At 36.3% G+C, this 243,793-nt stretch overlaps 2 protein-coding genes and 1 non-coding gene across 7 annotated transcripts; 2 read left to right on the top strand and 1 right to left on the bottom strand.

Moving 5' to 3' along the window:
- The first annotated feature begins 7,432 nt into the window (after window positions 1-7,432).
- Window positions 7,433-108,446, top strand: VPS54 (VPS54 subunit of GARP complex). 4 transcript variants are annotated; one of them, XM_053924786.1, is made up of 23 exons: window positions 7,433-7,926; window positions 33,727-33,882; window positions 35,727-35,932; window positions 40,742-40,820; window positions 43,492-43,526; window positions 44,670-44,801; window positions 48,047-48,432; window positions 58,445-58,571; window positions 59,524-59,631; window positions 63,129-63,184; window positions 65,085-65,181; window positions 72,845-73,182; window positions 76,197-76,326; window positions 76,953-77,134; window positions 77,702-77,814; window positions 83,359-83,422; window positions 88,708-88,813; window positions 89,709-89,796; window positions 90,352-90,473; window positions 90,587-90,667; window positions 101,929-102,036; window positions 103,559-103,653; window positions 107,058-108,446. In XM_053924786.1, the coding sequence occupies exons 2-23, from the start codon at window positions 33,747-33,749 to the stop codon at window positions 107,161-107,163; spliced, it is 2,895 nt and encodes a 964-aa protein (XP_053780761.1). In that variant the 5' UTR covers window positions 7,433-7,926; window positions 33,727-33,746; the 3' UTR covers window positions 107,164-108,446. The 4 variants fall into 4 exon arrangements, 3 of the variants coding, with proteins under 3 accessions (XP_053780761.1, XP_053780760.1, XP_053780762.1); XM_053924785.1 differs by having other exon boundaries at window positions 35,691-35,932; XM_053924787.1 differs by lacking the exon at window positions 7,433-7,926 and having other exon boundaries at window positions 33,730-33,882; window positions 35,888-35,932.
- On the top strand, window positions 38,016-38,221 carry LOC112298227 (small nucleolar RNA SNORA73 family). Its single transcript, XR_002974132.1, has one exon. It is a non-coding gene; the product is annotated as a small nucleolar RNA SNORA73 family (small nucleolar RNA).
- On the bottom strand, window positions 108,444-164,896 carry UGP2 (UDP-glucose pyrophosphorylase 2). 2 transcript variants are annotated; one of them, XM_024552734.4, is made up of 10 exons: window positions 164,650-164,896; window positions 149,334-149,461; window positions 148,395-148,502; window positions 119,017-119,202; window positions 117,621-117,754; window positions 116,185-116,482; window positions 114,458-114,655; window positions 113,767-114,009; window positions 110,999-111,103; window positions 108,444-109,506 (listed from the first exon to the last, which is right to left on the bottom strand). In XM_024552734.4, the coding sequence occupies exons 2-10, from the start codon at window positions 149,445-149,447 to the stop codon at window positions 109,399-109,401; spliced, it is 1,494 nt and encodes a 497-aa protein (XP_024408502.1). In that variant the 5' UTR covers window positions 149,448-149,461; window positions 164,650-164,896; the 3' UTR covers window positions 108,444-109,398. The 2 variants fall into 2 exon arrangements, with proteins under 2 accessions (XP_024408502.1, XP_024408500.1); XM_024552732.4 differs by lacking the exon at window positions 164,650-164,896 and adding an exon at window positions 163,658-164,280.
- Between the last annotated feature and the right edge of the window lie 78,897 nt (window positions 164,897-243,793).

Here is a 243,793-nt window from a genome sequence, read left to right as displayed (position 1 = left end):
ACCTCAGTTTTTTGATCCACTCGTCTACTGATGGGCACTTGGACTGTTGCCAGCATTTGGCTATTGTGAATAGTACTGCTATGAACATAGGGGTATGTAAGTTCCTCTGAATTGATGTTTCAGGATTCTTAGGGTGTATTCCCAGCAGTGGAATCGCTGGGTCAAAAGACAGTTCCATTTTTAATTTTTTGAGGAAATTCCATACTGTTTTCCACAGTGACTGTACCGGTCTGCATTCCCACCAGCAGTGCACTAGGGGTCCCTTTTCTCCAGTGCTTGTTGTTTGTTGATTTATTAATAATTGCCATTCTGACAGGTGTGAGGTGATATCTCATTGTGGTTTTAACTTGCATTTCTCCAAAGGCTAGTGATGTGGAGCATCTATTCATATGTCTATGGGCCATCTCTATATCCTCCCTGGAGAAGTGTCTGTTCAGGTCTTTTGCCCATTTTTTAATTGGATTGTTTGTCTTCCTGGTGTTGAGTCATATAAGTACTTTATATATTCTGGAGATTAAACTCTTTTCTGGTGTATCATTGGCAAATATGTTTTCCCATATAGTTGGTTCCCTTTTTATTCTGATTATGGTTTCTTTAGCCGTGCAGAAGCTATTTAATTTGATGTAGTCCCATTTGTTTATTTTTTCCTTTATTTCCCTTGCCCTAGGAGATTATATTGGCAAAAATATTGCTACATGAGATATCTGAAATTTTACTGCCTATGTTTTCTGTTATGACTTTTATGGTATCATGACATATATTTAAGTCTTTTTATCCATTTTGAGTTTATTCTGGTGTATGGGGCAAGTTGGCGGTCTAGTTTCATCTTTTGGCATGTACCAGGCCAGTTCTCCCAACACTATTTATTGAAGAGACTATTTTTACTCCATTGTATGCTCCTGCCCCCTTTGTCAAATATATGGATTGAAAGAATTAGCATCATTAAAATGTCCATACTGCCCAAAGCAGTCTATGGAGTCAATGCAATTCCTATTAAAACACCAATTGCATATTTAACTGATCTAGAACAAATACTTCAAGAATTTGTATGCAACCAAAAAAACCCAAATAGACTCAGCAATCTTGAGGGGGGTGGCTTCTCATCTTTCTCAGCAATCTTGAGAAAGATAAATAAATATGAATATCACAATACCTGATATAAAACTATACTACAAGTCCACTGTAATCAAAACAGCCTGGTACTGGCATAAGAACAGACACATAGATCGATGGAACAGAATAGAGAGCCCAGAAATAAACCCAAGTCCCTATGATCAATTAATATTTGACAAAGGGGGCATGAGCATACAAGAGTAAAAATACTTTCTTCAATAAATGATGTAAAGATATTTTAAAAAGTACAATATCAGCAACAACAGAAAATCCTGCCCTGGAAATATTTATAACATAGTTTGTTACACAAAGCCTCCATAGATAAAAGAACCAAATGAAACAATAAAAGAACTAAATACTGTATAAAGCAATATAAGAAAAATATGATAATGAGACTAATAAAATGGTGTGTGTGTATACACACACACACACAGACCTACCTCTAGGAAAATGGCCCAATTTGAAAATAATTTTACATTTGTCAGGATATGCCCATATTTCTGATTGTTGTACTCCTCTAATTTATTCACCAATTTATTCACTAGTTTCTAATACTAACATGCCTAGTGTGTTTCCTATTTAAAATGCTGGGCTAGATAAGCTCTATGATTGACTCCTGTTCCAGTATGAAGTATATGAAGGCTTCATGTCTGAGGGAGGAATTGTTTAATGTGCTCTTCTGTCACTGATGCCTTAGGTTGCATTCCTCACAGTCTGGTTGAGAATTCACAATATTACCTTGTCTCCTAGTTCCTATTTGCCCAGTTTCTGACTTGTGACTCTTCCTACTTTCTGACCACTTATCTTATTTGCAGCCTTTGGCTTATGAGGACTTTTAAGAATTTGTGGCTTCTCATCTCACCCAACTCATTCATAGCCATGCCTTGCCACTTCCTGTTCTGTGGTTTTCATTAACACAACTTTCCTAATAATAATGAGATAGTGAAGACTATAATGATGAGTTTGATAGCCAACGTTTGTTTTTGAGTACTGTCTGTGAGCTAGGCACTAAACTATGTTATTTTAGCACGCTTTAAATGTTATCCTTACAGTACATCTATGAAGTGGGCACTATCTTTATTGCCACAGAGAACTGAAATTTAGAGAGCTTAATAGGTCTGAGGTTACTCAGCTAGCAAACAGCAGGGCTGGAATGCAAACCCAGAACCTATGAATAGTATGATGCCATAACTTGTCCTTTTGTATCACATGCATAAACATGATTCAGAGGGAAAATAGCGTCAACAATAAAAAAAAATCCAAACAAACTTCTCTAAACTCTGAAAGCCTCCACGTGTAATAATTGTGTTTCTAATGTTATGAATTTATCATTTGTTAACTTTTCCTAGTTTGGGTTTGAGATAACATTTGCAATACAGTTCTGTTGTTAGAGGTATTGACATTAGAGTTGGTTTTGCATGGCCCTAGATACAGGTCCACACACACATATATATACACAGTCTGGTCACAGACTAGAGAAGTAGCAGTTAAAGGTAGAAATGCAGAGGGGGATTTCTATCAGACAAAGATCAACATTAAAAAGAGAGAAAAGGAAGAAAACTAATAAGTGTTTATTGAGCTTTTCTTGTTATCAGTTTTTATGTTAAAAATGATCATTTAATCCCGACAATTCTATTATTATCGTCATTTTACCTATGAGAAAAATGAAGTGTGAAAGAGGTTAGTACTCTTATTTGGCAGATAAAGAAACAAAGGTTTAGAAAATGAGATGAAAATCACACCACTGAAGTGTCATAGCTGAGTTAAAAAACCAGGGTTAGCTAAATTCCCAAACCTGTGGGACTTAATTGCTGCAGGTGGTAGACAGGCTCTAGAGCAGCCGCCATGATTCCCACCTCCTGGTGTTCACAACTTTGTGCAGTTCCCCTCTCCTTGAGTGGGAACAAAACTTGTGACTTACTTCTAAACCATAGAACATGGCGAAAAATGATAGACTATCACAGGCTTACTAGCTGACTCACTGTAGAGAGTTTAGAGACACTCCTTACTAGTTATACAAAGTAAGCAGCCATTTGGGGAAAACCTACATAGTAAGGAACTACAGGTGTCTAGGAGGCAGGGGCAACCTCCAGCCTCCAGCTGGGGGCTGTCAGTTGTATAACAGGAAGATCTTGGAACAACTGGAGTGATCTTGGAAGCAGATTTGTCCTTAGTCTCCAGTGAGAACACAGGCTGATGAATACAGCCTTATGAGATAAGACCCTGAGCAGAAGACCACGCTAAGCTGTGCATGGACTCCTGCCTCGCAGAAACTGTAACATAATAAATTCATTATTTGAAATTGCCAAGTTTGTGGTAATTTGTACACGGCAATAGAAAACTAATGCAACACACTACCTTGGTTTTCCTTGTGCTTGGAGCACAGTAAATTCTTAGCAAATGATTGTTGCTATTAGTATGATAATCAAAGTGGAAGTTTAGAATATCAGAGTCAAAGAGAAATGGAAAAGAGAAATTTAACAATGAAATAATTGCTTCTAAAGTAAAGAGCAGCTAATTTAGAAGACAAAGAATTGATGACATATGAAAAACTTGTATATTACAAACTCCCACCAATTATTGAGTATATTATTATCACATTAAATATACAATTTCTAGTGGTGCTTATACCCACATCTCATTTAATGTCTTACATCATACTCAAATTATGAAATTTTCCAACGTTAAGATAGTCTACATTAGCCCTGGCTGGTGTGGCTCAATGGATTGAGTGCCAGCCTGCAAATTGAAAGGTCACCCGTTCAATTCCAAGTTGGGGCACATGCGTGGGTTGAGGACCAGATCCCCAGTTGGGGGCATGTGAGAGGCAATTGATTGATGTAGCTCTCGAACATTGATGTTTCTCTCCCTCTCTTTCTCCTTCTCTTCCCCTCTTTCTAAAAATCAATAAATAAAATCTTTAAAAAAAAGATAGTCTATATTAAGTATGAAGAAATATTAAAACATTCAGACTCCAATCATAATGTTATAACTTGTGATTTTTAAGCATTTTAACATCTTTCAATAGCTTACATATGATGGATAAAATAATTCAGGGCATTGGATCAAAAAACCAAACCCAGATGAAACCACTATCAGCGTAATAGTTTTAGTTCATGAGTGCACATGAATTTTGCTTACTGAAGATAATTTACACTAAACACACAATGTAATTATATAGGAGGCCTGTCCAGAAAGTATCCAGCTATATACTATGAAAAATAAAGACATTTATTGAAGAAGATGCAACATACAAGAAACTGTACATAGGACAATGATGCCTCTGTCCCCTTCAAAGCAGACACCTTGGCACCTCACACAGTTCTTCCAGTCGCCATCATCTACCCCATCATATTTTCCTGAATCTCATTAATGGTCTAAAAATCTCTTTCCTTTTAAAGGTGATTTTAATTTTGGGAAAAGGCAGAAGTTTCAGGGTGCCAAATCTTGGCTGTAGCGGGGCTAAGTCATCTGAGTGATGTGATGTTTCACCAAAAGACTCTGCACGAGATGTGATTTATGAGCATGTGCATTGTCATGATGAAGCTGCCAATCACCAGTTGCCCACAGCTGTGGCCTTCTGAATCATCTGAATAGTTTCCACAGAGGAATGTTCAAGCTTAAGGCAACTTTGGTGCAGATTCATTGCTCTAATCACTCAGTCATTCTGAATGCATGGGCTACACAGTACACATGCTCACTCAACGGTGTCTGCTGCCCCCACTGACTAGTACAGTGAGGTTGTCATTATTCACTCATGCACGTTCCAGTCCACTCTCCTTGGCTGCCAGGTTATATCAGTGTCAGTTATATTAACAATGGCTGACTTCTACCACGCAGACCTCGTATATTTAGCTATACAGTAGGTAAGAGAACTTGAATGGGTTTCCATTTTATACATTTAAGGTTTGCTATTGTAGAAAAAAGAGGGGCTAGTGCTCATGTCTAACTAAAGTGCAAAATAATTTTTCCAATTGTTTCTTCTACCAGTGTTCCCTTTCCCTCTGAATTTATATTGGCATGTAAATGTATAGTTTCTGTCAAACAGTCATTTAGAGTGGTGTTTATTGATTGAGTTGACATGTAAACCTCACTACTGTCACACAAATATGCACTGAAAACATAGTAAACATAAAAATAGGCCTTTTATAGGTGTTCCAGAATTTAAAAATTTGTCCATTCTTCCTCTGATGAGAATATATGGCCCTGATAATTATCACCATTCATAATCTTAACAGTTATAATAAACATTATGCCAAATACAATGATAGGAATCTGGTAGCTAAATATTTTCTTCTTTTTTAGGGCCATGAGGATTTCTACCAGTCTTTCTTAATTTTCTGTTATCTGTGCTTCTGGAAATGAACACTAATAATTTGAATATATTTGTGATTTGCCTTTTCTTTCTAATACTGAAACAATTTCAGTAATAATAAATGAAAATATTAATTAATTTGAAATTGATCCACCTAAATTAAATTACTTGTCCAGTTAATAGTTTGTTGTTTTGTTTTGTTTTTGGAAAATCTGATCAACAGCATTTACTTCTCTGTTTAGTTCATGATTATGATTTGTTTTGTGGAAGAACTAAGCACAATACCCAGTGTTTATTTTCTCCCTATGGCATGTTATCTACAGTTGGCTAATGAGTACAACAAACCAGTCTGTCTTGTTCTAGTGTTTATGAAATACTTCAAGGCTGTTCTTTAATCCAATTGCCCACATATAGAGCCACTTGGAATCTTTTTTGGAACAAGGTGGAGTATAAATGCAAATAGTTTTTGAAGGAGATTTGACTTGGGGTGGTGAACACACAATACAATATACAAATGATATGTTATAGAATTGTACACCTGAGACCTATATAATTTTAGTAACCAATGTCATCCCAATAAATTCAATTAAAAGGAAAAAAACAAACAAACAACCCCCCCCCCCTGTTTTTAAAAGGCCAACCCACCAGTTTTAAGGCAGCTTTTGAACTCTTGATTTCTTGGTGCAGGGTCAAAATATAGGAACTTGCTAAATCCATTTCTTAGTAAAATGTATGAACTGATTCTAGACTTACAGTGAAATTTATTTTCCTTTCTGGCCTTAGATGTAATTTCGGGGACCTTTGCTTAATATTTTCATAATATAAACTCACTTTTTTTATGAGATCATGGATTTAGGTGGGTTTCTCTATCATTTTATAGTTAAATTTATTTCATGTTGGGAATTGATATTCTCACTCTCCCTTGTTACAAAATTGTGGAGAATTGAAACAAGAAAAACATAATGTAAAAATTACCACTCAAATATTTTTGTTTCTTCTGTTTTGTCCTTCCCTTCCCCCAACTGTAGCTCTTTAGTGGGTAAAATATTACTTCACAGAGTTGTGTTTGCAGTTTTTAAAGTGACTTAGAAGTGAAACTTGCATGGATGTCTTTTTTCGGTTCCCAACTATAAAAGTTACATTTCACTTTTGATTTGTCTAAACACACCAAGTGCCCTTTAAATGCCTGAAACCTTGATATTTTTATTCAAAGAAATAGTTTCAAAATTGAAGGAAATCTTCCGAAAATTAAGACATTGGGACTCAAATGAATAAGGAACCTTTTTTTCCTCTAAAAATCTAATACATTCCGTTTCTTCCGGATTGTACTTTATTGGATTAAGATTGTAGGCCCTCTGAAACCAGGCTGAATTGGATTACCGTTAAAAATCACAATGGGGAGGTATTAATAACTCACACAGACTTCAAGTATCTCCATTGACTTCAGTGCCAGAGAAGTGTGATAGGTTTCTGGGAGGAAGGCCTGAACCAGGGAAAAAGAGGGCTCGGTGGGGGAGGGCCTCCAATTGAGACCACGTACTGGGTTTTCAGGGTCCGGGAGGTTGTTGGGGAGGAGGTGACCTTTAACTTTTCAAAGGAAATTTATTTGGGAAACTCTGAACAGCGTTCACCTTGAGGGGGTGACAGGAGAGGTGGAAAGTCGTGCGAGCGTGTACTTTAATAAGTAGTGGTGATTTAGGGACTTCCGGAGCCGGTGGGTCTGGGGAGTAGGCGAGGGCTCAGTCCCAGGGACGGCGGAAAGCGGCACCTGAGTGCTCCCGAGAACAACTCCGGGTGGGGGAAGGGTCGTGGGGAAAAGTAGAGTTCAGCGTGGATTTCTGTCTTCGCAAGCAGGACTATGAGATGCGGTGCAAAGGGACCGCGCGGGGTATTTTCCGCTGCGGGGGCGCGCCGGCTGTGCAGCCGCCGCAGCCCCTCTCCCGAGGCGGCGAGCGCTCCCCCCGGCCCGGGCCGCGGCCCTCCCGCCCCAGCGGAGCCGCGCGGTGGATTGTGGGCTGGGGGGCTGCGGCGGCCTCGCAGCGGCCTCCGGCGCTGTCTCCCCGGACTCAGCCGGGCCGACGGGGTCGGAGGGGTGAGGGGAGGCGGTCAGCAGGGAGCAGACGCGCTAAGAGTAGTGGTCGCGGCGCGGCGGCGGCTCCCCTGCAGGCTGGGAATGTGGGAGAGGCGGTGGCAGCAGCGGCGGAGGCGGCGCTGCGGACCCGGGGGAAACTGCTGGCTGACAGGACACCCGGGAGAGACGTGAGGGAGCCGCCGCTGCCGCTTCTCATCCCCGAGCGGAGTTGGGCTCAAGAGGGCGGCCCTGTGCTCGCTGGGCTGTCGGGCTAAGGCGGCGCGGGGCTGGGGCGAGAAGCCGGGCTCGGGCCCGGCCGGGCTCCGGGCGGTGGCGGCCGCGGAGCAGCAGTCTCGGCGCGACGTGAAGGGCTGGAGGCGGCGACGATGCACTAGGCCTCGCTGGGGCGGCTGCCCGAGACCCGCAGGTAAGGAGTCGGGCCGGCCCCGCTCGGTCCCCTGCGCTTCGCGGCCCACCCTCCTCCCGACCTCCTCCGTGAAGTGTGGGACCCAGACCCCACCCCCCTGTCTCCTCCCCGTCTCCTAGCCGACCGAGTTTCGGTCGTAACCGATCGGCGCTGAAGCTCCAGTCTCGTCTCCGCCACCTCCTCCTCTTTTCACTCGGTCCCGAGCTCGGGCCGGCGGCGGTGCTCAGCACCTCCAGCCCCTGGCCGTGAACGCCGTCCTCGCCCCTCTCCCGGATCCGGGCTCCGGGAACTTCCCCCACCCTCCTTAGATGCTGCCCCCAAACTTTCTTTCTACAGCCGGGCCCTTAGGCCCACTTCTGATGCTACTGGAATAATTTAAATTTAAAAATTCATTTTTCTTTCTGGGGAAGGCTAACCCAAAGACTAACTCGGTCTTTTGCAGTTTGGCAATTTAGCTCGCAGTATTTTGTTCATTAATTATGTTCTTCAGTTCTACTTCTTTCTGTCTCTGCTTTGGTACAAAGGCAGGCCTTCCCCGGCGTTGACTGGGGAACTTTTGCCTGCCCGTTAAAATTGACCACTAGGGCTGTCCATGTGCTGAGCTCAGAATGGTATTTTTAGAATTTTGGCTTAGCTGGGTAGCATTTTTAAGAAATTCCCCTTTAACCAGTTTTATTTTTTGTTTTCATTGAGGCTTTCCTTACTTTCGAAGAATTAAAATGCTTGGAGTGTTTTTGTTTTTAATTGGTCCTATTTCTGATTTACCAAACCCCAGGGAAATCTTAATAGTAAATGCTTACAAGGCAAGTGGTATTATGATAGTATACTGAGAAGTGTGTTGTTGAGAAAATTGCAGATTTTGACGGACATTCAGGTTGACTTTTATACATCTATAGAGAATTCTAATTGGAAAAGTTCTTCGAGAGCCTTAATCATTTCTAAGTATTTATTATAGAACACAAGGAATGATGGGATTTGTTTGTTTGACTCTTTTTATATTGTAGTTAGAATCTGATTTCCTAGCAATAGTTGTTACTTGATGGTTCATAGTGATCATCATTGTTCATGATAGGTTTGGGTAAAAATGATCAATATGTGCAGATTTTGATTTGGGGGATTAGATGTTTGCAGTTTAATGCGATTTGGTTATTTTTAAATTATGCTCTTGTAACTTCAGAATTATTACATTACCAGGACAGACATTATAGTCTGAGACTCACTTTTAAAAGAAATTTAAAATGTTTTAATGATTTTCTTTATAAAGAATGTATCACAACAAAACTGTAAAGACTGTCCATGTTTTATTGTCGTTGACTATATTTATACACAGGGTGCGGCAGAAGTAATGCCTACTTGAGTGTGGTTGGTAGGGTAGTAATATGGGTGTAACTTACAGTTTTAATTCAAACATTTCAGCTAAAATGTCATATGGTGTGCTTGAGTGTGATATTGTTATGTGACAGAATTACATGATAATGATTTTGTAATAAAAAAGGCATTATTTGTGCTGGACCCCTGTATTTTTTTCTTGTGGAGGTACTGTTACTGTAGCATTTGGTTTTCTGAAATGTTTTTCATAGCTTCTGAATCATGCAATGTTTACTAGGAAAATATGATTAATTTTGCAGTTTTTTGGAGGGAAAAAGTTAAAATTTATTTCTGGGCAGGTATTGTTTTAATTTTATTTTTTTACTTTTTACTGAATTTATTGGGATGACTCTGGTTAACAAAATTATTCAGGCTTCAGTTGCACAATTCTACAACATACCATCTATTCGCTGTATTGTATGTTCACCGCCCCAAGTCTAGTCTCAAGTCTCTCACCATTTATCCCCCTATACTCTCCTCTACCTCCTCTCCTCCCCACCCCACCCCTCAGAAATCACCACACTGTTGTCTGTGTCCATGAGTTCTTTCTCTTTTCTTTTTTCTTTTTGTTCACTCCCTCCCCTATCTACTAACAGCTGTCCAGGTATTCTGAATAGGTATTAAGTTTTTCATAATTTTGGAACTAAAATCAAATCTTACAACTATGAAATGGCAAAATTTGCAGAATTTATTCTTAATCACATTTTCGTATCAATAAAGGTTGATAAACTTATTTTCCTGCTTTTAGCTTTTTACAGACAACTTTATTGAGTAAAAGTACACTCGTTAAAGTGTAAAATCAGTGATGTTTACTATACAAAGTTGTACAAACATCATCATAATCAATTTTAGAATATTTCCATCACCTCCAAAAGAAAACTGCTCATTAGCAGTTACTCTCCATTCTCCCACCTTACTTCAGACCTAGGCAACTACTGATCTACTTTTCATCTCAATATTTGCCTCTGTGGTTCATTCATATAAATGAATAGCTTGGAAAGTTTTTGTTGTAAAATCAATTAACATGTTTAAAATATTTTGAGTCAGAATAAGGAACTGATCATTGATATTAAGTGATGCTTTAAACACCTGACATTCTTTTTAATTGTATTCAGCATAGGTTAATATAACAAGTGCAGAAAGAAAAAAGCATGAATGACCCCAGTGACCTTAAGAGGTGGTCTGGTCAACTGCAAGTCAATAAGTAAAAGCTGAAAGAGTATTTTTGTCAATAAATAAAAGCTGAGAGTATTAGGATAGTAAGGTAGGAAAAGACCTTAAAGGTCATCAGCTTATTTCCTGCTTGCTACACAAATAGTTGGCAGGAACCAGATGAGGAAATCTGCACAGTGGAAGCTTGAATCTCTAGGATGCATGGTTCAAGAACCGCAACGTGGCCGTGAAGGGCAAGAAATGGGGATTTGTCCATTAGAATTGTTTAGGTTCTCTTATGCATGTATGCATGTATGTATGCATGTACATACTGTATTTAACATTTTACTAGCAGAGGAAGGGGAGACCTGGATATTTCCCCAGTGGGGAAGGACTAATGTTTCCACACATTAGTGAAACTCATGTTACAAAATCCTCTAAAAATGCTTTAAAGAGGATGGCGTATGTAATATATTATTTAGTCTGTGTGTACTGTTACTATCTTATTTTTAAAAACAGTTAATTTTCTCAAATTATAATTAACACGGCTGGTTGGAGGCCTCCTTTTTCAAAGACCCAGAGCCTTAATATCTAACCAATGGTTCTCAAGCAGGGGTGATTTTTACCTCCAAGGGACTTTTGGCAGTGTCTGAAAGCCTTCTTCATTATCACAAATGAAGGGGGCAGGGTGCTTTTGGCATCTAGCCAAGGGATGGTGATAAACATTCTACAGTGAACAGGATATATCCTACCCCTTACCCCCACCCCTCAAAAACAGAGAATTAAAGAATTATCTGATCCAAAATGTCAGTAGTATTGTTCTGAACCTATGTTTTTCATAATTGTGATAAGGGCCTGAGGTAGTGGGAAAATACTCTCTGGACACTGGTGGGTCAGATTAACGCTTTAGGTTCTCAAGCAACTTTCTTTGTATGGGTAGGGAGGTGGGTTTGGCTAGGAGGGGAGTGGTGAGAGGTAAACGCAGACAACTAATTGAATAATAAAATAATTTTTAAAAAAACCCTAATTTTGAGACTCTAAAAAAAAGAAAAGAAAAAGAGAAGTAGGCTAAGTGTTTTAGTTAATTAGTTAATAGTATATTAACTAATGTCCAAAAATTTTCAAAGCTTATGCATGAATGTCATTTTTTTTTTCTTATAGGACCCAGTTTTGATTCTTTAATTTGTTTTTAACAACTCAGTTTGGTGATGAAAGAAGATTGACCATTGGGATCATTTTTGCTATTTACTTGCCTTATGACCTTAGATAAATTATTCAATCTTTCTGAGCCTCAATTTTCTCTTCTATAAAACAAGAATAGTGATGATTCTTGTATTATATGGTAATTATGTTAAGGTAACTGTGTTAAGGCGCTATATCAACTATAAAATACTATGTGAGTTAGTTAATACACCTGAAACAATTGTTACATCAATTATACCTCAATTAAAAAAAGAGTTAGTTACTTGTTTCAGAAGAATCAAATTAGAATGGAGAGAGAGGGTGCTAAAGACGGGAATATAGATAGCAAGGCAGAGAACAGTGACTGCTGACAGCCTCTCTAAGAAAAGAGAAATTCTAAAAGTATATGGATAACAAACTAGCAAAAGAACTAGTAGTATTACCATAATTAGAAGCTCTTTAATATAGGGGCAAACTGACTTCCTTCAATAGCTTATGAGAATATCACTATTATAGAACAGTATAAAACTGATTATTAAAATGGTAAAATCAACTTATCAAGAAAAGGTTACCTTGTTTTCAAGATATGTTATTTGAAAAGTCATGAAAACACATTATTAACTTCAGAATTAAATTTTGTAGAAGTTACTTATTTGTACAAAAAGTTTTAGCCTGTTTTGAGAGTAAGCTACAGTTATCTGGATTAATTCCCTTGTTGGGAAAAATTCTTTGTCTTCATTTACTATTCATGCTTCCTTTATAGTTGAAGAGTTTTTCTACCATTGGTAAGTATTCTTCAAATGTGATAATTTACCTGAAGAAATAAGGGTTTTAAACCTACCCACTATTTGTAAAATCTCTTTCTAGCTTTGTTTCTTTTTCTATTATTTTTTAACATCTTTTTACACAAAAAGAGACACTTCGATTCTGTTTGACATATCCAGTGTCCATAGTTTGTTCTGTAGCATTTAAAGTTGAATTAACTAAAATACATAGAATGAATGGGGAAAAACCTCTTACAGTTTTGTTGACTGCTCAGCTTTCACAATCCTACAAAAGTAAGACTTCAGGTAAACAGCTGAAGCTATTTAGTGAGATTTTTTCCGGCGTAGCAGGAGGGTAAAATAGTTTGAGACAGTATTCAGAATAAGTCATGTGGTGGTATTGGTAGGTGTTTTTGTTTTGTTTTTAATATGGTGAACTTAGAAAGTTCGATTTTAGAAAGTAGGGGATGTTTTCAGGGCAAAAAAGTGCTGCCAATGCCCTGACTGGGTGGCTGAGTTGGTTGGAGCTTTGTCCTGTACACCAAAAGGTTGTGGGTTCAATTTCTGGTGAGGGCATATACCTAGGCTTTGGGCTCGATTCCCAGTTAGGGCGTGTATAGGAGGCAACTGAATGATGTTTTCTTTCTTCCTTCCTCTCTCTCTACAAATCAATGAACATATTCTTGGGTGAGGATTTTTTTAAAAAGCCACCAATTTGGAGAATTTTATATTCAAATGGTTGGTATTTTGACTGAAAGGAAGTGCAGAGGGTAGGTGTTGTGTGTATGAATATTGTGGTGATATATGATATTTTATGACGTTTCTTTCCTATGGCATGGATAAAATACATTTGGAAATCAAAATAATTATGTCAAGAAAGTTTATGCCCTGTTTTTTTTGTTTTTTGTTTTGTTCTCTTTGAATTTGACTAAACTGAGGGATAGATTGGGCTCAGGCTGTAAAGTTTTTAGACTTGATAGACTTGATATATACCACTATCAAAGAATACTTAAAAGAGAGTGACCTAATCAGATCTCAATTTTAGAAAGATGATTCTGAAGTTGAGTGAGGTTAGGACTAAAGAAGGATTTTTGGTAGGAGACTCTCACCATAATCTAATCTGCAAATAAAATCCCGAATTAGAGCAATGGCAGTTGGAATGGGGAGCAAGACATGGATTTGTAATAAATTTTGGAGGTAGAATCCATTGGGCAGCCCAACTTGCTACAGAAATTGAAGAATGTAGAGAGGTTAGGGAGTCTAGAGGCTCTAGGGTTTCCAGCTTGGGAAACTACATAAATTGATGTTGCCATTCACTGAGTTAGAGAAGGAATAAAGTTTTGGCAGGTGAAAGAGAGGAGTAAAGGTGGTAGATCAGTTTAAAGTTTTGGATGTATTGAATTTTAGGTGTCTTGTGAGACTTGGAAGACATCTAGTAGGCAGTTATAAATTTGGGTGTGGGACAATGAAAAGAGATTAGGACTGCAGAAAGATCTGAAATCTATGTAATATTCTCCATCTCCTCTACCATTATCTGAATTTGAGTTCAGGCTACACTCATCTCTCACGTAGATTATTGCAAGTTTGCTGTCTGGTATCTTCTAGTCTTAGACTTTTCTAATCCCATTTTCTGCTATAATCAGTGATCTTTCTAAAGGACAATTATTTCTGTGACTTTTATTCTTAAGACAAAATCCCTATTCCTTTAATAGATTCATAAATTCATTTGTTATTTTCTCAACTTACCTCTCTAGCCTAATAAAATCCTCCACAACTCCCTCGTTCTCCCAAATATATAACTTACTCAGAAATAATGACTTAACTTGTAGTTTCTGGCAGTACGCTCTCTCTTCCCTCCAAGCCTTTGCACACACTGCTTCCTGTTCCTGAAGTGTTCTTGTCATTCTCTTCTTCCCCTCCATTTGTCTGTCTCATTTCTACTTATCTTCAGTTCTTGGTAAACTTTAATTGGTTTATTACTATCATTGTTGAAAAACTTTAAACCCACAGAAAAATCAAAAGGAATGTAGAGTGAAGACCTATACACACGCACACACAGTTTCTTTTTGCCAAACCTGAAGACAGGTTGTAGATATCATGATACTTCACCCCTAAATACATAAGTATGCATCTTCCAACTACAGGGACATTTTCTTACCCAACCACAATACCACATGGCATCAAAGAATAATACCAGTCGATCAATGTTATTCAACATATAGTCCATACTTAAATTTCCTCATTTATCCCCAAATTCTTTATAGCTCTCCCCCTTCTCCCCCCGCCCCCCCGCCCAAGTTGCGTAAGATTCAATCAAGGATTGTATATTTGGGTTGGAATGTTTCTTTAGTCTCCCTCAATCTGGACTAGTCCCATTGCCTCCCTCTCTTCTTTGGTTTATCTTTTGAAAAGTAAGGACATTTGTCCTCAAGTATATTCCATATTCTGATTTAGTCTGTTTCTTCATGATTAGATTCAGGTCAAATATTTTTGGCAAGAATATCCCACAGATGATTTGTGTACGTACTACTTTATCATGTCAATAGGCATATAAGTCTGTTCCCCTGTTGGTGTGATTCCAGCTTGGTCACTTGGTAAGGTGGGAACTGATAGATCTCTTAACTGTTAAATTAACTGTTTAATTAAATAATCAATTTTGTGGCCATGTAAATATCCTGTTCTTAACAACCTTTTAAACCAGTGGTTTTAGTATCCACTAATGATACTTGCTTGAGTCATTCATTGTACTGGATGATTACAAATGGTGATTTTTTATAATTCTTTCATTCTGTCTACATTTATTATTTTCATTGACTTTTTTGATGTCAGTGAGGTCAAGTTAGATGAAGACTGAATATAAGCAATTGAATTTAAAAATCAGGTTATTCTTTACCTTTTTCATAGCCAGGTGAGTGTTGGAGATGGAAGACATTGCTAAGGAGGTAGAACAAAGAGAGAATAAAAGTTTACCAATAAAGGGGAGGTAAGAAGAAGTAGCTGAAAGAGATAAGGTTGAGCGAAATAACTTTAATTTAGTACTTGACTTTTTTTGATGGGCGATGAGACAAAACATAGGAGTTAGGGAATAATTAATAAAACAAGGTCTCAGATGAAGTGGGAAGAAGTGAGATCAAGAACAGCTAGCTGGTTGGGGAATTAATGCTGGAAAAGAGTAGACACTTAATACTGTATCAGACAGGAGTTGTGTGTAGGTGAGAATTAGGTATATCTGGATATGCAAGGAGGAAGTCATATCTGAGGAGTTTATTTGGGGGAGGTGTATAAAGTAAAAGTTTACGTTTTAAGCATGGGCTTGATGAAGGTATGCTAGGGGACATGAGAGTGCTGAAAGTTTGTTACAAGTACTGTGGGGTCTAGGAAAGAGAAGGGTTTCACAATAATAAGTGAAAGGACTGCTGAGCAGGGCTTCATCTGAGATTGGAACTTAAAAAATTTATATTTTTCATGTTTTACATAAGTTTTATCTGGCAGTGTTCTGCAAGCCAGGAACAATGCAAAGGCATTGTATTGAAGATAGATGAGGGAGGAGTTAATTGAAGATATAAGGGAGACTGTTGAAATAATTAACCATAGGATGCAAGCTAAGTAGAGAAGCTAGTAAGGCAGAACTGGGCTAAGAGACCCAAATAGTGGGGAGGCAGGAGTGTAGAGGTAATGTCAATCAGTGATTATCTTAAATGCTAATTTATTGTTGGTTTGGGATTATAGTAATAATGAACTTTATACCTTATTAAGATAACATTTAATATTTTCATTTCTGAATCACTTCCTGACTCACTGAAGATGAGTTTCTAGCTTTTTGCTTTATTTTCTCTAAAAAGAAAACTCCTTGAAAGCATTGTCTTTATTGTTACTTAACATTCATAGAGTAATATTTGTTTAGATTATTTGAAAACCCTTCCCTTTAGGGGACCTAGGTATAAAATATATTTTATTGACAAAGATAGACTGTTAACACTAGATTATTTCTACTCTGAAAAGAAACAAAGCAGGGATAACCCAAAATAGTGGATAATCCAGCCCTGGCTTGAGTGGCTCAGTTGGTTGGAGCATTGTCCTGTAAACTGAAAAGTCACAGGTTCCATTCCTGGTCAGGACACATGCCTGGGTTGCAGATTCTCAGCCTATTGATACTTCTCTCCTTCTCTCTTTCCCTCCCTTTTCTCTCTAAAGTCAATAAGCATGTCCTCAGGGTGAGGATAATTTAAAAAGTAGATAATCCATTTTTTATTTTTGTTCTTATGAATATATTAATATACAGTTTCTTGTAACTATTTTTGTGGTAGGGTCGATTATACCGATTTTATTTTAAATTTACTCTTCTTGTAGGCATTTTAATGTGTCTAATGGTTTACATATTTAAGATATATGTGTCCTCCAGTTACTGTGAATGAGAGATTTTAGGGTTTATTTGCTAATCTTTGACCGAGACACGAAAAACAGAATACCAATGTTCTAATCTGATTCAGTTTGACAAAAATGTAATAAGTAATATAGTAATATTAATGGCACAAAGGAGTAAAATAAAGCATCCAAGTTATATTTGGTTTTCATTGAATTTTTTACATGCTAGAGACAGATTTTTATCACAGTACAAATTTATTTATCAATTCTAGGCCTGTGACTTAATTTCAGTGGCTGCTCTATTATATTATTTTAGTGTTTTAAGTCTGATGAATGCTTGGGAAAAAAACCATTGCTTTTATTTCAAATAATATCTAGATTTAAAATTCACACATATATTGTTTTTGAGGGTATTTATGAAAATTTATTTCTGATAAGGATGTCACACATGAAATATTACTTATTTTGTAGCCATTTAATATAATTTAAATTTAAAATTACAAATAGTTGTACTTTTTGTCCTTCTAGTGAAGATTAGCTCTACTTTGTCACTAAATCAAAGTAAATGGGAACTTCATGAAATAGGTATTCAGAGTTTACCACAAGGCATAGGGTCTCATAAATGTCAAATGAAAATGTAAGGAAAAGCAAATTAGATTAGTACAACTTTGTTCTTATTTTCTGGGTTCCTTTAGCTTCTTCCATACTCTTTTAATGCCAAAAAGACTAGACAAGTACTTATTTGTATGACAGCCTTAATAGGTTAGCATTTTTGAAAGCCCAGATACTTATGTTTAAATTTTAGCTTTATCATTGAGATTGTGACCAATAATGTATATAATACATGATTTAAAAAGTTTTTTAATTTAAGATTTTATTTATTCATTTTTAGACAGAGGGGAAAGGAGGGAGAAAGAGAGGGAGAGAAACATCAATGTGTGGTTGCCTCTTGCACACCCCCAACTTGGGACTGGGCCTGCAGCCCAGGCATGTGCCCTGACTGGGAATTGAACTGGCAAGTCTTTGGTTCACAGGCCAGCACTCAATCCACTGAAATACACCAGCTAGGGCAATTTAAAAATTTTTTTAAAGTACTTTTAGAAATTGTGGTTAAACTAGATTCTTGTCAGATGCTAAACCTTATACCTAAGTAGTGTATGAGTTTATTGTCACTATGCCAAATGAAAGAACGTTAATTATACCACTTTCCAGAATGTGGCTCTTAAAATTCCAAAAGTGTTGTGGAAAGTGCTTCTTAGAATATGAGATATTCGAGATATTTAAATTCCTATGATTAAAAAAAATAATCTCCACTGATTTCTATCAAATCAGTCATTAGTAGGACATTACATTTTTTTTCCTTTTGTATAATATCAATACTTCTAAATTTGGGGAATTCAAGTTTGCCATTTTTTGTTTGCTTTTAAAAAAAATAGCATTGAGTATTGAATTTTTCTTTTTTACTAAACTTAAATCCATTGTATCAAAAAATGCTATCTCTGTTCAGCTCCAGTGTAAAAATATTTTCTACTTTATCCATATCTTTTCAAAATACAATTAGACATTATAAAGTTCATTAATAGGTCAATTATTTGAAATTCAGAACACATTTCCTTTTGAGAGTGCTAAAATGATGGTCCATAGTAGCATATTTATTCCACGTTGCAGCTTAAGAATTATCTCATTGCCAAGAAAATACTGTATATTAAATTATACTGATGAAAATGTATAGTGTCTCTTTACTTGAAGAACAATTTTCTAGCAGTCCTAATTTTATAAAAATCTTTGAACCGAAAAAGAGAAAGTCTCAAAAAATTTATACCACAATCAAATGTTATTTATTTATTCCCACCTGAGGATATGTTGACTGATTTTTTAGAGAGAGAGAGAGAGAAACATTGATGTGAGAGAGAAATATCCATGTGAAAGAGAAACATTGGTTGGTCACGTCCTATAAGCGTCCTGACTGGGGATGGAACCCAAAACCTAGGTACGTACCCCGACTAGGGATCAAACCTGCAACCTTTTGGTGTACAGGACGATGCTCCAACCAACTGAGCCACCTGGCCAGGGCTACTATCATTTGTTTTTAACATAAAATAGACATCAATGGTAATTATTTATTAGTGTAAATAAAGTGCTGGGTGCCTGAAATGTATGGGAGGCAGTAGTAAAATAACTTAGTTTTTTTTTTTTTTTTTTTTTTTTTTTTTGAGAGGCAGTTTGGAATAGGAGACAGAGGCATGGAATTTAGAATCAGAAGATCTAAATGCAAATACTATCTTCACAGTTAACTAAATGGTCTTGAAACCAATTACTTGAACCTTACATTCATCCACATAATGAGGATCATTGATTCATTCATTATGAATCAGTGGATTCATTTAGAAATGTGTTTCTTACTAGGTTGTTAGGAAGACCAATAAAATAAGCTGAATGAAAGCAAGCAGTTATGAACTGTATAAGTATTTAGTCAAATATTAGTGATGACATAAATCTTCTTACTGTCTTTCCATTGGTTCCCTCTCCCCTGCCATCCTTCCTTCTTTAATGATAACATGTTTTCAACGCACTCTGGATCTAAGGACATTATAGCAATTTTAGAACTAGTACCGGAGTGAGGGAATCCAGGTTTGCCCAAATCCCATCTGATTCCCCTCATCCCCAAAATAAGGGCATTAGGCAGGGTCGTAGGGTGGAAGTCAACTTTCCTGGATTATCTTGCCCATTTTCTCACTGTTGCCTGAGAAAGTCCTGTCTTTCTCAAGTTGGGGCATAGCCTAAGGCGCTTCATAGTTCCTGGGTATGATTGATTAGTCTCTGTCTTTCTCTCTATTCCCGTGTATATGTAAAGTTTTCCTCTACCCCATTTCCTTTCTCCGCCACTTTTTCTTGTTCCTTTTAAATTTCATCCTTTGGTTGGTTTCTTGCTGTTTGCCTACAAATATGCTCAGGTTTCCCATGTCCTAAAATATTCTTGCTCAACTCTTAGTCTGTTTTCTTTCACCATCAAAAAGATGTTGATCTTGTTGCCTTTATTACTTCATCACTTAGTTAACCACAAGTGGTATGGCTTCTGTCCCAACCACTGTCCTAAATTTGTTCTAATCCAGTATTTTTAAAGTTAGCAACTTCCTTGACTGTTCTCTCTGCAGCATGTTGACACTACTGTTCACCCTTTCCCTCTGTATACTTTTCTTTTGGCTCCTTTAAGGATGGTATTTCTGGTTGGTTGCTTCCTTCGCTCTTAAATATATTTGCCCTACCTCGAGCTCTGAGCTCTCATTAGCCTGTTTTCCCCTCACTTTCTCCCTCTGTTTGTAATATTATTTTCCTGTGACTAAAATTATTTACTCTGTCATTTCTGTAATGTAATTGAACAGAGGCAGGTTTCTGTTCACTACAAGAAATAATTTTTTCCCTAAAGCAATTATAGTTACTTTATAGCAATAATCTGCTTTTGAAGTAGTCAATTCTCCATTATTGAAGAAGGCTTTCAATTGGAGGCAGAAAGACCCCTGGTGGAAAGGATTCATATATTAGGTAGAAAGTTGAGCCAGATTAAGTTCCGTCCAACTCAGAGATTTTAATTTTTATCTCATCCAGGCCACTCCCAAGGATTCAACTTTGACTGTTATTTAAATGTCTCCCGAAGCATTATTTCCAGCCCCTCTTCCTCCTCCTCCTTTTCTCCTGCAAGCATGGTTTATGTCATAAAAGTTGTTTCTGTTCTAGACCCCTGTTTTTTCTATTTTTATCATCATTTTCTAGGACTCTGTTTTTCTTTCCTTTTACTGGTATGGATTTGAGGACCACTGTCTTACGCTGACTACTTTTCTGATGTTACATTATATCTGCCCATGTTGGTTTGCTGTCTCTCCACCAGTCTCTCCAAACTAGGGGCACTCAAGCAAAGAACACCAGTAGAGGAGGCTCAGGATCCTAAAGCTGAAATTGATTTAAAAGTTTGTATGACATAGTGCCAATGTTGATACTTAAGATGTTTATAATAAGAAATAGTAGTAATTGCAATTATTTATTGAATGTCTATTATGTGCCAAGTATTGTGTCATGAACTTATATAGGTTATGTAAGTTATATTTAATTTAAATCTTCCAAGATTCCTATGAGGAAGATACTGTTGTTGTCCCATTTTACATATGAGAAAACTGAGATTTAGAAGGGTTAAGAAAATTTTGGAGGTAACACAAATAATAAGTCACCGAGATCTAACTCATTTTATGGCTAGTTTTCTTAACCATTATATTATACTGTCTCACATGAAAGGTAAAGTCTAGAATCAAGTTCTAGAAAGTCAGATGATATTATACAAATAAGCAATTCATGTATTTTTGACTTGGGTTTTAAGATTGTTTTGAATGTACATGAACCTATATGAGACATTGTTAATGGCTTGTATGTGTTTACTTCTTTTTCCATGATAGTCATTCATTTATTCATTCATTCATTGAACATTCTGAAAGTTTACCGAGTGCTGACTCTGTGCTGGGTGTGGTACAGGAAGGTGAATGAAACAAACATAAGTTTACTATATAGTGGGGGAGACAGGAAATAAGCAGGTAAATAAACAATCAGTTATAATTTGAAAAAGTGCTACAAAGATCACAAATTATAACGCTAGTGGTGAAGAATAACAAGATGTGTGTGTTGCACGTGGAAAAAGATAAAGGGGAGGAGTTGCTTAGATACAAAGGTGAGGAAAGGCCACTAAGCAAAAATGTTAAATTTTTGTTGTGTACCTTTTTGTACATTATATATAGCTATATGAATTTTGTTTTGTATCTCATATTGAGTCTCTTGAAACAATAGGTTCTGTTTTTTAATTTCCTCATCTTCTATTTCACCTCAACTTCTGCAGCAGTCACACTTCCACCACCACTATTGGACATGACATTGTTTTCTGATGTGAGTGGTCACTTCTTAATTGCCAAATCTAAAAGAGGTTATTTTTCCTAATTATTTTATTTGCAAACTCTGAGCTGATATTTCTGTCCTGTTTTCCCCCCATTTTCTAGGATATTCCTTCTTGTCTTTATCACAGTCTTTCTTTATATCTTTTCTTTTCTGTCTTCAGAAATGTTGAAGTTGCCTTAGGTTCTGTACTTGGCCCTCCTTACTAATACTCTCCAAGAGTGATATATTCAACTCCAGTGTCTTCAAGTCTGTAGTGACTCATCACAGTCTTAAATGGCTTAAGTCCAAACTCCTTGGTAAAGTTCCACCCAGCTTAAGAAATAATTCATTTTTTTTTGAATTTACAGAAGAAAGAAATGCATGTTTACTAATATTTATTATAAGACTTGATAGCCAGCACCTTCAGTCAGTCCATATGTTCATTTGTCAGATGGTCATGTTTTAAATAAATGAACAAGCACATGAGATTAATAGTTGTGTCCTTCACTTAGTTAATCTTTGTGATATAATTTACACGAGTAGTTGAGTTTGTAGATTGTTATCTAGTTTTAACTAAATCAACTCTCACAAAATGTCCAATTAACTTAAAATGATTCCTGTAGAGAAATCACATCTTAGATAAAAGATAATACTAATAATGGCACTACAAGTTAACAACAAAGCGCAGAGCTGAATTCTACTACTCTCACTAATACAAATTCTTCCATAGCCATACATAACAGTATTCAAAGAGTTGTCAAATTTTAAGAATTATTATGTGTTTAAAAAAAAAAAGAAAAAGCCTTCCAAATTTGCTAATCTTTTCAGAGATTAGCATGTGATTGACAGTAATATTTAACCAAACATATTTACACACACACTCACACACACATTCAGACTCTCTTAATCTGTTGCTGAAGGGTGCTTTTCTTTTTAAATAATGAGCAAGAAAATAGTTTATTTTCTAGAAACACTCAGGCTATGGTCAATGTAGTTTGAAAATGGATGTTTGAAATATTCCATCATATGTGATTTTGTTAAATGATGAACTCTATAAAAACTCAATGGAGTTTTCTAACTTGTTTTAAAAACCTCAAAACAGAGAGTTCAGAAAGTATAATCAGTGATGCAGTAATGCTGTTTCTTCCATTTGGTACTACATACATTTGTGATATGTCTCTTTTTTTTTTCCTGTTAACAGGCATTTAAAGCCAGGTATAAAAATAAATTTAGAGACAAGAATTTGAAGCACCATTTAATAAAGTGTTAAATCAATATTTTTTATCCTCATCTGAGGACATTTTTTTATTGCTTTTAGAGAGAGAGAAAGAAAGAGAGAAAAACATTGGTGTGTGGTTGCCTTCTCGTATGTACCCTGACCAGGGATTAAACCTGTAGTTTGGGTATGTGCCCCTGTTGGGAATTGAACCCATGACTTTTTGGTCTACAGGACAACACTCCAACCAACCAACATCAGCCAGGGCTAAATCAAGATTTTTAATAATAATGAAACATAATCATTTTGCTATCAGTTGAAAATAGAGTGAAAAGGTAATTTGCCATTAATTAGTAAAATAGATTAAAAGTCTTTCCTGTTTATTACATCTTTAAAAAATTTCATTTAGCATGGTTTTATGTTATACTTATTAATAGAGTAGTACCTTATATAATTTGTAAATGATTGTTTAAAAATTTTTAACCGATGGAATACAGGATGAAAAATTTGTAGATTGTTGATATAGATAGTAAGCATCAAAGGCAGGGTAGTTTTCTGTGGGTTATCCTATAGTAAAGATTCATAGTGAAGGTAGATATAAGGCTAAAGCTGAACTTCTGCAGTTTAGCAATAACATTCCTGATTAACAAAGGGTCATGGTTAACTTTATGTGACAACTTGGCCAGGCTAAAGAATGCCCATATAGTTGATAAAACATTATTTGTAGGTGTATCTTTGAGGGTGTTTCTGGAAGAAATTAGCAATGATTCAGTAGACTGAATTAAGAGATCTACCCTCACCAATGTGGGCAGGCACCATTGTCATTCAATCATTTGAAGGGCCGAATAAAACAAAAGGGCAAAGGAAGGGAGAATTCACTCTCTCTTCTTGAGCTGGGACATCTTTGGAATCCCAGACTTAACACCAGTGGCCCCCTGGTTCTCAGGCCTTTGGCCTTGGGCTAAATTATAAATTATATCATTGACTTTCCTGGTTCTCCAGCTTGCAGAAAGCAAATAGTGGGACTTCTTGGCCTCCATAACTGCATGAAAGAATTTCCTTAGTAAGTTTCCTCTTATATATTATATATCATATTGGTTCTGTTTCTCTGGAGAACCTAATACACACAAAATAATTAGTTTTTATAGGAGAACATTTAGAAAGTTTAAAAAAGAACAAATTTTTGGGGGGGGGTGGGGTCATTTGGAGCTAACCATTGTTAAGATTGTTAAATCTTCCTAATTTTAACTCCCTGCAGAGTTGTTTTTCGTTTTGTTTTTTTGCCAGTATGCATGCTTATTTTAAATTAGGAAGTCAGGATCATATTGTACATAATGTTTTGAAAACTGTATATGTCAATATACAGTTTAACAATATATGTCAAACATTTTTATGTCATTAAATATTCTGCAATCGTCTTAACAAATTTTAAAATAGTGATAAAATGCTTATAACGTAAAATTTACCATCTAAATTGTTTTTAAGTATTCAGTTCAGTAGTGTTAAGTATATTCACATTGTTGTGCAGCCAATCTCTAGAACTTTTTCATCTTGCAAAACTGAAACACTATACCCATTCAATAACTCCCTATTTTTTTCTCCCCCGAACCTCTGGCAACCACCATTCTACTTTCCGTCTCTGTGAATTTGACTATACGCATACCTCATTTTACTGCCCTTTGCTTTATTGTGATTTACAGATGTTGTGTTTTTTGTAAATTGAAGGTAAGTCCCTCCACCAGCAAAAGGATTTGACTCAACTTCATTGCAACATTTGCTTTATTTTAGTAGTCTTGAACTGAACTCGATATCTCTGAGTATGCCTGTACTTAAATAAAATACCTCATGTAAGTGCAATCGTATATTTGTCTTTTTGTGATTGGCTTCACTTATCACAATGTCCTCAACTTTCATCCATGTTGTAGCATATGTCAGTATTTCCTTTTTAAGGCTTAATAATAATATTCCATCGTGTGTATATACCACATTTGTTTATCCATTCAATGGTCAATGGATACTTAAAGTTTTTTCCACCTTTTGTATGTTTGGAATAATGTTGCTATGACATGAGGTACAAGTATCTCCTCAAGACCTTGCTTTCAGTTCTTTTGGGTATATACCCAGAAGTGGAATTGCTGTATCATGTACTAATTATATTTTTACTTTTTTTGAGGAACTGCTATATTGTTTTCCATAATGGCAGTACCATTTTGCATTCCCACCAACAGAGCATAAATGTTGTAGTTTCTCCACATTATTGCCAATATTTGTTATTTTCTGATTTTTTTTTTGATAGTAGCCTTCCTGATGGGTGTGAGGTCTGTAATTTTTTTAAAAAAGTTTATTTATTTTTAGAGAGAAGGGAAGGAGAAGAGGAGAGAAACATTTAATGTGTGGTTGCTTCTCACACGCCTCCAGCTGGGGGCCTGGCCTGCAACCCAGACATGTGCCCTGACTGGGAATTGAACCAGCGACCCTTTGGTTCACAGGCCAGCACTCAATCCACTGGGCCACACCAGCCAGGGCTGCAGTTCTATTTTTAATGGCAGTATAACCCATTGTTTGGTTGTAAGCTATAGCTTATTAACCAACTTCTTATTTCAGACTGTGGTTCTTTTTTCACTCTTAAAAATAATGCTGAGATTTTTTTTTAATCTTCACCCAAGGATATGTTTATTGATTTTAGAGAGAGGGGAAGTGGTGATCGGGGTGGGGTGGGGGAGAGGGAGAGAGAGAGAGAGAGAGAGAGAGAGAGAAAGAAAGAAAGAATGAACAAACATCAATGTGGGAGAGAAACATCGATTAGTTGCCTCTCATACCTGCCCCAACCGGAGACTGAACCTACAGTTTAGGTATGTGCCCTGACTAGGAGTCAAATCCACAGCCTTTTGGTATATAGGATGATGCTCCAACCAGCTGAGCCAGATACTTGGCCAGGGCAATGCTGGAATTATTTTTGTTAATGTTTTGGAGTGTGTGTATATTTGTTTTCTTAGGATATATAATCTAGAAATGAAATTTAAAGTAACTTTTGAAGGGAAGCAAGGCATTAGAGGTAAGTAGAAAGATTGTATGATTATTAAGGAGGCCTTGATAGCATGATGGATTAGAGGCACAATTAGATCACCCTGTCTGGAGTTGACATTATCTGTGGCTAATAGGAAATAAGGCTAGAAGGGAAGATAAGCATCAGATTGTGGAAAGTCTTGATCACCAGCCTGTAAAGCTTGACATTTGTCTGAAAGTTAAAAAATTTTGAGCTGAAGTATAACAGAATTAAAACTTCCTAGGTTTAATCCTAAAGCAACATGCAGGATGGTTTAGACTGGAGATAGACCAGTTAGAGGACCATAGTGTGACAGAAGAGTGATAGAGGTCAGGCAAGTTTAGATTTTATAAAGTAGGGTGTTTTTAAAGTAGGATATCACTTTTGAAAAAAACAGGAAAAGGGAAATAAATGATTAGTTATTAACCACTCTGCTAAAGTGTTTTGTATACTTCGAAATAGTAGAGGAAAACTAAAAAGATTTGCTGTTACCTTACCTATAATAGGCAATTTCACGGATAGTTCAGAGTTGACTGTAAATGACATTGTAATTCCAGTATTCTCTGTTAAATAGTTACTATATCAGTGTAGAAGCAAGGGAAGAAATTTTGCATAGTCTTGGGTAATGCTTGTGGTAAATATTTCTCTGTCTCAGCTGCCTTCTCTTTCAACTTTTATGGAATTCCAGTTTCAATATATAATATTATTCTCCCACAACATTAAAATTTCATTGAAATATATTGATTTCTTCTATATTTCAAGTTGGACAATAATGCCATCTTCAGTTACAAATTGAATGTTTTTCTCTCTGATATCCACATTTTGCATTATTTATCTATTTAACATTTGCCAATTATGTAAAGTTTCTTCTTCCCAACATTTTATTGTGAAAATTTTAAACCATAGAGAAAAGAGTAGAACATGTTGCACTCATATATACGTCCCTTAGAGAAACATTTTTAAATGTTGTTATATTTGTTTTATCTGTGTATTTTTTGTCAAATCACTCCTAAATACTTAAGTATTCATGTCCTAAGTATAAAGACATTTCCCCCAATCTCAATACCATTAATACACCTAAGAAAACTAATTAAAAATCCATATTCAAAATTTCCCAGTTGTTTTAAGAATGTATTAGAGCTATTTTTTTCTTTTTGAACCAGGACTCAGTCAAGGCTCACATACAGCTTTTAGTTGTTGTCTGTTTATTTCAGTATAGAATGGCTTCCACCTTTTAAAAATGACATTGATCTAAGTGTCCAGACCAGCTTTCTTCTATAAGGTCTCATATTCTCAACTTGTTTGATTGTTTCTCCATGTTGTGGTTTAACCTGACAATCCTATTTCTGACTGTTTCCTGTAGACTGGAAAGTAGGTCTAGAGTAGGGATACTTAATCTTGGGTTCACAGACTCCATAGGGTCTGTGAATAGAATTCAGGGAGTCTGTGAACTTTGGATGGGGAAAAAAATTACATCTTTAACTCTGTGGTTCTCAACTGGGGTGATTTTGTTCCTTTTTTTTTTTTTTTTACCATCCCCTGGCATGTTTGACTTTGTCTAGAGATATTTTGGTTGTTACAACCAGGTGGGTGAGTGCTATCGGCATCAAATTGACAGAAGCCAGAGATATATCTAAAGATCCTACTGTGTACAGAGGGAGAACCCCAAACAACAAAGAATTATCCAGCTCAAAATGTCAATAGTGCCATGGTTGAGAAATCATGCTTAACTGGATTTTAGCATTTCCTTTGATTATGAATTTAGGTAGCTCTTCACAGGGGTATTAGCATTACCTGTAACTTTGTCACCAACAGAAATTTCACATTATATTGCTGCAGGTATCTCAAAATATTTATACTCATTGTTTAGAAAGATTTGCATTCACTGAGAAGCAAAAATATTACCATATTACAATGTAAAAAGATAGGTTGATAGCTATGTTTCCATATAATTGTCCTTTGCAATTTTATGTATTTTGTTCATTATAAACATTATTCTGGGAAGGGGTCTGTATACTTCACCAGACTGCCAAAGGAATCCCCACGACCAAAAAGCTTAGCACCTGGTCTGGAGGCTTGTTTAGGTTGAAGTAAACATTTTTGGTGCAAATGTTTCATAGATGATATTTATTTTATATTGCCTTTTCATGAGTCACACAGTACCAAGTTGTTTTACTATTTTTAGTAATACCAAGTTTGATGACTTAGTTAAGGTAGTGACAGCCAGATCTTTCCATTTTATTTATTTATTTTTTATCCTTACCCAAGGACATTTTTTCTCATTGCTTTTGGAGAGGGAGTTGGGGACAGAAAAAACACTGATGTGAGAGAGAAATACTGACTGGTTGCCTCCTGTATGCACCTGTATTGGGGATTATATGCACCCAGGCTGGGGTTTGAAACTGCAATCTAGATGTGTTCCCTGACTGGGAATTGAACCTATGACCTTTCAGTTATGGGACAATGCTCCTACCAACTGAGCCACACCAGCCAGGGCAGATCTTTCCATTTTAAAGATACATTTTTCCCTTTGCATTGCTAAGTAATCTTTGGGATAATACTCTGATACCAGGTGAGTTTTCTGTTTCTGAACAACCTTTCACCTAATGGCTTTAGCATACGTTGATAATTTTTGCTTGAATCAGATTTTACATATGGGGGTTACAAAATGGTGACTTTCTAATTCAGTTATTTTCTTCCTACATTTATTACTGGCATTCTTCTGTAAAGAAGAATTTTCCTTTCCCCACCTCAGCCCACCTCCTTCCACCCCCATTTCCTCATCTATTCTACTCAAGTATCACTCTGGATTCATTAATTTTTATTTATTTAATATGTTACACTCAATTGTTTTTTTCTTTCTTCTTTCCCTTCCTCTTTCCCTTCTCTTCCCTTGTCCTTCCTTTTCCCTTCCCTCCCTTTCTCCTTCCTTCCTTCCTTCCCTCCCTCCCTCTGTTCCTCCCTTTTTTCTTGAGTGCTCAAATTCTCTCAAATGTGACTAGTGGAGCCCCTTTAGTTTGGTCCTTTGTCCTTTTGATTTACCCTACTGGTCTGTGGGCATTTCCTTGCTTTCTGACACAGTAAGAGTTCCCAGGATCATCTTGTTCTTTCTATGCTCTAGATTTGGAGTCAGATCTCAAAGGACTGTGATTTCTTTGTGGAAAATGGTATTTAGAGACCAAGGTCTGAGCAGTTGGTGTGTTCATTGATTCTGGAGTGACATTCCTTCTAGGCCCTTTTAATAGAAGCTTTTAACTAAACTTTTATTATTTTTAAAATGTATTTATTTTAACCCTCATCTGAGGCTATGTCTATTGATTTTAGAGAGAGAGGAAGGGACAGAGAAAAAGAGAGAGAAACATCAGTCATTTGCCTCTAGTATACACCTCAACCAGGGATTAAACCCACAATCTAGGTATGTGCCCTGACCAGGAATCGAACCCAAGACCTTTTGGTTACTGGACGATGCTCTGACCAACTAAGCCACCCAGACAAGGCTAAACTTTTATTTTATTTATTTATGGATTTTTATCCTCACCAGAGGACATTTTCATTTGCTTTTTTAGAGAGCGAGAGGAAGGGAGAGAGGAAGGAAAAGAGAGAAACATCGATGCAAGAGAAGCATTGACCAGCTGCCTTCCTGCACTCACAGACTGGGGATCTATGCCAGGATCAGGGATTCTATGTGTCTGGCCCCGGGGTTGCATGTATTCACACCAGTACCCGCTCCTGGACCAGGAATGAACCCACAACCTAGGCATTTGCCCCAACCAGGAACTGAAACTGTAACCCTTTGGTTATGGGATGGTGCTCCAAACACTGAGCCACACTGGCCAGGGCTAAACTTTTAACATAAAAAGATATTTTGAACTACAAGAAAGAAAATATTTCCTGATTTACTCATCCTTGTAAATTCTTTGTTTTGGAATTAATGAGTCTGTTTATCATTCCTTTTCTTAACAGCTCAGGCTCATGCTCTTACGTATTCACTTGAGCATTATTAGTAGCTATCTAATGTGTCTCTCTTCTGATCTGTTTTACATGCTACCCATTTATTCATTTATAAAATATTTACTATCATAATTTTCTGTGTTTAATGAGCACTGTTTTGCCCACATTTTTGAGGGAAAAATAAGGATGTGCATTACACATAGGTAGTACTAATTCGGTATCTATATAAATGTTTTTAATTCTTTTATTATGCTTATGAGTTAAAAGTGTAACTCTAGAGAACAATAATGATATCCGTATTCAAAATAATACCCTGGAATATGATAATTGGTTTCGTTTCTAAAAATAAATAAATAAATAAATCATTAAAAATTAAAATGAAAGATTCTTTTCCTGAACGTTTGGGCCAAAAACATGAGTGCATATTATACACAGGTGTGCATTATACATAGCAAAATATGTTACATGCAGTTGCATGCCAGGAACTGTGTTAGGCATGTAGAATACACAGGAGAATTGAAACATCAAGAAGTTCACAGTTTAATAGGGAAGGCTTATATGAAAACCAGAATTTCATTGCGATTGGTGCAAAAATGGAAATTCATGAGTGTGAGAAACTAAAGGCTTCCAGAGAAGATAGTATTTGAGTGTGGCATTGATGTAATTATGATGAGATTACCATGTGAAAGGGAGAGCTATTTATAGGTTTTCATTGTAGGTGACTGCTGATAAAATACCAAATTTATTTCTAGATGGTGGTTAAAAATGGAAGTATTAGAAATCAGGTATCGCCTGCATTTAGTGCTTATAACTTTCCTTCTTCCACTATTCTGTGTTTTCTTTTTTTTATTTTTGCTAATTTTTTTGCCTAAGTAGACAAACTATTCTTTGGTTTGCAAAACAAAGCCCAATCTACTGAGCCACACCAGTCAGGGCCTGTTCTTTATTTACACTGAAACTTTTTACTAAGATCCCTCATTTCTGTTCCTTAGCTTTTCATTGAAAGATGATTTTTTTTTCTGAAATTGGTTTAGAGGCCATGTAAATTTGCTGTATTTGTTTATACATCCGTGTCTTAAGAATAAATCCATTTTTTTAACCAGTGATCGCACTTACCAAGTATCTACAGCATACTTGTTATGTTGTCATTAATACAAACTTGGTTCTTACTGTGGGAAGATCTTAATAAATGCAGGACAGTGAAGGGAATTGGAAATTAGGGCTCACCTATGTAGGCAGCCCCCTAATTTTACATAATCCTTTTATGGCTGGAGTTGTCCTTTTTATAAGAAGAATTAGGAGAGGTTTAAGAAAAAAAATAGAAAATCTGCATGTTTTCTAATTCAGAATCTTTAATGAGTAAATAAAGTGTTCCCCCCGCCCCCCGCCAGATACAGAAATAACTTCTAGGAGTCTAAAAATGTTTTTCTACAAGTTCACATCTCCCCAAGTATTTCTAGCCTTCTAATGGCACTTAGGATTTCTTTTGCTGTAAAAAGAACATGGTAGTGAAAAGAATAAATTGAAATTGTAATGTGCTATTATTGGAATCAGTATTTATCAGGCATCAAGCAATGGGATTTCAATATAAATACATTTCCTATTTATAGGGTCTGGCACAAATAACTCCCCTTTTGTATTACAAAATATTTTTATTATAGAATCATAAGCGTGTAATTCTGTAACATAACAATATCACACTCAATATGATGTTTTAGGTGAAATATTCAAATTGCCATCCATCTCCTGTGAGACATTCACATACCTTACCAACCACACTAAAGCAAGCCTTATTCTGTCGGACCCTGTATTTGTAGCTTATCAGTTAAAGTATCAAAATGTGCTTATTTTAGCCATTTTATTTGATGAAATTAACAAAAAAGTTAAACATATTTAATGCATAACTTAGAATTGTCTTCACCAAATGCTTAATATATAGTATTCTGTGGCATACAGTGTTTCCTATCCTTTAGATGCTTTTTCTCTCTTAAATATCCAAATGATTTTATACAGAAATAACCATACATTTAATGTGTATGGATATAAATGCAGCAAGCCAATGATGCCTTTCAAACCAAGGCCCTGACTTATTTTCCAAGATATTTTCATGATAGTATTCCTTTGTACCATAGAATTCACCAAACTGCCAAAGAAGTCCACAGGACAAAAAAAATGCTTATGGTTCCTTATTGCTTAGAGAACCAACTATAGTCTGGCTATACTATGGATGTGTATGTGCTTTATTTGTCACTTCCCAGTGCAAACATTCCACGCTAGCCAGATCAGTTTGCACAGTCTTATGATTCCATGTCCCTTACCCTTTATTCATGCTGTTGTTTGCTTTCTGTTTAGGTACCTTGAAGAAGTTATTTATCTTTGTTTATTTTCTTAGTAGCTTGTTTATTATGTTCTCAGTGAATGGCTTAATTGAAATGTCTCCTTTGCATTAGAAGGACTGGGACAGACATGCAAGGAAGTCTGGGAAATGTAATTTTTAGCTTTCCACCATTCTAGAGGGAAATTAGAGTGGATGAACTTTTTGTCACTGGTTCTGACCTTATGTCTTTGCTCTTTATTTCTTCTTCTTAATTTTCTATTTAATTTTCTATTTCTATTTCCTAAGTCAGTTTTTTTTTTTGTACACTTGTTAAACCATATATATCTTTGTAAACCACTTAGTCTTTCCAGGCCTTTCTATACTTGCCTCCAGTATGAGGGGAACTTAGGCGAGGTGATCTTTTCTTTTTTTCCCAGGTAGGGGCTAGGTGATCTTTAAATTTCCTTTCAGCTGTAAGCTTTTGTTTATATCCACTAATTTATTCCTTTGTTAAAACTCTTGAGTGCCTGCTATTTGATAGATATATTCAGCAATAAAAGATTATCTACTCTTTAATAATAAAGTACTGCATGTTTTTCAGTATCCAGTTTATGTACTGCTTCATTTGTAAAGTTTTACCCAACACTGTAATCTATATTATGTTGCCCACAAATTCTTTCTAAAAAATGTAGACATGGGTTAACTGATATTTTGCTTATTAGTGTTTTGATGACTTAATTTAATTGCAGGCAGATTGAAGAATTATACTTTTATAATCATTTAATATAGTGACAGCAATATAGTAATAATAAATATAATAACATTTATGAACACAGACTTGAGGCAGGCATTGTTTTAAATGCTTTACGTGTATCTATTCCTTTGTTACAACATGTTTATGAGATGATATCTCTTTTCATCCCCATTTTTACAGATGAGGTAAAGCACACAAAAGCTAAGTACATTTCCTCAAGGTTATACTGCTGGTACGTGAAGCTGGGATATGAACCCAGGGAGTCACATTTCAAAAAACCATGCACTTATCCATTTTGCCATAATGTATAATTACTGTGTACTTGTTGAATGAATGGAATGTTTTCCTTTTTAGTAGATGTTGGTTACAGCTTTGATTTCTATTTGCACTTTGGATAAAAGATTAAGGATAGGTCACTTTGGGGAGAATACTTTTTAAACAAGGACAAATAACTTTCTTAGCAAACTAAATAAATATTGAGTGACTCTCAATAGTGAGTATTCAAACTGTGTACTTGGGGATTTTGCGTAATGTGTGTGTTTTTGAAAGAAAGTTTGTGACATGCATAATACTTATACGGGGTGGGGAAAAAGTAGGTTTACAGTTGTGAGTACACAAAACACAGAGTTAACAAAGCTATTGTAATAACCATAACCTGCATGTCTTTTTTCCATAACAAACAACTGTAAACCTACTTTTGACCCACCCTGCAGATGAATTTTGATTTATATTAAGGATCTTGATTATTATTTGTTTCTTACTCATTTTCAGTTGAGTGGTGATTTTATGCAATGGCTTCAAGCCACAGTTCTTCACCAGTGCCTCAAGGAAGCAGCAGTGATGTTTTCTTTAAAAAAGAGGTAGATCCAACTAAACACATTCGACCTGTGCAGTCACTGCCAGATGTGTGTCCCAAGGAACCCACAGGTAACGCTTTTATTTTTTGAGGATTTGTATTATCTTTAAATGAGTAGACAGATTTCATATACTTATCTTAAAATAGTAAATTTTATGATGTTAAAATTTAAGAGATACAAATAATTTGGAAATAAGTACATTAGGAAATTGGAATATAGTTCTTTTCATGCATTTTCATAAAGTAAGTTATGTACATAAACTTAAAAAATGTTTTGAAAATGTAGGTATAGATTGAGAGCTCTTTAGTTAAACACAATACAGTCAACCCTGGCTGATATGGCTCAGTGGATTGAGTGCCGGCCTGTGAACCAAAGGGTCACTGGTTCGATTCCCAGTCAGGTTACATTCGGGGTTGCAGCCCAGGTCCCCAGTAGGGAGTGCAAGAGAGACAACCACACATTGATGTTTTTCTCCCTCTCTTTCTGCCCCCCCAAAATAAATAAATAAAATCTTAAAAAAAAAAGACATAAGTCAGTTCTCATTATTTGGTGTTTTCATATTTGCAAACTTGCCTACTCCTTAAAACTTATTTGTAACCCCCAAATCAATATTTTGGCACATTTGTGGTTATTTGCAGACATTCACAGAGGAGTGAAAAATTTAAATCATCTGATGTACACATTCCTACCTGAGGTTGAACAAGGCAACACTCTGCCTTCTTGTTTCAGCTGTCATGCTGTAAATAGGTGTCCTCTTTGTGGTCTATTTAGTACCATGTTTTTTGCATTTTTATGCTTTTTGTTGGTGATTTTGCTTTGTAAAATGTTCCCAAATGTAGTACTTAAGTGCTTTCTAGTGTTAATAAGCACAAGAAGGCTGTAATGTGCCTTATGAAGAAAATATGCATGTTATGCTTTCGCTGGTATGGCTCAGTGGATTGAGTGCCAGCCTGCAAACCAAAGGATTGCAGGTTTGATTCTCAGTCAAGGTACGTGCCTGGGTTGCAGGCCAGGTCCCCAGTAGGGGGTGCATGAGAGGCAATCACACATTGATGTTTTTCTCCCTCTCTTTCTCCCTTCCCCTCTCTAAAAATGAATAAAAATCTTAAAAACAAAATATGCATGTTATATAAGCTTCATTCAGGTTTGAGTTATAGTTGTGTTAGCCATGAGTTCAATGTTGGTAAATTAACAATATATATTACATAAGGTGTCTTTAAATAGACATGCATAAGATTCTGTATTAATAAATTGATGAAAATATTGTGACCAGAGACTTGCAGGAATCTAACCCTGTATTTCCACTAGGAGCAGTGTTTCAGTATTTGCTAATTAATTGTTCAGTGATTTTCTAGAACAGAACTGTGAATAACAAGAATCAACTGTATATTTTCCTTTCCTCTGTGGTTAATGTCGCAGCAGCATTTATGTTATCTAGTAATAAGCCAAATAAAGAATTTTGGGACCAGACCTGTCTACCATGGTACAATGGAAGAAAGGCTTACCTGTGGGGGAAAAACACTGGAATATTAAAGGATGGAAGGTATTCAGTAGAAGGTAGAAGAATTTTGATGTTGAAAGAAGATAAATTGTACAGTAAGGAAAGTAATTAATAGAAGACTTTCTTTACCACCTAACCCACCCTGTAACTATAAGCCTCAAAATTTGCATATCTCTTATCTTGTACATGTTTTTTCCTCCTGTGGCAATTGATGCTGAAAGTTCAAGTTTATTTAACCAAATTGATTTTTATTAAAACATTTGCTATAGAAGAGTTATTGCTTTGTATAATGTAGAATTTAAGCATTTTTATTTTTCTAGGACATACTTTCAAACATAGAACTTACTTTACATAGTTCTTTTGTTTACTTTTTGCAGGTGATTCAAATAGTATATGTGTTGCCCCATCTCTAGTTACAGATCAACATAGATGGACTGTATATCATTCCAAAGTAAATCTCCCAGCAGCATTAAATGATCCTAGATTAGCAAAAAGAGAATCTGACTTCTTCACAAAAACATGGGGATTGGACTTTGTGGACACTGAAGTCATACCTTCATTCTACCTCCCACAGATCAGCAAGGAACATTTTACAGTATATCAACAGGAAATCTCTCAGGTAATACCTAATCTGGAAGTTAGTTGTAGTGAGGTCAAAAATAATAAAAATACTTTTAGTTTGATTTATAATGGATTTTGACCAGTAGTCTTTGAGGAACATACTGTATTCTTTTTTGTTCATATACATTCTGTACTGGGTTGTATCTAATTCTTTGCTTAGATTTATGTAAATATATTTCTCTTACTATAGTGATTTTTCAGAATGATATATTCCTAATATGAAAAGAGGAGCAATTTTAAATGAAAATAAACAGAAGAAAGAAATAAACACCAAAGCCAAAAATCAATGAAATAGAAAATAGAGAAACAATACAGAAAATCACTGAAACCCAAAGCTGGGTTATTTATGAGAAGATCAATAAAAATGACAAACCTCTAGCAATACGGATCAGGAACAAAAGAAAGAAGACACATCACCAATAACAAGAATGAGAGTGGTACATCACTACAGATTCTGCAGGGATTAAAAGGCTGATAATTAAATATGAACAACTTTATGCCAGTAAATTTAACAACTTAGATGAACTTACAAATTCCTTGAATGACAAAAATTACCAGAGCTCTATCAGAAGAAATGGATAACCCAAATAGCCTTACCTTTATTGAAGAAATTGATGTGTAGTTAAATACCTTTTCACAAAGATAACTCAGGTCCAAATGGCTTCTCCATTGAATTCTACCAAACATTTAAGAAAAAACTACCAAGTCTGCACATACTTTTTCACATTTTAGTGAACATGTGGAGGACAAGGCCAGTACTAGGATGAGGCAAGTGAGGTGTAAAATGTGAATGGGGCAGCGGAATCTGAAAATAGGTGCCTCCTTAAATACTGCACCCATTGCTCCTTGCTTGTCTCATCCTATTGCCAGCCCTGGTGTAGTAACTGGAACTCTCATGTACTATTGGTGGGAATTTAAAATGGTAAACTCTTTTGGAAAGCAGTTTGGAAATCTCTTAAAAAGCTAAAAATGTTTCCAGTTCAGCATGTAAGGAAGTTGGAAGTTTTTACTTTAGTCCTCACAAAGAGAAAAAATCTGAACAAACTTAAAATCAACAACTGAGAAGCTATTTGAAAGTCACAGTCCAGGGGCACAGACTCACTTAAAGACTGAGACCTAATCAAAAGACTATGGAATGCTTCCCCTTCTCCCATACCTTACCACCATATCAACAGGGAACCTGTATAATAATAGTGAAGTACAATGGGAATGCTTGCATGTCTCAGACTTTATTTAAGAAGTCTCTGAAGACAGCAAGGAAGACCAAAACAAGGACACCATAGGAAATTTTAGCCTCTGACACCTGTAGCTATAGCAAACAGTAAAAACAGCTTACTTCCTAGCCAAGTAAACATAAGACCATGCAAAAAAGGCCTATTTACCTCAGTTCTTTTTATCCAGTACATCATATGTGGCTTTCAAGAAAAAAAATTACAATGTATAATAAAGACAACACACACACATGGTTTAAAGAGACAGAAATACCAGTATAAAATACAGATATGGCAGCAATGTTGGAATTATTGGACTGGGAATTTAAACAACTATAGTTAATATGCTGAGGGTTCTAATGGAAAATGTGGACAACATGTAAGAATAAATGGGTAATGTAAGCAGAGAGATGCAAACTCTAAGAAAGAATCAAAAGAAAATACTTCAAGTTAAAACACTAACAAATGAATAATGCCTTTGATGGATTTCTTAATAGACTTGGAATGTAGAAGAAAGAATCAGTGAACTTAAGGAAATGTTGATAAAAACTTATCAAAATGTGTGGGTTGAAGTGAAAGCAGGGCTTAGAAGGAAATTTTAACAGCATTGAATGCATTTATTAGGGAGGAAGGAAGATCTAAAATGAATAATCAAGCATTCCTACCTTAGGAAACCAGAAAAATAAGAGCAAATTAAATTTAAGGTAAGCAGAAGAAAAGAAATAATAAAAATTAAAAACAGAAATAATAAAAATAAATCAGTGAAATTGCAAACAGGAACTCAGTAGACAAAATCAAAACCAAAAGCTGGTTCTTTGAAAAGATGAATAAATTTGATAAACCTCTAACCAACTTAAAAAAAGAGAGAATCCAACATGGATACTCTCGGGAGGTCACTCTCCCCAGGGCTCTGTCCAGGTGGTGTAGTGGAGCGTAGGGCTCTGTCCCATGATGGACAGTCCCTTTTCACAGTGTTAGAGAGAAAGCTGGGCCTTGAGTCTGCACCTGCATATTTCTACAGCTTCTCAGAGTTCTGTGGACAATGACTGAGGAGACATGCCATGAAGGAAACATCTTGAACAAAAAAATAAAAGAAAAACAGAAGACATAAATTACTAATGATCCCATGAACATTAAAAGGATAATAAAAGAATGTTATGAAAAATTCTGTACCCACAAATTTAATAATCTACATGAAATGTACCAATTCCTTGAAAGACACAATCTATCATAACTTACATGTGAAAAAATAGATAATCTGAATAGGCCTATACTTAAAGAAATTAGATTAATAATAACCTCTCAAAACAATTTTTTTGTATTCTATTCCAGAAGAATAGAATCAAAGGGGATACTCTCTAATTTATTATTCTATGAGGCTAGTGTTAACCTTATACTAAAATTAGACTTTTTTAAATGTATTTTATTGATTATGCTATGATGAGAACAACAAAATTCTTATGAAATCAAAGAAGGTCTGAATAAATGATGAGGGATTCCCTGTATACATGGATAGGAGAACTCAATATTGTCAACAAGTCTGTTTTCCCAACTTGCTCAATGGAATCCCAATTCCCAGCTATTTATTTGTTAGATATTAAGAAGCTGATTCCAAAGTACATATAGAAAGGGAAAGGAGAATATCTAACACATTACTGAAGGGGAAGAACAAATTTGGAAGGCCAATACTACCTGACTTTAGGACTTACTATAAAGCCATAGTAAGACAGACAGTGTGGTATTGGTAAAAAAAACCCCAAAAAACCAAAAAAACCCCAGACTGTATAAATAAGAGAAATAGTATAGACAGCTCAGAAATAGACCTACACAAATGGCCAAATGATTTTTGACAAAGGCGCAAAGGCAGTCCAACCAGGAAAGGAGAGACTTTTGAATAAATACCTTTCAAAGAAATTACAGCAAAAGGGGTCATATACCTAAGTATAAAATACAAAACTGTAAAACTTCTGGAAGATAACATAGGAGAAAATTTATGACCTTGAGTTTGGTGGTGATTTTTTAAATATGGCATCAAAAGCACAATCAATGAAAGAAAAAATTGTCTTGTTGACTTTGTAAAAGTTAAAAACTTGCACTATTAAGAGAAGGAAGACAAGTCAGGGACTGTCCCTTTTTTTGCATCTATATTGGATGTTTATCCAAAATACAGAAAGTGCTCTTAAAACTCAATAAGAAAACAACCCAATTTAAAAAATGGGCAAAGGACTTATTTCTTTAGAAGGAGGTATACAAATGACCAATAAGAACATGAAAAGATGGTCAACATCACTATTGGTTTTAAATGGTAAATTTTATGTTACATAATTTTAACACACACACAAGCAAAAGATCTGAACAAATGTCTCACCAAAGATGGTAAATAATGTATCAAAAAATGCTCATCATCATATGTTATCAGGGGATTGCAAATTAAAACATGAGATGCCACTAGACACATATTGGAATGGCAAAAATCTGTTCTGGCCAAATAGCTCAGCTGGTTAAAGCATTGTCCGTATAAGTAAAGGTGTGGGTTCAATCCTAGGTCAGGGTACCTATAAGAATCAACCAATGAATACATAAATAAGTGGAACAGCCCTGGCTGGGTGGCTCAGTTGATTGGAGCGTCGTCCCATATACCAAAAGGTTGCAGGTTTGATTCCTGATCAGGGTACATACCTAGGTACCAGGTTTGATCCCTGATGGGGCATGTACAGGAGGCAACCAGTCAATGTTTCTTTTTCATATCAATGATTCTCTCTCTCTCTCTCTCTCTCCCCCCCTCCCCCTCCATTCTTCTCTCTCTAAAAATCAATAAACATCTTCAGGTGAGGATTAAAAAAAATAAGTGGAACAACAAATTGATGTTTCGCTCTCTCTCTTTAATTTCTTCTCTCTCTAAAATCAATTAAAACAAATTTAGAATGGCAAAAATCCAAAACCCTGACAACACCAAATGCTGGCAAGAATTTGTACTGATAGGAATTCTCATTCATTTTGATTAGGGATGCAAACTGGTGCAGCCAGTTTGAAAGATAGTTCTGTATAGTTTCTGACCAAACTATCAGAACTCTGAACACTACTAGCCCAGTGTTTTTCCATTAACACACTGCACTTTCCCATGTGTCCTATTTATGATATTGCAAAAAAGATGACAATGTCGTTAGTGTTTATTTCATCTGAAATCATAGCAGAATATATCTTTTTTGACTCAAAATGTCAACTAATTATTTATTTTAGCTATATTGATTTTCATTTCAAGTTTTCTTTTAAAAATTATTTTGTTACTTGATTTTTGTTAATATAAGTAAGGGTTTTTCATTTGCTTTCCCACTTCATTCCAAATTTGTGGAGATTTTACTAATTATGTAAAATGGATGAGCATAAGTATAGAGGTGTTCATACATCTCAGTGATAATTTAGTTTATTAAGCATACTTATTATTTAAGTTCAAGAGGCTAGTGATTTAATATTTAAAAATCATAGAAGTAGTTTGGTATGTCTGATATTCTGTTGTGAAACATGTTGATGCTTTGAATATACAATACATATTGCCACAGAGCATTGATCACATTATTTAATTGTCCTTTCATCAGAGAGAGAAGATTCACGAGAGATGCAAGAATATTTGTCCTCCTAAAGATACCTTTGACAGGACTCTCTTACATACTCATGGTATGAATATGTGCTATTTGTAGATAATATATAAATGAATATGTGCTGTTTGTAGCATTGCATAAATATTAATGAACAAAATTTTCATTTTTGGAACTTGTTGGCTGTCCTACCTATAATTTTTATTTCTAATGAAACTTTTATACCTTACAATTACAATCTTTTCTAAAAGCTTTTAGAGAAAAATCTTGGGTCTGATGGTAGTATTGTCTTCAACAAATACTTATTTAATATCTGGATACTTGGTACTGTGCTTGTTACTTAAAAATACATAAATAAGGAATAGTCCCTATCCTCAAGAAGTTGATGATCTCCTCAGTAAGGTTAAGAAAAAAATAACCCCAAAATCACAGCACTGTGTATCAAGCAGTAAGTTCAGTGTAATAAAATTGTATAGAGCTCTTACCTTTAGCCTTAGAAAATTCCTCAGAGTTGATGATGATTGCCTGTATTTTAAACTAGCTATTGAGAAAGATTTATGTGGGAAAAGGCATTACAGGAAAAGGAAACAGTTTGTACAAAGTTACAGAGTTAAGAGATAAGTTAGCATGTTCAAGGTACTGCAAGAGTTCAGTATATCGGCTCTAATGGGAGCAAGAAAAGAAGCTGGAGAAATAGGCGGGAGTCAGATCAAGAGCCTTGTATGCCATGCTAAGGAATATTTCTTTTCTTAAAGCAGTATAGAGCTTCAAAATCTTTTAACCAGACATAATCAGGTTTATGGTTATACATTTCACTGTGGAAACAGTTCAGGATAATAAATTTTTGAACGATGATAAAACTGGAAGCAAGGAGACAGTTGGAGGGTATTACATTAACACAAGTGAGAAATCATGTGGCCCCAAATAGCAGTTATAACTAAGATGGAGAGGAAGCTAGGTCTTTGAAAGATCGAGGCACAGGTTTTGGTGGTCACTTAGCTGGTGATGGAACAAGTTGATTCAAGGATGACTCCCAGGTTTCTTGCTTGGGCAGCTGGTACAATTCAGTGAGAAGGCAATATAAGAGGAAGGATTTTGGAGGAGATGGAGACTGGTTTAATTGTACAATACTTTTGCAAAGAAGATACATGGTATGCAACCTGGAGCTCAGGAAGGAGATCTGGGCTGGAGATGCAGGTATAGTAGACATTATAATAGACAATATGCTAGATAATATCATGGTAGTTGAATCCAAGGGCATGGATGGGATCATCCAGGAAGGATGTGAATAGTGAGAGGAAAAGAACTAATAATAGAACACTAAGGAGCTGCCACATTTAAGGGGCAGAAAGAAAATGAAGTACTTGTGAAGGAGACTATAAAGAAGTAGTAAGAGAGATAGAGTTAACAAAGAGAGAGTTCCACTATTGAAATGAAAGGTAGTGAGAATTTCAAAGAAGGGAGAATGGGGATGGCTGGGGTTGGAGGTAGTGGTGGTGGTGGTGGGGAAATGGAGACAACATTTGAATAACAATAAAAAACGTGAGAATGATTATTCTACAATGTCAGAATACTTCAGTTTGTACACTGAGAAGTCTTTGTGGATTTGGCAATTTAGGAGCTCTTAGGGGAGAGAGAATTTAGACTGGAGTGGTGGTTACAGAAACGTCAATACTAAGTATTAAGGTGTGAGTTCAAGAGAAAGAAATGGAGACTACCAGTGTGGATGTAACTTGAAAATCTGAGATACAGGGTATTGACTACAGAGGGAACAGAGTGGAAGAATGTTTTTGCATGGTCCGGAATAGATGAGGCAGGAGAGGCTTTTGCATAATCCTGAAAGTGAGTGCTTTCTTTAATTTTACAGTCTTGCCTCAATCTAGTCTGGGACCTAGATCCATCCTTCCTTCCTTCTCTCTCTTTCTTTCCTCCCTTCCTCCCTTCCTTATTTCTTTCCTTCTTTCCTTCCCTTTCCCTCCCTCCCTTCCTCCTTTCTTCCCTTCTTCCCTTCCCTTCTTTCTCTTTATTTTTTTAATACGGGAGAGTGGAACATGTTTATGTGCAGAGAGGAAAATGATCTCAGAAAGAGGAAGAGGTTGAAGATGGAGAGGCAGGGTAATTGATTATGCAAGCTCACCGAAGAGGCTGGAGGGGATGGATTACTTTTGGGAAGGAGGGTACCTTGTCTGAGATCTTAATGGTGAGGTGAAGATAAAGTAGGTTCAATTGCAGATAAGTTTGTATGTGATACAGACTAAAATGTAAAAGAAAATTAATATATTTAAAAATGTTTAAAAAAGATCTTTGATCAAAAGAAATTCTGGAAGGGATGATGGATGTTTTGAACAATTAAAAAAAACAGTATTTCTATTTTAGAATTTAATTCATTTTTAAAAACTATATAGCATGCCAAACTTAATCTCACCAACAAATAAGATAGCATCAGGTTTTCTGTGTAGCCAATCACTGTAGACTAACTTACTGTAGACTAATCATTCTCACTTAAAATGTATTTAGTTGTTTTATTGCTACTATATAATTGATTAAAATTATTTGACCATATGCCTTACAGTGCTTTGCATACTACTAGGGATATAGGAGGTGCTTGATGGATTCATGTTGAACAAAGAAAGTTAAGTGGCTATTTGGTTGTGACCTAGTACAGTATTAAATCTTGTCAAAGTATATTTTATGGAAGTGAAATGAAAATAAGTTTTAAAAATCATTTTCCCTTTTCCTTTTTTTCATAGATAAATCCAGGACAGATCTGGAGCAAGTACCTAAGGTACTTATGGGGGTACAAAGAATAAGCCAAAAATCCAATCTTACAGGAACATATTCCAGGGGGAGATATACATATTAAGTAAATAATTTTTGTTAAGTATGAGATAGATAAGTGTACATGGTATATTTGTATTCAGAGATGAGGTGATTAATCTTTGTGTCAAACACAGAGACATGTTTGCCCCTTTGATTGGGTTGAATTGGAAGATAAGCAAGGGCATTCTAGGCCAGAAACATGTATGAAGATACTTAAGCATAAGAGGGTATGGAAGATAATTGAGTCCTGCTCAAATTTAACTTGTAAAGTGGGGGAATCACAAGATAAAAAGAGGTAAGTGGGTCCAAAAAAACGAAGGGTTCTCAATGCCTTTCTAATGAGTTTGGTCTGTGGGTCATGGGAATCCATTGAGAGATTTAAACAGAGAAGTTAATTCAGTTATACTTACATTTTAAAGGGCTGTCTGACAGCAATATAGTGGATAGATTGGGGAAGGACATCATTAAGTGTCCATTTACTGTAATCCAGAGATAATGAACAGCTGCTCTGATGAAATGCTATGGAGGTAGCTGAGGGAGGGAATTCAAACAATATTTAGGAAATACAATGAGTAGGGCTTAGTACCCAGTTGGATGTGCTATATACAAGACAAAGAGTAGGCTTTTCATAAAATTGAATTTGTTTTGGTTTTAAAATTTAGTGTACTTCTAACCTAAAAAACCACTTTTGAAAGAATTTTGAGCAGGAGAACATAAGTATAGAGAAACTGATATCTGACGTTAAAAAAAGCCCCCACTATTTGTGGGAAATAATATGGAAATTTTAAGAAAGTATGGTATCTCCCTTTGGTATATGACCAGTGGGACTGCTTTAGTGCATTTGATCAAGTTGCAATGGAATGATCATCTCCATTGGTAAAGGCAAAAAAACAGTTTTCTATCTTTCATGAGCATGTGTGGCTTGATGAGACTTTGCTTCTACATTTTTCTAAAGATTTTTATGTAAATAACTCAACCTTGTTATTACTTGCTTTTGCTATTTATATTGAGATCCAAATTAATTATTGTTTATTGGTCTTATGATATTAGAAGGGATAATGGATGTAAAGATGTTTTTCTAATGCAGGGAAATGCATTTTTTTAATAGATTTTTATGAAACCAGATTTTGCCTTGGACGATTCTTTAACTTTTAATTCAGTTTTACCATGGTCTCATTTTAATACTGCTGGTGGAAAAGGAAATCGTGATGCAGCTTCCTCAAAGTTGCTACAAGAAAAGGTATTTTCTTTTTTACTTTTTCCATGTAGAAAAAGTTTTTGTAGTTAAGTGGTGCTAGTTGGTGTGGACTTGGATTTAGTTGTTTGATAAGCACTACTTTTTAAATTTCATTTTGTTTTTACTGATAGTAACAAGCCTTCAAATCTTACTGATAAAGTAATAGTGTTTTGTTTCAGTGGAATACAAGTAGTGCTAGTAAAAAGGAAAAGCTTATTATTTGAGTACTGATTCATCTGAAACAACAGTTGGTAGAATTTCAATTGAAAGTATATATTAGAGTTATCTAATTATATGAAATTATAATTGCTTTACATTTATCCCAAACTATGTATTGGCCAATTTTGTATTCTTTATGATTTAAAACACAGAAAATCTATTTATCCTGAGGCACTGTTTATCCCCATTTTAAAGCAGATTTTACCAATATTCCTATTGTATTTTTAGTTTTGCAAAGCCAAGTCTTTTGCATGTTATTAGTCAGCAGTTTTAAAATTTCTCACAGTGTTCTATATTTTATAAATCAACATCTCGAACATTATTTGATATGTAGAACTTTAGGATATCTTAATTGACATATCAAGGATCTTTTAAAATTTCAACAGGAAGTAAAGACCTTTGATCTCTGGTTCCCTCCACCCCACCCCCGCACTCAGTTTAGAGCTTCTCTAAAACTGACTGTGGTTTTTAAACTGAAAAAGCATTTTGTTGTAGTCTACTGACATCTCTTGGCAATATGAAAGCTCGTATCAGGAAGACAATTCAATAAATTAGGTCCAGTCCTCCTCAGTAACTGAAGAAAGGACTGGTTTGGGGAGGATAGGAGAAGAAATGTAGGAAAAGAATCCTGAGTATTCCTTTTCTTACATATATCAGGATGATCACTTAGAAAGTTATGTAATGTCTAATCACTGGGGTGTACACCTGAAACTAATAGAATAATGTATGTCAACTGTAATTGAAAAATAAAAGTGATTTAAAAATGAAAATGAATTCACTTTTTTCCTTTGGCAACATTTTCACTTAAAAAGATTTTCCTTAAGTGAGAACAAATTAATAAATCTGATGAAAAAGATGAGTTTATGGACATAGGCTTACTCCCAGACCACTTTTTCACATTCCAAGTATGTACCCTGGTAGAATAATACCTCAAAAGAGAAAAACAACAAAAGCCAATAAAAATCTAATGGATCTGTATAGATACTTTTAGGAATACTTTAAAAATTGTTTCCTTTATAGAATTTTAATAAATGATTTATGAAAATATGCCTTTGAAAAGAATAGATCAATGGAATATTGATAAGTTGCTGACATCTTTAAAATTCAAATGAAACAATTTTCTCTTGCTAAATGTTTAAAGTGACTAAAATAATACAGGCTTTTTGGGGTTTTTTTTGGTAAGTTGCAGAATCAGGTTTGTTATGTTTACATTCTGGCTCCTTCTCATTCTACTCTGTTCTTAGAAAAGTAATGGAAGACAGATTCTAAGAGAGTAGTTTCAAACTTATTCTGTGATTGATACCAGCTGTTTTATCTTGCCAGCTTTAGAAAAAGGAGATGTTACAACCAGGATCAGAGAAATTTGTATGCCCTAGAAATTTGTAGTGCTACCCAGAGTGCTGGCCTGTGATGAGATAAGGAGTTTGCACTAGAATGTAAATCATAGCATTGCTTTCTTTTAAGAAAGTCTTGTTATGAAAAACAGTGCACTGGGCTTAGTGATGTAGTTGATTTACTTTCCAGAAAAGTTCCGAACTTTATCATGGACCTGCTAAACAATTCACACACTGGCAGCAGCATGTAAAGTGCATTTGAATAGCACTGTCCTAAAGGAGTTCCTCATTCCCAATTTACTGTTCAGAAAATTGAGTCCATTTTAACTTGCAATGTACCCTAGTACTTTTGTGCCCGTATTACTTTTCAGGTAAATAAATGAGCAGCTGTATTGAAGATAAAAAGAACAACAGCAGAGGGGTATAAATGCCAAGAGATTTAAACTGTGGGAAAATGCCTTGTTTGTGATTTATTTTATATTATAATAGATTACTGAAGGAGCCTTACCGAAGATACTATGCCCATCATGATTTTAAGGAAACATGCTAGGTGACCAAATCATCTCTTCCAGTCTTCCGAGTCCTAAATGTTGACAGTCCATTAACCCTTTAACACTGTGAATTCTCCTAAGATGTTCAGAAATAATGCCTAAATTTTGAGCTATTGGTTGAAGAATCTACAAGTAAAGTGGGAAAGATATGGAAAGGCATATGCAGTTAGAAAGGAAAAAAAGACAACTCAAGTTTTAGAAGTCCATATTTGAAGTTAACATTTTTAATATACGTTACTCTAGGAATTAATCTTGGTAGCATTACAAAAATATATATGAACTAATTGTTTAAGGTATTTGCCAACCTTTTCAGAGCAAAATTCATTGGAAATTAACTGAGTTTTACAAATTAACAAAAGAATAATTTTTGAAATGTAAAATAAGCAGCCTTAAAAAAAGATGCAAATTAATTTTAGTACTTTTTGTAATTTGTGACTGGGCTACCAATCTGTCTTTTGTGAATTCTTTGATATTTTGAGGCAGCATGGTATAGTAGAAACAACTTAAGCTTTTGAGTCAGCCACACCTGGGTTCAAATTTTAGTTTTGCCACTTACCACAAGACTTTATTCAAGTGATTTAATGTCTCTGAGCCTCAGTTTCCTCATCTGTAAAATGAGAATAATAATAATTACCTATATTCCAAGATTGCTCAAGTTAGAAAATGATGTATATAAAATATCAGTTCCTGGTCCATAGAAGGAGAAGGTCAATGAATAGTAGCTATAATCATCTTTTAGTCAGATCAGTTGTGTGTGGTGTTGGTGACGGCAATGATCTCTGAGGGTAAAGAGATCATTCTCTCTCAGATTTTAGAATTTGTGACTAGATTAAAATCTGAGATGACTGTGGGGTACTCTTACTTTGTAGAAAGTGGTTGGTGTTTAGAGGGCAGTAATGGCAGGGGTAGCAGAAAAAGGTAAATCACCTTCTACTCTGTTGTCTAACATTTATTAGTCTTTGGGCTATACCTTTTACCTGCCTTCCATTTTGTTATGTCCAATATCAAGGATCCCATAATCACACTGTTCAGACAATGGGATTTAAAACACCTGTAGAAATCTTGTATCATTTTCAGAAAGTATTTGGATAGTCAAGGAAGGTATACTTATAATACTCCATGATTTTTTTCCTTCCCTCTTAAGCTGAGCCATTATCTGGATATTGTGGAAGTAAACATTGCTCACCAGATTTCTCTACGTTCAGAAGCATTTTTTCATGCAATGACCTCTCAACACGAGTTGCAGGACTACCTCAAGAAAACTTCCCAGGCTGTAAAAATGCTTCGAGATAAAATTGCACAGATTGATAAAGTAATGTGTGAAGGATCACTACATATTTTAAGACTGGCACTTACCAGAAATAATTGTGTTAAAGTATACAATAAACTGAAGTTAATGGCCACTGTACACCAGACTCAACCTACAGTACAGGTGTTGTTATCTACTTCTGAATTTGTTGGAGCTTTGGACTTAATAGCAACAACACAAGAGGTTCTACAGCAGGAACTTCAGGGCATTCACAGCTTCCGGTATGTCAATTAAGTAAACCATTAGAAATAATGTTAGAAATTTTTTAAAGGATAAAGTTTAGTGTGTAATGTTAGCTGAAGAAATGTGACTATATTTAAAGTTACATGGTTATTTTTCTTCCAGGTTGATCTGTTTAGTAATGTTATCATTCTGATATTTTAGTCTTAGTTGAACAAAACCCATAAGGACCAATGTTTACAGGGACATTTGGATGGAGAAGCAAAATTAAATTTTCTAGTAGATGAAATCAATGAAATCACAACTTTGAAAATGTTGAAATGGTTTTTTGTCAAGATAGTAGATCAAGGTAGAGGAAGGAATACCAGTATATCTAAAATTAAGTTCATTTTAAAAGCTCTTGAATAGGTTTTAAATTTAATAATTATTAAATTTTATTTCTGATTTTCAGTCTGTTTATCACATTACAAAACAATTCCACATGGTAATGGAAAAGACTCAATTTCCCCTAAGTTCTTATTTTGAAAATACCTTTAAGTTAGGGTTTTAGTTATTTTATGTGAGATCATGACAAAATGTTTAATTTATAGATAGACCAGTTGCAAGCCATCAAAATTTCATTCAGGTAGTAGACTTGCAGTGTCCTTGTAAAAACATTTCTATTTGCTGGGAAACCCATCCAAATCTTACACTGCTGAGGAACTATAAAGAAGTTTAATAGAAGATATATGCTTTGTAACTTAAAAGGTATTTAATATATTCTGGAAAACTTTGCTTCAAAATAAGCTTATTTTAATTGAGTTATAAATTATTGTTGACTGTTACATATGGATATGTAATTGGAACATTTATTTATGAAGCATTTTTAAAAACTTATCCCCACTTTAATTACAGAAATAATTGATTCATTCATTGAAAAAATGTTTTTTTATCACCTATTACTTGTCAGACACAAGACAATACTAGAAATGTAGCCATAAACAAAGCAGAGATGTTCTCTGCTCTCATTGTTTCTATAATTTATTTGGCAGGAGATGGGAGACAAATTACTGGGTAGTCATGATACACTGTAATACATTAAGATGATGAAGGTACAGATTGCTATGGAGCTCTAACCTTAGTGGAGGAAACTAATCAGGCTTGGATGTTTATACAAAAAGTTTCAGTCACAAACCTCTTTGAGAATCTATTGAAAGCTGTGCTTGGACTTTCTTATTATAAAAATAACCCTGTACATAAAATTTTACAAGCAATTTTGGTTGGTTCATAGTACTTTGAAACCTACTTTGGATTTTCCAGCGTGGGACCCAGGATGACTAAATGATTTTTAGTTTCCTTTTTACCTCTGATAGTTTAAATATTTCTCTTATGAATGAATATGAAATATATTTTTAAAATAAATAATATTAATTTTTGTCACTACTTTAGAAAAATGGACTTCTGTAATTATAGAAGCTGTGTTTTTCAAGTATCACTACTATATAATATGAATGTTAATGAATATTGGAGATCCAGTTCTACAGAGTAAAGTGCTTTATCCTCTGAATAGGACAGTGCTGAGAATAGAATCAAAGATCAAATGCTTGCCTGCTAAACACAAATTCTAAAATTGTTCTAACTTTTACCCTAAAGGTCATGTAATTTTTAAAATTTTATTTCCCTTAACTCAAATTTATGCCCAATAATATTGATAAAATGTATAGTTATCCAAAGCTATCTAGTAAATATTTAAAAACTGGGTTGATATTTATTCCCAGTATGTCTTATTAGAAGACAGAGTTTAAATTTCACAATCTTTTATTTATTTTGAGTCAAGGAAGAGTATACCTGTATTTTCAGCTTTACTTCTTTTTGTTTGTACCTTAACTCAAATGAAAAAATGTTCTTCATAAAAAGGTGTACTGTAAGCCCTCACTTAATGTCATTGATGGGTTCTTGGAAACTGACGTTCAGAAAGATGATGTATAATGAAACCGGTTTTGATTAAATGAACTAGAGTTAATTCCTATGGCATATTTTTCTGGTCACAGAAACATCACCAAACTTAGACCCCAAAACACTTCTAATAGTAAACATTGAAATAAATGTGAGCTGTGAATACATTTAAGAAGATTAATACAAACAAGTCAGATAATTATTTTCCAACCTGCTATTCCAGTTCAGGGCATTTCAGTTGGTTGGAGCCTCTCGTAGCAGCTCAGGGTGCAAGGTAGGAACCAACTCTGAACAAGACATTCTTGCACCTGAGTCACATTAACACCCATTCCCACACTCAGGCTGGGACAGTTTAGATATGCCGTGTCACTTCACATGCACATCTTCGGGATGTGGAAGGAAATTGGAGTACCCAGACAAAACACACACAGACTTGGAGAGGACCTGCAAAAATTACTCAGGCATTGGCCCCTGCTGGGAATTTTTTTTTTTCCTTCTTAACATTATAATGAAAGGATGTGAAATGAATGTTATTCAGGGACCTGCTGTAAATGATTTTTAAAAGAACTTTCAAGTATTCTGATGATTCATATTTTGCTCAAATATCTTTTTACTGTTATTAGAACCTACACATGTGTAAAGAATGTTTATTCTTCATATAAAACATTTCTGTAAAGTTGTCTATCAAATGTCAGTTCCAGTATGGTTATCACTGTATAAAATTTTGGTATCAGACCTGTGTTGAGTTTCTGACTTCTGAAAAATATCTTTAAATGCACATAATTTTCAAACATAGAAGTATTGTAAAAGAAAATGATTTTCTAGTGAAGAAAACAGTCTCCAAGTTGAGATAGTTTAAGGCTGACATATTACAAAACAGTTTTGTTTAAGTACTGTTTTGTTTAAATCCTATCTGATGATTTACTTTCTCTATCATTCCTTTTGCTATAAAGCTGTTAAATATCAACATTTTTAACTTTCTTTTCTAGATTCACAGATATTTTAGGGCCATTTAGCTTTATTTGGAAGCTTAAGAATAGTTCAGATTCTGTATTTGATCACTTAGGATAACATGTACTTAAGGTCTCTTGTTTACTATACGCATTAGTGGTGTAAGGTGTGTTCTTAGTTTATTAACATGATTACTCTTTCCCACTAGAATATGAGATATTGTACTTGAATTTCACACACTTTCCTCCTGTTTTTTCATACTAGAGAACAAATTTTAGTCATTTTTGTGGGGCATACCTTAGAAAAAAGCATAGGGTTTTATTTAAAATAAGAAATCTGTTTTTAAAATATTTATTAGGGAGAGAGAGACACACACATACACAGAGACATCAGTTTGTTGTTCTACTAATTTATGCATTCATTGGTTGATTCTAGTATGTGCCCTGACTGAAGATCGAATCGGCAACCTTGGTGTATCCAGGTGATTCTTTAACAAACTGAGTTACAGTCAGGGTCAAAAGAAGGAAGCTTTCAGTAGAACCAAGGATTCTGTTGGATTAATTTGTTAGTAATCTTTCCATTTGATAGATCTTAGTCCAGGTTTGCTTTCAGCTATGTTTTTTTCCTAACACTTTTAAAGGGAATTTTGACATCAATATCTTCCAATAGTCAAATTACTAGAATTACAAATCTCTATTTAAAAAGAATTTGAATGTTTTATTTGTGTACAATTTTTCTGAAAATATCATATATTTTCTAGTCAGTGGTAGTAAAAAATACCTATGTATTTTTTCTTATTCTTTCTATATTTTTGACCTTGATATTTTTTGTATATATTTTTGTGACTTCTGAACCTCCAGGACATTTTGCTTATATGATAATGAAATTTAATAACATTTTTCCATATTTTGTTATTTGTGATTTTTTTTAAAACAAGAATTTTTCTACTGGGCCCTAAGTGTCTTGGGCAAAAGCTATGTCATGTACATCTTACTATGTATTTATGGAATCTGAATGATCCAGAGTATTACCTAATGTATATTGACTCTTGGTATCATTTTCGTATTCTTTTTTCCTTTCTTTCACTTTTCGTAATCACTGTTCCTAGTTAACCATTTATAGTTTATGTATGACTGTAGCTCTTAATCCTGGCTGCATATTAAAACTCTCAGAGGAGCTTTATACAATAAAAAGCATGCCACACCCTATCCAAACTAATTAAGTTAGATTTTCTAGAAGGTGAGGCCTTCACAGCTGCCTTTTTTTAGTGCCTCCTTTGGAGACTCTAAAATGCACTAGAATTGAGAAGCCTGGTTTTAAATTACCATTGGGTACTCTACTTTTTCAGGATTTGGAATTAAAGTGGTAACATCTTCTTACATAATTTTATTCTTTTTAAAAACAAAAATTTCATCTAAAACGTCTTTCTGTCTCTATTCAAAGAGGGCTCTACTAATGTGTTAGGGGTACAATGTTATCAGTGTAAAAATCCCAGTTTGATTTCCTCTTCTGAACGTGGACAGTAATTTACACAGCGGGAAATTTGGCTCATTTAGTAATTCATAATTATTAAAATGGATCTTTTGTACAGTTGTTGATTTTTGTTATTTAAAAATTTTTTAAATGATTTTACTGCCTCAATTGTTGAAAATTGGGCACTTTGAATTATTAGGACATAAAATATTTTTAACCACTACTCATGGAACGAAAGTTTGCTATTAGCAGTAAAAAATTTCTGGTAATCAGTCTAACAAAATACATCATTTGTCATCTGTACTACTTTTAACTAAAAGTGTTGCTGCGGTTAATGACATTGAATTGTTTGTTAAGCAGTTGTAATACAGAAAAGTCATTATAAGCTTGGGAATATATTTGAACTTTGATATCTTGCAGGTTTTGACATAGAAAAACTTTAGTTACCTTGAAAACTGAGGATGCAGTGTTGTTATTCGCTCTTATTGTAAAGATTTGTGTAGAAACTGTGTTTTCACCATTGTTAACTTTTTTCCTTGCTACTTAATACCACAATTACTCTATTATTACCACTACTATAAAACCCAAGAATATTTTAAAAATTCTTTGGTACTCTGTACCAGGTACTGTGCTAAGAATATATTGCATGTATTATTTTATTCCTCCTCCCACTCCCCCCACCCACCCTGCTAAAAACCCCTGAGAGATCAGTAATCTTACCCCAATCTAATATGGACACTGAGGCATAGAAAGGCTTACATAACTTGTTCCAAGTCATGCAGCAAGTTATAAGACAGTAGAGTCGAGATTCAACCTAGGTCTCATCTGAACCAAGAGCTATGTATGCTTTTTAATATATTTGAGGATTTATAGGACCACAAATAGATCACTTGGAATATCAGTGCTAATTTTATAGTGTGATAGAGGTAAAACAATGGGCAATTAAGTTACAAGTTTGCTGAGCCAGGACCTACCATGGTAATTGATTTTAGGATAAAAATTAATGAAACCAGCTTTTTTCCTAGTCATAAACCTTTTTTTCTAAAAAAAAGAAAAGGTAGAAAACATTCAGTTAATTGTATGTCCCAGTTTATTGTGTTTTCATTGATCTGAGGTCACCTTGGAATTCCATTTAAGGGATTTTTATTATTGGAAGTATCAAAGGTACATAAAAAAGTCTTTGATCCTGATATAATCTATAACTTAGGTCTTCAAAACATTGTAGTAAGAAAGCATTCAAGTTGTATGCTCTAGGGTGAAGCCAAAAACCAGACTTTATGCTATTTGATAAAACTAATATTACTGTAGAGTTTATTGATATATGTTTCTCTGATAAAAGCAGCACAAAGGTCATTGTAGTGAACATACAGTTTAGTAGAAGATCCGAATTAATGTACAAATTGAGGCATGTCAAAGTAGAAAGTATTGGAATTGTTCCAGTTTTTTTAGCATATAAGGCAGTGAGTATTTTCAGAAAGTGTTATTTTAGTTATTTACTGTTTCAGTAGATTTCTTTTACCATCCTAAGTTACTGCATGTGATTATTAGGATACATACTTTAAAAGTGAGCTGTTAACAGCTTTATTAAATGTTTTCGATAATGTTAATAATGTACGGATCATTATTATTATATGTCGTCAAAGTAGTCAAGAATAGAAAAGCAGTTAGAGCAAGGATGAATAGGTGAATTTTGTAGAACATTTTAATCCTGGAAGTTTTGTTTAAAGATTTTTTTAGACATATCTTTGTGTGTATATTATATACCTGTGATTATGAAATACTATTTGATATTAGTATTGAATTCATATCTGTTCTTTTTAATTATATTTACTAGACTTTAAAAGTAGTTAAAGAATGCATAAGAATAAAGGTTCTCAGTTATTTAAGACAATATTGGGATCAAATAGAAGAAGTTACTATGCTGAAATTACACCTGGGAGTTAACAAACTGATGGCCAACTTTGTTTTCTTTGTGCCCCTCCCCTCACTTTGGATTGGAAACAAATTCAAAACATTATTTCATTTTATTCATAAATATTTCATTATGTATCTTGAAAGAAAAATAGCTTTAAAAACATAACTAATATTTATATTTTCACATAGCTAGTGAGTTTTCAGATTTTCCTGTTTGTCTCAAAATTCTTTTTTATAGTGTTGAAATCAGGATCCAAATAATATGTATATATTGCAATTGGTTGATATATCAAGTATCTTGATATATAGTTCTCCATTCTTGTGTATTCTCCCTTTCAAAATATTTATTGAAGAAATCGAATTATTTGTCTTGTAGAGCCTTCTCACAGTCTGGATATTGCCACATCCCCATGTTTATCATGTTTTTCTTTTGCCCATATTTTCTATAAACTGGTAGTTACATTTAAAGGCTTGATCAGATTTAAGTTTTACTTTTCGTCAAGAGCACCTAATAGGTAGTGGTGTGTATTTCAGTCAAGAAGCATATATCTGGTTGTCTTTCCTTTTTGTGCTATTAACAGACATTTAATGATCATTGCCTAGATTATCATCTCATTTAGGGTTCCAAATCATGGTATTCTAATTCTGTACTTCATTATTCATTTACCAACTGGAATATTTCCTTAAAGCTGTATTTCTACATAATAATTATTTGGTAACTCTGAAGTACATATTTTACAAGTGTAGGCAGGATAAATTCTAGAATCTTCACTTATTTAGAACTTTTTTAAAAAAAATGATTTGAAAATCTAGCATCTTCTAAAGGTGACTGATGAGTTTTTTGAAAATATTTGTATAAACACGTGAATTTATATATATTTGAAGTGTTTAAATTCTTTGCTGTTTTTATTTTTATCGGTGTTCAAATTTTTCTGTCTTTTGGAATTCCCTCCTCCAATTCATTCTTGAGTCCTTTTAACATGATTCCATGAGTAGTCATTGATTGTTTTTTTACTTTGTGTTATGACAAGATATTCATATATTTTCTGTCCCAGACTTGTAATCTCCCACTTTTCTAAGGAGCTCGAGTTTCTTTTAGTAGGAAATGGTATTTAAAAATTACAATCTGGGAACCAGAGGTAATTTGTAGTAGACACAGCTAGAAAATAATTTTCCCTTTATAAAGAAAAGAAATCTGAGTTTCTATTGATAGTTTCAACTTAAATTCAGGATTATAGAATTCAGTCTTACCTATATATCCTTTTGAACAGGCTGAAAACTGTGGTTCCTAATGATGATAACATAAATTTGTTTCATCTCCCAATATCAATAGAATGCTCTCAGAACTAACATGATTACTACAAATACAGGATTTTTTTTCCTTAAGGATATATCCTTTGTTGAATGAATTGATAAATTACCATGTTTTAATGTCCATTGAAATAATTCCTCTTTGGGTAGATTTTCCACTAGATATACAGTTAAGTTCATTTGTTTCATTTGCTTTTGATATGTAAGGATTGATCTTTCAAGATGTAATGTTGTTTTATAACAATGTTAAGTAGTTTCATGGTTCCAAAGTCAAATCTGTGAAACAAAGGATATTCAGAGAAATTTAACTTCTGTCCAGGTCCCCTTTCTCCCTACTTACCTCTGTAGGTCACCATTTTAAAAAGTTTTAATTAATATTTTTCCATCCATTCATTCCCTCCCTTCATCCATCCATCCATCCTTCCATTCATCCATGTGTTCCTCATCTAAGATAAGCATTAGCATACTGTACATTTTTTTTGACCTTGCTGTTTTTACCTTACCGTATACCCTGGAGATGACTCTACAGTATATGTTCTCAGTGGGGGTCAAGGATATTACCCCATAGGGGCAAATTGGTTCTTGAAGGGTGAAAAAATCGTGGATGTTACAATGGTTTGTGGCCCTCCAAAGGACTACAGTATGTACCCAGATATATAGTACATCTGTGATACTAAAAATTTCATTGGGGGGGTTGTTGATTAGGGAGGCAATAGTGAAAAGAGGTTGAGAAACTGCTCTGTAGCAGTGTACAGTATATTATCTGGTATTCTTCAATTCTTTTAAAAGTGCATAGTGTCTCTTATGATATATTCAGATAACCCCTATTGGTTAACTTTTGGCTTGTTTATATTCCTTTGCAGTTAATGGTGCTGCAATGAATGTATATTCTTTTGTACTTTTACCAGTGTATCTCTGAGACAGATTCCAAGAAGTGAGATTCCTAGGTCAAAGACTAATTGCCTATATAATTTTGCTAGACACTGCCAAATTCCCCTTATGGAAGTGTTTTAGTTTGTACTGGTAGATATGTTCTAATAATTATGAGATGTTGGTACTATTTATGAGAACCTTACTAGTCTTCTAATTCGCTATAAGAAATATAATTTTATATTGCAAAATACAAATTTATGTTATTTTAAGTAAATGTGTATGTATGTGCGTATAAATGTTTATTATTTAATTATAGATGTTTAAATTTAACCTTAAATTTAAAGTATTTAAATATGAATTTAAATTAAAAAAATTTAAATATGAATGTTTAAAAATTTCCCGCAAAGATAGAACTTAAATTTTTTTTATCCTGGGGTATAAACAGATTTCCCAATGGTCTATATCACTTAATTTTTGGAATATTTTGGACCAACCAACTAGATTACCTAGGTTTCTTCAACCCATTGTTTTTATAAAGCTATTAACCCTGTCTGGTATGGCTCAGTTGGTGGGGTGTCATCCCACAAGACAAAAGGTCGCAGATTTGATTCCTGGTCAGGGCACATGCCTGGGTTGTTGGTTTGGTTCCTCACTGGGGTGCATGCAGGAGGCCACCGATCATTGTTTCTCTCCCTCCCATCCCCTCTCTCTAAAATTAAGTAAGTAAATAAATAAATAAAGCTATTAGATTGTGTAGCAAATACTCCTTTGTAGATGAAGGTACTCATCCGCAGTGCCCTGCAGAGCCGGGAGTACATGGGACCATTCTTGTCATTTGGACAGTGCATGCTTTTTCTAAAGGTTACGAATAGTGATACTTGCCTTTACCATTCCCACAACTCTGCCCAGATTAGAGTCCTTTTCACTTTAATCCTAGCTAAGATATGCAAATATTAGGATATATGAAAAAGAAACATTTTATGATAAAAAGTTTCATGTGTAGATTGTAGTTCAGTATTTTTGTATTTTTAGTCTTGTGTTCTGATGACTTTCAGTTTACTGACCTGAGGGATATTGCAAGTAACTGAAACTGATGATGCCAGAGATTGAAGTGTGTCAATCTGTCCCTCTGGTTAGTCCTTCAGATATATGCACCCAGAGCAGGATCTGGCACATAGTAGGTACTTTTATTTGTTGAATAAATGGCTTGGGAGCTACTGGCATTGATATTCAGTAAATGGTTAATGAAGAAAGGACTCTACTCCCTTCTGTCTCTCTCTCAAATCAATTTTTTTTTTTAAAAAGGAAAGGACTTAGAATATCTGAATATTTTATCTGTAAAAGTAAATAAGCAGTCATGAAATTTCTAGAGCCAGGTTTCCTATAACACATCTGTATATTAAAGATAAAAATAGAATTTGGGAAGTGATGTGAAATTATTGCAGTTATTTTTGTTAAGTTAAAGGACTCCATTTTACTAAAACATCACATTATTGTACAAGTACTGTTAGAGAAGTTTTGCCTACTAGTTCCCTTAATTGTAGAGTGAATTTGGATTTTTAATGATTGTATATAACATTTCTTCTTCCTTTGTAGGCATTTGGGATCACAGCTTTGTGAATTAGAAAAACTGATAGATAAAATGATGGTTGCAGAATTTTCTACTTATTCCCATAGTGACTTAAATAGACCACTGGAAGATGACTGTCAAATTTTAGAAGAGGTATGTATTTTGAACTGTGGAATGCAGTTTATGTCATTGCCTAGTGCTAGTTCCTAACTTCCTTAGTTTAGAACACATTCTCAGTTTTTAGTGAAAAAAATTACATTAAATTTCAGCTTCTATTTGACTTATGAAGTCCTTCACTACATGACTTTATTAAGTACCGTATTTGTTTATTATTCTGTGAAATTAAAGAATAAAATAATTTCATAGCCTAATTAGAAATTAGAGTTAAAATGAGGTCTTTATTTAGCTTGCAAACCTAAAATGTAAATGTAGGAAAAATTAACATATATCCATGTGTATGCATGCATTGGAATATATCTTTTAAAAAAGTGATCATTATTATATGGTAACTCACCAGTCATTCTCTAGTCATTCACTGAATGTATATTATGAACATGTTTTATGTATATGCATATACAAATATATCATATCCAGGCTTTACTCATCTGGTAACTTTTCAGTGCTGATTACTGCCAAGAACTCATAAGGAATCCAGAAAGCCCTGATAGCAGTCTAAGTAGTTAAGAGATATTTTTATCTGTTTGCAGTTCCACAGATAGTCCAAGTCATCATTCTAGTCTTCTAGACCACTAAGTGGAAAGCACATGGATCACAGACTATTTATTGGTTATCAGGGTCTGCAAAGGATACTTTCTAGGTACTTGAAACTAGGCCAAAATATACTCTTATAAGATTGTTTTGCCTCCAAACCAGCTTCATTTGATCCACTGCTGTGGAATAGGATTTACCTGTTTTGGAACACTGACTCCAAAAATCTGATGACAAGATTGTTGTAGAAGGGGTTTTTTTAGGCTTCTAGAAAATACCATGTAAAGACAGAGTTCTGAGCATCAAAATATAAAACCCTTGATATTTAATATTTCTACCTGTGAGATTATTTGATATTTAAAGTGTGAAGTTACATACTCTTCTTTTATTTTGATAGGAAAGACTAGTGTCTCTTGTATTTGGACTTTTAAAACAAAGAAAACTTAATTTTTTAGAAATCTATAGTGAAGAAATGATTATTACGGCAAAGAATATCATTAAACAGGTAATTGTACATTTTTTATATTTGATCTAATTTGGTCTAGAGTCTTTTGTGAAGTTTATTTTTACATGATCCGAAAAATAATATACAGGGTCCAGCACAAATAATGCCCCTTTTTAATTTCAAAATCATAAGCATGTCATTCTGTAACATAACAATATCACACTGAAGTACACCGTATGACATTTCAGGTAAAATGTTCAAATTAAAACTATAAATTATTACACTCATATTATTACCCTACCAACCATACTCAAGCAGGCCTTACTTCTGTTGGACTCTGTAGTATAATAGTAATATTTTCTCATTTGTTAAAAAATTTAAAATGTAGAAAAGTAGAAAAAAACACAACCCTATCAGCCAAAAGATTATCATCTAAGAATACTTCGTGGAAATTGTTACTAATGTTTTTCATTGTTGCTATCATACTGTATATAGTATTTTGATTTGTACCTGTATTTCAGTTAGGAACACAAGCATATTCTCATTATGTAAGCCTTCATAAACATTATTTTTAGTGATTGTATAAATTTTCAACAACACTATGTTAGTTAAACTTACTTAACCAATTCTTTAATCTGTATATTTAAGTTGCTTTCAGTTTGGTACTATGAAGAACATTGTGACAAATGTCTGTGGTATAAAGTTTTGTTTGTTTCTTTTCATAAGACTATTTCCTTATAACTGATTTCTAAAAGTGGAATTATTGGTGAGAGTGTCCAATGTTTAAATTGTTAGAAATTACCAATATATATATACTGTCACTAGCAATAGATAAACGTCCATTTCATCTTACCCTGATCTCTCAGAAATCATAATTGTAAACTCAAATCTCTTTTTTCAGTCTTCCCTGATATTTGTTTTGACATTTTTTTACTAAGATAAATCTTGTTCACTTAACTTTAGTTTTTGTGTATATGAAAAAGAACAATTTAAAATGTATTTACGAGGCTTAGTTGATCGTCAGTAAGTTGAATGTACATTACTGAGTTTTTAATGTTTAAATAAAACAGACCAAATGAAAGATTACAATCACCCCATCTTTTAACTCTTTCAAACACTAAAACGCTATTTTAAAATTGTTGATACCACTTTCAAAAATTGTTGGCAATATCTACTAGTACTAAATATACACTATTCTGACTTACCATTTCTGCTCCAGAGTACTACCTGACAGAAATGCATACGTAAGTTCACCAAAGACTTTTGGGGGCAGCACTATTTGTATTAAAAACTAGAAAAAAAAATATCAGTAAAAATAAATAGAATTGTGATATATTTATGCAGCTGAATAGTATACACCAATGAGAATGAATAAATTACATGGAACAGTATGGATGAATGTCACATACATAATGTGGAGCCAAAGAAACCAGACACAAAGGAATATACACTGTATGCTTCCACTTATGTGAATTTCAAACACTGGCCAAATTAATCTGTTGTATTAGAAATTAGGATAGTAGTGACTTTTGGGAGGAAGTAGTTACTAGGAGGGGAGCAGGAGAGTAGCTTATTGGCAGTATTCAGTTTCATGATCTGAGTTCTGGTTACACAGGTATACCCCGTTGTGAAAAATTATTGAGTTATAAAAATAATTTGTACAATTTTCTGTATGCATATTATACTTTTAAACAAGTGTTTTTTTAAAACTGGTGTTTTAATTCCTAGACTTTTCATGAAATCTAAGCATTTTTTTAAACTTTAAACTGTTGCGTGTATTGTAAGGAAACATAACTTCCAAAATAAATTTCTTTTGGAATTAAAACAATTTTTGAAATTTAAGTCTAGTTGGTATACAATATTACATTGGTTATATTAGTTTCCAGTATACAATGTAGTGATTCGAAATTACTGTGCCTTATAATGTGATCAGTCCACTAATTATAGTAATCATCTGTCCCTGTGCAAACTTATCACAATATTATCAACTATGTTCCTCTATCTCTTTTCACTCATTTCCTCACTCCCTCTCTTCTGGTAATCATCCCTTTAGTCTCTGTTTCTGTGAGTCTATTTGTGTTTTGTTTGTTCATTTGTTTTGTTTATTTTTCGATTCCACACATAAGTGCGACCATATAGTATTTGTCTTTTTCTGCCTGACTTATTTCACTTAGCATAATACCCTTTAGATTTATCCATGTTCTTACACATGACAAAATTTCATTCTTCTTATTGCTGCATAATATTCCATTGTACTATATATATATATATATATATATATATATATATATATATACCACATACTCTTTGACCATTCATCTGTGGATATTCATGATGAACAAAATTGTCAATGAAATACTAGCAAACTGAATTCAACAGTGCATTAAAAAGATTATACATCATGATCAAGTGGGATTTATACCAGGGATGAAAGGGTGGGTCAGCGTTCAAAAAACAATGTGATTCATCACATCAACGAAACCAAGGATAAAAATGCTTTGGTTACCTCAATAGAGGCGGAAAAAGCATTTGACAAAATTCAACATCCATTTATGATAAAAACTCAGCAAAGTGGGCATAGAAGGAACTTACCTCAACTTGTAAGGGCTATATGTGACAAACTCACAGCTAAGTTCATACTCAGTGGTGAAAAGCTGAATGCTTTTCATCTAAGATCAGGAAAGAACAAGACAAGGACACCCATTCTCACCACTGTTACTCAACATAGTACTAGAAGCCCTAGTCACAGCATGCAGACAAGAAAAAGAAATAAAAGGCATCCAAATCAGAGAGGAAGAAATAAAACTCACTATTTGCAGATGACATGATACTATATGTAGAAAACCCTAAAGAATCCACCAAGGCCCTGACTAGTGTGGCTCAGTTGGTTGAGCTTCATCCTGCAAAGTCAAGTCACTGGTTCAGTTCCTGGTCAGGGCACATGCCTGGGCTGTGGATTCAGTCCCTGGTTGGGGCATGGATAGAAGGTGCAACCAATGGATGTTTCTCTCTCATATCAATGTTTCCCTCTCTTCCTCCCTTCCCCTCTCTCTAAAAGTAAATAAATCTTTAAAAAAAAATAAAGAATCCACCAGAAAGTTAATAGAACTAATAAAAGAATTCAGTAAAGCAGCAGGATACAAACTCAATATACAAAAATTTGTCATATTTTATTTGGAATTTTAACATAGGGCTTATATCTTATTCCTAAGTATTAGAGTTCTGTTCTGTGTTTTGTTTGAACAGTTTTAAATAGTAGAGGATTTTAATTCATACAGTTCAAGCTACTCTGGAATAATTATTTAATAGGATAACAGTAATGCTGAAGTATTTAAAATGCTTTGAGGTATGTAAAAGAGACAAGAGAAATACGGTAAAGCGATTATCAGAGTTATTGAGGCCCTTTTAATTTAATGTATTTTTAGATGTATTTTCAAAATAATACTTTTAATTTTTTTTACTGTCTAGCCCATTGAGACCCTTTTAAATATATAATTGATCATACCATGTAATACTTAGAATTCACATTAATCACATTTTTTTCTTAAATTTTGCAGTGTGTGATTAATAAAATTTCACAAATAGAAGAACTAGACACAGATGCTGTTATGAAGTAAGTATAAATATTAGGTTGTGGTTGATCAGTAGCAGAAGTGATGACATACAAGGGAAGAGGGCAGTTAATAAAATTCAGGAGAAATACATGTATTAGTTGAAAAAAAAAGACATGCAGTAGTTAAAGTGGTCTTCACCGGAAGGAGGCAGTCATCTGGAAGGCAACCCGTCGGGAAGGGGAGATGGAGCTATATGCACCTTTCTTCCTTCCAGTCTTTTGTAAGGGCTCCTCATTGGCCCACCCTAGCAGGTCAGCCTCCAAGGGCAGAGAGAGGATACAGTGTAGATATGGAGGGGGTTAACTGAAGAATCCATTTCAGAGGAATAGCAGTGTTAAATTTAATTATTTGGCTAAATAATTAAAACACAGCTTCTAATTGGCTTTGAGAAGTTTGAGTACAGGATTTTGAATTGCCATGTATGTAATTTTTTTCACCCTTGAAATCCCTATTCTTCCAGGGATAAGGGAATCCCTATCCCTTGAAGAGTGATAAATATTTTATGACCATGAATACCTTATTCATATAGACACATGAACTTTATTAATTGGCCTAAGATATGAATAGCCATATGGACAACTTGTGAAACTTCTTTAGGTTAGACTCATAGAATGAGGATTGTGGAATTTTAATTTCCACACTATTACCTAGTGTAAACTCAGTTTCACAATTAGTTGAAGCAACCCTAATAACTCAGGAAGCACAAGTACAGTAGTTGGAAAAATTAAGTTAGTTGAGACTATTAAAAGGCCTGTACCATCAAGAAGACATAAACATTGTAAATATATATGCACCCAACATAGGAGCACCCAAACACATAAAGAAAACCTTGGAGGACTTCAAGAAAAATATTGACAGCAACACAATTATAGTAGGGGATTTTAACACCCCACTGTCAAAAGCCCTATAGACAGGGAGAGTCAGTTATTTTTAATTTTTTTATTCCCTAGGGAATTTTCTCAAATAGAGAACCTTCTGTATATCAAGTATAGGAGTGTCTTTGGGAAATAAACTATAAGCTGTAGCAGTAGCCATTAAAAATTTAGAGTAATTAGTCATTGTGGTACTATAAAATGTTTTTATGGAACTATTTTACATAAATTTTTTATCTTGAAGTTAATTAATTGGTGTCAGCTATGTAAATTTTGGCTATATGATTATATATTATACTAATATAGTATATATATTAAATCTAGTATATATTACATATATATTGTATACTAATATGATATTGGCTAATTACTTACATAGCACTTTTTTATGCACCATGAACTGTACTGTGTACTTATTAACTCACTTAATATTCAGAGCAACCATATAAGGTAAGTTTTGCTACTTTCCCTATGTTGAGAAAATTAGAGCATGGAGGGGTTAGGTCACTTGACCAGAGTCATACAATTAGTATATGGCTAGGCTGGAACTTGAACCAAGGCAGTGCGGCCCAAGAGCTCATGCTTTTAGCCACCATTCCACATGTGGAAAAATACTTATTTACTTTGTAATTAGAAAAGTAGGTTATTAAGTTTATTAAGGAAGATGTTATATTCCTATTTTTATCTATTTCAGAATATATCTTCTCCACCTTAAACCAAAATTGGTTTACTTTCTCTATGGCTTTTCATCTGGTGGTCACGAATCGTGCTCACATGGAATTATATAAGATTCTTAAGTCAGTATACTTGACTAGACTAGTCTTAGAGATATTTAAACAAGGAGGAGATGTTTGGTAATTGACTTCAACTCAATTTTATGATATTAGTTAGGTATCTAGATAAAATGACCTAATTCTTCTGTTCACTAGATAGTATTTAGTATAGCCTCCTTTAATTAGTAGGTTTTGTTCATATATCATTTTGCCCAAAGACAATCACTATTTTTGTTTGAATTTTTTTTTCCTAGGCTTGCAGATCAGATGAGAATGTTGAATTTTCCTCAGTGGTTTGATTTGCTAAAGGATATTTTCTCTAAGTTTATAGTTTTCCTACAGAGAGTTAAGGTAAGCTTATGTGATTATCAGTTTATCCAGAATATTCCTAAATTAAGTCACCTTTCTAGATTTATAAATATATGTAGAATCAATTGGAATAAAACAATTTCTTTGTTTTTGTAATTTTTCTAAGAAGCTTGGTTTTCAATAAGATTTAAAGTATTTCAGAATATTTTGGTACTTTTTATAATTTAGATGATTTGTTTTGTAGTAAGAAGAAATATGTTTGCTTGGCATTAAATGTTATACAGTAGTATTTTCTCATATGATTTTGTGTTACTTGAATCTCTCTAGACTATCTAGAGGTCAGATGTTGTGAAGCATTAAAAAAAATCTGTACCAAACCAAACCTAAACTAAAATTTTTGAGAAATTTAGTGTTGATAATAATGACTTTTTTAAAAGCATAAGTTCATATTTAAATTGCTTTATTAATTTTTTAATTGCAGGTTTTTATTTCATTTTTCAATCTGGGATCCAGTCAAGGATCATGTATTACATTTAATTGCTTTATCTCCTTAATCAAAACCACTTACTTTTAGGCCACTCAGTATAAGGAAAAGACTACATCACACAGCATTTTTCAGAAGAAAAGATGTCACAGACTCTAATATAGAAGTCTCCAACCTTTTTGGCATCAGGGAACGGTTTCATGAAAGACAGTTTTTCCATGGATGAGGAGGGGATAGTTTTGGGATGATTCAAGCACATTACATTTATTGTGTACTTTATTTCTATTATTATTACATTGTAATGCATAATGAAATAATTATACAACTCAACCATAATGCAGAATCAGAGGGAGCCCTGAGCTTGTTTTCCTGCAACTATCTGGGAGTGATGGGAGACAGTGACACCAGAAGTGTGTTGCTTATGTCCAGTCTACTCCATAATCTCATTTTGGTTGCTATCACTGGAGAAAACCCTGCTTCACAAAGATAGGATGCTGGAAATAGAAGCAGGCTTTTCAGTGCTTTTGTGGCAATCTCAGGCTATTCTGCCTTGACTTTAATCTAGAATGTATGGAGGTTTGAAGTTGTCTCAAACTTTTACTTAAACATATTTTTAAGGCCACTGTCATTTGAGATCTCAAGAAGTTGATCCTCTTCTAACACCGATGAAGTCAGTTTACCTGGCTTATTCACAAATGGATTGGACATTTGTTTTTTACTCATTTTGCTAGGGTTAGCATGTGGGCTTACCAAAACTGTGACTGAGACAAGTGCGCAGTGCGGGAAAGAGGCACGAACAAAGTGGTGAATCAAATAATGGGTGGGCTACATATGGACTTCAGTAAGTGTCGGATTCTGACTTCAAGCCTGCCACCAGGTGCAGCTGTACAATTGAAGTACATCAACTCACTTACCCGATGCATTTTAATTGTCACTTGCCACTTACTGATAGGGTTTTGATATGAGTCTGCAAGCAATTGATTTATTACAGTCTCTGTGCAGTCAAACCGCTCTGCTAATGATAATCTGTACTTGCAGCTGCTCCCAGCATTAGCATCACCACCTCAGCTCCACCTCAGATCATCAGGCATTAGATACTCATTAGGAGCGTGCAACCTAGATTCCTCACATGTGCGGTTCACAGTAGGGTTCATGCTTCTAAGAGAATCTGTTGCCTCCCCTGATCTGACAGGAGGCAGAGCTCAGATGGTAATTTGAGCGATGGGGAGTGGCTGTAAATACAGATGAAGTTTTGCTTACTAGCCTGCCACTCACCTCCTGCTGTGTGGCCTGGTTCCTCACAGCAGGATTTGGGGACCCCTGCTCTAAGACATATTGTTTGGGATTATGTTTTAATAAGAGATCCATGTGGAATTACTGATTATAATAGACTACTTGTGAAATTAGATATTTTTTGAATTATCAGGTATCAGTATTGTGTTATATGCGCTGGTTAATATTTCTGGCATCTCCTGAGTATCATGTTAAAATGGTCTCGGGGACTTTGGTACTTATCTATGACATGGCTTTTTATTATTGACATTTGAGTAATGCTAAGTCACATGCATAAAACTCTGCAATCAGAGTGGGAAAAGTTTTATAAAATGTGATTCACCATACTTAATTTAGACTCCTACCAGAATGTTGATCCCACCTATTGATAATGAGAGATAGCAACCCTTTATCTGTGGATTGCTCAATAACTAGGTCAGGTTTCCACTTTTTCTTGTATTCCTATCACGACATTATCACACACACTTCTATTATTACATGTCTGGATATATAGAACTCCCACATTGCATAATATTGGCCAAATTTTTGTCAGTAACTTTTTAAGGAACTATTTCACTTTTAAGTTCTGTATCAGTTAAACTAAGCCAAATTATTATAGTCTGTCCCTCACCAATTCACAGTTTTGCTTTCCATGGTTTTAGTTACCCATGGTCAATTACAGTCTGAAAATATTAAATGGAAAATTCCAAAAATAAACAGTTTGGTACACAATTCATAAGTTTTAACTTGCTTACTATTCTAAGTACTATGATGAAATCTCATACGGTCCTGCTCCATCCTGCTTGGGGTGTGAATCATATCTTTTTTAGCAGATCCATGCTGTATACACTCCTCACCTGTTAGTCACTGAGTAGCCATGTTGGTCATCAGATTGACAGTTGCACTATCTCAGTGCTGTGTTCAAGTAACCATTGTTTTACTTAATAATGGCTCCAAAGCACAAGAGTAGTGCTGGCAATTTGGTAATGCCAAAGAAAAACCATAAAGTGCTTCTTTTAAGTTCTTGACTTAATAAGGAAAGGAAGAAAAAGTGGGTGCTGAGGTTGCCAAGATCAATGATAAAATTGAATCTTCTATCAGTGAAATTGTGAAGAAGGAAAAAAATGTGTGCTAATTTTGCTGTTGCACTTCAAACTGCAAAAGTTCTGGTGACAATGCATAAGTGCTTAGCTAACATGAAAAAGGCATTAAATTTGAGGGCGGAAGGCATGAACAGAAAATGTGTTCAATGGATGGCAGTGTGTTGTACCAGAAAGCATTGAGCCTATACTAAGACTTCAGCAAGGGATCCCCTAAAACAAGTCATCACACTCACATACTTTTTACTAGAGTATGTTGTTATAATTGTTTTGTTTTATTATTACTGCTGTTAATCTCTTACTCTAATTTATAAATTAAACATAATCATAGGTATGTATGTGTAGGAATAACATAGTATATGCAGGGTTCAGTACTATTTGTAGTTTCAGGCATCTACCGGGGGTCTTGGAATGTACCCCTGAAGAACAGGGGGGATTACTGTTTTTAATGTATGTATGTACAGTGATTTGTCGTAGTTGTAATTTCTCATTTTCATATTTAGGCCACTTAAACTAATACTTCTGTTGACATCTTTGAAGGTGACATATAAACTTTAAATACTACATTATCTTTGATACAAGTTTATGATTTTGTAAAGGTATGATTTCACTGAAAAATGATGTTAATTATAAGCTGTTCATTTTTAATGAATTTAAAAATAACTACAGATTGGAAGAACCCAGATGTCTATCAATAGAGGTGTGGTAAAATAAGTTATACCTGGTATATTCATTACAACAGAATGTCGTGCAGCCAAGGATTTTTAATTATTGAAAATAATTAAACATTATTATAACATTAAGTGAAAAGGCAAGATACAGACCTACTTATACAATATGATTTCAGCTATGTCAAAAAGATTTTTTATCTGCAACTTCATAGAACAAAGAGAAAGCTTGTCTTCTTAATGGTTATCTTTAGGTGATAAGAGTATGCATAATTTAAATTGTTATTCTTTTTGTTTTTCCTAAATTTTCTACAAAGTATTACTTTTATGATTAGAAAAGATTGTTTAGTTTTTAACAGTGTTTACCATGTTATGGGGATAAACTATTTGAAACTTTTATTTAATTTACCAGGGTTATTAATGTACTATCCTACATTCTTATATTTATTTCTCAGAAACAAAAGATATTCTATATATCACTTTAGTGTGAAGTAAAATTATTTTAAAAAAGAAATTAAAACTTAGAATTTCAGCCAGAACATTTAAATAATATTTTTAGTGTAAATAGAGGGGAAAAAATTAAAAGTTGAGGCCTTAAAAATTTTACATTTGAGTGATCATTAATGACTTAAGAATTCATATTGTTGTTAATTGTATTTTTTGAAATTTTTTATTGTGGTAAAGTACTCCTCACATGAAATTTATTATCTTAACCATTTTAATTGTACAGGCTAGTGGCATCCACGTTGTTGTGTTATTATCACCACCATCCATCTACAGAACTCTTTTCATCTCAAAAAACTGAAACTATTAAAACAATAACTTCCCTTTCTCTCCTTTCATCTCCTGGCAACCACCATTTACTTTTTGCCTGTATGAGTTTGACTGCTTTAGGTACCTTGTACAAGTGTAATTATACAGTATTTGTCCTTTTGTGATTGCCTTATTTCATTTAGCTTAATGTTCTCAGTGTTCATTTATTTTGTGTCATGTGTCAGAATTTCGTTCCTTTTTAAGGCCGAATATTCCACTATATGTATATACCACATTTTGTTGATCCCTTCTGTCAGTGGACACTTGAGTTGCTTCTACCTTTTGCTATTGTGAATAATGCTTCCATGAATGTGAGAGTACGAATATCTCAAAGCTGCTTTCAGTTCTTGAGTATATGTTCAGAAGTGGAATTGTTGGATCATATAGTATTTCTGTTTCTAATTTTTTGAGGAAACTCCATATTGTTGTTTATAACAGCTACACTGTTTTATATTCCTAACAATAGTGCACAAGGGTTCTGGTTCCTCCACATCCTTGCCAACACTGATTATTTTTTCCTTTTTTGATAGTAGCCTTGTAATGGGTATAAGGTTGTACTGCCTTTTGGTTTGATTTTCATTTTTCTAATGATTAGTGATGTTGATCTTTTTATGTGCTTATTGGCTATTTTTATATATTATCTGTGGAGAAATATCTTCTTTGCCCATTTTTTTAATCAGGTGGTGTTTTTGAATTGCAGGAGTTCTTTATATATTCTGGCTGTTAACTCTTTATCAGGTATATGACTTGCAAATATTCTCTCCCACTCTGTGGGTTGCTTTTTTTACTCTGTTGATTGTGCCCTTTGGAGCATAGAATTTTTTAATTTTTTAATTTTGGAGTTTATTTTTTTGTTGGTGTTGTTGCCTGTGCTTTTGGTGTTATATATAAGAAATCATCACCAAATTCAACATTGTGAAGTGCTCTCCCTATATTTTCTTATAAAAGCTGATTTTTTTTAGGTCTTATTTTAGATCTTCTATCTATATTGAGTTAACTTTTGCATGCAGTATAAGAAAAGGGCCCTACTTTGTTTTTTGGCGTGTGGGTGTCCAGTTTTCTAAACACCCATTTTTTTCAATCTTCACCCAAAGACATGTTTATTGATTTTACAGAGAGGAGAAGGGAGGGAGAGAAAGGAAGAGAAATATTGATGTGCGAGAGAAACATCAATTGTTTGCCTCTCACACACACCCCACCAGAGACCAAACCCACAATCTAGGCATGTGTCCTGACTGGGAATTGAACCTGTGACCCTTCGGTTTACAGGATGATGCTTCAGCCAACTGAGGCACACCAACCAGGGCACACCATTTGTTGAAGACTCTCCTTTCCCCACTGAATGGTCTTGGTACCCTTGTCAAAAATCATTTGATTATATATGCAAGGGTTTATTTGAATTCTCTATTCTCTCATTGATCTCTATGTCTGTATTTATGCTAGTACTACACTGTTTTGATAACGGTATGGTTTAGTAAGTTTTGACATCAGATTTTCAACTATGAGACCTCCAACTTTTTTCATCTTTTAATTATATTTTGAATATTTATTAAAATTCTTGTTTGTTGTCTCTACCCCGTAGTTTAGGCTGATTTGTATAGCTGGGAAGGGAAAGACCATGCTAACTATCATAGTCTTTTTTAAAACAAAAAGTTAAAAAAGAAAGTCAGCAAGAAGGATAGATAAGGAAGAAGAAAGGCAAAACAAAGATGGGGAGATAAGCACATTAAAATTAAGACAGTAACCCTGGCTTGTGTGACTCAGTGGACTGAGCGCTATCCTGTGAACCAAAAGGTCACAGGTTCAATTCTCAGGGCACATGCCTGGGTTGTGGGCCAGGTTCCCCACATGGGGGTGTGCAAGAGGCAACCAATCGATGTATCTCTCATGCATTGATGTTCCCCTCTCTTTCCCCCTCCCTTCCCCTTTCTCTAAAAAGTAAATAAGTAAATAAAATCTTTAAATAAATAAATCTTTTAAAAAAAAGATTAAGACAGTAGTGGAGATTAAAATCACCAGTGGTAGAGTGTAGCAAGGAGCAAGTTTGTAATAATAGAGAAGTTACTGATCAAAAGAAAGGAAAAAAAAGCAGTATCCATTGGCACTTTGGGAGTGTAGCCCTTGAAGGCACAGAATCTCTGCTGTATATAGTATGGACTATTGTATCTTTCAGAGTGCTCTTAGTTCCAAATAACAGGAAAACATAAGCCAACATGTCTTAAACAGTTAAGGGGGTTTATTTGCTTATATAACTGAAACATATTTACAGGTAGGTCAACTTTCAGTGTTTCATAGAAAAGTTGATGATGTTATCTAGCCTAGATTTTGTTTATCTGCATTTCTCTCAGTTTGTCTTTAATGTATCTTCTTTAGCTTTAAGCTCAGGTCACAGTAGTTCCATGTGCTGCTTGCACTAGCTTAGACTCTTATCCTGTCTTTGAAGACCTTATATTGGAGTCTGCTTCCCTAGAACCATGTAGATCTTGAAAAACAAATCAAGAGTTTTGAGAAAGGGAACAACAAATTATGAGAATGCAACCATGAATATTAAAGTAGGCAAGTAGCCCCTTTCTTCCTAATAGTTCATAAAGATTTAATTTATATACAATTACTCTGAATTCATGTAGCTTTCAATATTTATTAAGTACCTATGTGCTCAGCACTATTCCAGTATCTTTGAGCTAACATTGTAGTGGAGACCTAGAATTAAAAAGTTAAAAAGATAATAAAAACTTATTTTTTAAAAGTGGGTAATGGGATAATGTTGCTGGGAGAAGAGTCAGAAAAGCCCTCTTTGAGGAAGTAACTTTGTGCAAAGAACCTGAGTGATGAGAGGAAACACTTATGCAAAGATCAAGATGAAGAACATTCCAAAAAGAGGAAACAACAAAGCCACTGGGATGGGAACAATATAATTTAGAAGAATAGAAAGAGAATCAGAATGACTGAATAGTGAGAAAAGGCATGAGATGAGGAGAGAGATGGATGTAAGGGTAGGCATAGTAAGAAATACGGATTTTTTTTTTCTTTTAAGCAAGCACATCAATGAATATGATTCTTTGACAGACAAGTTATATTTAGTGTAACTTATCTAAGAGGTTAGAGAAATCTGCAATATATTTAGGGAGATTTATGTTTACAAAATCAATTAAAATACAGGAGTCTACTCCTAAGTTTTAGGGAACCCATTTCTCTTGAGCAGTTCTTTTTCACAAGTCACATTTTATTAAAAGATTGGTAGAAATTCTTACATGCATGACCTTGAGACATTTCTAATATTTCAAAAGTACATATACAGAATTCACTTTGGGGAACTTTAAGTGCAAGCTATTTTAAATCCTTTAAAAATGTATCTTGTTTTCTTGTAGGCAACATTAAATATCATTCACAGTGTTGTTCTCTCAGTTCTTGATAAAAACCAAAGAACCAGAGAATTGGAGATTTCACAACAGAAGAATGCTGCAAAAGATAATTCACTGGACACAGAGGTGGCTTATTTAATCCATGAAGGCTTATTTATAAGTGATGCATTCAGTGAGAGTGAATTAACACCTATAGCAGTTGACACTGCCTCTCAAAGAAATGCATCTCCAAATAGTGAGCCCTGCAGCAGTGATTCAGTATCCGAACCCGAATGCACTACTGATTCTTCATCCAGCAAAGAGCAGATATCATCATCTGTTACTCCAGGAGGTGTGGACATTATGTGAGTATGGTAACTACTGACATCTTAACAAGACTTGGAATCATTAATGATTTCAATAAGATTGATTGTTCAGTTTATTGGAAAATCACGTAAACTTGGTTTTGGAATTTATAACAAAAGTGAATTAATTTTATGAAACATATCTTTTGGAAAATGTATGGAAGGTAGTAAGGAAGTGAGATTTGGAAGTAATTCAGAATTGCAAAATTTTAAGTTTAGAAAGGAATCATTTAATTAAATGCCCTCATTTCAAAGAGTTTAGATAACGTAAAATCATTAGAAGCAGAACTTGTCCTGAAACTCAGGTCGGTATTGCTTTGCTTATTTTTCTTCTACTGTGTCACCTTTGTATTTTGAATATAGTGAAGATCTGTTTGATTTACAATTTTTGATTTTTCAAAGAAATTAATTTCCAAATAGATCACACTGTCTTTTTTAAACATTACTTTTGAAAACTTATTTTGAAATTTCAAATTTACAGAAAAGTTGTTAGAATAGTACAAAACACTGTCATATATCTTTCATGTTGATTCTACATTTGTTAACAGTTTACCACATTGCCCTATTTCTTTTGCTCTTCCTTTTTCTCTCTTCCTCTTCCTTCCTCTGTCTTTCATGTTAATATTTTTTTCTGAATCATTTTGACAATAGGTTGCAGACTTGATGTCCCATTATCTCCAAATACTTCAGTGTATATTTCCTAAATACAATAACACTACCTTAAATAACCACAGTATACCAATTAAAATCAAGGAAACATTGATAACATTGTGGATTATTACCATCTAATCCACAAACCCCAATGGTCCCAATATTCTGTATAGTAAGAATGAAAACAAAACAGAGCCAATAAAGTCTTTCTGGTCAAAGAATATAGTTTGGATTCAATCATCTTAAGAATAATAAGAATTCAATACTTCTGTTCATTTTCACATAAGTCAATTTATGGCCCAGGAGCTTAGAAAGGTTGCATTAACAGCATAAAATCAGCTATAACACCTCCCTTCCCCACCAAAAAGAAAACTCCCCCCAAAAAAAGCCTGAACTATACATCAATAAAACATTTTTTTTCTGTTTGGGCTAATATTTTCACATTTACTGGTTAGGGTACAGTCTAAAACTGCAGTTAAAAGATGCAAAAACCTCTATAGCTTAAACAGCATAGAATTACGGTTCTCTCATGTAACAATTCAGAATCAGGTAGTCCAGAGCTGAGAAGGCAGCTCTTCCATCCTCATTGTGTAGCTTCTATCTTTGTCTAAGGAATCTGCTCCAATTTTTATCTTATCTGCATCCCTAGCAGCAGGAAGGAGAGGGCAAAGGGTTAGTACTGTCCTTTTTTTGTTTTAGCTTTTTAAAAATATATATTTTATTGATTATGCCATTACAGTTGTCCCATTTTCCCCCCTTTATTCCCTTCCGCCCTGCAAACCCCCTCCCACCCATATTCCCCCCCCCTTAGTTCATATCCATGGGTCATACATATATGTTCTTTGGCTTCTACATTTCCTATACTATTCTTACCCTCCCCCTGTCTATTTTGTACCTACCATTTATGCTACTTATTCTCTGTACCTTTCCCCCCTCTCTCCCCTCCTCTCCCCTCTCTCCCCTGCTGATAACCCTCCATGTAATCTCCATTTCTGTAATTCTGCTCCCGTTCTAGTTGTTTGCTTAGTTTATTTTTGGTTTTTCTTTTAGGTTTGGTTGTTAATAGCTGTGAGTTTGTTGTCATTTTACTGTTCATATTTTTGATCTTTCTCTTAGATAAGTCCCTTTAACATTTCATATAATAAGGGCTTGGTGATGATGAACTCCTTTAACTTGACCTTATCTGGGAAGCACTTTATCTGCCCTTCCATTCTAAATGAAAACTTTGTTGGATATAGTAATCTTGTATTGAAATAACACTGGATCATCTACATAGAAGTAAATGCTGGAATAGAGGAAGTTTAGCAGATTAGAAATAACGTTAGACTAATTCTGAATTCTAGTCTCACCCTCTCATCTTGTGACTTTGGGTTGGTCACTTAAATTTCCCAAGATTCAGTGTCCTCGTGTATAAAGTAGCTATTTATGTGCCTGCCTCAGAATGTGAAAACCAAACAAATGACTGTTTCTAAAAGTACTTAAGAATATTAATCCCTCTATTTTTTTAAAGTAAAAGTAAATAAATTTAGTGATGTTATAATTTTGAATGATAGCACGAAATAACTTTTTAATACTTTACTTAACCCAGTTAGAGTAATGGTTTGCCTCAAATTAATATATATCAGAGCCTCTTTATAATATCTTTGAAAATTATGTTAATTCAATTGAAAGAGAGAAAATGATGCTAAGGTATTTAACTTGGTTCATAGTAAATTGAATTGTTGGCATGGAATCAGTGATCTTTATATATGCCCAGGGAGAAATGTATAATAACTTAAAGTCTTACATTTCCTTCTTAAAGCTGGAAAAAAATCATTATATCTTATAAATACTCCTGCTCTATTTTCAGTTCCTTGAGGGAAGTAACCTATTATATATCCCCTTCAGTGTCAGGCATTAAACACAGTAAGTGCTCAGAAGTTAGTTCAGTTAAACTGAATGTTAACAACCTTTTATAATTGTAAGTAAATAGAAGGCCTGTTTGTCATGAAATAACATTCCTTCCTTTTTCCTCCTTCCATTGTGTCATCCTAGACACCTGTGCACAACCTACTATAGCTACCACCTTGTACCTAAGTAGAATGTTTTTGCTGTCGTTCTTGCAAAATTTCCAGAGTCTAAATCTAACTATTAAAAATACTGTAGCAGAAAGAGAAAATTATTCTTATATAAGACTAGGGTAAAATATATTTTCATTATCTTGACACATTTAAGTGATGCTTCACCACAAATAAAAGTATTTGATACATCACTGAATTTTTCCTCAAATGTTTTATTGCATTTTGTTTTTTATTGATATGTGACCTATGTAGAACAATGTGTTCATAACTTTCCCTAACTTAATCTATTTTAATTATTTTCAGGGTGAATGAAGACATGAAATTAACTGACTTAGAACTAGGAAAGCTGGCAAATAATACGCAGGAGTTATTGTATAGCGCCTCAGATATATGCCATGATCGAGCTGTCAAATTTCTCATGTCAAGAGCAAAGGTTAGTTGTTTTGATAAAGCTTTAGATATTTTATGTATAGTGTAATTATTTTGAGAATCTGGAGTCATATCTCTGCTTATGTCCCTATGTTTCCCATAATGCATATTATATTTTTAACACATAATAAGGTTAACAGTACTGGTATGGTCTATTATGGAGATGTTAAAATAAACCAAATAAGAGAGAAATAGGAAAACTTACTCAAGTATTATTTTTAAAAAAGTGATTTAATAAAAGACTTAAATTGAAATATACCTAAATAATTAATTTGAAATTAATAATGCTGTTATATATGTGTGTATAAGTAGTCAATTTATTAATAAAATTCCTTGAATTCCAGTGTTGTAAAGTTTTTATATAATGACGTGAATTTATTTTAGCTAATGTACTTTAAATGGGTCAGAATAAAATTTAGACATCTTACTCTTTTTATGTTCAATTTTTGGGATTAAAGTATTGGAAAAATTTCATTAAATTGATTTTAAAATAATTTTTATGAATATGATTACATTATATATCATTAAAAGTAAGTAATTAATATTAACATTTATTAGACTGAGTGGTTTATAGCATATCCATATTTGGTATTATACTGTCATGATTTTTGTGTTATCTTTAAAATTTAGGATGGTTTTCTTGAGAAGCTAAATTCCACGGAATTCATAACACTTTCTAGATTAATGGAAACATTCATTTTAGACACTGAACAGATATGTGGAAGAAAAAGCATGTCATTACTTGGAGCACTTCAGAGTCAAGCTAGTAAATTTGTAAACAGGTTTCATGAAGAGAGAAAAACCAAGCTCAGGTATCATAACCATGTCCATTCTGTTCTTAATTTTTTTCCTTTTCTTTACAAAACACAATTATATTTTAAAGAAGCAGCTTAATTGATTGGCCAACCAAAACTTCTGACAAATTCTTTTCTTTTTAATTAAAGGCAGATTTGAAATTAAAATCTCACTTCTTGGTTTTTCAATGTGAAATTGGCATGTTAATGTTAATTAAAACATTCATCGGAAAGATTGCCTTTACTTTCCCACTCAGAGTGATGTTAATTATGTTTCGTCACTCTTGGTTAGGTTAGATATTTAAAAAGAGAAATACTTTCTGAAAGTATTTATACTATTTATGAATGATTTGTATTTATTGAGGTGTTCAGCATTTTTAAGTCTTATGTAATAACAATAGCTAACAGCCATTACTGTGTAAAAACTCAGTGCCTTGTATTGAGGAGCTCTACTTAAACTTTATGTATTTGTAGTTTTTATTGTTATTAAAAGATATAAAAGTCTCATGTACTTTCTCAGCTGTTTTTAACCAATGAAAATGGCATAAAATATTATTCAAGTTTATTCTTTTTTCTTTTAAATAGCCTCCTCTTAGACAATGAGCGCTGGAAGCAAGCCGATGTTCCAGCAGAATTTCAGGATCTTGTTGATTCTCTATCAGATGGAAAGATTGCTTTACCTGAAAAAAAATCAGGGGGTATGTGTATATTTTTACACACTCTCTTCCAATTTTATATTGTCTGTTCATTTTATAGAAATGCTTAATATTTCTTTAATTGACAGTGCCTCTTTAAAAGCCTAGAACTAATACTCCCAGCTTTGTTAGTAAGTAGTTGACTGTAAAAGTATCTGTGGTGATTTATAATAATTTCACATATTTATTGATGGTTAATCATATGCCAGACACTGGACCAGCTGCTTTTTAAAACTCCAGTTATTCTTTCAACAATTTGTTATGAAGATCGTATTGTTATATCAACAATGAGAAAGTGGGGAAGTGAGGAAGTATGAAGCTTTTAAGAGTTAAAGAATTTTGTATCAATGTGACAAGCTGGGATTTGAAACCAGCTTTCTATAATTCATAGCTATATTCTTAAGCACCATGCCATATTGTTTAGAGACATGTAACCATTCATTCAGCACTAGTAAGCTTCTTTTTGTCAGATATTAAAACAGGGGTAGCAGTTATAATTCTTTAAAATGGTTAAGTCCAATGAAAAAATATGTATTAGCAATCACATTAGACATAATATATTAGCAGTTAATGTAGTATGATATGATAGAGAAAACCACAGTGTAAAGAACCATAAAAAAAGAAAACTATGGAGTTCCATGACTTAAGAAGGAAGGGCCAGAGAGGTAGGAAGAAACCAGAAGAACATAGAAGTCAAAAAATCAGAATTTCAAGGAGAGAATTGGTATCAAATATCGGTTGAAAGATGAAAATGGCTTAAGTGGAGTTGTCATGTGATAATAATGTAAATTTATATACAACTTAACCTATGTTACCAGATTTGAAGCTATAAAGTCCTTGAATATTTTTAATGGAGGAGGCATTAGCATTTTTACATTTTATGCATTTAATAAATTTAATATTTTTAAATAGAAATATTTTTAAATCATATGCTTCACATTTGCACAAAATATAATGGCACAGCAATAGAAAAACAGTAAAATACAGTGACCACTAGTTTGACATGTAGCTCATTTGTTACTTTAGTAATTAGGTAGAGTGACAGAGTCAGATTGTAGGTCAGTACTAAATAACTCAGAAGGTGAGGAAAGGTAGATGTGTATAGCCTACTTTTTCAAGAAGTTTGTGAAAGGAAAGTGAGTGATGAAATGTATCTAGTGAGCTAGATACATAAGAGAAACTAGAGATGTAACTTTAATCCACTCAGGGAATTGAAAGAAGAGTTCTAAGGTAGGAGAAGCTGAGTTATATTTTTATGCTTAACAGAAAGAGGAGAAGGTTAATTTAGCATAAGAATGATGTAGTGATTGTGTTACCCTGAAATGGAATCCATAGTTCTGGAGAAAGGCTGTCTCTTTTGCCATTGTGATAAGGGGTTAAAGACAGGTGTAAAATAGGTTATTTCATATAGAGCAGAGAGAGGAATGGAAGGAATTAAGTAAATTTCTGTTTTCTAGTGCCTTTTGTTAGTAGATAACAGTGTTGGGTGGTGATCACAACTTTTAAGTGATTTTATGATATTAGCAAAGCAAAAGCATTCAAGTAGCAAAAACTGGAAGAAAAATAAAACACTGATCATTCTTAATCACAAGTTTATTTTTTTTTTCTTAAATGTAATTTTATTGATTGTATTATTACAGTTGTCCCATTTTTTCCTGCCCTTATCCCCCTCCACCTTGTACCCTCCCCTGCCACCATCATTCCCCCACCTTAGTTCATGTCTGTGGGTCATACATATAAGTTCTTTGGCTTCTCCATTTCCCATACTATTCTTAACCTCCCCCTGCCTATTTTGTACTTACAGTTTATGCTTCTTATTCCCTGTGCCTTTTCCTTCATTCTCCCCACTTCCCCTCCCTGCTGACAACCCACCATATAATCTCTATTTCTGTGAATCTGTTCCTGTTCTAGTTGTTTGCTTAGTTGGTTTTGTTTTTTTGTGTGTGTGTTTTTAGGTTCGCTTCTTGATAGTGGTGAGTTTGTTGTCATTTTACTGTTTGTATTTTTTGTCTTAGATAAGTCCCTTTAACATTTCATATAATAAAGGCTTCATGATGATGAACTCCTTTAACTTGACACTATCTGAGAAGCACTTTATCTGCCCTTCCATCCTAAATGAAAACTTTGCTGGATATAGTAATCTTGGGTGTAGGTCCTTGTCTTTCATGACTTGGAATACTTCTTGCCAGCCCCTTCTTGCCTGCAAGGTTTCTTTTGAGAAATCAGCTGACAGTCTTATGGGCACTCATTTGTAGGTAACTGTCTCCTTTCCTCTTGCTGCTTTTAAGATTCTCTCCTTATCTTTAATCTTGGGTAATGTAATTATGATGTGCCTTGGTGTGTGCTTCCTTGAGTCCAACTTCTTTGGGACTCTCTGAGCTTCGTGGAATTCCTGGAAGTTTATTTCTTTGGCAGATTGGGGAAGTTCTCCTTCATTATTTGTTAAAATAAGTATTCTATTCCTTGCTCTTCCTTTTCTCCTTCTGGCACCGCTATGATTCAGATGTTGGAACATTTAAAGTTGTCCCAGAAGTTCCTAAGCCTCTCCTAATGTTTTTGAATTATTGCTTTTTCATTCTGTTCTGGTTGAATGTTTCTTTCTTCCTTCTGCTCCAAACCATTGATTTGATTCCCGATTTCCTTCCCTTCATTGTTGGTTCCCTGTTCCTTTATTTCACTTTGCATAGTCATCACTTCTTCCTCCATTTTTGTGACTATACTCAACCATTTCTGTGAGTATCCTGATTGCCAATGTTTTGAACTCTGCATCTGATAGGTTGGCTATCTCTTCATTGCTTAGTTGTATTTTCTCTGGAGCTTTGATCTGTTCCTTCATTTGGGCCATATTTATTGTGTCTTGACTTGCCTGTTACATAGTAAGGGGCGGAGCCTTAGGTATTTGCCAGGGTGGGGCAACCCAGGTTGTGGCACTGTATGTTGGAGGGGTTTGAAAGGCAACAATGCTGCTTGCTCAGCTCTCGGCCGACTTTTAGTCACTTCGTCTGCTATCCACAAGCAAATTGGGCCCTTCTGGTGCTGATTCCCAGGTGGGTGGTTTTGTATGTCTAGGACCCTGTGGGTCTCTCCAACGAACTCTCCTCTGAGACTGGGAGTTTCTCCTACTGCCACAACACCCAAAGGTATTTTTAGTCAGAAGCTTTGAGGCTTTATTTCCCTGTGCTGGAACCCTAAGTTGTGTTGTCTCTTTTGCTCCCTAGTTGTTCCTCCTGGTTTATCTGCACTAAAATGTGGAAATGTCGGGTCTGCTAGCTGCTGCCTCATCTACCCGGTTCCTCTAGCCACCACCTTGCCACGAGTCCTCTCCGCACAGGCTGCCCATCTCTGTCCCTCCTACCAGTCTAAATGAATGTTTCTTCTCTAACTCTTTGGTTGTCAGACTTCCATACAGATTGATTTTCTGGCAGTTCTGGATATTTTTTTGTTTTTAAGTTTGTTGTTGTCCTTCTTTTGGTTGTGCGAGGAGGCAAAGGGTATCTACCTATGCCTCCATCTTGGCCAGAAGTCCAAAATCACAAATTATCACTCATTTGCTACTCTTTTTAAGCTATGTTTGATTGACTTTCCACTGTGTGAGGTGTACTAGATGACTAAGACATGTTTTCTGTCCCTGAATAGCTCTGTCTTGCAATTCACTGTCATGGAAACATAATGATTTTTTAATTAAAATGATACAGTGTGACTGAATTAACTATATATTTTTCTTGAAAAGTAAACTATTTGTTTTCATTTCCTGTTTGAAGGATACTAACAAAAGTTTCTCTATATACCCTACTTCTTTTCCAGTCTTTTTTTTCTTTTCTCTGAGAGAGAAGAAAGACTATGCTATTAGAAGTCCATTGACATTTTGCTAGTTCTTACCAAGTTGAAATTCTTTGTTATTATTTATCCACCATTCATTTATTGAGTTAATAGCTACTTCGTTAAGCATTGGGGAGATGAAAGTTAAAGGACAGCAGTTAATATTGATGCTACACAGGTTGTTCTAAGCACTTTACATTGTTAATCTTATTTACAGGTCCACTGGATAGTCACTGTTAGTATTCCCAATTAACAAAATGAGAATGGAGGCACAAAGAAGTTAAGTAACTTGCCTAAGGTTACATAGCTAGGAAGTGGTAGAGCTGAGATCCAGATTCAGGCAGATTGACCTTAAGACTGACTTTAGGGCCCTTTCTCTTAACTGCTCTATTATTCCACTTCTCTGCAATGTAGAGAACTAGTTAAGAAACATTTCATGTCCTCAAAAAATTTAATCTGACATACAGAGTGAATTGTGATTAGAAATTATGTCACTTTGACTTTTTTTACTTTAAAGAAATGAGAAAGTAGACATTTAATTTGTGAACATAAGAATGTCCAAACCTTTATAGAGAATTTTTATAAAAGCTTATTTGAGCCAAACTGATGGCATACAGGAAGCAAGATCTCAATTGCTTCAGTAAATGACAGTTTTGCAGTTCTTTTTTTACATTTGGAATTAAGGAGGGAACATAAAGAAAATTATATGAAGGTGGGAGATAGCAAGGTATGGAATAGTTAAGATTATGTGCTCCTTTGAGGGTGGTTATACTTAAGGGATCTGAAAAAACAGGCATTTCAAAGGTGTGTTTACCTACATGCACAAGAACAATGGATACATTTTGCTTAAGGTAAAGATAACCTTTTACTAGGAAAGTTAGAGGCCTGAGGTGTCACTGCCCAGTTTGGATTTTATGATCAGATAACACTATGAGGTTACTTTCTGTCACTGAACTTATGTATAGCTGCTTTTTTATTTACAAATGTATTTGAGCTCAAACAGGGCTTGAAGTTTAGGAAAGCATGATGACTTGTCCATGGTAATCTAACTAATTTGGCTGATTCAGGACACAAATTTCAGTCTACCTTTCTTTTTACCTCAACATGATGAATTTTGTTTTATAGTGATAAAAAGTACCATCTTATGAAAATAAAGTAACTTCTAGATTAAAATTTTGAAAATTAAATATATTCTCTCTGTTGAATATAGGAATTAAATTGTATTTTCAGAATTACAATAAAGAAAAGACAACCACTTGAAATGTTTGTTCTACCTTTTAAAACTAATAACATTTTTTTGCTATACAACTTACTGATCATTTACCATCTGCCAGACCTAGAGGATACACAGTTTGTAATCATTATCTCTATCATTAACAACAAACCTGAAAAACAGATACTGTTACCCATGTTTAATTGATGTATATATTGAGACTCAAATAAGTCAATTAATTTGCCCAACCAAGGTTATGCTATCCAGCAATTGGCAGTTCTAGAACTCAAATCCAAATCCTTCTGATTTCAAACTCAATATACTTTTTGCCAGATATACTTTTTGCCAGATGAGTATCTACTAAGAAGTAGATACTCATTTTTAGAAATGACATAGTTTCAGGTTGTAAACAGGAACTATCTTACTCAGTTTTTTTTCCCTAGTTTAAATTTTTCTTCCATATTTTGTTTCATCTTATACCTGTGTTTTTCTTGTTTATTTGCTTTATTCCTTAGCTACAGAAGAAAGGAAACCAGCTGAAGTTCTCATTGTCGAGGGCCAACAGTATGCTGTTGTTGGGTGAGTGACACATTTTTCTTTATTAATTGAGTCAGTTATGTAAAACATAGGTCTTCTAGCTTCCCCTTGATGTGAATTGGAAATTTCGGATTAACAATTTAAAATCCTTCAAAGAATTTAAAGGAAATTTTGTGGATTCTTTTTTACTTCCTATATTTTGTAGTCTGTATCCATTAGTGATTGCACTGGCTTAACAAAAAAAAAGGGTGTTTTTGTTGATTTTTCTTGTGTAACAAGAAATCTAGTGGTACTTGATACAAGGGTGATATAGTGTCTCCCTAATGTTATTAGAATCTCAAACTCTTTTTTTCTGCAGCTTTTTTAGTGTGTAGTATATAGTATAACAGTTGAATCTGTGGACACGAGAGTCAGACTGCTTACGTTTGAATCCCAGAGTCTGTGTTACACTTTGTGACCTTGGGCAAGTTAGTGTGTCTCAATTCCCTTATCTGTAAAACAAAATATGGAAACTAGTACTATACTAAAAATTACTGCAAAGTAGGTAATTCATGCAAAGCTTTTAGCAGTTTTAGCAGCTAATAAGTTGATAGTTGTTGGTAATTATTTCCATTATCATCATTTTCATTAGATCTTTTACTCTTTTACCAATAACAACAGTATTTCAAATTTAAGTTAACTAAGAAAAATATAAATTCCAGTGTTGTTTGTCTAATATTTCATACCTTTTTATTAAATGAGTAACTAAAATAATATCTGCCTATTCTTTAACAGCACATCACAGTTTAAGTATTTTCCTATATATATATGATCTCATTTGATCTCTACAACTGTTTTGTAAAATAGACAATTCAAGAATAACTGTTTCCTTAACACTTAAGAGAATTGAAGTTTAAAAAGTTAAATGGTTAATATAAAATGACCCAAATAAAGCCAGAATGAGAACTAGTTCCCAATATCTAGACCAAATTTTTTTTTTCACTCTTCTGTTTTGTTTCTTGTCACTGTATAAGTTTTTCCTGAAATACCCACCCCCTTCCAGAAAAATGGATGATTTTCTCCTTGTAACTCTACATTCTTTTATTATGGTACTTCCCGAAGTATATTAGAATTGTTTATTTATGTACATATGTACATATGTCCCTGGTTAGACTCTGAGTTCCTCAAAGGTGGGGAATCATGTCTTACCATTTTTATTGTTCTTGGCACATAATGAGTAGTCAAACCTTTGATGCTTTTTCTCAATCTGATTTATCCAGAACTGTGAAGTACCCTATTATAAGCTAATAACTTTCTCCTCTGGAATTCTTTTCTGTTTTTGGTAGGGCAGAGCCCAGTGGTCTTATCCCTTCCATCTAATTATGATCTCTCTCTTCAACTATCCATTACTTGGTTACTCTTCCCATGCTTGATGGAAATGGTCCCCTCTAGCTATCTGGCTACCTCTTGCTCTTAGGCAAAAAACTAAACTCCCTGGCTGAAGGGGGAATATTAATTCTGCTGAGAGAAAACCACAAAACATAAGCAGTGGACTCCTGTCTAGCAAAACAGACTCTAGAAATATGAGTGGAGAGTAATATATGGCCTGATAATTAATCTGTTATAAAGGCTAGACACTATTGTTACCAGACCAAAAGGGCCTGTGTTTACCTGTGCATATCAAAGCCCAATCAAACACAAGCAGGGGCTTGCTGCAAAGAAAGTAGAGGTTTATTAGTTTAGGACAGTGATTTTCAACCTTTTTCATCTAATGGCACACATAAACTAATTTATTCTGTGGCACAACAAAAATATATTTTTTGCAGATCTGACAAAAAATAGGTGTAATTTTGATTCATTGATAGTGAATGGCTGTTGTGTTGGCTATTGTAATATTTTTCATTTGACAATCTAAGGAAAAAGAGGTCAGTGCCCCTGACTAAATAGTTGGGTGTTGCATGTTTTAAAAATTCTTGCAGCACACCAGCGTGTAATAGCATACCTGTTGAAAATCACTGGTTTAGGAAATGGCACCAAGCCCAGAGTCACAGGAAAGCTACTACTAAAAGACCTGGCTCCCCATGACTTTAGAGGATGGATTATAATGGGGGGAAATCATTAATCATGGGGGCTAAAGGAGTTGGGGTCCTGGGCTCTACTGATTGGTTGGGGCCAGTATAGGGAGTATTTGATCATTGTATCAGGTCCTGATGTCAGCCATGGTGTTGTTCTGTCTGGTTTCCTCTAGGGTTGTTCTGTCTGGTTTCCAGTACAGTTGTTCTGCTTTCCTGGGCCTGTGGCTAAAATACAACCGAAGTCAAGATGTTATCTTTAGCTTGACTAAAACTCTTCCTGTGGTCAATAGACCTGAGGCTTTGTTCTTAACCCTGTAGAGGTTAAGGTCAAAAAAGTACAGCATAGGTTATGTGCATTGGAGAGATAACATTCATTACTAGTAAGTGCTGAAAGCAGAAAAAAATTTAAAAACACTGCAGGTTTGCATTTGTTATATGTATATAATAAAATACATGATTTTTTAAATTTCAGTTACAATCTAGAAATTATTAAAGAAATATAAATTATAAACATTTTTCTTTTCAAATAACAGAAACATGAATATTGCTAAAAAATACAACCAAAAAATCTTTAACATTAATTAATCAGAATCTTCAGTAGTTGGCGTTGCAAAACATTTGTAAGTCATCACAAACACTATTGCTATGCTCAAGGCATAAATACTTTTCACAACACTTGCAAAATATTTTGATAAGCAACTCAAGTAGCATTTGCTGACGTTCTTCAGCATCTCTTGCATTATTGAATTGATATTTTTTTTCAGCCATTTTCAATAGTAAATGAAGAAAAACATAACACTAACTTTGAAGTTTGCAGGAAAAAACACCAACTACACCAACACTGACTTAACAGTTCAAGGTATCTCTCACATACAGTTTTCTATAGAATATCACACACCCTTACAAAACATGTGTAATAACCAAACTGATGGCTTAAATGTTAATGGCTTAACATTAGTCACATACAAACATGCAGTTAGTCATGACCTTGAACCTATGAACCCAATATATGTAATAATATTTAAGAAAAGAATTGGTTTGTATCTCTCAGATCAGCCAGGACCTCCTCTGTCTTAATCCTGATACTGACCCCAGGCACTGATACTGATACTAAGATGTCTGAAGGGTTTAATGATTAAGGAAGTGAGTATACAACGGAAAGGTCAGGTTAAAGAAAATGGATTGTCTGCAGGTTACACTCTTTCTTGATGTACTTCCTGATGTCCTCAGACTTTTCTAAAATACTTTATGTGGATTGTGTACTTCTGAGCATCTTGTTGAATATAGGTGTCCTATAATGAATGGCTATTTTCCCCTTAGTTTCAGTCTTATTTAACCTCTCAGTAGTTCTCTTTTCAATTTCTGATATGTCCTGCTAATAAGCTGTTGACTTCCACATTTTTGGAGAGCTTTTTGTGACTGTCAATGTAAGAGATGTCCAAGCCTATAGAGAATTTTTGTAACAGTTTATTTGAGCCAAACTGATGACATATACCAGGGAGTAAGATCTGAAATGCTCCAGAGAATAACAATTTTGCAGCTTTTTTTATGCTTTTGAAATTAAGGAAGGAAGGGAAGGAAGATTACAAAGAGGTGGGAGAAGGCAAGGCAGGGATTGGGATTATAGGGTAATTAACAAGATTATGTGCTTTCTTGAGGATGGTTAAGTTTATTTCAAAGGTGTGTTAACCTAGGTGCACAGAAACAGTGGAACTTGCTTAAAGCAAAGATAAACCTTTTACTAAAAAGTTATATGCTGGGGGCATGACTACCCACTGTAACCTGTCCAGTTAGGAATTTCTGATCAGATCACCCTGTGAGATTACTTTCCATAGAAACTTTTTTTTTCATTCATGTGATTTACCAATAAACATCTTAGGAGATACATTGTTCTTAGATGCCATAGTTTTTCTCTTTGATCTCACTAAAAAAATCTGGACTGCATTCCTTTCATTAATTCAGTAGTTGTGATTAAGGACCTACTACGTAATCAGAAACAATGTGTAGCCTTTTTGTCCATGTTTCTGAATCTGTTACTGAACAAAAGTGGTGTTTGGCTGCTTGCTGCCATCCATAGGCAAATTCTGGAGGTAGAGGATGGTGAGAAAAGGGAGAAGGTCTTTTATCAAAAGTTGCAAGAACCATTAATATAAAAAATGTGTTGATAATTTTAAAAGTTGCAGCTTCCTGACTTAAAGCCCATCCCCTCCAGAAAACCCAGCCATCCTTTGCCAGACCAGTCCAAGGCTGCACCCAGAGTTCCTTCTCCCATTTAGAAATACTGTCCCTCAGCGTTGCAGGTGGCTGCAGCATGACTATCCAGGTGGCTTAGCTTGTTCATGGTTGCAGTCTGACTTTAGGCTCATTTCTGGGGACTGCATGTGTGGCCTGCACCACCATCGGCCATGTGGCTTCCAGAGTCAGCTGGACCCACAAAAGCACCAGCCAGTATGTGCACGATATGAATCAAAGAGAGAGAGAGACCCTTTCCCCTTTATCCTCAGTTTACATATTCCAGCCCAACTTTCCATGTGCTCCTGGAAGGATCTTGGAGCACATGGATCTTCCACCCCAACCAATCTCATCTTTTTCCCAAGATAGACTGATAGGTCTTTCTCTGGCACAGCACCTTCCCCTGCAGCCATCTTGACCTCTGAGGTACACACAGCTGTGTCCTCTGATCCCACCCCCACCCAGGAATGGAAAGGGAGTAGGAGGGCTCTTCCCTTTGCCAATCACCCTCTCTAACCTTGCACATGCTTGGTGCAAGGCCTCTCCTCACTCCCCGCACCCCCCTCCCTCACTGTGTCTTGCTCCGGAGGTCGGGGAATCTGTCATCATGCACTCTGCTAGTTTGGTTTACTGGGGCAACATGGTGCTGCCCTTGTGGTCCCTCCCCGCTGCTCCCACAGGCACTCCTGGTACTAGCCAGGCTAGCAGTATCAAATTGGCCAAAGAATGGGATACCTACTTTATAGAAGAGACTTACTTATAGTAAGACTACCACACACAGAGTGATATGCCCACAGCACAAAATTGAAGGAAGTACTCATTCTCAGTGTCGTGAAAGTGGTGACCCTGCAATTATATGGCCCTGAAATTGAGTACCTCCTTAATTTTGCACCCTCAGCCTAGTGAGTTCCTACGCTGCTGCACTGGTAGGTAAAACACATAATTTAGCAGTTACCAAGATCACTGTTGATTTTTATATGACAAATCAGTTTGATTTTTCTTGTTTTGACTGCTTCCTGGATCATCCTTCTTTTCTTATAGAACTGTATTGTTATTGATAAGAATTATCCTTGAATATTGCCAGTGTGTGGATAATATCCCATCTGTTACTACTGACATGCTTACTCGTCTGTCAGATTTATTGAAGGTGGGTATGATTTTACTCTGTTATGAAAACATAGTTGGAAAAAGTAATTCTTTAGGGTGTGACTTATCTTCCAACTCTTAAGACATTTCAAGGTTATCTTTAAAACATTAATTTTTGTGACATTAAATTATGGTTAAATCACATGTACCTGGAAGAAGGGTGTCTGCTTCCTTCTCACTCCACATTTAGTGATTCCTCATTACGCCCATAGAGTTGTTAATGACATTGGAGACAGGAGATGATTTGTTCGTTAGGTGCTGAACATGACTGAGGCCACTTAGGTCAAAAAACCTGGACTGGTTTCAAATGTGCATGGAAGGAATTCACTGAACTTTACAAAATTCATCTCACTAAGGTTAGATATTTTTCTTAAATCATTCTTTCAGAACCATTAATATAAAATTAAAATGTGGTAATTTTATTCAGCCATTTCATATTAAGATATTTTTAACTGCTAACATAAAGAAAAGTTTTCATTTTTTTCAAACGTCTAATCTATCCATTATGTTCCCAAACTGAGTTGTCATATTTTGATACAGAAAGATTTTGTTACCCTTTTGAAAATAGGATTTATCCAGTAAGAATGAAGAAAATGACTGAACTAGTTCTGTGATTGAACGTTAAAGGTTAATTTCTGAACAATTGATTGTTAGAATTTCTCAACTTTTTTCCTAGCAGACAGTACATTAAGGAACACCTGTCCCCTCCTTTTTTTCTTTCTTTCTTTTTTTTTGGTCATTGCATAAATAGATCCTAATTGCTCCTACTAGAACATTTACTTGGTCATTGAATGAGAGGAGAGATGATGCATTTTTTAGATCTGTTAACACATTGCCAGCATATGAAGAATAGTTTTTAATAAATTGTTGGCTTTTCTTTCCCCTTCCTTTGTTAGTACTTCAATTCAAGAAGTTGTCAGTTAGTTCTTGGAGCTGGTGCACTGCAAGTTGTTGGACTAAAAACAATAACTACAAAAAATTTGGGTATGGATTCTTTAATTTATGTGCTGAGGTGTTATAATTATGTTACTATATTCATATTTCTTGTATACCTGATGTTTGTTGCTCTAACCAAAGGCTGTAAAAGTGGCAAATGCTACTTCACTCTTATGTATCACCATAATTAAAAAAATTAAAATCTGGGGAAATGCTATGAAGAATTACCACTTCAATAAGTATGTTATTTGGAAGTTGCACTGCTGTGGAAAATGTTAAACTGTTACGTGTGAAGTACTTTGGGGTGAAGGGTATCTGAATGTCAGAAGAGAACCAGTTGTACCGTCAGCTTCCTCAGGCCAGTAATACTCATACCTGAGTCTGCCTGGAAAATCAGTAAATTCATTATAGTATTGAGTACCAAATGATTTTCTTAGACAAACTGAGGTATGTTGTTTTCTGCCACCATATTCTTCATTTATGAAATAAACTGGGGTTTGTATATAATTTATTAATGTTTTTTACTTAATTTGATATGTACTTAAAGTCAGTTAATATCCTTTTTTTGTTTCTCCATGATATATCTACCACTTGGATCTTCAGCTCTTTCTTCACGCTGTTTGCAGTTAATTGTGCACTACATTCCTGTGATCCGGGCTCATTTTGAAGCCCGACTGCAGCCTAAGCAATATAGCATGCTTAGGCATTTTGATCATATCACTAAGGTACTTTTTCATATATTTTATATTGGAGTTTCATAAATTTAATTCCTAAATTGTTAAGTGTTTTTTAGATGTATCCCAGGGACTTTAAAATATAATGCTATTTCTCATTATAGGACTACCATGACCACATAGCTGAAATATCAGCTAAGCTTGTAGCGATAATGGATAGTTTATTTGACAAGCTGTTATCGAAGGTAATTATTTATATAAATTTTTTGACTTTGCTTAAAGGCATTATGACTTTTTCATAGTTGTCTAACAAATCAAATTTTTCAGGGTTTGGGAGAAAACTCAGTAAAATTTTCAGATTGCCCAAATAGTTGATACTCATCTCCTAAGGGATCCAGGGGGGAGGGAGGGATTTTAATATGAAAGAAACGCTATAGAGAAATAATTTATGTTAGCTGCACTGACAAATATATACCTTCTTCAAAAATAGGTTTTACTCTGAAAACTGTCCGGAGACAGAATTGAGAGAACAAAGATCAAAATAGAGGAAAAAAGTAAATAAATTGTTTGTGAAAAAATATGTTATTAAAAATGCATAGTCTGAGGTGTTCTATTGTTTCTCTCGTAGATAATCAGTTTCAATGTTTGTTTCATGTTTGCGTCTCATTCCCTGTAGGTTATTAAAAGAAGCAATGTTCTCCAAAGAATTCTCAATTACACTGGTAGGGTATCTTCAGAAAAATGTCACTTAATCAAACCCAGTCACTTTTGCCCTATCAGTCACCCTTTCCTTTCCTTTTTTCACCACATATCTTAGGGAGAAAGCAGAAATTTTAGAACTTGAAAATTTGAAGGTTTACTTACTTTATATCTTTATCTAAGAGCATGTTTAGAGTAAGCTTGTAAATCGAGGCACTTTGATATGCTTTTCCTCCTACTTGTATTCATCAGATTCTGAGATAGCAGGAGCAACAGCTACATAAAAATCATAAAAGGGCAAAATAAAGTGCTACCCATTCACATACATAGACATACGCCTAAACCTTTGTTGGTGACAGTAAGAAAGGAGTGCTTGGAAAAAAAGATTGCATTTGTTTAATAGTTCTCAAATGTTTTGGCCACAGGACCCCTTTACACACTTAAAAATAATTGAGGACCCTAAGTACAAGCTAAATTCAAAAGCAGTTCTATTCCACCAGTTTCCTTTTTGAAACATGGCATTCTGTATACCAAAAGTCAATAAAAAATGCATTGTGACTACCCTTAACAAGTTTATCATCTAATGTGGCAGGAGACTGTAAACACCTAACAATGTAGAATAAGGGACATGTTAAATAGTAGAACTAGTAAGAAACTGTGGGGTATTATGAAACAAAACCAAAGAAAAGAAGGTCAGTACTCTTACAACCCTGACTTTATTATATTGTAATTGAACCAAAAAAAGGGGAAGGGTGTTGGATGCTTGCTGCCACAAAAGCCAGACTCATAAGGCAGTTGCTGGTGCAAAGGAAAGAGGTTTTATTCATATGCTGCACAATCTGGGAGAATGGTGGACTCTTATTGCAAAGCCCATCTCCTCATCAAGGCGAAGACAAAGTCCAGAGTTCCTGCTCCAAATTAAAGGACAGTCCTTTGGAGCCCATAGTCATCTGCCAAGTGGTCATATCCCCATCCAGGTAGCTTAGCTTGCTCCTGGCTGCTTTTCATTTAATAATTCCTCCAGGAGCCCGCGTGTGGAGGCAGCACAGCCATGGGCCATGCACCTGCTAGAGCTACATGATCATGTGCTCCCAAGAGAAAGAGTGCATGAATTTATCACCAGGTGGGGAAGGCAGAGAGAAAGACAGATTTCTTCCTGGAAGCTATGGGCCACATGGCTACTAAGGCCACATGGCCCATGGAGAGAACAGGCAGTGCACTGTGCAAGTGCAGGTCACAAGCCAGCCAGCCATGAACCAGAGCAAGCCTCTTAGTTCCCCTGGGGTTATATTAGCTTGGGTGTGGGACAGGCCAGGTACTTTCTCAAAATGACCAATCAACTTCTCACACTTTCTCACGCTTTGGGTGGGTCCACTTCCCAACCAACCCCTTCTTTCCCCAGGCTAGACTGACAGGCATCTTTGGTCCAGCACCTTCACATGTACATTTTGAGTTCTGTTGTACATGTGCCTACGTTTTCCTGGTCCCACCCCAATCTAGTACTGGAACAGGGTAGGGAGGACTTTTTCTCTATCCAGTCATCTTGCTAGCTTTTTATGCACTCAGGCCCTATCCACTGGTGTCTCTAGCTTTCCACGTGCTCAGTGTAAGAACTTCCTCCTGCCACCATCTTGGCCAACCGGGGAGATTCCCTGGTGTCCCAAACAGGCTGTCTACCAGTAACACTGTCATTTTGATCATCCAGTTTTTGAACAAGAATTGGGTCTGTGGCTAGACTTTTTCCTGTGACAACTCAATTTATTTAATTTTGGCGAAGAAAAATAAGGACTATTTAATGAGCTTCCCATATACTCATCACCTATATTTAATAGTCATTACCATTTTGTTTTTTTGCTAAAATATTTTATACATTTGAGGCTTTATGATGTTTTACTTAATTATGTATTTCTAAAAACTACGGACACTTTCTTATATAATCACTCTACCATATCATTACCTAACAAAATTAAAAATAATTCCTTCTAATACCTATTTCTATTTGAATCTCATCAATTTTACCAAAATCTCTTCACAATATCTTGCTTGGTCAAAGATTCTACATGGTCTGCATATTGCATGTAGTTATTATGTCTCTTAAGTCTTTTCTGTAAAGATTTTATTTATTTTTAGAGGGAAAGGGAAGGAGAAAGAGAGGAAAAAACATCAGTGTGTGGTTGCCTCTCATGTGCCCCTACTTGGGACCTGGCCTGCAACACAGGCATGTGCCCTAGTCTGGGAATCAAATCAGCACCCTTTGGTTCACAGGTCCATGCTCAATCCACTGAGCTACACCAGCCAGGGCTCTTAAGTCTTTTGGAAACTTCAAATGCCCCCCTCCCCATATTTTATGTCTTCTTTTTAATGTCAAAAGTGTGCCTAGACAATTGCAACTTAGTGTTTTCTCTACCACCTTCCCCACTGATGATTTCTATTACTGTAACATGTTGCACTCTTTCCTTGTTAACAAGTGTCTCTTTGCCACTCCCTGTCAGAATTACTTTTTTTTTCCTAATGGGTTGCCTGGGAGTTTGACCCTGGTTTTTTGTTTGTTTGTTTTTAATCTCCTCACTCGGGAACATTTTTTCATTGCTTTTAGAGAGAGAGGAAGGGGGAGAGATGGAGAGGGAGAGAGAAAGAGAGAGGGAGAGAGAGAGAAACATCAATATGAGAGAGAAATATCAATTGGTTGCCTCTCGTAGGCTCCCCAATCGAACCCACAACATAGGGATGTGCTCTGACCAAGAATCGAATGCACAGTCCGGTGTACAGAACGACACTCCAACCAATTGATGAGCCACACTGTCCAGGGCTGGCCCTATTTTAAATACATACCAACATAACAGACAGTGATTAGTTTGAGTTAGACTCCTACTTTTTAGCTTTTCGTTTTCTTATCTGAAATTTTAATTTGGGGGAAGAAGGATAACACAATAATATAATATAGGCTGATGCTAATAAGTAAGTGTACATTGCTTGGGTAGAGTGAAACATTAACATTTAATTATGCTGTTGGCTAGATTGATGTCCTAGCCATCATTCATTCATTCATTCATTAAGTAAGTTAGATGGTGTTAGATAACAGGGATATACAAGAGTGAAGCCTTCTCTCTTGTCCTCAAATAGTAAGTATTTATAATTTTAGATATTAGGTATTTACCTAGTAGGAAAAGTATAATAACTATAACAAGAGGTAGAATATATGAAGTGTCATAAATAAAGAATCAATTTAGTGCTATTAGAGCTTTTAATGCTTTGGAAGAGATAGTGGCCAGCTAAGGAGGGAGACCTGGGAAAGCTTTATGGGCTAGGTATGGATGTAAGGTTTGCTTTTAATGATAACTATGATTAGGGAGAATGAAGTTGCAGTATAGAGATACTCTCAGGTAACAGTGTGGGCAGACATGTCGGTAGAAATCATAAGAAGGAAATTTAGTGTCAGGGTTTTAGAATCAGGTAGACTTAAAGTTGCATGTTTGTCACATATTAGCCATTGAAGGACCTTGGGCAAATTATGAACCTCCTTAAGCCTCAGTTTCTGTCTCAAAATGGGGGTTATAGTACTGTTCCATAAAATTGTAGTGAAGATTAATGAGATAGAATATGTGAACAACTTTTCTCTTACTGTGTGTCTGACTATAGCAAGTTCTAGTAAATGTTGACTGCTAATGCTTCTGTTGTTAATAACAAAGGTAACCAGTGCCATTTAGGTAATGTGTTAAGGTGGGTGAACACAGGAGTGGGAGGTATGTTGGAAAGATACTGGAGAAGTTTACTAGTGGGAAGTTAAGCAGTTTAAGTCAGGTTTATGGAGATGTAATTTGCATCCAGTAAAATTCACTGTACATGGTTTGATGATTTTAACAAATATGTACAGTAGTAAGAACTACCACTGTCAAGATATAAAATAGTTTCGTCACTGTTAAACATTCATTCCCTTAGCCACTTATGTAGTCAGGCCTTTCCCCCCACCCCAAAACCTTAATAATCACTTATCTGATTTCTCTCTGTATTGTTTTACCTTTTCCAGATGTCCTATAAATGGAATTAGACAAACTATAGCCTCTTTTCCCAGTCTCCGTTCATTTAACATAGTACTTTTGAAATTCATGGATATTATAGCGTGTGTTAGTAGTGTTTGTTCCTCTTTATGATGAAGTAGTATCCATTGTATGGATGTAGCACAATTTGTTTATTCATCAGTTGATAGATTTTTGGTATGTCTCCAGTTTTTATGTGTTAGGAAAAATGCTGCTATAAACATTTGTGTGCACATCTTTGTGTGGGCATTTGTTTTCATTTCTTTTGTGTAAATACTTTGGGATAGATTGATGCAATAGATTGTATAGAAATGTAAAATTTCATAACTGTAAACAATTGCCAAATTATTTTCCAAAGTGACTGACTGTACCATTTTGTCTTCCTTCTTGTGATGTTTAAGAGTTATAGCTGTTCTTTATCTTCACCAGCACTTTTATTGTCTTTTTAAAAAAATGTTAGTCCTGTAGTAGGTCTGTGTGGAGTGATATCTCATTGTGGTTTTAATTTACTTGATGACTAACATGCTGAACATCTTTTCATGTGTCAGTTTGCCATCCATATCTTTTCTTTGGTAAAATGTTAAAATTTTTTGCTCATTAAAAAAAAAAATTGAGGTAGAGGACTCCCTCTGGAGCATGCACATACCTGTCTTCCCTCTTTCTTTCTTAGGCATACTTTTTCTCCCTAAGCTCCAAGGGTCCCCACAAGACTTGCAACCAGGGGAACAAGGGATCGGACTGGAGAAACTTGTCCTGGGCTAACTGCTAAACCTGTCTCCAGGACTCCCTTTTCTCTGACTCTCAGTGAACCAATAGCAGCCCTGCTTATACTCACTTCTTTCCTATAATACTTCTAGAGAGCCAAAGCAGCCCCACCTAGGCTCTTTCCTGTTGCTTCTTCTATCCTAAGCCCTTCCTTATTTCACTATCCTAGCTTTAATAAACATAATGTCAAAATCAAAAAATAAAAAATAAAAATAAATTAAAAATTGGGTTTATAAATCTGGCTGAGTTATATGTCCTGGATAAAAATCCTTTATCAAATATGTTTTGTAAGTATTTTCTCCCAGTCCATGGCTTATCTTTTCATTTTTCTTAACATAGTCTTACAAAGAGCAGTTTTGAATTTTGATGAACTTAAGCTTATCATTTTTTTCTTTTATTGTTTGTGTTTCTTGTGTCCTGTGCTAAGAAATTTTTGTGTATCTCAAGTTACTAAGATACTGTCCAGTGCTTTCTTCTAGAAGTTTTATTGTTTTAGCTTTTAAATATAAATCTGTGTCCATTTCTACTTGATTTTGTATATACAGTTGCCCTTGAACAACATGGGGGTTAATGCATTCCTGTGTTTAGGGTGCACCCATGTTTTTGCCCCAAACTTTCAGGAAAAAAGACTTTCATTTTAATTTTTTTTTTATTTTTTATTTAATTTATATTTAGAAACAAAGCCAATTATCATATTCCAGGGTGTTATTTTGTCATACAGATATTGTTGTTGCTCTCTGGAGTTACCCTTTTAACACATAAGCATAAATAAAAGAATTAAAAACATTTATATAGATACAGAATTAGGACTACCCATGTATAATATACATCCTTATTTTTCCCCAAAAAATTTGTGCAAAAAAGTACATACACATTATTCATGGCAAAATATGGTAACTTTAGACTCTCCTAAATCTTAACTACAGTTGGCCCTTCACATCTGCAGATTCCCAATCCTGGATCAAAAGGGCTGACCTTGAACAAAACAGTATTTTAAAAATTTGTGTGTAAGTAGACGTGCTCAGTTCACACCCATGCTGTTCAAGGGACAACTATAGTGCAAAGTATAAGTCAAAGTTCTTTTTTTTGGACAGTTCTAGCATCTTTTCTTGAAAAGATTATCTTTTTAGCACCTTTGTTGAAAATCACTTGACTTTTTGTGTGGGATTACTATTGGACTGGAACTATATGACTATCTTAACTACTGTAGCATTGTCGTTAAGTCTTGAAATCAGATAATGTGAATCCTTGGATCTGAAGCCTTTTCTTTTCCCACCCCTCCTGCAGTGGTAGCCAAGCCTCTGCTTTCATTGGTGTCGAATCCTAAGCTTAACATGTTTTTCTGCCTTCCCTCTGGAACAGGCATGTTTTGTTTCTACCCCCCACACAGTGATTCCAGGAATGAGTTTTGTGTCTCTTCTCAGAGACTAAAGGTTTTTGCTTTGTATAAGAAGAGGATTTGGGGAAGTGGTTGCTATTTGTTGCTTTTTCCTTGTGGTAGCCTCCTCCTATTTGCACATGCAAATGAATATGATTCTCTGTGGTCTCCTGCCCTGACCCCAGTGTTGCTTGTGAATGCCTGTTGAAGACCCTTGTGAGTGAGTTTGAACTCTCCTGTGGCCAGGGTTCTTATTTACTCTATGCTAGTCCATATTTGGCCTTGGAGATTTGGTTAAAATGTTAGTTGTTTTTTTATTTGCTTCTGTGGTGATCACCTCTTCTTTCTATGCTCTGCCCAAAGTGAGACAGTTCCTATGTCCCGTCTCCTGAGAGGGCCTTGTCAGTCTTTGGAATTAGTTCCCTTGGTTTCCGTGACCTCTGTTCTCTGATGAGTTTAAGAAAAGTTTATTTTTTAAAATTTTTATTTAGTTTTTTAGAGAGGGGGAGAGAGGGAAGGGGGGGAGAGAGAGAGAGAGAGAAGGAGAGAAAGAGAAAGAGAAACAGTGATTTGTTGTTCTTATTTATGCATTCTTTGGTTGATTCTTGTATGTGTCCTGACTGGGGATCAAACCCACAGCCTTGGCATATTGGGACGACACTGTAACCAATTGAACTACCCAGCCAGAGCAAGAAAAGTTTTGGTTTATAAATTACTCCATTTTTTTCTTGTGGTTAGGGTAGTAGCAACATGCTCTTGAAGCTTTCTAAATATTAAACAGAAGCAAAACTCCAAAGTTCTTAAACTAATCAATCACATGATTGTATTTTAGAAGGATTAATCAGATAGTATGTAGAATGGATTTGAGGTATGTACTCAATTTGGAATACTTTCACTTAATTTTTTTAAAGAACTTTAAATTTTATTTTTCAGTTACAGTTTATATTCAATATTATTTTATATTAGTTTTAGGAGCACAGTATAGTGGTTAGGTAATCATATACTTTACAAAGTGTTCCCCCCGATATTTCCAGTACCCACTTGGCACCACTCATAATTATTACAATGTTATATTCCCTATGCAGGGACTATATTCCCTATGCAGTACTTTATATCCCATTGCTATTTCATAACTACCGATGTACTTCTTATCCCCTTCATCTTTTTCATCCAGTCTCCCAAACTCTCTCCCCTCCTGCAACTACCAGTCCTCTCTGTGTCTATGAGTCTATTTCACTTTTACTTAATTTTTTTCCTTTGAAGACTCAGTAGCCCAGGTGTGCTTCTCAGGAAGCCATCTCTGCTACTTCCAACATGCCCTTCACCTGTGTTCTTATATTATGCAATGTCCACTTTCTGGAACACCAGCCACCTTTTAGAGAGCTCCCCAAATGGACTTCTCTGAGTAATCTTTGTATACTCCAGCTAGCAGAGTATCGGACCCATTCATTCAAGTATATACATACATATGTATACACATACACATATATACCTATGTACGTATATACAAACATATGGGTACATACACACATCCAAGAAAATATTTATTCAGAACTTACTATGTGCCAGGTAGTTTTAGTCAATGTTTGTTGAAGTAACACCTGTACTCTTGAAAATGCTACTACATTTTTTCAAGTGAGATGTATTGAAGGCCTCACCTAAGATGGTGTTTCTCAACTGAAACAATTTTGTCCCCCAAAGGGCATTCAGAAATGTTAGGAACATTTTAGATTGTCACAATTTGGGGAGTGGAATGATATGGTAACTACTGAGTAGAGGCCAAGGATGTTGCTGAATATCCTGCAATATGCAGGCAGCCCCTACAACAGTTATCTAGCCTCAAATGTCAGTAGTGTAGAAGTTGAGAAACTCTGACCTAAAGAGCTAACTCATGTGAAAACTAATTTGAACATATTTAGTCACTGATTCATTCAAAACAAAGAAACAAGGAAAGGGAGGGATAAAAACTGAGTTGCAAATTTCTGTCTATGTGAACAGGATTGTAATACCAGCAATAGTAATTGAAACAGGTCAGAAGAGCAGGCTTGGGGAAAATCATGGTAAACTTAGCTATGGAATGGAACACCAGGAAATATGTGACTTAAACTCAATAAGGTGTTTCATGACTAGAGATTTATTAGAAGTCATGAAACTGAATGAGATTGATAGGAGAGAAAAGATGGAAAGAGAAGCGGTGATTAACTTTGAAGAAGCAGGAGACAAAAAGAGGAAAGTTAGGAGGGGAGCAACCAGGAAAGCGTTGTGCTACATGATAGTGTTTCAAGTGTGAGGGTGTGTGAAATACTGTAGAGCAATGAGGAAGGGGAACTAGAAGAGTTAACCAAATTTGGAAGTTAAGACATCTTTATGATTTTTTCCAGAGAGAAATTTCAGAAGATTGTTAATAGTGGGGGAAGGTGGTTTGGGTTATGGCGAGAACCAAATTTTAAGGGTTGAGAATAAAGCTGGTACTGTATCAAGTTTAGCTGACTGAAGAAAAGTGATGATGAAGGTAAGATGGAAAGAATAGTATCTTTAGGGAAAGCAGAGGTGAAGGAAGGTTTTGGGGGTGTTGTAGTTTCCTAGGGTGCCACAACAAATTACCACAGATTGCGTGGCTTAAAACAACAGAAGTTTATTCTTTCATAGTTCTGGAGGCTAGAAGTCCTAAATCAAAGCCTTGCTAAGCCAAGCTCCCTCTGAAGGCTCCATGAAGAATCCTTCCCTACCTCTTTCTAGCTTCTAGTGCTTGCTGTCAATTGTTGGCATTCCTGGGCTCATAGATGCATCACTCCAATTTCTACCTCTATCCTCACATGGCTGTCTTCTCTCTGTGTGTCTCTGTGTCTAAATTTTCCTCTCCTTTCTTTTATGAAGACACCAGTCACTGGATTTGGGGTCCAATTTAATCCACTATGGCCTCACGAGGTTCCAAGTAGATACAAATTTGGGGGAGATAGTATTCAATTCAGTAGAGGGGGTTAGTTAAGATAAGGGGATGTCACTGTAATGAGATGCCACTTCATACCCACTAGGATGGCTAAAATAAAAAAGACTAGTAAGTATTGGTGAGAATATGGAGAAGTTGGAACCCTCATACATTTCTAGGTGGGATTGTAAAGTGGTATAGGCACTTTGGAAAAACATTCTGGCATTTTCTGAAAAGGTTAAACATAGAGTTACGGTATGACCCAGTAGTTTCACTTCTAGGTGTATACCCATGAGAATCGAAAAAACTCATCCTCAGACACAAAAAACCTGTCCATGCGTGTTTATAGCATTATTATTAATAGCCAGGAAGTGGAAATAATCCAAATGCCTACCAATTGATGATTGGATAAATTGTGGTATAGTTATATAATGGAATATCATGCAGCCATAAAAAAGATGAAGTACTGACACATACTACTGCATGAAGGAACTTTGATAGTTTTATGCCAAGGGAAAGAAGCTAGTCATAAGAGCCACATATTGTATGATTCCATTTATTGAGATTAGTGGTTGCCAGGGGCTAAGATTGGGGGCGATAGGGAATGACTGCTAATTATGGGGTTTCTTCTTGGGGTGATGAAAACTGTTCAGAAATTAGTAGTGATGGTTGTATAAGTATGAGTTTGCTAAAAACCAGTTAATTGTACACTGTTAAAGGATAAGTTTTATAGAATGTGAGTTATGTCTTATAGTTGTTATTAATGAAAAAAAGGTAAGGGGATGTTTGATATATTTCTAGGCTGAAGAGAGACAAACCCTTGGGTGGTCACAACTCTGCTTATCAATCACATGGTGACTTAAACATGATTCTGCTACAGCAGTATGTTGGAGCTCATCATTTTAATAAACTATAAGATGAGTACATCTAAAGTATATTCAGCCCAAATATGTCTTATAAATAAAAATGGTATATAATTTAAGCTATGAATTCTAAAACGTGGGCAAAAGATGATTATCTAAATCTTACCAGGTTGTTGTTCCGAGATGTAAGAATAATAAAATGAACTTACCTAAATTTAAATTTTCAGTATAGATTGTTATGGGAAAAGTCTTCCCTTAACCTTAAATATGATTACTATATTGGCCTACCTACTAAAGAAAAAGAACATTTTAATTCTGCTAGAGTTATATTGATTTCAGATATGATTATGATGACACATTCATAAAACCATGTTTTAAAAATAATCTGTTGATTTAGAGGGCCTACTTTAATGATTCATCATTGTATATTGAGCTAGATTAGTAGTTCATTTTTGAGGACTTACTTTGCATCAAGCACTGTTTTGTGTTCTTATGAGCCATCTTTTTCAATCCTCACAGCAAGCCCGTTGAGATACAGGCAAGTGAAGTAACTTCCCAATATTGCATAGCTAAGAACTGGAAGAGCTGGGAACCCAAACAGGCCATATTAAGGAAGACAGCCCAAGTTCTTAGCCACAAGGTTATGCTGACTCCTTCAAAGTAGATTGGGATATTTAATGAAAAGTTCTTGAGATTAGCATGAGTGGCCCAGATCACAGTTGAAGTATGAGCTTGAGCATTATATCAGAGTTGTAGGGGCAGAAAACATTTCTCTGTGGGGACAGTGTGCTATCCAAAGGAAATGAACATAATTCTCATTATTTTTCCCTGCCAGTATGAGGTGAAAGCTCCCGTTCCTTCTGCCTGTTTCAGGAATATTTGTAAGCAAATGGCAAAAATGCATGAAGCTATAATTGATCTCCTTCCAGAAGAGCAAATACAAGTGAGTAGTAGTTCCTAAAACTACTTTTTTTAAATATATAACATATTATATGTGTGTAGAATTAGTGTTTTACATACTTTGGGCACAGTTATGCTTAGTTCATATTCTATTATGATTGCCATTTTTTCCAGTTGTTATATTGACTTAGGTAATATGGATAAAAATTTCTAGTTTCAAAGTGCCCCTTACTCTTGACAGGTCAGAGCAATAATAGCTTTGCTATATGGTGAGCAATTCTAAAAAGCACATTTTCCATTTTTCCATTGAGTATCAGAGATTCTACTTTTATCATTTATTACATTATTACTGTATTTGCCGTGTATAATACGTTCCTGTGCATAATGTGCACCCATGTTTTGGGCCCAAACTTTCAGGAAAAAAACCTTTCATTTTAATTTTTTAATTCAATTTTTTATTTATTTATATTTAAATACTTTTTTGTATTATAAAGGAATTTTAGCATTTATTCTTGAACATATGGTACAAGAAATTTTATGTAACAAATAATTATAAAGCACAAGAACAGATATAAGGTATTTTAGGTGCTTTCCATGATAATGTGCATCCTTATTTTTCCCTCAAAAATTTGGGCAAAAAAGTGCACATTATACACAGCAAAATACCATAGTTTGAAAACCAGAGTTGGCATTTATCAATGAACATAAATTATGTTACTCATGGTGATTATTCCAAATTGGATAGGGGAGGAATTAGTGATAGAGTTATCAATGAGAAGGCACAAAAAGTAGCTCAGTCAATATGCCTTATAATCAGTATTTATTAGATCAGGATGAGTGACCTATAGTAGGCACAAACCAGGAAAAATCAAACGAGTAGTCGTTAGCACCTCTCATCTATGAAATATCCATCCACTACCCCTACAGTCTTCCTCTACAGAAGTATCACAAGAGTTCTCTTCACTTTTCTTTGTGTGGGAGAAAGCTTATTTAGAAAGTCACAGAGGTAGAAGAAATGAGCTGTAGAGGAAGTGGGCTCAGAAACAAGTTACAGAGGCAAAACCCGTTACAGAGGCTTTTCCCTTGGAGTTTAGGAAAAAGAGAGATGCAAGGAAGATAGGCCTGGGGAAGGTGTGGTCCTGAGAGAGAGGGAGAGAGAGAGTGCATGCCTCCCTCTTCACTCTTCAGTGACATTCCTACTTTTTTTCTTTCTCTGTCAAGTTCCTAGTTAATGTATTGCAGAATTATACATTTCTTTTTACCTGTCATGATATATACTGCTTATATATCTCAGAGGACTTTTTCTAAGGGGCAGAAAGGCAGTGATAAGTCATAACACTAAAACAAATAATACTTAAAAGGGGAAAAAGAGCTTTCATCTAACTAAATACAAAAACTATACTGAAATAGCAATAAAATACTTCCAAGGGAGCATTTTAAAGGTACAGTATATGCCAAAACGAAGGTTATTTAAAAATTTTTCTGATTTGATATTGGTGACAGCAGATACTTATGTCTTCTATTTCAGTAAAGCTTTGAGAAACTTAGTTTTATTTCTTTTACAGATGTTATTTTTAAGAATTAATGCAAGTTACAAACTCCACTTAAAAAAGCAATTATCTCATTTAAATGTGATAAATGATGGAGGACCTCAAAATGGGTATGTTTTCAAAATATTTTTACCAAATACTGCCATATCAAATTGATTTGTTGTATTCATTATGCTGTCCTTTTCCACTACAGTCATTCTGGGGCCCCAAAATTATAAAATCAGAAACCTTTTGCTTTTTTTCTCCTCTTTGGGAATGATATGTATCTATGTCTGTCTTTGTTAAAGTGTTTTACAAATGGTCAGTTACTTAACTGACCTTACATGTCCGTTTTGAGGCTGTGTGGGTTAGTAGTACCTTCTTAGGTTACCCAGTAGAGTCCTCCACTATCTAGACAGAAGTCAAAGTCCCACTTTGTACCTGTGTCACCATGAAAAAGCCGATTTATCTCTGTGCCTTATGTGTAAAATCTGCCTACTTCCTTCACAGGGTTATAAAACAGTAAGGGTTAATATGTACATATTTTATAAGCCATTGAACAAATTGTATATATTATTTGTGAAATAAATTATGGAATATATGAGAAAACATAGGACTTAGAATACGAAAACTTGGGTTAAGATCTGCCACTTACTAGCTATGTAACTTTGGGCAGATCACTTACCATCTCTGAAAGATATGGGGAAAGATTATACAAAATGCAATGATTTCCTAAGTGTGCTACCTGTTCCACGGATTTGTAGGAATAAAATATTCCCTATTAAAGGAGTTTCAGGCTTACATATCAAATTTATAGGAACAAATGAAAAATGTGTTCTGAAGTCAGAAGTTGGCCTTGCCCTTAAAAAGAAGTACACTAAACTGATTTTGCAAAAAACTATTTAGAAGTTTCAGACTGCTGAATCTTTCAGCCAGGCTGCAATTAGAAGTTTTACACAAAAATCTGTTTCTCTCTCTTGATTATTAACTGGTTCTTTTTTTTTTTAATTAGTTATTTTCAAAAATTTCAAAGCCCCAGGTCAGAGTTAGTATAATGAACATCAAATATCTCCCAGAGACTATTCAAAAGGAGCTAATATTTTTAACCCCCACCTCCAGCTTCTACTTTAATTCATATAACTAAATCTGTGTTGGTTGGTTTTTCTCAGACCGGTAGTTCTGAAGCATCCAATTAAACTCATTACCAATTATCATCTTTGGTTATATAGCTATTTGAAGGTCAGTACAGTCTCAGAGACCTTCACTGTCATATACTTTTAAAGACACTAATTCTGTATACGTTGATTCGTGTCTTCGAGTAATCCTTTGAAAGAGAATTCCCTGGAAATTAACCCCTAGGTTCTAGCCAAAGACATAATGCACTATCTCCTTAAAAGGAATTTTTGTTGCTATAATGACTGACTCTAAAAATGTATTTTTTTCAAAGTGAAACTCATGTAACATAAAATGAACTGTTTTACAGGTAATTCAGTGGTACTTACACATTCACACAACCATCACTTCTGTACAATCACCATCTGTTCAGTTCCCAGCATTTTTTACTTCCCCATGAGAAATTAAGCAGTTGCTCCCTATTCCTCCTCCCCAGCAATGTACTTTTTCTTTTGAATGTGAATTTTCTCTATTTTAAGATATTTTAATAGTAACAAAGAATATTTATATCCCTGTGACTTAGAATTGATTTTAAAATGTCATTTTCACTTGAAGGAAATTTTGGTTTTTAAAAAAAGGCTTTCATTCCAAATGAAGCTGAAGTATCCCTTGACCCTACCACCAGTCTTACTCGCTTCCCTCCAACCCTTACACAATATTTATAGTAAATCTGGTCTATATCCTTTACATCCTTCTCATGTATTCTATCTTTAAAAAAACGTATTGTTTTATACATTTAATTTGCTTATAATAGTATACTCTGCTTGCTTTTTCCACTTAATGTTGTTACTGACTTATCTATATTTATATAAATTATCCATATTTTGACTGCTTTATTGTATTGTCCCACATGCATCACCTATCTTTAATGTAGCCATTTTCCTCTAGTGATAGGTTTCTAGGTCAGTATTTTTCCATTACAGCCATGCCACAGTGAAGACCTTTATACACATCTACAGGTTTGGCCATTTCTTTAGGTATATCCCTACAAGTGGACTAGAGCACATGTACATTTCCACGGCACCAAGTGTTCCCAGCATGTTTTGCAAAATGACTACCAAGTTTACACTCGCAGTTTCGCCATATCCTGCCAACATTTGCTGTTAAGACTTTTTTTGTTGCCAGTCTGATGGAAGACAATGCTATTTTGATTTACAGTTCCTGTTTATCTTTTTATACATTGATTAGTCATTCAAAGATTCTCATCTGTGACTTTTCCTGTTCATATTCTTTGCCCATTTTTCTCTTGGGTGTTATCTTTTTCTTGTTGATTTTAGATAAATGCCTTCAAACTAATCCTTTGTTGGTTGTATATGTTGCAAATGTCTGGTTTCATGTTCTTTTACAGTTTTTCAGTTTTGATATAAAACATTTTCAATATACTTTCTCATATAGACTGTAAATACAGTGTTCATTAAACACAACTTGATATTTTTAAATGGAGATTTAATTTTAGTTTTAATGTAGGGATTTTGCCCTAGAAAAGCTTTGTTCTGTTTTGAACCACTGCTGTCAGTTGCATTGTACTTACCATATTATCTCATAAGAAGTATGATAATTTAGAATTTTTATAGATTGTAAAGCACGAATTAGATGAATTTCGAACAAAGAATATGGTCCTTAGTAAGTTCTGCCATGTGATAAAAGGTGAAACACTAAATACCTAAGTCCAAAGGTATTTATAAATTATACTGCAGTACAAATATGAAGGGTACTTAAACACCTTTGCCCCAAGGTAGTCCAGCAATCCAGAACTTACATATTTATTAAAATATTAAAGCCAGGCTTCTTTTACAAAGTACTACATCAGGATTTCCTATTTGTTTTTCTGTGGGCCACATCTTTCAAAATATACATTGAATCAGACGTGTCCCTATTTATTTATGCAGATTTGATATTTCTGTTTATCTAAGCATTCTTGCCAGGAGTGTTTCTTTATGTCATAGGCATTAATGTGACAGCTCAGTGTAATTCTCTCTTTTCATCAAGTGTTGCTGTATTATCAGCACTATGATTTTATTAGTCATATACATGTATACTCTAGTGATAACAGATCAAAAAAGTTTAACCTGTTATTTTCTCTACTTTATTTCATTGTTTTAAGATAAATCTATTTTTTGGGGCAGAATTCTGAAACTGAATCCAACCTGCACTGGTTAAAACATTTATTGTTGAAACAGAAGGTTTAAGTGGTCTCACTATATGATAGCCGGAATCCTGCTTATAAATTGACATTTGGTTTCTAGGAAATCTGAATTTTGAGTAACAGTCTAGCAGCTAGGATAGGACTTGACTCTGAGCATTGCTACTTTATTTAAATAGAAAGTATGAGATTAAAAATAACTTTCTCTCCAATGTTTAGGTTGGTCACAGCAGATGTAGCTTTTTACACTGGAAATCTTCAAGCCTTAAAAGGCCTTAAAGATTTGGACCTAAATATGGCCGAGATCTGGGAACAGAAGAGGTGATGACATACTGGAAAACTGGGTAGCCTATCTGACCTTGGGATGTGTATGTTTATAAAGGAAATATGGATGCCTGCGATTCGAGAACTGAAACTGGAACCCAAAGTGAACTGGGGTAGGGGAAGGGGAGAAGGAAAGTATCAGTGTTGGGAAACTGGGATTCAGTGGGATCTACAAGGAATGCCAGTTTCGTGCTTCCTTCAGTGAGGAGTAGCTGATCAGGTGTCTATAACATTTCTCATTCTCTCTGGAAACAGACTCAGGTTTCTTTGGACCAAATCCAAAAAAACACATAGCTGTAACACAGCTGTAGCTGACTAGAATGCTCTGTATACTTTATATTAAAAAATGCTTTGCATTTCTTCCAGTGCAATGAAATTCATATGGTGTCCCACCTTATTTAATGATGGTACAATTTAAAATATTAAAATCTTAGTCAACCTCTGTAGAAATGTTTTCTCTATGAAAGTAAAACTGTTTGAAAAATTATTTTTTTACAGATCTTTCTATAAAAAATAAACAACTTTTGATTGCTTGGATTTAGGAATTTAATTTTTGTGTTAGTGACCAATGTCAAGTTTCAGGCTTTGTATGTCACATATTTAATCCTTCCACCATCACTCTATGTCAACTGGGTGAAGCCTTCCAGAATAGTCTAAATACTTGAAAGGAAGATCAAAAGTAATACAGAATAAGATATTGATGTTTATTTATGCAACTAATTTAAATGCTTTTCAGAAGTGGTATATGAAAGCCTGCAGTTTAATAGTTGTATTTTTATAAAAATATCTATGAAAGGGTTTTGGGTTTTTTGCCTTTTTATTTCTAGCAGAGGTAAGAATATGTCTTTATATATTCTGCCCACTTATGCATTTTCATTTTAACATTTAGATAACATGGAATATGGTTCCCTTGGGTTCTTGTTTTAAGTTACTTTTGATGTGTATAAGAACAAAGACCAGGGAGAAACAGAAAATATAAGCTCCCGTGTTGGGGCCAGAAAATAAGGTGATGAGTAAGTTATTTACAGACTTTTTATAATACCTACCTTCAAAATTAGAATCAGCAGCACTCTACAAATGAAAGTGCCTGTGCCTAACCTCACACCAGGAATCTTGCCTAACCCTGTCGGAGTGCCTAACTTTGTGGTGATTATGTACAATGAAATAGTCTTATTTTGTGCTCTTTGGTTTCCTAAAAGGAAAGCCTGTTTTCTTTCCTTTATCATTATAGAGGTATGTCATTGGCTTTGAAATGTCTGTCTGAAATAAAGCTGTAAACAATTACCAGACTTTAAAAGACAACTTTTTTAATAGTATACAGTAAACTTTAAACAAGCAGCCTACACAAAAAAACAAGTATGGAAGAATTGGAAAACGTAGTTGGTTCTTAGAGAAAAGCCACGAATTATACTACCAGCAGACCTGATTTGAAAGGTTATTCATGAACATTTCTTAGTGACACAAGCAAGCTTCAAGAAATGAAGCTTCAAGGAAAGGGAACTTCTGAAAGTTATACCCACACCCACTGTACTACAGAACAAGGATGTGAAAGAAATGTCCTACCTCTACCCACCCCCTCTCCTCCAGCTGGGAAAAGAAACACCACTTTGTTTTTAAATAAATGGAGAGTCTGTGGAAAGCATGGCAGGCATCCCAGCTTTAGAACTAAATAAAAGGTACTAAATACCTTCAAGTTTAATTCCTATGGAAATGATGTGGTTAAGATTCTTAGAAATGCAAAAACTTAGTTTTTTAAATAACAGGTTGAGTATAACTATTCCAAGAACAAATCTTTGAACTGATACAGTAACTATTTAGCAAAGTAAACCATTTTTCTTCACCATCTCATAAATTTAGCATTGAAAAGTATAAATGTGCACATGTATTGCTTCACAGCTTTATTTTTGAAATCACAAGCAATTCAAAGTGACCATCACTGAGGCCTCTGTTAAGAGATTTTTCCAGCAGAGCTGCCCCGGTTTTCAGATTAAACAGTATTGCACTTTAAGATGACCTTTCAGGATCTTCCAAAAAGAAAAGTATTGCTTCCATCTGTGCTTTTCTTAGGCTAAAAGCATACTCTTAGGCTTAAAGGCAGAAAACTCTACTTTAAAAATTAACACTGCAGGTTACAGTAAAATAGTAATGTACCCGCCTATCTTAGAATCCTAGAGAACATTTCATTATAAGAAACTAGCCCATAATTAGTATAAAGTGTACACAGTATTTTTTCATTTCAGTGGTCCAAAATACGAAGGTTCCCAGATACAATCTTGTTCTCTAATACTGCTCCAGGTGGGATGTCAATTCGGTCACCGTGATTTGCAATGATGATAACAGTTCCCTGAGGGACAGGAAAACAAAAACCAAGAGTGCTTGCAACTGAAGCTGAAATACAATTGGTTTTTCTTATAATCATCAAGTTTATGTAGAACTCGATTTACAATAGAGTATTTGTAAACAACATTAAACATGAAAAACAACATGTTAAGGAAAATTGTAATATGTCCTCTGCAACAGTCCTGGCATTAGTCCTAGATTCCTTGTCTCCTTATCAGAAGTGGTACAGGAAGTGGGAAGAAAACCCAGTGCCACAACGTGACTGGCCCTTTCAAAGAACTACTTGCAGGGCCACCAGAGTTATCTACTTCCATAAATAAACTAACGGGTGCTTAGTTTATATTTACTTACCGGTTTGGGAGTTTTATTAAGAACAGTTTACTCATAAATTTTTCAATTCTTAAGTGAGACTGTTCAGGTAAGGCAGTATAAGTAATAAAATTCAATATATGTGTTTTTTTGTTTTTTGAAGATCTTCATTTAAGTAGCTTTAATAAGATCATTTAAGTAGCTGGAATCTAGGTATGGGATTTTATTTTTTTGTTAACTTTTTAAAAATTTATTGATTCTAGAGAGAGAGGGAAAGAAACATCGATTTGTTCCACTTATTTATTCATTCACTGGTTGATTCTTATATGTATGTACCTTGACCAGGATCAAACCCACAACCTTAGCATGTCAGGACAACCGTCCAGCTGAGCTACCTGGCCAGGGATTTTTAAAAACTACTTGATTAGGAAATATATGTTGTGTCTGGTTCTGAGCTTTAACACTTATACCTATAGTTTTTCCTACTTCTTATGTCAGGCTGGAATGATGATTATAAAAGCACATACTGTATTTTTTGGACTATAAGACACTTTCCCCACCCAAGTTTGGGAGGAAAATGGGGGTGCGTCTTATAGTCTGAATGTAGTGTGGGGAGGGACGTGGTGGTGGAGCAGAGCTCCCCCCCCCCCCCCCCCCCGCAATTTTCCTCCTCTAAAACCTAGGTGGGTCTTATGGTCCAATGCATCTTATAGTCCGAAAAATACGGTAAGTACTACAGAATGTGAATGACTATTGCTTATAATAGTTGACGACAACAAATTACTTTAATAGGAATAGATTATATTCGGTATAAGTGAAGTCATTTTCTCTACTTTCATTTAGTTTCAAATAGTCATCTTTAGTGAGCTAATGCTAAACAGTGATTGTTTTAAAGATTGTCATAGTTCAATAAAATAGTACCAGTTCAATTACATATTAGTGTGTGCTTTCCATTTGAATGCTACATTCCACAAAATGCCCATATACAACAATCATAATTGTATTTTAACTATGTTGTATATCTATGGGAGATGGTATTAATACTAAATATTATAGTAAACTATTTCATTTTTGAACTGTATCTAAACATCTGGTACAGACTACAAGTATTCCTTAAAGGTGAATTTAGGACTAGAAAATAGGACCTGTTTCTTAAAGCTATAGGATCTGTAATTTTCATAACACACCTTCAATGAAACATTCTTGCCAAATGTCACATCTCCTGAAACTGTGAGGTGATCTAATTCAAGCATATCTGGTATACTTTCAAATCTCCTTAGATAATCCTGAACCTGAAAGAAAAATGGAAACATACAAATCGTTTCAAAAATGGGTTAAGGACTAAATTTACAAAATAGTTTACCTGAACTGTAAAAACATTCTGTTTATGGCCAAGTTCAGGCCCTCTGTGGGAAGAACCTATTTGTTAAACACTCACCATATGCTAGATCCTGTGCAGGACAGACCAGGAAATAACATTGTCCATAAAATCAAGCATTTTACAGCGCAGCAGATCAGACATCAGAAAATAAATAATAAAGAGATAACCAACTATTATGCTAAAAGCCAGATGAGTAGTTCAGTTGGGGAGAGATAATCATGGTCTGAAGCACACCAGACTGGAGCTCGGCTTTAGGGTGGGTAGGATTCAGAAGAAATGAAGAGCAACTGCACAGATTATCATTATAAATGATTACTATCTTTTGCCTCTTATTTCCTTATAATGTTACCTTTTTTGCAGAGAAAAATAGAAGCAAATGGAAAACTTCACTGGCTTCTACTACTATTGTTACCACCCTCAACCCCTGCCTTGCCCCCTCACCCATTATTACTCTGTCCCTCCTAGTACTGAGGCTGTACTGTTTCTACTTCAGCTTAAGACCAGCCTTTCTTACGGTCCATTCAAAGAATACTGTCCAGCACTTCTCCTTTCTCCCTCTTCAATGGCTTTCCCCTCTTCATTGCATCACTTTATATCTATAGATGTATAGACATGCTGTGAATTCCCCCATCTTGAGAAAACAAAACAAAACCTCTCAAATCTTACATTCCTTCCTATCTATGGCTATCTATTTTTGTTTTTAAGGTAAAATTCTTGAATAAGTTGTATACATTCATATCTCCAATTTCTCTTCTATTCTGTTTTAAATCCATTCCAATCAGTTCCAAAACCTCTTTACTGATCAGTCTTATGAATTCTCATTCATGTTACTTGATTCAGCAGTAGCACTTGACAAAGATGATCACTCCCTCTTTTCTTCATTTGGCTTTCAGGACATACTCATTCATGGTTTTCTACCCAGTTCCTAACCTGTAACTCCTCAGTCACCTTTGTTGCTGCTTCCATCTTAGCCCCATCGTCTAAGTCTTGGGAGTGCCTGAGGCTGCAGTGCTTGGAGCACCCACCTCCACTCCTTACTCACCATCTAGGTGATCCATTTGTTATGGCTTTAAAACCAGCTATAACCCGACAACTCAAATGTACCTCTCTCTTCTCAATCCCTCTTCTGAGCTCAAGACTTACACACTCGGCTTCCCCATTTGAAGGTCTAATAAACATGGTATCTCCAAAATTTAACTTCCCATGCTACTCCCCCTAAACCTACTCTACCCAAGCCTTCCCTCATCTCAGTAAATGGCAATTCCATGCTTCCAGTTGCACGGGCCAAAAACTTTGGGAGTCATCCTTACTCTTCTCTTTTTTATCCTCTCACCTACGCCAATGGTGAACCCTTATAGATACAACTTTGAAAATATCTTAGAATGTCAACATTTTTCACTATTTCCATTGCTACCACCCTGGTCCAAAGCACCATTTCTCTTTGCCAAGATTCCTGCAACAACGTATTCCCCAGTCTCCTCAATTCACTCCTCAGCCCACAACTCACCAATAGCTTCTCATCCACAAGAAAAACAAAAAACAAACAAAAAACACTCCTAATACTTAATTACAAGGTTCTACATAATCCACCTACTCCCAGTCCTTTACTTGCTCACTCTGCTCCATCCATACTGTGCTCTCCAATGTCCCCAAAACATGTTCTTCCTCAGAGCAACTAACCATTATCCACTCAGCCCCTGTTCTCAAATTGAGGCAGCTAAAGTTCTTATCTCCTGCAGGATATGGAGAGTGGGAGGGACCTGAAGGGAGCCTGAGGCTAGCTGAAATATGGCTGGCAATCCCGTATCAGGATGTGAGAAGATAGTGGGTCCTTGTATCACCAGGATTTTCCCAGTCCAACCAGGCTGATAAAAGGCATCAAATAATGGGGAGACTACTAAGATGCCAGATGACTATCCTGGAATTTCCAGTCCAGCCATAAGACCCACTACACACATACACACCAGGTGGCACTAAACCAAAACCAGAACTAGAATAGTTTGGATGGCATAGCAGGACTCTACAGGTCAGCCACAAAGGCTCACCCTGTCGCTGCATTAACCTCTCAATATTTTAACATGATTGATTTTGGGGGGTTCCACTTACTGTGTCAGGATTGTGTTGACTGGACTTGCTATTCCTCCTGCCTGGAATACTTTCACCCCAGACACGTGCATGGCACAATTTCTCAGTGAGGCTGTCTCTGGCCACCAATGTAAAATGACACCACCACCACCCCACCCACACATTCCTCTTCATGCTATATTTTCTCTATAGCCTTTTCTACCACTTGATATACTATACATTCAACTTATTTGCTTATCTTCCTCACCCTACTATAATATCCATGAAGGTAGGATTTTAGTCTGTTTTATTTACTGCGAAATACCTAGGATGTAGAACACTGCTCAGCAAATGGAAGGGGCTATGTTTGTTAAGCCAGAACTTACACTCTTCTCCTGATAAAAGCAGTAATAGTCTAAAAGAGACAGATTCCAATTCACACGTATATCATCATTATAATTACACATTTAGGAAATACAAATTCATGTGTATAACATCGTAATTACGTACCTTTGTAAAAGAACTGCCTAATTTAACCAAGGGCACTGTAGGAAATTCCCGCTTTTCGCTCATTGTCAAAGATCCTGCATTAAGGCTATAGAGGTTTGACATCACAAGCAAGAGATCTGATGTGGTTTTGACAGGAAGAAAACGGCTTCTAGGAACATTGATACCTAGAGAGTTCTCAAAACTTTTAATGGCAGCCCCTACTGCAGTCTCTAACTGGATGACATTCAGGCCTCCATCCAGAGTCTGTAAGAAAAAGAGAGGGAGGGAGAGAAACAGGTTTGAACAATGTAGTTCCATGTTCATATTTGGGGAGTGGTTTCAGAGATCCATTGAAGGAAACAATTTTGAGAAGTAACATTGATTAAGTACCTACCATAAGCCAGGTGCTTACATGTTATCTTTTTTCAGCCTTGTATCTCTTCCATTCAGTAATATTTCCATTTTATGATACAGAAACACAAGTTCAGAAAGGTGCTCTTGCCACTACCACAGCCCAGGGCCAAGTAAGGGCACCATGGCCCGGCACCCTAAAGGGCTGGATGTAGACTCTGAAAGCCAAGGCCAGGACCTGGAGAGACTTACTAGGCAAAAGGAGTGCCAATGCACTAGACAGGCCAGAGGGAGTGGGGGAGTGGGCCTGTGTGTAGCCTACAATGACCTCAGGAACCAGGGAGCCAGCACTTAGACTTACCTTTGGATTCACAATGATTTCCATGTCAATAGCATTCTGCTCCTGCAGCCTTTTAACTGCTGCAAGAGAGATCCAGAGGTTGTTTGTGTTAAATATTTTGAATTTTGAGACAGACTTGAACTCATCAACATGTGCTTTTGGCACTTGAGCGATTTCCACCAGTCTCAGTTTTCCTTCATATTGAGTGAGTGTCCCACCCTAGAAAAGGCAGAGAAGAGTGCGTGAGTGCTCCATATGCCCCCCAACCACATCCATACCGCACTGTTTATAGCCTGTGAATGTTACAGAAAAGACACTGAGGATAAAACCCTCTAGAAATAAAAAGCATTGGCAGTGATCAGTCTGTGATACAAAGCAACATACGTATGAAGGCAGAACCAAAGAAAATAATTTAGGGTGTCTGTTACTTTACACTGTATACCCACCCTCTTGTCCATGATACAAGCTCTGGGAAGACATCAGTCTCTCTCACCTTCTGAAGATTGGCTACAGGAACAGTCATTCCTTTTATTCCCAACCCACTGCCCATCACAAAATAACCAGACCCTCCACCTCAGACCCTGCTCTGATTAGCTCTAGGATAAGGAGAGAAAAGGGAAGACGGAGAACAAGTGGACAAGAAGCGACCACTGTGTGGCCTTACAGTCATGAGGCCACAGCAGTGTAGGAAGAGGGGAGCATTCACTCATGGGAGGGATGGACGTTTATAAAAGGCATAGAACCCAGCTCGGGAACTGACCATTTTAGTATTCACACACTGCCCACCTTTTTTACTCCCTGTGAGTAATTAGTAAAACCTTGTGTACCATTTCATCAAAGGCCAAGTTTCATCACCACTAAACATGCAAAGTTTGAAAATCAGATTTTTAAATGGTGACGGAAGGAGACTTGACTTGGGAGTGGTGAACACACAATATTCAGGTGATGTGTTATAGAATGGTACACCTGAAATTTTTATTTTTTAGATTTTATTTATTTTCAGAGAGAGGGGAAGGGAGGGAGAAAGAGAGTAAAAGAAACATTGATGTGTGGTTGCCTCTTGCACACCCCCAACCGGAGACCAGACCTGCAACCCAGGTGTGTGCCCTGATTGGGAATTGAACTGGTGACCCTTTGGTTCACAGGCTGGCACTCAATCCACCGAGCCACACCAGCCAGGGCTGAAACCTATATAATTTTATTAGCCAATGTCACCCAATAAATTCAATAAAAGTTAAAAAAAAATTAAATCAAATTTTTGCTTTATGCCAAACAAAACTGCATGTTTTACAATTACAGAGATTACAGTGATCAAACAAAAATACAGAAATACATATTATACTAGAAATAGTAAATTTTCATTAAAGGAACAATGAAATAGAAATCCCTAAGAATCAAACTACAAGAATAAAGGTTTGAGCAAACTTACTGAAAGTGCTTTCACATGTTTCAGATTTCTGTTACAAATATGTGGAACTGTTTTCAGTTAAAATTGCCCACATAGATTACTCAAAAAATAAAGATGATTTTAATACTATTAAATCTGGATTTATATACACATTGTTAAGTCACACAGAGGTTAGGGTACTCTATAGAATGCTATCTCGTTCTGTCTTACAATGATGTTACCAAGTGGATAAATGTGTTCTGCTTCACATGGAAACTTTCCAATAAAAGAAAAGTTTCAACTACATAATCTATGAAATGTGAAGATGTGAATCCCTAAACTGCTTCCTCTCAATATTTACCTTTACATCTGCACGTGTTTTATTTGTGACTTCCATGACAAATTCACAGCGTTTTCCATTGGGTGGATTCATCAGATGATTAAGAATATAAAGATCCACTGTAGCGCCCAGATTATCTATGTTAGACACGAAAATGTACTCTTTGCCTTCTCCTATGAAGATATCGAGTAAGCCAGAGTTGTAGAAACTGGCGTAAATATCTCCATGACCTGGAGGGTACCAAGCTTCTGTATTTTCCCCTGAGTATGACACATCCTTCGCTACAGGCAGTAAAGATTCTTTATTAATCCTTGGGTACCTTAAAAAAAAAAGTGCTTTTATCAATTCTAGAACATTGCAAACCTTCAAGAAAAACAGTGCATTTAATGTTAAATAAAACTTCCCTCCTTTTCACTCTATCATTAGTAATTTAATCATATGTGAATCCATTTAAGAAGAATCTCATTATCTAATGTCCAAAAATCAGTTCCCTCAATAGTTACATTTATTGCAAAAAATTTTTTTCCATGGTCATACAGGTGGGAGGACACCTCATTTTTAAGATAGTATCTTTTATGATTTTGTATCTCCTCAAGAGAGGAGATACAGTAAGTTTTCTCAAACTCATTTGGTCACAGGATTGTTCTTTTCCCTTAAAACCTATTTGGGAAAAGCTGTCCATTGTTATAAACAAAGATTCAGGGGTAGTACTCTTTCTTTCACAGAAAATCAACAGCAGGTTAGTGCCCAGGGAAGTCGACTTCCTGCTCCTAGTGAGAACCTGTGTAGGGGCTGGCAATGCGGGAAGAGGTGCTGGCCCTGTAACAGACTAAAGAGCAACTGGAATATGGAGGCAGAGCACCTGTGACTTAACAAAGAGTCTTTGGGAAAACAGGTTTAGAAGAACACCAAAAAACTAAAGGTACATAGAAATATCCCTTCCGTGCAAGTTTACATAAACCCGTGTCTGTCCTTAGATGGAAGCCTTACTTCCCCAGTTGCCTGGGCTGTATCATACTTCCTTTTTACTTAATCTCCCTTCCCAAGTAGAAGATTTTCCCCAGAATATTAAATTTCCCCCAAGCCTGTATTAGGATGTTAAGGAAATTCCTTCATTAGGAAAGAAGGTTACCAATATTGTGGAATAGAAACATTCCATCTGAAGCCCAAACATGCCCTCAGAAAGCAAAGACCTAAGCTATCCTCAAGTATTCTGGACAGGGAACAGGATCTCAAGCAGGTTCCTTTTAAGAATTGAAGTTACAGAACCAGTGTGATAATAACAATCACATATCTATTCAATGTTCAGCCTCTAAAGGCATCAGACACTTGTAACATTAGCCTTGATCACATGTAGCACATCTTGAGGCTACTCTGTTCAAACAGGACAAAGAAGTCCTTTCCCAGGAGTACCTCCTGCCCTCCCCCCCCCCAGTTATTGTGTTTACTCCTTGTACCTGCTTTGATTGAAAGTGTAGATTTTCACACGGCAATGACTATACTTCTGTAGTATTTTTTTTGTATCTTCATCTGTGTTAAAAGAGTTCATCAGAACAAGAGGAACATCTGTATTGTAGGTTTTGTTCAAATGCTAAGGAGGAAAATAACAATAAGATTATCCAAACTTTTCTTTTGAATAAAGGTATAAAACGAACTCAACTGTTCAATCACAAAATGTCCAAAACATTTTATATAGCCACATATATAGTTTTGAAATAACTACTTAGTATAAGCTATTTTGCTAAGTAAGCAGTTCACCACATACTTGCTCATTAAATCGCAAGTCTTTGAGAAAGAGAAACTATTGTCTACATTTTGTGGATGCTGAGTGAGACCCAGAGCAGGCAGGTCAGCAGCAGAGTAGGGACACCTTCCTCCCAACCAGTCTGACTCGAGCTGTGTGCCCGGCCACCATGCCCTATGGCTTCAGCAAGCTGACTGAGCATTTAGTGTGTCTCCAGGGCACTGTGGGGATTTAATTAAAGTACAAAGTTACGAAGTCATGGCTCCCTATTCTCAGGATTATGTCAAGAGTAGTGAATCACACCCTAACTGAAATCCTTTCAGTCTGTGGAAAGAGCTAAGGCAACACAGGGTGGGAGGAAAGCAGGGCCTTAGAAGTCAAACTACCCTATGTTCTGCACCTACTAACTAGGGAATCTTGGGCAAGTAAATCAACCTCTCTGTGCCTTGGTTTCCTTGTCTCTAAAATGGGGATGACAACAGTACTTATCTTACAGAGTTTTTGAGAAGAACAAATGAGTCAATTCATGTAAAGAGCTCAGGCTAATACGTGGTGTACAGTATGTACTGGATAAATGTTAGCCACTGCTACTCTTAGTGTTGTTATTGTGGTTGCCAGCACCGTATTAGAAACTAGAAATAAAGAGATGAAAAAGACTGGCCATGGCCCCTGAAGAGCTTATGGTCTATGATTAATGACTTCATCATAAGAAAGAAGCCGAGAACAGTTCTTAGCATCCACGGCATCCCACCAGAAACGTGAAATTCTCCCAAGCCCCAAAAGGGGTTAATAAAGCTATAGCATCCCAGCTGTGATAAAGGGTGCCACTAGAAAGAAGGGGGCTGAAGGAGGGGAGATCAAAGGAGAATCCAAAGATGCCCAGAGATTTCAGCCATCACAAATGCTATTTAAAGATGAAAAGTTTTACATCACCCCAAGGATATGCCCTTAGGAACACCAAACCTTTTTATATATTAAAACCTACAAAAGAAAGCAAGCTCCCTGACTAGCTCAAATCCACAACTGTTACTTTATAAGGTAACATTTATTATAATCTAGCAACTAAAAACAATTTTCGTAGCTTGTGAGAAAGGCAGAAGGTTACTCACTTCAATTTGCTGAACGGTCAGGTCCAAAAAGGTATTCTCATTCCTCACGCCAATCAGACTTTTTGGGCCTTTGCAGCCCATGCTGGTTCCCAAACCACCATTGAGTTTTACCACCACCAACTTGTTCAGCACCGAAGATATATTATCAGGTAAGCCCCTGGCCTTTATCTTTTCATAAGGTTGAATCTAAAATTTAAAAAAAGAAAAAGAATTATGCACAATTGAATACTACTCATCCATAAAAAAGAAGACAATTTTACACTTTGAAATGGTATGGATGGACCTGGAGAATGTTATGCGAAGTAAAATAAGCCAAAGAGAGAAAACTACCATATGATTTCACTTATATGTGGGATCTAATGAACAAACTGAACTAACAAGCAAAACAGAGACAGACTCATAGAATACAGGATGACAGCTGGTGGGGGGAGGGTTATGGGGTGGAGGAATTGAGCAAAAAGTAAGAAGGACTCATGGGCATGGACAACAGTGTAGTGATTGCTGGGGGTGGATATAAGGGGAGTAAAAGGTAATGGGTAAAAATACAATAAAGATTAAATCAAAAATCAAAATAAAAAGATTACGGAAGTACTTCCATCAGCTTTACAGAAGGTTAAACTAAACTGATCCCCAGGGTTGTTTCCAGGCTTTCTTACAGAGTTTGCTTTCTTGTGCAAAATTTCAGCTGCATTTCCTATAAATGTCACAGGCCCTCTGGTTCAAAATCAAGTACTCAAAACCGCAGTTCCAGAAGTATATATCTAAGAAAATGCTGCTCTTCAGATACATGTGGAAACAGTGCAGAATGGCCGAACTTGGGTTTCAGATGCTGTTCAACACCTGTGTTCTGAATTTACTAGTATCTCTGAGCAATGTACAACCTGTTGCTTCCAGGCAAAAACTTTACAGAAACATACACAATGTAAAAAGAGATTTCATTGCAGTTAACTGTGGAGTCAGAAGACCAATAGATGGTACCGTCTTCTCTGTCACTCTCTAGACACAGTGCTGCGCTTACGGAAGTGTCTTAAAATTTGTGTTGGCTACATGTGGCTGGCTACTGAGCATTTGAAATGTGGCTGATGCAACTGAGGAACTCAAGTTTTCATTTTATTTAAAATTAATGTAAGTCAACATATGTGGCTAGTGGCATGTGTGGTTCTAAAGAGTCAATTTAAAAAAATGACCCAAGGAATCAGAATTATGTTTTACTTCATTTTAATAAAACTCTGTCAGAATCTTTTGTTCAATATAATCTTTTCACTTTAATAACACAGACATCACAAAACATTCAAACACATAAAAGGACTAGCTAAAACCTGAGTCTTAGCTTCATAAGTCAACATCCCAATTATGTAACAATGCACAGCAGCACACTGATGTAATGCATAGCTTTTACTAAGGATAGATACACTGAGGTCAACTTCTGTCTCAGAATTTCACGAAATAATCTGTATTCAGCTTTAGTCTAAGCCTGAGGAAGACCAAATGCCAACTCTTACCCTCAAACACCTTTTCAGAAATCTCTGAACCCATCCATGATGATGTAGGTATCCTTCATATTTTATCATTAAAACAACACCAGCTTTTCAAACCAGGCACATTGTTGGGATTAACTGGCAGTATCTGAATATTCTACTTCAAATAGAAAACTTCCATAAAACACTTATATTCCACCAAAGTCGTGTAAATGCCTATTATCGAGTAAAAATGCTATGTTAATTATTTTAAAAACTATTAGTTTTGTAAACAATGTTTGCAAATATTTCAGTTAAATTTAAACTGGGAAACAAACTGACAGTAAACACAAAAACTGAATGTGTTAAGATATCTTTAGGGAGAATATAGTTCCCTTTTGACCCCACAAATGTTTATATAAATTTAAATAATAGTATCAAGCAGAGCAATGTAAATTAGATACCTTAATTCTAACCTTTAAAGAACTGTTCGGTGTACTAACATTCATAGCATTAAACAAAGTGAACCAACCATTTTTAGCTATTTAATTATATTTAGATCAAGTCTTCAAGAAAAAGTACTAAAAGGAATTTTTCACTTCCTGAATTAAAAACCAAATGTTGCCCTGACCAGCGTGGTTCAGTTGGTGGGGCATTGTTCCACAAAGTGGGAGGTTGCTGGTTTAATTCCCAGTCAGGGCACATACCAGGGTTGGGGGTTCAGTCCCCAGTCAGGGCACATACGAGAGGCAACGGATCAATGTTTCTCTCTCACATCAGTGTTTCTCTCACTCTCTTTCTCCCTCCCTTCCTCTCTCTCTAAAAATAAATAAAAATCTTTTAAAAAAAGGTCAACCTTGTGCCTTAAAATTTCATCAGAAGAAAAAATATCCTCCAAAATCATGTATATTCATAATAAGTCATCTGTGATCTATATATCATAAAGATACAAAGTTCATGAAAATATTTACAAAGAAATACATTTTGTTTAACTATAAACTTCAAAACATATAACACTTTATTAGAATGCTTTAATAAGATAATCCCTTATGACTGAGTCAATGGAGGCTAAACAAAACCTTTTTCTTGTGTATCCCCAAAACTTATTCTAGGGTGGTAATATAAGATCTCAGCCTCCTAATCATTTTACCATTAGGCCACTTGGCCTTCAGCCAAAAGGTGTATTAAGTATACTTTTAGTTTTAATTAAAATCTCTCTAAGATATGTATCTTAAGAACTTGAGTTTAAATTTTAAATTGAATTCTGAATTACTTTTCAAATTATCTGGTGTGAAATATAATAAACTAATCTAAGCATAATATTAAGCTCCAAAACCCAGTTATAAAAGACTTTTGGGCACAGGCCAAGGCAACTCACAAGCAGAAAGACTTGTTCACCATTCAGTTAGGTGCCCAGAATTCTCTGTGAAGTGCCACATTTAGAATCTTGTACCCCAAGTTAAGTGGGAAAGGAGCTGGCCTACTTCTACAAATGTCATGTGACCATGGTTCTTTATGTGGTGCTTTCAGTAATGCCTACTTGTCTTGCTGTATCTAATCTTTAAAGCAGCTAATTAAATTCAGGCCCCACTGAAAAACTTGACTGTTAACAACAGGATCCTGAGAAGAACTACAGGAGGAAAGAGAAGAGCCACAAGGTAAGTGGTAACAAGGTATGACAAGGGAAGAGATGTCCAGAGTGCTCAGGTTAGTAGTATTGTTAGAAGCCTCCCCTGGAGGTCTTTCACTGATGCTGGGTGACTGACTTACATCCATCCACCCCCAACACACACATGTGCAAAGAAAGGTACCAATTGTCTAATTACGGCAAGCTGGGACACTTTTTGTCTAAAGCTTATTACAGGTTAAATTAGGTGGTAAGCACAACTTTCCATCATGTAAATTACCCCGAATGCAAAAGAAGTTTTCTCTGTTGGTCATGCTGTCCTCACCCTCACCAGAAACCCCAGAGCTCAGTTTAGGTCCACAAGCCAGGGCATCAGTGTTAGAAAGTTGCTTGGCAACAGCTGAAGGTACACTGGACACACCTAGTGACAGAGACATTTTTTGACCTGCTCTCCACTTTTCCCTTCTCAGCTCCCTCAGGAGAATGCACAAAGACATCCACTCAGACAAAGATGGGTGGTGTTTGGAGACAACAGGGAGTACCATGCACTGCCGGATGCAGTTTAAACATTACTCTGACGGAGTCACATTATTCAATTACTAGAGCGATCTTTGTACTTTCAATCCTAATCACCCTGATTCACATTCTCCCAGACACGAATAAAATTCAGTGTTCAAAGAAAAGCTCTAATACAACTAAATATACAGCAGGGCAACCTCTACAGGTAAGGTAGGGCAAACCCCATGGGGCTTCCTGCAACTGTGCAAGGGAGGCTAGGCCACTCTTGTTCTCGTTTCACTGGGATAAAAGAGTTGGTCAAATTCTTCCTGTTGGGAATTAACAAAAAAGTAGTTCGTAAGCTACTAAAGAACAATTTAAACATTCTGCCCTCTAGGACGTCCATCTAGTTTTCCTGCAGAAGCTGATTTTTAAAAAGATCTTTTAAAAATTGCCTACCATGATCTGAATCTTGCCAAGTCCGTTCACAACTTAGTTTCCAGTTAGAAGAAAAGCTGAATTCATCATGCAGTCAGACACACTGTTCCCGTTAGCAGCAGTGTAACCCAGTTTGCGGTAGCGTATTTGTGCTATTCCTGGAGACAGTGCCAAACACCCCAAACAAGCTAACAGTACCTGCCCTGTTACAGTTCACAAGGGTATGATTATGGAAACCTGAACGTTTTTTTCAACAAAAGCAAGTTTGCTGGAAAAAATGATCTGTGTAAACAGAAAAACAAGTTTGGAATGACACTCCATATGTACACAAAGTGTCCCAAGAACATTGCTTATTCACTTAACCCTTCCTGCAGTGTCTGTGTGCCAAGTTCTGTGCTAGACACCTTTACATATTGTCGTCTCATTTCACACTTCTAAAGGTAATGACCAAAATATGAGTCATTTGAAAGCCCCTACAGATTAATTTCATAACAAAATTCATACCTAGACCAGAGATTTTTGTTTTAATTAAAGGAAAGCTGACAAATCTTGTACATTATCACATGGCCCACCAACAAGTTCACCAACACCCTCTTAGCCACCAAGCTAAGCGAAACTCGTATTTCCTAAAGCTAATAAAACCATGACATACAGAATGCCCTCAACTTTCTGCCACCAGATCCTCAGGACCTTCCAGCAACTCCACCTCCGCTTCTTCCTCTCCTTCTGGTTACAAGAGCTGTCTCCCACCCTAAGGCAAATTATCAGTGCACATCTCAAGGACCCCACTTCTTCAATCATCCAATCTCATCTTCAGCCTCTCCCTCTCCATTCCTTTCCATCAGCATGAACACATTCAAATATCTGCCATCTAAGAACCAAAGAAAAGAGTGATCCGTACAATCATTCCTTCCAACACCCTGATGGGTTAAAGAAATATTAAGAATCCTCCCCGTTTATGCCTGTGCTGTGACCTTTTATTGTAAGAATGAAATATAGGTTTGCTGTTTCCCGGGGAGAGCTAGCCCTTCTCCACAGAAGACTAAGCACCATTTTTAACTCAGTACCTGTAAACACTGATCGTTTCCTTGGGTAAGAACTGGCTATTCTCCCAGAGGGAAAGGTTGGTCAATCGACTCACGAAAGACCCTTAAGCACATAGCCACTTTTGTCTAAAACATATTTAACCCAGAGCCCCCAAAGTGAGCCTGGAATCCCACCCAAGGGAAGGATGCTTCTTCGCTCAGAACTTTTCCCAGATGAACCCCAAATGCTCCTATCTCCAGGATTCCCCAGAGTCTGTGTTCGGGTGTTTGTGATTTCCTGTCTGGTGATGTATGCTCTTGACTCTTGCTTTCTCTTTGCTCTTGCTTAATAAATTGCTTAACTATTCACCTTTAACTTGGGGTTTTTATTGTCTGTGAATCTGAACCTCCAAAATAAGTGGCCACGATTTTATACGTGCCCCTTAACGGCATATACCCACATCCTTTTTTTTCTCCATCTTCTTAGAGGCAAAACTTCTTGAAAAAGTTGCTACATTCACCTCTACTTCTTTACCTTCCTTACACTCCTTCACCCAGTGCAATCCAGTCTTCTCCATCATTCAACGAATTGCTCTTAACAGCGTCATCAACATCCTCAGAACTGCTAAATCATATCAGTAACATTAATACTTCTCTTTGTGCTCTCAGCTGCATTTAACACACGGACCACTCTAAATTTTAAAATGCTCTATTCCCCTTGACTTCTGAGACACCACATTCTATTTTCCTCCTCCTATCTGATCCTTTTCAAGCTCACTCTAAGTAAACCTCCTTGTCCCTGGCAATCTGCTCTAATCCCATGGCTTCAATCACTCCCGCTTCGACGGTACCAAGACATCCCCAGCTGCTAAACCAGGAGCCTGTGCACATCTGATCAATGACCAAATCCCCTCAGTCTTGCCATCAGTCAGCACCCTTGCTCACCCCTCACCTGTGTCACGGCAGTGGTCTTTATGGTCTCCTTACCCTCCACCTTGCAGGTGGGCAATCTTTTTAAAAAGTTTGCACATGTTTCTCCCCTTATGACACCCTTCACAAAGAAGACATTGACATGGCAAGGCAGAGTTATTTGCTGCCTACCCCATCATTTTTCCCCTTCCACTTTAGAACCCCAATTTTCAGGTGGGCACACCACCGTTCCAAATAAAAGACTACATTTCCCAGACTCACTGTCGCTATTTGTGCCAAAGTTCTGATCAATGTGATTAACTGGAAGTGAGTTGTAAGAGTTCCAGGAAGTTTTGTGAAAAAGCAGGGGATGTACCCTTTGTCCTCATTCCTGCTGTTTGGACTGGACACGTGATGACCAAAGTTCACTTAGGCAGCCACCTAGGACACCATGAAGAGAGACTCTAGGATGACAGAGTTGTCTGTCTAGATTATTTTGTTATTTTGAGTTTCACTACTGAATGTAGCTGAATATAATCCTAAATGGAAGACACAGTTTTCAAGGTCCTTAATAATTTAGCCCCTTTGCCTTTCACATCTTCCTCTCCTACCCCTGACACACTGTGCCCCGGGAACACGGTTAAGCTAATGTGTCACATCTCGTTTGCAGTCCTCTGCACTTTTCCCCTTCATGCAGCCTCACTTCACCAAGTACCATTTCTTCATCCTCCACATCTCAGGTCAGACCAGGGATTCTGAGGCTTTATAAGTTATCAGGAACTTGTACAAATCAGAAGTTAACAGACACTCTTTCAGGAAACTGCATCCCTACCCCCACCCCCAGAAACAAAACATTCTGCATACAATATTCTTTACTACAGTGGAAATTTCATTCATAGAATATAAAAATCTTTATGAGAGATGCCATTTATTTCCCAGTGAAAGTTAATATGCAAATAAACCAAAAAATAAACTTTGACTCCCTACAATGAATTTCCATGAGAAGGCTTCTGTTTGGTTTGACTAAGAAGTTGACACCATGGTGTAGTTTGAGATGGTTACATGCATGTCATCCTTATTTGCCATTCTATTTGACTTTTCTTTTTAACGATCACCCTGAAAACCTCAACTCTCTCCAAGGCAAGCTCTCACAACTTGCTCTGTCAGCGAATGAAGTCCTGTGCAAGGCACACCAGAATTCTCCAAGACTGTGAGACCTCAAAGCTCATATATTTCCTGTGTCTTCAAAGTCAGTACGGCCATCTTTGGTGAAGTCTGCATCATTCGTGCAGGACCGCACCATCTTCAATGCAGGGCTCACAGATGCAGAAGGGGATGCACTTCCGTGATAAGTGGCACCCACTCTCCTCTGCAGCAGCAAGACCAGGAGTGCTGGCTGGCATCACAGATACTACCTGCGCACTGAGCACCAAGACTTCTCTTCCAGCACAAGTTCTGCTTGGCTTAGAAATTTTTATCATTTTCAAATATTTTCAGAAGAGGTTCATTAGTAATTCTTTGAGGAAACCAGCAGGCACATAAACCAGCAAGATGAAAACCAGTAGTTGGCTGCCCTGAAAAATGTCTGCAACTGCAAGGATATTCTAAGGGGACTGATGTAGTTGCTGCTTCCTCCATGACCTGATTCAAATCACTGAAATAAACTATATCAATTCCAGTGTGGATGATGTCATTTGATGAAAAAGACTGCGCCAAAAATGAATAAGGCAGTACAGTATGAGGCTGAGCACAGGCTTTAATGCCAGCCTGCCTGGGTTTGAATGTTTATTACAGCAAATTATTTACTGCCCTAAACCGTTTTCATTTACTTCATTAATTAGTTATGTGGATAAATGAGGTAATGCATATAAAGTGCTAAGCAAAGTGTGGCCCACAGTAAGACTTCAAATGCTGGTTGGTATTACCACTACATCACTGATTCAACCCCCCTGATTTTAACTGCCACCCCCCCCCATTTTAACATATCTGAAACCAGAATGCATCATACAACCAATGGGATCCTAAAATTAATTGGTTTCACTTTTCTTCTTTAGTGGTATGTAAAAGGTACAACTTATAATCAGTGGCATAAATTTGATAAAATATTGTATTGAATTTCTCTCTCTGCTCTAAGTCACAAGCTTAGTGATCTATCAGGTAGGGGTTTCACCCAAAGTCTCTCTCTAGTCATGTGTAACTTGAGGATACTTTAAGACAGGGATCAATACACTATAGTCTGTGAAACAATCAGGCCCGCCACCTGCTTTCATAAAGTGTTATTAGAACAGACACTCTCATTAGTTTACATGTCATCTGGGGCTGCTTTCATGCTACCACGGCTGAGCTGAGTAATCATGGCAGAGACTACACAGCCTACAAAGCCGAAAACATTTACTACTGGGCCTTTACAGAAAAAGTCTGTCAAACCCTGATTTAAGACTGTCTTCTGAGATGAGAATAATGTAAGTTTTGATAATACGCCTTCCTTTTCAAACTATTCTTCTCCTAAAATGGCTCCATGTGGCCTGACAACCTCACAGGATGGCTGCAGGGAGCACGACCTCCCTTCGGCTATGCTGGCTTCACGCTTCCATGGCAGAACACTGCGGTATTACAATCCCCGGGCTTTGGTATCTCCTCATATTTGTGCAGGGAAGTAAAATGCAACTGGTAGCAGAACTTGAGGAATTTTCAGAACAACAGAAAAAACCCCTAAGATTAAAAAGGTCTTTTATCCACTTTTATGAGGTATCTAGAGGAGTCAAATTCATAGAGACAGGAAAGAACAGTGGCTGCCAGGGTGGGGGGAGGGGGAAACGGGAGTTGCTCCACGGGTATAGAGTTTGGGTTTTACAAAATGAAAAAGTCTGGAGATTGGATGCACAACAATGTGAATATATTTAATAATACTGAAGTGTACACTTAAAAATAGTTTAGATGGTAAATTTCATGTTATCATTTTTAACATAATTACAATTTTTAAAAATATTTAGAAGTCTTTTGTCTGGGTATAAATGTTCAGCCACACATCTATTCTGTCAATGAGTCCAAAAACTACATAGTAAAAACATCATTCCTTTGGAAGCCTTTTGTGGCCCTCATATCACAGAGTGAATCTGGCTCAGCACCCACTTCCTGCTTCAGGTACTACCAGCTTCTATGACAGCAATTATTACAGTGCCTCCAAATTGCTTGTTCAGTGCTCCACATCTCTTACATGACTATAAATTCCATGAGGGCAGAAACTGCCATATTATATTCCACCCACCACATCCATCCCTGGTGGCACTCCCGTATTTGTTGAATAAATGAATGGAAGTAATAGAGTTATTCATAAATGAAATCTATTCTCTGGAAGTTATTTCTTGTCCTACTTTGGATAAAGAATTTATATCTTGTTTCATTAAATACTAAGTTAAAAGCAAAAGTGGTTTCATTACTAATTAGAAACCAAATTAAAAACACCCTTATTTTAATTCAAGAAAAAAATATTGGATTAGCATACATTATATACATGTTTGACAAAGAAAACCTGAATCTAAGGCTTTGCTTTGCAAACAAGGTGTTTACAGGCCATAATATTAATGTAGTAATTATAAACAATCCATCTCTGATAAGTAAATGACTAAAATGAACAATCACATCATGAACACTATAAGCTGGGCCTGGAAAAGTACATTTCCTAAGAAAGTTCTTTTGTCTTCTTCCACTTATAAATTATAAGAACACAAGGCAAAGTATCAAATCAAGTACATATTTCAATTGTGTCAGCTATTAACTCCCACATCTTTGGGTTTTTTAAAAATTAATTTAAATTACTCAACAGTAGTGGAGAGAATCAGCTGTCCCATTCATACACTAAGTCCTCACATGTCCAAAGGCAAGAATTTATGAGAAGAGATAAGTAAACAGGTACTTTCAAAGAACAAGTCAGAAATCTTGGCACAAACACTGTTCTCTAAACAATCACATTCATCAGCACCAACTCAGTAACTAATGCTCAATGTCCTTTAATACAATCTGCTACTTCAGTTACCAAAATCAAATTCTGTTTAAAAAACCTCAGCAAAAACTATTACCAGGAGCCAGAATCATAAAAGTCACTCATTATCATCTCAAGTCTCATATTGCCTCTCTGGGGAGCCAAACTTGAATACTGTACCTTTTTGTTAAACAAAGTTAAGGATCACGGCAATTCAAAGTCCAATACCAATTAATACAAATAAAATAATAATTCTCAATTAAATATTTCAAGCAACAATTAATAGTCAATAAAAATGAAATTTTAAGTATAAATTAAAAATATTCATTTGAACTGATAAGTTATTTTAAAAACAATACTTAATGCTTTAATAAAGGTAGTGAGACTGACAATAAAATAGTTTGTAGGTCTCCATTCAATGTCAACTCAGACCTTTCCTATCTCTGCCTACCCTACTTAAAGTATTACTTCTATTTCCTCATTCTCTAAACCCTGATCCTTTTTATTTATAACCATGTCACTTATCACTACTTGAAATACATTACATTATCTTTGATTATCCACACCTCCACCAGATTGTAAACTAGAAACTAGATGAGGATGGGGTTTTACCAGCACAGTCCTCTAATACACAGTTGGCACTCAAAAAAAAAAAAAAAGGCTGTTGAACCAAAAGTTAATATGGAGGAGAGAACAAACTGATACAGTCTTTCTGGAAAGCAATTTGAAATATGTAACAAGAACTTCCAAGAGTTCATATCCTCTGAACAAAACACCATTTCTGATTATTTATTCTAAGAAATAATTCATATATGCAAAGATTTATGTGTAAGTACATTAATCACAGGGTTTTTATAATAGCAAAAAATCAGAACCAAGCTCCATGTATACTATCGGAGAGTCCCCAGAAGTAACACACACTAATACACTTGCACAAACCCGCAACCCTCCTGTCCCATCAAGTATTTCTACTAATATATTTCCTTCAAGTGATAAGGTGGATTCATTGCCTTGTTTCTTACCATGAAAAAATTAAGGAAAAACATTTGACGTCCAAAGTTTTGCCATGCTCAGTAACAAGTGATCAAAGAACTCATCCTTTAATGATCATCAGCCATCCTTCCTATAATTTCACCTAAGCTTTAATACTGCAATGCCTCCCTAGCTCACTAAACCTTACACCCCACAATGAAAACCCACCAAGCCTTTAAATACCTACAGCTCCCCACAATAAGAATAGGCACCCAATTCTTTTAATAGCTAAAACAGTCCTCTGAGACAAGGCCAACCTTTTACATCTACCTTGAGTTTAGTAGTTTATAAAATCTATGAATATATATGGCGTTGTTGGTTAAAGACAATTCTACATATATCCTAGGGTTTTCACTATGTGGATACCCTCTAATAATACTCACCAAACAGAAATAGTACAGCTAACCATTTTCATGATGCAAGGTATTATGTTGTTTATTCTCACTGACCTGACAGAGTTCAGACCTCCTGTAATACTGAAGGTTTAAGATTTAGCTAAATTGTATCTCTGCAATGAGGAAAATCTGCTGGGATAAATGAGCTTTATCTGTAACAATGAAAACTACAAACTACTAAACACATCTGATACAAGAGAATTACAGGGATGTAAATTATGGTTCTACTTGATGAAATATTTTGCCAAAAATATAAAAACAAAAAGTATCATTCACAATCATCAATGAAATATATATCAAATTAAGTATACTGATAATGAATATATTAAAATATATTTGCCAAAGACAAATAACAGAACATGTAAGTATGAAAGTCACAGTTTTTAAAAGAAATACCATCTATATTCTTAATAAAATTGTATTGTTTCTACTGTGCCCAGGATAGTGCCTGACCTCTAGGAGGAAGTTAATAAATATTTGTTGAATGCATAACAACAATAGTAAACATCTATTGTCTTTACCAGAGTGTCTGGCACAAAGTAAGTGCTTTACATGAATTCTCAATAATCCTCATTAAAATCTTACTTTTATGTCTACTTTTTATGAGTGAGTAAATTGAGGCTTAAAACAGTTAAATAACCTTTCCAATGTTATATGGCTAAGAAGCAATGAAGCTGGGATTTAACTCTGGAGTCTGTGTTGTTGATCTCACTGGCATTACTACTAAACTGGAAAAAAAATGTTAAATATACCAAAGGCAGAATGAATTCAGCATGCCTAAGTAGGTAGTTTTGTATTGGTTGAATATATTATGATTGACACTGAGCATAAAGTAATTTCTCAGATACCTGTTAAACTAATCATAAGATTGAGATTATAGCTCAATCTCATTAAATATTTTAAAACTATAAAGAGTTGCTCAATTTCTATATAATTTCAGTTTTATTTAGGATTTAAGAACTTAAAGCACAGACATTCCTCACCTGCCTCCTAAATACACGTGTATATTCTAATTAGCCTAATGTAAAGCTAAGAACTTCTCATCTCCCATACTTTCCAGTATCTTCTTAGTTCAGCCAAACTGGTTCCTCCTAATTGATAGTAAGTTGCAGACATGGTCCCTACTTACTTTATCTACTATCATCTCCCACTCATTTCCATTCTTATTTTCTAGTAGTACCATAAAACTGTAGTTTTTAGAGCACCTTCTACTCTCTCATGCCTTGGGCTTTTATACAACACATTCTCTTAACCTGAAATGTCCACCTGACTTGTTGGGTAAACTCTTACTTCTACTCAGTTCTAATATCACCTCTTCATCTCTAAGTTTCTCTGGATTTCCCAACTGTCCAGCTGTTCCTTCTGCTGCTACACTTGGTACATATATCAGAAATCTAAGTCTCTAAAACATTCTGGACAGAAGACAGTTAATTTATAAATTAAGTTCAAGCACAGAATAATGAAAAAGTTTTAGGTACATAAACTATTTCAACTGTTTACAAATCAAGGTATATTCATCCACATAGGTCTTTTCCTTAGCTATGGTACGGATCTGTTGACCAGAGCGCTGTGTCATCTTCATAAAGCACACCAATAATACACCGTCTGTGATATCCAGTTTCATTTCTTCAAAGTGGATCAAGAACTTAGTCACCTGTGAAACAATCTACATGCAAAAGAATCACTCTAGACTTACACAAATTTTCTCAGTCTTTCATACTTGTCTCACCCACATCAATGGGGTTTTTTTTGTTTGTTTTTTTATTCATCTTTATCCAATTTTCTCAAAGCATTCAACTAATTTTTCATATAAATAACGTTTTAAAAACCCATTTCATTGGTTTATACAAAAAATTTAACTTTATTTGTCATTATAACAAATATAACTGGCATGAACAGGTTTGGGAACAGAGTTGAGTTCTGGTGAGCAAACCACTCTATTAATGAGAAAAACTTAATAAAGAGCAGACTAAGCATTCAAAAAAAAAAGAATACCAGTTAATCTCTCCAGCATGCATGTTTGGTGGAAAATGACTAGTAAGTGTCTCCAGAACTACCCCCATAGCTATTATCCCATTGTACTATACATATATCTTTACGCAAACATCTTCCACTACATCAAAAATTCAAAACTCGTCTGCTATTATTGCATCCCTGTGCTGTTGATTTCTTTAGCCCTCTAGGCAGCTGGGCAGAGCTTGAAAAAGCAACAGATCCCTCCCAGCTAAAGGGCCTCTTGTATTTACTCCGCTCACTTTTTATGTATGTTACCACACGGGAAAGGTTGGGAAGCACTGTACAAGGTTGTAAGCTCTTTAAGAACAGTGACTGTCTTTATTTTGTACATTCCCAATAATTAAAATAGTGGACACTTGATAAATTCATAGAATAAAAATAATGAATACAGGAGACTTCTGTAGCTTTGTGTAGTTACTACAGGTAAACTAGAAAGAAGAAACTTTAGCCAGGGAGATGTGACTGCTGAGGATAAGCCTGGGCCAGAAGAACAGTAATGGCAAATTAGACTTTAAGAGTCTCTTATTTATTTACACATCCATGTTTTCTCTCTCCCACTAGAATGAAGCTATATTAGTGTTAGGCCTTTGTCTGTCTTTTTCACTTGTATCCCAATGATGGGATAAAAGCCCACCACATAGTAGCTATTCAATAAATATTTGTTAAATCTGTTGCTACAAGAACTTCAAAGTGTGTGAGGGTATTTTAAGCTCTGAGGGAAGGAGTAGAGCCTAGGTAACAGATGGAGAAATGATGGAAAAGCCATGCTTTAACACTTTCAAGTTCCTTTCAAACACTGATGGCATCTGGTGACTCTTCTATAACATATTGTAGTGGTTAAGAGTCTGTGCTTAGGCAGATCTGGGCCTAAATACTGGTTCTACCACTTACTCACTAGATAAGTCATCTCTGTGGACAACTCAATCCCTCTCAGTCTGAGAGTCCTCCATTGTGAAACAGGGATAACAGTGAGCTCCTACAGTTGTTGGAGAAAGACGTAAGGAAATGAAGGTAAAGAGCTGAGAACAATGCTTGGCACATTAGTACTGAATAAGTGTTTGCTGTTATTTCTATTACTAGTATTGTTGGTAAGCACATAAAATACCCCGCATTCTTTGCACTAGAGACAAAGACAGGTTTGTACTCCTTGATGCACTCCATTACTGTTACTAAAGAATACCAAAGAACCAGGTCTTTGGAGCCTGACTACCTAGTTCATATCAAGGCTCTTTCTCTCAGGCAAGTTACTATGAACTTCAGTTTCTTCTTTTGTAAAATGAGCACAATAATAGGACTCATCTTCCAGGTCTGTTGCAAATATTAAATGAGATCGGGAACATAAAGAACTCAGTACAAGATCTGACATACAGGCACCCCAACACTGACAATAAGCATTAACTGTAGATGTAGAGCTTTGCAAACATAACTCTACACATTTTCTTAAAATAAAAGGTGCTTAAAAAGCTTTGTTTTATTAAAAAATAAAAACCTTGGAATGGTGTTTGTTTCTTGCTCTTCTGAAATACCGATATCCCAAGGGCTTTAAGACTAAAGACACTTGTTTTAAACAAGCCCATCTATAAATAGAAACCTTTGTCTAATGGCTGACTTACACCTAGTCACAGGTATCCCTCTGGCATTTCCATGTTTCTTCTCAGCTTTTATTTATTTCCCATTTTAAGTCTGGAAGGAAAATTCTATCAGCATTTTCATTAATTATTTGTGCTTCTATCAACAGAGCAGGAAGTTTAAAAATGGGATATAGGTAACAAAATCAGCTTGGATAGCTATATAATGTTTCTGGTTAAAAACAGAGTATCTTTGCAACTGTTCTATAAAGCAAACCATTTTATAACCAAAATTTACTTTAAAAACATACATTATAAATTGCTTCTCACTTATTCCATTCTTGCAGCATTTTCTTACTCTTGATATTTTTGCCTCTTAAAGTCCCATACCCACTGCCCTTCCATTAAAAACCATAACACTAAAAATGGAACTGCCTTTTGATCCAGCGATTCCACTGCTATGATTATACCCTCAGAATCCTGCAATACCAATTCAAAAGAACCTAAGCACCCCAATGTTCATAGCAGTGTTATTTATAATAGCGAAGTGCTGGAAACAGCCTAAATACCCATCTGTAAATGAGTAGATCAAAAAACTGTGGTACATTTGCAGAATGGAATACTACACAGCAGAAAGAAAGAACTACCCTTCGCAACAGCATGGATGGAACTGGAGAATATTATGCTAAGTGAAATAAGCCAGGCGGTGAAAGACAAATACCATATGATCTCACCTATAAGAGGAACCTCATGAACAAAACAAATGAACAAGCAAAGCAGGACCAGAGGCATGGAAACATAGAAGGGACTGACAGTGACCAGAGAGAGAGGGGAGAGGGATAAAGGAGGATAAGGGGGGAAAGAAGGGGGTTGAGTGTGGAGGGGGGAGCAGGGCAAAGGGGGAAAATTGGGACAACTGTAATAGAACAACAAAATATTCAAAAAAAATCAAAAAGAAAAAAACCTATAGCACCTTCCAAAATGCTGAAGAGATATAAAATTATAATACTCCTAAAAGGACAAAGCCAGCCCCCTTTGCTATTGTGGCACCATTTGCCTAGCAGGCCTATGACCTTATTAAACATGACTGCCAGTTTACTCTTCTGAGCTTGTCCCCAGGACTGGAAATTACTGGAAAGCAAGAACAGAACTAACCACTCCTACAGTCACAGGTGGAAGATAACATTGGAACAAACTATTACAATGCTCCAACAGCCCCTTTCCACCCTTTTTTAACTCAATTATAATCCAATAAAAACTCAAAACCCCCACCCCTCAAGACTGGTGTATCTCTCCACACCATGTCCCTCTCCTTTCTTGGAGAGTGAATAAAAACCATTTTCTACATTTTCTTCTCTTTGTGAATTCTTTCACAGCCTGCATAACCAACCACCTTAACAACTCTTATTACAAGTGTGTACTTTAAACTTGGTAAACTAGTGAAGAGATGACAATAAAAGACTTGGCAGATGACCCAAATGACAAAAACAGGAAATAAACAAAAAGCAGGGTGGTTACAGATGGTAAATGACCATACAAAGCAGAATGTAACTATGAAGAGAAGATGCTAAGTGCTCCCTGAGCCTAACTGTGCGCTCTAGAATTCTTCATAGAAATTCTAGGATGTAAAAAGACTTTTGGGTATGTTTTAACTGCAAAAGGCAAAACAAGTACATACAGATGGTAAAAAATAAATTCAAATACTACAAAAGGTAAACACTCATCATCCTTTTATAGAAGTCAGCTTAACTCATAAAATTAGTCAATCTTGTGAGACATTTGGACCATATCCTTATAAGCTAAGGCTGTAGTTTTCAAAGAACATTCCACTTCCGTATGGATTGGAAAACAAAGGTAAATGACCCAGGGAATTAGAAGAGTTCAAATAGAAGAGATAGGAGGGTCCAAAGGCCAATCTGCTTATGTGACTAGGACTAGTTCTTTACTATAATCGCTTCTTGTATCTCTCCTATAAGCCAACCCTCCTGATAGTCTAGTTATGAACAAAAGATGCTTCAAAATAACTGATACTCCTAAATTCCTCAAAAAATAAAACTGAAGCACTAAATAACCAAGAGTAAAGTACTGTAACAGCACGTTGGAGAAGCTTTGGTAAAATGAAGGTGGGGTAGGAGGGAAAGGCCAGAAGCTATTAAAAAAAAGTTCTATGGAAGGTTAAAAGGCAGACGGAGTGGGGGCAGGGAGGACAGGGCACAGTGTGAACAAAGACTAAGAAAAAGGCTAAGACTAAGGTGACACAGAACTGAGAGTGAAGGCTAGGCTGACCTTTTCCTTTCCAGAAGTCTGAAGGAAAGAAATGGCAGTATTTCAGAAAGATACATATTTTCTTAGCTTGTTTATTTAAGGGAAGAGGGAAGTGGGAACCAGAGCCTTGTTAAGGGTTTAAGAAGCATAACTGAAAACTGACAGAGGACGATGGAAAAGTTCTATATCTGATTGTGATGGTACTTAAACAACTGAATGCATGTGCGGAAACTCATAAAACTGTACACTGAAAAGGGTAAACTTTACTATATGTAAATTATATCTCAATAAACCTGACATTAAAAAATAAAAGCCATGAGCAGCTAAAATGCCAATTAACCTTATAAAGTTTGTTTATCACAATGTAATAAAACAAAAACGAGAATAGGCATTTTTTAACTATTTGGATTCATGTTTTACAAAAACTAACTGTTTGAGGTATGTAATGAAGTATAGTTTTTAAATTCTGGTCCAATCTTCCACCATTAGTGTCTCTCTTAAGTGGAAACTGTAGTTTCTGACATTTTTCCAGCGTAGCCTCAGTGACCAGGAGCTGCAGTGGCAGGCAAAGAGACTCAGTGTCCGTCTCTCTTAGGGCTTTTCTTTTGGCTCTAGACTTGGAGAAGCAGACACATCCACCATATCATCCATAGCTAGAGAACAGCTACATGCTATAAGCATATTATTTCTAGACTCCTACCATTCTTGAAGCTTTTCTTTTCTTTGATTTTCCTCCCATCATCTGAAAAGTCTTGCCTCAAGGTTAACCCCAGGAGTCTACTAATACCAGGAAGTCCTGTGCCAGTTTGATGCTTCCAGAGCACCCCGCAGGCTGCTTATGGTGCTGTTCCATAGTTAGCTGTTTCTGGATCCATTTTCTCTACAAACTTGAGTCCAAAATGCTGAAGAGGGACCAAGACTGATTTTTGTAGCCCCAGCATCCAGCTAGTGCCTTGCAGAGAAGAGGTATGCATTAACTGTTTCTTCAATGAGATTCTAAGATGGTAGTTCTTAACCTTTATGGGTCAGGAACCCCTTTGAGGGAATCTGCTCTGAAGGATATGTACATTTATGCACAGATTTACTTATAATTTCAAGAAATCTATGAAGAACCTACAATTCCTGCAGACCTCCCAGGCTGAGATGCCTGGTATAAACACTCCAGTCTCATCTTGGCTCTACAGTGGGAGAAGCAGAGTCAGCTGTCCATATGTGATCTAAAACAGGAAAAGAATTTAGTAAAATATCCCCCAAAGAATGACAGGGCAGAAAGGATTAGAATTAGAGGTAGACATGGGCTACCCATCTTTTTTATGTAAAAATTCTCTCCGTATCAATCTTATAGGTTCACAGCTATCCTATATTAAATAAAGATCATGGAAATTCCCTAACAGTTGTAATACAGATGAAGATGTGAGATAGGAGAACCTCACACATTTTTGTCATCCACTTATAAGATACAAAATACCTACATAAAAGGCATACATGAAGAGTGTAATACCAAAATAATCTGTAGAACAACATATGAGCCAAGGTCCAGAAATACTGTAGGATGGGGGATGCGGAGGAGAGAATGGTGGTGTGTTCGAAGAGTGGTACTACCACCAATGCCCATGCTATGATTTTCCCAAGGACCTCAACTCTGTGAGACTGGACAGTCTCCTAACAGTGGACACAAAGGCAGTGATTAAAGATCTTGGTCCAGTATTACCTGGGGTCTCACAGTCAGTCTTGGAGCTGACATTAAAGAAGCCATGTATTTACCATTACTATTTATAAAGTGAAATAATGAATAATTAACCAGAATGGAATTAAGAATCACAGACTTGTGGTCAACCTCCTTAGACAAGTCCCCTTCCTGAAGTAAAGGTCCTATATATAAAGGCCTGTGTGAAGAAAGGTAGTCCTGGGGGACACTAAAGACTCTTCAATTCAATGTGGAATCAAAAATCAGGGAATTAGTTAAAAGCAGGTAATATTTACTAAATTAATATTAGTATATTTGCTTAGATTAGTAATTCTACAATTATCATTTTAAAACTTTTATGTCAAGGAAAAGATATGACTCTTATATCCATCAATGTTCTCAGGGCCATTTTCTTTAATGCTATTTATTTCCTTTTTGTAGAAAACTTTTTCATTCAGGATCTCTTTTTATCTTTACGCACATGCAAAACAAGTCTCCAATGGCTTTATCATTAGCAGACTACAGTTTTCACCATGCTTAGCGCAAACCTGTGTAGGAGTAACATCATGTCAGATCCTTGGCCAAACTGCCTCCAGTAAGTCTTTCAAAAAGATGTGAAACCATTAGCTGTACAATACATTATGGTTCATCTGAAAAAAAAAAACTATGTATTTTTACTCTGTGCATATACACTATAACTTCCTCAGAATGCCTTGTCATTTAAACATACACATTTCAATCTTTCTGTACTGATAGACCAGGAGTACAAAAAGCTCTCAGTTACTTTATGAAGCAAAACAAAAAAATCTGTTGAAGCTAAATACCATATTGGTATGATATTCTGTATGTCAATTCTCTGCCTCAGTTAAAAAAAAAAAAGATTTGACTGATGTAACTCCTTCTGAGGACTTTAAAACAAGAACAATGACAATCACAAATCAAATGGGGACAACTTGTGTTCCTAATTAAATGAAAAAAGGCCTTCTTTAGAGAACTTTTTTCATATAAACGAGAATGTACTTTATTTAATTGCCAGAGGTCACTGCCAGCCAAGTAACCACAGGTTTTAAGTTATGGCTTAAAAGAACCTGTTAGTCTCAGTACCATCTACAGCAAGCTGCGTACCTCCTCATCTCTTCTATCATTTTTCATCCTGCCCTATCCCCAACAGGTAAGCTCAAGCATTAAGCTTGGCCAGGAAGAAGACATTCTCACAGCCTCTCTAGAAAACAATGAAGCTGTCCAATGAAGCTGTAGATGCTAACTGGGCCTTCCTAGATCTAGTCTAGAACATTAATCCTAATATATATTTTTTAAATTTGCTTTTATTTATGTAGCTAAATAATCAAGATAATCTTGATGATAACACTCAGTTAACATTTACAAAACTGCGGCAGAACGTTATCCATATCATAACTCCATAAATCAGCTTCTTCTTCACAGCTGTTATTCAATAAAATACGGACTCAAATGGGCTTTTCAAAACGCATGTGCGTGCTCACTGACAGAACTAAAATGAAGTATTCAACACAGTAGGCAAGAGTAAGTAAAACTTGACAACATAAAGTTTCAATACCCATCTCTAGGTATATTCCTCAATCTGGTACTTACGAAAAAATATTTTTGTCTAAAAAGTAATCAACTGAATTGAAAAAGGCATGTGAGGTCAGTTTTCTGGGGGCCAAAGTAGTAAACTACCAAAAATCTTCTGAAAAGAAATACATTAAAATGGGGTCATCAAACACAAGGTCTTTCCAGAAAAAGGCTAACCATTGTTAATATAATGAGAATGGTTTGCACAACATTGATGGAACCTGGAAGCCAAGGAGAGTGGACTAGAATGCACGTACATGAACAATGATGACTTCACTGTACTACTAGTCAGTGGGGGTGATAGACGCTGTTGAGTGAGCATGTGTACTGTGGACCATCACATTCAAAATGACTCAGAGTAGAGCAACTAATCTGCATCAAATTTTGCATTAAGTTTGAACATTCCTCCAGGGAAACTATTCGGATGATTCAGGAGCCTGCAGCTATGGGTAACTGTGATTGGCAGCTTCATCACAACAACATGCCAGCTCATGCATCACATCTTTTGCAGTGTTTTGTGGTGAAAGATCAAATCACCTAGGTGACTCAGCCCCCCTATAGCCCAGATTTGGTACCCTGAGACTTCTGGCTTTTCACAAAACTAAAATCATCTTTGAAAGGGAAGAGATTTCAGATCTTCAGTGAGATTCAGGAAAATACAACAGGACAGCTGATGGCAGTTGGGAGAACTGTGTAAGGTCCCAAGGCACCTATTTTGAAGGAGACTCAGGTGTTATTGTCCTATTTGCAATGTTTCTTGTACCTTGTATCTTCCTCAATAAATGTGTCTATTTTTCATATTGCATGGATGGATACTTTCTGGACAGGCCTCTTATCTTCCATAAAGTCCCAGAAAGAATATAATTTATGGGCCCAGCATGCTTCCGCTGTGCCACTCTGCAGGCTGTAAGAATATAATTTAGATTTTGCAAGCCATGTGGTTTTGATTACAAATATTGAACTCATTGTAGTATTATAGCACTGTAACAGCTATAGACAATATGTAAATGAATGAGTGTGGTTGTTACAATAAAACTTTATTTACAAATTATGTTTCTTTTTTTAAAGAACATGTAGTTTATAATTGTAAATTATTGAAGAACTGAAATACATTTTTCACATAATAGTACTACTAAATAGGAATTATATTTTAAGATTTTCCCACTAGGAAAAAATTGAGGGACTACATTGGTTTATGCCACCGTAGATGGTACATCAATGAATGTGTGCAATTATGTTCCAACAAAATTTACAAAGGCAGTGGGGTAACCTCCAGGTAGTAGTTTGCCAAAAACCTTCTCTAAACAGGTCTGTTTTGAAATCAGTATTAGATTATCTAAGATTACAAGCACATAAAAGATAAACTACATCTAAGTATTCTACTCTATCAAGTCTTTTCTACCTACAGTGAGAAGTGCTGCTAGCAGCAGAGGTCAAATTTGCTGACACAAAAGGAAAGAATGGTCAGCATGTTAATAAAACCTATGCTTAAGAAAATCAGTTCAGCCCTGGTTGGTGCGGCTCAGTGGATTGACTGCCAGCTTGCAAACCAAAGTGTCGCCGGTTCAATTCCCAGTCAGGGCACATACCTGGGTTGTGGGCCAGGTCCTCCGTGCGGGGTGCGTGAGAACCACGCATAGATATTTCTCTCCCTCTCTTTCTCCCTCCCTTCCCCTTTCTCTAAAAATAAATAAATGAAATTTAAAAAAAAGAAAAAACTTGAAGGGAAATATAGTTCATAATATTGTAATTGGCGTGGCAACAGATGATTACTAGAATTAGCATGGTGATTATTGTAAGATATATGAATGTTGAATTACTATATTATACACGGGAAACTGATATAATATTGTATACCAACTATACTTAAATAAAAAATAATAAATGGAGTGATTTTCTATTTTTTTAAGGTTTTTAAATTTTATTTTTAGAGAGAGGGGAAAAGAGGGAGAAAGACAGGGACAGAAACATCAATGTGTGGTTGTCTTTCCCATGCCCCCTTGTCAATCGAGGTTGTCAATATAACTGGTGACCCCTTGATCTGCAGCCCAGCACTCAATCTACTGACCCACACCAGCCAGGGCTCCCTTCAAGTTTTTCATCCATCCATCAATGCCCGTCCCCTGTGGCAACCATCTGTTTGACCTGTGTGAGTCTGTTCTTGTTTTAGATTCCACATATAAGTAAAATCATACAGTATTTGTCTTTCTCTGCTTGACTTATTTCACTTAGCATAATACCCTCTATGTCAATCCTACCTACATACAATTGAGTATTGTCTCAAATTACAAGGTTTCATCCTTTTTATTGCTGTGCAACATTCCATTTTATATACACCACAGCTTCTTTATCAATGTATCTATCAATGAACACCTAGGTTGCTTTCACATCTTGGCTATTGTAAATAATGTTGCAATGAACATAGGAGTGCATCTTTTTGAATTGGTGCTTTTGTGCTGGGTTTTTTTTTTTCAGATAGATACCCAGAAGTGAAATCAATGGGTTGCATGGCAGATCTATTTTTTGTTTTTTGAGGATTCTCCGTACTATTTTCCACAGTAGCTGCACCAATCTACCGTCCCAACAATGGTATACAAGAGTTTCCTTTGCTCCACATTCTCACCAACAAATGTTATTTGTTGACTTTTTGATAACAGCCATTATGATTGGAGTGAAGTGATATCTCATTGTGGTTTTGATTTGCATTTCCCTGATGATTAGTGACACTGAGCATTCTTTTTATGTCTTCTTTGGAGAAATGTCTCTTCATGTCATCTGCTCACTTTTTGATCAGATTATTTTTTTATTACTGAGTTGTCTGAGTTCCTTACATTCTGAATATCAACTGCTTCTCAGATATATCATTTGTAAATATAGTCTCTAAAAAGATATTACTCAGATTCATGTCAAATAGTTTATTATCTGTATTTTCTTCTAGGGATTTTATGATTTCAGGCCTTACATCTAAGTCTTTAATCCATTTTGAGTTTTTGTATATGATGTAAGAGAGTGGTCCAGTTTCATTTCTTTGCATGTATCTGTTCAATTTTCCCAACACGCCTTGTTAAAGAAACTGTCATTTCTCTATTGTATATTCTTGCCTCCTTTGTCATAGATTAATTGACCATATAAGTGAGGGGTCATTTCTGGGCTCTTCATTCTGTTCAGTTGATCTATGTGTCTCTTTTTGAGCCAGTACCATACTGTCTTGATTATTATAGCTTTGTATCACAATCTGAAATCAGCAAGGGTGACATGTAAAACTTTGTTCTTCTTTCTCAATAGTGTTTTGGTTATTTGTGGTCTTTTGGGATTCCATATAAATTTTAGGATTATTTGTTCTAGTTCTGAAAACAATGTCATTGGTATTTTGATAGGGATTGGAGTGAACCTGTAGACTACTTTGGGTAATATGGACATTTTAACAATATTAATCCTTCTATTTCATGAACATGGTATATCCTTCCATTTATTTGTGTCCTTTTCAATTTATTTCTTCAGTGTCTTTAACTTTTTAATTGATTTTGGGGGGGAGAGGAAGAGGGAGAAGGAAAAAGAGAGACAGAGAGAGAGAGATACCAATTTTTTGTGCCATCCACTTATGAACGTATGTGCTATGACCAAGGCTTGAATCCACAACCTTGACGTATCAGAACAATGCTCTAACCAACTGAGCTATCCAGACAGGGCGATTTCTTCAGCGTCTTAATGTTTTCAGAGTACAAGTCTTTCACCATGTTCTTTAAATTTATTCCTAAGTATTTTATTATTTTTGATACAATTACAAATGGGATTATTTTCTTGTTGTGGCTAGGATTTCCAATACCACATTACATAATAGTCATAAGAGTGGGCATCCTTTTCTTGTTCCTCATCACAAATGAAACGCTTTCACCTTCTCACTATTGAGTATGAAGTTAGCTGTGGGCTTGTCATAGACAGCGTTTATCAAGTTAAGTTCCTCTCTACCCACTTTGTGGTGTTTTTATCATAAATCAATGTTGAATTTTGTCAAATGTTTTTTCTGTATCTATTGAGATAATCATAGGATTTCTGTCATTGGTTTTACTGATGTTATTAAGCACATTATTCTGCAGATGTTGAACCACCCTTGCATCCCTGGTATAGATCCCACTTGACCATGACACATAATCCTATTAATGTATTGTTAAATAAGGTTTGCTAGTATTTTGTTGAGAATTTTTACATCTATGTTCATCAGAGATACTGTCTTATAATTTTCTTTTTTTGTAGTGTGTTTGTCTGGTTTGGGTGTCAGAGTAATGCTGGCCTCATAGAATAAGTTCAGAAGCATTCTGTTCTCTTCAATATTTTGAAGTAGTTTAAGGAGAGGTACTAATTCTTCATTAAATCTTTGGTAGAATTCACCTGTAAAGCCATCTGGGCTTTTGTTTGTTGGGAGTTTACTGATTACTACTTCAATATCATTTCTAGTCATTAGTTTGTTCAGATTCTGTTTCTTCCTGGTTTAGTCCTGAAAGGTTATATTTCTAGAAATCTGTCTATTTCTTCTAGATTGTCCAATTTATTGGCATATAATTGTTCCTAGTGTTCTTTAATAGTCCTTTGTATTTCTGTAGTGTTGGTTGTCATCTTCCCTTTTTCATTCTTGATTTTATTTATTTGGGCTCTCTTTTCTTTTTCATGATGGATCTTGCTACATTAGAGGTTTGTCAATTTTTTAACCCTTTCAAAGAACAAGCTCTTAGTTTCATTGATCATTGTGTTTTTCTAAGTGTCTATTTTGTTTATTTCTGCTCTGATCTTTATTTCCGCTCTTTCTATTTATTTTGGGTTTTGTGTTCTCCTTTGTCTAGTTCATTTAGGTATAAAGTTAGGTTGTTTACTTGGGATTATTCCTATTTCTTGAGGTAGGCCTGCACAGCTATGAACTTTCCCCTTATAAGTGCTTTTGCTGCAACCTATAAATTTTGTAAAGTTGTGTTTTAATTTTCATTAGTCTCAAGGTAATACTCTGTTGTTTAATCTCCATGTATTTGTGTTTTTTCCAGTTTTCCTGTTGATAATTTCTAGTTTAATGCCGTAATGGTCAAAAACTATACATGATATAATTTCAATGTTCTTGATTTACCAGTTTGTTTTGTGGCCTAATATGTGGTCTATCCTGGAAAATGTCCCATGTCCACTTACCAAAAATGTAAAATCTGCTGTTTTGGGAAAAAATGTTCTGTTAGTGTCTAATAAGTCAATCTGATCTAATTTGGCATTTAAGGCCATTGTTTCCTTATTGATTTTCTGTCTAGATGATCTATCTATCCATTGAGGTAAGTGTGGTGTGAACATCCACAACTATTATTGTATTGCTATTAATTTCTGCCTTTACATCCATTAATATTTGCTTTATGTACCTGGGTGCTCCTATGTTGGGTGCATATTTACAATTGTTATATCCCTTTCTTGGATTGACCCCTTAATCATTATGTAATATCTTTATTTCTTTTTACATTCTTTGTTTTAAAGTCTATTTTGTCTGATATGAGCATTGCTGCCAGAGCTTTGTTATTGCTTCTATTCGCATGGAGTATCTTTTCCATCCCTTCACTTTGTATGGCTTTCAATCTAAAGTGACTCCCTTGTAGGCAGCATACAGATGAGTCTTGTTTTTTTCCCCATTCTGAAAATGAGTCTTGTTCATTTTCCCCATACCTTATACCTTTTGGTTGGAGCATTTAGTCCATTTACATTTAAAGTAATTATTACAGGTATGTGTTTTTGCCATTTTGTTGTTTTTAGGGTTTTTTATTTTTCTCTTCTCTGTTCCTTTCTTCTTCTCTTGATCTCTTTCCCCTTGATTTGCTGATTTTCCTTAGCTTTTTAATCGGATTCTTTTCTCTTTATTTTTTGTAGGTTTTTGGTTTATGGTTACCGTGAGGCTCATATATATCCATATATTTCTATGAAAGGCCCTCATATGTGACTTGTTTCATTCTTGCTGCCTTCATTCTTGTCTCTTTACTCTTAACTTTTACCATTTTAATTACAATATGTCTCAGTGTGGGCCTCTCTGGATTTATCTTGTTTGGTACTCTCTGTACTTCCTGTACCAGAATGTCTGTTTCATTCCACAGATTAAGAAAGTTTTCTATCATTATTTCTTCACATATACTTTGTCCCTTTCTTCTCCTTCCAGAATCCCTATATTGTGAATGTTAGAGTGCTTTACATTATACCAGAGTTCCCTTATACCATCCTTATTTTTAAAATTCTTTTTTCTCATTTTGTTGTTCAGATTAGGTGATTTCTACAATTCTGTCTTCCAGGTTGCTATTCTGTCCTTGTCTGCTAACTAATCTATTGTCAATTCCTTCTAATGTATTCTTCATTTCAGCTAATGTAGTCTTCATCTATGATTGGTTCTTTACTACATTTTTCATTTCTTGAAGTGCTGAGTTCCTCTATTCTACTCTCAAGTCTGTTGAGCATCCTTACAAATGTTTCTTTGAATTATTTATCAGGTAAATTACTCATCTCCATTTTATTAGTTTTTCTCTAGATATTTTCTTGTTCCTTCATTGGGGCCTATTCTTCTGTCTCCCTATTTTGTCTGACTTTCTGTATTTATCCTAAGACTTAGATGAAATAACTATCTCTTCCAATTTTGCAAAAGTTGCCTCTGAGTAGACTGTGTCAGATGGTTCGGCCAGTTATAGTTAGGATAGGAACCTGTGGTGCCTGATACATTGCCAGGACAGAGAAGTGGGTTCTGGGTAGGGAAACCTGTTATGCTTGAGTTTCCTTGCTCTTCTGATCTGGGCAGCGCTACCCAGTGTGGGGAGAGCTTCCTAGAGTGTACATGGTGTGTCCCGCTGGTTTAATTGTCTGTCTCCTGACCCAGGTCTGGCCAGACTGCTCTGCACATATGCCTCACAATGCCTTCCTAGCTCTGAACTTTCTCCAGACGGGGCAGCCCTGTGGGTGCACACCACTGCACTTTGATAGCTCAGTGCCCTCTCTAGGCAAGGCAGCCCCACGTGTGCACAGCAGTGCCCTGCTATCTCTGCCCTTTCTGTGGATGGACAACCCTGCCTTCAGGTACCACAGTGTTTTGCAATCACCACACTAACTCCAGGTGAGAGAGCCTCATATGCATGTGCAGCACAGTTGGTGCACTCACCAGCACACTGTCATAGCTATTGAATCAATACCTTGGTGGAGGGGCCTCTTGTACGCCTGCTACAGTGTCCTCCTGTTCCTGCTGGATCTAGCTCTGGAAGGGGTGGTTGAGGAGGTGCTACAGCGGCCTTGCAGGTTGGCCAGAGAACCTGGATGGATCTCCTACCTACTATCTATGTGCTGGGAAATATAAATAGTGGGGTTCCTGGATAGTTCCTTCAGCTCCCAAGAACTCTCACAGTTCCCTAACCTTCTCAATGTGGTCTCTCTCTCTCAGAAGTTGTTCAACTGGTTCTTGGTTGTCTCAGAAGAAACTGCTCTAAATGTAGATGTACATTCGATGTGTTCCTGGGAGGGGGCGAGTTCAGCATCCTCCTACGCTACCATCTTGGCCCCTCCTCTAGACAAATACTTCTTTTAAATTACCCATTCAACAAACATTAGATCAAGACACATAGTCCCTTGGCCTTAAAGACTAGTATGAAGACAATACAGGCATATAAGCAACTAATGCTAATTAGGCCAGCTAAGCACACATGATGGCAGAAATAACCACTAACGTCTGCAAAATGCTTTAGAGTTTACGTTTCTTAATAATGCCTTAAACAACCCTGAGAAGGAGCCCTGGCTGGTGTGGCTCAGTGGACTGAGTGCTGACCTGTGAACCAAAGGGTTGCTGGTTTGCCTAGGGCTGAGGCCTGGGTTGCAGGCCAGGGGCCCAGTGGGGGGCACGTGAAAGGCAACCACACAATGATGTTTCTCTGCCTCTCTTTTCCCTCCCATCCACTCTCTAAAAATAAATAAATAAATAAAATCTTTTTTAAAAAAGCAACCCCGAGAAGGAAATAAAGCACTTGGTATTATTCTCATTTACACAAAGCTTATAAGCAGTAGAGCTAAGATTTAAACATCAGATATTACTGCACTATACTTCTTCAGTGCAGCTTTCTGTTAGGGGCTGATGATAGAGGTAGAGGCATTTTATAGGTAGAGACCACAGCATTCCAAAGAAACAACACACAGAGAAGTCTACAACTATAATGTGTGAGAAAGAACTGCTCGGTTGATTTACATAAGGCAGGCAGAGGAAATACGGCTATTTGGGTTGAAAGCATGGGGAGAGCTTTAAGCAGCTGACTTTGTGTCTGTTCATGACCCTACAGACAATAAGAAATCAGATGGCTTGGGAGAGAGAAGGAAGAAAAGAACATAAATGAAGCCTTACTGTGTGTTTGATACTTTTCCAAAGAATTGCCTCATAGCCAGGGATATTAAGTTATGAGGTAGATTTAAAAGGAGATTAGACTTTCATAAGTCTTCTGCAGAAATGGAAAGAGGAAGATGGTAGAAGGCTACCATCTCTGCAGTTTCAGCATGAAGAAACAGTGAATGCAATGCAATATTCTTATGTCTGAATGATGATTTTTACAGGTCCCCAAGACCACAGGTGGCAAACATAAGGCCCGCAGGTCAAATCCAGCCCTCTACCTTGCTTTATCCGGCCTGGCACTTTGTTTCTATCTGGCGGCAACGCCGACCTCATTTCCCCTAGTTAAGGAGTAGTGACATTTATATAGTCCTAAAATTACATTCAGCCCTTTGAAGGCAACCATGAGGCTGATGTGGCCCCCAGTGAAAATGAGTTTGATACCCTGCCCTAGACTATACCCCTCAAATTAAAACAATGTCCTAAATTACCTTTAATTTTCCTACATATTATCTAAAACTTACCGAATCTTCTGGAGGTCTCTGGATTTTTCCCCAATCCACAGAAGGTCCCTTTTCTTGCAAAAATCTATGAAATAGCTTGCGAAATCCATCAAGGTCTTTTTTAGTGTGCTATGAAAACAGAAATTATTGTTACAACTAGCAGAATGCTTAATATTTAATAAAACCAGATAGATATTATACACTTAAAATACATTTCAATGAAACTCTTATACTATTAGAACATGGAATCTTTTTTATACCCCAGCTTAAAACTAAAGAGGAAGAAAGATCTAATAGGAACCACACACTCAAAGAAATACAAGCAAATAATCCTCCCCATCTCCCACCACTATCATGTAATCTGAATACCACTTGGTCCATAGGAATTCCAAATGGTTCTCTATAGTTATTCACCAATATCTTTCTCTGTTTCTTTTCTGTGAAAATTAACCTTCACCAAAAGAACAAAAAGTAACAAAACACAACTAACCTCACAACTAATTTGTTGAGTACAAATTGAAATTTGAAAATGAAAAGGATAATCTATTGATTTATAAATAGAAAAGCAAACACACTGCCTATTATACAATAGCTGACAAGTAGCACAGTTCTATTAGAACTGGCTCTTTAGAAAAGGTCTGCAAGACATACGGTTCATAAACTAACTTTTCACAATTCTAACTAAACATTGATATCCATTTCTCTACCCAATGATACCAAAACACAGAATAAATGAAATGTAATTTTGTTCTGATTGTCTTAGACTTTAGAAACTTCCTAGAAATAAAAAAGAAAAAGACAACGGTTTTACAATGGCCAAATGTTGGAAATCCTTAATTGTTAAGCAATCCTAATTTTTTTATGTTCTCATTACATCTTGTGCTTATTTTAAACTGGATGATCAGCAACAGCAATTCAGCATGCAGAGAATGAAAACAAAAAACATTGTGGAGTCCTTACCTCAAACTCATGTGATGGCGCTGTAATGAGTATTTTTTCTAGTTCCTTCTTCACAGACAATTCTAGCTCTTGTCGAATGACCTCTTGAAACTGCGAAGCGCCATCTTGGGACATTGCTTTGCTAAGATCTTAAAACAAAAATATAAAACCATCAACTGAAAAATCAGATACCCATTCAAACAGCTGACAAGCTATAACTGATTTCTTTCTGGTGTTCCAGAAAATGAAAAGAGTTCAACTCTATAGTCCCATCATCCTCACACAGAATTTCAGTAATGTTAATTAGTTGGGACTATATAATCACATGCGCTCAAATTTGACTATTTGGTACATCTTTATGCTTTACTAGTATATCTAAAACACTAAACCCTTTTGGGAAGATGGGGCAGGTGCAAGTAAAAGGGTTAATCTTCTTTTGAGTACATAATTCCATCTCTACTACCGTTTCCCTCCTAGCCATCAAAGCTGGAGAAAAATCAGAACAATAGGAATAATGTTAATAAGGGTATGTTTTATGGAACATGCCCTTATGGAACTGCTGCATCATAACTGAAGGGATCTAGCAATTTCACAGAAGCAAAAGACTCCTCCCTCCTCCAGGCCAGATGAAAACTTTAAGAAATCCTTTCCATTTTAGAAGGACAGCCACTCCAGTTTCACATTTCTTACTAGAATAACCCCCTGAGAGATAGATAATGGCAACTGCAAGGTGTCTCTACTTCCCTGGCATCAAAATTTTCACTTTAAAACAAGAAGGACACAGGACTAATTCCCCACTCTGGTCCTTAATTTCAGCCAAGACATTTCTGTACTTATTCTTGTCAGACAAGACTATCAGGGCTTTTGGCATAGCTGGGCATCTCTGTGACAGATGGATCTTACTAAAGGTGACAGAAATGGCTTTTAGATGAAAACAAAAATAGAAAAACACACAAAAAAGAAAACATCCCAGGCCCAAGTTCCTTGGGAAAAAAATGCCAACACGGATGTTTTACACTTAAGTATCTAGATCGTAATTACCCTATTTCTTATAAAATAAGGAGCAATAATATTAGTTCACCTTCCCTTTTATCCTCAATACCTACTTAATTCAATCTTACTTTATAAATGTATTTGTGAAGCTTATGTTCAAACATTTTCTTTGATAACTAGTTAGTTCTACAAATACTGGTTAATTTAGCAGAATCATATTTCACATGCCATAAATTCTTTCACTTGTTATCTGGGCAGAAAGGAACATTTATACAGACAGAATTAAAGCCAACATAATAGATATTTTCAAGATACTTCTAAGAGCAGAAATTAGTATATTATGTTAACTCCTGAGGCAATTTATTTAATATAGACAGCCTCTCCCAAATATGTAAAAATGTTAACAAATGAGATATTAACACAGCTCTCCAAAAATACATTATACATTTTTCATCATATTAAAATCCAAGAGAGGAAAAAAGGGTATTTAGTGAGAGCACACAATCTAATCCTAAAATAGCCATTTTCTAACTGTGATCTTTTTACAGGAATAAACCACCACGGGACTAAGTTTATGGACTCCAACAAAACTACCAAAGTGATCAAAACTGTGGTTCATAAATAAGGTCTTTGTGAGAAAAAAAAAAAAAACAAACCCCACCATAAACACACATGTTCCATAAATACCCTAAAGATAGGTTTCAACTAGTAAGTAGCAATTGTAATCTGTAAAAACTGATGATAATGGATGAGCATGTTTGCGTAACTATGACAGATAACTAATAACCTCCACCAGAACATTTTAAACTAGAGTTAGTGTGACATCATCCATAAATGTTCATCCCTTGGCAAATTTAGCTGTAATTTAAAATCTGTCACAGGTTAAGTCCTCTATTCTGCCACCCCACGTATACCTGTGATTTCTCTTCCCCAATCTTTAAGCCAACTCCCGTATTAATGTTTAGAAAATAATTTGGAAGCAAAATCTATAAATATAAAACCTCTAAATTAAAGAACACATGAATTACCATGGTCGGGTAGTTCAGTTGGTTAGAGTATCGCCCTGATACACCAGTGTTACGGGCTCTTATGAAAATCAACCAATGAATGCATAAATAAGTGAAACAACAAATCAATGTCTCTTTCTCTCTCTCTCTCTAAAAATCAATTAAAAAAATAAAAAACAAATGAATTGTTTCTGTGTCACAGATTGATTAAAATAGATCAAGAAGTTACTATATAATGATTTTTTAAATAAAGCATTTTTTGGTTTGTTAGATTCAAAGACATCTACAGACTTGCTGCTTTGTTGTTAAAGTTGGATCCTGAAGGCCAGCATTCAGTCACATTCCTAAAAAATACAGTGATGGAAACATTGAACTTACTTATATTCTGGGCAAATGCCAAAATGAGGTAAAACTAATTTAAAAATAACTCTAAGTAGCTGTTTGAGACTTGTCTATATGAGAACAGTCCAAAAAAAAAAAAAAAATCAAAAGTCCACACCAAATTTTAAAGACTCTCTGCAGAACAATAGCATATCAACGTACATGACTTAAGGTCAAAAGGCACAGAACTCACGCCACTATCCGAGCAAGCCAAGCTAAGAAGGCTGGCTGACAGGCTCACATTTAATATTTCATGTGATCTTTGCCAGCTGTAACAAGCTCAACCTTCAAACACTGATTCAAACAGGGAGAACACAGATTCAAATGTGAGTTTTGACAAATAGCCCTAACTTTTATTCCTCCCGTTTGTTTGACATAGCACCAAATGCAGAAAAACAATTTGTATTCCTTCTACCCCCTCTACAAGTATGAACAGCTTACACAACAAAAGAAAATTACAACACGCCTATCACTTCTTCTACTCTATTCCACAGCTGTTTCCCTCTCCTTTCCCTGAGGAAAGTGTAACTGTGAAGTTCTGTTTTTAAGTGATTAGAGGCTAAGGAAGGGCTTTTAAGGAATAAAGAATACTCCAGAATAAATCAAGAAGACTTATCTTAATCAAGAAGAGTGTCTATCTTGCACAGACCAGGAGGCACAGAGCTAGAAACCATTTCCCTTTGTAGTGACCTCCTTATTCATCCTGATTTTTTAAAGAAAGGTCTGGAATTTCTGGGTAGGAAGAGAAGTACAGATATTAGCTTTCTTGGGCTTTTAACATTCTCAGGTTACACTTCTGGCAATGACAGCTGAGTTTTTAATGGAAGATCAATTAAAGTATCCCCTGAATAATGCAAGATTTCTAACCTAAAATGTTTTTTCCCTCATTTCTTAGCAATAGAGAATTGATTCTCTTTGACTTAGAGAGTGGAACAGAAATCAAACATTTCATTAACTTGGTCAAAAAATCAAAACATTTTTACAGATGAGAAGCATTTAATCTACCCTCATCATTTTACAGATAGGAAAACAAAGTTGAAGAGTTTAAGTGACTTATCCAAGGTCACAGTACAAGCCTTATGGAATTCAGAAACAAATCCAGTTTATGCTGAGGTCCAGTCCTCAGCATACAATGAGGCAAAAATATCTTGCACATTTTTTCCTCCTAGTCTAGCTCTTTAATCATGGCACAAAAATCCCTAAATAACTCCAAAAGCATTTCTATCAGAATGTCTTCTTATACTCAATGGAATAAAAAGGAAACTCCCTACCACATAAAACTGGGCTTACTAGAATTATCTTGGCTGACTTAATTACAACTTAGTCAATTTGGAACAGAACGAGCAGTAAGTTATTTTTACAAATTTTCACCCACCTCAATTTCCTAATTCTTCCTTGTTCATAAGAACTAAGATTTCCACATTGTGGACTTTCATCTATTCAACTGGGGCCAACAACAATAAAAAATAAAAATAAAAAAAAGGAGGAGGAGAAAAAGAAATAAATCAAGAGGTAGAAGACAATCTAACAAGTGATTGCTTTTTCTCTTAATTCAGGTATTTCATTTCATCCATTTCAGTAGCTAAGAAGTGTACATACTACCCTTCCCTAACATCATGATACCGGCACAAACAAAACAACTACACATTCTTAGGCAGAAAGACAGCTTCACAAAGCAAAGGCCATGGTAAGGCTGAAAAAAAGAATAATACCAAGAGCAACAAAGAAGGTGAGTAGCCCTCTCCAGGTCACTTCCCACCATTCATTATTTCTGAAGAATCCCAAACTTCCTTGGAAACCCACACTAAGATGTATTCAAAATCAGAGAATTGGAGAGCTCACTTCATCTTAAACCAGGAAATGGTTTAAAAACTCCAAGAATATAGTAGCAACTGGAAATAATCATGAATAAAGTTCAAGATATATACACTAGATTTATGGCCAGTTAAAGCTAAACATCCTCTTCTGTGGTTATACTACAGTCCTTTAAACTCAGTTATTTGTTAATTTTCTTCCTAGAAAAGCTTTTCTTCTTTGTATTCCATTACTCAATATTATCCCACATCATCTTCTATGTCTCTGTCCAAGCTCTATTTCCATTCTTTTTCTACTCCCTGGATTTCCTAAGATTCTGTCCTCACACCATTTCCCCCTCATTTATTCCTTTACCAATCTCCTTACTAATAACTCCCAAGTATGTGACTCTCATCCTGATTTTTTTTTTCCCATGAGCTACAGGCCACATTCCCTATCGTATTCTAGACCTTTTGCACCTGGATACTCAACTGGGTACCTCAAATTTAACATGTCCAAATCATCTAAATTCATCTCCCTGCCCTCCATGGCACTGACATTCTCCCAGTCACCCCCAGGTGATCTAGAAATCTCAGTTACAATGGACTCTTCCCTCCTTTCTCCTGAATATTACATCCAATCAATATCATATTTAATTCAATTCCATTCACTGCTTTCTATTTCCACTGCTGCTACCTTAACTTCCCTCTTATTTTCACTCTCCTGGTCATAATGAAAACAGCTTCGTAACTGTTCTGCCCATCTGTCACTCTAATCTGGTGGTACCAAGCATAATAGATTGGTTCCCCCTAAATTGCAACCTTAATCATATCACTTCTCTTCCTCATTTGATGGGAAATATATACAATTCCTTAGCTAGGCATGTCTTAAAAACGAAGTTGAAGTACCCCTTTTGAGCAGCCAAAGCTAATGAAGGTGCTAAAGCAGAAGGCCTAAAGGCTGCAATTTCCTCCTTTGTTTGCGACATTTCAATAGTGCTTCTAAAACTTTAATGTGCATACAAATCACCTGGAGGGCTTGTTAAAACACAGATCTCTGGGCAACCTCCCAAAGGTTCTGACTCAGTGGGTCTGGAGTGGGGGGAATATGCATTTCTAATAAGTAAGTGCTGCCAGTATTGCTTTGAGTAGCTCTGATATAGATTATACTCCATCTTAATATATTTGTAGTAGCCATGCATACTGTTCTTCTCCCTACTCCAATGTTTTTCTGTCATCTATTCTCTGTCCCAAGGCCATGTGCTCAAAAAATGGCACCAGGGCCAGATTTTAAAGGCTTCCCAGTGATCGTTCTAATCATGAAACATAATATGTATGATTCTGGCCAGTGAGCCAATGAGGGTAGTTTGCCAAAGGACTTGGGAGAAAAGCATTTCTCACTGAGAAAAACACACACATGAGAAGAAATAGTACCTTTTCCACCCTTGGACATAATGAGTATGTGTTCACATGTCACCTCCAGTTTCTTTTCCCATTTAGTGAGCTTAAAGACAGCAGACCCAAGAATGAGATAGATATGCTTAAGAGTGCAGAAGGAAGGAAAGACTGATGCAATCACTGTACTGAATTAACCAATGCTGGAACATCCTACTTCAAGATTCATCTGATACAAGCCCCTCATTTCTTAAGCCAACTGAGGTGGTATTTTTCGGCTCCATGAAATTAAAATCATACTAAGTATTATAAGTTTGTTCCAAAACACACATCACAAGTGTTATTGAATGCTTTTACAGAAGAGTAGGCAGAAATGAGGAGAAAAAAAATGGAAGGTAATAGCACAGTGTGAATTCTAAAATCATGGGAATCACCCCAACCTCCAGGAAACCTAATCCCTCAGCCCACAGAGGCTCAAACCCTGTGACTTTAGCTTCTGCTATTCTGGGAGTGGCATTCCTAGTGTTCTAGGTGGTAGCTACTGAACATTAAAAGAGGCATTCCTTTCTACCACAACTCTTATGTTAATTATGTTATTCAAGCCTTCCCCCTCAACACTTACCTCAGCACCTGGCACACAGTACAGGCACCTGATAATGTGTAAATAAATGGGAGATCTTAAATTCTTTTATTGGTGGCTTGAGTAGTCACTAATATATCATTTGTCAGAGTTCAATTGTAATCTCCTCCTAGAAATCTTCTAAACCAACCAAAGTTTCCCATTACATGCTCATATGGTAGATCCTTGTGCCACTCTTTTATAACATATTTTAAAAAATTCATTCAATGTCTATTTACCCAACAAATTACAATCTCTTTAAGAATAAATCATTTCTATTTTCTTCACTGCTATATTCCCACTGCCTAACACACAGCATGAGACACAGTAAATAAGTAATGCTTATTAAATAAATAAGGAAGAGTCTATTATGATAGTTATGTACTGGGTACAGATAAAGAAGATAGAGTCCAGTCTCATGAAAGTAGTGCCTGATAAAGCCAAATAGAGAGTGCTTAAGAGCCATTTCTGGTCATATGAGAAGGGAGGCTAAGAAAAGTGCAGACTATGTCCTGAGTACTTGAAGTCCCTAAGGCTTCTCAAGCAGAGGTTGATTTATTAGTTGAGTATCAGAGATGTGGTTAAAGAAATTCCAAAATGTAGGTGATCTAGACAAAATGATCTTAAAATTTCTTTTCAATGTCTTATTATCTAATATATATGTTAGCATAATGTTTTTACTAACTTTAGACATTAAACAAAACTGGGTAATTATACGTACCACTCTAACCAATTGTGCCACTGGAGCTCCCAAAATTGGGGAATTATACTTAGGTTTAACTTAATTTAGGAAAAATATGGACAAGTTATAGTCCATAGCATTAAATCATATAAGAAAAATCAGTAAGTTGATTTTATATGATCCATTTTTATATGATCTTTTAGTATGAAAGTCAATGTTGATTATTTTAGATTGTAAACTACAGTACAACACAACAGTTTATACTTACATATTTTTTAATGACTCAGCTTTACATACATACGAATGCTTAATAAATGCCTTTTGGTATCAAAAAAAATGCACCAGGCTTTTTAGAACTGTTCCAATACTCCAGCACTGAATGTGCAGAGCCCCTTGCTAATTGTGATTTTTGCTAATCATGCATTGCTTACTTTAAAAAAATTTTAACTGTTAGAATTTATACCTAAAGCAGACTTCTCATTAGCAATTAAGAATAACTTTACATTCATATAACAAAGTAGCTCTTAAAATCTAAAAAACAAAAACAAAAACGATCACTTTTGAAAACAGAACATTCAAAAGAGATGTATCAATTAGTTAACCACCTGGCATCAAATTTAATAGATGATAAGAAAAGTGGCATGCCAAGGAGCCTAACACACTCATTTGCTGAGAGGAGGGAAAAAGGATACAACATAAAACCACCACCAAGGACCAAAAACTTATTTGGCAGGCCTGCTCTGTAATTTTATATATGTGCACTTAGATTAAACTTTTAAGCTCAGAAAGGCTTTAAGGTCAGTGAATGAGTCTAATTCCCTTATCTTAAAGATGAAATGGGGCGGGGCAAGGCAGGGTGCTGACTTGCTTAAGGACACAGTGCCAATGCTAACCTGGAATCCAGACCCTGCTGCCCAGTGCCCTGCTCTTCTTAGCGGAGGAAGGTCCGCCCTTTCTTTGTTACAGCTGTATCCCACCAAATATGAATGAAAACTGACAAAAACTCACTATGTCTATTATGTGATGTTATTATGTGATGTTAAAACTATGTATCAGAATAAGCATTCTCTTACGCTCTTCAGCTTTTCCTTCTATATATTGTAGTTTATTTTCTGGGCAATGAAAAATCGAAGAAAGCTTTTATGTACTCTATAAATATTTTATTACCAAGGCTAATAAGCATTTTACCATTGACATAAATGAACCCAAAACAGTGCACAGAATTGTGTTATTCTGTTTTCCTGCACTCACTGGAAGTTTTAAAATTCTAGGTAGGGTTATAACATAAAGGAAACATCAAATCATCCTTTGCCAGACCAGCAATCAGAGAAAAAGACAAACGCCAATCACCTTGTCTGCAGGTCTCCACAGCCATAGAGCAAGTTGTGCTATTGTTAAAAGGAGTGTCCCCTACAATGGTATGTTTCACAATTTCTTGACTGATAATTAAAAAGCAGATTAAGCATAATATGACTATTTTATGTACATTAATACAATAATATTTTTTAAGCCACAAGTAAAATCACAGAGAAACGGGGAACTCTTTGATTTATATACAAAAAACTTAACAAACATCTAAAAGTGTTTTGGAAAATGAAATATTTTGTTGTTTATGTAAGTTAACTAAGACAACAAGCCAGTTTCTCCATGGTTCTCAAAAACAATCCTTAATTATCAAAATGGTTTGGGGGCACAATCAATTTCATTTGGCAATGGCTGAGAAAAATAAACAATGGAACTGTTGGCAGAGGCAGAATTTGAGCCCTAGACAATTACTGTCCAACAAACTAAAGGAGATGCCTGCATTACCAATCAAGAGAACTGGGAAACAGCTTTCAAATGAAGTATTATCCCCTTTCTCTCACATAAGCCCAATCAAAAACCACAAAGTTTAATTCTCTTTCTGAAAGTAGCTTAGCAAGCCAACTTTCAAAGAATTTAATAAGCTATTAATAAAAATGCATGCCTGGTAGAGTTTTAGAGGTCTCAGTGAACTAGCAGTCATTGTGCCTGAACAATCCATTAAATTACTCAAGATGTCCACAATCAAACACTATCATACCAAGTTTAACTATATTTTAGAAAAGAAATTGTAGGCTGTGTCAAAATGACACCAGTCTTTAGAAAAACTCCAGCTTCTATAGAGATCCTAAGCAATCAAAAAGTTGGTAAGTGAACTAACTACCTCATTCACTAAAGCCCAAACCCTCAGAGGATCTCCCCAACAATTTTATTCTAATATTGTTGAAATTTTTCTCCAGTGGCATGTAAATATTGGATATCAAAAGAAATAGCATTATGAAAAGTTAGCATATCAACTCTTAATTATTCATTTTTACAGATAATCCATAGTTGGTTTGACTTTCAAGTATTTGTTCATATTAACTTTTCAATGATGAATATATCTGACTTTCTGGGAACTCCTGCACTTTCACAAAAAGTACCAAATACAACTTGGTGGAAACTGGAAAACTACAGTATATTATCCTTTTGCCTAGGACATTTCCATTAACAGACCAACTAATGTTTCTCACATAAAATTAAGTATCCTATTATTTTAATTAAAACTACAATTGTCTATGAAGAAAAAAATAACACAGAGTGTGTAAATCCATGTTACAAGAAAACATCTATTGCCCCAAAATGAACATCTTAATTTCCTCATAAAGTGATTTTTCAATTTATCTTCAGAATATTAAAATGACACTACTGAGAGTTTACCAGCTAGTATTTCTTATTTCTCTAATGTTCCTTGTCAATTTCCTTTTTCCTTAATTGGCTTTCACAAATGAAAATCATCCATCTTACCAGAAGAAACACTCAGTTATCAAGAACAAAGTCTAACCACAGAGATCACACGGTCCACAGTGGAAAACAAAATTTTCATTAGCTCAACTCTTTATTTTGAGTTTAATTTTCCATTTGTAACTGTGACTCTGAATTTAATTAAATCCCTCACTCGCTAGCAACATAATGAATCCTAAGGCACATCTTTAAAAAAATGAGGAGTGTGCCTTAGTCATTGCTTTGCCACCTCTAGTTCTGTCTCAAATCCATGCCACAATTCCTCTGGGCTAAACGCATCCTAGGCCTCTAAATAAGCAGCAACAAGCTAAATTTGGTCTTAGGATTTGAGAATAACCAGGTTAAGGTACAACCTCCACAACCTGGCCCAGAATACTTCTCATCCCTGTATTCATCAGAGACCCCTCTAGTTATAGTTAGCTCAACTAATCCTCCCTGGCTAGCTGCCATCTACCAAACAAGCATCAACAAAAAAAGTCATAAAAAAGAGAATTCCAACAAATGGGAAAGTTGACAAGTCTCAAATATTTTTCAAACACAGAGATACTCAAAAGGCTTCCTTTAAATATAAGAAACTACCTCAATCTAACAACATTGAAAGACATATTTATATAATTTAGGTAAATAAAGTTCCTCTAATATTATAGTATAAGCACATAACATGGCCCTAGCTGGCTAGATGACAATAGTCCTTGCACCATTTATAGGACTCCAATCACACAGGGAGACTAACCCATAGCAGTCGGAACTTTTAAAAAAGCAAAATTCCAAATGACATGAAACGACAAACCTGGCAAAAAGTCACAGCTACCTGACTGGTGTAGCTCAGTGGATTGAGCACAGGCCTGCGTATCAAAGCATCGCCAGTTTGATTCCCGGTCAGGGCACATGCCTAGGTTGCAGGCCAGGTCCCTGGTAACGGGCCCCCAAGAGGCAACTACACATTGATGTCTTTCTCTCTCCCTTCCCCTCTCTGTAAAAATAAATAAAATCTTTAAAATAAAAAAAGTCACAGCTGCTGATTACCCCTAGTACCTCCAACTGTGATAAAGAGCCCCTTCTCACTCAGTTAGTACTCACATTTATTTAGAATAATCAGGGGCCCTGAAAAAACCCCTCCAAGGGGAGAAAACTAGCAAATGGGTAAGTAATATCACAGGCAGGCAGGCAGGTGACCTTAGGATGGAATACACCAAACTAGGGTATTATGCCCTAGAACCAATAAAGATAAATCTTCTTCTGAAAAGAAATCTTAAGTGCCTGAGGAACACAGAGTTAGGAGATGTCCAAAGAACACTGAACCTTCTTTTGGACAAGGAATATATACTGAGTACTCTCCTGACTATCGACATTAAGTAGTTTTATTAATTGAATATTTTTACCTTAAAACTTATGGTTAAAGCACTTGAGAGTGGAGATGCCCAGCTTTTCTGTAAAAGCACATTGCCTAGGTTTGAGGAAAGAGATTCAAGCCAAGTATAGCACCCCCAATTTCCAGGAAATTCAGAAACATGTATACACAATACATCTTCTGAATTTCATGTTCCCACCAAAAGAGATACACAAGAAATACCAATATAGTACACTGCACTTTGTAAGCATTCAAAAAAATTTTTGTTTACTGTACTTAAAAACTATCACCAACTATGTATTTGCATCACTGCTAAGCTTCTCCTTTATACCCCACACTTCTTTTTTTGTTGTTGTTAAACATATCACAAGTGCTAGGGGCCTGAACACCAAACCTGAAAGAGGAAAATAAAGACCTGTCATACCTGCCTTGTTTCTGTTTATTTCTGTTGATGACATATGGTTATTTCTATGGTGGCAATGCTATCTGAAAGGTCACTGGCATTTTAAGAAAGAAAAAAAAAGTAAAAATTATTGGCCATCTAATATGTGACTAGTAAATTCACATAATTCATCTCATTTCAGTTTCTCAATAACCCTGTAACATAAATATTAATACCCAATGTTTATACAAGTAGAAACTGAGGTTCAGAAAAGTTAGGTATCTAAGGTCACCTCTGAGCAACAGGGTTCAGAGCTAAGTCCATACCCTTTTTATCTTTCTCAACGTTTATGTAATCTTAGAGGTGTTATCAAAAAAAAAAAAAAAAAAACCCAAAAAAACAAAAATGTAGGCTAACTTGCTAAAAAGTACATGGAAAGAGCTGAATTTCTTATTTATCATTCATGACAAATTCTCACAGAGCACCAACCACTAAAGATACTTTATTTTTCTCAAGGATATGACAGAACGCCAGGAGGAACTGACAGTCTAGGAGAAACACATCATCTAGATAACTTTAGATAAGTTTTCAGAGGCAAAGGGTATTGGAAAGGACAAGGGTTTTAGACACATCTACACACTTAAGTCCTTACTAGCTGTGAATTTTGGACAAGATACTTAAATTTTTTCAGCTGTAAGGTAAATATAAGCATCTGCTACTTCACAGGGCTCTTGTAAAGCTTAACTGAGACAACATATGAAAACAGGGGCCTGACTAATAGTTGTTCAATCTACACCTTATGAGTGGCACAACCTATGTCTCAATGGATGGAAATATCAATAAGTACTACAACAAAGATCAAAAGATTTGATCAACTAAAAAACTTCAAAAACAAAAATCCCAATCCTTACACTTGCAAACTGATCTGTGGAGACAGCTAACTCATTAGGTTTATCATTTATAAGAGCAACAGAGTTCATTAATCATATAAAGGATTTACACTTGAAGTACAAAATTTTTTTTTAATTCTTACCCAAGGATATGTTTATTGATTTTAGAAAGAGACGTTCCTGTACACGTCCCACCAAGGAGCAACCCCCCAACCTTTCAATGTACAGGGACAATGCTGTAACCAACTGAACCACCCGGACAGAGTTTGAAGCATAAAACTTAAACAATGATAAATGGGAGGACAATCATGTTAATTGGGGGGCAGGGAGCAGCAGGAAGAAATGTCATCTCTGTGCAAAACTGCCAATTTAAAAGGAAAACTATCATTTAAAGCAAAAATGTATCCCAATTAAACGCAATGCTGGACTGAGTCATGGAATACTAGTCTGAATAAGTCTAGTTAGTAGTAATGTATCTACAATAACTTCTTCGTTTTGACATGTGTGCAATTGTCCTATAAATGTAAAAGTATTCCAAAATAAAAAGATTTTTTAAAAAGGTAGATGACAACAGAAAGGAATGACAACACTGACAGCAACTCCCAGGCATTGCCACTTGATTTAGAATCTCCTGAAGACAGCCTTTAACAGTAATGGCTGTGAAATCAGTCAACGCGCAGCACCTCTGCAAGCTATTCTAAAACACAACTAGGCAGAACAGCTGGAGTTTAACTAACATTCTTAGCTTTTAAAGAGAAATGACTTGTCCACTTTTACCTAGCATACTGTTGCAAAATAATGGTTTTCTGGTGATTAAATTTTGTTGTTGCAAAACCAGCACATTTCTAAATTACTTCTGCCTTGCTTTTTCTGACTAAGGGATTTATTCAATAAGCACTTAAAAAGCATCTCTCACCACATGTAAGGTATAACATGAATTTGAAAGTCTAATGACAAGTGACATTTCTGAGCTTAGTGCTAGAGGCAGGAATGTGTCCCCTCTGTTTCCATAATAAGGCAGGCCGTCAAATTCTCTTAGATTTTCATACAAAACTCAAAGAAGAGTTAATGAAGTGATGTAAAATTTACTAAGGCATTTTTATTCCCAGGGTCAAATGAAAGCCATTACCGACACTTTTTTTTTAAAGTTCATCTACATTTATTGAAGAGTCACATTAAGTGGTTTTGAACTTTACTAGCTGTGTGTTAAGCAAGATGGCTGAAGCTTTCATACTCTGGGGTCTGCAAGAAAACGGTTTTTTGCATAGCAGAAGGCAAATTTTATGCTATAAACTGGTGACGAGGTTTAAGATAGCACCAATTTCAAATTGTTCAAGGTATACACACATACACGCAATGTTACTGCTTAAATGAGTTTAGAGTAATTCCCTAACCCTTTTCTAATATACATGTAGAACTTGGAGGGCAATTTTCAAATTTCAAAGAAACTTTAATAATCTTTGCAGATTTTAAAGAAGGAAATATAAACACAGCAATGCAGCAAAGTCATTTCTCCTGCTGAAATGACCTCCAGCTTCTAAGAGCTACTCCCGGTTTCGCAATAAATGAATCTGAGACTCAAACTAAGCACACAAACGGAGTAGGAGCTGAGGACAACACTCAAGCTCCCCTAACAGTCCTGGCAAAACCCACCTGCCTCCTTCACTCAGCCCTCCCAGTTCCCCTTTTTGTCCACGCACACTCAGTTACCTCAACTTCGACCAGAAAAAGAAAACATTATCAGCAACCAAAATTCTGTTTTACCATCATTTACAGCCACTGTCCCGGGGAGTTAGATTGCTACTAACCTGATTTCATTCAGGGCGGCAGAACTAAACCCAGCAGAGCCCAGGGGTATAAGTTATACGTTTCTGAAACGCCAGTCCAGCAGTTCAAGGCAGCTCAAATGTCAATTTAACGAAAAAAGGTTCCACAAATAGTGTCTCAAATGAACATTCCCACTTCCAGACTACCCACCAACCCTCCCAAGTGCCAGTATCCAAATTCGGCTGAAGCAACCCGGGAGATAAGAAGAAGCGTGTCTTACCTTGTACAAATCTCGACATTTTAAGGATTTATTAAAATATTCTGGTTTATATATATGTTTATTTCTAGAGAAGTCACGCTTATCAGGTAGTGATTTCCTCCCCTCCTTTAACAACCGACGTGTTCTTTCTCCTCTTCCAATGTTTAGCTACTTAAGTATTACTGAAAGAGATTAAAACTACCTCAAAAAAAGAAAAAGAAAACCTCCACTACCAAGACAGAAACTTGGTGCGACTGAGTCTGCCTGTAACTCCCGTCGACACTGCGCTCCTGACACAAACGAGGGCCAACTGGAGACTCCCAGGAAAGGTAAAATCATACGAACTTAAATTTCATCAATGAAAGAGGCGGATCTACAGCAGCTATTTCACCGCCCCTGGGTCCCCACGCCCTCCGGGGCTCGACACTGGCTGGCGCTGGCGGGCCGCATTCCTGGCTCTCCCTCCCCTCAATGCAACCCAGCCCCCCGGCCAGTTCTCCGCAAAACCGGTCAACAGCGGCCCCCACCCGAGCAGGGTTCGGAGAGGCGGGTGAGGCCGGCGGCGGGGGGAAAGAGGGGGAAGCAACCATTTTTACCAGCCCATAAATATCCTGGGACTAGGAGGTGCTAAAGAATTCCCCGCGAGGGCGGGCAGGGGCCTCCAGCTCCCCGCCTTCCCGTTCGGAGCCGCGAAACCCCAGCCAACGCATTTTCTTGGGATGGGAGGGGCCTAAGGCTCATCGCCCCTCCCCGGCGGCACACTGAGGGGCCGCCTGCCAGGGGAGAATCCGCGTGCCTCCCAGAGTCCGACTGATAGGAGTTCGGGAAGGCCTGATCCTTCTCGCACACATGCCAGTCCCTCCTGCCCAGCGCTCTTCCAATCCCCAAATTTGGCCTCCGGGGCCACACGGCGAGTAGAGGACAAAGGCTCTACACATCTCCAGTGGGAAACACACCCTCCTAGGGAGTGGTGGGACGCCTCCCCCACCCCCCGGACTGCCGCGGAGACCCACCTTCCTCTTCTTCCCTTAGCAGCTGGGAAATTGGGGGCGTTTCTGATGCCCCAGGAAGAAGGCCCGCTGGCTGAGTGAATGTCACCTCAGAGGCACCCTTCTCTCCGTCCGTACCCTCACGCACGCACACCTAAATCCCTCGTCCGCAGTTTCCAACCAGCTGCGGGCTCCGGATACCTGAAATCCCCCCTACTTTCTTCTAAATTTCTAAATAGTTCCCCTCCCCCTCCATTTGGAGCAGCCCCCTCATTGCGGAATTGTTCGTCGCGCAGACAAACAGGAGCAGCCGCCAGTCAGGAGCCGAGGCGTACGCAAGACCTGGCCAATGAGACGCGCGGAGGTGTCAGGGGGCGGGGCTCCTGGAGCCCCAGGAAGCCCAGCCGAGCCAAACGTGGGGATTCCGCGCACTGGGTTTGCTTTTGAGGCGGATGACGGGAATATTTCGCCAGTAAAATACCCCGCTTTCTACAGATACTTCAGCAAGGGAGTGGTTATTTTGCAGTGTGAAAAAGGCTGAAGATAGATACCTATCCGGCGGATAGAGCCAGAGCACCAGACAGCACCTATCCCGAGAGACCCCAGGCGTTTCTCACAAACTCTGCTCGTAGTATCTGTTTTGGGAAGGGTGAAGATGCCTTAAGGAATAAGCAGGGGATGTGTGGGGCCCACTAACAGGAGGAGAGATTTAGAGCGTGGAAGAAAGTGCCGAATGAAGGCTCTCCTACCAGAACCACCACCTCCGGTTCCTATTCCTGTAGAAATTTCTGCTGTGATAGGCGTTTACTTCGTTCCTATTCCTGTAGAGATTTCTGTTGTAATAGCCATTTACTTTTCTGATCAAAGTGGAAATGGCTTAAGTTACCTGTCAAGAGATGCTTACCTTTTATAGATTATTGAAGTCCTCAAGGAAAGAGGATGGTAAAGGATAAAACGTTGGCAATGGCCAGGGACTGCAAGAAGGCCCATCCAGCGCCCACCAACCCCGCCTTACCTGTAAGATTCAGAGCGCCAGTCAACGGGTATATCTCAGATTTTACACCTCATGACTCAACCTGTCTACATCAGGACAGGTGAGTTGTCAGCTCTCTCTTAGGTGCCTTAAATAAACAAGTAATTCTAGAGGAGTTTGGACAACACCAATCAAAGTGAGAATTTCTAAATGGCTCATTCTCTAAACAAACATGAATTTTTTAGTGCCACATATTCACATGGAAATATTATTAAACAAGTAACAGAAAAGTCCAGTGATTCATTTGTCACACTAGAGAATGACAACCTTTGTTATATATTTCTTATGTGAAATCAAAAAAGATTACACCCAAAAACCTATCAGCTGTAAAATAATTTCTCAAAATAAAAGCAAAGAAGTATCTGAAATCCAGATGCATACATTTTAATAATGGCATTTGGAGACTGAAGAACTCAATCAGAACATCTTTTGTGTACAGTAGAGAAATTGTTCCAGCTCTAAATAAGCAGTATTTATCAATAAGCATTAACACCAAAATAAAATATCGCTAAAAAATTTAGGCCCAGCCTGAATTTGCTCAGCCTGCAATAAAGTTAAAGGGCAATGAAGAGTATTTAATTATACATGGTTTATTGTAAGAAAGAAGATCAGTTATTTTCTTCCTTTGCAGAAGATTATGGGAGAGGAAGTGATTTTCAATTGCAGCAAGAGCATTTAGTAATACCTAAGAATAACATCTTCATTTATGAGTGATTATGTATTGAGATAGGGTACCAAAGGATGTTGTACACAAGCTGCCTCAAGAAATCTCCAAAAGGTAAATTACCTGTCTTCAATGGTTAAGTTCATGACCACGCAGATGCTGGCTGTTAGAGAACACTACAAGCTGTATTCCAAATATTACTTCTAAATAGTGCCCTGTAAGTGAAATTTCTTTATACAGTGGGTTAAATTTTAATACTGAACCCTGAAAGATTCTGTAAAAGAGCCTCCCACTCCCTCAGAACCACTAAAAACAACCTCACTCAGCAGATCATGTAGGGTTAGGGAAGAAAGATCCTGGCCATGGATCAGTTTCAAGTCTGTTTAAAAGGCAGTTGCTTATTTTTCTCCATATTTATACATTTAATACCTGAAAAATTGTGCGCGCTCTCTCTCTCTGTGTGTTTAATGGTATTTTTCATTACACACTACAGTGGAATTTCCCCTTAACGTAAATGGTACTGATATCTATATCATAAGAAATGTGTAAACATGGATAGATACATGGATTACCTTGGGAGAAACCCAGAGGTATCTAAAGGAGGGTGAAGTTGGGGGGCTGGGAAGGAGTACGTGTACAGGTTTGAACTGGAATGGATTATAAACTAAAAAGAACCCTGGAAACCAATTTTTCACTGGTAGGGTGTGATATCATCCTAGGATGATATAAATTCTGCCTATACTTTTCCCATTCCTTCTTTCTACTTCCCCATAGAAACTTGAGAAAATACAGTTTAATTTAACCAGTCCAATGTCCTGGTATGGATAACAACCTTGACATATCATTTTCTTTTTTTTAATTATATTTTATTGATTATGCTATTACAGTTGTCCCAAGGTTCCCCCATTACCACCCTCTACCCCATCCCTCCTCACAGCCTCAGGGAATCCCCGTACCACTTTTCTCTTCCATGGGTCATGTGTATAAGTTCTTTGGCTACTCCATTTTCTATACTATACTTAACCTACCCACAGCTATTTAGTAACTACCTATTTGTACTTCTTAATCCCCTCACCTCTCACCCATTCCCTCGTACCCCATTCCCATTTGGTAACCATCAAATTCTCTCCATATCCATGATTCTATCTCTGTCCTTCTTATTTGCTTAGTTTGTTTTTTAGATTCATTTGATAGATATGTATTTATTGCCGTTTTATTGTTCATAGTTTTGATCTTCTTTTTCTTAACTAAGTCCCTTTAACATTTCGTGTACTAATGGCTTGGTGATGATCAACTCCTTTAGTTTTCTTTTCTTTTTTTTTAATTTATTTTATTATTTTATTTTTATTTTTTAAATATATTTATTGATTATACTATTACAGTTGTTCCATTTCCCGCCCCCCTCACTCCACTCCATCCTGCCCACCCCCTCCCTCCCACATTCCCCCCCTATAGTTCATGTCCATAGGTCATACTTATAAGTTCTTTGGCTTCTACATTTCCTACACTATTTTTACCCTCCCCCTGTCTATTTTCCACCTATCATCTATGCTACTTATTCTCTGTACCTTTCCCCCCCTCCACCCCTCCCACTCCCCTATTGACAACCCTCCATGTGATCTCCATCTCTATGGTTCTGTTCCTGTTCTAGTTGTTTGCCTAGTTTGCTCTTGTTTTTGTTTTAGGTATGGTCGTTAATAACTGTGAGTTTGCTGTCATTTTTACTGTTCCTATTTTTGATCTTCTTTTTCTTAGGTAACTCCCTTTAACATTTCATATAATAAGGGCTTGGTGATGATGAACTCCTTTAACTTGACCTTATCCTGAGAAGCACTTTATCTTCCCTTCCATTCTAAGTGATAGCTTTGCTGGATACAGTAATCTTGGATGTAGGTCCTTGCGTTTAATCTTGGGTAATGTAATTATGATGTGCCTTGGCGTGTTCCTCCTTGGGTCCAGCTTCTTTGGGACTCTCTGAGCTTCCTGGACTTCCTGGAAGTCTATTTCCTTTGCCAGATTAGGGAAGTTCTCCTTCATTATTTGTTCAAATAAGTTTTCAATTTTTTGTTCTTCCTGTTCTCCTTCTGGCACCCCTATAATTCGGATGTTGGAACATTTCAAGATGTCCTGGAGGTTCCTAAACCTCTCCTCATTTTTCCGAATTCTTGTTTCTTCATTCTTTTCTGGTTGGATGTTTCTTTCTTCCTTCTGGTCCACACCGTTGATTTGAGTTCCAGTTTCCTTCGCATCACTATTGGTTCCCTGTACATTTTCCTTTGTTTCTCTTAGCATAGGCTTCATTTTTTCATCTGGTTTTCGAACAAATTCAACCAATTCTGTGAGCGTCTTGATAACCAGTGTTTTGAACTGTGCATCCGATAGGTTGGATATCTCTTCGTTGCTTAGTTGTATTTTTTCTGGAGCTTTGAAGTGTTCTGTCATTTGGGCCTTTTTTTTTTTTTTTTTTTTTTTTTAGTTTTGGCGCATCTGTTACTTTAAGGGGCGGAGCAATAGGTGTTCCCCGGGGCGGGGTAATGCTGGTGGCTGCGCTGTGACGCTGTACGTGGGGGAGGGGCCGAGAGGGAGTAATGGCGCCCGCTCCACTCTCCACCAGATCTCAATCTTTCGCTCCACTACCTACAATCAAACTGGGCCCCTCTGGTGCTGGTTCCTGAGTGGGTGGGCTTGTGCACACTCTAGGCCCCTGTGGGTCTCTCCAACGACCTCTCCTGTGAGGCTGGGAGTCTCTTTCAATCAGAGGTTTGAGGCTTTATTACCCCCCCCCCCCCCCCCCCCCCCCCCCCCCGCCCTGGAGCCCTGGGTTGCGCGGTCTGCTTCACTCCCCTCTGTCTGTCCAGTTTATCTGTGCGTGAACGTGGGGCTGCAGGGTCTGCCAGTGGTCAGACTGCCTGCCCCGTTGGTCCCACACTCCTCCAGTCTCAGTCCCGCCACGGCAACACGAGTCCTCTCCACCCCAGCTGCCCGTCTCCGCCCCTCCTACTGGTCTGGATGAATGTTTATTTTTTATTTCCTTGGTGTCGGACTTCCTTGCCGTTCGATTTTCTGTCAGTTCTGGTTGTGCGAGGAGGCGCAGTGTGTCTACCTCTGCCGCCATCTTAGTTCCTAGATCTTGCCCTATTTCTAAGCACCTTTTTTTGTGCCTTTTTAGATTTAGTGTTTGGCACAGTGACTGGTACATAGCAAACACTCGGTAAGTGTATACTGAATGACCAGTTTATTGCCACTAAATCTTTTTAAATTGAAGTGTTGTATCCTTTACTCTTTGAGAGCTATGAAGAAGATTTAAAAAATTTATATTTAGTGGTATTTGTTTCAGTTATTTTTACCTAGCATGTGAACTTGGGCCAAAGTATAAGAATAGTAGCAGCAAATGCAACATTCTGATAACTTCAGAGTAAGCTTTGCTAACTACCCACCATAGTCATTATCCAATAAGAGGTGGTTTAGAAATTGCTAAAGTATGAAATAAGTTTACAGATCAGAAATGTGTGTGGGTTTGGGGGATATTTTTCTTGTCTATCTTATCCCCATTCCCTACACACAATAAAATAAAGTAGTGCAGTTTTGGAAAACATGTCAGAGACTTAAAATTCCAATGTCATGCCCAAAATGTTTAGCCAAGAGGCCAGGTAACAATTATACAGTAGACATTGCCCACACTCAATATTGGCTTCCACCTTTATCCATCTCAAATCCTATGCCACCCACATGAAAGAGGATAAAGAGGGTTACTGTTAGTCAGAAGTTGCCAATTACTGACTAGATTTAATAATAGGGCATTTTACTTGAGTTAAAAGGTAACCAAACAGTTAACTGGAAAAAGATATCAAATAATATCTGTGAGATGGACTTTTAATAATGAGTAGTCTGAAAAAATGAATGCCGTTTCCCAATACTTGAGGAAGAGAAAGACTTCATTCTTTCCTGTTGCCAGCACATTGTTAATTAGGAAGTTTGCTGAAACAGGTTATGAATTTGAGTTATGACATATCCTTCCATTTTTTCATACTATGATTTTAAATTACATTGGAAGGTTATGTAACTTTTATATCACAACAGTAGCATTTATTTCAAATAACTAAGCTGCTTTAGAAAACAGGGTTGTCTCACATTATAGATAATCATCTAAAGAGTTGAAAAACCAATCTTTTAAGTAGTTTTAAAAGTCATCAGGCTCTCAAGAATGCATTTTAACTACAACGTGCATTATCTTGTTCACATTTATCAATAATTCTCCAGGTTCTCCTCTGAAAGTTGCTTAGAAGATGGGTCCTTTTTATGTTGTCTACTATTTCTCCTGTTCAGCATGTTGCATAGAGTTGATGAGGATTGGTGATGCCCATGAAATTGTACCTCACTCATGTGCCAAATTACATCTCCAAATCCCCCTTGATTATAAAGACAGAGAAGTTACTTCATTTAATGAGTAGACCCAGGAATAAACCATAAAGAAACACCCTGTATTTTTTCAGAGTTTTTAGAAAACATAGATCATTACATAATCATAATTTGAAAATACAAAAAAAATAACCCCTAAGAAATAACACATCTCTTACTAAACTCCTAAGATAGAATAAACATTATTCTTTTTCTATAGCGATGTATAGTAAGATGATGAGGTTACTTCTTCTTAGTGATTTTGAAATCCTCATAGAAAAGAGCTGTGAAATAGAAAAGCATTCAGTTTAATTCTGTTTTTTCCCCTCTTTCAACCATGTTAAAGATGCCCTGTTGTGCATTCCATCAAATGTCTTTTGATGGTTTTCCAAACATCTCTGCCTCTGATCTAGGTTATTAAATTTCCTGCTAGTGCCACCACTGGGAAGGAAAGGATGAAGAACTTCTGTTTCCTAACTTAGGGAGTTTATTTTAAGCATTTCACACCTACCGCTCTAACTAAATATTAAAGAAAAGATCCTCAGGATTATTCTTTGGATGAGGCCTAAATAACTGGGTAATTATATGTCATTAAAGCTACAATATAATTAGGGAATAAAAAGTAACAGTATTCTTCCCTTTCTAGAATGAAAAGGAGAAAGTCATATTTAGAGAAAACACCACAGGAAAAAGTGTGGTATATTAATGTTAAGTTCTGGTACCATTTTTAACTGACTTTTTAAAATTTTCAATAAGGATACACATCTTTAAAAAAAAATCTAACTACTACCAAAATGCCCATAATGTATAACAGTACTATCCTGCCTTCCCTCTCTTTACTCCAACCCTGCATCCCAGAGGGAACTATTTTTCTTCTGACAGTTACCTGAGTTATATATACCTGATAATTATTTCTAAATGTTTATATTGCTATTTCTTTGGTTTCTGGATTTTAAGCATTACATGTTTTAACTTCCTATTGTAATAGATATGAACTCTGCTCACTTACACACCCAGCCTTCTTTTTTCCATTGTGCTAGTTTCCTAAACTTTGTAGAGCTATATTTTGCAACCTCTTCCTCATCATGACACACAGAGAGAAAATGATTATATTTGTATGGCACCTAGGATAAGCTAGAAGGAGTTTGTAGGTATCTATATTATACATGGTGAAAAATTAATTGCTTCAAAAATATACATAAATTATGAAAATAAAAATAAGTGCAAAGTAATAGGGGAAATAGTAAGTATTGAATATGTATAAAACTCTTGAGATAAACTCTTTTCAACTTTTTGAATGACAGATTTGAACTTCTCTGCATAAACATAAAGTTTTTGAATCGGGTTTTATGTATGAAATAGCTGCTTATAGTTCCTGATTATGACTTTCAAATGAAAGCTACACTGTAGTTGCCTGAATAATGGCCCTGAAAGATATCCAGTTAAACCCTGAGACCTGTGACTGTTGCCCTATATGGTAGCAGGGACTTCAAAAATGTGACTAAGTTTAGGATTTTAAGATGGAGAGATTATTCTGGATGGGTCCTACATGTAATAACAAGTATCCTTATAAAATGTAGACAGAGAGAGATTTGAAGACAGAGAAGAAAAAAGTAATGTGATGATGGAAGCAGGGGACAAAAGGCAGTTTGAAGGCATGAACTAAGGAATAAAGACAGCCTCCAAGAAACTGGAACAGGCAAGGAAATTTTTTTACCCTAGAGCGTCCAGAGGTAGTGTGGACCTTGTAACACCTTGATTTCAGCCCAGAGAAACTCATTTCAGACTTTGGGCTTCCAAAACTGTAAGAGAATAAATATGTGCTGTTATGAACCACTCTGTGGTAATTTGTTTCTTCAGCCAAAGGAAACAAATACAGTCACCATTCATGAGAAACATTGCACAAATGGTGATAAAAAAATTTTAAACCATTTCATTTGCAACCATTCAGAATGTATTCTGAAGTTTCTTCAGAATCCTACAAAATATGTACCTTTGTATAAGGTTTTTTAAAAAATTTATTGTTTTTTATCTTTCAGGTACTCACAACAATATTGGTTTTTCTAGGGGGGCAGAAAAGTATATTGGAAAAAGCGGGCTTTGGAAAATAGCCAGGGAGAGGGGGGCACAGTTATTTGTTTTGTTTTACTTTTGCCACTTAGGACCTGAAAACCTTGGGTAAATTACTTGGTTAACTCTATGAGCCTTACTTAGTTTTCTCATCTAAAGATAGTAACAACTAGTTCCTTGCCTCTTACAGGATTATCATAAAGGTCATCTCACTCAGTGTTGGCACAGAGTCTGACTAATAATGATTTCCTGTGTTGCCTTGCCATAACATTAATCTCAAGTTATTATTACTTGATTGTTATTACTTATTAAATATCTATTTTTTCCCTCCATAGACTGTAAGCTCTTTGAGGGAAAGGACAATATCTATCTTGTGCCACAAAGCTTATCAGCGTAGTTGGCACATAATCAGCACACAAAAGAAGTTTGTTGAATGGATTATCAAATGAGATATTTGTGAGGGACTTTAGAAGCTCTAGAATGCTGACCTGGTCAGGTGGCTCAGTTGGTTGGAACGTCATACCATACACCAAAAATTGTGGGCTTGATTCCCAGTTAAGGCACATACCTAGGTTGCAGATTTGATCCCCGATCAGGGTACATACAGGAGGCAACCAATCGATGTTTCTCTCTCACAGTGATGTCTCTTTCTCTTTCTCTCAGATCAAGAAACATATCTTTAGGTGAGGATTAAAGATAGATAGATAGATAGATGTTATAGAGTGCTATGTTGGTGTATATTAGAGTTTTCCCATTATTTCTTTAAGAAACAAATGTTTTAGATAGCAAACAGTCAACTTAGAAATATACTTCTAGGAACACTAAATAAAGGAGGCATTTCAAAATGAGTTCTATGTGATAAAGTTTTTGCAAAGATGGCTAAAATTCTTCCAATCCCTGTGGTGTGCCTTTTTGTAATATGACCTTGTCACTCCTCCCATTAAGAGGTACAGTTTGTTTTACTTATTGGCCTGGTGACTTTCTTTAGCCAATAGAATGAAGTGGAAGTGGTGTGTGATGTCCAAGCCTTAGTCTCAAGAAGGTTTTCAGCTTTTAGTCTCCCTCTTTGGAATGCTTCCCTGAGACCACCCCATGAAGAAAGTCCATTGAAATCTACTGGAAAATGATAGGCCACATGAAGTACAAACAAGTTTTTCCAGTTGAGGCCCCCTAGACCAACCAGCACTATCTGCCAGACATGCTTTAGAGCCCATCTTAAGCTTTCTAGCTCTAGTCAGACTGCCTAAGGAATCAAACTGGACACATGAGTGACTCCGGTGAGACCAGCAGAAGAATTGCCCAGCTGAGCTATATCTATGTGTATTGTTAGAAAGACCAAGGTAACTGATAGACCTATACATGAAGTGTCAAAGGAAAATCAAACCACGCTCACTTACTCTTTGTTTAGCCCCCAAATTGCCCTTAATCTTTGCACACTGGGACTGTGTTTTTCAGCCCATTCATTTCTTACCTCTAAACTCTATTCTCCAAACCCTTATGAGGAAGAAATTTCCTTTGAACACTTTCCTTGTAAACATCAATGCCTCTGAACTCACATATCTGTTTTTCAGCTAAAGACTTTCAGATTCTTTAAGTGGAAAAGATAAGCTTTGATTTTAAAAAATATTTTTAAACATAATTTAAAATATAATGCTTTGAAGTTGCACTGTATATACAAGGATATTTCTTGCAGTGCTAATAGTAAAAAGTAAAGATACAACTTAAGTGCACCAACAGGGGAGTAGTTAAATTATGATAAATACATTTGGAATCAATATAAAAGGAGAAGGATATTATCAGTCATTCACAGATGACAGTAGTATGTATACTAATTGACATGAAAAGGTATTCCTTATATCCTAAATGGGGCTAAATCAGGTGATAGATAGATAGATAGATAGATCCAGTTCTTAAAAACTTAAAAAATTTTGTTAGTTATTTAAGACTGGATAAAATTATACCAAAATTTTAATGATTGTCTCTGGGTGGTAAGATCGTGGATGAATTTTATTTTCCTCTTTTTGATTATTTTTATGTAATACTACATGAACAGGTATTATTAGAGTAATAAATGTAAAAATATAAACCCACCAAACAACAAAGAATACCCATATTCCAGCACCAGTATTAATCAACCTAGTTCCTTATTTATCAATGTAGAAAATCAAGAATAACCAGATACTTGAGGAAAACCAACTGCACCAAAGAGAGGGACAATGAAATTGAAAACTGTTTATGAAGGACACAAAGATTATTTCAGAGAATTAGTGATCCTATGTATATAAAACAATAACAAGCTATATACAAATTACAATCAGTACATGAAATAATGATTGGGAATTAAAAATATGATTGCAGAAATTAAACAATTTGACAGAAGAGATGGAAGGTAAAGTTCAAGAAATTCCTGAAATATACAGTGGAGACAAAAAGAAAATATGAGAGAAAAGTTATGATGTGGTGTATCAATCCAGGAATTTCAGTATCTACATATGTCCATTTTACTAAACTGTTGAAACTAGTTGTCCCACAAACATTAAACTTTCTAAACACTTCCTTCAATCATGACCTGTCAAATTGCCCTCTTCTGCCTCTTGACAACACCTTGGGCAGATTCCATAGTTTTATGGTTACTTTTGGCTTTTAAGACTCAGATAATTTCAGTTTAAAATTCTAATTTTATATCCCATTTAAATTTCATCTCCCCTTCCCCACCTCGTTTTAGCTCAGGATTTACCTGTGGCTCCAGGGGCCTGCAGTAAAGGGAGAAGCACTGTCTGCTTTTCACTCCTCTTCGTTCTCCTCATTGTAGCTCCTCAGGAGTTGGGAGACTGGAAGGAAAAATGGGGAAGAGTGATAAATATCTGTTTAGTTATTTAATTAAACTAGTTATTTAGTTATTTAATTACTGGATTTGTAATTACAGTTCTTTGGTTGTTATTGCTTTACTTCTATGGCAGAGATGCAAATGTTATTTTTCTAATGCAGAGTTTATGTGATTAGTGGGGACCAGGAGGAGGGTGCTTGCAAGGCCTTCCAGCTATACAGTTTGCATAGATCCCTGAACTAGGAGAGCTAATGCAAACTTGACATCTTTCACACTACCTCAGCTCTTACAACCAGCAATGCACCCTGCAAACCTTTGGTATGAGGATCACGTAACCCAAAGACTGCTCTCTTAAGTGACACACTAGGAAAGTGACTTAAGCCTTGCTATCTTCCAAGAAGTCATTGGCTAATGAGAAATTCCTACTTCTCACCAAACTAGATAGTCTTGAGGACAAACTTCTCTGCTTCCTGCTTTCTATCCTGCCATCTCTTTCATTTCATCTTTCCCCACTTAAAATGGTACTAAGGCGGATCAACAAGTAGGCTCCATAAAAAATATCCAACATTTGAGGTTGATGTGTAAGAAGTGATTTTCAGTCTTCATACTTCATGTTTTGGGAGGTAGGAAACACACTGCCCTACTCCCTGTGGAAAAAGTGCTGCACTCTGGTCTACAGCAATGCTAAATATTTCTTTTTTTCACTATTCTTTTTTACCTCCCCAGTCATAGACACTGGGGTTAGCTAGGGAAGGGGGATTGATGTACTGGTTAGAAATAGCAAAGGTTTCAACTGTTGAGGCTTTCTCTTTAAAATGAAAGATACTTAATAATTTTTTGTACTCAGTTTGACATATCACTAATTCTGGGGCAATGGAATAAATCCCATTCAAATCCTTTGATGTGTCAAAAAGAGGTTCTGGGAAACAGAACAGAAAATTCAAGGGGTAGAAATAACTAAATAGTAAAAGAAACTGTGAAGAAAAGTATTCAGATAAAAGTATTCATGAAAAACTAAACTTGATGACTTAAGCCATTTTCTTTTTTATATCCTTATGAATTTCAGAGCACAATTTCTTTCATTTATTCATTCAATAAATATTTATTGAACACCTATCATGAACTAGACACTGGTAGGCTATAGGTTTGTAACAGTGAACTTCACAGAGAAGTTCCTAACCTAAATGGGAGTGACAGCTCATAAACAAGTAAATAAAATAATAATTAGTTAAATAACTGCAGGTTGAATGAAAAGCTATGAAGGAAATAAACAGAGTGCTGTGGTCCAGAATAACAGGCAGCATTAATTTTGTAAGGTGGTCAAGGAAATGCCTCTGAGAGGCCTCATTTAAAGTGCTGCCTGTGGGAACTAAAATCATACCTACACTGTGCTCTCCAGAAGGGTACCTAAAGCTAAAAACTGAAGGATAAAAAGGAGTCAGCCTTATAAGGAGCTGTGGGCAAAGTATGCCAGATAGAATAGCAAGTACAGAGGCTCTGAGGTTGAAAAGGGCATTGTGTATTTTAAGAGATGACAGGAGGCTGGCCTGAGGAAATAGTGTGTGGAGAAAGGCAAGAGGCAAGAAATGATTTTGGAGAAGAAGGAAGGAATCAAACATGCAGGGCTGGCTGTATAGGTTTGGGATTTTATCTTAAATGCAGTAAAAAGCAATCTGGTCACTTAGAGCAGGGAACTGACATGATATGATTTACATTTTAAAGAGTATTGAGACATATTTTGAAGGTGGAAATAACAGGTATTGGTGATGGACTAGGTGAAGAGGGAAGAGTCATGAGAAGTGAATGAAAGAGAAGAGTGAAGAAGGAAAAATTAATCATAGGGACATTTATTGAGATGGTGAAGGCTGAGGCAGATTCAGATTTAGAGAGAACCATTTTGTTCATGTTAAGTTTGAAATGCCTGGGAGACATATAAGAGAGATGACAAGTAGATATATAAAGATGTGAATCTGGAGCTCAGAAAGGAAGTCTAGCTTACCAATATAAATTTAGGAATTGTCAGCAAATAGTTTTAAAAGTATGAGGATGGAAAAGATCATACAGGGAGAAGGCATAGAGAATAGAAAGGAGGATGCAGGAACTTCAACCTTTATAGGTCACATAGAAAAAGAAAAACAGTTGATGGTGAAGAAGCTAGAGTAACTAATTTATGAAAACCAGGATAGTGTGTAGTATAGAGCCCAAAGAGCAAGTGTCAGAAAAGGCCAATTATGAGAGTTTAGTTAAACTGAGGACAGAAGAGTTAGCCAAATAGAGCTTGTCAGTTACATTTATAAGAGTGATAGGGACATTAAAGTAGACTGAAGTTTCCCATTTACCTTATCAGCAACATTGATTATTAGAAGACAGTAGAACAATACCTTCAAATGTCGGAGAGAAAATTATTCTGAACCTAGAATTCTAGAGACAGACAAAACATTCATGAATGAGGACAAATTAGGGGCTTTTTCACTTTTTTTGACCTCTTATGCACCTTTACAAAAAAAAAAAAAGATTGCTTTCAGAAATGTTCTATAGGAATAAAAAGAGAACTCACAAAAGAAACATGAAACCCTAGGAATGGGATCTGTTCTAGTAGTGCAATAAAAAGGTGTTTCAACACAAAAATTTAGGCCTTCAAGGTGACCAATAGTATTAGAACAGGAAGTTAGAAGATCTCAGTAGAACATCTTTAATAAAAAAGTAGAGGAGTGCTGGTCTAGCAGGTGGTCATGGAAGTAGTCTTGGAAGAAGGGCTTGATGAAGAGGAGCAGCTTGTGAGAAGGAGTAGCAAGCCAAAATTCAAGGCATGAAGAATGCTGTTCCCAAGAATGACAAAAAGAGGAGGAAGCACCTCACTGAAGGTAAGAAGCTGAAATGAAACAGAAATATAGAGAGCAGCTGGAACAATTGAAGATGAGTAAAAGATTCTACCACTGTTAACAATCAAACCTCAACCCCCTAAGATACCAAGAGTACAAAAAAGGTCAAACCAAAAAAAAGAAAAAAACTGCATTGGAAAAGGAGCAGAAAGAATGGATAGCACAAGCTGAAATTGAGAACTGGTATTTAAAAAATACTTATAAGTCCACTGTGAAGAACAACATTTGTAGCCCAAGATGCAACACTATTTGCTTATATTTGTATTAATATAGGATCTTGGATATTCTGTTAAAATAAAAAAATGTTTTACTAAAGCTTTCAGTACCATTTCAATGTAATTTTTCTTGAAGAAATGAAATGACTCAGTCCCCTTGTCATTGCAGTAATGTGGGGATGGTGATAGCAAATTTAATTATTGCTTATAAATAAGTTTGATTACAGTAACTTTGGTTTTGATGGGATTAATGTTGCAAAGCTTTTTTATAGCCCCATCAAAGTGCAGCTAAGAAGCTGGCTTTAATTATTAAGAATTTTAAAAATATTTTTTCTGATGGGAATCAGTTAAGTTTTAAGAAATGAGACAAATTCAAAGGTAAATAAGTATTCCCTATCAGATTTAAACCTCTAAAAAATTTAAAAAGACCCAACAGATAAGTGTTTAAATCACTCGTTATTACTTGCTCTTTCTTAAACTTCAGAATGGAATTAGTTTATTTCATAACTACAAATTATTTGATTAACTACTTGGTTATTTTCATAACTACAAATTTTTATATACTCTGTTGTACTTTCTCCTTCACTATTCAGCTGCCTTGCTTTTTTTGCAGCTTTTCCTACTAAGAAACAGTTTCTTTATTTCCCACTAAGAGACAGTTTCCTATTCTTTAATTTGTACAAGTTGGAGGAGTAACAATGAAAAAGCATCCAAGGCCAAATTTACTTCAAATTCTTCCTCTTTTCCAGTTTGTCTTACAAGATATTTCTCTGTTTGCTTCATCTCTAGGATTAAAAGAAGGCCTCTTTTACTTGTTATTTTGTTAGTCTTGTTAATGTCAGCTTTCTTTAGCTCAAGTATTTGAGAATTTTTGTATTATATATATGGATCAGGTTGAAAGCCACTCTTTGGGAGCCAACATTGTATGGTAAAAATTAGTATACAATACTTTTTGGTGTGAATGATTTATCTAGCTTAGATTTCAGGTTGCACATAGCAGTACTCCATCTAAGAAGATAGTACTCATATATACAAACATGTCTGATAATTTGATATGTGGGGAAATATATGAAAATGAGAACTTTTTGTTGGATCTGTTTTTCCCCAATTAGAAATAACTAGTATCAGTTAGCATGAAGTTTATAGTATTTGAATTTTGCTTTGTGAATGCAACTAATTTTTGCAATTAAATATTAAAAGTGATTTGTCTATCACATGCCTAGCAGGTGATGTTGTGGGAAGCTGGTCAACCAGAGCAACTGAGTACTACATGAAGGTATTCAATTTCAAGCCCCAAACTATTCTGCTTGTCAAACAAAATATATTTTGAAGGCTGCCTCTTTTGTAATCTGTGATCTGAGTTTTTTGGGGGTTCTGAAATTTATAAAATAATGAAATTATAAAATATTAAACATCTTGGCTTTATTTTGAAGTAGTCTGTTACTTTAAAAGTAAAAGGTAAGCATTAAGAAGTAATAAAGCAAGATATCATGTAACCTGTTTTATTTATTTATTTTTTTAATCCTAACCCAAGGACACTTTTTTAAATTCCTTTTAGAGAGAGAGGAAGGGAGAGAGAAAGAGAGAGAGAAACATCCATGTGAGAGAGAATCATCTATTGGTTGCCTCCCTGACGAGCCCAGGGATCATGATCACCTGGACCAGGACTGAACCCACTGTCTGGGTATGTGCCCTGACCAGGAATGGAACCCATGACCTTTTGGATATAGGCTAGCACTCCAACAAATTGAGCCACACTAGCCATGGCACATTCTAGTTATTATAAATTTCACCTTTATTTAAAGTATTTGAAAATACCTTATTGGTAGCTATTTTTTTCTAATGAATGGAATTTTCTTGATTATAGATTTATTTTTTGTTTTTATTATTTTTAACTTTTAAATGGTCATCATGGTTATGAACAACATTTGTATGGTTAGCTTCTGTTCTTTCATAAAACTTCAGATAAAAATTATCTTAACTGTAACCTAAAATTGAAGTCTTTAAAAAATGGCAGACATTAATTGAAAAGGAAGTATAATAATTTTTTTTGCTATATGATCATAGTCTAATGGAAGCTTTATAAGCTCTCTCTTGCCCTAATTCAAAAAGTATGTGAGAGTTCTGGAACATGTGTTCAGCCAAGAATTTTATCCACTTAAATATGTTTACAATTTGTATAAAACAAAAAGAGTGTGTATGACTATAGCAAACAATATAGTTTTCTTCATACTATGTTTGCCAAAAAAGAATAAAAGATGAGTTAAATAAAAGAAAGAAAAAGTAGATTCACTATAGGAAATAGCATGATTAAAAACCTAATAATCACAATATTCTTAACACTAATAATTTTAATATTAATATATGCTTCTTCTGCCATCAACACCAAAGAAAGACAATTGGAATCTTTAGTAAAGGTAAAAAGTTGTATTAGCCATGGTCCAATAATGAAACAAACTAAAACATGGTATTATAAGTAATCAATGGGCATATAAGAGAATCCATTTGACATTGACACCTAGAGCATTTGCCTTTAATACATGTGTATTTAGTAACATGGCTTACATTTTCCTTTACATAAGCCCACTCACACTACCTTATTCAGCAGTGAACAGGATTTACAAAATTCTGATACTGATTGGAAAACTTCACTTTTCAAAAAAAATTCACAGAAAAATGCAGAAAACAACTATATTAATCTTATATAACAGAGAAGATAAAAAATAGAGGTTTAAGTATAGTACAGTTTTAGGGCAATCAAAAGTTAATGTGGGTTTTCAACTACAAGGAGTCAGTATCCTTAACCCCTGTATTGTTCAAGGGTCAACTTTATTCTTTAAAACAATACAGTAACAAATAGAACTTAATGTAATATAATAAAAATTACAAAAAGGAGATTAGGGGAAGAAAAATGGAGAGTAATGTGATAGAGCTAAATTCTTATTGTTCATTTTCAAAGTGTGGAGTCAATTTCAAAAAGTGAGGAGTTGAACAAAAAAGTGGCTTGTATGTGTATAGTTTTTATCTATTTTTAATTATAGTTTATTGATTATGCTATTACAGTTGTCCCAATTTTTCCCTCTTTGCTCCCCTCCACCCAGCATCCCCCACTCCCTCAGGCAATCCCCACACCATTGTACATGTCCACGTGTCATGTGTATAAGTTTTTTGGCTACTCTATTTCCTATACTGTACTTTACAACCCCATAGCAATTCTGTAACTACTTTTTGTACTTCTTAATCCCCTCACCTCTTCACCCATTCCCCCACTCCTGCCTCTTATCTGACAACCATCAAAATGCTTTCCATATCCATGATTCTGTCTCTGTTCACTTGTTTGCTTAGTTTGCTTTTTAGATTCAATTGTGGATAGATATGTATTTATTGCCATTTTATTGTTCATAGTTTGGATCTGCTTTTTCTTAAATGAGTCCCTTTAGCATTTCATATAATAATGGTTTGGTGATGATGAACTCCTTTATTTTTTTTCTTGCCTGGGAAGCTCTTTATCTTCCCTTTCATTCTAAATGATAGCTTTGCTGGATGAAGCAATCTTGGCCGTAGGTCCCTGCTTTTCATGACTTTGAATATTTCTTGCCAATCCCTTCTAACCTGTAAAGTTTCTTTGAAAAAGCAGCTGACAGTCTCATAGGAAGTCCCCTATAGGTAACTAAATGCTTTTCTCTTGCTGCTTTTTTTATTCTCTCTTTATCTTTTATCTTTGACATTTTAATTATGATGTGTCTTGGAGTGAGCCTCTTTGCATCCATCTTGTTTGGGACTCTCTATGCTCCCTGGACTTTCATGCCTATTTCCTTCACCAAATTAGTGAAGTTTTCTTTCACTATTTTTTCAGATAGATTTCCAACTTCTTGCTCTTTCTTTTCTCCTCTGGCACCGCTATGTTGTGAACATTAGACCTCTTGAAGTTGTCTGAGAGGCTGCTTATATTATCCTCATTTTTTGGATTCTTTTTTCTTCTTGTTCTGATAGGTTGTTTTTTTGCTTCCTTTTGTTCCAAATCATTGATTTGAGTCCCAGTTTCCTTCCCTTCACTGTTGGTTCCCTGTATATTTTTATTTCACTATGTATAGCCTTCACTTCTTCCTTTATTTTGCAGCCATACTCAGTCATTTCTGTGAGCATCCTGATTACCAGTGTTTTGAACTTTGCATCTGATAGGTTGGCTATCTCCTCATCACTTAGTTCTATTTTTGCAGTTTTGATCTATTCTTTCATTTGGGCCATATTTCTTTGTCTCAGTGCACCTGTTATGTTGTGAGGGGTGGAGCCATAGGTATTCACCAGGGTGGGGAAACCCACTTTACCGTGTTGTGGTGCTATATTTCGGGGAGGGGTCAGACAGGGAACAATGCCACTTGCTCAACTCTTGCCCCACTTTCAGTTACTTCCCACACTTCCCACAAGCAACTGGCACCCTTCTAGTTGCTGCTCTAGTGCTGATTCCCGGGTTGGGTGACATTGTGTCCATTTAGGACCCTGTAGGCCCCCCAACAGACTCTCCTGAGAGATGCAGTTTATTTTATCACTGCATTTCCCACCTCTGCTTTATGCAGCCAGAGGTTCTGATGCCAACTGCCTCACTCACCCCATCGCCGCCTCACTGCACATCCTCTTTGCCCCAGCTACCTGTCTGTGCCCCTCCTACTAGTCTGGATGAATGTTTCTTCTTGAACTCTTTGGTTGTCAGACTTCCATATAGTTTGCTTTTCGGGCATTTCTGGTTGTTCTTTGTTTTTAAATTGGTCGTTATCCTTCTTTTTGTTGTGCGAGGAGGCAAAGCGTATCTACTTACACCTCCATCTTGGCCAGAAGTTCCTCTAGTCCCGCCGCCAGACAGAAGATAACTTTAATCTTAGTAGCAGTCCTGTTAGCTCCCCACAATAAAAATTGAGGCTTAGAGAGGTTAAATAACTGGTCATTAAGTAACAGAACCAATATTTGAACCCAGGGCTGTCTGAGTCTAAGTCTTCTCTCTTACCATCCTATCTATAAGTCCTAATTACTTCTATTCCAACTGTTTCTGTAGAATTTTTTTTAAACTTTGTTTTAAATTGTGATATAAGTTCATGCATAAGATTTTATGAGCAACACCTGTATGCTTCTCTCTCCCCATAGGTAACTACTTCTTTACTCTTGTCATAATTGTTTCTTTGCTTTTCTTCATTAAAACACATCTAAAAGTATTCTCAAAAAACATAGCTTTTTTTCTATTTTGAAATTCATATGAAAAAAATTATACTGTTTATATCCTTTTGTGTCCTACTTCTTTTTCATGTTTGTGACATTCATCCATGTTGGTATATGTGACCATTGTTTGTTCATTTTTGTTGCTATATAGTATTTAAATGAGTGAATAATAAATATTTTATTTATCCCCAAATCATCATTTTTTTCATTCCCATTGTCACTCTCCTAATTCAGGCATTCATTAAATGATTTCTTATTATTTAAGTTACCCCAGTGGTCCCTTACTGTTCTTCTCAATTTCAGCCTTTACCCAACTGCTGCCAAAAGAATCTTCTGAAGGTCAACATGAATCATATCCTTTCTGTTAAATTGTAGGAGAGGAAGAAGAAAGTCTGAAAGGTAGGCGGTGACAATTATTCATGACCTTGGAGAACATTTTAAGGATTTTTGGTTTTTATTCTAAGGACAATGAAAAGCCCTATCTGGGTGGTAATTTTAACTTTCTAAGCTTAGAGACTCTTACCTGAGAGTCCCTAGACCATCTGATTAGACCGCTTTGAGAATTATGCCTTCAAGAATCCAACCATTTGTCTAGACCCTCCTCAAGCTATGCCTCATAGCCCCTTGGGATCACTTCAGCTGCTGGTTAAGTTCTCTCAGCCCCGCCCCATCTGTTACCAGTTATTTCCTTTATTTCTCTGTAATCAACTGTTAAGTTTTGTAGGGAAGGGGAATTTTTGCCTTTACTCTCTTTAGGCTGGGCTTTGAGAATTAAGTTGACATAAGGTAGATCAAGAGAAGAAAAACATATCAATTTATTTAATATAAGTTTTACCTGACATGGGAACCTTCATAACAAATGAAGACCCAGAGAAATGGCAAAACCTACTTGCTTTTTATTAGGTTGAACAAAGAGAGGCAACTATGAAAAAGTGATTAAACTATGGGGGGAGGCTAAAAGAAGATAATTATTTTAACAAGGTCTGCTTCTATAGAATTCTCTCAGTCCTAACTTCTTGTCCTTGATGACAAGAATGTTAGTTTCCCTCTAGTATAGGGAGAACATCTTCCATACAGGAATTTCATCTTCTACTTTAAGAAAAGTAAGTCAAGTCAGAGTGTTTTTCTTGAATAATCTGTATTTCCAGGGCCTTTAACTCAAAATAGTTAATATGCTAAAGTGGCATATTTTGGGGTGGCATGTTCTTAACTCCTTCAGGTCCTTGCATAGTGCACAGAGGCCATATAAGTTAATGCAGATATGGATAAAAGGCCATGATTTTGGACCATGCAGTAGTAAAGTATTAATTGTGCTGCAAAATGGCAAATTAAAAAAATTGAACTAATATACTAAGAACCATAATCATAATACTTAGCTCAAAATCTCACCTATGTGCCTAGAGAAATGACATTTCAGTCTTAACAAACACCGCTAATTCATACTGTTGAGAATTACACCATGTTAGACAAGAAAAGAAGTCCATAGCTATAGACGTAGTTACAGACTATTATTTTAGTGCAGAGGTTGGCAGATTTTTTCTGTAAAGGGCTAGACAGTAAATATGCTTGGCTTTTTAGGCCATACAGTATCCGTCTAAATTACTCAACTTTGACTTTGTAGGATGAAAGCAGCCATAGGCAATATGTCAATGATTGGACCTGGCTTTGTTCCATTAATTTTTTTTTTTTTTTTTGGCAGCAGGTCACATTTGGTCCATAGGCTGTAGTTTGCCAATGCCACTGCCTTAGTGTTTGATTTCAGTCCTCACTGCTATTTGCAGTTTTGTTTTTCTCTCAGTATTTTTTGTTACAATCTAACGTACATTGAATAAAATGTAGCAGCTCTTAAATGTACATTTTGATGAGTTTTTGACTAATATATTCACTTAAATAATACCATTCTAATCAAGGTGAAGAACATTTTTATTCCCTCAGAAAGTGCCTTCAAAAAAAAAAAAAAAAAAAAGAAAGTGCCTTTAAGCCCCTTTCCATTTAATCCCCCACCCCACTCTTCTGATTTCTGTTTGCATAAGACTAATTTTGCCTGTTCTTGAAGGTAATATAAATAAAATTATACCATGTCTGTATGTCTGAGTATATGGCTTCTTTCACTCAACTGGTTTGTGAGATTCGTCATGTTGTTGAGGGCTTGTGTAGTTCATTCTTTTTTAATTGCTGAATTGTATTCTGCAGTATGAGTATACCACAGTTTGTATGAATATACCTGTTATTAGTTTCCTAGGGCTGTCATAAGAATGAACTTCATGGCTTAAAACAACAGAAATTTATTCTCACAGCTTTGGAGACCACAAGCCCCAAATCAAGGTGTCGGTAGGGCCATGGTCCCTCTGAAGATTCTAGGGGATAAATCTTTCCTTGTTTCTTTCAGCTTCTGGTGGCTGCAGGTGTTCCTTAGTTTGTAGCCGTCTAACTCTAACTTCTGCTTCTGTCTTTACATGGTCTTTTCCTCTCTTTTTTTCTTCTGTCTCTTATGTGTACAGTGTCATTGGATTTAGTGCCCACTCTAATTGGGAATGATCTCATCTCAAGATCTTTAATTATAGCTTCAAAGATTTTTTTCCAAATGAGATCACATTCAGAGATTCCAAGAGGACACATCTTTTGCAGAGCCACCCTTCAACTCACCACAGTATCACAGTTTGTTTATCCAGTCACCTAATAACAGACATCTGAATTATTTCTCTTTTTTGGCTATTAGGAGTAAAGCTGCTATGAATATTCTTGTACACTTGTACAAGTTTTTTTGTGGATCTGTTTCCAGCTTCATAGTTTTTGATTTCCAATTCTAATTATCTTAATATTAGATATGATTAATTTTCTTTTTAGTGATAATTACCCATAATAACATTTTTAATTCTGGCAGGAATTTCTGTAACAATTGGTCAACCTGCATACACCTGACTTAAATATGTTGTATCACTAAAAATACAATAGATAAGATATAGACTATCTTGCCAAGAGATAAGATATGGAATCTTAGTAATTATCTTTGTTTTTGTTCCTTAAGACACTATCAAGAAACAAACAAGTTTCAGATTAGGAAACACTGACTTTAACTCTTTAAAATAACATTAATACCCGATTAAACTAAAAATCAAAACAAACACAGGTTGACCCCATTCTGCCAGTTCTCTTGTTTTGTTATGATACAATTGATTAATTCTTGCAGTCATCACCTAGGCTAAATCTGATACTCTTATCTCATTATGGGCATGACTAATACAAACCATTCCACTGGTATGGGATTTGATGCAGCTCCTTAAAAATCAAACAAATAAAGCCATTCATTTGGACTGCTCTCCCACCATTAGATTCTAACAGGCCCAACCTTAACAGAACTAGTGGGACATGGTTTAGAGGCTTTCTGCTTATGTGGTTGGCTGCCTCTCCACAATGAAAGCTTCCTGGAAGGGAGGGAAACTGTCTTGTTCATCTGTGTATCCTCCGACTCCAGACCCCGCTCAATGCTTTCTTAGCCTTATAAGTGTTTCCTGACTAAATAGTGCCTGTGAATAAAAAATAAGAAGGAAGATGCTGATAATTTTACTCTTCATAGTAATTTCCACTAATGCAGAACAGTTCCTGTTAATGAAATTTCTTAGAAATTGTTTTAATAAATGATTCCTTTTATAAATCTGTTGGAAAGGCTCCAGGATTGTAATTTATTACACTGGTGGTTTCGTATTGAATATTTGCTTCCTTTATTCAGTAATTCTAGGAACTGGTGATTGGCCACACTATGCACTTATAAAAGCAATTTAAAACACTACTCAGGCCTTGATGACATTTGGCAAGTATAACAGAGAAACGCACAGAGTTCTCATTATGCTTTTTAGGCAGCTTAAAAAAATGGTCCTGTAAAATGGTTTGGAGTTTTAAAAATAGGAACAAAATTATGAAATGTGCTCTGTAATCACCACTTCAGTCTTTTGCAATGTCTATAAATTAAAAAATCTTAAATTTTTTTTGAAAAGTACAAATAGAGCTTCATTATTTTGGAATGCAATTACTTTGAAACTTTTGAGTGGGTAAATTTGTAATGTTCAGTAGTTCTAATTTTCCATTTTTACAGTATTCTGTTCCTTTAATTTTTAATTTAATAGGCCTATCTGTGAAATCAGAGTTGACAAACATACTCTTTTGAAATCATAATTTCTTCATTTTTGACACAATTATCTACAGGATGAGGTTTAACAGAAGAGACAGTGAAGACTATGATAACACAGTCAAATATTAGGTAGTGTAAATTATGACATCTATTTTTAAAACATACATAAATTATTTTCAAAACCAAATTAGGCATTTTTTTTTCTGTTGCACATTGAACTTTGAGAACTTTAATAGAGATTTCTGCATTACATAGGATGACTTTTAGAGTAAAAAATTGTTTTTGTGTATGCCGCCATTTTAGTCTCTGATTTTTGTTAGGCTTTTTTGGGGAGCAGTTTTAGGTTTACAGAAAAAACTAAGCAGAAAGTAGAGAGTTACCATATACTCATCTCCCCTCCCCCCAGTTTCCAATATTATTGACATCGTGCAGTTAGTGTAGTACAGTTGTTACAATTATTGGGCTAATATATATTTTTTTATTTTTTTTAAAAATTATTTATTTATTTTTATTCAGTTACAATTGTCTGCATTTTCTCCCCTTCCCTCCACACCTCCCTCCCCCACCTCTACCCTCCCCCTTGATTTTGTCCTTGTGTCCTTTATAGTAGCTCCTATAGATCCCTCTCTCCACTATCCCCTCCCCACTCCCCTGTGGCTATTGTTACAATGTTCTTAATTTCAATGTCTCTGGTTATATTTTGTTTGCATTTTTCTTTTGTTGATTATGCATTTTAAAGACATTTCATAGCATTATTTATCAGATTGTATTATTATCTAGATTTTTTAATCTCCTCTACTAGTTTAGAAATATTTTCAGCTATAAGTAACAGAATAACACACTAATAGATCTTAAGCAAGAGGGGTTTATTTGTTAGACTTCTAATATAAGAAGTCTAGAATTAGGTGCTTGCTGGAACTAATTTAGCAGTTTAATGTAAGGGCTTAGGTTGACATCTCTGAGATTCTCTGCCTTCTCTCAGAGTCACATAATGGATGCAAAAGCTCCAATCATCACAACCATTTTCTTTTTTTTTTAAAGATTTTATTTATTTACTATTTAGACAGTGGAAGAGGGAGGGAGAAAGAGAGGGAGAGAAACAGCAATGTATAAGAGATACAGCAATTGGTTGCCTTTCACACGCCCCCAACCCAGGTATGTGTCCTGACTGGGAATTGAATCTTCGACCTTTTGGTTTGCAGGCTGGTGCTCAGTCCATTGAGCCATATCAGCCAGGACTTCATCACAACCATTTTCAAAGGCAGGAAGCAGAGGACTCTACTGACAGAGCTTTCTCCTTCTGCTTCTTCTTTCTTCTTCTTCTTCTTCTTCCTTCTTTCTCCTTCTCCTTCTCCTTCTCCTTCTTCTTCTTCTTCTTCTCCTTCTCCCTCTTACTCTTCCTCTTCTTCCTCTTCTTCTTCCTCTTCCTCCTCCCGTTCTTCTTCTTCTCCTTCTTCTCTCTTTATATAAATTGATATTATTACTGTTTATTATACTTCCATAAAAGTTTTTTACATGCCTGTATTTCTCTTTATGAACCTGAAAAACTCTTGAAGAGATTGTCCTATGGGAAGAAAAACAGGTCAACACAGCAGGAAAGAGGTGATGGCTGGAGTACATGTTTGAAAGTAATTAACATGACCAATGACATTTGAAGTCATGAGAGTGGATGAGAATCCAGAAGACAATAGAAAAGGACAGATCACGGCAGTGTAGAAATTCTAATTAGGATTCTCAATGACATGTAATCCAACCTTGTATTGTACTTACAGTTTGCCTTGGTCTTTTGGTGCTATTTTATATATTGCTTTTTTAATTACTTCTTTTTTACTAGGTTTATTAGCCAAATGTTGTAGAGTGGTTTGGAGTTTCACTACAGTCTACATAAGGTATACTGTAGAGGAAACTTTTCATTTAAAGAAAAAATATTTCTTATGAAGGAATTAAATGTTAAAAAGCTTTAGGTTGAAAATTCCATTTTTCATAATTTGAGAAACTTGAAAGAATTTTCAGTATCCTGCCAGTTTCATCTCACTAAATTCCTGTTCTGATTTCTACTAAAGATCATAACATACAAGCTCACAGCCTTATGACCTTAAGTATTTTATTGAAATGATGAGCCCTGAACGAAGGCCTTAATGTTCAGAGGTGAAAGCCTGATTTCTTCAGATTTTACAGAGTCATTCTGTAGTAACTCAACAAGTGCTTTAAGCACCTGTTATATGGATCTGTTTCTGCCTTTGTTGGTTTGATTGCTTTCTAACAGATGGCTTCCATATGATGTTTGTGAACTTCATCAATCCAATGTAACTTCATTTCCTGAGATTTAATTTTTTATTTTAGAAGTCTTATTGTTTAGAACTAAATTGAAAACAAAACTCATCTTCTCAGTTTTAATCTTACTATGTGAAAATAGATTGAGAGAACAATGTGAAATTAAATATAAAAGCAAGATATTTAATTGTCAGTGATGTAAAGTATGTATCCAAGACTAAACACTGAAATTATATGTATCTGTGTTCAATATTCTATATTCCCAAGCATGTCTGAAAATGCCTTATATTTGGTTGAACACTGAATTTAGCATGTTGTGAGTGTAATTGAGGGAGATCTCAAGTCTGAACTGTAAACTCCTCTGTAATATTAAATAACTGAGCTAGTAGGAAATAATTTATATTTTTTCTTATTGTCTGCTATAGACTGAATATGTGTGTCCTACCAAAATTTATATGCTGAAACATAATCCCCAATGTGATGGTACTTGGAGGTGGGGCTTTTGAGAAGTGATTATGTCATGGAGGTGGAGCCCTTGTGAATGGGATTAGTGCTCTTATAAAAGAGACCCCAGAGAGCTCCCTTCCCACTTCCTGCATGTGAAGACACAGTGAAAAGGGGCTGTCCATGAACCAAGGAAGCAGAATCTCACTATGCACTAAATCTGCCAGTGCCTTGAACTTGGACTTCTCAACTTCTAAAACTGTGAGAAACAAATTTCTATTGCGTAAGTCTAGTCTACCGTATTTTTTTATGGCAGTCTGAGTGGACTAGGATATTACCATATTTTTCTGTGTATAATGTGCTCCTGTGTATAATGTTCACCAATGTTTTTGGCCCAAACTTAAAGGAAAAAAAATCTCTCTCATTTTAATTTTTAAATTCTATTATTTATTTATATTTCAATATTTGTTTTTTGTATTATAAAGGAATTTTAGCATTTATTTTTTAACATATTATGCTACAAGAACTGCTGAACACTCAGCACAGTGTGGACAGGTATGCTCATAAATCACCCATTGTGAAATAGGCAAACATGTTAGAAGACCCTTCCAAAAAAATTCACTGAAGCCAAAGAAAGCCTCTCACAACAATGCCAGCTGGGTTCCTACAACACTCCAGATGGGTTCCTACAACACTCACCTAGCAGGGGGAGCCTGTATTACAAGGGGCCCACCCTCCAGAAGATAATTCCAGGTTTTGGGGGCCCTCCCTCATATATTACATATACCGTATTTTTCGGAGTATAAGACGCACCGGACCATAAGACATACCTAGGTTTTAGAGGAGGAAAATAGGAAAAAAAAACCCCACTCCACTGCTGCCCCCTCCACACCCCCAACCCTGGCCCAGCGAGCCAGGTAAGCTACATTCGGACTATAAAACACACCCCCATTTTCCTCCCAAATTTAAGGGGGGGGAGTGCATCTTATAATCTGAAAAATACGTTATTTATCTGAAGACCAAATTTATTGTGTTTTCAGTATTGAATCAGAAACTCTTTTTTCTTGTATGTTTGAAATTCATAGGTCACACTCACAGCATTGTCTGCTGTCAGGGTTGATGTCTCTGCCAGTGAATGAATGTCAGAGTGCAAATGTCAGTATCTCGTGAGACATAGTTCCATTTAGAAGCTGAATGACAAATTTCCATTGATAATTAATGATAAACATCAGTAGTTTGAAAAACAAATGCTGGTGCACAGCCTTTTCTGACTATCTTTTTGAAGTATGTTACTCCATAGATAGTTTTTAAGGTTTGGGCCTTTGAAATGTAAGGGTTTCTAGCAATGTTATAAAAGGATCCACAGCAGTTCCTAGAATAATGTTATTTCATCATAATGTGGATGAGGAAAACAAATTGGTTCCTGGCTAGGGCTACTCTCTGTGTTTGCACATTCTCCCATGTCTGTTTGGGTTTTCTCCAGGTCTTCCAGTTTCCTCCCACGTCCTAAAGATGTGCTTGTGAGGTGACTTGTCATGTCTAAATTGTCCCAGTCTGAGTCAGTGTGTGTGTGTGTGTGTGTGTGTGTGTGCTGCTGCGAGGTGGAAGGGTGTCCTGTTCAGGGTGGGTTCCTGCCTGGTGCCCTGCACTGCCAGGAAAGGGTCTGGTCACTCACTACCCTGAACTGAAATAAGTAGGTTAGAAAATTATTCTATTACTTGTTTTTATTAATCTTTCTGAAATGTATATATAGCTCTCATTTATTTCAGTGTTTAATATTAGAAGTGTTTTGGGTCTTTATTTAGAAGTTTGATGTTTTTGTGACCAGAAAATATGCTGTAAGAATTTAATTTTTATTTCTATCAATGAGCCTACCATAAAATTGGTTTTGTAATTCGTTGTTTCACTGAAAGTTGCAGTATCCAAGAGCCTAGGGATGATGTTTAGTGAGGACTTACTGTAACTACAAAAATGAAACCTTGAGTTTTTGTGTCATGACAATGTGAAAAGGGTTCACTTCCTGAACAGGTGCAAGTATGAAACCTTGTGTTCCAGCTGCTTAGAGATTGGGTAGAATGCTCCCTGCTTAGAGTAATGTCCTCAGCTGCCTCCTGTAATTGGTTAAGAATGAGCTAAAGAAATTAGAATTTCTCTGAATTCTTGTTCCTTCTCTTATAGTAGAAAAAAATAGAATATATTTCCACAACTCTTATTTTTTAATCTGTATAGGCCAACAATAATGTAGATAATTTTTATGATATACATTTGCTGGACTAGGTACAATGCAGCAAAATTCTTAGGTGACAGGTTGTATACTGTATAATTTTTTAAATTATATTTTATTGATTATGCTATTACAATTGTCCCAATTTTTCCCCCTTTGCTCCCCTCTACCCAGCATCCTCAGGGAATCCCAGGGAAGTTTTCATTCATTATTTTTTCAGATAGATTTCCAATTTCTTGCTCTTTCTATTCTCCTTCTGGCACCTCTATGATGTGAATGTTGGTACACTGAAGTTGTCCCAGAGGCTGCTTATACTATCCTCATTTTTTTGGATTCTTTTTTCTTCTTGCTGTTCTGTCTAGTTGGTTTTTTTGCTTCTGTATGTTCTAAGTCATTGATTTGATTCTTGGCTTCGTCTTCTCTACTGTTGATTCCCTGTAAATTGTTCTCTATTTCAATTAGTATGTCCTCCATTTCTGACTGGATCTTTTTCTATTCTCTTGAGGTCCTCACTAAATTCCTTGAGCATCCATGTAAGATGCAGTGTTTTACACTCTGCAACTGATAGATTGCTTATCTCCATTTTGTCTAGTTCTTTCTTGGAACTTTTGATCTGTTCTTTCATTTCAGCCACGTTTCTTTGTCTCCTTATTTTGACAGCCTCCCTGTGTTTGTTTCTATGTATTTGGTAGAGCTGCTATAACTCTCTGTCTTGGTAGTGTGACCTAATGTAATAGGTGTCCTATAGAGACCAGTGGCACAGCCTCCCCTATCACCCAAGCTGGGTACTCAAAGTGTGCCCCCTGTGTGGGCTAACTACACCATCCTCTTATAGTTGAGCCTTAATTGCTGTTGGCAGGTCAATGAGAGGGATTTACCCAGGCCGATCAACTGCAAGGACTGGCTGTGATCACTGACCACCAACTTCTGCTCTTTGTGGAGGATCAGCTGTGCCAGGGCCCACTCCACAATACAGGACTTATTTCAGAAGGGCTCTGGTGCCTGCTGAGTCCACCCCTTGAGTGTGTCACTTGTGGAAGTGATTGGGTGGTGGTGCTCCAACGTGGTCTGTAACTGTCTACTAGGTGCACAGACTCTGGGGTTCCTTGAGAGGTGCAGGCCAAGGTCAGCCACTGCCTATGTTTTATCTTGGGCCACTTGGCATAAGCTATAAAGTGATCTGCACATGGCTGCTATTTGTGCTGAGCTTGGAAGTGCCCAAGCATGGCCAGGCTATGAACCAAGGCCAGCTGCAGCTAGTGCCGGGTCTGGGGTCACTTAACAAGAGGTACGGGGGGCTCACTGAGGTCTGCTGCTACCTTTTTGAGAGGATTTAGGAAGATCTGGAGCATGAAACAAGATAAGCCATTTGTATGGAAAAGTTATCTGTTAGCTTGGGTAGGCCTTAAGTTGGGGGGCGGGGATGAGCCTTAGGGAATCACCAGGACAGGCAAACAGTGCAAGCCAGGTCGATAGACTCTCATTATGGTGCCCACTGCTCTGTGGCACTGTTGGAGGAGGGCTCAGAAAAGGAACAATGACCTCTGCCAACAGTTCTCTCTGGGAGAAAGCTGTACCCCAGCTCTTGCCATGATACCAGATACTTCAGTTCCTCCCTGTATGCCACTGGTGCCTTTCAAGCTGCTGCCCTGGTGCTGGAGCTCAGGAGGAGTGAGTCTGAGTAAGTCTGTGCATTGGCCCTTTAGGGGAACTGCTTGAGAATCCAGCAGTTTCTTTCACTGACTCAATTCCCATTAGTTTTTACAGCCAGAAGTTATGGGGACTTACTGGCACTGGAACCCTGGGCTGGGTGGCCTGGTGTGATGCTGGGACCCCTTGCTCGCAAGATAGCCCTCCTGAATGTTTATCTACCACATGTGCATGTAGAACTAGCTCGTTTCCACCCTTCCTACGAGTCTGGATTCTTGTGGTTTCTTCTTCAAGTTGTGGAAATTCCATTTAGCTTGATTTCTGATGGTTCTGAGTGATGGTTGTTCTATAGTTTAGTTGTAATTTTGATGTGGTTGTGTGAGGAGGTGAGGCGTGTTTACCGAGGCCAGCCATGTTGGGGAGATTACCCCCAACTTTTAAAATCATTATCAATAGGAAATGGTCCTCTAAGAAATTCAGACCAATAGTCTTCATGATGCTTTACCTTCAATCAGAGCTATATTAAGCTCAGCAAGGCAGTTCTTTGGTACATTTTTCAGGACATCTAGAAACCTTATTGTAAGACTAAAACAGCACTGGCTATATTATTTCATAAAGAAATATGTGGAAAGTGTGTTTGCTGTTTATGGGTTGATATTTTCATAAACTGCTTGGTGCTGGTGAGTGGGACTCCTTCCCACAGCATTCTGAGAATAATAAACCACTTTTAAAGATGATGATAGGGTATGCCAGTTTGAGGTTAAGGCTAAGTTACTCAGGACAATAAAAATAGAGATAATGCACTTGTTTCTTGCTGTTTGAGGTGGTTTTAAGGTGTGACCATAATTTTTTTTGCTACGTCTGCCTTGAGGAGCTGATGCTTACCATCCTCCCTCTTTCCCCAGCTTGAATATGGACTGGACTTTATATAGTTATATAGGTAACTGTGCATAGCTACTATATATATCACTATTATTCCATAAAAGAGTGAGCATATCAATGCCTTTCTCTCCCTTCAAATTGAAGAAAGATGTGATTTCAGGACAGAAGACAGTCCTTTAAATGGAATGAGTTCAGCTTATTACATTGCCCTCTTATTTTTTTCTTTTTGCCTTGGGTCAATGGGAAGTACTGACCGACACTCTCTGACCTATAACAGACATTGGCAAACTACTGGCCCTTAGTCTGTTTGTTAATTGGTGCTCAAGCTAAAAAGAATTTTTACATTTTTAAAGCATTACAAATAAGAAAAGAAGAATGAGACAAAGAATACTTGTGGCTCATAAGACCTAAAATATTTACTATTGGCCCTTTACAGAAAAAGTCTGAAGCCTCTTCAATCATCACTCTAAAATTAGATCCATTTAGAAAAGACTCTTATGCTGCTGCAAACCATTGAGATTACTATTATTGAATGGTTGTCACCATCAAGAGTAGTATCAAGGAAAGATTAGAGTTGAGGTGACTTTGATATTTTTCTAAAACTTGAACTATCTCTGAGACTGTGTGCAAGTTACTGAATTTCAGTGAGCCTAAGTCCTCTCATGTGTAATTGGATACTGATTGAGGCCACATCCCATTCTAAAAGTCTCTTTCTAGGTTACTAGTCTTGCATGGTTTACCCTCCTTTATATTCGGTTTCACTTTTTAAATTCAACAGCTAATAAGAGCTTTAATTAAACATTTTAATTTCCTCATAGGCTAGGTCTTTTATACATTCCTGTTCACTTTGACCAAAATTGCTTTTCATAAATGCAGTTGATTTGCATAATAGGAAAAACTCCAAAAACAGAAAACTATTATTTGTATTGGCAGACTCAAAGTGTAAATCATTCTTAGTAGATATGATAATTAAGGAAAGGTAAGAAATACACATTTGCTCACTTGTAAAACATTTCAGATCATAGACACATCTTAGATCTAGGAACACGGATTATCTACCACAATTCAAAATAAGTAGTTATAAGGTTGGTGTGATTTCAACTGAGAAATGTAATATTTTAAGGATTTAAATATGGTATTATCACCTTTCTTGGTCAAAAGAAAGATACCTTAGATTTCAATTCAGTAACTAAGTATGAGCCAAAATAAAGATATTTATTCTTGTTTAATTCTCCTAACCAGAGGTTTTCTATGAAATAAAAAAAAAATGTACACATTAACATGGCATTTTTAACACTTCACGTTTTTTCTACAAAGAAGCTTAATTGTACACAAAAAGACCGAAATAGATCTAAGGTCAAATACAGGGTCCAGCACAAATAATGCCCCTTTTTATTACAAAATCTTAAGCAAATAATTATGTAACATTACAATATCACACTCAAGCTCATATAACACTTTAGGTGAAATGTTCAAATTAAAACTATAAATTAGTATACCCATATTACTACCCTACCAACCACACTCAAGCAGGGCTTACTTCTTCTGGACCCTGTATATAATTTACTTATTAATTCTGTTTCTTAAAAAACTCAATTGTTAAAGAATTATTCTATGGCCTCCTGTAAATAGATAATAAATTATAATATTAAGACACTTAGAAGAGCTCAGAATAATTAGACTTTAAATAAAATGTAAAACCTTATTGTGCTATGATCACTTATTTCTTTGCTAACAGTTGTACATTTTTTTTTTCTGAAAAAGCATCTGAAATCAATTGGACTAAAATAGCTCACCACAATTTATTCCAAGGGAAGTTGGCAGGGAGTAGGGACTGGCTATTAAGGCTTTGTATCAAGAAAAGCCTGATGTTTCCTTGGCAAAGTAAATGTAGATCTAATTACCGGCTCTGAACACAAAAGAGAAATAGAATAGTGACCAATGATGGTGTACGAAATTTGCCCCCTCCTTTAAAACCAAGCACAAAAGTTATCACCTTCTACATAAAAGCTTTCCAACACTATCCCTTCCTTATGCTATTTTCTTTTCACCTTACTTTGTCCTATACCTTACTTTGTCCTATACCTTACTTTGTAGGTGTAATCATATCTTTTTTCATTGTCTTGGTATTCTATTAAATTATATAAGTGAGGACAAGGACCACGTTTTATTTTTTTACTATTCCACTTTCTTTATAATTTCCACATCCTTGGAACTTTATTGATAGTCTTGAGTAACTTACAAAATCATTCATTGCAGATCTTGTGGACAAAGCCTCACCAATTAAGACTGATTATAGGAAAGTCAGTCTAAATTAATTATCAAATATTTTAAGATTAATTCAACTTTATTCCTTTCATGAATGTAACATTTATTTATCATGAATATTGATGATAGAAATCTGCTTTAATGTACACAAAAGAATGATCTGCAACTGGCACATTACTTATTGAATTATAAACAGTTTCTCCTAAAGTTTTTGACAATAACCTCTCTTAATTAGATTAAACTCAACGACACAGCTACTTTACTGAGCTCTTTAAGAACAAGAGCTAAAAGCAAAACAGTGGGATACAAAGTCAATATTCAGAAATTAAAGGCATTTTTGTACACCAACAATAAAATATCAGAAACAGAAATCAGGGGAAAAAATCCCATTTGCTATAGCAACAAGAAAAATTAAGTACCAGGAGTAAACCTAACTAAGGAGGTAAAAGAACTATACTCAGAAAACTACACAACACTGAAGAAAGAAATTAAGGAAGACACAAATAAATGGAAGCATATACCATGTTCATGGGTTGGAATTATTAACATCATCAAAATGTCCATATTTCCCAAAGCAATTTATAAATTCAATACAATCACTATTAAAATACCAATGACATATTTCACAGGTATAAAACAAACATTTCAAAAATTTATATGGAATCATAAATGACCCTAAATAGTTGCAGCAATTTTGAGAAAGAAGAACAATGTAGGAAGGATCACAATACCTGATATCAAACTATATTACAAGTCCACGTAATCAAAACAGTCTGGTACTGGCATAAGAACAGACACAGAGATCAATGGAACAGAATAGAGAGCCCGGAAATCAACCTAAGTCTCTATGGCCAATTACTATTCAACAAAGATGGTAGAAGCATAAAATGGAGTAAAAATAGCCTCTTCAACAAATGGTGTTGGGAGATCTGCACAGCTACAAGCAAAAATATGAAACTAGATCACCAACTTATACCATACACAAAAATAAACTCAAGGTGAATAAAAGACTTAAGTATAAGTTGTGACACCATAAAAGTCCTAGAGGAGAACATAGGCAGGAAAATCTCAACATTCCATGCAGCAATAGTTTCACTGATATGTCCCCTAGAGGAAGGGACATAAAGGAAAGAATGAAGAAATAGGACTTCATCAAAATAAAAAGCTTCTGCATGGATAAAGAAAACATCAGCAAAATGAAAAGGAAACCAACCATGTGGGAAAATATATTTGCCAATGATACCTCAGACAAGGGTTTAATCTCCAAAATATATAAAGAACTCACATGACTCTACCCCAGGAAGACAAACAATTCAATTAAAAAATGGGCAAAGGACCTGAACAGACACTTCTCCAAGGAGGATATACAGAGGGCCAGAGACACATGAAAAGATGCACAGCAACACTAGCCATCAGAGAGATGCAAATTAAACCACAGTGAGATACCACTTCACACCAGTCAGAATAATCGTCATAAACAAAGCAACAAACAACAAGTGCTGGAGAGGTTGTGGAGAAAAGGGAACCCTAGTGCACTTTTGATGGGAATGCAGATTGGTGCAGCCACTGTGGAAAACGGTATGGAATTTCCTCAGAAAACTAAAAATGGAATTGCCTTTTTACCTGGCAATTCCACTGCTGGGAATGTATCCTAAGAGTCCTGAAACACCAATTCAAAAGAACTTATGCACCCCAATGTTCATAGCAGGACATTTTACAATAGCCAAGTGCTGGAACAGCCTAAGTGCTCATCAGTAAATGAGTGGATCAAAAACTATGGTACATTTACACAATGGAATTCTATGCAGCAGAAAGAAAGGAGCTACTACCCTTTACAACAGCATAGGTGGAACTGGAGAATATTATGCTAAGTGAAATAAGCCAGATGGTGAAAGACAAATACCATATGATCTCACCTATAAGTGGAACCTAATCAAGAAAACAAACAAGCAAGCCAAATATAACCAGAGACATTGAAATAAAGAACAAACAGACCATAACCAGAGGGGAGGAGGGAGGGCAATAATGGGGGAAAGAAGGGGAAGGGTCATCAAGGAACATGTATAAAGGACCCTTGGACAAAGCCAAAGCAAGGACGGATTGAGGGTAGGAGGTGGGGGGGGGGTGTGGGGAAAGTGGTAGCGGGAAAATGGAGACAACTGTACTTGAACAACTATAAAAAAAAAGAAGAGGAAGTAAGTACTTTATTCACCTCTGTGACCCTAGCATGTAACAAGTTCTGGGAAATAGTAGTCACTCAATAAATGCTTTTAAAGTTAAATTGAGTAAGTAAATGAATGCATCACATTGAAATATTTATGCCATTTATTTGCTAATTCTTTTAAGAAACGAAAACTCTTAATTCCTAAAGAAATGGCACAGATACTGCCTTAGTTTGCTAAAACAGCCATAACAAAGTACCACAAACTGAGCGGCTTTAACAATAAAAAGGTATTGTCTCACGGTTTTGGAAGCTAGAAGTCTGACATGAAGGTATTGGCAGAACTGGTTTCTTCTGAAAGCTGTGAGGGAATGATTTGTGCCACGCCTCTCTCCTTGGCTTGTAGATGGCCATCATCTCTATGTTTCTTCACATTATTTTCCTTCTGTGACTGTCTGTCCCACTTATTGATGCATTTGTTGATTGATTCTTGCTATGTGCCCTCTCTGGGGTTAGAACCTGCACCCTTGTCGTATTGGGACAATGCTCTAACCAAGTAAGCTATCTGGCCAGGGCCAGCTATCACTTTCTTGTATCTTCTTTAAAAAGCAGAGAAATCTTTACCAGAAGTCTTCTAGCAAACATCTCCTCATGTCTCATTGATTAGCATGCCTCTGTCAGAAACAATTACCAACAAGCAAATAGGAGAATCATGATTGGCCTAGACTAGTGGTGATCTCCCCTTGAAAGTAGGTATGAGACCAATCACTCCTTATGCATGCACATGGACACATAGAAGGGGGTGGGTACCTGAACAAAGGTAGGGATCTTTCAAAAAGGAAGAAGGGGGAATGGATGTGGAATAGACAACCAATAGCATCACATTTGATGTCAAGTTTCATACTTCTCTCTCTCCACACATATCTAAAAATGTCCCTACCTACATGAGGCACATTCACTACATCTCCATATGGAAAAAAAACAGAGTCTCAGCCAGTAACAATATCCAGCCCCAAGGAGAAGACCTCTCTGCTAGGTCTGGACATGTCTCCTTGTGAACCAGGGACCCATGACTTAAAGATAAGTTTTCCACCCCCAAAATGTTTAATATACAACAATGGAGAAGAAACAGGATAACTACATTAAAACTCATTTGCAAAGGGAATAACAGTCAGTGGACATTATTCTATAGCCCATATCATATCCTGTTAGAAAGAATAGAGAGGACTGTCCATCCTAGTAGTCATGAATTCCTTGGTTAACTAATCTGGTAGCTTCTGAATCTATTTTCTAGGAGGATCCATTGTCCTCCATGGTCCTTGATTCTGTCCTTTGGAAACACTTTCCTTGTTGATTGTCTTTGATGACCACATTTGAGATAGGTTTGGAGAGTTTAGCACTTTCTGTTCGTGTGAGTTTGGAAGACTTGTGGTGTGCCTTAGAGATTGAACTATTACAAAATTATTCATTGTTGATTGGCCAGGCTTAGAATGTTTTTGGAAGTCATTCTCTTAAAAACTTAGGGGGTTCTGATTTTTACTTTCAGTCAATTTGATAAGCCAGTAAACATAGCCAGAGAGTGCATAGTCTTAGTCTTTGGGTCTGAGAACTCTAAATCTAGAAATCAGATTTGCCCATTCCCCTGGTCCACATTTTGATAACCTTTGCCACAAGTGCAATTGGAAACAAGAGATTTAGGAGGAGAATCCCATTTGTAATCCTATATTTGACACAAAACCAGTTGCCTTTTCCGTATGCAGATTATTTAACATGAAATTTTTAGGAGAAACTTTGGCAGCTATGCTTATCTCTTACCATGTTCTTCTCTGTTTTCAGCCCAAGCTTTCCTCTTTATTATAGGTTTTCAGTGAAACCTATAATAAACCTAAGTAGTAGCCAACACACACCAACCATTCTCATTCGCACTACCATTTCCCATAACACTAGAATCTCAAAAGGTTGTGTTTCAGGTACAAAGTGCAAATTCAATTAAATATATTCTTCAACCAAAGAACAATAGTGATTTTATTCTCAGTCTGGAATACTGGGATCTTCATTGTCCTTTGATCTACCACTTCCACAATCTGGGGTTTGTTATTTGCATCATCCCGTATTTTGGTAGTAAGTTCTTTATCAGTTTGGTTGTTTTCATATTCAAACAACAGAGTACCCCAACTTAAATAGTCTTAAAAGATGACAATATTTGTTAGTCAAATAATAAGAAGGCTGGAAGTAGTGTACTCCAGCTGTTAAATGACATTATCAACGACTCAGGCTTTTTCTTTCCATGTTTCTGTTTTGTCATTTTCAGCATATTGACTTTGTCCCCAAGCTACCTTCTCTCATGGCTGCAACAGGTTCATTCCCATCCTATATGATCATGTCTAGTGGAAGAAGCTAGGAACAGTTACTGGATAGACAACCAAAATGTTCACTAAGAATGACTAGATAAAAGAGTGATGATGATGGTTAGAGCTAAGAAAGATAGCCAATTGGTCAATCAAGTTAGAAGCAAAGTGGTAGGCAAAAGTGGTAAGAAACTGAATCACTTAGAATGCATTCAGTTACATGTAACATAAATCCAACTCAAAGTGGTTCACACAACTGGAAGTCCAGAGGTACATGGGGCTTCAGAGTTGGTTGAATCACAGTTTAACAATGTCATCAAGGATCTAAATATCAGTTCTATCCTAAGGCAATTTCCTTGTGGTCATAGAATAGTGGTAACAATTAGAGCTCCATGCTTTTTTTGGGGTGGGGGGGGAAGATGCTCTCTTCTAATGACTCTCACTTAAGAGTTAGGAAACTTTTCCTCAGAACCCCCTAAGTAATCTTTCTGTCATGTCTCATTGGCCTAGAAATAGTGATGTGGCCATTCCTAAACTAGCCTGTTTCCAAAGGAATGTGCTATTTGATTTAGGATCAGATTTTCTTGAGTCATACTTAATCAGAGCCTTCCTCAGTTGCACAGGTCAGTTCTTTCAACCACATGGCTGATGCACAATGTCAAGAGGTGGGATAGATGTTGAAGAGATGACCTCAGTGTCTACTACACAAAGGGAAGCCAGTATTAAGGGATAAAGGATAAATGGCAAAGTACAAACATGAAACAGGGCAATTCAGATCTAGGCATTGGCTGGAGCATGCCTGTTTTGGTATGATCTGGTCAGCTTGATCACACGAGAAACAGAGGATTCAACAACAAATATCTGACATTTTTTTACCTACTATTTCATCTGTGTGTAAGATTCAACAGATACCTTTAATTATAATTCAGTTCCTCTAAGTTCTTGTACAATCATTTCTCAAAAATTAAATTTCCTGCCAGCATACTAAAAATGGCAATGTGCCATATGTATTATGAAAATACTATTTTACAAAATTGAGAATTTTAAGAATTTTATACTTAAATTGTCAGTAACATCTATAGAGTTCAATGTAGACATATCTACATTAACCCCTGGAAGATGAAGCATTTCACCTTAAGTAAGTCATTTTTATTAAGTCATTTTTAGTCAGACCTGTGACTACCAGGGGTGCATGCACAGAGTTTAAGACCATAGATGTAGAGCACAGGTCGGGGTCCTAGAATTTCATTTTAATCACTGTTGAAGATATATAATTTTGTTTTTTTTTAAAAATCAAGAAATAAAATATACTTTATTTTTTAAACTTTTTATTATCAGAACACCTTTGGAATCATTTGGGCATTACATTTACATTAAGAGGGGAACGTACTTCTTAAGTAGCACATGGACTTCTACTATGTATGGTAGTTCTGCCTCTGTTTTCAGTGTTATTCAAATCCACAATGTTATGAAGTGCTTGCAGTGATTTTTCTAAAACATAATATGATCATGTTGCTCATCTGCTTAAAATCCATCAGCAGCCACTCACAGCCCTCAAGTTTGATCCCAAACTCCTTTGCTCAACAACAAGGACCATCAGGAGAGATCCCTACTTACCTTTCCATTTTTCTCTCTGACTTAGTTTCCTACTTTATTAATCAACCACCCAGTTCCCCAAATCCACCAAGCTCTTTCAGACTTCTGCCAGGAGCACCTTTTAACCCCCTTTCCTCCTAATCAGTTCTTTTCTTTAGGAAGCTCTTCCAGAATAATCTCTTCTAGTTTTCATTCCCCTCCTATGACTATGTTCATCACCCTGGGTTGATGTCTATCATTGCACTGTCCACAGCATATTGTGTTGAAGATGTCTATTTACTTTTTCCTTTTCCCCACCAAAGGACCATGTCATCTTCACCTTTGTACTTCCCCCCAGAGCTCAATATGATACTTGGCAGCTAATCAGCACTTAATAAATATTTGTTGGATAAATAAATTTACTTTTTTTCCTTAAATTTGCTAGTAATCATAATAGCTATAATTTGGCAGGCAGCTTTTACACTAGATTAGTAGATGCTTTCCATTATTTATCTTACTTAATTTTCACAGTTGACATGTAAGTAAGAATCCTCCTCTCATTTTTACAGATGAGGAAATTAGCTTAGAGTTCAGAGATTTATCTAAAATTAATTAACAGGATCAACCCTCATCTCTCAGGTTCCAAATCTTTGCTTTTTTTTCTCCGCACAACTCTTCTAGGTATTAGGAGATCCTCCCTAACACCTAAGTGTGAAAGGGTGCCAATCTCAGTGTTATTCCAGGCAAATATTCAGGCAGCAAGCAATGCTCTAAAATAAGCAGGCGCCATTGCCACGGTTTAGGGTTATCAACACCTTCAGAAAAGAATCTTCATCAAAAGCTAGAGGTGTAGGAAATAGGGTTCAGTCTTTCAGGAGTCAAGCCCAGAGATAAATCAGCTGCCCAGCCAAGTGGACTGGGTCTCAGTATTAGACTCAATCCTCAAAATTAATTGGACTACTAAAGGAGGAAGTTGAAGACCAGTGATTGAAATTTAGCCAACTTGGCAGGGATAGGGAGTAACATATGGCCACTCATAGCTCACTAGATATTAGGCTTACAAAAATAAGGTGAATTCTAAGTCTATTTATCATATATTGAATCTCCTACTGTGTCCCCTACCCTAGCCCAGGAATTGAGCAATGATATGTGGGGGTAAATAATGGATACCAGTGAAGTCCAGAACTGGCACACCCTGTCTCTGTGGTGAATCAGACAATGAGTCAAGAGGAAAAAAAATGTGCTGAGCAGCTTCCTAGGTGAGGAAGTCATGTCAAACAATTGCTAAATCAGTGTTTAGGAAAACTACTTTTTAAATCCTAACTTAATCATTCCTAAATTTTAAAAAGGAAGAGTTTTTAATTACAGCCTATATTGACATTTTCTTTCTTGCCTTATTATGTATAAAGGAAAGCTAAAGTACATTTATTAAAAAATCTGATTACTTCTTATTCCCACTAAAACAATATTTCCGCTTACTAAAAGGTCTTTTTTTTTTAGTAGTTTAAGGTTTAAGTTATCTTTATTTTGTTGCTAAATTTTATGTAATATGTTCTCTTTTGATGACTTATTTTAAAAGCCCTATACATTGGTAAGGCCTTCCTTTACTTTATCATCAATCAGATCTTACCTTGTTCTAAGTCTCTACAGTTGTCTTCTTCCCTCAGCAAAGGTTAACTTATTCCTGACTATGAGCTTAGCTTAGACTACTATCCAATCCAGATCTTGAATAGAAGAGAGGGGCTGTAGCTCAATGCTGAAGGGTTCAGCATCAGTCATTTTTGTTGCCAGTGCAGCTCTTGACTACTTGTCCAAGTTCTGATTACAAGTCTTATTCTCTAAGACCTGCTTGCGCTTCAGTTGGTTAACTGAGTTTACACCTTGTGGCTGATATCTGACTTAATAGCTTCAACAGCCAGAGTCCTGTTTTGTTATTATCAATCTCTACTATACACCCTTCCCAGGGACTGGAGTCTGTCCCTGAACATCAGCCACATCACTAAAGTTCTGTTACCTGCTGATGGGTATCCCTAATGCTGACTCTTTGCCTACTTGGACTTCTAAACTACTTTCTTTTGTATTCTCTATCTCCTCCTTTTAGGGTACCCTACTTGGAGTATCAAAACTCAAAATACCAACTGTTTGAAGTTATCTATTGCTATACCTTTTAGATATCATGCTGCCCTATATGTCCCCCAGCACCTTGAGAGAAGACTGCCTACCTCCAAGTTCTCCCATCAAGCTCTAACTGGTTGGTGGGTGGGTCTAATTCTAGGTGCTAGTGCTTCAGAAGCAGTTCCATCAGGAAGTGGTTAACCCAACCATATATCTAGGTTTTAGAATATTGTCAAGTAGGACATGAATGGAATAGCAATATCAGGTCACAATATGCATTTTATTCAAGGAAGGTATTTTAACTTGGAACTCTATGTGGAAGACTTCAGTCACTTCCAAATGTTGGTATCTTGGGACTGGATGTAATCCTACTCACATATGTTTCCCATTATTCAGTTAGAGGGAAAGAAGAGGAATCATTCTCTCCAACTAAGAAACATAACTCAAAGGAATAAATTTCCAAACACATGAAAATTAATTTACATATTCTTTGGAGATAGAATTTTATTTTAATTTTAGCACTCATGAAGAATGAAAGCATGAGGAAAAATATTGCTTCTTGACTGTGAAACTATATGACAGTCTCTAGCCTCATTTTCTCTGCCTCTGACATTTTGGCTTCCCAGTCACTGGGTTCAGTATCTCTATAGGCAGGTGCGGTGCCATCATAGTTTCCAGACTGGTCATGCCTGGAGGCCAGATATGCCAAAGAGCCTTAGCATAGGCTGACCCCTCCTTCACTAAACTGAGTGTCACATCACTACCCTTAGGTCGACAGCCATCCCTACATATTGTTTCAACAAACTTCAAATGTGCCAGGCTCTGAGCCAGGCAATGGACAGGAAGATTCATGTTTCGTGTGACCTGAAGCTTATAAAATTTGGGAAACTCTTTAAGAAAAAGAATACTAAGTTACAAAAAATGGGTGTGAAAATGAATAGAGAAAAGGAATAAAACAAATTTATATTTTAAAAATCTGATAAGTACCACAGAAATGACAAAATCTAGAAAAATTATATAATATTTTTGTAACTAATTGCCTGACAAATCTTCATAATTCTTTTTTCCTACTTTTTGCCAGCATAGTTTTTGATAGTTTCTTCATATAATAATAATTTTGTTACTTTTTTCTATAGAAATAAGAGATAACTTCTAGCATGGTTGATCAAAAGTAAAATTTTTATTGAGAGTTTAGAAAAGTTTCTTTCAACATCACTACTCATTATTGTAATTTCATGTAAATTTTTGGGAAAATCTCTATCAAGTTTTCTTCATTTATAACCAGTAATATTTGAAGAATTTCAAATATCCTATTGCATGGGGCTAATCTTAATATTCTGAATTGTCACTGATGTCCTCATTGTAGTGGTGTCTTATGAGTTTTATATTATATTTATTGATTCAGTATTTCATATCAAATCAGCAAGCAATTTAAATTTTTTATTAGTGTATTCATGTGATAACACTTTGAGATACATAAAACACTACACACTCATCTCTACTTACTGTTTGTATTACAGTTACAGGTTTTTTCCCCATGAACGTAGGGATGATGATAAATTCTGTGTCACCTGATTTTCATTAAAATGGGAGAGAAGTATATAGTGCTTTTATAATTATGCAAGCAGCACTGTCAAGTTCATTCTGGATAGAACAGACCTTCTGTTTTGTTTAACATTGATGAGAATTAAAACCTCCACTTGTAATCATACACATCTAATGCCTAGAATGATTTCCCTCAGACTAGCTTCTGGTTCCATACATATCAAACCTAGTTTCTCTTCCATTACCTTATAATTCTAATTCTGTATTGTCCACTGGTTCACATCATGATATAACCTCTGGCATTCTTTGCCTTAGGCTCAGAAGACACCTGATGTCATGGCTGAGTTAGTGGTATTCTTGGGACCTATTCCTACACTGAGATGGCTAGCAAAAACTTAACTAATTCAGGAACAACTACAAACCACATGAATATTCCCACTAAACCCAAACTAAATTTATCTCCAACTCAACTTTTTATTAGCTGAATCTACTTGCGGCTACTCCAACATCACACCATAAGGGAAAGTGTGAGAAGCTCTAGTGGGTATACTTTTACTTTAGTTATAATTACAATTAGAATATCTCCTTTTGAAAATTTTGGAAAAGCATTTGACATGTGAACACTCCTAAGCCCACACAAGTGAAGTGTCCCAAAGCCTCAAATTAATTAGCTTTATAGGAAATTTACGTCTGTCATTAGAGGAAAAAACTCTAAAACAGACAGAGTCTCTGCTCCAGGCCTGTCCCTCCTTGTTCTGGGAACAGGGGTTGCACAAGGCAATACAGACAAAGAAATAGGCTTCCATATTCTGAGATTTGTCCTTGTGTCAATCCTAGTATGGGATATAGTGTCCTTCCCACCACTTCCCCTCTTCCCCACCCCTGCCCCATACTCTTTTTGTTTTGGTTTTGGTGGTATTTTTTTTGTTTTTACTTGTCTTTTTGTTGTTGTGTTATTGTATAAGGATATCTGTTAGGTTCTGGGTGGTAGAATTACAGGCACATTCTGCAGACAGATGTGTGTGATACTAAAGTCTGGCAATGGTAGGAGCAGAAAGCAATATATTTGGATAGCAGAGAAAGAAATAAGATTTGAAAATGTGGAGACAACCAAGGAAGATACAATTTGTATGCAAATTATTAGGTATATGCACCTAATAATCATTTTCAAAACCACTTGCAGATTGGTATAACAAAATATAGTAACAAAGAAAGCAGGATGTTTATTTTCTTCTTCTCCTTTTCCTTCTTCTTCTTCTTTAAAACAGTTGTACAACTGAACTATGGTAGTTTGTTTTTTAGGTAAAAATGAAACCTTCCTTTAGATAAAATTTATACTGATTGTACTGAATAATGATACATGTGAATAAAATAGGACTATATCTGTATTTAGCATTAGGAAGAAAGGAAGTCATTAAAAGAGTTCTGAAAGATGCCATAGAGATGTGGCTGCAAACAATTTTCACAGGCCTCCTACCCCTACTAAGAATTGAACCATATGTTTCTCTCAAGTGTAAAAATATGAAGTTGGAAAATTTACTAAGAAAAATTCTCCTGTTTCCCATTACATCAGTTGATCAGACTCTTTATTGTAAAATGCATTGACTAATGTCCTGCGAGTCATACACATCAATGACATATTGCTTATTTTTTGTTTCTTGTAATACTTGACTGTACTAGAACATCATGATCTAGAAAATTACACTACTTGTTTGTACATGTCTTGAAGGACTGTATTGTTATTTTGGTTATAAAATTTTGCAACATAAATCTACAGATGTGCTAGATATCATGAACTCAAGCAAAGGCTAAAACATAAAGAGATAATATAATATTGGCCCCCCCAATTTTATTAATCAAATTGACTTAGTATTTTGTTCCATAGTTTATTTATAATTTATATTTGCTATCATTTTAATTGACAGAGTTGGATTATGGTCAGTTCTCAAGTTTACCACCAATTTTATATAACGCCACTCTGATATATGCCTGTTATAAATGCATCTTTTAAAGTACTTTGTTCTGGAACAGCCAATAGCCAATGAAAATAGGCCACACATTTGATTCTTCAAAATTTTAGATAAGGTATGTTTAAGTAAGTCAAAATTACTTTGTTCTAAGGTAAAGACAAATTCTCTCCTATCATTGCATATTTCATCTTTCTTTGTACAATAGTTTTATCAATAGGTATAGGTAGAGGAACTTTTCAGTCTGTTTTTGTACTTTACTTACTTAAACACGTTTTCCTTGTGGGACAGGAATCCAGGTGATTCTGGGCAAAGTTACATAGCAGGTAATGTTTGGTTTGGATGTCTGCCTCTTCTTTCCCAAAGTCACCATTGCCTTTTGGCCCCTATCTTAGGCACTCTACCCTAAAAAACTGTCTTTCAGTTCATAAGATGATGAATATCCCCTTTTCTTTCTCCAGTTTGAATTTACCTGTTCTCTTGATTTTCCTTAGGATCTCAGGATGCACTAGTTCATAAAATGTTAAAAAAATAGTAAGTCAAGGCATATGTATTCATATGAGAGGACTAGAATGAATAATCACGAATCAGGGAATGTAAGAATTTGCTAGAAATGATGCCCTTTCTGCATCTATATTGTCTTGATCATTTATTCACTTGACGTATATTTACACCAGTATGTGCCAGGAACTGTTCTAGGCACTTAGAATACATCAAGTACCAAAGAATAAAATTCACTGTGCTTGTGGTACTCACATTATACAGTTTTATATCTCTTGAGAGTATGAATCATTCTTTTCATATCGTAAGTGATAGCATCAGTGCATGCAATTTGAATTTTTTTTGGCGGATTGTTTCCTCTGATCATGCTTTATGTCACATCTGTGTAACTTGATGGAACACTTTAGTGTCTTAGATGTGGCCATTTAAGTGGACAGTCAGTGACAGATTTGCATCTCACCATATTAAAAACAAAATGAGAAGCTGACAGGTTAAAGTTCATTATTTTCAGGTGTGAGGATTCAGAGCAGGATTTCATGAGGCTGAGCTCATCTTACATGCTTGGCACCAGCAGTATCATGAGCTGATCCTAGGCATAAAAATATCTCCAGGGATCCTGAGGTTTTGGATTAAGATGCTTACTCAGGTGCCCTCTTCAAAAATGCGTAAAACCATCCTCCTAAAGACTATACGTAATGGGACTGAATTTTTTAAATTCAAATATTCACTATCTGCTTAATTGACTGTCACATAGAAAAACAAAATAAAATGTGAACATAAAAATTTTAAATAAGGAATTTGTCTGTGAAAACACCTACCTGTTTTTAAAACATTTACCTAAAGCCAGGTCAGTGTGATTAATCTTGTTTGCAAAATAATGAAGCTGTGCTTCCAAATGTTTACTCTGTTTTTCCTGATAAATATGTACATATGGTTATGATTATTCAGTCTTAATGTATTCTTTTTTAAGTGTTTGTCTTGCTACACAATCATATAAAAACCAGTATTAAACAATTCAAGTTTCTCTAAAAAAAAAACTAAATTAAAACTTATAGAATTCAAAATAAGGGACAAAAAATAAACTCAAGAAGATTTTAGTGATTCTTTTGCTTTAAGTTGAAGAGTGCATGCATCTGGAGGACACCTAATTTTAAGTTGAAAAAAAAGGAAGAGAACAGAGGAATATAATAAACCTTCCTAAAGTATATCACTCTAGGAAAAAAATTATCTGTAGGAATGTTGCCTTAAGAACTTTATAAATATTAAAGTAGAATAATAAATGTATATAATTCAATATTTATGGATTCTTAATTTATAAATGCCTATTTAGTATCCTTTCAAAATACTGACTAAAAAAATGACACTCTACCCTTCTTCGATAACAAATGAGCTCAGCTCTCCACACAGAGGGAGAGAGAAGCAGTGAGTGTGAACTCATGCAAAGTAGCTACCTTAGGCAGAAGAAGCAAAGGGGAATGTAGGGGTTAAATATAAACCATTTCTCTTTGATCATGTGTGGAGGTGGGGGCTCTGTGAGAGGACCTACTAGCTTATTGACCAGTGATGATGTTCCTACTTCCTCATTCCACTTGTCAAAAGTTTTCCCTAACTTGTTTCTATCCTGCCTCATTATGATAAGCACAGCCAAACTCTTTACGTATATATACATTATCTTTGTATATGTACATATACATTTTATCCTTATAAATCAGAGAGATAGCATAATTATGTTCATGGTCTATATTGAGAAACTGAGGCTTTCAGAGGTTAAGAAACCCACCCAAAGCATCAGGAGTCACATACAGGTTTGCCTATACCAAAGCCTTGTCCTAAACAGCATTGGTTCCTCATATGATTTCATCACTGAGATTTGAATTCAAGTACAACAATACAATTGTATACATGGTTTACGATTTTCAGTTTATAAGAACAAAATGATCATTCCAGTTTGCTAGCATTTGTGTTGGGTAATTGAACCTAAACAATTGACTTGTTATTTCACTGTCTTTCCTTGTTGCAGCAAGATCTTTGTGGGAGTGTGGTAGCATGGTGGGGTGAAAATGGAGACAACTGTACTTGAATAAAAAGAGAAAAAAGAAAAGACACATTTTTCATTTTCATGAATAACATTATTTATTTGGATCTTTTGAGCATGTTGACTATCTCCCTCATGGTATGACATTGATTGTTCTCAATTACTGTCTTTATTTGATCGTTATTAACTTCAATGGTCTATCTGACCATGGAGCATCATCCAGCAAGAAATTTCCAGCAAGAAACTTCACAAATCACTTTTGACACATTCGATCAGTTACAGCACCTTTTCCATACTCTGCACAAATCTTGTTTGGCATTTCAGTTGCATTTTTACCTTTCTTGAAATAATAAAGCATAATATGCCAAAAATGTGTATTTTCTTCTATCTTCAATATTAAAATGACTAAACAAAAATTCACCAATTTTGATAACTTTTTAAAAAAATGCACACTGATATGACAGCTGCCACAATACAATCTAACAAAATTGTTTCAGATGAAGTTAAAGACAACTAAGCACTACTGGGGCCATCTTATGGGAAAAAAACAAATGAACTTTTTGGCCAACCCAATAGTTTTATTCCTGCTGTTAACCTGTCTATCATCAGGGTAATTTGCAGGACTCCAGTCATGAACATAAGAGGGTAGAGGAAGAGTTTTTTCCTCTTCTGTGGTGCTCACCTTTGGCTCAGAGAGCTATGGCTGGGGAAAAGAGGGCAGAGTCCTAGGGGCTACCTGGAGTATCTCCAGGGTATGGGCAAGTGGCAGCTTCACTTACTGGAACTATGGCTGTAATAATTCATGTTGAGGACATGCCCCTGCCTCCAATAAGCTTCCCTAGTTCTCCTAAGCAGAGTGATTGCCTCTGTTCCCCTCTTTTATCTCGTACCTGCTTCTATGTTATATTTGCCCCACATATTGTTTTGTTCCTGTTCCTTACATGCCAGTCTGCCTCCCAAGCAGGCTGTGTTTCTTTTTTATTTATTCTGTCTTTAAAACCATATCACTAAAAGTAGAAATACAATTCATGAAAGTTGGAAGTGGGGAGGGAAATGGAACAGGATACTTTTACTTTTAATATTTTAATATGCCTTTTCCTTTTTTCAAGTTTCTGCCATATCATAGCATGTATTAGTACATTATTTCTTTTTATTGCCAAATAATATTTCACTGAATGAATTTACCACATTTTATTTATCTGTTCATCAGCTGATGGATATTAAAGTTGTTTCTACTTTTTGACTATTATGATAATGCTGCTATATTTTGTTGTGTACAAGTTTATGTAGACATTTGTTTTCCTTCTCTTGGGTATATACCTAGGGAGGAATTGCTGGGTCATATGTTTAACATTTTTTAAAAGCTGTGTACTTTTAAATGTGAGCTCTCATGGGTTTTGTTTTTCCCATTCCTCTATCCTCCTCCCCTTTGGCAACCATCAGCTAGTTCTCTGTATCTATGGGTTTGTTTTTATTTTTTGTTGTTTATGTATTTGTTTTTTTAAAGATTCCATGTATAAATGAAATCATACAGTATTTCTTTCTCTGTCTGACTTCACTTATCATAATACTTTAACCTGTCAGCCTCTCACTTTGTTTTTAATATGGTGAGGAGCAAGTCTGTCACTCAGTGTCCACTTAAATGAACACATCCAACACTAAACTGTGTTTCATCAAGTAATCCAGAGATGACATAAAGCATAATCAGAGGAAACAGTGTTGAAAAACACCCCAATTGCGTGCACTGATGCTATGACTTGCAGTATGAGAAAGAATGATTCGGTCAGCTGACGTCTATCCCATTCCAATATTTCTGGTGCATATATTTGGCATATTCTGCACGAACAGGCATGTGCCTTGGCAGGTACGTGCCAGTCATGGACTGCCTATCCTCAGCAAATGCCTACGTGTGACCCTTCAGTGCTGGCCAAAGTCCTGACACGTGGACTGTGATTGAGTATGGAAATGATATAGGAAAGAAAAAAGTGGCAACTTATTGTGCTATTAGGGGTATAGCTTTGAAGAAATAATTTAGGCGAAAATAGCACTAGTTGAACCAAGTGGCTCAAAGATGAATACACTTTTCTTAAGCTAATTCTGTAATAGACCTAATTCTCCAGGTTTTCAGTGTTGGCTCAGTTCCAGCTGTGTGTAGCGATCCCACCCATTTTTGGAGTGGTTTTCTTTGTAGGGGATGAATATAAGATGACTACTTGGCCTGGTTTTCAGGTCCCACATGTATTTTTGTTTTGCTTTTTCCTCTTCTTTTTTAGAGCCTAAAATGCTCCATTACACTGGAGTCTAACTGCATTTTTATTTTCTTTATCGCTTCCATTCTTCCTGAAGTTATTTACCATAACAAATGTTGTTCTCCGAGCCATGCATAAATTATCCATCAGTGCTAGGAAACAAAGAAAGATGTGTTGTTCTGGGAAGACTGCTGGTGTTAAACAAAGCGGCAGGTGTCTTGAATTAGACTTCAATGGCTGATTAAATCCCTATGATTCTCCTCCTAAAGTTGCGTTGTACTTGTTACACATCAGCCCCTACTTCAGATTAGGCCAAGTATGTCCTTGGGAGTTCTGTGCTTTGAAGGAAAAACATGTAACAGGAAAAATATCTACTTCTCTATAATTGAGGGTAATCATGTTCAACCTGGCTCACCAGCAGGTTATCCTTCTGGTGAAGAGCAGAATAATCTGTCTATCTGTTGTTTCCAGATTGTATTCTGGCAGCCATAGTCTCCCACCAACCACAAGAGATCCCTTTCCACTAGCTTTTCTCCGGTGATTGGAAGTTTTACACAGGGTAGATTGAGAGACATAATATTTATTTATAAAACAAATGTATTGAGCCAGCACTCCTATGAGCCAGATATTACATGCAGGATTGGAAAAATCATTAACTGCCAGTCACTCTTTGACATAAGATATTTGCAATTTATGCCAGACAGAATCAAACAGCTGTGCATAGCTGAAAACTTGAGTGTAGGAGTATGGAGATGGAAATAAGTATAAAAGACAAAGTTCCTAAGGTTGTTTGGCACCCAGAAAATAACAGTGGGAATATTGTAGGTAGTTGGGAGAAAGATGATGAGCAACTTGAGGGCAGGAACTCTGTGCTATCTTTGTAAACCTATAACCTATCTGATGAATTATTATAAAAATATGCCAAAGATTAGGACAATGCCTTGTTTCCAATAACTAGTTCTTGGAATCTTTTCAGAAAAAGAGGTGAGAGGATAATTCAGACACATAGATCTTATTTATCAAGTAGCTAAACTAAGCTTTACAGTGCCATGCTCACACAGTGGATTAGAAATTGATGCTAAGGTTTTTCAACAGTGTTTTTGCCCATCTGAGAAAGTGATTTGAAAGACTCTCTTGTAAAACTGTCTTGCATTTTTGCACTCAAGAATGGAAAGCATTTACCATGTACTCCTCACAAGGTAATTAATCAACATCAAGCCTTATTCTCTATCCCAAGGAAATACACACTTGCAGATAGATCTCAGGTAGGAGGGATGGGCGGCCTTCCCTTCCAGACAAGGGCTAAACGGGCCTGCTCCACCACAGCAGCAGCTTGTTGCCTCAGGCTCATGCAAAATCAGCAGATGCCAGGACAAGCATATGCCTTATTTCTCATCAATTTTACTTTGGCTCCTTCTCAACTTAAAGGATATAATTACCTAAGCACTATAAAAATCCTACCTTTTACTGCAGAAATGGAAGTGAGACTTTAACACCTATTGTTCCGAGGCTCCTCCAAAATTATGTTTTATGGTTGGAGACCACAGTAATGCACCCTACCATTAAATAGTCATTTATACAACAGGTTACACATTTTGGAAAACAGTCCTAGTATTTTCACAGTTCTCTAGAATTTTTTATAAATAGAAACGTACAGTATGCATTCTTTTTTTGTCTGGCTTCTTTTACCTAGTGTAATTATTTTGAAATTCATTCATGCTATTGCATGTATCAATAGTTTATTTCTTTTATTGCTGAGTAATATTCTATTTATAAATGTACCATAAATGTACCATAATTTTTCTATTCATTGATCTGTTGATGGACATTTAGACTGTTTCCAGTTTTGGCTTTTTGCAAGTCAAACTATGAATATTCAACTGCAAGTCTTTGTACGGATATACTTGTATGCTTTCAATATGGTAGATGTATATTTAACTTTTTAAGAAACGGCCAAACTGTTTTCCAAAATGGTTGTCACATTTTACATTCACACCAACAGTGTATGAGAATTCCAGCTGCTCCACATCCTTACTAATACTTGGTATTGTCATGTTTTAAATTTTAGATATTCTAATAGATGTGGTTTTAATTTGCATTATGTGATTTTAATTTCCCTAATGACTAATGATGTTGAATATCTTTTCATGTGATTATTTACCATCTGTATATCTTTTTTGTGAAATATTTATTCAGATCTTCTGTCCACGTTTGGTACTGGTTGTTTCTGCTTTTATTTTCTCCTGTGGCTTGCCTTATCATTTTCTCTGTGGCTACTTCTTCATTTTGCATTTTACATTTGCCCCATGATGATGACCTGGTTCCATAGATTCTCAGACTGATTGTAAACATTTTCTGTCATAAAAAAACCTTTTGTTATCAGAGTTGGAAGCCTTTGAAAGTTATTTCTGTAGTATTTTTTGCCCTATGTAATTTCTGACCTACCATTTCCTGGACTTCACTGATGTCATCTAGATTTCCGTCTGATTTATTTTGTATTTAGCCATGGCACATTTTTGTTAGAGTAAGAGGTCTTTTTTAATTTGAAGTTCATTTTTTCCAAGACGTCTAATATGATATTTTATACAGTCTCTAGAAGATACCATGACTTATTACATTTATAATTCTTCATACCACTATTTTCTAAACAATGTTCATATTTTTATCAAACATGAACATTTTGTTTTTATGAATGCTAAAACAAAATGTTAAAAATTTAAAGTTTTTTTCTTTTCACAATAATGTTGAGCTAAATTATATAATTATACTTTGATCATTCTAATGGCACAGTTTGATTTATCTCAAAAATATTTTTACATCGGCCCTGAAATTTCTCTAAGTCTTCTTACTCAATAGGCATTTATTTGCCTCTACAAGTGAAAAAGAAATCTCTCCTTCAATCTCTTGTACAAATATCTTTTAAGTTATTTTATTGAAGTATAATATATGTACAGGAAAGTATAAAATTTGTTAAGTGCTCAACTTGATGAATTTTTACACAATGAACATATCCATGTCATATTCACTTATATCAAGAAATAAACCACTATTGACGCCTTAAAAATCCCCTCCTTGTACCCTTCCTAGTCACTCTTCCTGTTCAATAAAGGGTAACTATTCTCTGACTTCTAACTCAGTAGATTAGTTTTGCCTGTTTTTGAATGTTATATAAATATTATCGAACAATATATACTTCTTGTGTCTGGCTTCTTTCATTTAACGTAATACTTTAGAGATTCTCCATGTTACTGCATCTATCATTGATTTGTTTCTTTTAGTTGGTGTATAATATTCCATTGTGTGAATATATCTCCACCTATTTTTGTTTAAAAAAAACAAGTGAGAAGAATAATACTGAGTTATATTTCAAATATCCTTTAATATCAGACTTGATAGAAGACAACTGGATTCTCTTATCCTCTTTTGGTTTCAATCAGTTACAGTATTGTCATGTAGACTCTGGAAAACTCTACTGTGTACTTGTGAAATAAAAAGTACAGAAAATGAAAATAACATATTATGATTATGATGATGATTAAGATAGTTTTGGCCTTGTGGACCCCTTGAACTCAGGGATATCCAAGGGGCCTCAGAGTAAATTGTAAGAATCTCTGTATTAATCTTCATAAAGAACCACCTTTGTTTTCTATCTCATTATAACTTAGGGTTTGGTTTTTCATTATTTTCTTTCTTCTATTAGGTTGAACAAAATGAAATTGCTGTTTTTATAAGAAAAAAGATTGAATACAGATAATTTCATATGATTCACTGTAACATATCCTTTAGGTATAAGTTGGTATTCTTTTCCTAACTTCTTAAAGTAATTTTCAGCCCTTCTTCTTTTTTAATATATTTATTTAGGTTACAAATATTCCTCTCAGCACAACTTAAGTTGTACCTCAGTTTGAATATGTTTTATTTTCTAGTATGAAACAAATATCCCTCTCAGTTCAAAATAGTTTCCAGTATTTATTGTTTTCTTCTTAGACCTATAGGTTATTTAGGAGTATATTATATAATTTCCAAACACTTAGAAATTTTCTAATTATCTTTTTTATTGTTGATTTTTAGCTTAATTCCTTTGTAATCAGAGAACATGGTCTCTATGGTTTAAATTACTTGAAAATTTTTAGACTCTGTGACCTAGAAAATGGTCAATTATAGTCAACATTGCATGTGCCCTTAAAGAAAAACATTATATTTTTAAATCTGTCAAACATTTTACCTGTTACTTTAATCCAAAACTTTACAGCATATTATCATTATCCCACTCAAGTGATCCACACAAGAGATTGATTCTACCCACTGAGGTTTCGTAGTTTTGAGCCTCCGTTTCCCAGTGAGATTGCTCCATTATTATCATTTCTATTGTTCCTCCCCCATAATGCTGTAAACCCCTGTGTGTTCTTATCCTTCACACAGAATTAATTATCCATCAGCAATTTATTTCATTTTACCTCGTCAACTCTGGGATATGAATTATAACAAAGTCTATACTTGTGTCCCAACAGTGTAATGCAGCCATTTCATGAAAATTATTAAAGAAGTATCTCATAGACTCAGAAACTCAGAGTAGTTAGCTGACCATTTTTCCAAATATTCTGCTGATGCTGAAAAGCCTCTGAACTTTTTTGTTAGTACATAGTAGGCCCCTAGTGAATGCTGTATATATAGATCCCACCAAATCCTTATCCAGTCTATAAAACTAGAGTGATCCTCTCTCCCAGGAAGCCTAGTGTTTCTGAGGACATCACTGACTATTGTAAGGCACCTCCTTGGGTGGATATGATGTCTGACTCCTGGAAGTTTCTGTCTATTGGATTAGAAAGAAATGAATTTCTGTTTCACATGATACCCCTTCAAATCTCTGTCTCCTTAAAAGTTTTTCTTTAAGTTCAGCATAACTAGTTAATGCAATCATTTTTTGTGTTATTCATCGCTGCTTATTCCCTTTAGGAGAATTAAGCAGGCAAAAGCCCTCAGAAAAACACTGAGGTATGCCAAGACTCAGTGTTTTCCAACATGGGTGAACGTTAAAGTCACCTGTGAAATTTCTTAGACAATAATGATACCTGTATCTCATCTCTCAGAGATTCTGATTCAATTGGTCTGGAGTACTCAAGCATCAGTATTTTTTTTTTAAACATTCAAGTAATTGGAGACTTGATATTTTTAAGATGCCATTTCTCCCCAAATTGATCTATAGATTCATTGCAGCCTCCATCAAAACCTCAGGAGATATTTTGTAGAAATTGACAAGTCAGTTTTAAAATTCATATAGAAATGCTGAGAATTGAAATAGTCAAGTATTAAGGTAGTTCAATGGAACAGAATAGACTCCAGGAATAGAACTACACACACATGGTCCATTGATTTCAACAAAGAGACAAGGAAATTCAGTGAAGAAAGTACATAGAGTTTTGCCGTGGTCAGTGTGGCTCAGTTGGTTGGAGCATCATCCTGTAACTGAAAGGTTGTGGGTTTGATACCCAGTCAGGGCACATACCTAAGTGACGGGTTCCATTCCTGGTCTGGGCACATCCAGGAGGCAACTAATTGATGTTTCTCTATCACATCCATGTTTCTCTCTCTCCCTTACTTTCTCTCTAAAAGCAATGAAAAAAAATGTCCTCAGGTGAGGATTAAAAAAAACATATAGTTTTGTTTTGATTTTCAACAAATGGTACTGGAACAATGGGACATTCGTATGCAAAAATGAACTTTTTATCTCTCACCATAAAAAAATTGATTCAAAATGGATCATAGACCTAAATATAAAACCTAAAACTGTAAAACTTAAATAAGAAAAAAGAAAGGAAAAATTCCTGGTAACCTGGTTAGTAAAAGATTCCTTAGATGCCACCCCAAAAGGTTATTCCTAATTTTGTTTTGATAAATTGGACTTCATGTAATTCAGAACTTCTGCTCTTCAAAAGACACTGTGAAGAGAATGAAAAGACAAGCCACAGATCAGGAGAAAATATTTGCAAGGCACATATCAGGTAAAAGACTTGTATCCAAAATTCATAAAGATCTTTTGAAACTCAGTATAATAAGAACACACACAAAAATGAAAACATAGACAAAAGATTTGAAAAGACCTTTCGTCAAAGATATTCAGATAGCAAATAAATACACAAAAATATGCTCAACATCATTAGTTATTAGACAAATGCAAATTAATACCACAGTGATATACCTATAAACCTTCTAGAATGTTTAAAGTTAAAAAGACTAACCACACCAAATATTGGAGAGGATATGGAACAACTAGAACTCTCATACACTGCTGGTGGGAATGTAAAACATGACAGCTGTTTTTGAAAACAGTTTGGCAGTTTTTTAAAATTTAAGCCATATACCTATCTAGGTATTTACATTCAACTCATATGTATTTACATTCAACTCATAGGTATTTACCCAAAATAAATGAAAACATACATATACACAAAGGCTTGAACATGAATGATCATAGCAGGTGTATTTGTAATTAAATATTGGAAACAATCCAAACATCCATCAACAGATATAAAAGGAATCAACTACTGGCACATACAACAACATGAATGAGTCTCAAAATAATTATGTTGAGTGAAAAAAAGCCAGACAGAAAGAATACATGATTTACAATTCCATTTATAAAGTGCTAGAGAACACAAACCAATCTATAATAATAGGAAACAGATAACTTGTTGCCTGGGAACGGGATAAGGGTGGGACAGAAGGGTATTATTACAAAGGGACATGAGGAAACTTTTGTGGGTGATCCATCTGTTCATGATCTTGATTGTGGTAGTGGTTTCAGAGGTATATTAATATGTTAAAACTTATCATTGATACTTTAAATATATGAAGTTTATTGCATGGCAATTATATCTCAGTAAAGCTGTTTATTTTTCCCTTCAGTGACATTACTACAGAGTAAGATAACAACTGTACATTATCTCCTGTCAAAGTTAATATTTGTGCATATTTACTTTTAGCCTAATTTCTTTATAAATGTACTTAAAAAAAACATGTCTGAAATAAAACTATATGTATTTTTTAAATCCCTATGATTTGCAGGCAGGGCTGAGAGTCACTGCTTTGGCTGCTGTTTTCTCACATCTCTATGAGCAGAGAAAACAAATCTTCTGAGTTAGCTGGGAAGTGCTTTGGCAGAACCGCCTGCCCTGTGCTCTGCCTCCACTCAGTTGTTACAATGATATTTATAGACTCCCTATCATGTAGTGTGCCTGTGCCAGGTACCAGAATACTACTCCAAATAAGGTGGACAACTTTCATGGCCTCCTAGAGCAAAGGACGGCTAGGGATGCTGTTCCTGCCCATAGTAGTTGTAACCAAATAGCTGTGAGGAAACTTGGCCCTGATGTAACAGAGTTTTGTGACTCTACAGGCTATTCATTCCTGGAGGAGCTTTTCTGCTAGAGAAAGCACAAACATGGCTACACCCTTACTACCACAGAAGAGTTAATGTTGTGAGGGGTTTCACATGCAGATGGACAAACATCTGTGCCTCTGCATTGAGCCAAAAGTTCAACTTGCCAGCACCACGTGCCTTGGTTTTAGCTCCTGCTATGAGACTTGATCAAGATTCTAGAATAATCTTGGAATTTCCTGAAGAGACTGAACCCACATCATTGGGACAATGTTACATAGAAGCCTGAAACATGTAAAGAGGCCAAACTAATGGCCTAAGTGCATTTAGCTGAAGTTAAAACCAGGGCACCTGCCAAATCCTGTTAGCAAGTTTTTCAAGGCCCTAGATCAGGTCACACCTCACAGTCCTATGACTAGGAGGGACTCTCTGTCCTGCCTGGAGCTGGGTGCTTTTGTAGCAGGATACTCGCTGCAAGTGCAGGAAAGCAGCCAGCTCCTTGATAAGCTGTGCCCCTGCTTCTCCAGCTCCTGTACTTGAGCCCAAACTCAAGTTCTGGCCTCAAACTCAAGCTCCTCCCACCTCAGAAATATTTGCACACTCTTTCCAACTCCTTATCCTTCAGGTTTCAGCTGAAATGTTTCCTCAGGGAAGCCTTCCCTGTCCTTCCAGACCTGGTTAGATTCCTCTGTTAAACACTGCCATGGCCTACTGAGCTATTCCTTTGTACGCTTTATTATAATCAGCATTTATGTAATTCAATTTTAAATATCTGCCTCAGACTGTTAACTTCCTGAGGTCAGGGACTATTTAGTATTATATCCTTCATGTCTAACAAATGCCCTGCAGTTAGTTCTTCCCACGCTTTTTTTTCTTTTAGTGGATGAGCTGCCTTGGCCTAGTTTAGGACTCCTTCTTTTTAGCCAAACAGCTCTGTAATTTTCCATTTTTTACTCACCATATCCCCCACCCTACCCCACCCCAACATGAGCCCCAAGAGAATACAGGCTAGGAGGAATCTGAATGACAAATACAACACTGGAATCAGAAAAACCATGCCCTTCTGGTGACTCAGGCTTTGTTTCTGGCCCAAACTCTTCCTCCAAGCTCTTCCCTTAGCATGGATTTTTCTCTCCACGGGGTCTTTTGGTAGCTTCCCCTAAATACGAGAGTCCCTGCACGAGCACATGTTCTTCATCAATAGAGTCAAGGCTGTGAAGAGGCAATTCCTATAATGTGTTAGTGTAGTATTTATGACTTTTTTCCCATTCCAACCCATTTAACAACTTTGAATCCACACTTTTCTTTTTAACCACTTACCACATCTCCTGATTGCCTGGTTATTGATAATTCAAAATCACTTATGGCTGAAAACCTTGAATATTCTTGAAAACTCAATTTTTATTTTGATCTTCTAGGATCACCCAGGCAGCTTTCTCAGAGGCTGTAAGGTCTGTGCAGTGATGTAACAGCTGCCCGCCTGGGAGGCAGATCATACTCTCATGTTCAAATCAGAGGTCAGGAGAACATCACTCCTGGGATCATAGGCTTGCCCCTGCTGGCCCATTAAACCCTATTATTAAATTACTATTTTTATTTTTTTGGAGGCAAGTAATTTCCATGTTGTTTCTCTATTACATTGCCGATAGCATTTGTACTTACTACATGGAGGCAAAGATTTTAAAGTTCTCAGGGTAACTGTTTAATGGGTAAGGGGTGTTGTTTGGGGATGATGAAAATATTTTGGAATTAGATAGAGGTGATGGTTGCCCAACATTGTGAATGCACTTAAATGTCAGAATTGTATACTATTTACATTATGTGAATTTTACCTTAAGAAAAAATAATAACAACTATTCTCAGGAAACAGAATTTCTCTAACAAGAAAAGCCTATGGGTATCAGTTGTTCATCACCAAGATCATAGAATTTCCCGGGGGGCCAGCTGTACCCCCCATATTCCCCAGCCATGGTATCATTTGAAGCCAGTTGGGTTTAATCTACTACTTAAAGATTATATTTTTAAAAACAACTTCAGCAGCAAATTGTTGGCACAGAGTAATAGTTGTAATGAAAGAAAACAATAACTCCTGATTAATCTCTAAATATGTCCTTTATAAGGCAATTTTTCTACATAATTTCCTTAATCAAGATTTTTTTTGGTGTTACATTGCAGAATGTATGAGATATATTTTGCTTTCATAAAGTTTTAACAGGATATTCATTTTGGGTCAATTTCTCAAGCTATGCTGTTTTTACTGGAAATGAATTTACTCAGTCAACAAATGTCTTTTTGAGTACCTTCTATGTGTCAGTCAGGATACTAGGTGCTAGAAATACAGAGATGAATATGACGCCCCCACCTACTCAAAAATGTATGGCCTAATAGTCACATGAATTATGTAGATGATCATGTTTCAAGTCTGGAAAGCTATATCAGATAACAAAGGTGAGCTTCAGAGTATCAAGACCCTGTTTGTCATGGTCACTGCTGAACCCCCAGCATACATAATAGGTCTGGCACATGAAGAAACTCAGCAAACATTTTTTTTTTGATAAATGGATAAAGCTTTCCACAATTATGTGCTATTTTTCACTGTTTTATGTGGTCACTTACAGAGTTGAGCATTGACTCAAACCAGAAATGCCTAATCTATTGGCTATAATCTGGTTAGAATGTACTCCTGATACACCAAGTTTGCAGGTTTGATCTGTGGTCAGGGCTCATACAAGAATCAACCAATGAATGCCTAAATAAGTGGAACAACAAATTGATGTATCTTACTCTTGTTCTCTCTCTCCTTCTCTCTCTCAAAAGTCAATTGAAAAAAAAATTTTAAAGACACTGACAGATTGAGAGAAAGTAGAAGAAAAAGATTTAAAATGTAGTCCCTATAACAATACACATTTTCTGTTTTTCCAACAAAGACCCCATTTTCATTTTGTTCCAGGCCCTACAATTACGTAGGCAGGGAAGGATTAATTTCCTATCGTTGAATGTCCTGTACCTGGCTCCCAATGCTTGAAGATGTTACAGTGTTTTCCATGCCATTCTACACAGAATCAAGTTCTTGTGCCTGAAACGTGTATAATAATATAGGGGGCACCCTTTAAAAAAATTACAAATACAATATTGCTTGGTCCCTTCACAGGACCTTAGAGGAGGCCTATGTTAATGAGTGGTCCTGAAATACACACCTCATTAGCTTTTTTTTTTTTTTTGGCTTAATGGAAATATAAAACTTTATTTTTTATATTTTAAATATATTTTATTGATTATGCTGTTACAGTTGTCCCATTTTTTTTATCCCATTTATTCCATTCTGCCATGTACCCACCCTCCCACCAGCATTCCTCCCCTTAGTTCATGTCCATGGGCCATACACATAAATTCTTTGGCTTCTCCATTTCCCATACTGTTCTTAACCTTCCCCTGTCTATTTTGCACCTACCATTTATGCTTCTTATTCCCTGTACCTTTACCCTCATTCTTCCCCCCCCCACCTCCTCCCTGCTGATAACCCTCCATGTGATCTCCATTTCTGCGATTCTGTTCTTGTTCTGGTTGTTTGCTTAGCTTGTTTTGTTTTTGTTTTTAGGTTCAGTTATTGATAGTGGTGAGTTTGTTGTCATTTTACTGTTCCTAGTTTTGATCATCTTCTTTTTCTCAGATAAGTCCCTTTAACATTTCATATAATAAGGTCCTGGTGATGATGAACTCCTTTAACTTGACCTTATCTGGGAAGCACTTTCTCTGCCCTTCCATTCTAAATGATAGCTTTCCTGAATAGAGTAATCTTGGATGTAGGCCCTTGCCTTTCATGACTTTGAATACTTCTTTCCAGCCCCTCCTTGCCTGCAAGGTTTCTTTGGAGAAATCAGCTGATGGTCTTATGGGAACTCCTTTGTAGGTAACTGTCTCCTTTTCTCTTGCTGCTTTTAAGATTCCCTCCTTATCTTTCATCTTGGCTAAAGTAATTATGATGTGCCTTGGTGTGTGCTTCCTTGGGTCCAACTTCTTTGGGACTCTCTGAGCTTCCTGGACTTTCTGGAAGTCTATTTCCTTTGCCAGATTAGGGAAGTTCTCCTTCATTATTTTTTCAAGTAGGTTTTCAATTTCTTACTCTTCCTCTTCTTTTTCTGGTACTCCTATGATTAGGATGTTGGAATGTTTAAAGTTGTCCCAGAAGTTCCTAAGCCTCTCCTCATTTTTTTGAATTCTTGTTTCTTCATTCTGTTCTGGTTGGATGTTTATTTCATCCTTCTGCTCCAAATAATTGATTGGAGTCCTGGTTTCTTTCTTGTCACTGTTGGTTCCCTGTACGTTTTCCTTTATTTCACTTTACACAGCCTTCACTTCTTCCTCTATTTTGCGACCATCTTCAACCATTTCTGTGAGCATCCTGATTACCAGTGTTTTGAACTCTGTATCTGACAGGTTGGCTATCTCTTCATCACTTAGTTGTATTTTTTCTGGGGCTTTGATCTGTTCTTTCATTTGGGCCATATTTTTTGTGTTGGCTTGCGTGGTATGTGGTAAGGGGCAGAGCCTTAGGTAATTGCCAGGGTGGGGCAACCCAGGCTGCTGCATTGTGGTGCTGTATGTGGGGGAGGTGTCAGAGAGGGAACAGTGCTGCTCTGCTTGGTACTCACCCCACTTTCAGTCACTTCGTCTGCTACCCACAAGCAAATTGGGCCCTTCTGGTGCTGATTCCCAGGTGGGTGGGTTTGTATACATTCTGGGACCCTGTGGGTCCCTCCAACAAACTCTCCCGTGAGGCTGGGAGTTTATCCTGCTGCCACAACCCCTAAAGGTTTTTACAGTCAGAGGTTTTGAGGCTTTCTTTCCCCACATTGGAACCCTGGGTTGCAATGTGGGGAAAGAACATACACACAGACTTATTCAGACTCATTCCCTCTGAGCTCTAACATGGGGGTAGCAGCTTGAAAGGCACCAGTGGCATACAGGGAGGAACTTAAGTGTCTAGCATCAAGGAGAGAGCTGGAGGACAGGTTTCTCCCAGACAGAAAGGCAGGCAGAAGCCATTGTCCCCTTCCTGGACACTTACCCCCAACAGAGCCACAGACCTGGCAGGAAGGTACCATATCTGAGACCACATCAACCTGACTAACACTATTTGCCACTGCCCTGGAGATCCACTGAGTCTATATCTCACCCATCTTACAGGCCCACCCAAGCTGTTAACAGTGGCTTTTCCATATGAATGGCTGGTCTTGGCTCATTCTCCACAACTTCCTAAATCCTCTCAAGCAACAACTGACCTCAGTGAGCCTCCAGCCCCTGCACCTCTTGCCAAATGGCCTCAGGCCCAGCACTAGCAGCAACCAGCCTAGGTTCACAGCTTGGCTTCACCTGGGAAGCTCCAAGACCAGTACAAGTAGCTGCCATCTCAGATTGCTTTATAGCTCATACAGGGTGGCCCTAGGCAGAATACAGATGAAGGCTGACCTTGGCCTCCACCACCCAGGAAACCTCAGAGCCTTCACACCCAGTGGACGGCTACAGACCACATTGGAGCACCATCACCCTGTCCCTGCACAACTGACCCTCCATAGATGGCAGAGCTTGGTGGTCAGTCAGTGGTTACAGCCTGTCCTTGCAGCAGACTTGTCTGGGTAAATACCTCCCTTGACCTTCCAACAGCAATCAAGGCTCAACTACAAGATGAAAGATGCACCTTGAGTACTCAGCTTCAGTGATAGGGAAGGCTGTGCCAGTGGACCCTGCAGGACACCTACTACATTAGGCCACACTACCAATACAGGAAGTCATAGAGGCTTTACCTACTAAATAGAAACAAACACAGGGAGGCTGCCAAAATGAAGAGACAAAAAAACATGGCCCAAGTGAAATAACAGATCAAAGCTCCAGAAAAAGAACTAAACCAAATGGATATAAGCAATCTAATAGATGCAGAGTTCAAAACACTTTATAAGGATGCTCATGGAACTTAGTAAATATTTCGAGAGCTTAAAAAAGGTCCAGTCAGAAACGAAGGATAAACTAATTGAAATAAAGAACAATTTAGAGGGAAACAACAACAGAGTAGATGAAGCTGAGAATCAAATCAATGATTTGGAACATACAGAAGAAAAAACAACCTATCAGAACAAAAAGAAGAAAAAAGATTCCAGAAAAAATGAAGATAATATAAGCAGCCACTGAGACAACTTCAAGGGGTCTAACATTCACAACATAGTGGTGCCAGAGGAGAAGAGAAAAAGCAAGAGGTTGCAAATCTATCTGAAAAAATAGTGAAAGAAAATATCACTAACTTGGCAAAGGAAATAGACATGCGAGTCCAGGAATCATAGAGTCCCAAACAAGATGGATGCAAAGAGGCCCACTCCACGACACATCATAATTAAAATGCCAAAGATAAAAGATAAAGAGAGAATAAAAAAAGCAGCAAGAGAAAAGCTTTGTTACCTATAGGGGACTTCCCATGAGACTGTCAGCTGATTTTTCAAAGAAACTTTACAGGCTAGAAGGGATTGCCAAGAAATATTCAAAGTCATGAAAAGCAGGAACCTACAGCCAAGATTGTTCCATCCAGCAAAGCTATCATTTAGAATCAAAGGGCAGTTAAAGAGCTTTCCAGACAAGAAAAATCTAAAGGAGTTCATCATCACCAAAATAGTATTATATGAAATGTTGAAGGGACTTATTTAAGAAAAAGCAGATCCAAACTATGAACAATAAAATGGCAATAAATACATATCTATCCACAGTTGAATCTAAAAAACAAACTAAGCAAAAAAGAACAGAGACAGAATCATGGATATGGAGAGCGTTTTGATGGTTGTCAATGGGAAGTGGGTGTGGGGGAATGGGTGAAGAGGTGAGGGGATTAAGTAGTACAAATAGGTAGTTAGAGAATAGCCACAGGGATATAAAGTACAGCAAAGGAAATGGAGCAGCCAAAGAATTTAGATGCATGACCCATGCACCTGAAAAATGGTGGGGGGATTGCCTGAGGGAGTAGGGATGCTGGGTGGAGGGGAGCAAAGGGGGAAAAACTGGGACAACTGTAATAGCATAATCAATAATATATATATATATTTTTTTTTAAAAGCCCTAAGACTTCAATAAGTGACTTCTCTCAGTTTTTCTAATTATAAAATAAGATGAGAAATAACCCTCTCTCCATCACCCCTTTGTATTCCTACCATCTGGAATACATTGTGGCTGTAAGTTAGAGTAATCAATGATTTTATTTAGAACATGATGTACAAAAGTTGTCCCTGCCATCAAGTGGCTTATGACACTTTAATTAAGACTTCCCTCTAGACTTCCCACCAAGATGGAGGTGTAGGTAGATACACTTTGCCTCTCCCCACAACCAAAAGAAGGACAACAACAAATTTAAAAACAAAAACAAAACCCCCAGAACTGCCAGAAAATCGAACTGTATGGAACCAAGGAGTTAAAGAAGAAACATTCATCCAGACTGGTAGGAGGGGCAGAGACAGGCAGCCAGGCAGAGAGGACTCAAGGCAAGATGAAGGCTGGAGGACTAACATGGGTGAGGCAGCAGCTGGCAGAGCGGTTGGTCCCACATTTGTGTGCATATAAACGGGGAGGAACAACTGGGGAGCAAGACTGACTACGCATCCCAGGGTTCCAATGTAGGGAAAGAAAGCCTCAAAACCTCTGACTGTAAAAACCTTTAGGGGTTGTGGCAGCAGGATAAACTCCCAGCCTCACGGGAGAGTTTGTTGGAGGGACCCACAGGGTCCCAGAATGTATACAAACCCACCCACCTGGGAATCAGCACCAGAAGGGCCCAATTTGCTTGTGGGTAGCAGACGAAGTGACTGAAAGTGGGGTGAGTACCAAGCAGAGCAGCACTGTTCCCTCTCTGACACCTCCCCCACATACAGCACCACAATGCAGCAGCCTGGGTTGCCCCACCCTGGCAATTACCTAAGGCTCTGCCCCTTACCACATACCACGCAAGCCAACACAAAAAATATGGCCCAAATGAAAGAACAGATCAAAGCCCCAGAAAAAATACAACTAAGTGATGAAGAGATAGCCAACCTGTCAGATACAGAGTTCAAAACACTGGTAATCAGGATGCTCACAGAAATGGTTGAAGATGGTCGCAAAATAGAGGAAGAAGTGAAGGCTGTGTAAAGTGAAATAAAGGAAAACGTACAGGGAACCAACAGTGACAAGAAAGAAACCAGGACTCCAATCAATTATTTGGAGCAGAAGGATGAAATAAACATCCAACCAGAACAGAATGAAGAAACAAGAATTCAAAAAAATGAGGAGAGGCTTAGGAACTTCTGGGACAACTTTAAACATTCCAACATCCTAATCATAGGAGTACCAGAAAAAGAAGAGGAAGAGTAAGAAATTGAAAACCTACTTGAAAAAATAATGAAGGAGAACTTCCCTAATCTGGCAAAGGAAATAGACTTCCAGAAAGTCCAGGAAGCTCAGAGAGTCCCAAAGAAGTTGGACCCAAGGAAGCACACACCAAGGCACATCATAATTACTTTAGCCAAGATGAAAGATAAGGAGGGAATCTTAAAAGCAGCAAGAGAAAAGGAGACAGTTACCTACAAAGGAGTTCCCATAAGACCATCAGCTGATTTCTCCAAAGAAACCTTGCAGGCAAGGAGGGGCTGGAAAGAAGTATTCAAAGTCATGAAAGGCAAGGGCCTACATCCAAGATTACTCTATTCAGGAAAGCTATCATTTAGAATGGAAGGGCAGAGAAAGTGCTTCCCAGATAAGGTCAAGTTAAAGGAGTTCATCATCACCAGGACCTTATTATATGAAATGTTAAAGGGACTTATCTGAGAAAAAGAAGATGATCAAAACTAGGAACAGTAAAATGACAACAAACTCACCACTATCAACAACTGAACCTAAAAACAAAAACAAAACAAGCTAAGCAAACAACCAGAACAAGAACAGAATCGCAGAAATGGAGATCACATGGAGGGTTATCAGCAGGGAGGAGGTGGGGGGGGGAAGAATGAGGGTAAAGGTACAGGGAATAAGAAGCATAAATGGTAGGTGCAAAATAGACAGGGGAAGGTTAAGAACAGTATGGGAAATGGAGAAGCCAAAGAACTTATATATATGACACATAGACATGAACTAAGGTTGGGGAATGCTGGTGGGAGGGGCGGTGCAGGGCAGAGGGGAATAAAGGGAGAAAAAAAATGGGACAGCTGGAATAATATAATCAATAAAATATATTTTAAAATATATATTTTTTAAAGACTACTCTCTGTCCCTTTTGAGTTTGGTGAATTCTACACAAAAGTGTTTTTTCAGAGAAGTTTTTAAATCACAAAGAGCGATAAATGGTGAATGCATTATAAACTTAATTTTCCGTGGTATTAAATTAGTAAGAAATATAAAAATATTACATAGACAATGAGTTTTTACCTTTAAGCAGCTCATGACTGTTTTAAAAAATGCTTTAGTCTCACAAGGTCTACCATGTAATCTCCCTAATAAGATCACTTGGTATCAAGTTGCTCAAATGTGCACATGACCTTTCAAATAGAACTCCACCTCTAAATGCTGTGAACTGTCATCCATGTACTCATAACTTGGGATTAAATTTTATATATATTATTTGAGAAGTCTACATAATACCAGTGTAATACTTTAAAAAAAACCCTATTCTTTTGCTTCAAGATATCTCTTGATAAACTATATGTAAAGTATGTACATATATATACATTTATATATTTTTTCAGTTGCAGTATTTAAAAATTCCTTTACAATTTGAAGTTTAAATAATGTCACGAACTGTTCAAAGGAATTAGTCTTTTCAGCAGCTGCTCTTCCATTTACTCTGTCAGCATCAGGTGGCAGGGACAGGCAGTAACCAAATCCCTTTAGTGTTAGGTGTGACTGAGAGAACACTGATGACCTTACTGAAGTAGTTTGGTCTGATATTTCAAGCAATGATGAAATAAGGAAGTCATGTAACAGGTTGCACATACCACCCTCCCACCACGCTTTGTTTAGTGTATGGCCTGACATTTTGTCGGAATGACAACTTACAGGAAGGGTGGAAAGTTCAGGAGAAAAAGTAGTGGAGTTGGACAAATTTAGGGTAAAATTCTAGCCCATCACAACTACCCAGTTAACTCCTCAGAGCTTTGTTTACTCATCTGAATCAAGAAAATACAAACAATACCAATTTCACAGGGTCATTTGAGGATTAAAAGGCTGTAAACAACCTATTCAGCATAAAAATAGAAGCTCAAGAAATGTCAGTTTCTTTTCTCCCCATGGCCTGGGACACTCTGGCCTTTCTTATTAGATTCTCATTTCATTTTCAGTTTTATCATTCTTAGATTATTTATAGTCTAGTTAATGAGATGCAATTAATAGTTGTTTTCTGTATTGTTAATGTAAAGCCTGAGTATACAGTTTTCCTGGCTGCTTGGTACATTGCACAGACATTCTACAGGGTCATGCATAGTCCGTGGCATTGTGCAGAGCATACAACAAAAAATCTATTAACATTTTTATGTCCTTTCTGAGTCTTTTTTTTTTTTTTTTTGCTCTGGGATGTTGTGTCAATGATCCAAATATAATCTTATTAGAATTTTGTAGATTAAAAAAGAAGCCTCATAGCAGTAACAGGTTGCATAAAATAGATTGAACAAGACTGGACTTTTAGTATAACCTACTTGATTAGTGAGAGTGTTGCTGGGGAGACCCGAGATAGGGGACTCCCCCTCCTTGATTCTTGCCTTGCTTGCAGAAGAATTCAGATGAGAGACAACACGTATAGTTGAAATGAGATATTAAGTTTATTTATGAAGTACACTTGAGAACAAAGCTGCAAGCAGGCACCCAGCTAGTCTGAGTGCCCCATGTACAGTGGAAATGAGTTTGTAACTTTGCTCATACACTTGAGCACAAAGCTGCAAGTGGAGGTACGCAGCTAGCTAGTCTGAGTGCCCTGACTACTGGGGTTTTAGGGGTTTTATGCTTGTAGCCAGCTTCTAGGTTCCCCCCTCCTCCCCTTTCCAGACCTTGAAATTAATAGACAGTTTTGAAGGCTTTCCTCCCCACCTCCTGTTCTATCATGATTTTTCTTGTGATCTTTGAACACCTGGCAATCTTATTGGACCAGGCTCAGGACTCCTGAGTTAATTGATGACACATGTCTCCCTCCTGTTTCTAGCTTCCTGTTCTAAGTTTTTTGTTAGATTGCAATGGACAGGGCCTGTTTTCTTTTCCCGTCTGGCCATTCATTCCTAAATGCTGCCTAACAAGAAGATAGATCAAGCAGAGCACCATAAACTTTAATGTGATCATACCATAATGGTCCTTTAGACCTATTCCATAATGAGGCAGAAAGACCAGACCTATTTAGACCTATTTAGACCAGACCTGTTACATTAAGTGCCTCTATAATACTTAGAGAACATTATTGACAAGTTACATGATTGACACTGTAATTAAGAGGACCACTGAAATGACAAAATAGAATATAGACATTGAAATAGTTTCCTTCCATCCTTCTTTCCTTCATTTTCTTCCCTTTCTTTTTTCTTTCTTTCTCTTTTATCATTTTACAGAAAGAATAACAGGATACCAGTTACAATAAGATGAATTATTAGAGATCAAGAAGACTAATGTTGCTAGACATGCAATCATGAAATTCCTCTAATTTTAGCTAAGATTTAGAGAGCAGGACTGAGACAAGCCCAAGCACACATTATGGCAATCTGTAAAACATGCCTAAGATGTGATGAAAAATTTATCTGAAGTTCAGCTATTCCATGTTATTCAGTTTGCTCTTCTTTTGTTGAATTAAAATTAACTCTAATAATTTTTATTAACCACTGGCTGTTGTATGACCCAATTTCAATAATAGTATTATTTTTCTTTCTGTTTGTCTAAACTTTTATCTTTACATAGGTAGAGAGCAGCAATTTTCAATCAGTGTGCTGCAAGAATTTTTAAAATGTGAAATACCGGACTATTTAGTCAGGGGCACTGACCTATTTTCCCTTAGATTGTCAAAAAAAAAAAAAAAAAAAATGACAACAACCAACACAAGAGTAGCTGTCCAGTGTGAATGAATCAAAACTATACCTATTTTTTGTCAGATCAGAAAAAATATATTTGTTGGTGTGTGTGCTGCAGAATTTTAATAACTATTTACATGTGCCATGAGATGAAAAGGTTGAAAATCGCTGGTATAGAGAGATGTCTGAAATAACATTCACCTAAAGTTGCAATGGTTTTGTGAGTGCTAAAGGGGAGTAATTTTTTGCTTTATGTTTTGTGCTTTTTCTTAACTGCTTGAGTTTTAAAATGAGCATGTATCTTTTTAAAAAACCAAAGTTGTTATTCTTTTAAAAAATAAAATTGTCCAAAACAATGATTTTCCACTTACCCAGGTTCTGGTTAAAAATTATATAGTTATGCAACTAAATATTAACAGGAAATTAGTATAAATATTATAATTGCCCAGGTGAACCAGCAAATTTAAGCTGCAATATATCAAAGCCAGAAATCAGTCAGAGTAGGCAAGCAAAGAAAATAAATAAATATTAAGCTATAGTGAAATAATAATAAACAGATTCTGCCATTTCCTGCTCAATGAAACAATTATATAAAATACTTATTTATAACACTTGGTTATCAGAGATTCTGTGGAGAAAACCAGCCAAAACAAACAAATAAAAAAAATCCCACAGTGGCCTAAGATTATTTCCCTAGACCTAGCTCATCTTTGCACCACAAAAGGTGTCCCTGTTAGTGCTTTGTCTCAGTGTTTTTGAAAGCCAATTTTACAGCAAAGAGGAGTCATGTGATATGAAAAACTTGTTACTGATCATTACAGTCAACCTTTGGCCAGAAAGTGGACTGACTTACTACAAACGAAATCTGCCAGTTGCCAAAAGCAAAGTACTGTTGTTTACACCTTTAGATTATGGCTACAAATACAGAGAATCATTATCTTCCCATATGGAATGTACTCTGTGGCTTAAAAACAAACATTCCAAAAAAAAAAAAAAAAGTAGATACCTCATTTTGCCGTGTATAATGTGCTCCCATGTATAATGTGCATCCACATTTTTGGCCCAAACTTTCAGGACAAAAATCTTTCATTTTAATTTTTTAATTCAATTTTTAATTTATTTATAGTTAGAAACAAAACTGATTATTGTATTCCAGGGTATTATTTTGCATATGGATATTGTTATTGCTTTCTAGAGTTACACTTTTAATGCATAAACATAAGAGAATTGAAAACATTTATATAGATATAGAATTAGTACTAACCATGTATAATGCACATCCTTATTTTTCCCTCAAAAAATTTGCACAAAAATTGCATGTTATACACGGCAAAATACTGTAATACTTGACAGAAGGGAAATTCACTTAGAGAGTAAATTCACTAATTTGAGGTATCTATTTACAAAGTGATTGAAGAAAGATTAATGCTTCAATTGCTTAAAGTGATAGAAGTGCAGTAAACTCAAGATGTATGAAAATCAACTGAAGACACTGATGACCTAAATCCAGGGAAGCTTACCTTTCTTTAAGTGAAAAGTGAAATCTGAAGTGTGGTGAGAATGTGGAGAAATGGGAACTTTTATATACTTCTACTGAGAGTATGAACTGGTACACCCACTTTGGAAAACCATGTGGCAGCATCTCCTAAAGCTGCATATATGCATACTCTATGACCCAGCCATTCTACTACTAGGTATATACTTAACAGAAATGCATGTGTATGGGCAGCAAAAGACATTTGAGAATGTTTACAACAGCACTTTTTCTAATAGATGCAAAATATAAATGGCCCAAATGCCCATCAAGAGTAGAATGGATATATTATAGAATGATCACACAATGGAATAGTGGACAGCAATGAAGATGAACTAACTACAACTCTATACAGCAATGTGGATGCATCTTACAAACATAATGTTGATCAAAATAAGCCAGATGCAATGTAGTGCATACTTGTATGAGTCCATTTGTATAAATTATAAAAGCAGACAAAACAAATCTGTGACGTTAGAAGTCAAGACAGTAGTTACTGTTGGGATTAAAATTGTGAAAGGGTCATGAGAGGGATTTCTGGGGCCTGGTGATGTCTCTTTCTTGTTCTGGGTGCTGGTTAAAGGTCAATGTAAGAAATGTCCAAACCTGTAGAGAATTTTTATGAGTTTATTTGAGCCAAACTGATAGCATATGCTAGGGAGCAAGATCTCAAATGCTACAGAGAATAACAGTTTTGCAGCTTCTTCTATGCAGTTGAAATTAAGAAGGGAAATATAAGGAAGTGAGAGAAAGCAAGGCAGGGATTGGATGGCAGGATAGTTAACAAGATTATGTGTTCTCTTGAGTGTTAACACCCCCTTTGAGGGATATTACTTCTGACATCTCCAAGGTGTGTTAACCTAGAGGCACAAAACAATGGACAGGACTGGCTTAAAACTGTTCACTAAAGAAGTTTTAGGCCTGGGGTGTGACTACCCACCATGACCTTCCCAGTTAGGAATTTATAATCAGATCACCTTGTTAGGTTACTTTCCGTAGAACCCACTCCCTCCACCCCGGTTTTTTTGTTTGTTTGTTTTGTTTTTTGTCCACAGATGTGTGTGTACAATTTGTGAAGATTTAATGCATTGTATACCCAAGATACATGTACTGTTGTATTTATCAGGTTTACTTCAATAAAAAGTATGTAATACAATCATCTCCATGAATCAGGCTGAAAAAGTGTTTTCACCAGGAATATTGAGATTCATAGAACTTTTCAAAGTCAGAGGCAAGGTACGTAATGCAAATAAGTAGAGCAGGCCAGATGCAATACCATGGGGTCTGGTGTTGGCATCTGGGAAAATTATAGAACCTCTAATAAGTGGTTCTCAAGACTATGTCCAGCATCAGGAACTAGGTAGTAATTCAAATCATCAGTCCCCAGCCCGATCTACTGAATCAAAAACTCTAGAGGTGGAACCCAGTAATTCAGGTTTTAGCAAGCTCTTCAATTTTAACAAGCTTGACTTGGATGCATGCTGTTGCACAAGAATCACTCATCTAGATGTATTCTAATTCAAAACATTAAAAAAAAAATCATATGGGCTTTAAAAAAATCTGGTCAGATTTGGCCACACGTCACCAATTTGCAACTCATGATAAGAATTAAATGAAAGACAAAAACTTGAATTATTTGTATAATTACATCAATTCTGTATTTCCCTTTTCTAAGATAAAGAAAAATAGTATGTGGTAATGCTTGCAGCTCAGTTTTATCCTCCGTAGGATTCAGGTATACCTGGGCATGCCTGGGATCTGGTGGGGGTCAGCCTTCTGGAATTATTTATAAAACAATGCTAGTTGCCCACAGGAAATAACCAATCCCAATGGAAGAAAAACTCAAGGTACAGAGGTTGCATTAGAGCAGAAGATGAAATTGAACATGTCTGAGTATGTCCTGGTGTCTGCCACTCAGATTGTTTGCAGCCCAGCCTGGAAGACTCATTCATTGTTTCAACAAATAGCTATTGAACACCAATCTAGTCTGTCCCCAAGCCCTGTGACTCCAGGGCAGCTCTATATAAGACCTAGTAAAAGCTTAAAAGTCCTTAAAAAAAAAGGACTTTTTTTTCCTAATCTTCTTAGGTCATGGAGAGTACAGCTTTTCTGTGGCATGAATATTGGTGCCAGGAGCAGCAGTGTCAATGCCAGGACTGTTTACACGTCTGACACACTTGAAGTTGGACTTTGGGCCTTGGTGACCTCCTTGCACACATCAGCAGATGCAACAGTGGTAGCAGTGCCTTGGTGGGCAGTGGTGACCTGGTTTGGAGCATTGGCAGTAGCTGCTTATGTCAGGCAAGGAGATTATACATTTGGCAGCAGAGAGAACTGTTCTTGGAGCACACCTGAGACATCCCTGAGCACCCTGATGTAGTGGAAGGAGAGGATGAAGCCTCTAGCAGAGGTAGGGAAACACAATTTTGGAGCTACGGTTGTTACTCTGTGTAACATATGTTACACATAGAAGAACATTGACTCCTTAAGGGAATCTATGATATTTGTTTTTGGTTTTGGCAACATTTAAAGAAGCAACATGTTGCTTCTTGTGATAAGGTTAAGGTAATGTGCCTGCAATGAACATGGTAGACTCAAAGATCAAATCTTGAACACTTGGTTTTCCTTTTTTAAAATAAAAAGAAGCAAGATTTTCATTATAGGTTTGGGGACATAAAGTTTTAAAGAATCACAGCACACATTCCTACTTTATTTTCCTCCCTCAAAACATCCCTATAAAATGAAACATTGTTGATGAGCTGTTCTTTGGCACAGGCAAGCAACTTACTGCATATCACAAAGGAAAAAGAGCTTTGGAAGCTGCCACTCCTTTTCTGACAGAATTTTGAAAGATTGATGCCTCTTTCCTTCATTTCTGCAATGCCTGTTGGCTGCAGATTTTCAGTTACTTCCTGAAATCCCAAATTGAATTCTATTAAAAACATATTTGCTGTTCTTCCCAAAACATGTTTGGGAATTTGAAGATCACAAGTGTCTGTAAGACTTAAGGAATTCCCCTAAGTTACCAGCATTTCCCCCTAAGAGTGAAGTAGTTGCTTAACTGCACGTAACTCAGTGTTTTATATAACCAGTGAGCAAGGTGTGTGGTATGTCAGTAGTCCAACCAAATAGCAATGCCTTGCAGCTTTCCAATTTTGTGGTGGATACATTTTTTTTTCTTGATTGTCGTTTCTTGGAAACCAACTTTTTAAGCCCAAGCAAACTGAGTCACTTTATTTTGCTATCTCAGTTCTAACCAACCCAGTGGAATCCTACAGTGGAATGTAGGTTGTGATGTGGGGGCAGAGATTTGAGTTCTAACTAGGCATGCTTTTCTGCATAAGTCAGTGTCCACCATGGGGCTCAGTTTCACTGTTAGTAAAATTGGATGTGGGGCAAATTGGCCCAAAGTTCTGTGATTGGCCCAGAGTTTTGAGGGGAGAGACCTGAATTCTTTTTTTTTTTTTTTAAATATATTTATTGATTATGCTATTACAGTTGTCCCATTCCCCCCCCACTCCACTCCATCCTCCCCACCCCCCTCCCTCCCACATTCCCCCCCTATAGTTCATGTCCATAGGTCATACTTATAAGTTCTTTGGCTTCTACATTTCCTACACTATTTTTACCCTCCCCCTGTCTATTTTCCACCTATCATCTATGCTACTTATTCTCTGTACCTTTCCCCCTCTCTCCCCCTCCCACTCCCTTAATGACAACCCTCATGTTCTAGTTGTTTGCCTAGTTTGCTCTCGTTTTTGTTTTATGTGTGGCCGTTAATAACTGTGAGTTTGCTGTCATTTTTACTGTTCCCATTTTTGATCTTCTTTTTCTTAGGTAACTCCCTTTAACATTTCATATAGTAAGGGCTTGGTGATGATGAGCTTCTTTAACTTGACCTTATCTGAGAAGCACTTTATCTTCCCTTCCATTCTAAGTGATAGCTTTGCTGGATACAGTAATCTTGGATGTAGGTCCTTGCGTTTAATCTTGGGTAATGTAATTATGATGTGCCTTGGGGTGTTCCTCCTTGGGTCCAGCTTCTTTGGGACTCTCTGAGCTTCCTGGACTTCCCAGAAGTCTATTTCCTTTGCCAGATTAGGGAAGTTCTCCTTCATTATTTGTTCAAATAAGTTTTCAATTTTTTGTTCTTCCTCTTCTCCTTCTGGCACCCCTATAATTCGGATGTGGGAACGTTTCAAGGCGTCCGGGAGGTTCCTAAGCCTCTCCTCATTTTTCCAAGTTCTTGTTTCTTCATTCTTTTCTGTTTGGATGTTTGTTTCTTCCTTCTGGTCCACACCATTGATTTGAGTCCCAGTTTCCTTCTCATCACTATTGGTTCCCTGTACATTTTCCTTTGTTTCTCTTAGCATAGGCTTCATTTTTTCATCTGTTTTTCGAATAGATTCAACCAAGTCTGTGAGCATATTGATAACCAGTGCTTTGAACTGTGCATCCGATAGGTTGGCTATCTCTTCCTCGCTTAGTTGTATTTTTTCTGGAGCTTTGAAGTGTTCTGTCATTTGGGCCATTTTTTTTTTTTTTTTTTGTCTTGGCGCGTCTGTTACTTTAAGGGGCGGAGCCTTAGGTGTTCACCAGGGCGGGGTAACGCTGGTCGCTGAGCTGTGACGCTGTATGAGGGGGAGGGGCCGAGTGGGAGCAATGGCGCCAGCCTCACTCTCCTCCGGATTTCAATCCTTCACTCCACTACCCACAATCAAACTGGGCCACTCTGGTGCTGGTTCCCGAGTAAGTGGGCCTGTGCACACTCTAGGCCCTGTGGGTCTCTCCAACAACCTCTTCTGTGAGGCTGGGAGTCTCTCCTGCTGCCGCCCCAACCCCCAGGGGCGCTTTCAATCAGAGGTTTGAGGCTTTATTTCCCGGAGCTGGAGCCCTGGGTTGCACGGTCTGTCTGCTTCGTTGCCCGCTGTTCGTCAGGTTTATCTGTGGGCGAATTTGGTGCCGCGGGGTGCTACCCGCTGCTCTGCCTGCCCCACTCTCCGCCACTCTGAGTCCGGCCCTCCCGGTTTATCTGCGCAGATGTGGGGCCGCAGGGTCTGCTAGTGCTCGGACTGCCTGCGCCGTTTGTCCCACACTCCGCCAGTCTCAGTCCCGCCACAGCCACGCGAGTCCTCTCCACCCCGGTGCCCGTCTCCGCCCCTCCTACCAGTCTGGATGAATGGTTATTTTCTATTTTCTTGGTGTTGGTCCCCCTTGCTGTTCGATTCTCTGTCAGTTCTGGTTGTGCGAGGAGGCGCAGTGTGTCTACCTACGCCGCCATCTTGGTTCTCCTACGCCGCCATCTTCGAGACCTGAATTCTTTAACCTGTAGATTATGAGAACTCTCCCTGAAGAGTCCTAATGATTGATTAAATATTTGAAAGAGAAAAAAATCACCTTGAGAGAACTCTCAGAGGCTACTGATAATATAGATTTCTTCTTTATAGAGAGTTGGGGTAATTTTCTGTGTACCTTTGGGTACAAGTGACTGACATTGTTACCAGTCAATCAAGAGTTTATTTTTACATTAACTTAATAGAATTTAGGGTCCTTGAATACAAATTTATAACAAGAATATGAAACATTTATTGAATTCTGTTTTAGCCCTGGTCAGATAGCTCCATTAGTTAGAACATCATACCGATATGGCAAGGTTGCAGGTTTTACCCCCAGTCAGGACACACACAAGAATCAACCAAGGGATACATAAATAAGTGGAATAATAAATCAATGTCTGTCTGTCTGTCTCTCTCTCACCCCTTCCTCTCTTTCTCTAAAATTAATTTAAAGAAAAATAATTCTGTTTTCATAATGTTTCTTTCCTCCATGCCCCTCCTTCAGACTCTCATCTGTCCTATACCTCCCAACCTTTTTTATACATGGTTTCATACTTGGGTTAGCAAATTAATCCTAAGTATGGCTCTTCTCACACTACTTTCCTGCCCAAAACCCTAAAGTTTGAGGCCAAGATTCTGCTCCCAGCTTTTCTTGGTCTCCCTCAGGTACAGTCAACCTATCTTCTCTGAACTTCTGTGCCAACTTAGCTTCATCTCTCTCGTAGCAGTTATCACTTTCTACTCTGTTATAGATATTTATGTTCATATCTTATATTCCTTACTAGATAATCAGTTTCTTGAAGTCAGAAGAAATATCTGTCCCATATTGGTACCTCACAAACTATGTGCCACCTGGCACATAGTAGTTCCTCCACAAATGTTTATTCAATGAATAAATGATATTAGAGTTGCCATGGAAATTTGAATTTATCCTAACTCCTTTCACTAAATTAGAACCACTCAAAGGACATTTTTTTAAATTGAGAAATTTCTCCATTTATCATCTGTCATCTATCTATCTACCTATTATATCAGTTTATGTCTTATTTTAATAAAGAAAATTAGGAAAAAAAGAAAAATTAAAAAGGTACAATAACTTCAGCTACACGATTAGCAAGTGATTAGTATCCAGTTCCCGTCCTTCAAGCATTGTGCTGTAGTCAGCTTTCATGGTTTAGGTCCACAAGAGTTTGTATACTGTGATGCTCAAATATTTGTTAAAGCTGATGTAATTCTATGAGAAAGATCAATACTGACTCTGTAGATGGTACATACAAGTTTTAATCCAGTGAGATGAGCTACATGTGTGACATTGAGAAGTCATGACCTTGTTTTCAGGGGTGGAGGGGACTAAGAGTAGCTACTCAATGGAACCATTAAAAAGTAACGAAGTACTGATACATGCTACAATGTGGATGAACCTTGAAAACATTATAAGAAGTGAAAAAAGCCAGACTCAAAAGGCCACATATTGCATGATTTCATTCACGTGAAACTTCTAGAATGGGCCATTCCAGAGAGACAGAAAATTGATTCTTGATTGGCAGCTGCTGGGGGAAGGTGGAAGTGACTGCTAATGGATATGCAGTTTCTTTTTGAGGTGCCGTGGAGGAGAGACTGTTGCATGACGTGACTACTGTCTTTCCCACAAGCTGGATGTGGGCCAGAATGGAAGTTACTTTCCACAACTCCCCCTTAGAGACTGTCTGATCATAATTGATATTTGTTCTGACATATTCATGGCTTCCTGCTATGTGCTGGTTCCTGGAACAGGTTGTTGTCCTGACCTGGTCAAGCATGTAAAATAATTTCTGTATTTGGTAGCATTCATGTACTAGTACTCTGAGTACCCCCCCCACTACCACTTGTGCTGTATAATTCTCTGCTGCCTGCCAAGTGGTGCCAGGGTCCACTGTATCTTTCAGCCACCCAAGATATGCGTAACATGTAAGTTTCCCTTAAGAAACTCTACTAATTACCAGATGGGAGTAGCTGGCCTCTTTCTTCAGTCTTTCCCTGCCCTCCACTTATGGAGGTAGATTTTCAGTCTTGAGGCTTTTCCTTGGGCCTGTGTGTACTAACAGGTGATGAAAATGTTTGGGATAAGATGGTGGTTTTAGTTGCACAACTTTGTGAATGTACTAAAAACCACTAAATGGTATACTTTGTAGGGGTGAATATTATGGTATGTGAATATTTCTCAATTTAAAAAATACCAATTGAAGACTCTGCACAACAAGGAAGTTTTCCAGAGGATTTGTCCAGCCAACACTGAATAGGAAATACATGGTAATCATTGAGAAGCATAATCTTAATGGTCATGGTGTTTTATGGTAACAGAGCAGAGATCTGCTAAATGATTCTTCCCTCTTTGTCTGGGCTAAATATAAGAGCCCACAGCTGCTATGTTCCAGTGAAATAAAACCTTTTATTTGAGTGTTGACTTGTAATTTTTCAAGCACTTTCATTTTCATTAACTTATTTGATTCTCATGTTTTATTTCTAACATACTTATATTTCGTACCTACTTATAATTGTTTATCCATCATGAAAATGGAAAAATTCTATTTCTTATAAATGCAGTATATTTCTTTTGTGTTTCTTTGCTGACTATTTGTTTCTTTTTCTCGTTTCTAATATATTTTACTCATATATGTCCAGTTCTCCTGACTTCATGTTTCTGCTTTTTGAGTCTTTATTTTCAAGATGGTGATTTTTTTCTTAATCTTTCCCCCTTCCTCTGATTAAGATCCATAAGTTTTTTCATTGAAACTGTAATTCACCTCATCCTTTCCCCTAACCTTGGCTAAGTGACTCTACAGTGTTTACTTATGCAATGGTAGTTGGCTGCGCTATCTTGGACATTTTTATTGTAGAACCATTGTTAAAACATTGTGTAAGACTTTTCTTTTTATATTTAATATAAACTATTTCTATTTATTATTTTATTTCCTATAGCCTTGTATGAATTTTAATACTCATATTTATTATTTATTCTTTTATAAGTATACACCTCCTTTAAGAGTTATTTGATAATTTCCTGTCATACTGTTTAGGTCCTCAATTCTTTACCTTCCATTGATGATCCTTCATCATATCTTCTGGAAAGATATCTCTTTTATATTTACAAATCATCTCTCTTTAGCATAATTTTCTATTTCATCTTGGACAAATGGAATTTGAAGTTGGTCTCCAATGGCTGCATTTTC

The sequence above is a fragment of the Desmodus rotundus genome, chromosome 5 (genome assembly GCF_022682495.2).
Source record: "Desmodus rotundus isolate HL8 chromosome 5, HLdesRot8A.1, whole genome shotgun sequence".
Classification (NCBI taxonomy): domain Eukaryota; kingdom Metazoa; phylum Chordata; class Mammalia; order Chiroptera; family Phyllostomidae; genus Desmodus; species Desmodus rotundus.
The sequence above is the reverse complement of the archived record's forward strand: the minus strand, read 5'-3'. Positions and strand labels throughout refer to the sequence as shown.

What these genes read in the sequence shown, in the direction of transcription:
- VPS54 (XM_053924785.1), top strand. Translation starts at nt 33,747, where the DNA reads ATGGCTTCAAGCCACAGTTCTTCACCAGTGCCTCAAGGAAGCAGCAGT. An exon ending in GACACAGATGCTGTTATGAA is followed by an intron (nt 63,185 to 65,084) that starts GTAAGTATAAAT and finishes TTTTTTTCCTAG; the next exon opens with GCTTGCAGATCAGATGAGAA. An exon ending in AATAACTACAAAAAATTTGG is followed by an intron (nt 89,797 to 90,351) that starts GTATGGATTCTT and finishes TTGGATCTTCAG; the next exon opens with CTCTTTCTTCACGCTGTTTG.
- UGP2 (XM_024552732.4), bottom strand. An exon ending in TACACTTTCAATCAAAGCAG is followed by an intron (nt 116,483 to 117,620) that starts GTACAAGGAGTA and finishes TTTTTTTTTAAG; the next exon opens with GTACCCAAGGATTAATAAAG. An exon ending in GCAAGAATGTTTCATTGAAG is followed by an intron (nt 109,507 to 110,998) that starts GTGTGTTATGAA and finishes CCTGTCCCTCAG; the next exon opens with GGAACTGTTATCATCATTGC.